The 288,358-nt window shown below is 44.0% G+C and overlaps 1 protein-coding gene and 1 pseudogene across 16 annotated transcripts; both read left to right on the top strand.

Moving 5' to 3' along the window:
• The first annotated feature begins 25,482 nt into the window (after positions 1-25,482).
• lcorl (ligand dependent nuclear receptor corepressor-like) lies at positions 25,483-237,590 on the top strand. 16 transcript variants are annotated; one of them, XM_070870759.1, is made up of 9 exons: positions 25,528-25,588; positions 83,151-83,307; positions 124,851-124,916; positions 133,560-133,639; positions 141,228-141,360; positions 145,558-145,812; positions 158,756-158,852; positions 215,144-220,572; positions 236,759-237,590. In XM_070870759.1, the coding sequence occupies exons 4-9, from the start codon at positions 133,592-133,594 to the stop codon at positions 236,770-236,772; spliced, it is 5,976 nt and encodes a 1,991-aa protein (XP_070726860.1). In that variant the 5' UTR covers positions 25,528-25,588; positions 83,151-83,307; positions 124,851-124,916; positions 133,560-133,591; the 3' UTR covers positions 236,773-237,590. The 16 variants fall into 16 exon arrangements, with proteins under 16 accessions (XP_070726858.1, XP_070726859.1, XP_070726870.1 ...); XM_070870757.1 differs by lacking the exon at positions 83,151-83,307 and having other exon boundaries at positions 25,483-25,588; XM_070870758.1 differs by lacking the exon at positions 83,151-83,307 and having other exon boundaries at positions 25,483-25,588; positions 158,759-158,852.
• On the top strand, positions 55,589-55,821 carry LOC139252426 (U2 spliceosomal RNA; annotated as a pseudogene).
• Positions 237,591-288,358: the final 50,768 nt, after the last annotated feature.

Raw genomic sequence — 288,358 nt, forward strand, 5'->3', positions numbered from 1 at the left:
CACCGAGGTCCATCGAAGGTTGGCGGGTGGCAAATCAACAACGCACGCCGCCAGTCTGGGCAGCAGCGGGCGGGAGGTTTAATTCGCGGCAGCAGAGGCGTTTGCCGTTCAAGTGCCGCCGAGGATGGATTCGGGCACACGGAAAGTCGAAGAAATAAAAATAAAAATCATCACCAACAAAAAAAAACATCTGAGGACCTTCAGGGGGCCCCATCCAGGTAAGTACCTATAAAGAAATAATTTTAAAACATTCCACTTACCTTTTTTACAGGATTTTGACACTCACCATTCAGGACAGAACAGCCTCCATGCAGCAGTCCACCGGCGCCCTGCCGCCGACTCCAGCCGACTCCCGTCCACATCAATCTGTCATCGCAGCGGGCGGGAGTCTATTTATGCACATCAGCCTTCTGCTGACGTCGGCGGGCGCTTCCTGGCGACTCTCCCCTCCCGCCCGCTCCAGGCCAAGTCGCACGTGGCACTGGGCAGTTCGAGCAAAGGAATGTCGACGGCAGTGGGCGGCAGTCGGCGGTAAGTTCATCAAAATCGGCCCCACAGCTAGTCTTTCTGTTAACACTTTTTTGCCCACTTAGCTTTGTGTCACAGGTTCGAACACAGCTACATTTAGGTCCTAGAAATTTGAACAATCAACTGGGAAGTAAACATACAGGGGTATCTGATGATTCAGAAAGATAGACGAGAAGGGAAAGGAGGTGGGGTAGCTCTGTTAATAAAGGTTGATATAAGGGCAGTTGTGAGAGACGATATTGGCTCTAATGAACAAAATGTTGAATCATTGTGGGTGGAGATTAGAGATAGTAAGGGGAAAAAGTCACTGGTGGGGCGTAGTTTATAGGCCCCCAAATAATAACTTCACGGTGGGGCGGGCAATAATCAAGGGAATAATGGAGGCATGTGAAAAAGGAATGGTAGTAGTCATGGGGGATTTTAACCTACATATCGATTGGTCAAATCAAATCGCAAAGGGTAGCCTGGAGGAGGAATTCATAGATTGTTTCTTAGAACAGTATGTAACAGAATCTACAAGTAAGCAAGCTATCTTAGATCTGGTCCTGTGTAATGAGACAGGAATAATAAACGATCTCCTAGTAAAAGATCCTCTCGGAATGAGTGATCACAGTATGGTTGAATTTGTAATACAGATTGAGGGTGAGGAAGTTGTGTCAGAAACGAGCGTACTATGCTTAAACAAAGGGGACTACAGGGGGATGAGGGCAGAGTTGGCTAAAGTAGATTGGAAACACAGACTAAACAATGGCACAATTGAGGAACAGTGGAGGACTTTTAAGGAGCTCCTTCATAGTGCGCAACAAAAATATATTCCAGTGAAAAAGAAGGGCGGTAAGAGAAGGGATAACCAGCCGTGGATAACCAAGGAAATAAAGGAGAGTATCAAATCAAAGACCAATGCGTATAAGGTGGCCAAGGTTAGTGGGAAACTAGAGGATTGGGAAAATTTTAAACAACAGCAAAGAATGACTAAAAAAGCAATAAAGGAAAGATAGATTACAAAGGTAAACTTGCACGAAACATAAAAATAGATAGTAAAGCTTTTACAGATATATAAAACGGAAAAGAGTGACTAAAGTAAATGTTGGTCCCTTAGAAGATGAGAAGGGGGGTTTAATAATGGGAAATGTGGAAATGGCTGAGACCTTAAACAATTATTTTGCTTCGGTCTTCACAGTGGAAGACACAAAAACCATGCCAAAAATTGCTGGTCACGGAAATGTGGGAAGGGAGGACCTTGAGACAATCACTATCACTAGAGGGTTGGTGCTGGACAGGCTAATGGGACTCAAGGTAGACAAGTCCCCGGTCCTGATGAAATGCATCCCAGGGTATTAAAAGAGATGGCGGAAGTTATAGCAGATGCATTCGTTATAATCTACCAAAATTCTCTGGACTCTGGGGAGGTACCAGCGGATTGGAAAGCAGCTAATGTAACGCCTCTGTTTAAAAAAGGGGGCAGACAAAAGGCAGGTAACTATAGGCCGGTTAGTTTAACATCTGTAGTGGGGAAAATGCTTGAAACTATCATTAAGGAAGAAATAGCGGGACATCTAGATAGGAATAGTGCAATCAAGCAGACGCAGCATGGATTCATGAAAGGGAAATCATGTTTAACTAATTTACTGGAATACTTTGAGGATATAACGAGCATGGTGGATAGAGGTGTACCGATGGATGTGGTGTATTTAGATTTCCAAAAGGCATTCGATAAGGTGCCACACAAAAGGTTACTGCAGAAGATAGAGGTACGCGGAGTCAGAGGAAATGTATTAGCATGGATAGAGAATTGGCTGGCGAACAGAAAGCAGAGAGTCGGGATAAATGGGTCCTTTTCGGGTTGGAAATCGGTGGTTAGTGGTGTGCCACAGGGATCGGTGCTGGGACCACAACTGTTTACAATATACATAGATGTCCTGGAAGAGGGGACAGAGTGTAGTGTAACAAAATTTGCAGATGACACAAAGATTAGTGGGAAAGCGGGTTGTGTCGAGGACACAGAGAGGCTGAAAAGAGATTTAGATAGGTTAACCGAATGGGCTAAGGTTTGGCAGACGGAATACAATGTCGGAAAGTGTGAGGTCATCCACCTTGGAAAAAAAAACAGTAAAAGGGAATATTATTTGAATGGGGAGAAATTACAACATGCTGAGGTGCAGAGGGACCTGGGGGTCCTTGTGCATGAATCTCAAAAAGTTAGTTTGCAAGTGCAGCAGGTAATCAGGAAGGCGAATGGAATGTTGGCCTTCATTGCGAGAGGGATGGAGTACAAAAGCAGGGAGCTCCTGCTGCAACTGTATAGGATATTGGTAAGGCCGCACCTGGAGTACTGCATGCAGTTTTGGTCACCTTACGTAAGGAAGGATATACTAGCTTTGGAGGGGGTACAGAGACGATTCACTAGGCTGATTCCGGAGATGAGGGGGTTACCTTATGATGATAGATTGAGTAGACTGGGTCTTTACTCATTGGAGTTCAGAAGGATGAGGGGTGATCTTACAGAAACATTTAAAATCATGCAAGGGATAGACAAGATAGAGGCAGAGAGGTTGTTTCCACTGGTCGGGGAGACTAGAACTAGGGGGCACAGCCTCAAAATACGGGGGAGCCAATTTAAAACCGAGTTGAGAAGGAATTTCTTCTCCCAGAGGGTTGTGAATCTGTGGAATTCTCTGCCTAAGGAAGCAGTTGAGGCTAGCTCATTGAATGTATTCAAGTCACAGATAGATAGATTTTTAACCAATAAGGGAATTAAGGGTTACGGGGAGAGGGCGGTTAAGTGGAGCTGAGTCCACGGCCAGATCAGCCATGATCTTATTGAATGGCGGAGCAGGCTCGAGGGGCGAGATGGCCTACTCTTGTTCCTAATTCTTATGTTCTTATGTTCTTATTTTTCTTATGTTTTTTGGTGGAAGATGAGAAGGAGTAATAGAGTGAAGCCAGGCAGGTGAGACTGCACCACAGGATGACTGTAACTACCCAGCATTATCCTACTATCCACAAGCACAGACAGAGGTGCACTTTCCTGGATTTATCCAAGGAATCCTGTGTGTGTAGTTTCTGATTCACCAGGGAGGCAGTGGCAGAATTGTGTACATGTCACATTATGATCTGCTGTGAAATGTATGGCATTGCCAATGTCTGCAAAAGTGACTTTGGGCCTTAGCTTTTAGACCTCAGATGCTTTGCAGGAATGCTGCACTGTCCTTTAGGGAGGTTACCCTAGGATGTCAAACAGGGCAGCCCTACTCACACTTATCTCATGCATCATAACATCAACTTCACAAACCATCAAACAAGAGTTTGGTGCTGGGACTCCTTTTTATACTTCCTCATAGGGTTTCCTTTCACTTCATTTCGTCTAGTATTTTATTCCCCCTTCAACCTTGGCAAAGGCTGCCAATATGTGAAATGACCCTTATGCCTTTCCAAAGTCTACAAGAATTCAACCTCCCTAAGCAGCCACTTAGCCTTAGTGCTTGTAGTCTTTAAATTTCATACAAAGCCTGATTATCTCGTCCATATCCTCTTTTCACTAGACTAGCTCCTGCATAAGGCCAAAGCTGCACAGTGAATTGTGAATAATTGTTTAAATCAACTGACCTCAGACAACTGTATGTAATCACCACTGCATTTCTGGTCATTCTCAACTGAACGTTGCCAGCACTGGAAAGTTTACCCGACTGAGCCTTGCTCCCACCCTAAAATTTGTTAATAAAAATTAGCAAAACAATTCTCAGTGGAGGATTGTTAAAGGTTTGTTCAACACAATTCAAGAGAAGCAAAGAATTGCACAGGAGGGAATATAAATTAAAACTAATTTCTGAGCCTGGAGCTCCTGCAATCCATTATGAGGAGATGGGGTGGCAAGGCAGGTCTTCTTCATGCTGCTTTGGGGAGCCGGTGACTAGGCCACAAATTCATTGGAGTGGTCAGTCAAATATTCAGGGTGGGCACCGTGCACCTGTGAGGGAGCAATGGAGGCATTCAAGTTGCCGAATGGCAGAATGTGGAGTGACGCCCTGTCCTTCGTATGCTGAGTATTAAAGGCCACAATAAAACTTTATTCTGGCAGGGAACTGATGGGCAGCAGTTCTAATGTTATTGTTTCCTCAAGGTTTGACTGCCTTTAATGATGGAGACTTCTGGAGGCCTATCAGGGGTGAACTCGGCAGATTTTGTGAATTAGCTCAGAAACACCCCCATATATGGCCCCCAAAGTGGCTGAGAATGTAATGGAGTGGGCCAAAGAAGCGATTGGCCTTCCTGGACCACAACTTGTGTAGCCCTCAACCCTCATGCAATTGTCTGAATGGATGCAGAGTTTCGCCCCTCTCCCATCGAAATTTCCTGTCTCTGAACGCCAAGTCAGACAGGAGTCAGTGTGTTGTGTATCTGTAAAGCATGCACTCCCACATTCCGCCACCAGGGAGCTCATCCCCTGAAGTCCCAAAGGATCCCAGCATCCCTTGGGAGCACTGTATATAAACCGGCCCCTAAGGCCTGTTCCTCACTCTGGAGTGTCTTATTAAAGACTGAGGTCACTGTTACTTTAACCTCCCTGTGTGCAGCCTCATCTGTGTTAGGAATACAATAACTGGTGACGAGAATATGAATCCAACGCAAAGATGCAGCAAACTGTGGGCATCCTGGAGAAGTTCTCGAAGGGTGAGGACTGGGTGGCCTATGTCGAATGGCTGGACCAGTACTTTGTAGCCAACGAGCTGGACGGAGAAGAAAGCGCTGCAAAAAGGAGAGCGGTCCTCCTCATAGTCTGCGGGGCACCGACCTACAGCCTCATGAAGAAGCTTCTGGCTCCGGTGAAACCCACAGATAAGTCGTATGAGGAGCTGTGTACACTGGTTCAGGAGCATCGTAACCCGAGGGAGAGCGTGCTGATGGCGAGGTATCGCTTCCACACGTGCCAGCGATCTGAAGGTCAGGAAATGGCAAGCTACGTCGCCGAGCTAAGGCGACTTGCAGGACAATGTGAGTTTGATGGCGACCTGGAGCAAATGCTCAGAGGCTTTCTTATACTGGGCATTGGCCACGAGATCATCCTATGAAAACTTTTGACTGTAGAGACACCGAGCCTCAGTAAGGCCATTGTGATAGCACAGGCATGTATGTCCACCAGTGATAACACAAAACAAATCTCTCAGCACACAAGTGCTAGCAATGTTCATAAATTAACTGGAACTGTGTTTGTGAGCAGAAAGTACAGGGCAGCAATCACGAGTCTGCAACTGCCAGCAGACCTCAGATGACCCAGATGATTCAGAGTCCGCAACAAAGGATGAGTGCAAGGCAATTTACATCTTGTTGGCGTTGTGGAGGCTTCCTTTCAGCCTATTCATGCCGCTTCAATGGGTATGTTTCCAAGAGCTGTAGAACAATGGGGCACCTCCAACAAACTTGCAAATGAGCTGCAAGCTCTGCAAAACCTGGTAACCACCACATGGCAGAGGAAGATCGGTCCATGGTGGATCAAAGCAATTTCAAGCCTCAGAGGAGGCAGATGCTGAAGTAGACGGGGTGCACACATTTTCGATGAAATGTCCACCTATAATGCTAAACGTAAAATTGAATGGCTTACCCGTAGCCATGGAACTGGACACTGGTGCTAGCCAATCCATCATGAGTAAAAAGATGTTTGAGAGACTGTGGTGCAGCAAGGCATTCAGACCAGCCCTGAGCCCCCCATCCACACGAAACTGAGAACGTACACCAAAGAGCTTATCACTGTCCTGGGCAGCGCCATGGTCAAGGTCACCTACGAGGGCATGGTGCATGAACTGCTACTCTGGATTGTCTTGGGCAATGGCCCCACACTGCTTGGAAGGAGCTGGCTGGGCAAAATCTGCTGGAACTGGGATGACATCTGAGTGCTATCACATGTCGATGAGGCCTCATTTGCCCAGGTTCTCAAAAAATGTCCTTCCCTTTTTGAGCCAGGCATTGGAAACTTTTCCGGGGTGAAGGTGCGGATCCACTAGGTCCCAGAGGCATGACCCATTCACCACAAGGCATGAGCGGTACCTCACATAATGAGGGAGAGAGTGGAAATCGAGCTGGATAGGCTGCAACGCGAGGGCATCATCTCCCCAAGGGAATTCAGTGAGTGGGCCAGCCCGATTGTTCCAGTACTCAAAAGTGATGGCACGGTCAAGATTTGCGGCGATTATAAAAGTAACTATTAATCGTTTCTCGCTACAGGACCAATACCCGCTACCTAAGATAGACGACCTATTTGCGACGCTGGCAGGAGGCAAGACGTTCACCAAGCTCGACCTGACTTCGGCCTACATGATGCAGGAGCTGGAGGAGTCTTTGAAGGGCCTCACCTGCATCAACCCCCAAAGGGACTGTTCATCTACAACAGATGCCCGTTTGGAATTCGGTCGGCTGCAGCGATCTTCCAGAGAAACACGGAGAGCCTACTCAAGTCGGTACCACACACGGTGGTCTTTCAGGACGACATATTGGTCACAGGTCGGAACACTGCCAAGCACCTACAAAACCTGGAGGAGGTCCTCCAGCGACTGGATCGTGTAGGGCAGCGGCTGAAGTGGTCGAAATGGCAACAGAAGTGGAGTTTTTGGGGAGAAAGATCGCGGCAGACGGCATTCGGCCCACAGACACCAAGACAGAGGCTATCAGGAACGCGCCCAGGCCACAAAACGTCACGGAGCTGCGGTCGTTCCTGGGACTCCTCAACTATTTTGTTAACTTCCTACTGAGGTTAAGCATCCTCTTAGAGCCCCTACATGTGTTATTGCGCAAAGGTGAGAACTGGGTATGGGGGAAAAACCAAGTAATTGCTTTTGAGAAAGCCAGAAACATTTTATGCTCCAACAAGCTGCTTATATTGTATAACTCGTGTAAAAGACTTGTGCTAGCATGTGACGTGTCGTCGTACGGAGTCGGGTGCGTATTACAACAAGCTAACATTGCGGGGAAGTTGCAATCTGTCGCCTATGCTTCCAGGAGCTTGTCTAAGGCCAAGAGGGCCTACAGCATGATTGAGAAAGAGGCATTAGCGTGTGTGTTCGGGGTAAAGAAAATGCATCAGTACCTGTTTGGCCTCAAATTTGAGCTGGAAACCGATCACAAGCCCCTCACATCCGTGTTCGCTGAAAACAAGGGGATAAATACTGTAGTGTCTCTGCACCTTGTTACAAATTCACACGAGGCATGGATATATCAGACACGGTCACTCTGTGACCTTCACTTTATTTCCAGGACTAAAGAGTGTTGATCCTGGGTGGGACCACTCCTTTTATACCTGGAAGCCCAGGTGAGGAGCTCACTCCCTGTGGTCAGGGTGTGCATTACAAGGATACAGGTACAATATGCATGAGTTACAGTTACATACTTATAGTCATTGCAAGATGGTGAAATACACAACATTTTCTTCCCCCTAAGGTCTTTTAGTTTCAGAGGTTAAGTCTATCGGGTGGTCGGCGCTCTCTCGTGGAGCGCCGCAGTTGTGGCTCTGGTGGCTAAGCCTCAGCAAGCAACTCTGTCACTTGAGGTGATTCCAGCCTGTCCGGGCTGGCTGCAGGGACTGTGCATGCTGAGGGCTGTCTTTGTTGCGTGCGCTGGCAGTGGTGTGGTTGCTATCTCATCACGCTCTTCTTCCGGTTCCTCCGTGTCTACACTGAACCTTGTCTTTACTTGGTCCAAGTGTTTGTAGCATATCTGCCCATTGTTTAGTCTGACCACCATGATCCTGTTTCCTTCTTTGTCAATTACAGTGCCCTCAAGCCATTTGGGTCCCAAAGCATGGTTAAGAACAAATACCGGGTCATCTATTTCTATACACCTCCCACTTGAGCTTCGATCATGGAGCTCGGTTTGGGATTGGCGCTTGCCCTCAACAATGTCTGCAAGGGCTGGGTGAATGAAGGACAGCCGCGTCTTGAGCGTGGATAGGAGGGGGACCCTGTTGGTCCAGAGTTTGATCTGGTGGGCTGTGATGGGGGAGCCCGCAGTGTCAAAAGCCTCAACGGCCATGACCATCTCGGCACTCTGCTCCTCGGTGGTGGCCAGTGGGAGCCTGCTGAGCATGTCAGCGCAATTTTCGGTGCCTGGCCGGTGCCGTATGGTGTAATCATACGCAGCCAGCATGAAGGCCCATCGCTGTATGCGAGCTGATGTATTAGCGTTGACAGCCTTGCTGTCGGACAACAGGGATGTTAACGGCTTGTGGTCCGTCTCTAGCTCGAACTGTCAACCGAAAAGGTACTGGTGCATCTTTTTCACACTGTACACACACGCGAGTGCCTCCTTCTCGACCATGCCATATCCACGCTCTGCCTGGGAGAGTGAACTGGAGGCGTAAGCCACCGGTTGGAGTCGGCCGTCATTGTTACCCTACTGCAAAACACACCCAACCCCGTAGGATGACGCATCGCATGTTAAAACCAGTTTTTTACAGGGGTCATACAAAGTCAACAGTTTGTTGGAACACAGCAGGTTCCTCACCTTATTGAAAGCCCATTCTTGACAACCCCCCCAAAACCATTCACAACCTTTCCGGAGGAGGATGTGTGACGGCTCCAACAATGTGCTTAAGTTCGGCAGGAAGTTCCCAAAATAGTTCAAGAGTCCCAGGAATGATCGCATCTCCAACGTGTTGCCGAGCCTGGGCGCCCGGCGAATCGCCTCAGTTTTTGATTCAATGGGCCGAATCCCGTCTGCGGCAACCCTCCTGCCCAGGAACTCGACCTCTGGGGCCAAAAACATGCACTTGGCCTTTTTCAGCCGCAGGCCTAACCTTTCCAATCGTAGTACCTCCTCCGGGTTGCGGAGGTGTTCCTCAGTGTCTCGTTATAAGGATGTCGTCTTGGAACACGATCGTCCCAGGGATGGACTTGAGCAAGCTTTCCATGTTTCGCTGAAAGATAGCCGCTGCCGAACGAATGCCAAACGGGCACCTATTGTAAACAAATAATCCTTTGCGTGTCATGATGGTGTCAGAAACTTGGATTCTTCAGCCAGTTCCTGAGTCATGTCGGCCGAAGTGAGGTCCAGCTTCGTGAACAGCTTACCACCTGCCAGCGTGGCAAAAAGGTCTCCGCTCTCGGGAGCGGGTGTTGGTCTTGCAGCGACACTCGGTTGATGGTGGCTTTGTAGTCGCCACAAATCCTGACTGAGCCAGCTGCTTTGAGGACGGGAACAATGGGACTTGCCCAGTCGCTGAATTCAACGGGTGAAATTATGCCCTCTCTGAGCAGCCTGTCCAGTTCACTTTCAATTTTTTCATGCATCACGTACGGCACCGCTCTGGCTTTGTGGTGCACTGGTCTGGCATCCGGAGTGATGTGTACCACTACTTTGGTGCCCTTGAACGTTTCGACAACGGGTTGAAAGAGTGACTCGAACTTTTGCAATACCTGCGAGCATGAACTTCGCTCCACGGATGAAATGGCGTGCGCATCCCCCAATTTCCAATTCGTCTCAGCTAGCCAACTCCTCCCCAAGAGCGCAGGGCCATTTCCAGAAACAATCCAGAGTGGCCACCGGTTCTGTGATCCATTATGCATTACCACCAAGTTTGCACTGCCCAGCACTGGGATGATCTCTTTGGTGTACGTATGTAGCTGCGTCTCAATGCGTTCCAATTTGGGCCTGCTAGCTCTGTGTGGCCATAGTCTCTCAAATTGTTGGGCGCTCATGAGGGACTGGCTAGCTCCGGTATCCAGCTCCATGTGCACCAGGATGCCATTCAGTAAGACTTTCATCATTATGGGTGGCGTTTTGGTGTATGAGCTGTGGACGTCGGCCACATGAACTCTCTGAACTTCAGCATCCATGGTTGTTCCCCAGGCCTCATCCTGCATTTCAAACCCCTCGTCTGGTTCATCTGTCTTGCAGACTAGCCTCGCTACTGCCTTTTTGCACAACCTGGCCAGGTGTCCCTTGACATTACAAATCCGACAGGTGTAAAGTTGGAGCCTGCAGATATTTGCAGTGTGCCTACTCCCACATCTCCAACATGAGCTGAGATTGCTGTTAACAAAAGGACTATTCCCAGGCATTCGTCTCTGATGGCCCTTTTGGCTGTTTCTAAGCCTTCTGATGGGGAGTGTTAATTGTCCCATCACAGGATGTATTGTTCCTCATGGTGGCGTGAATTGCTGATCCCCTTTCCATTGTCCCTGTTGCCAGGAGCTTGTTGCTGCCTGGCTGGTGTTGAATTGCCCTTGCCTGCCTGCCTGGACGGTGTCGAATTGCCCTTGCCTGCCTGTGGAGTTCTGTGTCATTTTTATAACATTGATTCCCTGGTTCAACGCAACTTTAAAACCAGGGCTATGTGCGTAGATTAGCTTGGTCTCCTCTTCCCCCGCTATAAAGGTCTGAGCTTTTAACGCCGCTTCTTCGAAAGTCAAATCCTTAGTCTTTATGAGCTTCCTGAAAATGTCGGCATGGTTAATGCCATCGATGAAAAAGTCCCTTCACATCTCCCCCCTGCAGGCATTGGAGAACTTACAGAGGCTGGCCAAACGCCGCAGTTCCGCCACGAAGTCCGAGATGTTTTGACCCTCCCGACGTTGGTGAGAGTAGAACCGGTGCCGGGCCATGTGTACGCTACTTGCTGGATTGAGATGCTCACTGATCAGCTGGCTGAGCTCTTCGAAGGACTTGTCCGTTGGCTTTTGGGGTGCGAGCAGGTCTTTCATCAGCGCATACGTCTGTGGACCACAGCTAGTCAGTAGATGCGCCTTCCGCTTGTCAGCCGCTGCCTCTTCCAGCCAGTTCTTTGTGACAAAGCTCTGCTGGAGTCTTTCCACAAAGTCGTCCCAGTCCTCACCCACACAGTAGCGTTCCTCTGTGCCACCGGTGGCCATCCTCATGGTTCGGTGATTCCGATTCTCGTTGCCAGATGTAGTGTCTCTGCACCTTGTTACAAATTCAAACGAGGCATGGATACATCAGACACGATCACTCTGTGACCTTCACTTTATTTCCAGGACTGAAGAGTGTTGATCCTAGGTGGGTCCTCCCCTTTTATACCTGGAAGCCCAGGTGAGGAGCTCACTCCCTGTGGTCAGGGTGTGCATTACAAGGGTACAGGTACAGTATGCATGAGTTACAGTTACATACTTATTGTCATTGCAAGATAGTGAAATACATGATAAATACTAATGCCTCAGCCCACATCCAAAGGTGGGCACTCACGCTATCAGCGTATAACTATACCATCTGCCACAGGCCAGGCACCGAGAACTGTGCAGATGCTCTCAGTTGGCTACCATTGCCCACCACGGGAGTGGAAATGGCACAGCCTGCAAACTTGTTGATGGTGGCACAGCCCGCAGACTTGTTGATGGTCATGGAAGCGTTTGAAAATGATAAATCACGTGTCACGGCCCGCCAGATTAGGACTTGGACTAGCCAAGATCCTCTGCTGTCCCTAGTAAAAAAAACTGTACTGCATGGGAGATGGGCCAGCATCCCCGTTGAAATGCAAGAGCTAATCAAGCCGTTCCAGCGGCGAAAGGACGAGCTGTCCATTCAGGCAGACTGCCTGTTGTGGGGTAACCACGTAGTGCTACCAAAAAAGGGCAGGGAGACGTTCATCTCGGATCTCCACAGCACAAACCCGGGTATAGTAATGATGAAAGCGAGAGCCAGATCCCACGTGTGGTGGCCCAGTATCCACTCTGACTTAGAGTCCTGTGTACGGCAATGCAGCGTATGTGCTCAGTTGAGCAATGCGCCCAGAGAGGCATCGCTAAGTTTGTGGTCCTGGCCCTCAAGACCATGGTCGAGGATCCATGTCGACTATGCGGGCCCGTTTCTCAGTAAAATGTTCCTGGTGGTGGTGGATGCTTTTTCAAAATGGATTGAATGTGAAATAATGTCAGGAAGCACCGCCACCGTCACCATTGAAAGACTGAGGGCCATGTTTGCCAATCACGGCCTGCCTGACACACTGGTCAGTAACAACGGGCCATGTTTCACCAGTGCCGAATTTAAAGAATTCATGACCCGCAATCGGATCAAACATGTCACTTCGGCCCCGTTTAAACCAGCCTCCAATGGGCAGGCACAGCGGGCAATACAAACCATCAAACAGAGCCTTAAACGAGTCACAGAAGGCTCACTCCAAACCCACCTGTCCCGAGTACTGCTCAGCTACCGCACGAGACCCCACTCGCTCACAGGGGTGCCGCCGGCTGAGCTACTCATGAAAAGGACACTTAAAACCAGACTCTCGCTGGTTCACCCCAACCTGCATGATCAGGTAAAGAGCAGGCGGCAACAACAAAATGTAAACGATGGTCGCGCCACTGTGTCACGGGAAATTGATCTGAATGACCCTGTGTATGTGCTAAACTATGGACATGATCCCAAGTGGATCGCAGGCACGGTGATAGCTAAAGAAGGGAATAGGATGTTTGTAGTCAAACTAGACAATGGACAAATTTGCAGAAAGCACCTGGACCAAACGAGGCTGTGGTTCACAGACTGCCCTGAACAACCCACAGCAGACACCACCTTTTTTGAGCCCACAACACACACCCAAAGGATCAATGACACCACGCCGGACCAGGAAATCGAACCCATCACGCCCAACAGCCCAGCAAGGCCAGGCTCACCTAGCAGCCCTGCAGGGCCAACAACACGCCAGCCCAGTGAGGGCACAGCCAACACACCAGAATGGATATTTGTACTGAGGCGGTCCACCAGGGATAGAAAGGCTCCCGACTGCCTCACCTTGTAAATAGTTTTCACTTTGACTTTGGTGGGGGAGCGATGTTGTGTATCTGTAAAGCATGCACTCCCATGTTCCGCCACCAGGGAGCTCATCCCCTGAAGTCCCAAGGAATCCCAGCATCCCTTGGGAGCACTGTATATAAGCCGGCCCCTAAGGCCTGTTCCTCACTCTGGAGTGTTTTATTAACGACTGAGGTCACTGTTACTTTAACCTTCCTGTGTGCAGCCTCATCTGTGTTAGGAACACAATACAGTGCTGTTATCAAAGGGCAAGATAATCACAGCACTGTCAGAACTGAATTGTACAAGGGAGCTTACAGCCCCAGAGAATGGGTGCTGCGGACACTATCAGCTTTCTGTCAGTGCCACAGGGCCAGGAAGAAAGGTGGTCCACAACAACACAGTGGGCAAAGGAAATCCACAACTCACAGAACGAACTACCCTGGCAGAAAACCCATCACAACAGTGTATGATGCTACTTATCTGCTGCTGCAATCTTTAGCCAAAAAAGTCATCAAAAAGGCTAAAGGAATATTGGCCATGGAAGACCAGAAGGACAATGGTGCAGAGCAACCTCTAGTCAGGGACAGTGGTGTGTAAGTGACTCATTGCCCACTTCCTCTTGTGAACTCTGCAGATGGCCACTTCTGCTATCTATTGGACATATTTACAATCTTGGAGCTGTTCATTCCATTACCTGTTTAGTTTTTGCTGGGAACTAAATATGTTCAATTTGCTTTATTTTTGGATAACTGACATGTTAGCCCTCAAATTCCTCTGAGGGCTTTTGGATACAGAGTATTAGCATATTTTGGATGGGTGCCCACAATATTAGCAGCATAACTAAGGAAGCTTCCTTTCCCTCAGCCGGGGGAAGGAATATTACTGCTGCACCTTGGTGCAATACTACCAGCCACACATCTTTTCTAAAAGGTTTAAGTTTGAATTTGCCACTTTCTCAACTGCAATAAATCACGCTAGAAATGTTTGATGTGGAAAAGCTAGTGGTGAGGCCATCAGAGGCGGAAAAGGTGGGAATTCTGTTGGTGACTTAATTCCACCAGTCCTGTCTCTTTAAGTGACATTAAAATGGATAAGGCTGGACGCAAGAAGTGCCAGCTCCACTTCTAACAGAATTTTTAAAACGCAGAGAAAGAGCCAGAAGCCTGGTGTAACTCAGTCCAGCCCCAAATTACTTCCCTGTTCATCCACAATTTATTCACCCAAATGGAGAAACATTTTTGTTTTTCTTTTATTATACAATAAAAGAATGATAGACTGAAAAATAATATATTAAGAATGTGTTTGAGTGCATGTGGTGTACATAGTCATTGTCATTTTCTGGTACACTTGACTTCTTTTGAGCCACAAACTTAGGCGTGCACCTTGTATTGGTGCCATGCTCCGAAATGACCGTGGTGCATGGCAGTTAATTAATCTGGTAAGCTACAAGAGATTCAGACCTGTATTTGTAACTTCCCTGTTGTATTTGAAGCAGTACCAGGAGTTCTCCTTTTCTCAAGTCACTTGAGGCTCTCTGCTCTCAGAGGCTGATCTACAGTCACTTGTTCACTGCTATGCAATGGCACAGAAGTCATGACGTGAGTGGTAACCAACTGTTGTTGTGCTTCTCCATACATGCCACTGGAGGGCATATCCTCACCATACCCATTGATTTCTCTGAGCACAGAAAAGTGAACAGGTAGAAGTTCTTTTTATCCCCCCTCATGGTCGTTTGTAAGCATTCACCAAGTGATTGAAGCTGAATATTACTAATAGATTCATCCTATCCATACCACCTTTTACTGCTGTGTGTATTGAGTGTATGAAGGCAAATAACTTCCCAGGATGTTCATGTTCTGTAAAATTCTCAGTTGAAGAGCAAGCCCATCAAGATAACAAAGGAAATATCCTAACATAACTAAGGAAAGGCAGGCAACATGTCAGGCCTCTGCCTTGCACCTGCTCACCTCTCTTCAGCTCCCATCTGTACTAGTGTAGCATCATATTTGTCTGTTGGGGTGACAATGTTTGTTCTGGTGGCCAGTGCTGTTCAGATGCAGGCTGTAGACCAGCTGGTTCTCTTTGTTCTGTGAAGAGAGTCGATGGGATATTTTGTGTATATATGCATGTTTATCAGTTGGATATTACATTGTCATTACAATCAGTATGGATGGATATGTTGATATATATTGTGAAAACCAAAGAATATATTGATTAATATCATAATACCAGACAACGTTGACAACTGCCCAGTATCATCAGGTCCAATGGTTAAGAGAGTCTCTCTCCCTATTCACTTAGGATTCATCCTATCCATATCACCTAGAACTCTATCATTCTCTGTTACTGTGAAGTTAACAATTTCTCCTAAGAGAGTCCACTAACTGTTGTACCGAATGCCCTTATAGAAACATAGAAACATAGAAAATAGGTGCAGGAGTAGGTCATTCGGCCCTTCTAGCCTGCACCGCCATTCAATGAGTTCATGGCTGAACATGCAACTTCAGTACCCCATTCCTGCTTTCTCGCCATACCCCTTGATCCCCCTAGTAGTAAGGACTTCATCTAACTCCCTTTTGAATATATTTAGTGAATTGGCCTCAACAACTTTCTGTGGTAGAGAATTCCACAGGTTCACCACTCTCTGGGTGAAGAAGTTTCTCCTCATCTCGGTCCTAAATGCCTTACCCCTTATCCTTAGACTGTGGCCCCTGGTTCTGGACTTCCCCAACATTGGGAACATTCTTCCTGCATCTAACCTGTCTAAACCCGTCAGAATTTTAAACGTTTCTATGAGGTCCCCTCTCATTCATCTGAACTCCAGTGAATCCAAGCCCAGTTGATCCAGTCTTTCTTGATAGGTCAGTCCCGCCATCCCGGGAATCAGTCTGGTGAATCTTCGCTGCACTCCCTCAATAGCAAGAATGTCCTTCCTCAGATTAGGAGACCAAACTGTACACAATACTCCAGGTGTGGCCTCACCAAGGCCTTGTACAACTATAGCAACATCTCCTTGCCCCTGTACTCAAATCCCCTCACTATGAAGGCCAACATGCCATTTGCTTTCTTAACCGCCTGCTGTACCTGCATGCCAACCTTCAATGACTGATGTACCATGACACCCAGGTCTCGTTGCATCTCCCCTTTTCCTAATCTGTCACCATTCAGATAATAGTCTGTCTCTCTGTTTTTACCACCAAAGTGGATAACCTCACATTTATCCACATTATACTTCATCTGCCATGCATTTGCCCACTTACCTAACCTATCCAAGTCACTCTGCAGCCTCATAGCATCCTCCTCGCAGCTCACACTGCCACCCAACTTAGTGTCATCCGCAAATTTGGAGATACTACATTTAATCCCCTCGTCCAAATCATTAATGTACAGTGTAAACAGCTGGGGCCCCAGCACAGAACCTTGCGGTACCCCACTAGTCACTGCCTGCCATTCTGAAAAGTACCCATTTACTCCTACTCTTTGCTTCCTGTCTGACAACCAGTTCTCAATCCACGTCAGCACACTACTCCCAATCCCATGTGCTTTAACTTTGCACATTAATCTCTTGTGTGGGACCTTGTCGAAAGCCTTCTGAAAGTCCAAATATACCACATCAACTGGTTCTCCCTTGTCCACTCTACTGGAAACATCCTCAAAAAATTCCAGAAGATTTGTCAAGCATGATTTCCCTTTCACAAATCCATGCTGACTTGGACCTATCATGTCACCTCTTTCCAAATGCACTGCTATGACATCCTTAATAATTGATTCCATCATTTTACCCACTACTGAGGTCAGGCTGACCGGTCTTTAATTCCCTGTTTTCTCTCTCCCTCCTTTTTTAAAAAGTGGGGTTACATTGGCTACCCTCCACTCGATAGGAACTGATCCAGAGTCAATGGAATGTTGGAAAATGACTGTCAATGCATCTGCTATTTCCAAGGCCACCTCCTTCAGTACTCTGGGATGCAGTCCATCAGGCCCTGGGGATTTATCGGCCTTCAATCCCATCAATTTCCCCAACACAATTTCCTGACTAATAAAGATTTCCCTCAGTTCCTCCTCCTTACTAGACCCTCTGACCACTTTTATATCCGGAAGGTTGTTTGTGTCCTCCTTAGTGAATACCGAACCAAAGTACTTGTTCAATTGGTCTGCCATTTCTTTGTTCCCCGTTATGACTTCCCCTGATTCTGACTGCAGGGGACCTACGTTTGTCTTTACTAACCTTTTTCTCTTTACATATCTATAGAAACTTTTGCAATCCATCTTAATGTTCCCTGCAAGCTTCTTCTCGTACTCCATTTTCCCTGCCCTAATCAAACCCTTTGTCCTCCTCTGCTGAGTTCTAAATTTCTCCCAGTCCCCGGGTTCGCTGCTATTTCTGGCCAATTTGTATGCCACTTCCTTGGCTTTAATACTATCCCTGATTTCCCTTGATAGCCACGGTTGAGCCACCTTCCCTTTTTTATTTTTACGCCAGACAGAAATGTACAATTGTTGTAGTTCATCCATGCGGTCTCTAAATGTCTGCCATTGCCCATCCACAGTCAACCCCTTAAGTATCATTCGCCAATCTATCCTAGCCAATTCACGCCTCATACCTTCAAAGTTTCCCTTCTTTAAGTTCTGGACCATGGTCTCTGAATTAACTGTTTCATTCTCCATCCTAATGCAGAATTCCACCATATTATGGTCACTCTTCCCCAAGGGGCCTCGCACAACGAGATTGCTAATTAATCCTCTCTCATTACACAACACCCAGTCTAAGATAGCCTCCTCCCTAGTTGGTTCCTCGACATATTGGTCTAGAAAACCATCCCTTATGCACTCCAGGAAATCCTCCTCCACCATATTGCTTCCAGTTTGGCTAGCCCAATCTATGTGCATATTAAAGTCACCCATTATAACTGCTGCACCTTTATTGCATGCACCCCTAATTTCCTGTTTGATGCCCTTCCCAACATCACTACTACTGTTTGGAGGTCTGTACACAACTCCCACTAACGTTTTTTGCCCTTTGGTGTTCTGCAGCTCTACCCATATAGATTCCACATCATCCAAGCTAATGTCTTTCCTAACTATTGCATTAATCTCCTCTTTAACCAGCAATGCTACCCCACCTCCTTTTCCTTTTGTTCTATCCTTCCTGAATGTTGAATACCCCTGGATGTTGAGTTCCCAGCCCTGATCATCCTGGAGCCACGTCTCCGTAATCCCAATCACATCATATTTGTTAACATCTATTTGCACAGTTAATTCATCCACCTTATTATGGATACTCCTTGCATTAAGACACAAAGCCTTCGGGCTTGTTTTTTTAACACCCTTTATCCTTTTAGAATTTTGCTGTACAGTGGCCCTTTTTGTTCTTTTTCTTGGGTTTCTCTGCCCTCTACTTTTCCTCATCTCCTTTCTGTCTTTTGCTTTTGTTTCCTTTTTGTTTCCCTCTGTCTCACTGCATTGGTTCCCATCCCCCTGCCATATTAGTTTAACTCCTCCCCAACAGCACTAGCAAACACTCCCCCGAGGACATTGGTTCCGGTCCTGCCCACGTGCAGACCGTCCGGTTTGTACTGGTCCCACCTCCCCCAGAACCGGTTCCAATGCCCCAGGAATTTGAATTCCTCCCTGCTGCACCACTGCTCAAGCCACGTATTCATCTGCGCTATCCTGCGATTCCTACTCTGACTACAAGTTTAGCCTATAAAAATAAGAGCAGTGTGGATTAAAACAGTCTGATTTGCCATCTGGAAATTCATTCATTTCTCTGTTTGCACACTGTATTTTGTGCATTTATAACTATTTAGATTTAGCTTCACACCTCATATCAAGACATGCTGATTTAGCACCTCAAAAAGTATTCATTTCTTTGTGTAGGTCCTGTGCTTTTTATATGCTTATAATTACTTAAACTTTATTTAATAGCTATATTGATTCATAAGAAAAGAACATAAGAACATAAGAAATAGGAGCAGGAGTAGGCCGTACGGCCCCTCGAGCCTGCTCCATGATAAGACATTCTGCTTTTATGCTGCTTTATCTTGGTGTTCTTTATCAAGTTGTGAAACTTCTTCCAGACATCCTAAAGCTTCTCGTAGTAGTTTATTTTCAGTACATATACTCCGTGACATTTTGACGAGCTCCATGTCTTTGTTGCTTATTAGTGGGCTGCTGTACCACACCAAAAAGGACAGTCCATTTCTCCATTATGCAATCCACAAAAAAACTCGATGGCACAGTCCTTGAAGGGGACTTTTCTCAAATATTGTTGGGCCATTAGTTTTGTCTACTCCGCAATTGGATTAACAAAATGTTCAATATTCATACCAGTTAAGAAGCTTGCTAGCTACTTGAGAAGTGAGCAAGGAATATTATTAAAGGTACATTGTAATTCACTCTTTGTCTGTTATTCCCACTAATGAAAATGAATTGTACAAAACAGACAAAATTGTTCTCATCCACCATTTTGATTGGCAGGCAATAAAAATTTCAAAAAAATAACACTTTTCACTCATTCTCTAAAAATCTACTGGTCCTTGGTCTAAAGACTTCCAACTATCTAATGGGACAACTGTAGCAGTAATTTTAGATCAATAACTTTTAACCCAACAATATTCACATTGTATAAGTTGCAATCTGTCATGTTACTTAGCATTCAATATTTAGATGCTCTGATAGCTGGGCTTTAATACTGTAAAATATTTGCATATTTTTTCTTTATATGTATTATGTATAATATTTATATTTTTATTTGTATCTTCCAATGGACTGCTTTACACCCCAGTTATGTATTTCTGAAGTATACACCTTATGTTGCCAGAAAATAGTGGACCTATGGAACAAGTTACCAGCTCGTGCAGTGACTGCTGATTTGCTGTATACCTTCAAAAGAGAGCTGGACCAATTCCTGGCTAGGACGAGATCATATCATACGAAAGGTAGATACTAAGTAACATGTGGCATGGTCAATGTTGTCTCCTGGACTAGGTTTCATCGCCTTGGGGGTGGGAGGGGGGCATGGAGAGGAATTTTACAGAGCTTATTTTTCCATACTTGGTTTTTAATCTGGTTTTTAACCTCTCTCAAGAGATTACATGAAACTGGGTGACTAGGGAATGTCTTAATCATGAAGCATAAGGCATCCAACTGTATGAAACAGGCTAGATAGACTAGTTGGTCTTTTCCTGTCTGGTATTTTCATCTGCTTGTTCCCCACTCTCCAACACAATAGCAGAGCACCTCATTCAAGTCACTACATAGCACTATATCATGGCAAACATGCTTAAATTTAATTCTTTAAGATTGACCTGATAGATAAGTTTTAATTTTCCACTTCAGAACCACTATAAGAGGTAAAGAAAGAAAGACATGCATTTATACAGCACCTTTCACCACTTTAGGATGTCCCAAAGTGCTTTAAAGCCAATGAGATATTTTTGAAGTGTAGTCACTATTGTAATGTAGGGAATGCGGCAGCCAATTTGCGCAATATAAGCTCCCACAAACAGCAATGTGATAATGACCAGATAATCTGTTTTTAGTTATATTAATTGAGGGGTAAATATTGGCCAGAACATCAGGGATAACTCCCCTGCTCTTTTCTTCAATATAGTGCCAGGGAATCTTCTACATCCACCTGAGAGCGAGCAGACGTTTAATGTCTCATCCAAAAGACAGGACCTCTGACAGCGCAGCACTTCTTTCAGTACTGCGCTGGAGTGTCAGCCTAGATTTTTATACAAGTCTCTGGAGTGGGACTTGAATCCACAATTTTCTAACTCAGAGTGCTACCAACTGAGCCACGGCTGACACAGTTATGATGTTGGTTTGTGAGTAACAATCAATCAGATAACATATCTCACCAACCTGCTAGACCTGAAGAGCGAACACTTGCAGCTACAGGTACAGTGTCAAAAATTCGGAGTTCCAGAATCCATACTGTTCTGGAATCTGGATACCGGGACGATCCGTGGCAGGGTCGTCCGGAATCCGGAAAATGTTCCGGAATCCGGACCCCGCCTCGGGCCACCGTCGACCTCTCCCTTGCCTCGTGCTGCCGCAGACCTCTCCCCCGCCTCAGGCCACCGCTGACTTCACCCCTGTCTCGAGCCGAACCCCCCTGCCGACACTGCTCGGCTGCCCGACCTCTCCTCCCCTCCCTTACCTATCTTGACCCAGGTGTTTTGCGGTCTTGGGACATCGGAAAGATGTTCCAAAGTCCGGAAATACATGAACCTGGGCTCAGGCGTTTCCAGATTTGGGACATCAGAAAGATGTTCCGAAGTCCGGAAATACACAGAATCCGGAGCGGCCTTGGTCCCGAGGCTTCTGGATTTTCGACGCTGTACCTGTACTGTATTTGTAGAATCCCAAAGTATTTTGTAAATGTGAATCAAAATGTAAGCGTATTAATTGGAAAATATTCTGAACTGTTAAAATGTTAGTTTATTATGTAAATCCTCAACATTTTCAAAAGATACAGATAATTAAAAAGTGTAATTTCAAGTAATGTCAATATTTGTTCACGGTTTGACTTGAGTGGGATGACAACAGCAATTCGCATAGCAAAATACTCTAACAAGATTTGTATATATGGTTGATCTGTACAGGAGAAATTCATGGGAATATACAAAGTATTGAGATATGTTTGCATATCTTTATCTAAATCTTCCATAATTTGATCACATCTGATTGGCAAGGAAAATCACATTTTCTCCAGTGAAGCAACTTTATGCACTATTCTGATCCTGAAAAGAGGATTTCAAAGGCAAAGGAATATAAAATATTTCTGGATGATGATTCTATTTCTGTTGCGGACATGATGGGCTGAAATGGCCTCCTTCCATGCTATAAATTTCTATGATTCTATGAATTAGTAGCCTTATTCAACATAAGCTAAAGGTATGTTCTGATTATTTTTTCATAATTTAGAAGCATGAAAGTCTTGAGAACAAAGGGACATTTGTTCAATATGCTGCTACTGCGAAGACAAATTGCAAATATGTGGCAATCATATTCATGAACACAGAAAGAAATGCTCACAGATATTCTGTGCTCTAAACGATCAATTTTAATTTTATTGAATAGAAACTATCAATAATACTCAATGGAAATTAGACCCATCACATCACTCCATTCACATTTCCAATGCACCATTTAATATGGAGGTGAAGAGTCAAAACTAAGAGGGACTAGAAGCAGTTTCAAAAATGTAAACATTTTCACAAATATTTAGAATCACTAATCGATCTTCTTTGGCAATGCTCATGGATAAAAGTTGTGCCATTCTTCCTGTAACTGTCCTTCTACTTGCCACCTGCTCTTTCATGCCTTCCATCTTCCGCTCCTTTTCTTTCTATTTGTCTTTATTCTTTCTCTCTTCCTCTTTCTCAGACTCGGCATCGCTCTACATACTTTGATTGTCCTTTCTGGTAGGCCCATATAAAGTGCTAGGGACCTAAATGTTTCAATACTGTGAGATCTTGAATTGGTTTCCTTGATATAAAGTTCCCTCCACTTCAGTAATACTAATTGTAATTGAGAAATAGAACAGTAACCTATTGACCCAAGACCACAAACATGACTGAGTACATTGTAAAGTGTGCAGTTAAGGTCAATTCAGCACCTGTGGGGAAAATAGCTCTAGCCTGAAAACTGCAGTCAATAGTGGTTTTATTATACCCTTGGTCAAAATCAATTTAAAAAATGGAATCAGTCACCTGCTTTTTGCAGGATATACAATTATATTTTGTGGTATCAGTGAGCAATAGTTGAAACTACTTTCTCACATGTGATTGTTTTTGATCAAAATACAATTAGTGTTTCATACTAAAGGCCTAATAAAAGTAAATAGCAGAGACAAAAATTTAAAAAAAATAAGAACAGGTCATAAAGCCAGAATTGGAATTTCAAGTTTGTAAATATTTTATTTTATTTTCCTTTCTCTTTCAACTGCTGCTATTCTTTGCAAAAAGAGGTCATTTCAAAAAACTTAGAACTGTGGCCAACCCTGCATTTAGAATGCATCTTATTGCATTTTCTGACGATGGTGTTGTTTATCAGGTACATAATTATCAAGAGAAGGTCTGTTCTTGATGTATATTTAAAGATCTAGGGGCCGAAATTGCCCCTTTTCAAAAGGTTCGTTAGCACCTCCGGGAGAACCATTTTGTCCAGAGGGCAGGCGGCGGATGCGACCCGGCCAGAATTGCCCCCCGGGATGGGGAAAACAGGTTTGCGCTGTGCCTCTTAATTTTCGCTCCGGGCAGCAGTGCACACGGCGATGACATCATCACCATACACGCGACCACTTTATCGCCCAGCGCCGACCCCTTTACGTCCTGCAGGGAAATTGCCCCACGGTAGCGAGGTTGGCACGGGCGATGCCACCGACAGCTTTGCAGGTCACAAAGCTGTGGTGGCTGGAACACTCCGTCCGCCCTTGAAGGGGAGGTCCTTGCAACCCGGCCGGCGCCTTTTTTTTTCCGGATGACTTTGCAGTCGGCTCGACAATGGCAGACGCTGCTTCGGCTAGGCCACCAACAGACACTGGCCCGGCCAAAACCCTCACTTTAAGAGAAGGGGAAGGGCGTTGCGACGTGTCAGCGCCTTACTCCCGCCTCCCTGTCACAGCGATAACATTAAAAATCATCTGGGCGCTAAGGTGCTCAATTCTGGAGCTCTTACGTCTGCCTACCGTCGGGCGGAAAAAAATCACTTAATTCAAATTAAGTGCCCCAAACTGAGCCTGGGGCAATTTCACCCCCCTAGTTTTGATGTTGTGACTTCGAATTTCATTGCACATTTCGGCTCCAATGGGGCTGAATCTTTTGCAGTTCTATCAAACTTTAATTTTTAATTACAACTCACAGTCACATCGTTGAGGAACAAGACAAAATAAATAATTTCAATGAAGTCAACAAAGAACTGAAAGTACCGTGCGATATAGATTAGTGTAATACAATGTATGTCCACTCCCTCTGTGAAACTCATATATACTTGCAAACTAAAAAGGAAAAACTGAAAATGATAGAAATCTAAACTAAAAGCAGAATTATGTTGGAAATACACAGCGATCAGTCAACGCCCGAGGAGAGAAGACAATTTGGGTGCGTATCATTCAGCAGACACATGCATATGCAACCAGGTCTTCCCTTATCACTAATTGAACTGGTCCACGTTGGAAGTAGACTGGTGTGAATGAACAAATGTAGGCAATTGTATGGATTCAGGAGAGTCTGCTTTCTATTGTCAGGATTATATATTCTGATCAGTCTTTTGTTACACATGTGGCTACTGACAACTGGGAATGTTTTCACAGCTGCTACGTCATTGTGATATGTGAATATGTGTTTGCTTTGTTTTCTCCTTCGCTTTTCTGTTGTTAACAAGTCAACAAAACACAATGACAGAATTATTTTTAATCACACCAAAGAAATAGCATTTTCTTTGCTTCCGGTAAAACACGATGTTAGATTTCCAGTCATGAGGCTGATTACAACTCGATTAGCCTGGAGTAATCCAGTGCCCCCCGTTCACGGAAATAAAATTATTTCATGCTGCTCAGGTTATGATTTCGAAGACTTTATTTTTGGCCAATAATCATGACACACTGCTTGCCAACAAAACTAAAATAAATTGAACACGCTGGCATAATGTTGTCTCATTACCATTTACAGACTTCTTTTTTGTTATAAGGTGCTCCTTTAAATGTCTACAATGAAAGCTTTACAATACTCTCAAAAATTAGGCCAGTCCCTTTATTACATTATTTACCTATATTCAGAAGTACAGATTAAGTCACGAAAGCCATTTGTTCAAGTTGTTACGTATACTTGACTTCTAAACGAAGGGAAATAAAATTGCAAGGGCCCTGTTTATAAAGCGTTTATTTTGAAAGGTCTACTTATCTAAACGTAAACGGCCACACCGCGTATAAAGAGGGAAAACAGTTAACGGCAACACTTATCTTTGCAACCAAAATAAAGTACCAACGAGTGCATCTTAACAAAAACAAAAGACTTAAATTATACTGACAGCGCTACTACCTCTTTTGTGCATCCCCACCCCTTCGGTGCAAGCCGCTGTCACTCGGACACCAGGCTGCACTTGCAGTCCCCACCTCCAGCCGCCGGGCTGGTGACACACGTCAATCACACGCGCGCGTTCAACGTACTATGTAAATAGCGGCGAGGTGACGTCAGACGCACACACCAGGGCTAGGACAGAATGGCGAGTCAGTGCGGTAGCCCCAGATGTACGGCAGAAAGAAGAGGTTTTCGGCGGGAACTAGATTCCTGGCGGTACAAACTAATACACTGTGTAGGTAAGGATGACGTCTCTGCTCTGAACTGACGGCGTTGCATTTGGGTTGTTGTTTTGAGACTCTTTTGTCAGCCGGCGAATACAAATATGTTCCTTGTGAATTGGCCCTGAAGTTGCTCCTCCGGAGGTACCTGGCTCCATTTTCTTTTGTCTGACTCCGAGAGCCCTCGCCATTCTAACAGATGTCCTGTGTACCCTCGGGAATTTCGCCAGCCTGTAAATAGAAAAAGCACAACGCCTGGCTCGTTGGAGATTATAATTTTGTTGTTGTACACTTTGGGCGCGAGTGAGCGATAGCGGCTTTGGGAGAGGGAGTTTGTGTAAGTGACGGTTGGTGGCGCGGCGGTGAGATTCGGAAGTTTTATGGCGAACTCCGTGAGTTGGCTGCCATGGTGATCTTTGTCAGCGGGAGCCCCGCTCCGTGCTCGAGTTGTGGGAGTGGCGGCGCGAGACCTAACGGCCGGATGAACAAAAAAAGGGTCACGTGACGCGGCCCTGGCGATCCATGTCCCTCCCTTCCCCCGGAAAAGTGACCCATCTCTGACATCCGCTCCACCAGCGGCGGCAGGCCATCGAGAGCCTGCGACTTACTCAAGCTCGTTCAGTAAGCCGTCACATTTCCACCGGAGTACCTTATTCTCCCCCCTCCACTGCACGATCACCATCCTTTTGCAGAATGAGAAAACTTTTTTGTTTCTGCAAACTTTTTCTGAAGTTTTAAATTAAATTCGTCGTTCGAGCAAACTGCTACTTTCGCTAACATTTATATTTTATGTATCTCAGAATATATCCAAGATCTGTGACAGCCCAAAGCTTCTCAGGACCTAGAGCTGTCACTAAATCTGCACGCCATTTCGCTCTGCACTTCTGTCCGAGTCTTGGCGCTCTCTTTTTCAGAAGGGTAGTACTTAATTTGCAAAGCATTCCAAATTTCACAGAAAAGCTGTAGAATCTGGAATTTTACTCGATTGGGAGCTTTCCTTTTTATTTTGAAACAACTTGGCCTATTTATATTGTAGTGCCTCTTTTTGGTCTCTATTGAGAGATTTTTTTTTAGTACAGGTGAAACTTGGATGATTATTGTGTCTGTGTATCTGAGGTATATTTACCATTTATGAGGGGTGGGGCAGTCAGCTGTGTCTGACACACATGGCAATCCATCACCTAACTAATGTAAAATCTGTATGTACCTAATGGTTTCTACCAAATAAGGAACTTGCACACTCTCCCTGTAAAGTAACATCCCACTTAACCAAGCTTTTAGGAGTACGCAGGGGTACTGCTGGTGTTCAACCAGCTAAAATTGTGCAGGTCACCAGAGCAACCACTTAGGCAGCTAAAACCCCCCTCATCCATCATTTTGTAGGGTGACTTGGACAGATTAGGTGAGTGGGCAAATACATGGCAGATGCAGTATAATGTGGATAAATGTGAGGTTATCCATTTTGAGGGCAAAAACACGAAGGCAGAATATTATCTGAATGGTGGCAGACTAGAAAAAGGGGAGGTGCAACGAGACCTGGGTGTCATGGTTCATCAGTCACTGAAAGTGGGCACGCAAGTACAGCAGACGGTAAGGAGGGCAAATGGTATGTTGGCCTTCATAGCTAGGGGATTTGAATATAGGAGCAGGGAGATCTTACTGCAGTTGTACAGCGCCTTAGTGAGGCCTCACCTGGAATATTGTGTACAGTTTTGGTCTCCCAATCTGAGGAAGGACGTTCTTGCTGTTGAAGGGAGTGCAGCGAAGGTTCACCAGACTGATTCCAGGGATGGCTGGGCTGTCATAGGAGCAACTGCTTCAACTGGGCCTTTATTCACTGACGTTTAGAAGGATGAGAGGGGATCTCATAGATTCTGACGGGACGGGACAGGTTGGATGCGGGAAGAATGTTCTCGATGTTGGGGAAGTCCAGAACCAGGGGACATAATCTTAGGATAAGGGGTAGGCCATTTAGGACTGAGATGAGGAGAAACTTCTTCTTCATTGAGAGTTGTTGACCTGTGGAATTCCCTGCCGCAGAGAGTTGTTGATGCCAGTTCATTGGATATATTCAAGAGGGAGTTAGATATGGCCTGTACAGTTAAGGGGATCAAGGGGTATGGAGAGAAAACAGGAAAGGGGTACTGAAGGAATGATCAGCCATAATCTTATTGAATGGCGGTGCAGGCTCAAAGGGCCGAATGGTCTACTCCTGCACCTATTTTCTCTGTTTCTATCCACTAACCTTTGGCTGGGTAGGAAGAATCCAAGCCCTCCTCCAAAAAACATTAATGAACAGGGCTGGCTGGTTCATTGTCAACAACACTGCAGACCTGTTCTGTCTCTGAAATCAGATTACCAAGTCTTTCCTAGAGGGTAGTCTTGGTTCCAGCTTCTTTGCCATACCTGTCATCTTGGAACTACCTTAACCATAAAGGGATACTGCTTGTTTCTCATTCTTTCAGTTAACTTCACTTTCCCTCATTCTTCTCAATTACTCCATTCCCCCCCCCCTCAAAAGTCTGTTGGGTAAGACAGCTAGCCAGCAGGTACTTCGCAAGAATGGCAAAGTGAATGACACACTTTAGAATGAGAGAAGTTCCTTGACGCCATCCTCCTGACCACAGCATTAGCACAGACTGTATTCAGCTATCGAGTATCTGGTTGTCTTAAAATTCCCTTGAGGCAAGTTGGGATGGGCAATAAATATAGCCTTGTCAGTGTTGCCCACAACCCACAAACAAATAAAGTAATGCCATCCAGCAGCTGTTATATCAATATACTATATTCACTTTTTGTTCTCCTTTCTGGGTTGATTCCCAGCCTCCTTTTGACTTCATGTGAGCATTTAAGCTGTGCTTATCACAGCAGTTGTCGCCAGCTCCACTCCAGTAGTCAAACCACTTATCTCCCTTTGTCTTCACTGATCATTTCTCTTCTGGGGTGAATCTCTGAAACATCCACCCCATCTTGTACTCATTTCCCTGCTCTGTCTACAACTGTCCCCTTCAACTCCTTGCTACTCTGCGAATCTTTATCCATTCTCACTGGAACCATGACTTTCCATCCTCTTCATATTGTCTGCAATTATTCTTCTGTGATTCCTGCCCTTCCCCCACCCCAAGGAGTTGAATAATGTTTTAAGTCTGACAAATCTTATCTCTCTGGTGAGTCCTCGCTTAACTTTCTGATGAATCCACCTCCCTTCCCGAGGCTGTCACATCTGGCTTTACGCCTTGCATCCTAACGACCATTCTCCAGATCCCACCTTGGCTTATCCCTTTACTCTTATTCTTTCTCCACATTCAAACTCCTAACTCCTACAGTCTTTCACGCCAGACCCTTCCTTGCCTATTGTTCCTAGGCGCCTTACTCAGGTAAATCTCTTCAGTTGTTTGACCCTTCACTCATTGTCCACCACATCTGCTGAATTCATTTCTTCCTCAATCTTGTCATCCCATGTTGACTTTGAGCCTTCACATTTCTCTATCCATAGTAGCGCTCTCTCGCAGGCACTTTCACATTTACTTTCCTGTCTACTTTAAACCCCTCCATTTTCTCACTTTCTGCCAGGGGAGGGATGCCATCACAATCATCCCCTCAAACTTAACCTGCCACATTTTGGGTGTGCCACCTAAGATGATGTTGATGTCTCCCTTTGATCTGCTCCACAACTGTCGTGCCTGGTTCTCTGCTCCCTTCAGATCCTAGACAATCTTCCACTTCACTGGTACAATACCAAACTTTAAATCTGTTAGACAGAAGTCTAAGTGCATAAAAAAACATAAGAAATAGGAGTAGGCCATTTGGCCCCTCGAGCTTGCTCTGCCATTCAATAAGATCATGGCTGATCTGATCTTGACCTCAACTCCATTTCCCTGCCCGCTCCCCATAATCCTAGACTCCCTTATCATTCAAAAATCTGTCTATCTCCACTTTAAATATATTTAATGACCCAGCCTCCACAGCTCTCTGGGATAGAGAATTCCAAAGAAATTCCTCCTCGTTTCCATTTTAAATGGACGACCCCTTATTCTGAAACTATGCCTCCAGTTCGAGATTCCCCCACAAAGGGAAACATCCTCTCTGCATCTACCGTCGAGCCCCCTCAGAATCTTATACGTTTCAATAAGATCACCTATCATTCTTCTAAACTCCAATGAGTATAGGCCCAACCTGTTTAACCTTTCTTCATAAGACAGCCTCTTCATCTCAGGAATCGACCTCGTGAACCTTCTCTGAACTGCCTCCAATGCAATTATATTCCTCAAATAAAGAGACCAAAACTGTATGTAGTCGTCATCATCATCATCATCATCATCATAGGCAGTCTCTCGGAATCGAGGAGGACTTACTTCCACTCCCGAAGTGAGTTCTTTGATGGCTGAACAGTCCGATACGAGAGCCACAGACCCTATTACAGGTGGGACAGACATTCGTCGAGGGAAAGGGTCGGTGGGGCTGGTTTGCCGCACGCCCCTTTCGCTGCTTGCGCTTGGCCTCTTCATGCTCTTTGCGTTGAGACTCGAAGAGCTCAACACCCTCCCGGATGGACTTTCTCCACCTCGGGCGATCTGCGGCCAGAGTCTCCCAGGTGTCGGTGGTGATGTCGCACTTTACCAACGAGGCTTTGAGGGTGTCCTTATAACGGTTCCGCTGTCCTCCTTTGGCTCGTTTACCATGAAGGAGCTCTGCATAAAGCATTTGCTTAAGGAGTCTCTGGCATGCGTACTATATGGCCTGCCCAGCGAAGCTGATAGTGTGGTCAGTGCTTCAAGACTGGGGATGTTAGCCTGGTTGAGGACACTGATGTTGGTGCACCTGTCCTCCCAGGGGATTTGCAGGATTTTGCGGAGACATTGTTGGTGATATATCTCCAGCGACTTGAGGTGCATTTTATACATCGTCCATGCCTCAGATCCATACAGGAGGGCAGGTATTACTACAGCCTTGTAGACCATGAGTTTGGTGGTAGATTTTGAGGACCTAGTCTTCAAACACTCTTTTCCTCAGATGGTCGAAGGCTGCGCTGGCGCACCGGAGGCGATGCTGAGTCTCCGCATCAATGTCTGCCTTTGTTAAGAGGTTCCCGAGATTTGGGAAGTGGTCCATGTTATCCAGGGCCGCGCCGTGAATCTTGATGATTGGAGGGCAGTGCTGTGCGGCGGTGACAGGCTGGTGGACGACCTTTTGTCTTATGGATGTTAAGCGTAAGGCCCATGCTGTCATATGCCTCAGTGAATACATTGACTATATCCTGGAGTTCAGCCTCTGAATGTGCACAGATACCAGGTGTGTTCTCTTCAATACATATGACTACTACATAATTATGTCACTTTCCATGGTCAAATCTACTTAGATCATCCACGAATAAAAACTTTTCCAAAATTATCTTTGCCACTAGCTATTTTCTCTGAGCTCCTTCTATCACACTTTGACCTAATTTTTACACCAATTAGGAAGATCTGATGATTCCTTTTTTATGAAAAATTGTGTTTATCTGCATCTTTCCTCTACCCTTATCCCTGCTCCCTTTACTCTTGGTCCCCATTCCCCGAATCAGGGATTCACAGATTCCACACTCTACATCCAATGGGATCTTGTTCAACCTTTGTCTCCAGGCTAGATCCAAGGTCGTCCCATCCTCATCGAACTACAGTATGCGGATGACGCTTGTGTCTGCGCACATTGAGGCCGAACTCCAAGTCATTGTCAATATCTTCACCGAGGTGTATGAAAGCATAGGCCTTGCACTAAACATCCGTAAGACACAGGTCCTTCACCAACCTGACCCCGCCGCACAGCATTGCCTGCCCCCCCCCCCACCCCCCAGTCATCAAAATCCATGGCGCAGCCTTGGGCAACGTGGACCACTTTCCATATCTCGGGAGCCTACTATCGGCAAAGGCAGATGTCGACAACTAGGTCCAACACCACCTCCAGTGTGTCAGCGCAGCCTTTGGTCACCTGAGGAAGAGAGTGTTTGAAGACCAGGACCTCCAATCTAGCACCAAGCTTATGGTCTACAAGGCAGTAGTGATAACCGCCCTCCTATATGGCTGAGACATGGACCATATACAGTAGACCCCTCAAAGCAATGGAGAAGTACCACCAGTGCTGCCTCCGCACGATCCTGCAAATCCACTGGCAGGATAGACGCACCACTGGCAGGATAGACGCACCAATGTCCATGTTCTCGATCAGGCCAACATCCCCAGCATTGAAGCACTGACCACACTTGACCAGCTCCGTTGGGCGGGCCACATTGCCCGCCACAAGACGCCCAAAGCAAGCGCTCTACTCTGAACTCCTACACGCCAAGAGAGCCCCAGGTGGGCAGAGGAAACGCTTCAAGGATACTCTCCTTGATAAAATGCAACATCCCCTCTGGCACCTGAGAATCCCTGGCCCAAGACCACCCTAAGTGGAGGAAGAGCATCCGCGAGAACGCTGAGCACCTCGAGTCTCGTCGCCGAGAGCTTGCAGAAATCAAGCACAGCCAGCGGAAGGAGGTGCAGCAAACTAGACTCCCTACCCACCCTTTCCTTCAACCACTGTCCTTCCCACCTGTGATCGAGACTGTAATTCCTGTATTGGACTGTGCAGTCACTGAGAACTTGTGTTTAGAGTGGAAGCAAATCTTCCTCGATTTCGAAGGACTGCCTATAATGATGACTCTGCATCTCCCTGTATTATGCATATCACCAGTTTCTCTTCTCAATTCCATCTCCAACCCATTCAAATTCCCCTTCCTAACCAACCTGCTGCTACCTCGTTCGAAACTGCTCCGTTCCGCAAATTAAAAAAAAGTCACACTATTTGCTCGCTCTTCCACACTATCTCAAATCTTTTTCTTTCCAAGGACCTGGATGGTGTTATCTCACTGCTATTCTTCCACTATTTCCTCTTCAGTATCTTCCAGTCTGCTTCAATGCCTACAACACTGAGACAGTCAATTAAAAGCATTCTGTGTGATTTTGACCATGGCATGTTGCTTTTCATGGGCTTCCTTGACCTTACTGCTTTCTATGACAAACATTCCATCCATCTCCAATGTCTCTAGTCCCCTGATGCTGTCCATTCTTTCTGTGATAGAATCTCTCTGTTGTGTTACAATTATGTTGCTTCCAATAGCTTATGTTACAGTGTCTTTCAGTGCAGATGCATCCCAGGGATGCATCCTCAGCTTTATCGCTGTGATATCAGGAACCATGGGGTCAGATTACACATTCACTGATTCCCTGCTTCTATCAATCCAATCTTGTTATTACAATTTTTCATCTGTATGTCTGATTGTAAGCCAAGGTTTAATTTCAGCAAAATCAAAGCCATCCTTCATTTCTATGTTATTGTTGTCTTCTGCCTTTTCACTGTTCCATCCCTCCCTTTCCCCTTGTAGGTAAAACCATGTTCATACCTTTTTATCACCTTGAAGTTCAGTTTCCTTAGTGCTTTTTGCTGGCTACAAATTTTTATTCTTCCCAAGCTCCACTTGCTCCCTGTATTCCAGGACATTGACATAAAGGTTCACATTGTTGCTTTCAAAATCCTCTTATTTCTAACCTCCAGTCCCTAAACACACCTACTGACATTGTGTCATTCCTCATTGTTGTTTCTTTTGCTCCATCAGTGGTTCTTTTAGATACTATGCCTCTGACTTTAATAAATCAGTCTCTAGAACCCTCTGCTTTGCTACCTCCCTGCTTTAAAAACTTTTCTCTTTGGGAACGTTTGGGGGGGGCAGGATCATTCTTCCTTGTTTTCAGCTGTCTTATACAATGTCTCTACATTACATTAAAATGATTTTTAAAACCATTTGTGATAGTGATCAATCACCAGTTGTTTTGATCTGGTGCAGAGGGATGAACGTTAGAACCTGTAACAGTGCAGAACCCTGCTTCAATGAAGTGGGGCTTGAATATGATATGGTAAAAGTGCCATCACAGCCAAGCTGAAAGTTGAGTTTTATCCCCATTTCTCAACTTTAGCAAGTAATCTAGGCTGTTACTTCAGTGGAGTGCTATTATATTAGAGGTGCTGTCTTTCCAATGAAACAATAAACATAAGGCATGTCATTTACCTGTTTGGTGTATGAAAACAAAATCAGTGGCACTATTCTAAGAATAGCAGGGAGTTCTCTCTCAATACCATCAAAACATGTTTTGACTGGTCATTCGTCCTGCTGTCAAATTTTGTTAGAATGCTCCTGTGAAGTGCCTTGGAACATTTTATGCCGTTAAAGGTACTATATAAATAGAAGCTGTTGTCGTCATTGCAATTTGTGGAACTTGCAGTGTGCTAATTGGCTGCTATGTTTTCCCACATAACACTGCACTTCAAAAGTAATTAATTGGTTGTAAGGTATTTTGGACATGTGATCATTTGCTTCAAAAATGCAAATTTTTTTTCCTTTTTAAAATGTGGATAGAGTAGAGAAGCTAAAGTTATTCTCCTTGGGGCACGGAAGGTTAAGAAGACATTTGACACAGGTGTTCAAAATCGAGAAGGGCTTTGCTAGTGTAATTAAGGTGTAACTGTTTCCTGTGGCAGAAGGATCGGTAACTAGAGAACACAAATTTAAGGTGGTTGGCTAAAGATCCAGAGGGGAGAAGAAACAATTACAGCTGTGAGGAGGGATATGTTAGAAGATCATCAAATGAGGCCATATAGGTTGAACTGAAGAACAAAAAAGGGGCAGTCAGACTGCTGAGAGTGTATTATGGACCCCAAACAATCCGGATGATAGAAGAGCAAATATGTAGGCAAATTTCTGAGAAGTTCAAAAACAATAGGACAATAGTAGGGGATTTCAACTAGGATAGAATTAGTGTGAAAGGTATAGAGGGAGCGGAATTCTTAATGCATTCAGGAGAACTTTTTTAGTAGTACGTAGCAAGCCCAACAAGAGAGGGGGTGGTTCTGGACTTGGTTTTAGGGAATGAAGCTGGGCAGGTGGAAGGGGTATTAGTGGGAGCATTTTGGTGGTAGTGATCATAATTCAGTTAGATTTAGGGTAGTTATGGAAAAGGACAAAGATAGACCAGGAATAAAAGTTCTCAATTGAGGAAAAGCTAATGTGCAGAGATGTGAGTTAGCCAGATTGGAAACAGCTACTTGAAGGTAAATCAGTGTCCGAGCAGTGATAAGCATTTAAGGAGGCAATAGTGAGGATTCAGAGCAAGTATGTTCCCTTAAAGAAAAAGGGTGAAATCCTAGAGCTCCCTGGATGTCAAGGGGCATACGGGGTAGGATAAAGGGGGAAAAAAAGGAAATTTATGACCGATACCAAGAGCTCACTACTGCAGAAACTCGAGAGGAGTATAGAAAGTACAGGGGTGAAATTGAAAAGTAAATTAGAAAAGCAAAGAGAGGGCATGAAAAAATATTGGCAAGTAAAATCAAAGGAACCCCAAAAATGTTTTATAAATACATCCAAGAGCAAGAGGATAACTAAATGGAGTAGGGCCTATTGGCGACCATAAAGGTAACCTGTGTGTGGAAGTGGAAGATGTGGGTATGGTTCTTAACAAATACTTTGCATCTATTTTCACGAGAGGGATGATGCAGACATTGCAATCAGGGAGGAGGAGTGTGAAATGTTAAATGAAATAAATAAACATAGTGAGAGAGGAAGTATTAAAGGGTTTAGCATCTTTGAAAGTGGATAAATCACCAGACCCAGATGAAATATATCCTAGGCTGTTAAGAGATGCAAGAGAGGAAATAGCAGAGGCCATGACCATTTTCCAGTCCTCTCTGCCTACAGGTTTAATGTCGGAGGGCTGCTAACGTTGTACCATTGTTTAAAAAGGGAGAAAGGCTTAGATCGAATAATTACAGGCCAGTCAGCCTTGGTGGTGGGAAGATTATTGGAAAAAATTCTGAGGGATAGAATAAATCTTCCTTTTAGAAAGACACAGATTAATCAAGGACAGTCAGCATGGATTTGTTAAGGGAAGGTCGTGTCTGACTAACGTGATTGACCCGCCTTGTTACCTCTTCAAAAAATTCAATGAGGGTAGTGCATTTGATGTAGTGTATATGGATTTTAGCCAGGCTTTTGATGAGGTCCCACATGGCAGACTGGTCACGAAAGTAAAAGCCCATGGGATCTAAGGCAAAGTGGCAAGTTGCACCCAAAATTGGCAGAGTCAAGAAGCAAAGGGTCGATGAGTGCTTTTTTGACTGGAAGGCTGTTTCCAATGGGGTTCTGCAGGGCGCAGTACTAGAAAACATGGAATTATAGATTGGTTAGCGTGACATCGGTGGTGGGGAAAGTGTTGGAATCGATTATTAAAGATGAAATAGCAGCGCATTTAGAAAGCAGTGACAGGATCGGTCCTAGTCAGCATGGATTTATGAAAAGGAAATTATCCTTGACAAATCTAGAATTTTTTGAGGATGTAACTAGTAGAGTGGACAAGGGAAAACCGGTGGATGTGGTGTATTTGGACTTTCAAAAGGCTTTTGACAAGGTCCCCCACAAAAGATTAGTGTACAAAATTAAAGCACATGGTATTGGGGGTAATGTACTGACGTGGATAGAGAAGTGGTTGGCAGACAGGAAGCAGAGATTCGGAATAAACTGATCCTTTTCACAATGGCAGGCAGTGACCAGTGGGGTGCCGCAGGGTTCAGTGCTGGAACCCCAGCTATTTACAATATACATCAATGATTTTAGATGAAGGAATTGAATGGAATATCTCCAAGTTTGCAGATGACACTAAACTGGGTGGCGGTGTGAGCTGTGAGGAGGATGCTAAGAGACTGCTGGGTGACTTGGACAGGTTAGGTGAGTGGGCAAATGCATGGCAGATGCAGTATAATGTGGATAAATGTGAGGTTATCCACTTTGGTGGCAAAAACAGGAAGGCAGAATATTTTCTGAATGGTGACAGATTAGGAAAAGGGGAGATGCAACGAGATCTGGGTGTCATGGTACATCAGTCATTGAAGTTTGGCATGCAGGTACAGCAGGTGGTGAAGAAAGCAAATGGCATGCTGGCCTTCATAGCTAGAGGATTTGAGTATAGGAGCAGGGAGGTCTTACTGCAGTTGTACAGAGCCTTGGTGAGGCCACATCTGGAATATTGTGTTCGGTTTTGGTCTCCTAATCTGAGGAAGGATGTTCTTGCTATTGAGGGAGTACAGCGAAGGTTCACCAGATTGATTCCCGGGATGGCAGGACTGACATATGAGGAGAGACTGGATCAACTGGGCTTGTATCCACTGGAGTTTTGAAGAATGAGAGGGGATCTCATAGAAACATATAAAATTCTCATGGGATTGGACAGGTTAGAGGCAGGAAGAATGTTCCTGTTGCTGGGGAGTTCCAGAACCAGCGGTCACAGTCTTAGAATAAGGGGTAAGCCATTTAGGACCGAGATGAGGAGAAACTTCTTCACTCAGAGTTGTTAACCTGTGGAATTCTCTTCCGCAGAAAGTTGTTGAGGCCAGATTGTTAGATATATTCAAAAGGGAGTTGGATATGGCACTTACGACCAAAGCAATCAAGGGGTATGGAGAGAAAGCAGGAAAGGGGTACTGAGGTTGAATGATCAGCCATGATCTTATTGAATGGCGGTGTAGGCTCGAAGGGGTTAGTGGCCTGCTCCTGCACCTAATTTCTATGTAACTTGCTTTTTGTGGTATATATCAATTTTAGACTTGAATGTAGGGGGTATGATTAAGAAGTTTGCAGATGATACAAAAATTGGCTGTGTAGTTGATAATGTAGACTGCAGGAAGCTATCAGTGGACTGGTCAGGTGTGCAGAACAGTGGCAAATGGAATTCAATCTGTGGAAGTGTGAGGTAATGCATTTTGGGAGGGCTGATAAGGCAAGAGAATACACAGTAAATGGTAGGACACTGAGAACTGTAGAGGAACCTTTTGAGTGCATGTCCACAGATCCCTGAAGGTAGCTGGACAGGTAGATAAGGTAGTTAAGAAGGCGTACGGGATACTTGCCTTTGTTAGCTGAGGCGTAGAATTTAAGAACAGGGAGGTTATACTTGAATTGTATAAAACACTAGTTCGGCCACAGCTGGGGCACTGTAATCACATTACAGGAAAGATGTGATTACACTAGAGAGGGTACAGGGAAATTTACGGGGATGTTGCCTGGACTGGAGAATTTTAGCTATTAGGAAAGATTGGATAGGCAGGGTTTTTTCTTTGGAACAGAGGAAGCTGAGGGTAGACCTTTTGTTGAGGTGTATAATATTCTGAGGGGCCTACATAGAGTGGATAGGAAGAACATATTTCCCTTTAGCAGAGGGAATTAATAACCGGGGAGAATAGATTTAAAGTATCTAAGATGTTGAGGGGAATTTCTTTCACCCAGAGGGTGACTGGGGGTCTGGAATTCGCTGCCTGAAAGAGTGGTAGAGACAGAAACCCTCAGCATTTAAAAAGGACATGGATATGCACTTGAAATGCTGTAACCTACAAGGCTACAGACCAAGAGCTGGAAAGTGGAATTAGGCTGGATAGCTCTTTGTTGGCTGGCGCGGGCACGATGGGCCGAATGGCCTCCTGTGTTGTAAATTTCTATGATTCTATGAGGGGTGATTGGGGAGGTGGAGGTGGAGGTGGAGGCAAAGGCAAAAGCAAAATTAAGCAGCGGGTTGTTGTGATCTGGAATGCTCTGCTGGAAAGGGTGATGAAAGCAGATTCAATACAGGTGCAGCATCCTGAATTCGGGACCGAGGCCGTTCCGGATTCTACGTTTTTCCGGACTTTGGAATGTCTTCCTGACGTCACTAATCCAGAAACACCCAAGGCCAGGTTTGGGTATTTCCGGATTTCGGAACATCAGAAGGAGGCGTCCGGGCCCCACGGAGGAGGCGTCCGGGCCCCACGGAGGAGGTGTCCGGGCCCTGAGGAGGAGGAGGAGGAGGAGGAGGAGACAGAGACAACTTACAGGGGTATGTGGAGAGAGCAGCGGTGTAGGACTAATTAGATAGTCCTGCCAAAGGGCCGACAGTCACGATGGCATGCTTCTGTGCTGTATCATGCTATGATTCTTTAATTGTTTTTCACACATGTGCTTAGCACTGTTAAAAGTGTAAGATAGGTTTTAACTTTCTTTTGAGAGTTTGTTATTTTCTCTCTTCCTCTTGGAAGTCTTAGTCATGTATCTTAACCCATTCATGAGCTATGCAGAAACTAGTGGAGGGTGATTTGTCCTACCAGTTTCCTCTGAAAAAATACGTGTCCTCTGTATATCCCTTTCTCTGACAACATGGCCCAATTCAAGAATTTCTGACATAAAGGGCTCCAGTTTCGGCTTGAGTTGCTCTTATTTTTTTGGAGCAACTAGTTTAGTATGGAGTTCTTAGAAATTGCAATTCTTGGCATTTAGTTTGCTCCAATTCTAGTTTATGAGAATAGTTTCATTTTAGAACAGTTTTCTTTTCAAAAAGGGGCGTTACCAGCCACTTATGCCTGTTTTGCAAGTTTAGGCAGCGAAAATTTACTCAGAATGGAGTAAGTGTAGATTTTTGTACGTTCAGAAAAACCTTGCCTACACTTTATAAATTATGCGCAGGCAGCAAGATAGGGAGAAAAGGGAAGTTAGGGGATTTTACAAAGCATTAAACACTTCACTTTTAACCATAAAGATGCATAGAAACCATCATAATTTTTAAATAACAATAAATGAACATAAAATCAAGTAATAAAAATTAAAAGTCCTATCTTGCCGACTGGAGCACGCACTGGAATTGGCGTATTTTGTACCTAGGCGCGTATTAATTTAGGTGTTAATTTGGTGCTTCCAGATTGCAAGATTCCACTTTTAGAATTCCAACCAGTCCGGAATAAAAGCAGGGCATTTCTCCCCCAGTCTAGGCACGCTCCCCGCAGATGCGGTCTTGAAGTGTCATCTCCTTACTTTGCCGAAATCTGTGGTTGTCAGAGAATGTTCAAAGACGTGGATCCCGAGTCCAGCTCAGTCATCCGTGGCTGGAGCGCCCATCTTCTGAGCGGAGCACAGACTGACTCCGAACATGGGCTTTTGTAACTCCCGATTACAGCAAGTGAGTGGGCTTTCCCTCCAACTTACTTCCCATCAGATGATTTGTCAGTCGGTCTGTCAATGAAACCAGCGATTTCCCTCCGACATTTCGGGCAGACGTTGCTTTCTGGGCTCCCAGTTAATCGGATCATCCCAGCGATAATCGGTGTGGGTGTTTCTAGGAAGCCCGAGTCCTGATAACTAAGCACATCTTCAATGCCCGGGGAGCTCATTCGGCCAGGGCGAGGGGCGGCGTGCTTCGGGCCCCTCCAAAGCAGCGTCGCAGAGATTCGGACTGTGAGGAGCTGCTGCACATGCGCGCACACTCTAGTATGCATGTGCAGAGGTCCCAGCACTGTTTTCAGCGCCGGGACCTGGTTCCGCCCCTCCACCCCTTGTGCTGCGCTTCTCCGAGGCCGAAGACATCCTGAGGAGCTCGGAGAATTAGAAAGTAACTTTTCAGTGCCCTTTTTATTCTATGAGGTGCGCCATTTTTACAGGGGGCAGAAACTTAGGCCCAAAAAGCCTGTGTACCCCTTTGGTAATATAGACTCTGGATCAGTTCCTATGGACTGGAGAGTAGCTAATGTAACCCCACTTTTTAAAAAAGGAGCGAGAGAGAAACTGAATTATAGACCAGTCAGCCTGACATCGGTGATGGGGAAAATGTTGGAATCAATTATTAAAGATGTAATAGCAGTGCATTTGGAAAGCAGTGACATAGAAACATAGAAAATAGGTGCAGGAGTAGGCCATTTGGCCCTTCGAGCCTGCAACACCATTCAATAAGATCATGGCTGATCATTCACCTCAGTACCCCTTTGCTGCATTCTCTCCTAACCCCTTGATCCCTTTAGCCATAAGGCCCACAGGATCGGTCCAAGTCAGCATGGATTTATGAAAGGGAAATCATGTTTGACAAATCTTCTGGAATCTTTTGAGGATGTAACTAGTAGAGTGGATGTGGTGTATTTAGACTTTCAAAAGGCTTTTGATAAGGTCCCACACAAGAGATTAGTGTGCAAAATTAAAGCACATGGTATTGGGGGTAATGTACTGACGTGGATAGAGAAGTGGTTGGCAGACAGGAAGCAAAGAGTAGAAATAAATGGGTCCTTTTCAGAATGGCAGGCAGTGGCTAGTGGGGTACCACAAGGTTCAGTGCTGGGACCCCAGCTATTTACAATATACATTAATGATTTAGACCAAGGAATTGAATGTAATATCTCCAAATTTGCAGATGATACTAAGCGGGGTGGCAGTGTGAGCTGTGAGGAGGATGCTAAGAGGCTGCAGGGTGACTTGGACAGGTTAGGTGCGTGGGCAAATACATGGCAGATGCGGTATAATGTGGATAACCTAACATTTATTCAGGAAGGCAGATTATTATCTGAATGGTAACAGATTAGTAAAAGGGGAGGTGCAACGAGACCTGGGTGTCATGGTAAATCAGTCACTGAAAGTTGGCATACAGGTACAGTAGGCAGTGAAGAAGACAAATGGCATGTTGGCCTTCATTGTGAGAGGATTTGAGTATAGGAGCAGGGAGGTCTTACTACATTTGTACAGGGCCTTGGTGAGGCCACACCTTGAATATTGTGTACAGTTTTGGACTCCTAATCTGAGGAAGGACATTCTTGCTATTGAGGGAGTGCAGCGAAGGTTCACCAGACTGATGCACGGTATGGTAGGACTGACATATGAAGACAGCCTGGATCGACAAGGCTTGTATTCAATGGAATTTAGAAGAATGAGAGGGGATCTCATAGAAACATATAAAATTCTGACTGGATTGGACAGGAAGAATGTTGCCGATGTTGGGGAAGTCCAGTACCGGGGTCACAGTCTAAGGATAAGGGGTAAGCCATTTAGGACCGACATAGAAACATAGAAAATAGGTGCAGGAGTCGGCCATTCGGCCCTTCTAGCCTGCACCGCCATTCAATGAGTTCATGTCTGAACATGCAACTTCAGTACCCCATTCCTGCTTTCTCGCCATACCCCTTGATCCCCCTCGTAGTAAGGACTTCATCTAACTCCTTTTTGACTATATTTAGTGAATTGGCCTCAACAACTTTCTGTGGTAGAGAATTCCACAGGTTCACCACTCTCTGGGTGAAGAAGTTTCTCCTCATTTCGGTCCGAAATGGCCTACCCCTTATCCTTAGACTGTGACCCCTGGTTCTGGACTTCCCCAACATTGGGAACATTCTTCCTGCATCTAATCTGTCTGAACCCATCAGAATTTTCAACGTTTCTATGAGGTCCCCTCTCATTCTTCTGAACTCCAGTGAATACAAGCCCAGTTGATCCAGTCTTTCTTGATAGGTCAGTCCCGCCATCCCGGGAATCAGTCTGGTGAACCTTCGCTGCACTCCCTCAATAGCAAGAATGCCAAGTTAGGAGACCAAAACTGTACACAATACTCCAGGTGTGGCCTCACCAAGGCCCTGTACAACTGTAGCAACACCTCCCTGCCCCTGTACTCAAATCCCCTCGCTATGAAGGCCAACATGCCATTTGCTTTCTTAACCGCCTGCTGTACCTGCATGCCAACCTTCAATGACTGATGTACCATGACACCCAGGTCTCGTTGCACCTTCCCTTTTCCTAATCTGTCACCATTCAGATAATAGTCTGTCTCTCTGTTTTTACCACCAAAGTGAATAACCTCACATTTATCCACATTATGGGCCCAAGTTTCCACACGATAAAAAACGGGCGCCCCTCCGAGCTGGGCGCCCGTTTTTCGCGCCTAAAACGGCGCCTAAAAAAAAAAAAATCGCGATTCTGGAGCGTTCTGCAGCTCCTTGTCTACCTGGCGTGGCGCCCGGGGGGGGGGGCGGAGCCTACACTCGCGCCGATTTTGTAAGTGGGAGGGGGCGGGTACTATTTAAATTAGTTTTTTTCTTGCCGGCAACACTGCGCATTGGAACGTTCGCGCACGCGCAGTGTGAAAAAAACATTGGCACTCGGCCATTTTTGTAGTTCTTTGTAGCTGTTTAATTTTTGAACATTTTTTTTAATAAAAGCACATTGCCATTTGCAGCCTTCTCACTGCCCCCCCCCCCCCCGCGGGAAAGAACGGGCGCCTCCCCCGCCCGCGGGAAAGAACGCCCCCCCCCCAGCGGGAAAGAACGGGTGCCTCCTTACCCCCCTCCCCCCCCCCTCCGCGGGAAGAACGGGCGCCTCAGGCTGACTGCAGCATTCTCCGTGCCCGAAGCACTTTCACACAGGTAGGAAGATAGTTTATTTAATCTTTTCTTTGCTTATAAATGTTTATTCAGGTTGGATTTATTTGTAGAAGTATAAATAAGGATTTATTGTAGAATTTAATGACTTCCCCCCCCCCCGCCCCACCTCGTTCTGGACGCCTAATTTGTAACCTGCGCCTGATTTTTTAATGTGTAGAACAGGTTTTTTCAGTTCTACTAAAATCTTCACTTGCTCCATTCTAACTTAGTTTGGAGTACGTTTTCACTGTGGAAACTTTGAAATCAGGCGTCAGTGGCCGGACACGCCCCCTTTTGAAGAAAAAATTCTGTTCCAAAGTAGAACTGTTCTACCTGACTAGAACTGCAGAAAAAAAAATGTGGAGAATTGCGATTTCTAAGATAGTCCGTTCTCCACCAGTTGCTCCTAAAAAATCAGGCGCAAATTATATGGAAACTTGGGCCCAAAACTTCATCTGCCATGCATTTGCCCACTCACCTAACCTATCCAAGTCACTCTGCAGCCTCATAGCATCCTCCTCGCAGCTCACACTGCCACCCAACTTAGTTGTAAATGTAGATTATTTTCTCTCAATCTGGTTCAGTAAAATTACTGAGTCGAATACCTCTTGTGCTTTGAACAAAGCAGTCTTTATTTTACCGGCCGGCAAGACTTATCAGACAGAAGATATACTTTCTCGATCGAACGTACACACTCCCTACGGATAAGTGACGTTACATTGTCAAGGCACGATGGTTATACATTTTCGGCAAAAGATAACAAGATAGGGCTAGAGTGACATCCCAGCTCAGCCCATCTCTTTTGATCCCTCCTTCCCTTTGTCCACTCATAAGCCGACCCAAGCATGGTCCGATTTTAAACAAAGACCTTCTGTCAATGTTTCAGGTTAATAACATGATTTAATAAGACCTTGAGGTTTTTCTGCAAGCTGTGGGTTTTGTTTCAATATGTGTTAGTGTTGTAACATTTCGCAGTCTCGAGTCTGAGATGTCATGGCTATTCCTCCATGAATTGTTTGTTAGCTTATACTGTCCCTATACAATTTCCACGTTCTCAACTTCAATGTCTCTATACATTTTTAAACATTCACATAGTGTCATCCGCAAATTTGGAGATACTACATTGAATCCCCTCGTCCAAATCATTAATGTACAATGTAAATAGCTGGGGCCCCAGCACAGAACCTTGCAGTACCCCACTAGTCACTGCCTGCCATTCTGAAAAGTACCCATTTACTCCTACTCTTTGCTTCCTGTCTGACAACCAGTTCTCAATCCATGTCAGCACACTACCCCCAATCCCATGTGCTTTAACTTTGCACATTAATCTCTTGTGTGGGACCTTGTCGAAAGCCTTCTGAAAGTCCAAATATACCACATCAAGTGGTTCTCCCTTGTCCACTCTACTGGAAACATCCTCAAAAAATTCCAGAAGATTTGTCAAGCATGATTTCCCTTTCACAAATCCATGCTGACTTGGACCTATCATGTCACCTCTTTCCAAATGCGCTGTTATGACATCCTTAATAATTGATTCCATCATTTTACCCACTACTGAGGTCAGGCTGACCAGTCTATTATTCCGTGTTTTCTCTCCCTCCTTTTTTAAAAAGTGGGGTTACATTGGCTACCCTCCACTCGATAGGAACTGATCCAGAGTCAATGGAATGTTGGAAAATGACTGTCAATGCATCCGCTATTTCCAAGGCCACCTCCTTCAGTACTCTGGGATGCAGTCCATCAGGCCCTGGGGATTTATTGGCCTTCAATCCCATCAATTTCCCCAACACAATTTCCCGACTAATAAGGATTTCCCTCAGTTCCTCCTCCTTACTAGACCCTCTGACCCCTTTTATATCCGGAAAGTTGTTTGTGTCCTCCTTAGTGAATATCGAACCAAAGTACTTGTTCAATTGGTCTGCCATTTCTTTGTTCCCCGTTATGACTTCCCCTGATTCTGACTGCAGGGGACCTACGTTTGTCTTTACTAACCTTTTTCTCTTTACATATCTACAGAAACTTTTGCAATCCATCTTAATGTTCCCTGCAAGCTTCTTCTCGTACTCCATTTTCCATGTCCGAATCAAACCATTTGTCCTCCTCTGCTAGTTCTAAATTTCTCCCAGTCCCCGGATTCGCTGCTATTTCTGGCCAATTTATATGCCACTTCCTTGGCTTTAATACTATCCCTGATTTCCCTTGATAGCCACGGTTGAGGCACCTTCCCTTTTTTATTTTTATGCCAGACAGGAATGTTCAATTGTTGTCGTTCATCCATGCGGTCTCTAAATGTCTGCCATTGCCCATCCACAGTTAACCCCTTAAGTATCATTCGCCAATCTATCCTAGCCAATTCACACCTCATACCTTCAAAGTTACCCTTCTTTAAGTTCTGGACCATGATCTCTGAATTAACTGTTTCATTCTCCATCCTAATGCAGAATTCCACCATATTATGGTCTTCCCCCAAGGGGCCTCGCACAACGAGATTGCTAATTAATCCTTTCTCATTGCACAACACCCAGTCTAAGATGGCCTCCCCCCTAGTTGGTTCCTCGACAGATTGGTCTAGAAAACCATCCCTTATGCACTCCAGGAAATCCTCCTCCACCGTATTGCTTCCAGTTTGGTTAGCCCAGTCTATGTGCATATTAAAGTCACCCATTATAACTGTTGCACCTTTTATTGCAGCACCCCTAATTTCCTGTTTGATGCCCTCCCCAACATCACTGCTATTGTTTGGAGGTCTGTACACAACTCCCACTAACGTTTTTTGCCCTTTGGTGCTCTGCCCATATAGATTCCACATCATCCAAGCTAATGTCCTTCCTAACTATTGCATTAATCTCCTCTTTAACCAGCAATGCTACCCCACCTCCTTTTCCTTTTATTCTATCCTTCGTGAATGTTGAGTTCAGAGCCCTGATCATCCTGGAGCCACGTCTCTGTAATCCTAATCACATCATATTTGTTGACATCTATTTGCACAGTTAATTCATCCACCTTATTATGGATACTCCTTGCATTAAGACACAAAGCCTTCAGGCTTGTTTTTTTAACACCCTTTGTCCTTTTTAGAATTTTGCTGTACATTGGCCCTTGTTGTTCTTTGCCTTGGGTTTCTCTGCCCTCCACTTTTCCTCATCTCCTTTCTGTCTTTTGCTTTTGTCTCCTTTTTGTTTCCCTCTATCTCCCTGCATTGGTTCCCATCCCCCTGCCATATTAGTTTAACTCCTCCCCAACAGTACTAGCAAACACTCCCCCTAGGACATTGGTTCCAGTCCTGCCCAGGTGCAGACCGTCCGGTTTGTACTGGTCCCACCTCCCCCAGAACCGGTTCCAATGCCCCAGGAATTTGAATCCCTCCCTTCTGCACCACTGCTCAAGCCACGTATTCATCTGCGATTCCTGCTCTGAATAGCACGTGGCACTGGTAGCAATCCCGAGATTACTACTTCTGAGGTCCTACTTTTTAATTTAGCTCCTAGCTCCTTAAATTCATTTCGTAGGACCTCATCCCTTTTTTTTTACCTATGTCGTTGGTACCGATGTGCACCACGACAACTGGCTGTTCACCCTCCCTTTTTAGAATGTCCTGCACCCGCTACGAGACATCCTTGACCCTTGCACCAGGGAGGCAACATACCATCCTGGAGTCTCGGTTGCGGCCGCAGAAACGCCTATCTATTCCCCTCACAATTGAATCCCCTATCACTATCGCTCTCCCACTCTTTCATGGTCTAGTGCTGTTGGAGAGGAGATGAGGAGAAACTTCTTTTCTCAGAGAATTGTGAACCTGTGGAATTCTCTACCACAAAGTTGTTGATGCCAGTTCATTGGATATATTCAAGAAGCAGTTAGATGTGGCCCTTACGGCTAAAGGGATCAAGGGGTATGGAGAGAAAGCAGGAATGGGGTACTGCGGTGAATGATCAGCCATGATATCAAATGGTGGTGCAGGCTTGAATGGCCTACTCCTGCACCTATTTTTTAGGTTTTCTAAATACTGCCATACTGAAGTGCTTGTGAAAGGAATTGTCATCTGACAACTTGCAGGGCCAGGACTAAGTTCATTTTTGGCATTTGGGTGTTGCTCGGAAGGCTGACATTTATTGTCAATTCTTAGATGCCCTTGAGAAAATGGTGGCGGGTTTTCATCTTTACCTTTGTAGTCTGTAACGTTTCCGCTGCCCACCTTTGGCTCGTTTGCCATGAAGGAGTTCTGAGTAGAGCGCTTGCTTTGGGAGTCTTGTGTCTGGCGTGTGAACTCTATGGCCTGTCCAGCGGGGCTGATCAAGTGTGGTCAGTGCTTCAATACTAGGGATGCTGGCCTGGTCGAGGACACTAACGTTGGTGCGTCTTTCCTCCTAGGGGATTTGTAGAATCTTGCGGAGACATTGTTGGTATTTCTCCAGTAACTTGAGGTGTCTACTGTACATGGTCCATGTTTCTGAGCCATACAGGAAGGCGGGTATTACTACAGCCCTGTAGACCATGAGCTTGGTGGCAGTTTTGAGAGCCTAGTCTTCAAACACACTTCCTCAGGCAAGGGCTCTACTCGGAACTCCTTTACGGCAAACGAGCCAAAGGTGGGGAGCGGAAACGTTACAAGGTCACCCTCAAAGCCTCCCTAATAAACTGCAACATCCCTACTAACACCTCGGAGTCCCTGGTCAAAGACCACCCTAAGTGGAGGAGGTGCATCCGGGAGGGCATTGAGCACCTCAAGTCTCGTCGCCGAGAGCATGCAGAAATCAAGCACAGGCAGCGGAAAGAGCGATGGGCAAACCAGTCCCACCCACCCCTTCCCTATCTGTCCCACCTGTGACAGCGATTGTGGTTCTCGTATTGGATTGTACAACCCCTTAAGAAGTCACGTTAAGAGCGGAAGCAAGTCTTCCTCGATTCTGAGGGACTGCCGATGATGATGATGATGATGCAGTCAGTGTGGTGAACCTACTTTCTCAATGTTGTTCTGCAAGGAGTTCCAGGATTTTGACCCTGCGACTATGAAGGAACGACGATATATTTCCAAGTCAGGATGGTGTGTGACTTGGAGGGGAAGTTGGAGGTGATGGTGTTCCCGTGCGCTTGCTGCATTTGTCCTTCTAGGTGGTAGAGGTTACGGGTTTGGGAGGTGCTGTCAAAAAATGACTTAATCATCCACTGACATTCCCAACATCAAGATATGGCCAAGTGCAATAGATACAGCAGAGGTTACGGCCCCAACAACACCCTGGCTATAGTGCTAAAGACCCGTGCTAAGGACTAGTGATGCCCACAACCCAGGAATTCATTTTCTTTTTAAAGAGTCACATGGAGTGAATCGAATTGGCTGAAGACTGGTATCTGTGAAGATGGGGACCTTGGTAGGAGACCTAAAATGATCATCCATTTGACAATTCTGGCTGACGATGATTACAAACACTTCAGCTTTGACGTTTGCACTTGCATGGTGGGCATCGCTATCTTTGAAGCTGGGGATATTCATGGAGCCTCCTTCTCCTGTTAGTTACTTAATTGTGTACCAACATACCCAACTGGATGTGGAGGGTCTGCAAAACTTTATTGACATCAGTTGATTGTTGGATTGCTCAGTTCCATCTATAGCATGCAGCTTCTGTTGTTCAGCATGCTTATGGTCATATATTATAGCTTCATTAGATTGGCAATTCATTTTCAGGTACGCTTGGTGCTGCTCCCGGGGCATGCTCTTCTACAGGCCTTAATGAATCAGGTTTGGCCATCTGGTTTGAGGGATATGCAGGGTCATAAGAAGGCAGATCGTGGTGGAATATAATTCTGCTGCTGATGGCTGGCAGCGCTTTCATGGGTGCCCAGTTTTGAGCTGCTAAACCTGTTGATCTATCCCACTTATCGCGTCACAATAGAGCGTGTCATCAGTGTGAGGACAGGAGTCCACAAGGATTGTGCAGTGGTCACTCCTACCAATGCAATCATGGACAGATGCATCTGCAACAGGTAGTAGGTTAAGTTCGGTAAGTCATTCCCTTGACTAGAAACAGAAAATGTTGAAAATACCCAGTAGGGCAGGCAGCATTTGTAGAGAGAGAGAGAGAAAGAGTTGACAGGCCAAAAATTGTGGTCGGAGGCTTCCCGCGGGCGGATGACTCCGACTGAATTTTTTTTTGACAAAAAGTACCTGGTGTTCCCAGAGGAACGAACACTTAAGCTCCAAGGCCTAGAGGCGCAGTCCAGTGAGCGTATGCGCTTCCTGGGATCACGTGTGCCTGGACCACCAATCACAATGTAGTATTCTCATTCATAGTAATGGGAGCTCGGAGCAATGAGAATACCCCTAAACAAAAAGAACACATTAAAAAATAATATAAATGAAATTAAATTCAATGTTTTGTTAAAAATATATATTTTTTTGAAATAAAAAAAATGTTTTAATAATAAGCATAAACTTATCTTCATGGGCAGGGTTCTTCATAGAAAAAATAAATGTTATTACTTATTTTTATATCTTTTAAAACTTTTACACTGGTAAAAGCAGGCCTTGCGTCTGCTTTTACCAGGTGTAAGAGTTTGAAGGACATCCGTTGGGCAAATAGCCCAAATTTCCACCCGTGAAGTCCCTTCTTCCGGGGAGCCACATGATCTGTCAAATGAAATTTTGACAGATCGCAACTGCCGGGTTTAGGCGCATGCACATCGTACGCACTCGGAGAGGCCACAATTTACGGGCCGACGTTTCAGGTTGGTGACCCTTTGTCAGAATTGGAAAGTGTTAGATGTAGCAGATTTTAAGCAAGTGTAGATGCAGGGAAAGTGAGGAGGGGAGGAAAGAACAAAAGGGAAGGTCTGTGATAGGGTGGAAGGCAGGAGTGATTAAATGACAAAGTAGGATGGTAAAAGGGGGTGGTAATGGGACAAGTAAAGAAACAAAAGTTGGCTCCAGAGGAGCTGTAAATAGAATCAGCAGAACCATTTCCTGCTGTCTGATGAAAGGAGAGCAGTGGTTATGATCTGAAATTGCTAACTTGACTTTCAATCCAGGCGGTTGTAAAAGCCTAATCAAAAGATGAGGTGCTCTTCCTTGAGCTTCTGTTGAGCTTCATTGGAAGAGTGTAGGAGGCTGAGAGCAAAGTGATACTGATCTGAGTTTTTCCATCATTTTCTGCTAATATTTCAGATTTACAGCATCTGCAGTATTTTGCCTTTGTATTGGAGGTTATTCCCTTGTATTGATTCCTAGCACTTGCTGCAAGCCCAGTCTTGCAGCTATATCCTTTTTAGGGCTTGGTCAGTGGTATTAAAACCAAGCTAGTCTTGGTGATAGCCACCCATAGTACCCTGTGTCCCTGTGCTTCTTCCAAGTGGTGTTTTACATGCAGGAGTACTAATTCATCAGCTGAGGGAGGGAGGGCGGTAAGTGGTAAGCAGCAGGAGGTTTCCTTGCCCATGTTTCACCTGAAGCCATGAGACTTCATGGGGTCCCAGAGTCAATGTTGAGGACTCCCAGGGCCGTCCATGCCTGACTGTATACCACTGTGCTCTCACCTTTGGTGTCTGGAGTATAAGAACATAAGAAATAGGAGTAGGAGTGGGCCATATGGCCCCACTAGCCTGCTCCGCCATTTAATATGATGATGGCTGATCCGATCATGGCCTCTGGTCCGATCATGGCCTCTGGTCCACTTTCCTGCCCACTCCCCATAACCCCTTAATCCTTTATCGGTTAAGAAACTGTCTAGCTCTGTGTTAAATTTATTCAATGACCCAGCTTCCGCAGCACTCTGAGGCTGCGAATTCCACAGATTTACAACCCTCAGAGAAGAAATTCCTCCTCATCTCTGTTTGAAATGGGCGACCCCTATTCTAAGATTATGCACTCTAGTTCTAGTCTCCCCCATCAGTGGAAACATCCACTCTGCATCCACCTTGTCAATCCCCCTCATAATCTTATACTTTTCGATAAGATCACCTCTCATTCTTCTGAATTCCAATGAGTAGAGGCCCAACCTACTTGACCTTTCCTCACAAGTCAACCCCCTTAACTCCGGAATCAACCTAGTGAACCTTCTCTGAACTGCCTTTCTTAAATATGGAAACCAAAACTATACAGTATTCCAGGTGTGGCCTCACCAATACCCTGTATAACTGTAGCAAGACTTCACTGCTTTTATACTTCATCCCCTTTGCAATAAAGGCCAAGATTCCATTGGCCTTTCTGATCACTTGCTGTTCCTGCATACTAACCTTTGTGCTTCATGCACAAGTACCCGTAGGTCCTGCTGTACTGTAGCACTTTGCAATTTTTCTCCATTTTAATAATAACTTGCTCTTCGATTTTTTTTTTTTCTCTGCCAAAGTGCATAATCTCACACTTTCCAACATTATACTCCATCTGCCAAATTTGTGCCCACTCACTTAGCTTCTCTAGGTTATTTTACAGGTTCTTTGTGTCCTCACACATGGCTTTTCCTCCCATCTTTGTATTGTCAGCAAACTTGGCTACGTTATACTCAGTCCCTTCATCCAAGTCGTTAATATAGATTATAAATAGTTGGGGTCCCAGCACCGATCCCTGCGGCACCCCACTAGTTACTGATTGCCAACCCGAGAATGGACCATTTATCCTGACTGTGTTTTCTGTTAGTTAACCAATCCTCTATCCATGCTAATATATTGCTCCCAATCCCGTGAACTTTTATCTTGTGCAGTAACCTTTTATGTGGCGCTTGTCAAATGCCTTCTGGAAGTCCAAATACACCACATCCACTGGTTCCCCTTTATCCACCCTGTTCATTACATCCTCAAAGAATTCCAGCAAACATGCCTTCCCCCTTTGTCATCATAGACAGTCCCTCTGGATTGAGGAAGACTTGCTTCCATTCTTAACATGAGTTCTTAGGTGGCTGTACAGTCCAACACGAGAACCACAGTTTCTGTCACACGTGGGACAGATAGTTGTTGAGGGAAAGGGTGGGCAGGGAGCCTGGTTTGCCACATGCTCCTTCCGCTGCCTGCGCTTGATTTCTGCATGCTCTCGCCGACGATACTCTGAGCTCAGCCCCTTCATAAATCCATGCCGACTCTGCCTGACTGAATTATGTTTTTCCAAATGTCTTACTGCTTTAATAGACTCCAACATATTGGCTGAAAGGTATGATTGTCAGGCTTGATGAGTCTGTGTCAGCTGTCCCAACTTTGACACCAGTCCTTGGATGTTGTTAAGTTACTGGTGTGCCTTCGTCATCTTCTAATTCGATGCCTAGGTTGCAGCCGAGTGGTACGCCTGTTTTCTTATTCTTTGTAGTATTTTGACACAAAAGAGTGGTTTGTTAGGCCACTTCAGGGGGCAGTTAAGTGTCGATCACGTCTGTCGGGCTGGCATCATGTATAGCATAGACCGGCTTGTTTCCTTCCCTTAAGGACATTAGTGAACTCGTTGGATTTTTTTAATGACTATTCGACAGCTTCATGGTCACTTACTGATACCAGTTCTTCCAGATTTTTTTTAAACTTTAATTCACATTCTCAAACTGCCATGGTGGCATTTGAAATTGCGTTCTTTGGATTATTAATGTTGGCCTCTGGATTACAAGTCCATTAGCATAACCAGTACATTAGCTACGTATCTCATTTTTGATACGATCAGTCCACGTCTGCTTCAAAACACACGTGGCATACCAAATCACAACTTTGGCACAGACCTCAGAACTTAAAGCTTCTCTTAGCACTTGATTCAGAGCAACATTTTGACACTGCCCCTGCCCCCAATCAGCCTCATTATAAATAGTATGAAGAATTGTGGCAAATAATCAAGTCAGATATGTCCAAGTAACTATTCTACTATCCTTTTTGTATTAGATGTAAATTTGGCACAACTATATTTCAGTTCTAAAATGTTTTTTATTCTAATAGGACATAGTCTTGTCGAATTACTTTTGAGCAAAAACAGATGTTTATAAAATATTCGTATGACCAAATACTGTATTGACAATTAAAACTCCATGCATTTTAGTTTTTTTGATATTGGTTCATACTGTTTTCTAAATGGTGAGAAATTAAGAATTGTAGAGGAGCAGAGAGATTTAGGGGTCCATGTACAGAAATTACTAAAAAGTAATGGACAAGTACAAAAAATAATCAAAAAGGCTAATGGCATGTTACCCTTTATCTCAAGTGGGCTGGAATAAAAGGAATTTAAGATGTGCTGCAATTGTATAAAGCTCCAGTTAATCTTTTTTATTCATTTGCGGTATGTGGGAGTTGCTGGCAAGGGCAGCATTTATTGACCACCCCTAATTGCCCTTGAAGGTAATGATGAGCTGCCTTGCCTAACAGCATTCTACAGTGCTGTTAGGTAGGGAGTTCCAGGATTTTAATCCAGTGACGATGAAGGAAAGGTGATTCTATGTCCTAAGTCAGGATGGTGTGACTTGGATGACTACTTGGTTGTGGTGGTGTTCCCATATGCCCGTTGTCCTTGTCCTTCTAAGTGGTCAAGGTTGTGGATTTAGGAGGTGCTGTTGAAGAATCTTGGCGAATTACTGCAGTGCATCTTGTAGGTGGTATATCCTTGCAGCCACTTTGTGCCGGTGGGGGAGGGAGTGAATGTTTAAGGTGATGGACTGCTTTGACCTGGATGGCATCAAGCTTCTTGAGTGTTGTTGGAGTTTCAGCCATCCAGGCAAGTGGAGAGTGTTCCATCACACTCCTGAACTTGATTCTTGCAGGCTGTGAAAATGCTTTGGGGAGTCAGGAGATGAGTCATTTGTCGCAGAGTCCCCAACCTCAATTCTGCTCGATGGTGAGTCCCTGCGCTCCCCAGAGTGTTGATGGCGGGGTGTTCAATGATGGTAATGCCATTGAATGTCGAGGGGAGGTGGCTGCACTCTTATTGGAGATGGTCATTGCCTGGCACGATGCAGGCATGGACTGCTTCATTCTGTGGAATTGCGAATAGAACTGAACACTGTTGTCAAGGCCATAGCCTTTGCTGAATCTAGTGCGCTCAGCCATTTCTTGATATCGTATGTAGTGAGTCGAATTGGCTGAAGACTGGCATCTGTGATGGTGGAATCTCAGGAGGAGGCCCAAATAGATCATCCACTCAGTGGGCCCAAGTTTCCACACGATAAAAAACGGGCGCCCCCCGTTTTTCTCGCCGAAAACGGCGCCGGAAAAAAAACGCGCGATTCTGGAGCGCCCTGCAGCTCCATGTCTGCTTGGCGCGGCGCCCAGGGGGGCGGAACCTACCACTCGCGCCGATTTTGTAAGTGGGAGGGGGCGGGTACCATTTAAATTAGTTTTTTTCCTGCCGGCAACCGTTCGCGTTGGAGCGTTCGCGCACGCGCAGTGTGAAGGAAACATTGGCACTTGGCCATTTTTGTAGTTCTCTGTAGCTGTTTAATTTTTGAAAATTTTTTAATAAAAGCACATTGCCCTTCCATGATCAGCACTGAGGCTTCTTGCAGCAGTGAGAAGGCTGCAGGAAGCCTCAGAAGTTGAGGCAGCCGTTTCCCGACGGCCTCCCCCCACCACCCCCCACCCTGCCATCGGGAATGGCTGCTCAACTTCTGAGGCTTCCTGCAGCCTTCTCACTGTCTCCTTCCCACCCCCCGGCCGCCGTCGGGAACGGCTTCCTCCCCCCTCCGCTGCGTTCGGTCGGTCGGGCCCGCACTCCCTCCCTCCCCCTCCCCCGCCCGCCGTCGGGAACGAACGGCTGCCTCAACTTGAGGCTTCCTGCAGCATTCTCCCTGGCTGAAGCACTTTCACACAGGTTGGAAGATGGTTTATTTAATCTTTTCTTTGCTTATAAATTTTTATTCAGGTTGGATTTATTTGTATAATATTTGTATAAGTATAAATAAGGATTTATTATAGAATTTAATGACTTCCCTTCCCCCTCCCCTCCCACCTCGTTCTGGATGCCTAATTTGTAACCTGCGCCTGATTTTTTAATGTGTAGACAAGGTTTTTTCAGTTCTATAAAAATCTTCACTTGCTCCATTCTAAGTTAGTTTGGTGTACGTTTTCACTGTGGAAACTTTGAAATCAGGCGTCAGTGGCCGGACACTCCCCCTTTTGAAGAAAAACTTCTGTTCCGAAGTGAAACTGTTCTAACTGACTAGAACTGCAGAAATAAAAATGTGGAGAATTGCGATTTCTAAGATAGTCCGTTCTCCACCAGTTGCTCCTAAAAATCAGTGCAAATCATGTGGAAACTTGGGCCCATAATTTCTGGCTGAAGATGTTTGTGAACGCTTCAGCCCTGTCTTTTGCACTTGCATGCTCGGCTCCTCCATCATTGATTACATAGGATATATGGCACAGAACTGTGAGGGAGAAGAAGAGGGTTATGCTGATAGACTTAAATGAGAAAAGACAGGTGGAAGCCCGAGTGGAGCATAAACGCTGGCATAGACTGGTTGGGCCAAATGGCCTATTTCTGTGCCGTATATCCTATGTAATCCTCATATTTTTGCCATGTCTTTTGGTATTTGAATAAATCTAGACTGTTTGTTTGTTTTTGGACATTCAATTTAAATTTTGTTTGCACCAGTTGCTGTGTTGTCCCTGGCCTGATAACATTGACTCCTGTAATCTTTTTCTTTTTGGTGAATTATATTTTTTGCTCAGCTTGGACTGCACTATTTCGACTACAGAAATAAATAATTATAGAGAGGTATAGCATAGTAACTATAAAGGAAATTTAGTTTAGGTTTGGGCAGGATTAGGAACTTGGTATTCTTGGATGTAACAGTTTCATGAATACCGCATGGATGAATTACAACACCTCGGCCTTTTGGCTAAGATCATGCGTAACTGACCTGACCAGCCACCATGACCTCCGGGTGGTTTCTCCCTGGTCAGGAAGGTATATGCTTGCTTTTTTGGAAACAGGAGGTGGGTGGGGTGGCTTGACCCATCCACCTCCACGGAGGTGTGTGGGGTGGCTTGACCCATCCACCTCCATAGCACGAATCTGGTATTGCAGTACTTCCAGGAACGGTGCAGTGGCTCTAGGCCTTTTGGCTAAGAGCATTGGCGCAGAGTGATCCTTGGCATGTGCAAGGTGACCTCTGGCGTTTGTGATTTGACAAAGAATCGGAACGATTGGCTACGAATTTATTAAAAAAAAAACAATTGTACATTCCTGTCTGGCGTAAAAATAAAAAAGGGAAGGTGGCTCAACCGTGGCTATCTAGGGAAATCAGGGATAGTATTAAAGCCAAGGAAATGGCATACAAATTGGCCAGAAATAGCAGCGAACCTGGGGACTGGGAGAAATTTAGAACTCAGCAGAGGAGGACAAAGGGTTTGAATAGGGCAGGGAAAATGGAGTACGAGAAGAAGCTTGCAGGGAACATTAAGGCGGATTGCAAAAGTTTCTATAGGTATGTAAAGAGAAAAAGGTTAGTAAAGACAAACGTAGGTCCCCTGCAGTCAGAATCAGGGGAAGTCATAACGGGGAACAAAGAAATGGCAGACCAATTGAACAAGTACTTTGGTTCAGTATTCACGAAGGAGGACACAAACAACCTTCCGGATATAAAAGTGGTCAGAGGGTCTAGTAAGGAGGAGGAACTGAGGGAAATCTTTATTAGTCGGGAAATTGTGTTGGGGAAATTGATGGGATTGAAGGCCGATAAATCCCCAGGGCCTGATGGACTGCATCCCAGAGTACTTAAGGAGGTGGCCTTGGAAATAGCGGATGCATTGACAGTCATTTTCCAACATTCCATTGACTCTGGATCAGTTCCTATCGAGTGGAGGGTAGCCAATGTAACCCCACTTTTTAAAAAAGGAGGGAGAGAGAAAGCAGGGAATTATAGACCGGTCAGCCTGACCTCAGTAGTGGGTAAAATGATGGAATCAATTATTAAGGATGTCATAGCAGCGCATTTGGAAAATGGTGACATGATAGGTCCAAGTCAGCATGGATTTGTGAAAGGGAGATCATGCTTGACAAATCTTCTGGAATTTTTTGAGGATGTTTCCAATAAAGTGGACAAAGGAGTACCAGTTGATGTGGTATATTTGGACTTTCAGAAGGCTTTCGACAAGGTCCCACACAGGAGATTAATGTGCAAAGTTAAAGCACATGGGATTGGGGGTAGTGTGCTGACGTGGATTGAGAACTGGTTGTCAGATAGGAAGCAAAGAGTAGGAGTAAATGGGTACTGTTCGGAATGGCAGGCAGTGACTAGTGGGGTACCGCAGGGTTCTGTGCTGGGGCCCCAGTTGTTTACATTGTACATTAATGATTTAGACGAGGGGATTAAATGTAGTATCTCCAAATTTGCGGATGACACTAAGTTGGGTGGCAGTGTGAGCTGCGAGGAGGATGCTATGAGGCTGCAGAGTGACTTGGATAGGTTAGGTGAGTGGGCAAATGCGTGGCAGATGAAGTATAATGTGGATAAATGTGAGGTTATCCACTTTGGTGGTAAAAACAGAGAGACAGACTATTATCTGAATGGTGACAGATTAGGAAAAGGGAAGGTGCAACGAGACCTGGGTGTCATGGTACATCAGTCATTGAAGGTTGGCATGCAGGTACAGCAGGCGGTTAAGAAAGCAAATGGCATGTTGGCCTTCATAGCGAGGGGATTTGAGTACAGGGGCAGGGAGGTGTTGCTACAGTTGTACAGGGCCTTGGTGAGGCCACACCTGGAGTATTGTGTACAGTTTTGGTCTCCTAACTTGAGGAAGGACATTCTTGCTATTGAGGGAGTGCAGCGAAGATTCACCAGACTGATTCCCGGGATGGTGGGACTGACCTATCAAGAAAGACTGGATCAACTAGGCTTGTATTCACTGGAGTTCAGAAGAGTGAGAGGGGACCTCATAGAAACGTTTAAAATTCTGACGGGTTTGGACAGGTTGGATGCAGGAAGAATGTTCCCAATGTTGGGGAAGTCCAGAACCAGAGGTCACAGTCTAAGGATAAGGGGTAAGCCATTTAGGACCGAGATAAGGAGAAACTTCTTCACCCAGAGAGTGGTGAAGCTGTGGAATTCTCTACCACAGAAAGTAGTTGAGGCCAATTCACGAAATATATTCAAAAGGGAGTTAGATGAAGTCCTTACTACTCGGGGGATCAAGGGGTATGGCGTGAAAGCAGGAAGGGGGTACTGAAGTTGCATGTTCAGCCATGAACTCATTGAATGGCGGTGCAGGCTAGAAGGGCTGAATGGCCTGCTCCTGCACCTATTTTCTATGTTTAACAGGAAGGTAACAGAATTAATAAAGGATTCCATCATTGCGCTGGATTGTAAGGAAGTACCAGGGATTTTTAAGACAACGTCCATATAGATTAGAGGAATAGGAGGGGAAATACTGTAGTACAATTCTTTTATTGTATTACAGTCTGACACACCCCTCCAGTGGAGTTAGCTGATTGGAGATAGTGAGTGAGTTCTGGATGATTTGGACTAACCCAAGTGAGGTTGGGATAAAGGTAATGTTGGGAGTGCATTTTTAGAATGCATCTAAGTCTTTCCTAGATCAGTTGATTTCTTGTTCAACAAGGGAAGAAGGATTGCTTGATTTGGCTCTGAGTAATTAAAAGGACAAATAATTTATCAGTCCAAGAGAACAATTGAAAAATGGTGACCATAACATTGAAAATGGAATAGGATAATGAATCAAAGAAAGGGTGCCTAACCAGAAAGAGTAAGCCTTCAGTGAGATAAGATGGGATCTGGTCCAAATTATTTAGGCAAAGAAGTTGGCAACAGTAGGGTATCTTCAAATATGAAGCTGATTAAAGTACAAATTAGATACATCCCTACTGTCAAGTTGGGTACATCAAAGAACAATATTCTGAATAGAGATTAAAATTAAATAAACTTAAAAAGGGAGGCAGACATATGACAATACATATGATTATACGTGGTTACCTGATGACTGAGATCCTGAAGGTCGTGGGCAATTTATGATTCTGCATTCTCTTCAACAGTACTATTATAGGGCCCAAGTTTCCACATGATTCGCGCCTGATTTTTAGGAGCAACTGGTGGAGAACGGACTATTTTAGAAATCGCAATTCTCCACTTTTTTTCTGCAGTTCTAGTCAGGTAGAACAGTTCTAGTTTAGAACAGAATTTTTTCTTCAAAAGGGGGTGTGTCCGGCCACTGACGTTTGATTTGAAAGTTTCCACAGTGAAAATGTACTCCAAACTAAAGTAGAATGGCGCCAGTGAAGATTTTTGTAGAACTGAAAAAACCTGTTCTACACATTAAAAAATCAGGCGCAGGTTACAAATTAGGCGCCCAGAACGAGGTGGGGGGGAAGGGAACTCATTAAATTTGACAATAAATCCTTATTTATACTTCTACAAATATTATACAAATAAATCCAACCTGAATAAACATTTATAAGCCAAGAAAAGATTAAATAAACCATCTTCCTACCTGTGTGAAAGTGCTTCAGCCAGGGAGAATTCTGCAGCTGTTCGTGCTGCTGAGCGAGGGAGGAGAGAGAGAGAGAGAGAGAGAGAGAGAGAGAGAAGGGGGGAGGTCGGGGGGTGGGAGCGGGTGTCGGGTCGCGGGTGGGGGAGCGGGCCTCGGGTTGGGGGGGGGGGGGGAAGAGCGGCGGTCGGGGCGGGGCGGGGGTGGGAGGGGGGGAGCGGGTGTCGGGTCTCGGTCGGGGCGGGGGGGAGCGGGTGTCGGGTCGGGTAGGGTCTGGTCGGGGGGGGGGAGCGGGTGTCAGGTCGGGTCTGGTCGGCGGGGGGGGGGGGGGAAGTGAGTGTCGGGTCTGGTCGGGCGGGGAGCAGGAGCTGGCCATGGGAGGAGCCTCATTCATGCAGCCCCAGTGAGGCCATTGGGCCAGGGCTAGGGGCTGCGTGCTTCGGGCCCCTCCCACACAGTTCGGCGCCTGGAGCTACTGCACTTGCGTGCCGACTGTAGCGCGCATGTGCAGAGGTCCCGGCACTGTTTTCAGCGCAGGGACCTGGCTCCACCCCCCCCACAGCTCGTGCCAGCTGCGCCGAGTGCCACAGGACCTGTAAGTCGGTGGAGACTACCGAGGATTTTTTTAGGCGCCGTTTTAGGCGCGAGCTGGGCGCCCGTTTTTTTTCTTGTGGAAACTTGGGCCCATAGACTCTGAAAAACATGACCTAACAAATCTTTCAAACATTACTTCTCAATGGTCTTCTGACACTTGCCATTGGAGCATGAGTGCGCTTCCTGGTAACGGATACATTGAAATTGCTTTATTCTCAATTTCTTTCATAACCACATATCTGCCAAGCTTTTTAATATTTAAAAAAAGTAACATATAAAAGTTACTCTGGGTAAAAATTTACTCTGCATGCCTACTATTCCGAGGGCACACAAAGAAACATTGCTAAATAAGTTCTGCAATTCGGGGCTGAAGTATGCAGAGATCCAGTCAGTTTCACTATTACATCAGGTAAATATTTGTACGCAGCAATCACAGGAATTGTAGAGGCCATGAAGGCGGCGGGGCTGCTTGAAAGGATTTGGTAATGGATAATTGCACTTAAAAGAGGTGCGAACAGCTGCTTGATATGCCCAAAATAGTCGGCTCGGCATGCTTAATTCGGTTTTGTAATTGACGAATATGGTAATGACACATGGTTAGCACCATTTGCCCTGTTACACAACCTGCTGACCATTAGCATTTGTTTTGCTGTTAGAAAGGGAGAATCTACTTTTCCTGTCATCATAGGCGGTCCCTCGAAATGAACTTGCTTTCACGCCAAAAAAGGATAAGTTCACAGGTGTTCCAATGAAGGACCTAAAGTTTCAGGTCCTGAACTACATCCTGAAGGGTGGAAGATGCCTGTGCGTGGATTTCTTTAACGTGTGGTGACTGTGGCACACCAGCCACCTCACGGGCTTGACAGAACTAGGTCTTGGTCCAGTGGCAAGGATTACCAAAGATGACTGGAGACCTGCTGTGCTGCGCGGACCTAGCGCGCACACGCATCGCAGGAACTCGTGCCTCCCCTGGGCCCCGATCAGTCTCTCGCCGCTCCTTTACCCTGACCTCATCGCTCCTGCTGTATCTGCCCATGCTCCAATCACCGATCTGGACATTGATGACGTCACACTTCGCTGCCGGTTGCCCTTCTGCACCAGCATAAAAGGAGCAGCGTGGAGGCCACTTCCCTTTCTGTAAAACTGTGATGGTAGTAACTATGGGGAATTATTTTAAATTGAACCAATAAGAATTTAAATGTTTCAGATTCAAGTTAGTGCTGGATCTAAGTTCAGTTTGTAAAATTGCTTTAAATTTAGGATTTGTTTTAAAAGGAGGGAAAATACAAATCTTTGTTTCAGTAAATTTTTTTGGCTGCTGAAAGGAGAAAAAAGTTCCCGTCTTGACTTTAAAAGAATATATATACCCTGTATATTTTTCTTTCTAGGTTTTATAGTATTGTTCTGGTGGACTGATGGGTGCATGGGTGAACTTGCTCCACAGGATGCAGATGCTGTGTTTTCTTGGGTGCCTGACACAGAACTATCCATGTGAAGTTTGCAAAATTCATTTAGAAAGACACTGATTAATCAAGGACAGTCAGCATGAATTTGTTAAGGGAAGGTCGTGTCTGACTAACTTGATTGAATTTTTTGAGGAGGTAACAAGGCGGGTTGATGAGGGTAGTGCGTTTGATGTAGTGTATATGGATTTTAGCCAGGCTTTTGATGAGATCGCACATGACAGACTAGTCACAAAAGTAAAAGCCCACGGGATCCAAGGCAAAGTGGCAAGTTGGACCCAAAATTGGCTGAGGCAGGAAGCAAAGGGTAATGGTCGATGGGTGTTTTTGTGACTGGAAGGCTGTTTCCAGTGAAGTTCCGCAGGGCTCATTACTTGGTCCCTTGCTTTGTGATATATATATATCAATGATTTAGACTGGAATATAGAGGGTCTGATTTAAGAAATTTGCAGATCATACAAAAATTGGCTGCCTGGTTGATGATGATGAAGAAGAAGAAGAAGAAGAAGAAGAAGAAGAAAGCTGTAGACTGCAGGATGACATCAATGTACTGGTCAAGTGGGTAGAACAGTAGCAAATGGAATTCAATCCGGAGAAGTGTGAGGTAATGCACTTGGGGAGGGCTAACCAGGCAAGGGAATACACTTTTTAAATGGTAGGACACTTGGAAGTGTAGAGGAACAGAGGGACCTTGGAGTGTTAAATGTGGATTCTTTTCCCTCAATCTGGTTCAGCGAATTCACTGAGTCGAACACCGTTATTGTTTATAACAAAGCAGACTTTATTACCGGCCGGGACTTTATCAGACAGAAGGCATGCTCTCTCGATAGAGCGCACCCACTTCCTACGGACAAAGTGACATTACATTGTAAAGGCACAACGGTTATACATCTTCGGTATAAGATAACAAGATACAATTAGAGCGACATCCTAGTTCAACCTATCCCCTTTGATCCCTCCTTCCCTTTGTCCACTCATGAGCCGACTTCAGTATGGTCTGTTTTTACACAAAGAGCCATTATTCTTCTGTTAATGTTTCATGTTAGTGGTATGATCTAATAAGACCTTGAAGTTAGTTTGTAAGCTGTGTCAATATTGTAACATTTGTAGTCTCCAGTCTGAGATTTTTATGGCTATTCCTCCTTTGTTAACTTTTTACTGTCCCTATACATTTCCCACGTTCTCAACTTCAATGTCTGTATACATTCAATATACATTCTCAGTATGCATTCTCAGGAGTGCATGTCCACAGATCCTTGAAGGTAGCAGGACCGGAGAATAAGGTGATTAAGAAGGCATATGAGATACTTGCCTTTATTAGCCGAGGCATAGCATATAAGAGCAGGGAGGTTATGCTTGAGCTGTATAAAACACTGGTTAGACCACAGCCAGAGTCCTGCATGCAGTTCTGGTCACCATATTTCAGGAAAGATGTGATTGCACTCGAGAGGGTACAGAGGAGACTTACGAGTATGTTGCCTGGACTTGAGAATGTTAGCTATGAGAAATGATTGGATAGGCTGGGGTTGTTTTCTTTGAAACCGAGAAGGCTGAGGGGAGACTTTGAGGAGTATAAAATTATGAGGGGCCTAGATAGTGGATTAGAAAGACCTATTTCCCTTAACAGAGCAGTCAATAACCAGGTGGCCTAGATTTAAAGTAATTGGTAGGAGGGTTGGAGAAGATTTGAGGGGAAATTCTTTCACCGAGGTTGGTGGGGATCTGGAACTCACTGCTTGAAGGGGTACTGGAGGCAGAAACCCTCACCACATTTAAGAAGTACTTGGTTATGAACTTGAAGTGCCGAAACCTACAAGGCTGTGGACCAAGTGGGAATAGGCTGGATACCTCTTTGTTGGCCGGTGCAGACACGATGGGCTGAAATGGCCTCCTTCCGTGCTGTAAATTACTATGATTCTATGAAAAAGTTTAGTAAAACCTCAGCACTGAGTCATAAAGCCAGCACTGGATTCCTTAGTGTAGGTTGATTTCCTTCAGCCCTCTGGTTCTGAAGGTGAAGTGTAGTAATTCCCAGTTTATTCTCTTCATTCACCTGGACCACTCTTGTAAAACAAATGTATTGCAGTAGCTCTAGGTACAAGTGGAATCCTAAAATTACTAGTTTCAATCAAAAAGTAGATTTCTAAAATGAGAAATATTTCCTACCAGGCAGCAAAAATGTTTCATTTCTCTATCCAGAGGTGAGTCAGAGTTTACACTTTTGTGCCATGAATATATTATTAGGGCGACTGATTATATGGTGATTTGAATAAGTTAAACCATTTTATTACACAGTATTCTCGGTGTGTTATCTGTATTTTTGCATTTGAGTAATCTGATTTGTGTAGAAACTGTAAGTCATTGTCCTTCATGATTATGTTTATCTCCTTTTTAAAGAGAAGATGTTGCAGGTTCGTAGGACTCCTTCAGTGGTAAAGGGGAATATGGATGGATTGCAAAACTGGTTGGCATTGGGAAGATGCTCTTGAAGTGGAGGATTATTGGTGAGCGAGGTGGCCAGTGGTGGAAGTACTGTGAAGAGATGCCTGGGACTTGGTGCGCTTTTCTCTTTTTTTTTTCTCTCTCGGAACCAATGCTTAGTTATTTGCTGACAAATATAGTGCAAGTTCACTTTAAATAACTAAAATGACTTGTGGCCCAGAACCTTGAAACCAACTCTGCTGACCATGACTTAGGAATCAGCTTTACGTTCTTCAAACTTTCTTTTGAAGTGTGACTGGTTTGTTGGATTAGTGGGTGCTTTCCAGAGGCAGGGCTTGTCACTCCTCCTGCAGAGTGCATGTGTGAACTGGGTTTAGCTGTGGCATTTTTGCTGGTTAAATAGTTGTCTATTTGGCTAGATTCATATGTGAAGAATAGCTACCGCGGTACTATAAGGCTACTAGCATCTGTGGACTCATATATGTCAGTAAGAGTTGGTACCTTCAGGAGAGAAACGAAGAAAAATGAACCCCAAAAGACAAGTATCTATTTTTCTTAATAGCAGTGAAACAATTATGCTGCAAACGTGAAATTATATTTTGAGCTGTCAGTGCCAAAAAAATCACTGAATCTCGACTAAAGTTCATAGTTTTGCTGAGTCTGAAAAAGTATAGTAATTATTTAATCAGCTAGCAGATGGTGCATGTGAGATGCTTCATGTTGATTGGCACTGCTGAGAAGTACTTTAAATCACGGATTTGGAAGGGGAGAAAAATGCAACGGCCATGAACATTGGCAAGTATTAAATATTATTTGGCAAATGCTCCTGAAATGAGACTTGAAAAGTTGATGTCTCCATTCAGTTAGTAAGACTTCATGATATAGTTGATATCTTGTAATGGCTATACACATTAATGAATGATGTGCAAATAAGTACTTTACTGTCCTATTGTAATACTCCATACATCAGCCATATCCCTCTTGTTCTGCTAACTGGGCCCCCCTCCATTGCAACTCGCCTCAGCAGTTAGCCTCCCTGATCTGACCTTCCTCTCACCTGGGCAGCCTCATGCAGGACCACCTATAAATGGTTGAGCATTGGGTGATGGTGACGTCTCTCTCCTCACCTAGTCTCTTTGTGGTTAACCTTGAAATTTTGCTTTGGAGGACCAGCCACCTCAGTGGCAAGCCTTGACTACTCGTTTCTCACCTGTGCAGTTCCCAAGCATGTCATTATTGGCTGGAGTTCACAACTCTGATCCTCTTTCCCAGTCACTATCTACTGGATACAATTATCTGGGGTCAACATGTAGCCAGTTTCTTTCTACCCCTCCCTCACCACTCCTCTCTCTGCTGGTCCAGCAACCAACCTCCCTTCCATTAGCTTTCTGACACTTTCAAGTGTCAACCTTGGCTCAGTGGTAGCACAATCCCCTTTGCATCAGAGGACATGGATTCAAGCTGCACTCCAGAGACTTGAGCACATTATCTCTGCTGACACTGAGTGTTAGGTAGGGCTGCTGTCTTTTAGATGAGACGTTACACAGAATGCGTCTGCCCTCTCAAGTGGACCTAAAAGATTCCATCATTTGAAGAGGAGCTGGGGAGTTCTTCCAGTGTCTGGCTGATATTTTCCCCTCCTCTAACATCACTACAATAAATTATCTGGTCTCTTATCTCATTATAGTTTATGGGACTTACTGTGTGCAAATTGGCTGCTGTGTGTGCCTACATTCCAATGGTATCCGTGCTTCAAAAGTAATTAGAAGAACATAAGAAATAGCAGGAGTAGCCAAGAGATATAGACAGGCTGTGAGTGGGCAAAAATTTGGCAGATGGAGTCTAATGTGGGAAAATGTGAGGTTATCCACTTTAGTAGAAAAAATAGAAAAGCAAATTATAATTTAAATGGAGAAAAATTGCAAAGTGCTGCAGTACAGAGGGACGTGGGGGTCCTTGTGCATGAAGCACAAAAAGTTAGTATACAGGTACAGCAAGTAATCAGGAAGGCCAATGTAATGTTGACCTTTATTGCAAGGGAGACAGAGTATAAAAGCAGAGAAGTCCTGCTACAACTTTACAGGGTATTGGTGAGGCCACACCTAGAGTACTGCGTACAGTTTTGGTCTCCGTATTTAAGGAAGGATATACTTGCTTTGGAGGCAGTTCAGAGAAGGTTCATAAGATTGATTCCAGAGATGAAAGAATTGACATGAGGAAAGGTTGAGTAGGTTGGGCCTCTACTCATTGGAATTCAGAAGAATGAGAGGTGATCTTATCAAAATGTATAAGATTATGAGGGGGATTGACAAGGTGGATGCAGAGAGGATGTTTCCACTGATAGTGGAGATTAGAACTAGGGGGCATAATCTTAGAATAAGGGGCTGTCCATTTAAAACTGAGACGAGGAGAAATTTCTAAGGATTGTAAATCTGTGGAATTCGCTGCCTCAGAGAACTGTGATAGCTGGGACATTGAATAAATTTAAGACAGAAATAGACAGTTTCTTGAACGATAAGGGAATAAGGGGTTATGGAGAGCGGGCAGGAAAGTGGACCTGAGTCCATGATCGGATCAGCCATGATCATATTAAATGGCGGAGCAGGCTCAAGGGGCCGTATGGCCTTCTGCTCCTATTTCTTATGTTCTTATTTTCTTATGAAAGGGTTGACTTATGAAGGTAGGTTGGGCTTATACACATTGGAGTTCAGAAGAATGAGAGGTGATCTGATCGAAACATATTAAGATAATGAGGGGGCTCGACAAGGTGGATGCAGAGAGGATATTGCCACTCGTAGGTGAAAGTAACACTATGAGACATAGTCTCAGAATAAGGGACTGCCCATTTAAAACTGAGATGAGGAGGAATTTCTTCTCCTTGGAGGGTTGTAAATCTGTGGCATTCTCTGCACCAGAGAGCTGTGGGGGCTGGGTCATTGAATATATTTAAGGCGGAGATGGACAGATTTTTGAGCTACGCACTCTGCCATTCACACCCTATCTTTTAATGTTTTTCTAACTCCTGGCATTACCATTTCAATTTGACCCTTCATCCCTTTTTGTGTCTCTAATTTCTCTTGCCTTCCACCCTATCCGATACCTTCCCTTTAATTCTCTCTCCCTCCCCCTTTCAGTGCTTCTTAAGAATGTATTCTTTTCGAACACTCCAGTTCGGACGAAGGGTTGTCTACCTGAAACGTTAACTCTGCTTTCTCTCCACAGGTGCTGTCTGACCTGAGATTTCCAGCATTTTCTGTTTTCATTTCATATTCCATTATCCACAGTATTAAGTATTTGCTTATTGATGCAAAATATTTGCACTTTGATTGTCCCTTGAATATGCTTAGGAAGCATTCAGGAAATCCTCAGGGCATGTTTATTTACAACATTTGAACCTAATCATCATCATCATGGGCAGTACCCTGGAGTCGAGGATGACTTGCTCCCACACTAAAATGAATTCTAAAGTGACTGATGAGACCCATGCAGGATCTACAATCTCTGTCACAGGTGGGGCAGATGGTGGTTGGAGGGATCGGATGGGTGGGATGCTTGAGTTGTCGTATGCTCCTTCTGCTTGTGCTTGATTTCTGCGTGCTCCCGATGAAGAGGCTCGAAGTATTCGACGACTTCTTGGATGCTTCTCCACTCTGAGAAGTCTTGGGCCAGGGATTCCGAAGAATCGGTGGGGATGTAACATTTTTTCAAGGAGGCTTTGAGGGCGCCTTTGAAGCGTTTTCTCTGCCCTCCTGGAGCTCGTCTGCCGTGACGTAGCTCGGAGTAGAGTGCTTGTTTCTGGAGTCTGTCCGCATGCCCGATACTAATGTGGCCCATCCATCGGAGCTAATCAATGCCTCGATGCTGGGGATGTTGACCTGAGAGAGAGAAGGCTGATGTTGGTGCGCCTATCCTGCCAATATAGTGGATGCGATCTACATGAACTTTCAGAAAGCCTTGTCAAGATGCCATGCTCTAAATTGTTAGTTGAGCCACACTAAACAGGTCACTTAATGTAACCCTTGTACTACAGGCACAATGCCAGTGAAGTATTACAGCCACTCAATTTCTCACACATAATAGATAAATGATCAGATACTGCATTTTATCTTGTGAAATATATAGCTTATGATTATGTCCCTGGTTCTCTTTCACTAAATGTCTCTCTATTCGCAATTCTCTTTCTTAGCCCTCCTGCCTGCTTTCCCTCCCCTCCCCCCAAAAAAAACGATCTGTCTCTAACCCAGAAAGAACCCATTTAATTTCCTTAGTCTGTCTTTAAGCCTTTATTTTATGATTTAAATTTGTAAACTCCTTTGCCCTTTCGATTCCTTCCATCTCCTTTTTTAACTGTTGATCAAAACGTTGAAAAGAAAATAGCTTCAATGTTCCAAAAAATGTAGTTTTTAAGACTGAGCTGAACAGCGACTACTTGATACAGAGGCTTTCCCCCTTACTTTTTAACAATGGCAGCCTGCAGTATGGATCTTGGATCTTTACAATAGTTTTTCAATTAAAAAAAAAAGTAACCACGTTGATTTTATAATCTGAATTTCAGGAAAGAAAATGTGACTACTCTTAAGGGAAATAGCCAGAAGTACTGGTAAAGTAATATTTGTAAAGATTTTTTGAGGAAGAGATTGATGGAAAAGACTACATAAATCATTCAGAGGAGTCTTAATTATAATACAAAATAAATACATGGACAAACATGTAAAATGATGGGGATCAATTTTTGAAAAATGATTTTTTTCTATTTTATTTGCCTCCATTTGAAGCGGAACTTAACTGTGGAAGTAAATACCTAATCTTGTATTAGATGCTTTGCTATACTCTGCATAGTATCTCCAGATCTTGAGCATATAAATCTAGGCTGATACTCCAGTGCAGTGCTGAGGGAGTGTTGCACTGTCGGAGGTGCCGTCTTTCGGATGAGGCGTTAAACCGAGGTCCCATCTGCGCACGCGGGTGAACGTAAAAGATCCCATGGCATTATTTCGAAGAGGAGCAGGGGAGTTATCCCCAGTGTCCTGGCCAATATTTATCTCTCAACCAACATAACAAAACCAGTTAATCTGGTCATTATCACATTGCAAATTAGCTGTCACGTTTCCCAATTTACAACAGTGACTACACTCCAAAAGTACTTAATTGGCTTTAAAAGTGCTTTGAGACATCTGATGATTATGAAAGGTGCTATATAAATGTAAGTAAGTCTTTCTTTATATTAGGACAAGGGCATTCCTTTGTAGTGATTGGCTCCACAGCATTGAAAGCGTGTAAAGAATCAATTAATTGTGTTTGGTCAATGTGAGTGCTTAAACACTGACTCAGAATTTTGGAATTAAAAGCAAGGGATTAATATAGGATTTTGTATTCCTTGTTTTCGTTTATCTTTTTTAATGGCTACCAGGGATTTTTTTGCTGTCACCAAGATTTTGTTAAAACTATTGTAAGAAGTTTTAAAAATTTGATTTGCCATTAAAATTACTGATGTATTCCTTGTTAAATATCCACACCTAAAAAGTGATTGGATATGAAAATGCAGGTTTGTTTTAGTGCTTTTCCTTCACTAAATGGTTCCCTTTTGTTTGACACCCAATGTCTTTAAGGCTAATTACTTAAGTTTGTTGCAGGTTTTCCCCATTTTATATTTTTCAAACCATTCCGTCCCTCATACCATAGAATCGTGGGCTTTAAGGCCATTATACCTATAAGAACATAAGAAATGGGAGCAGGAGTACCACATATTGAAACCATGGGATAAAAAGGGCAGGAGTGGCATGGATACAAAATTGGCTAAGGGATAGAAAATGGCATTGTGGTGAATGGCTGTTTTCAGACTGGAGGGGGGTATACAGTGGTGTTCACAAAGGTTCAGTACCAGCACCATTGCTGTTTTTGATGTACTTGGACTTGAGAGTACAAGGACACAATTTCAAAATTTGTAGTAAACAGTGAGGAGGATAGTAATATACTTAACGAGGACACAGACAGGCTGGTGGAATGTGTGCACACATGGCAGATGAAATTCAATACAGAAATATGGGGTGATTCATTTTGGTAGGAACAATGAGGAGAGACCATACAAGCTAAATGGTACAATTTTAAAGTGGGTGCAAGAACAGAGATCTGGCGGTATTTATACAGAAATCTTTGAAGGTTAACAAAGCAGTTAATAAAGAATATGGGATCCTCGGCTTTATAAATAGATGCGAAGAGTGCAAAAGCAATTGTGTCCCAATTCTGGGCACCACACTTTAGGAAGGCATTGGAGAGGACATAGAAGAGATTTACTAGAATGGTTCCAGGGATGAGGATTACAGTTATGTGAATAGACTAGAGAAGGTGGGTTGTTCTCCTTTGAGCAGAGAAAGCTAAGAGGAGATTTGATGGAGGTTTTTTAAATCGTGAGGGCTTTAGATAACATAAATAAAGAGAAACTGTTACCAATGGCTGAAGGGTCGATAACCAGAGGGCACAGTTTTAAGGTGATTAGTAAACGAACCAGAGCCAACATGAGGAACAACTTTTTTTACGCAACCAGTGGTTAGGATTTGGAATGCACTGCCTGATAGGGTGGTTGATACAGATTCACTAATAGCCAAAAAGGAATTGGATAAATACTTGAAGGAGAAAAAATTGCAGGTATGTGGGGAAAGAGCAGAGGAGACGGATTAACCCTTTGAAAGAGCCAGTGCTGTCTCGATGAGCTGAATGGCGGCCTCCTGTGCTGCATCATTCTGTGATTTCTGAGTAGGAGTAGGCCATAAGCTGCCTCGAGCCTGCTCCACCATTCGATAAGATCATGGCTGATCTTCTACCTCAACTGCACTTTCCCAACCTTTGGGCTCAAATTTCCCCAAGAGTTGTCCTGTTTTTTTTTTGGAGTAAGTAGCTATTTTTGGAGTAACTTAAAAAATTGCAAATGTTCCCATTTAACTTGCTCCAGTGTAAGTCAGTTAATTAGGTTTTTTTCGAGTTTAGTTTGTTCTCTCCAAAAGGGGATGTGACAAGCCACTTATGCCTCGTCTGGCCATAGAAGCAAATTTGGCCAGCTAAAAGTTACTCCAAACTAACTTAGGCCAGTGTATGTGGCCACTTTTGTAGCCACAGAAAAACCTGACCTACATTTAAGAAATCAGCGCAGGTAGCCAGAGATGGAGGGGGAGAGGGAAGGTGAGTTAGAGGATTCTAAAGCACTAAAGACCTTCACGACATCAGTACAACATCTTCAGCACAACAGCTGCATAACATCATCAAAAATAAATAAAAGATAAATCAGCTACTAAAAATAGAGCAGTCCTACCTTGCCGACTGCAGACTGTATTGGCTAGCCCTCCCGCCAGGACTAGTGGCGGCAGGCACGCATGACTAAGGGTGAGGGATTTTTACTTTTTACAGTTGTCCGTAATGGAGCATGATTCAGTTTTCATGCAAAATATCTTTTATTGGACATTTTACAGTGCTCTTCAACGACAACAACAACAGCAAAGAAAGGCTGCACCCATCCCTCACCCACATCTCGGGGAAAGTGCACTTCCTCATAGGGTCAGTGTTGGTGATGGGGGGAGTTGGGGGCCCGGCTTGGGTCTGACTGGTGACTGGTGCGTGTAGGAAGTGGGAGTGGCATTTGAGTCTCCGGCCTTTGTGCCCTTATTGCAGAAACTAGCTCCTTCATGGCATCTGCCATCGTTTGCACACCCTCTGAAATACCCGCCCTCACTTCCCGTCTTAGTGGTGAGATTTCACCTGACAGTGTCGCTACCTCATCACGCACCCCACTGACGGCCGCCACGAGTGATCTTGTGAGGGCATTGGTCTCCTCACCCAATGACACAACCTGATAAACCTCTGCTGAGGGCTGCATCTCAGGAGAGACTGGTCGGCTTCTCCTTCCCCCTCGCTCGTGGGTCTACCTAGTGGCACCCCACCAGTGTGAGGCGTAGGCTGGGACGGTGGGGGACTGGGTGTCCTAAGATGCATTTCACGACTGTCACTGGGACCCGCGACCCCGGAAGGTGCGAACCCATGGAATGATGCCGAGGAGCTCACGGAGGTTTCTGGCAGTGTGATGGCCTGATTGATATCGCGGTCAGCGTTCTCCCGTGCGCACACTTTCATGGATCCCTCCTCCCCCTACCCACCTTGGTCTGGAGCGCACGCATCTGCATCCTCTGGTGGATCTGCAGGATGTTGAGGAGTGTCGTCATCGTCTTCTGCAAAATATAACAGAACAGTCAAATGGTTAGCAGCACAGGAGGGGGCAGGATGGGGTGGCATGAGTAGTCTGATGCGTAGCAGGCCAGTCAGCAGGTTGATTTGAAGGACGACTGCATTTTAATGACTCGCCCGTGCCCTCGTGTGTGGGTCCAGCTTCTGCAGAGCTAATTCTTTTTCTGCCGGTGCGACTCAGCAAGGCAGCAACCTTCTGTACCAGGGGTGACAGTTGGTGCAGATTTGGCGGACCTCCTCCTGTTCTAAGTCTTTCCCTTTTGTTGTGGGCCAATTTCTTCTGCAAAGATGAAAATATTAATTGTCAGACATGGTGCGCTTCTGATGGGTGGGACACATACAGATGGTCACATTTTCCATTGCAATTCAATTTAAAGATGAAGATATTACTTAAACTAACTACTTGACCAACATCCTGCCATTTCTTCTTGGACTGGCTTCCAGATCTTGCGGTATTGACCCCTGCGGAGTATTCTTCTGCAACTAGGTTCCATCTTTTTCTCATTTCCTCGGGTGAAACTTTTGACAGACCATTCTTGCTGATATCCAGCTCCAGCTGTTTCTCCTCAGTGACCATCACTAGTTTTGCCACTTCCTCATGGAGGAAATTCTTTGTTCGTCTTGCGCCATTCGTCTATTGGACTCGCACTTGGGTAATGTTCAAAAATCACACTTCTCACCTTTTTTTCACCTATCCAGCACTCCCTCAGCCGCAAACACATTAATATTTAAACCTTACCTTTATATATGCTCCATCACCAATGATACTGAGGACGCTCTCCCTTTAATTGGCCGATTGCCAAGCTTCCTGTTGCACTGCGCATGCGCGCACACTGAAACACCCATTATGCACACTCAAACAGACATACGTTCCCCTGCTGGGCCGGCGTGGCCGAAGCTCTCTCTCCACCTCCCCCCCCCCCTCCCCGCGCCAAGGCTCTGCAACGCCATGATGAGGGAGCGGCCAAAGTGGAAGGTAAGTTTTTTGGCGCTTTTTTTTGCCCCAAAAAGTCAGCGTTCCATCCCTAACTACGCCGCTCTAGGCGGCTGGGGAAATTTGGGCCCTATATCCCTTGATTCTCTTCGTGTCCAAAAGTCTATGGATCTCAGTCTTGAATATACTCAGCAACTGAGCATCCACAGCCCTCTGGGGTAGAGAATTTCAAAGATTCAAAACCCTATGCTGGTGCTAGCAACTCCTAATCCTTTCTACCACCTAGATGGACAAGGGCAGCAGGCATATCGGAACATCATCACCTCGAAGTCATGCACTGTTCTGACTTGGAGATGTATCGTCGCTGGGTCGAAATCCTGGAACTCAATCATGGACTGCAGCAGTTCAAGAAGGCAGCACACCACTACCTTCTGGACAATTGGGGCAGGGCAATAAATGCTGGCCTTGCAGTGTTGCCCATATCCCAGGAACAATTTTTTAAGTTTGAGAATCACTGGTGTAAAGAGCTATGTTGCCCCATTATAACTTAAACCATTTTAGATTTTCATTAAACTTTAGACGTCACTTCATTCTGTCTGGGTTCCTTTCCAAAAACAAGGTTGTTCGGAGTTGTCACTCAGTGTAAATACTGAGATTGTACACTAACTTGCTGTTATTACTAACCAGATTGACAAGCTTATTTTTTTCCTTGGTTAACTGGAAAAGAAATAATACATTCATATGTTTTTGAGATAAACACAGCAATTTTTCACACCAGCCGCTAACATATTTTGGAATGATTTTGTGGTGCGAGATTGGAGTACTTTTGTATGAAATTTGTGAAATATCAGAAATTCCAGGTCATCTGAGAGCAAACTAACATTTTAAAATTGGGTCCAAACAATTGAGGAGTGAACCTTGAAGTCAATGGAAATAAAAGACTGGAGAGATGCATTTCTAAATGTCATTGCTCGTCCTGTTTCTGTGAGCACAGCCAGTAATGGTAGTGAGCTCTGACAACTCAATGGTTTAGATAATTTCCTTGAGTACGTTTTGATCAGAAACCAAGGCAAAACAAGTTAATGAGAGGGATATTATTTAAAATTGGGATGATGCAGGCTCTAATTTATTTTCTGGGATAATATGATTTGTCACTCTTGGCTTTCACAGTTGTGAAATATTGCTGCTTGAAATACAGTAGTGTTGGATTGAGGAAGATCGCCACATGAAAAATTAAGTTTTTTATTGTATGAAATAACATTTTAGAAGCAGTTTATTTAGAAGTGACTATTAAAGTCGCTTTTGATGATGAAAAGACCTGATTTTATAACTTCGCTGTCTAGTTCAGCACTAAGCAAAACATATTTGTATGTGGCAAGAGGAAAGTATTTCTATTTATATAGTGCCTTCCAAATGCTTGAGCCAATTAATTTTTGAATTGTAGTTACTGTTATGTAGACATGCTATAGCCATTTTGCGCACAGCAAGATCCCTCAAACTGCAATAAGATGAATGATCATTATTTTTCGTGGTTGAAGGATCAATGTTGATCATTTGCATATACAGATTACCCCTGATAATTCCAAGTTTTTGTGTCTCAAAATTGGGGCAATACAAATAGCACAATACAGTTGGAATTTAAGCAACTTTGAATTAAGAGTATACTGTAGTCCTACAAGTGTTTTTAGATCTTGCCTGTCTTCTCTGCTTTTATTTATAAGGGCAAAGGTAGATGGCTACTTTATATATCTTCACTTAATTTGTCATAATTGGAGTTCAAATTGAAAACCATTTTCTCTCTTTTTAAAAAAAAAAAAGTGGAATGTGAAGTAGCACTCCTGCTGTCCAAACATGAACATTCCAAAATGTAGTTATGATGAACAGACTGACCTTTGGGCCCCTTCCCATCAGTATCTGTAAAAGCGACCTTGAAGCTGTTGCAGAGTCCTAGAAGGAAGGCCCATTTGCTACCTTCTCAACTAGGGATGGACAATATATGCCAGTGTGCCAGTGATACCCACATCCCAAGAATTATTTTTTTTTAATCTTGCTCTGTTTCAAATATTCCCTTTTTTAAAAAGATGCAATAGTCTGTGCCTCATCCACTCTCCCTATGGCAGACAATGCTTCCAAAAGATTTCTCCAAACCCTCCTCACTCTTAGTGACAATTTTAAATGGTTGACCCTAATCGCTGACTCCCAAACCAGAGAAAATAGTCTTCTATTGTCTTTCAAAATCCATCATGATTTTAAAAACATCTATTTTTTAAATTTCCTCTCTGCTTCAGTGGAAATAATTCCAGTCTCTCATAATTATAGTTTCCCATTCCTGGTGTCGTTCTACTCAAAGTACACCAAAGCTCCCAATGGCTTGAACGTCCTTTGGAGGCTAAATTGGATAGCCCCTGAAAATGAGATCACGGTACGCGATTGCCTTAACTTCGTGCTACCTGCTCTTTATAATTACTTTGAGCAACCAGCGCTAACTCTGTTGTTAATTGGCTGCACGCATCATCAGAGGGTCCAATATTGTTACTTGCCAGTACTACTTAAAGCTGGCCTGCATCTCTTAAAGGGAAAGTGCATTGTGGCTGCTGGAGGTGCTGAGATCATTTGGAATAGTGCTTTGCAAAAAACAATAATGGCTAACCATGGGAGTGAATGTGCACTAAGGTTTACCAATGCTGCGCTGTAGGTCTTGGTGGTGGAGGAGGTAGAAAGGAGGAGAGATGTCCTGTATCTGCATGGGGAGCTGGAGGCCCTCCAGACAGACTGAGAAGGCAGTGATAACAGATGGCAGCGGAGGTAGATGCTAGGAGTTTAGACCCAAGGACCTGGATGTAGTGCCACAAGAAGTTCAATGACCTCACGAGTGGTCAAGATCAGTGACTGCATCTTCAAATGCCATATCCTCCCAACTGCAGGACTAGATTCAACCACTGTTCAATTCACCACAACCCCATCACTCGTCTACCAACAATCTCTGTCAACTAGAACTCATTCCTAACATTCATGTGTTTCATAGAAACATAAAAAATAGGTGTAGGAGCAGGCCCTTCGAGCCTGCGCCACCATGCAATATGATCATGGCTGATCATGCAACTTCAGTACCCCATTCCTGATTTCTCTCCATACCCCTTGATCCCTTTAGCCGTAAGGGCCACATTTAACTCCCTTTTGAATATATCTAGCGAACTGGCCTCAACAACTTTGTGGTAGAGAATTTCACAGGTTCACAATTCTGAGTGAAGAAGTTTCTCCTCATCTCGGTCCTAAATGGCTTACCCCTGGTTCTGGACTTCCCAACATCGGGAACATTCTTCCTGCATCTAACCTGTTCAATCCTGTCAGAATTTTATATGTTTCTATGAGATCCCCTCTCATCTAAATTCCAATAAATATAAGCCTAGTCGATCCAGTCTTTCTTCATATGTCAGTCCTGCCATCCCGGGAATCAGTCTGGTGAACCTTCGCTGCACTCCCTCAATAACAAGAATGTCCTTCCTCATTAGGAGACCAAAACTGTACACAATATTCAAGGTGTGGCCTCACCAAGGCCCTGTACAACTGCAGTAAGACCTCCCTGCTCCTATACTCAAATCCTCTAGCTATGAAGGCCAACATGCATTTGCCGCCTTCACCGCCTGCTGTACCTACATGCCAACTTTTAGTGACTAATGTACCATGACACCCAGGTCTCATTGCGCCTCCCCATTTCCTAATCTGTCACCATTCAGATGATCTGCCTCCCTGTTTCTGCCACCAAAGTGGATAACCCCACATTTATCCACATTATACGGCATTTGCCATGCATTTGCCCACTCACCTAACCTGTCCAAGTCACCTTGCAGCCTCTTCGCATCCTCACAGCTCTCACTGCCGCCCAGCTTAGTGTCATCTGCAAACTTGGAGATATTACATTCAATTCCTTCATCCAAATCATTAATGTGTATTGTAAATAGCTGGGGTCCAGCACTGAACCCTGCGGCACCCCAGTAATCACTGCCTGCCATTCTGAAAAGGACCCGTTTATTCCCACTCTTTGCTTCCTGTCTGCCAACCAGTTCTCTATCCACGTCAATACATTATCCCCAATACCATGTGCTTTAATTTTGCACACTAATCTCTTGTGTGGAACCTTGTCAAAAGCCTTTTGAAAGTCCAAATATACCACATCCACTGGTTCTCCCTTGTCCACTCTACTAGTTACATCCTCAAAAAATTCCAGAAGATTTGTCGAGCATGATTTCCCTTTCATAAATCCACGCTGACTTGGAACGATCCTGTAACTGCTTTCCAAATGCTCTGCTATTGCGTCTTTAATAATTGATTCCAACATTTTCCCCACTACCGATGTCAGGCTAACCGGTCTATAATTCCCTGTAAGTGGGGTTACATTAGCTACCCTCCAATCCATAGGAACTGATCCAGAGTCTGTAAAATGTTGGAAAATGACCACCAATGTGTCCACTATTTTTCGGGCCACTTCCTTAAGTACTCTGGGATGCAGACTATCAGGTTGGCCTTCAATCCCATCAAATTCCCTAACACAATTTCCTGACTAATAAGGATTTCCTTCAGTTCCTCCTTGCTGGACCCTCGGTCCCCCAATATTTCTGGAAGGTTATTTGTGTCTTCCTTAGTGAAGACAGGACCAAAGTATTTGTTCAGTTGGTCTGCCATTTCTTTGTTCCCCATTATAAATTCACCTGATTCTGACTGCAAGGGACCTACATTTGTCTTCACTAATTGTTTTCTCTTCACACATCTATAGAAGCTTTTGCAGTCAGTTTTTATGTTCCCTGGAAGCATAGGCCCCAAGTTTCCACACGCAGCGAAAAAGGCGCCCCTCAGAGCTGGGCGCCTGTTTTTCGCGCCTGAAAAAAAAAGCGGTATTCTCTCGCTCCTTGCAGCTCGATGTCTGCTTGGCGTGGCGCACAGGGGGCGGAGCCTACCACTCGTGCCGATTTTGTAAGTAGGAGGGGACGGGTACAATTTAAATGAGTTTTTTTTGGTGCCGGCAACCCTGCGCGTGCGCGTTGGAGCGTTCGCGCACACGCACACGCAGTCTGAAGTAAACATTGGCACTCGGCCATTTTTAAAAGTGCTGCAGAAAAAGTGAAAATGTGTTTATTGAACCCTTGCAAAGGCTTGCATTTTAATTTTTTTCATATTTCTGTGTGTGAGGGAGTGCTTTTAGTAGCTGAATAAATCACCTGCTGAATTAATGTTGGCTCTTTAACCAATGTTACTGCAGCAACTGCATTTTAATTCAGCCTTTACAACTCGTTACCGTTTCAATCTCCACCACTCATTCTGTAATTAAAGATAGACTGTGATAAACGGGTCACATGCACTTGTTTGAGACTATTCAAATTCTTTATACATTTTTTTTTAACATTTTTTAATAAAACCACATTGCCCTTTCATGATCAGCACTGAGGCTGCTTGCTGCTTCTTGCCCCTGCCGTCGGGACCGACGCCACGGAACACCGCTGTCTCAAGCACTGAGGCTGCTTGCTGCTTCTTGCCCCTGCCGTCGGGACCGACGCCACGGCACACCGCTGTCTCAAGCACTGAGGCTGCTTGCTGCTTCTTGCCCCTGCCGTCGGGACCGACGCCATGGTACACCGCTACCTCAAGCACTGAGGCTGCTTGCTGCTTCTTGCCCCTGCCGTCGGGATCGATGCCACACCGCTGCCTGAAAGGCCTGCCTGAAGCACTTTCACACAGGTAGGAACATGGTTTATTTAATCTTTGCTTATAAATTTTTATTCAGGTTGGATTTATTTGTATAATATTTGTATAAGTATAACTAAGGATTGATTGTAGAATTTAATGACTTCCCTTTCCCCTCCCCCCCCACCTCGTTCCCGACGCCTAATTTGTAACCTGCGCCTGATTTTTTAATGTGTAGACAAGGTTTTTTCATGCGTACAAAAATCTTCACTTGCTCCATTCTAAGTTAGTTTGGAGTACGTTTTCACTGTGGAAACTTTCAAATCAAGAGTCAGTGGCCGGACATGCCCCCTTTTGGAAAAAAAAATTCTGTTCAAAAGTGAAACTGTTCTACCTGACTAGAACTGCAGAAAACTTAAATGTGGAGAATTGCGATTTCTAAGATAGTCCGTTCTCCACCAGTTGCTCCTTAAAAAATCAGGAGCAAATCATGTGGAAACTTGGGGCCTTACTCTCGTACTCTATTTTCCCCCTCCTAATTAAACCCTTTGTCCTCCGCTGCGGAATTCTAAATTTCTCCCAGTCCTCAGCTTTGCTGCTTTTTCTGGCCAATTTATATGTCTCTTCCTTGGATTTAACGCTATCCCTCATTTCCCTTGTTAGCCACGGTTGAGCCATCTTCCCCGTTTTATTTTCACCCTCACATACTTTGCACTGTTGCAAGCCTGACACCCACATCTCTCAGCTTGCACACACTGCCAGTTATTCAAACATCACCCAAATGTACTGCACAGAACTTTTAACACACTTTCCTCTCTCTTACAGGAGAAGGTCACACAGAATCGGGGGCAGCAGAAACTAAATGGAGGGGGAGAGGCGCCTAGATGCTTTAATTCCAATGGAGGAGATAGTGTTGGCCATAATAGGGAGGGCTATTGCCGAGGCCGTGCCCAGCGGTGGGGCTGAATCCATTGAAGATGACTGTATTCTCAAACCTAATCCTCCTTCTCGCAATCCACTTCCCACGCATCCCACAATCTCTTCTGACTTACAAGCTGCAGATGGTGTAACCATGCCCTGCTTGCTTTTCCCCCTCCCCTCACCATGACTGTACCCTTTCAGATACCCAAGAGCTACAACCTGCCCAGACAGTAGAGGAAGACCAAGCAGATAGTGATGATGAAGACACACAGTCAGTCACTTGGTTTCACACTCTGAGCCACCAGCTCAAAAGCTGAAACTGTACGCATCTTGGAGGATAGCATAGAAGCGGGATGTGCACATGTGGCAACATTGGGTACAAGTGCGCTGCAGCCAGCGAAGTGGAAGGACAGCACAGGTGCCAGACGGCGAGGTCGTACACCTGTTCTGCTGCAGAGGACACGGATGAGGACTTCGATAGGCAAGGGTACAAGAGAAGGCTAATCTGTGTGCACAATGCTTGGTGCATTGGGAAGCCTACCAGAAAGCCTGCTTGCAATGTCGAGGAGCTTGGAGAAGTCTGGCAGCAACTTGGCACAGGATTTTACACTGAGCTTGGAGCCCATCTTTCCAGCATGGAACAGGTGGCCAAGGCCATCAATCCACACACTTGTGGAACCAACCATAATGCAATGGCTGATGTCCCAGTTTCCATTGCAGCACAAGCAGCTTGCACCTAATGTCTGTGTTGCAGTGGAAGCTGAGACTGCTGTCATGCAAGCTCAGCTTGTTGCTATGCAAGTTCAGACTGCTGCCATTAAGGCTGTGGATACCAGTGTTCAAAGGGGCTTCCCGGGTGTCTCTGCTGTCCAGCAAACTGTCCTCCAACAGATTATTAGGATTGCTGAGGGATCGCTCGTGGGAGTGGCAGTGACTTCATGGAGCATGAACCTGCTGTCCTCTCTCGGGTTAACAGCATTTGTGATCCCACTCCGCCAGTGCTCTTGTTGTAGCCTGTCAGCCAGCCAGCCCATGCCGAGATGGTGCAGTGTTGTAGGCCCAGAGCTGCTTGAGGTTGGCCTCCAAGGCCATCTGAAATTTCCCCCACAAAGTCAGGAGCCATTGGGGTAGCACTTCATAGGAGCACTAGGATGGGCAAAGGCACACAGAAGACAGGCGCTAAGGGAATGCAACAGGATTAGTTCAAGTTTGTATGCAATAAGGCATGATTTAATTTATAATTTTGGTTTGGAATGTGTATTTTGTGTTCACTTTTATTTTTCCATTGTGGCCAAGAGGATGATGTGATGGTCAGTGACAAAGGGAAGGTAGGAGTGTGGGACTGTTGGTGATTGGGGTTGAGGTTACTGGTATTGCACTTGAATTAGTTCTTCTCTTACAGCCCAGGCAGAAAGTGTCAGTCGAGGTTGCAGCCTCCCTTCCTCTTCCTTGTGCTCCTGTCCTCAACTTCTTGCCTGATGGATGGTGATAAGTGCTGTTCACTCATGATGGCAAGGTTGTGTAGCATATCTTGAGACCTGCTCAATAGAGTATTGCAGGGCTCCTCCAGAGCGGCCCAGGCAGCAGAATCGTTGCTTCAGCATGCCAATGGTCTGCTCTATTCTATTTCTTGTGACCGCATGGCTCTCATTGTATGCATGCTGCACGTATGTGTGTGTGTGTTGCAAACAGGAGTCATGAGCCATGTTGTCACAGAGCCCTCGTCACCCAGTAGCCGCCAATGTTCCCTCTAAGCTGTGTAGTAATGGGAATAGTACCACACAGGCTGCTTATCGTGTCTGTAGAAATTGAAAGGGACCGTGCATTATAAGAAAGAGGCCGTGGAGAACAAAGCGCAGTTTACAGGGAACATTGGTAGCCACTCTTTGGTTTGCCATGATGGCTGGAATACAGGTGGCACAGCAGACTGCTGTCAGGATAGCGGGCATTGACCTGCCTGATGTGCTGCCTATGGTCACATCAGCTGGATGTTGAGTGGAATCACTTGTGGTTCTGGTACATGGCAGAGTTGACATGCGGCACACACAAAGCAATGTGCGTGCAGTCAATGGCACCCTGCACCATGGGGAAGACTGCAATTCTTGCAAACCTCGTGTTTGCTCCGCCTGCTGCTTTCTGGCAAGAGGGAATGAAATTAAGTTTTATCTCTTTGAATGCAGAGCCTCAGTGACCTCCCTTTTGCAACAGTTAACTGCAAACTGCGAGATGTTGCTAATACCTCCAACACCAGCCTGGAAGGAGCCAAACATTTAAGTTCATAGCCTTCAGTCACCTTCAGTCATTGGCAATGCAGTCCTTGGCCTGTTCTGAGGTTGGTGTCGTGGCTGCAGCAGTTGGCAGATTTCAGTGACAATCTGTTTGGTGATGCGCCGACGTCTCAACTCAAACATTGGTCATCACTGAGGTTCAGGTACGAGAATTGTTCCCTGAACACCCTGAGGGATATGGCCACCTGTAAGTAGTTGTTGATCCCTTTAAACAACGCTGGTGGGGTGTCCTTCATGCTGCTTGATGCGTGTTCAACTGTGAGATTCAGAGGGATTTGACTGGACCATGGAGCTCCAAAATGACACAGCTGGCGTCAAATCAGCATTGCACGCTGATTCATATCATGATCTGCCTTCTCTGCATACTTCTGGCAGACGTTTAGAGTGCGCGCACCAATCTCTTTGCCAAGACGCGCTTCCTGTTGGAGGTGTGCCGCGGATGCCATTTTGGAACCTTAATAAATGGGCGCTACTGAGCTCATTTTCACCCCCTTTCTATAATGGGGTGCCCAAAATTCTGGCTTAACTAATATTTTGTATAAATGCATTACTACTACTTTACTGTTGGACTTTTGTAAACCCAAAATTCTATTGGTCGTTTATGGTTCTATCTCCTTTCATGCTTCCTTTCAGGGTTTTGAATTTCTAGGACTCTGTTCATCTACAGGCTTCTTTATACTCTCCTTCCTTGTTGATTCTGTATTGCCCTCACCTTTATCAGTATTATATTGTAACTGCTTGCAAACTGTCCTAATTTTTGTCGTCAGCAAATTTTGAGATTGTTTTCCCTATGATCAACTTCTATTTATCTATATATACAGAGAACAAAATTATTCTCCACCTTGATTCCTGGAGTGCATCACTTCCAATCGTTCTCCAGCATGTGCAACACCTGTTTACCTGAACTTTGCTGTCGAACATCTTTCTATCCATGCTGCTACTCTTCATCTTGTACCATATGCCTGCATTTTTCTAACCAGCCTTTTTTAGGATACTTTCTTGATTGCCTTCTGGAAATCCACATGTCCATAGATCTGCCTGTACATTTTAAAGCTGCTGTTCTAGTAAAACATATCACGTTTCTTCAGTGCTAGTAATGAGATTAATTATTTTCAACCAGCTTCATTATTTGATTGCTGAGAAATTTGTCTTTCTAATAACAATGTGAAAATAATCAAATTTTGGGCACCGCCGTGACACGAATAACCCAAGAAGAACAATTATAATTAAGTTTGTATGACAAACTTCATTTCACCAGTTGACAGCTGATGTTTGATAGAAATGAAAAATAAAGTAATATATTACACTTTTTAGATTAGGAAAAAAAGGGTCTCTTTCAGAAGCATTTGATTATTTTGAAAGACTTTTTTCTAACCTGACAGGAGAATTAGCAAAGGGCTCCTTGCCGGCCTCCGGGCCTCCCGCTCCTTGCTGGCCTCCCGCTGCCGAGTGCGTTACTCCCCTGCGCCCCGCTGATTTCAGATTCAGCTCTAAACTGCGTTTCCGACCTCTGCCCGCTCACAGCCCTCATCTGGGCAGGTAAGTGATTGGCTGGTTGATTGCTAAGTATCTCTCTCTCTCTCTCTCTCTCTCTCTCTCTCTCTCTCTCTCTCTCTCTCTCTCTCTCTCTCTTTTATAACAGATAAGTCTAATTAGAGGGATGGCAGGGCAGCTCAGTCCTGTGGGGCGCATGTCTCGCGGCATGTGGAAGTCCTGGACGCTTCGTGCAGCTTAGACAAACGTGTGCAGGAGGTGTCTCCAGCTTCAACTATTTGAACTCTGCGTTTCGCGAGGCTGAGAACTACGTGGATAACACGTTTCAGTCGGTGGTCACCCCGCAGCTTAAAAGCATGCAGGCAGAGGAGAAGTGGGTGACCATCAGACGGAGGAAGAACGCTAGACAGGTAGTGCAGAAGTCTCTCCCTCCCCTGAGTCCATCTTGCTTGCCAACTGATATTCTCTGCTGAGCACCGGTGAGGGCCTGTGGGGAGTGCAGCCAGAGTCAAGTGCAAGGCACCACTGGTGGATCAGCTGCACAAGTGGGGAGGGACAAAGAATAAAAGAGCTTTCATGGTAGGGGATTCAATAGTTAAGGGAATAGAGAGACATTTCTGCAGCCATAGACATAACTCCAGGGTGGTACCAGGGTCAGAGTGGACGCAGGGCATTCTGGGGGGGGGGGGGAAAGAGAGGGTGAACAGCCAGAGGTCGTGGTCCATATTGGGACCAATGACCTGGGTAGAAAGAGGGATGAGGTCCTGCAGGCAGAATTTGGAGAGCTAGGAGAAAAATTAAAGGATAGGACCTTAAAGGTAGTAATCTCCGGGTTACTACCGGTGCCACGTGCTAACGAGTACACGAATCGAAGGATGGAGAGGAAGAACGCGTGGCTGGAGCGTTGGTGCAGCAGGGAGGGCTTTAAATTCCTGAGGCATTGGTACCGCTTCTGGGAGAGATGGGACCTATACAAACCAGATGGGTTGCACCTCAACAGCGCCGGGACTAATATCCTCGTGGGGAGTTTTGCTAGTGCTGTTGTGGAGAGTTTAAACTAGCTTGGCAGGGGGATGGGAACCTGAGAACAAATTCAATGGGGAAGGAAGTAAAGTTGAAATTGGAAAGCAAGAATGTAGAAAGTGAATCTGTAAGACAGAGGAAACAAGAGTTAGTAAGTAGTAATCAAGGAGGTCTTATTGTACTAAATGGTATATACTTCAATGCAAGGAGTATAGCGAACAAGGCGGATGAGCTGAGAGCACAGGTAGACACTTGGGAGTATGACATTATCGCCATTACAGAGACATGGCTGAAAGAGGGGCAGGTTTGGCAGCTCAATATTCCTGTTTACAGGATTTTTAGATGGGACAGAAAGGGGAGTAAAAAGTGGGGGGGGGAACGGAGTCACGGTATTGATTCACGAGACTATTACAGCTATAAGGAGGGATGATGTGTTAGAGGGATCATCAAATGAGGCCATATGGGTCGAACTGAAAAATAAAAAAGGAGCAATCACACTGCTGGGCGTGTATTATAGACCCCCAAACAGTGGGAGGGAGATAGAAGAGAAAATATGTAGGCCAATTTCTGTGAAGTCCAAAAACCATAGGGCAGTAATAGTAGGGGATTTCAACTATCCTAATATTAATTGGGACAAATATAGCGTGAAGGGTATAGAGGGTGCGGAATTCCTAAAATGCATTCAAGAGAACTTTTTTTTGGCAGTATGTAACAAGCCCAACACTGGAAGGGGTGGTTCTGGATTTAGTTTTGGGGAATGAAGCTGGGTAGGTGGAAGGGGTATCAATGGGAGAGCACTTGGGTGCAAGTGACCATAATTCAGTCAGATTCAAGGTAGTTGTGGACAAGGATAGAGCAGGAATAAAAGTCCCAAATTGGGGAAAAGCTAACTTTGCTAAGTTGAGAAGTGATTTGGCCACAGTGGACTGGAAACAGTTACTTGTAGGTAAATCAGTATCGGAACAGTGGGAGGCATTCAAGGAGGGGATCCAGAGGGCTCAGGCCAAACATGCGCTCTTAAAGAAAAAGGGTGGGAATAACAATTCTAGAGCCCCCTGAATGTCTAGGGACTTGCATGTCATATATCGACGGCTAAATACTGTAGAATCTCTGGAGGAATATAGAAAATTCAGAGGTGCAATTACAAAGGATATTAGGAATGCTGAGAGAGAGCATGAAAAATTCTTGGCAAGTAAAATTAAGGAAAACCCAAAGATGTTCTATAATTATATTAAGAGCAAGAGGATAATTAAAGAAAGGGTAGGGCCTATTAGAGACCATGAGGATAATCTGTGTGTGGAGGCGGAAGATGTGGGTATGATTCTTAATGAATACTTTGCGTCTGTTTTCACAAAGGAAAGGGGCAATGCAGATACTGCTATCGTGTTGGAGTATGAAATTCTGGATTAAATAAACATAGTAGGAGAGGAGGTATTAAGGGGTTTAGCAGCTTTGAAAGTGGATAAATCCCCAAGCCCAGATGAAATGCATCCCAGGCTGTTGAGCGAAGCAAAAGAGGAAATAGCAGAGGCCTTGACCATCATTTTCCAGTCCCCTTTTTGGATTCGGGCATGGTGCCGGAGGACTACTAATGCGGTACCCTTGTTTAAGAAGGGAGAAAGGGATAGGCCTGCCTGTCAACCTAACCCCAGTGGCGGGGAAAATTATTGGAAAAAGTCCTGAAGGACTGGATAAATCGACATTAAGAAAGGCAAGGATTAATCGGGGACAGTCATCACGGATTTGTTAAGGAAAGATCGTGTTTGACTAACCTGATTGAATTTTTCGAGGAGGTAACCAGGAGGGTCGATGAGGGCAGTGTGTACAATGGACTTTAGCAAAGCTTTTGATAAGGTCCCACATGGCAGACTGGTCACTAAGGTAAAATCCATGGGATCCAAGGCAAAGTGGCAAGTTGGATCCAAAAGTGGCTGAGATAGGAAGCAAAGGGTAATGGTTGATGGATGTTTTTGTGACGGGAAGGATGTTTCCAGTGGGGTTCCACAGGGCTCAGTACTGGGTCCCTTGCTTTTTGTGGTATACATCAATGATCTAGATTTGAATATAGGGAGTATGATTAAGAAGTTTGCAGATTACACTAAAATTGGCTGTGTGGTTGATAATGAAGAGAAAAGTCATGGACTGCAGAATGATATCAATCTACTGCAGATGAGCAGAACAATAGCAAATGGAATTTAATTGAGAGAAGTGTGAAGGAATGCACTTGGAGAGGGCTAATAAGGAAAGTGTATACACATTAAATGGTAGGCCACTTAATAGTGTAGACGAACAAAAAGGGACCTTGGAGTGTTTGTCCACAGATCCCTGAAAGTAGCAGGCCCGGTGGTTAAGAAGGCATACGGAATGCTTGTCTTTATTGGCCGAGGCATAGAATGCAAGAGCCAGAGAGGTTATGCTTAAATTGTATAATACATTGGTTAGGCCACAGCTGGAATACTGCGTGCAGTTCTGGTCGCCGTATTATAGAAAGGACGTGATTGCACTGGAGAGGGTGCAGAGGAGATTTACGAGGAAACTGCCTGGAATGGAGAATCCTAGCTATGAGGACAGATTGGATAGGCTGGGTTTGTTCTCCTTGGAACAGAGCAGGCTGAGGGGAGACCTCATTGAGATGTATAACATTTTGAGGGGCCTGGATATAGTGGATAGCAAGTGCCTATTTCCCTTGGTGGAGGGGTCAATTACGAGGGTGCATAGGTTTAAGGTGGTTGGTGGAAGGTTTAGAGGGGATTTGAGGGGAAGTTTCTTCACGCAGAGCGGGGTTTGGAACTCACTGCCTGGAAAGGTGGTAGAGGCAGAAATCCTCACCATCTTTAAAAGATGTTTGGATGTTACGGACCTAGAACTGGTAAGTGGGATTAGACTGGATAACCTTTTGTTGGCTGGTGCAGATACAATGATAAGTACTGCAGGGAATCTAATATGACCAGAGTGATGATCTGGGCTAGTTTCAATCGCCTGGATGGGTTGGAGGAATTTTTCAGATTTTTTTTTTCCTACAATTGGCTTGGGTTTTTATCTTTTTTTTTTGCCTCTCTCAGGAGATCGCATGGTTCCGGGTGAGATGGTGTAAAATGATGCGATACATAGGGTATTGCAGTTGTGTGGGGCGGACTGGTTGGGTCGGATGCTCTTTACCTGTCCGCCATTGTACATAGGTTTATATGTAACCTTCAGGGCTGCTGACCGAGGGCCATGTGGCTTTGTCGGCCGGCACGAACACGATGGGCCAAAATGGCCTCCTTCTGCGCTGTAAAGTTCAATGTTTCTAATTGCAACATAAGTTCAGGGGAGAGGATCCTGGCTACTGGACTGGCAAATTAAAGTATGGCTTACATTAATTTTACACTTACTAGTTGAGACATTAGAAGCACCTCAACTTCTAGGAAAGGTGATACTGTACAGTTCCAATTCCCTTTTGAATATTTGGCTAGAAACTTTCACATACATCCTATAAAAAGGCTCTACTTTAAAAGTTTGTTGGGGCAGAGAAATAATTAGATCAAAAATTGAAACCATTTGAATTTACAGATTATCTGGTCATTATCACATTGCTTTTTGTGGGAGCTTGCTGTGTGCAAATTAGTTGCTGCATTGCCCACATTACAACAGTGACGACACTTTTTTAAAGTACTTCATTGGCTGCAAAACTGCACCACAGGATATCTACTCTTTTCAGGAGTTAAAGGATAAGAGGGTGGTGGGGAAATGAATGGCAATATTTGCAAATTCATGCTGTGTGTTAAAATGCAGATTTTTACATATACACATACTGGTTTCAATAATAGCATCTGCATTCTAAATGAAGTTACTGAATGATTGAAACTTTTAAAATCTTTGATAGAACTTTCATGTTTATGGGTAATGTTTGTGTCGGCTGGTTTCAGTGGTAGCTTTTTCACTGAGTCAGAAAGTTGTAGTTCAAGCACAGCTCTGAGACTTAAGCACATAATTTAGGTTGACTCGTAAGTGCAGCACTGAATAAGTGCTGCATTGTCCAAGGTGTTGCCCTTCGGATAAGACGATAAACACAGGCTTTGTCAGCCTGTTTAGTTGGGCATAAAAGTTGCCATGACACATTTTTGAAGCCTAGGGTATACTCTTAAGGTCATCTTAGCTTTTTAAAAAAAAATCTTAGCCACTCATGCCTGTTACCCCATTCAGTTAGGTAATGGCTGATCGATACCTCAGCGAGGATTCCATCTGCTCCTGATGCCGCCTTGTTCTTGAGCTGACGTATGACCTTTTCGTGCAGGGCTGGGGTTTTGCTGAGGTGGTGGCGGGTAGCATGCTGCGGGATGGAGTCGAGGATATTCGAAGGCAGTGTCTCGGTTAAGGAGATCTTCAAAGTGCTCCTTCCAGCGGGTCCTGACTGTCTCGGCTGTCCTTAATAAGTGATTCTCCATTCTTGGCCAGCAGTGAGGTGGGGCCTTGGGCCGTCGATGGTCTTGACTGCGCTGAAGAATCCTCGCACGTCATGGCTGCGAAGCACTGCCAACACTCGACCAGCTCCATTGGGCGGGTTATATCATCCGCATGCCTGACAGAAGACTTCCGAAGCAAGTGCTCTACTCGGAACCCCTACACGGCAAGTGAGCCCCAGGTGGGCAGAGGAAACGCTTCAAGGACACCCTCAACGCCTCCTTGATAAAGTGTAACATCCCCACCGGCACCTTGGAATCCCTGACCCAAGACAGTCCACAGTGGAGGAAGAGCATCCAGGGGGGCACCAAGCACCTCGAGTCCCGTTGGCGAGAGCTTGCAGAAATCAAGCGCAGACAGCGGAAGGAACGTGTGGCAAACCAGGCTCCCCATCCATTCTTTCCTTCAACCACTGTCTGCCCCACCTGTAACACAGACTGTAATTCCCGCATTGGGCTGCACAGCCACCTGAGAACTCACTTTTTTTTTTAAAGAGTGGAAGCAAGTCTTCCTCGATTTCGAGGGACTGCCTATGATGATGATGATGATGACCTGTATCTTAAGTCCATACCATGACTCCCTTACCCATTAAAAGTCTGTCAATCTCAGACTTGAAAATTTTAATTGATCCAGTATCCACAGCCTTTTGGGGGAGTGAGTTCCAGATTTCTACTACCTATTGTGAAAAATGCTTTCTGATTTCACTCCGAAATGGCCTTGATCTAATTTTAAGAATTTGCTCTCTTGTGTTTTCTGGTTCCACTTCGAAATTGCAAGACCATTATTGATCGTGATTACACTGAAAATCCCAAAACCTGAAGACGCTGATTTAATGTCACACCTGGCTTCATTGATTTTCACTCCATTGTGTCTGCCTGCTTAAACATACCTACATTTATCCCTGATTGTGGCTACATTTATCCTTGATGTTGGCTACATTGTTGCTCCCACTCATGAGTTTTCACTTACTGAACCATTTGCTCTTTGTCTGTTAGGTCAAACTGCTTGTCCTCAATCCAGTCCTGGATGAGCCACAATTTCCTTCAGTTATATATTTGGAAGACGAAATTTCTTCAGTCTCTGCCACGAGCTCTGTACCCTTGCAGCCTACTCCATCCACCTCCCCAGCCACTGTTACAGGCTGAACCGGTTTGTTCATAACTTCAGCGTCCTATTCAAATCCTGATCTGAGCTACAGACCCCATATTCTATTCATCACAAAGACTGCTTATTTCCACCTCTAATAACATCTGCCTTCACTCCTACCTTAGCCCATCTCCAGTTGAAGCACTCATCTATGCCTTTTTTCATTTCAAGACTCTGCTATTTCAGTGCGCTTCCGGTTGGCCTATCCTCCACTTTCCATAAACTTCAGCTAGTCCAGAATTCTGCTTCCTCCATCTTATTCCGCATTATGTCCAGCTGACTCATCCGCCTCTCCATGCTGACTTGTATTGGCTCCCAGTTCCCAAATGCCTCAAATTTCAAATTCCCATCCTCATGTTCATGCCTCTCCCTATCTCTTTATAAGAACATAAGAACATAAGAATTAGGAACAGGAGTAGCCATCTAGCCCCTCGAGCCTGCTCCGCCATTCAAAAAGATCATGGCTGATCTGGCCGTGGACTCAGCTCCACTTACCCGCCCGCTCCCCATAACCCTTAATTCCCTTATTGGTTAAAAATCTATCCATCTGTGATTTGAATACATCCAATGAGCTAGCCTCAACTGCTTCCTTGGGCAGAGAATTCCACAGATTCACAACCCTCTGGGAGAAGAAATTCCTTCTCAACTCAGTTTTAAATTGGCTCCCCCGTAATTTTGAGGCTGTGCCCCCTAGTTCTAGTCTCCTCGACCAGTGGAAACAACCTCTCTGCCTCCATCTTGTCTATCCCTTTCATTATTTTAAATGTTTCTATAAGATCACCCCTTTAACCTCAGTCCTAACCCCCAGCCCAAAATCTGCATTCCTCTGACTCTAACCTTGTACTTCCCTTCGCCATGCCATTGGCGGCTATGACTTCAGCCACTTAAGCCGCATGATCAAGGTTCTTCCTAAACCTTGACACCTCCATCTCTGCCTTTTTTAAGATGCTCCTTAAAACCCACTTCTTTGACAAGTTTTGGTCACCCCTTTGGCTCGGCATCTTTTTAAAAAAAAAAAATGTCCTTGCCTTTGTAAACCATTATAATATGTTTTTCTGCATTAATGTTGCATAAATGTTGGTGGAGTTGTACAGGCTTGATGGACCAGCTGCTCTCTACATTCCTCCCGTGTTTTTAATTTTACCCCAGAGCCAATATTCATAAGAACATAAGAAATAGGAGCAGGAGAAGACCATACGGCCCCTCGAGCCTGCTCCGCCATTTAATACGATCATGGCTGATCCAATCATGGACTCTGGTTTATTTCCCTGCCTGCTCTCCATAACCCCTTATTCCCTTATCGTTTAAGAAACTGTCTGTTTCTGTCTTAAATTTATTCAAAAAATTATTCCACAGCTCTCTGAGGCAGCGAATTCCGCAGATCCACAACCCTCAGAAGAAATTTCTTCTCATCTCAGTTTTAAATGGGCGGCCCCTTATTCTAAGATTATGCCCTCTAGTTCTAGTCTCTCCTATCAGCGGAAACATCCTCTCCATCAACCTTGTCAAGCCCCCTCATAATCTTACACGTTTCAATAAGGTCACCTCTCATTCTTCTGAATTCCAGTGAGTAGAGGCTCAACCTTTCCTCATAAGTCGACCCCCTCATCTCTGGAATCAACCTAGTGAACCTTCTCTGAACTGCCTCCAAAGCAAGTATATCCTTTCTTAAATATGGAAACCAAAACTGCGCGCAGTATTCCAGGTGTGGCCTCACCTATACCCTGTATAGCTGTAGCAAGACTTCCCTGCTTTTATACTCCATCCCCTTTGCAATAAAGGCCAAAATACCATTGGTCTTCCTGATCTCTTGCTTGTACCTGCATACTATCCCTTTGTGCTTCATGCACAGGTACCCCCAGGTCCCGCTGTACTGCAGCCCTTTGCAATCTTTCACCATTTAAATAATAACTTTGATTTTTTTTCTGCCAAAGTGCATGACCTCACACTTTCCAACATTATACTCCATCTGCCAAATTTTTGCCCACTCATTTAGCCTGTCTATGTCCTTTTGCAGATTTTTTTTGTCCTATCTTCCTATCTTTGTATCATCAGCAAACTTGGCTACGTTACACTCAGTCCCTTCTTCCAAGTTGTTAATATAGATTGTAAATAGTTGGAGTCTCAGCACTGATCCCTGTGGCACCCCATTGGTTACTGTTTGACAACCCAAGAATGAGCCATTTATCCCTACTCTGTTTTCTGTTAGTTAGCCAATCCTCTATCCATGCTAATATATTACCCCCAACCCCGTGAACTTTTATCTTGTGCAGTAACTTTTTATGTGGCAGCTTGTCACATGTCTTCTGGAAGTCCAAATACACCACATCCACTGGTTCTCCTTTATCCACCCTGTTCGTTACATCCTCAAAGAACTCCAGCAAATTTGTCAAACATGATTTCCCCTTCATAAATCTATGCTGACTCTGCCTGACCGAATTTTGCTCTTCCAAATGTCCTACTACTGCTTCTTTAATACTGGATTCCGACATCTTCCCAACCACACATCTTAGGCTAACTGGTCTATAGTTTCCTGCTTTTTGTCTGCCTCCTTTTTTAAATAGGGGCATTACATTTGCAGTTTTGCAATCTGCTGGGACCTCCCCAGAATCCAGGGAATTTTGGTAAATTACAACCAATGCATCCACTATCCCTGCCACTACTTCTCTTAAGACCCTAAGACCCTATTCATGTCCAGTCTCATTTTTGATTCCAACTTTAAAAAGTAAAAATCACATTCTACAAAAAAATAAAATACGGTTTACAGTTTCCTGTTTTTTTTTTTCTCTCCTCTCCCACTAGGCTAAACTTCTCCTAGCCCTAACTCTCCAGATCTAAACTATACTCCTTGCCACCGAAGGGAAGGAAACAGAGAAGCTTGGGGCAAGGTGGTGGTGGTGCGGTTCCCCCTCTCAGGAATGTAATTCTGAAGCCCTAATACTGTTGATAAAATTGAAATAAAAAAAAAACACCTGTTTATGTAACTTGTTCTGTAACCTAGATGCAGTGGTAATAATGAACTGCTAAGTTTTGAAATTATACTCATTCTGTGTACATATTGGCGAAGGGTGTCGGACTTTTGCAATCGCCTCCCACTCCAGGCAGTCCCTGCTCTTGCTCACTCCAGCTCCTGACCTTCCCCCTTCTTCCAGGATTCACCTTCTTTACTTGTTCTCTTCTGGCTTCGAAGGAGATGCAGACAGATCCTGCACTGGAATGCAAAGTGACAGGAACCGAGACTTGGACTTTACACAAATGCAACAAATCAACACTATTTCGATGCCAATTCTCAAAATGAGCAGTCAGGAAAGTTGTACAGGAAGAGACATGCAGAGTGAATGTAAAGCAAGAAAGATAGACTTGAAGCAAATGGGAAGAGAGTGGGACATTTGAGATGCATTTCGAAAGTGAAAATATAGAAGAAAGCAAACTTGGTGAAGGGGAAACTTGCTGCAAGAGAAATGATGAGAACAAGGGCCCTACAGATATTGAGACATCGCAAGAGGCATACAATTGAACACTAAGAAAAACTGAGAAATAATTCAAACCATCAGATAGTTGCTGGAAGGTTGGGGGTAAAATTCAACTTTGGCAGGCATGCAAAATGGGCACCAGTATACACCTCGCCTGATTTTCCTTTCCATTGACTCGGAAAATCAGGCAAGGTATATTAATGGCAGCCGATCTGCTGACGCCTGTTTTGTGCCCCCGCTGAAGTTAAATTTCACCTTCCTTTTTTTTATTTTAGAAATTGAGTGATGCTGTAGAGGTTGGTGTGTGTATGTGATTTCTCTCTCAATTTTTTAAGATTACTCTTGCTCAGTTTTAAAATTATGTAACCATTTCTTGTGTGAAAATATCCACACCTAATTGTTGCACTTCGCTGTTGATTCCCTGTTAACAACTAAACAACTTGTATTTATAAAGCACCTTTTAACAAAGTAAAATGTCCCAAAGCGCTTCACAGGAGTATTATGAGACTAAATTTGACAAGTAAAGCTAGTAGGTGATGCTCTACAGATTTCCAATGTTAATCTTGTGACTTAACCTGTCGCAGCTCCTTGTAGCAACACCATGCTACAGGGAGCTGTGACAAGTTAAGTCATTATCCTTTCCACACACATTGCTCGAAATGCTTTCTGGAAAAAAATTGCCTTTCTTTCCCTTCACAAATAAATTTTTTTTAATGTCCAAATTAAGGCTTAAAAAATGTAACATTCAAAAATTACATATTACATTAACTTGATTAAATGTATTCATTATTTTGTGTCTTTTTTTATTGTCATCTTTTTACTTCATGGCTTCAGCTCTCCCAAAAGCTTAGGGTTGGACTTGATATTTTTATCCAAAATGATGATACTTGGCTAAATGCAGGTTGTGCAGTCTTGGGGTATGCAGTATATAAGAAAACATAAAGGGTCAGACTCAAGTTTTATTCAGGTAATATTTGTATTGAGTGTCTTTAAAACAAAAAAAATGCAGGCTGTATGAAAAAGAATGAGGGCAAAAATTACAAACTGGTGCTACATGCCTGTTGTAGCTTTTTTTGTATTCTATAAACTTCAAGAAATGTATTCAGCTGGGTGTGTTCCCTTATCCTAATTTAATCCACTTTTCAAAAATAAGCACTAAATAATTATGAAACAAAAGCCTTGACCATCTGTCAGTTAGAAAATATAAATATGCTAAATATTAGCACCTTAGCAGTCAGGAAATGTAAATGCATTAAACGTGGAGAGATGCATTGTGACCCGCATGCAAGAAAACCCAGAACTTGCTTGACATTGTACCCATCTGCAGGAAACGAACGTTTGCTGGTGCAGAGTTAAGCTATTTGCCCAACTACTGCCCATGAAACGTTTACACCTGGAAAAAGCAGGCGTAAGAAATTATTTTACCAGCGTAAGGGTTGAAATAAACATTAAAAATGATTTAACCATACAAAAACCTTTTAAAATTAGGTTATTTTTGGCCTCTTGAAAAAAGTCAACATTTTTTAATACAATTTTTTCAAATATTTAATTTGTATCTTAATTAACTTTGAACATGTAATTTATTTTTATTTCAATGTTGTGAAAGTGTTTTTTAGTGTGTTCCTATTATGATATTTATTCTGTAAGTAAATGGCATCCCTCTTTGTGATTGGTGGGCTGGCTAGCGTGATCCCAGGGAGATTTGCAAACCTCATGCGCCCCTGGGATCTGTGGGCCTATACGCGGGCTTATGCCTGCAGGCTCAGGAGCGTGAGTCTTTGAAGGTACGGAGGCACCAGGTAGTTGCGGAGGTCATGACTGCAATTTCCAGCCCATTGCATTTCTAAATCTTAATTAGAATTTTTTTTTGAAATTGAACTCTGAAGAAAATGGAGGAAAGTAGGGAAACAGGCTGCCACCTGCTGGGGGTTAGGAGCAAGTAAAATGAGGGGTAGTAGATGGAGGAGCATGAGTAAAGTGAGTAACAGTGGAGTGAGGTGGAGGATTGAGTTGATGGTTCTAAGGGCAAGACTATCCTAATATACACTGAGATAGTAATAGTGTAAAGGCAGACAGGGAAAGAATTTCTGAAAAACTTTCTTGATCATTGGGCTGGAAATGTAATGAAGGAGGCATTGCTGGATCTGGTTCTGAGGAATGAGGTGGAGCAAGTGTCAGTAGGGGAACATTTAGGGAACAGTGATCATAGTATCAAAGTTTAGATTAACTATGGAAAAGGACCGGGAGAAATCTAGAGTAAAAACACTTATTGGAGGAAGGCCAATGGATTGAGAATGGAACTGGCCTGGGTAAATTGGAATCAAAGATTGACCGGCAAAACTATAATCGAACAATGTGCTGCCTTTAAAGAGGAGATGGTTCAGGTACAATCAAGATACATTCCCTCAAGAGGGAAAGGTAGGGCAACCAAAGTCAGAGCTTCCTGGATGACAAGAGGTAGAGAGTAAGATGAAGCAGAAAAAGGGGGCGTATGACAGATGTCACGTTGAGAATACAATTGAGAACCAGGCTGAATATAGAAAGTTCAGAGGGCAAGTGAAAAAAGAAATGAGGGTCAAAGAGAGAGTATGAGAATAGATTGGCAGCTAACATAAGAGATTCAAAAGTCTTCCATAGGCATATGAATAGTAAATGGTTAGTAAGAGGAGGGGTGGGGCCAATTCGGGACCAAGGAGGAGACCTATGCATGGAGACAGAGGTCATGGCTGAGGTACTAAATGAGTACTTTGCATCTGTCTTTACAAAGGAAGAAGATGCTGCCCAAGTCATCGTGAAAGAGGAGATACTGGATGAGATTTTTAAAAATTGATGGAGGAGGTACTAGAAAGGCTGGCTGTACTTAAAGTAGATGAGTCAACTGGACCAGATGGGATGCATCCTAGGATGCCGAGGGACTTAAAGGTGGAAATTGTGGAGGTACTGGCCATAATCTTCCAATCCTTAGATATGGGGGTGTTGCCAGAGGATTGGAAAATTGCAAATGTTGCACCCTTGTTCAAAAGCAGGTGTGAGGATAAACCCAGCATCTGTAGGCGAGTCAATTTAACCTCTGTAGTGGGGAAGCTTTTAAAAATGGTAATCAGGGACAAAATTAACAATCACTTGGACAAGTGTGGATTAGTTAAGGAAAGCCAGCACGGATTTGTTAAAGGCAAATCGTGTTGAGCTAACTTGATTGAGGTTTTTGATGAGGTAATAGGTTGATGTGGTGTACATGGACTTCCAAAAAGCAGTTGATAAGGTGCCACATAATAGGCTTGCCAGCAAAGTTGAAGCCCATGGAATAAAAGAGACAGTGGCAGCATGGATATAAAATTGGCTATGTGACAGGAAACAGAGGGTAGTGCTAAACGGTTGTTTTTCAGACTGAAGGAAGGTGCTCCCCAGGGGTCGGTACTGGGACTACTGCTTTTCTTCTATATTAATGACCTTGGATGTGGGTGTACAGGGCACAATTACAAAATTTGCAGATGAGATAAAACTTGAAAGTATAGTGAACAATGAGGAGGATAGTGATGGTCTTCAAGAGCACATAGACAGGCTGGTGGAATGAGCGGACACGTGGCAGATGAAATTTAACGTAGAAAATTGTGAAGTGATATATTTTGGTAGGAAAAATGAGGAGAGGCAATATGAACTAAAGGGTACAATTCTAAAGGGGATGCAGGAACAGAGCGAGCTGGTGTATATGCACAAATTGTTGAAGATGGCAGGGCACGTTGAGAAAGCGGTTTTAAAAAAAAAAAAGCATGCGTCATCCTGAGCTTCATATATTGAGGCATAGAGTACAAAAGCAAGGAAGTCATGGTGATCCTCTATAAAACACTGGTCTGACCTCAACTGGAATATTGTGTCCAATTCTGGGCACTGTATTTTAGGAAGGATATGAAAGCCTTGGAAAGGATGCACAAAAGAGAGATGAGGGACTTCAGTTATGTGGAGAGTCTGCATTTGTTGTTCTTGGAGCAGAGAAGGTTGGGAGGAGATTTGATAAAGGTGTTCACTCATGAGGGGTCTAGACAGAGTAGAGAGAAACTTTCCATTGGCGGCAGGGCCGAGAACCAGAGGACACAGATTTAACGTGATTGGCAGAAGAACCAAAGCCGACATGAAAAAAAAACTGCTTTACGCTTTGAGTGGTTATGATCTGGGATGCACTGCCTGAGAGGGTGGTGGAGGTAGATTCAATTGTAACTTTCAAAAGGGAATCGGACAAGTGCCTGAAGGAAAAAATATTTGAAGGGCTATGGGGAAAAAGCAGGGGCGTGGGATTAGCTGAAGTGCTCTTGCAAAGAGCCAGCATGGGCATGATGGGCTGAATGGCTTCCTTCTGTGCTATAACCATTCTGTGATTGTGATTCTAGAGGTAATAGGGTAGTAAGTAGGGGATGTAATGGGAGGGGCTGGAGTAAGCTCAACTGGTGAGAGAAGGGATTGGAAGGAAACACTGGGCTAAAGGCTATATTTTCATGCATACCCACCAGAAAGGCTTTCCCTGTGATGCATCACCACTCTTGACTGGAAATATGAAAACTGAGGGGGAAGCGGAGAGAAAAAAAGAGAAATGACAACATGGAGATGGGATTCTCTGGCATGGCACACAGTGAATTTTCTTGCCCTGGAAATGTAGAATCTTTTGTCCTTCCAAGCAGTAAGTTTCCTTTGAACACCAAATGCCCTAGGAAGAAAAGCTCACTTGGTAATCAGGTTGGGCAGGTCGTCCCAGTGAGGGGAATTATATCCCAATCACCCAAAACATGTAAAATGCAGTCGCTCTTACTGGATCCCAACTGTCCAACATGTCAGGTTCTTTTGACAGTAGTTTCTGAGAGGTACAGTAATGCAGAAATAGAGCTTCATTTAAAATGGTGTTTTGAACCTAATGGAGTGTAAATGATAATATAGCTGTCGCATTACTTCTTTATTTTAATAGAAGGATAGCTGAATGAAAAATTGGCAATGGGAATTTGAAAATGGAAAATAAAATATTTTGGAACAACTTAAGGTACTATGGCGGTGGCAACTTTGTCATGAAGGAGAAAATAGAGTATGAGAGTAAACTTGCAGGGAACATAAAAACTGACTGCAAAAGCTTCTATAGATATGTGAAGAGAAAAAGATTAGTGACGACTAATGCAGTCAGAATCAGGTGAATTCATAATGGGGAACAAGGAAATGGCAGACCAATTGAACAAATAGTTTGGTTCTGCCTTCACTAAGGAAGACACGAATAACCTCCCGAAAATACAAGAGGACAGAGGGTCTAGCGAGAAGGGAGAACTGAGGTAAATCCTTAGTCAGGAGGGCAGCAACAGCCAAATCCATGGCACCATGGGTGGCTCTGCTGCACAGGAGGGCAGGAAAAAGAGTGGGAGAGCTATCGTGGTAGGGGATTCAATTGTATGGGGGATAGATAAATGTTTCTGCAACCGCAATCGAGACTCCAGGATGGTATGTTGCCTCCCTGGTGCAAGGGTCAAGGATGTCTCCGAGCGGTTGCAGGACATTTTGAAGGGGGAGGGTGATCAGCCAGTTGTCGTGGTGCATATAGGTACCAACGATATAGGTAAAAAAACAGGATGAGGTCCTACAAGCTGAATTTAGGGAGCTAGGAGCTAAATTTAAAAAGTAGGACCTCAAAGGTAGTAATCTCAGAATTGCTACCAGTGCCATGTTCTAGTCAGAGTAGGAATCGTAGGATAGCTCAGATGAATACATGGCTTGAGGACTGGTGCAGAAGGGAGGGATTCAAATTCCTAGGACATTGGAACCGGTTCTGGGGGAGGTGGAACCAGTGCAAACCAGACGGCTTGTGTTAATTTCCTCTTTAACCAGCAATAGTAAGGAAGGACATTAGCTTGGATGATGTGGAATCTGTATGGGTGAAGTTGCGGAATACCAAAGAGCAGAAAACGCTAGTGGGAGTTGTGTTCAGACCACTAAACAGTAGTAGTGAGGTTGGGGACAGCATCAAACAAGAAATTAGGGATGCGTGCAATAAAGGTACAGCAGTTATCATGGGCGGCTTTAACCTACATATAGATTGGGCTAACCAAACTGCTAGCAATACGGTGGAGGAGGATTTCCTGGAGTGTATTAGGGATGGTTTTCTAGACCAATATATCAAGGAACCAACTAGAGGGCTGGCCATCCGAGACTGGGTGATGTGTAATGAGAAAGGACTAATTAGCAATCTATTTGTGCGAGGCCCCTTGGGGAAGAGTGACCATAATATGGTAGAATTCTTTATTAAGGTGGAGAGTGACACAGTTAATTCAGAGACTAGGGTCCTGAACTTCAGGAAAGGTAACTTCGATGGTATGAGATGTGAATTGGCTAGAATGGACTGGCGAATTATACTTAAAGGGTTGATGGTGGATAGGCAATAGGCAAGCATTTAAAGATCACATGGACGAAGTTCAACAATTATGCATCCCTGTCTGGAGTAAAAATAAAACTGGGAAGGTGGCTCAACCGTGGCAAACAAGGGAAATTAAGGATAGTGTTAAATCCAAGGAAGAGGCATATAAATTGGCCAGAAAAAGCAGCAAACCTGAGGACTGGGAGAAATTTAGAATTCAACAGAGGATGAAAAAGGGTTTAAGTAGGAGAGGGAAAATAGAGTATGAGAGGAAGCTTGCCGGCAATGTAAAAACGGACTGCAAAAGCTTCTATAGATATGTGAAGAGAAAAAGATTAGTGAAGACAAATGTAGTTCCCTTGCAGTCAGAATCAGGTGAATTTATAATGGGGAACAAAGAAATGGCAGATCAGTTGAACAAATACTTTGGTCCTGTCTTCACTAAGGAAGACACAAATAACCTTCCAGAAATATTGGGGGACCGAGGGTCTCGTGAGCGGAAGAAACTGAAGGATATCCTTTTTAGGCGGGAAATTGTGTTGGGGAAATTGATGGGATTGAAGGCTGATAAATCCCCGGGGCCTGATAGTCTGCATCCCAGAGTACTTAAGGAAGTGGCCCTAGAAATAGTGGATGCATTGGTGATCATTTTCCAACAGTCTATCGACTTTGGATCAGTTCCTATGGACTGGAGGGTAGCTAATGTAACACCACTTTTTAAAAAAGGAGGGAGAGAGAAAATTATAGACCGGTTAGCCTGACATCAGTAGTGGGGAAAATGTTGGATTATTAAAGATGAAATAACAGCGCAATTGGAAAGCAGTGACAGGATCGGTCCTAGTCAGCATGGATTTATAAAAGGGAAATCATGCTTGACAAATCTTCTGGAATTTTTGAGGATGTAACTAGTAGAGTGGACAAGGGAGAACCAGTCAATGTGGTGTATTTGGACTTTCAAAAGGCTTTTGACAAGGTCCCACACAAGAGATTGGTGTGAAAAATTGAAGCACATGGTATTGGGGTTAATATACTGACGTGGATAGAGAACTCGTTGGCAGACAGGAAGCAGAGAGTCGGGATAAATGGGTCCTTTTCAGAATGGCAGGCAGTAAATAGTGGGGTGCCGCAGGGCTCAGTGCTGGGATCCCAGCTATTCACAATATATATTAATGCTTTAGATGAAGGAATTGAGTGTAATATCTCCAAGTTTGCAGATGACACTAAATTGGGTGGTGGTGTGAGCTGTGAAGAGGACGCTAAGAGGCTGCAGGGTGACTTGGACAGGTTTAGGTGAGTGGGCAAATGCATGGCAGATGCAGTATAATATGGATAAATGTGAGGTTATCCACTTTGGGGGCAAAAACACGAAGGCAGAATATTATCTGAATGGCGGCAGATTAGGAAAAATAGGTGCAACGAGACCTGGCTGTCATGGTACATCAGTCATTAAAAGTTGGCTTGCAGGTACAGCAGGTGGTGAAAAAGACAAATGGTATGTTGGCCTTCATAGCTAGGGGATTTGAATATAGGAGCAGGGAGGTCTTGCTGCAGTTGTACAGGGCCTTGGTGAGGCCTCACTTGGAATACTGTGTTCAGTTTTGGTGTCCTAATCTGAGGAAGGACGTTCTTGCTATTGAGCGAGTGCAACGAAGGTTCACCAGACTGATTCCTGGGATGGCTGGACTGACATATGAGGAGAGACTGCATCGACTGGGCCTGTATTCACTGGAGTTTAGAAGGATGAGAGGGGATCTCATAGAAACATCTTAAATTCTGACGGGACTTGACAGGTTAGATGCAGTAACAATGTTCCTGATGTTGGGGATAAGGGGTAAGCCATATAGGACTGAGATGAGGAGAAACCTTTTCACCTAGTGAGTTGTGAACCTGTGGAATTCTCTGCCACTGAAAGTTGTGGAGTCCAGTTCATTGGACGTATTCAAAAGGGAGTTAGATGTGGCCCTTACGGTTGAAGGGATCAGGGGGTATGGAGAGAAGGCAGGGGTGGGGTACTAAGGTGGCATGATCAGCCATGATCATATTGAATGGCTGTGCAGGCTCGAATGGCCTGCACCTGCACCTATTTTCTATGTTTCTATGAGTTTACAAGGAAATAAACTACTGATTAAATGCTAAACCATTGGTGACGCATATGGATACTTACAAGCAAGATTAGTGTTCAGAGGGAGAAGAAATAAACTAAAGACATGGCAACCAAATATTTTGATATATAAAACTAATTCAGCATTACTGTTCATATCATCCACGACTAATTGAGGTCGACTGGTTGGTTGTGTCAGAATAGAAGAGTTTTAATAGTCATATATATGACTGGTTTAGTGTTGCTTGGCTAATGTTTAATTATCTTCTGACGCTTGGATTAATTGTTGTGAGAAGATAACATGGGATGATACTGCAGTCTGACTAGCATTGTTAATACAGATTCTTTTCCCTTCAATCTGTTTCAGCAAATTCACTGACACACGAACACTTTTAGTCTTCGCAACATAAGACCTTTATTAGAGATTCTCCAGCCGGGACCTGTTAAGATAAAGGGAACACCCTCGATTTGAGCCTGTTCACCTCTCTCTTGACAAGTCTCATAACAGTACAAAAGCTCAATATTTATACATTGTTACAGCAGAACATATTTGAGTGGCACTCAGTTTATACAATCATTGGTCGGCTTCCCCCATAGCATACCCAATTGCAGGCTAACAACTCTCCAAATAGAGCGGGCTCCAGGGATGTGTTTACAGTTTCGCTTTACATAGCATTTCCCTATTTTACGGCTGGTTATAGCAGCCTCTCGTCTGACTCATGCCTGACTTTGCTTATCGCGTAACTCGTATTTGACCACAACTCTGAGTAACCCCTTTTTGTGTCGACATTGCAAATATCGCAGCTTGACATTTTTTTTTTTAGCTATCTTCCCATGATCCTCTTCAACTGACACATTCACAACTTCTTCATGCACATTCACATTCCCCCTTTTTATCATTCTATGATAACCCTGGTGATTATTCCAGGAGTATCGCATTCAGCTGTTCGCATTCTTGTTTCTCATACTCTTCTTGATCCTCGAGTAAACTTTTAGTCTGTTGAACCAGATTCCGGGAGCTCGTGACTAAGAGTTTGCTCCAATTTTGCCATCATTACTTTACAACCGACATTAAAGCAACCAATAATCAGACAACAGGTAACTATTATCATAACGAGAATAACTGCTCCATGCATTGAATAAGATCCCCAGGATCCTCCAAATAACCAATCCAACCAACTTATTTCCTTTCTTTGGGCCCTGCCTGAACTCATCAAGCTGCTTCTTTATGGCGTCAATGGCTTGGGTGATATATGATTCATCCGTGACATGTGTTAAACATTTGTCCCCTATAATTGTGCACACTCCTCCTTGTTGAGCCAGCTGATAATCCAAGGCATAGCGGATTTGCTGCGTATACAATCTTAGTTCAGACAGCTCTCTGTTGATGGCATCCAGTCCCTTAGACGTGCTATTTCCAAAAATGGTCAATCCGCAAATAAGGTAGTTCCTATTTTTGGCACTAATTATCCCCGCTGATCCCCCTACAGATAGGGCCCCGAGGAACCTGTAGCCGAGTGATGATCCCAGCGTGATAGGATCCTCCCAATCGGCACAGAACTCCTTGCTGATGGCCCGTGTTACTATCCTTCTCTGGGTATGCCCCCTTTTGGGGCATGGGACAGTGAGTGGTCCTATAGTTCCTACTGCAAAGAGGACCGGGAGGGTCAGTGTTGCTGTCTTGAAGGTGCCATTGAGGAGGAACACGAATTCTTCCTTAGCTCTATAACACTTTACGTCGGTGTTGCTAACACTCGTGAACTGCTTATACCACCAATTGCTAGGTTCCCTTGAATTTGAGCCCGATCCTACCAATTGGTAAGCATCAAACGGGTATGCCCATGTTTCTGAGCTGACATGAGTTCCGTTACACTGACCGCAGATAATTTGCCTTCCTGCGGTCACGTTCAGGCATCTTTGCTCGTTACAGGTACAGGTAAACTGGCCTTTACGCACTCGACAGTGCTGACGGGCACACTGCGTCTGCACACAGGTGGCGTTCCCGGGCACCAGGGCATATACACACCCCCACCCTTGTCCTGAGAAGCAAAGCGGGTAGCTTGCATTGTCTGAGCATACCGCTCCGTTCTTTCCCTAGGATCCCCTGCAGTCAGGATTCATGGAGTCTATTAATTCCACACATCTTCCCGGTATACCCCTTCTATTTTCGCCCGTTTGTCCCTCACGGGGTGTGTCTGAGGTATCTGCCGTATATAAGTCACGGGGAATCCACCCAGGGGTAGCCACGAACAGGGCCTCTACTGATTGGGCTAGTGGGTAACACACAGTTCAATTGCCATGCACTCGGGTATGGGTCTGATTAAAATAAGTTATCCTGTAGCCTTTCTAGTTCTGCTAGGATAGCACAATTATACCTGCTAGCTTACACATGCTTAAATAATTTTAGACGATACTACACATTAGTTAACAATAAGATAAGGATAGATCAGAAAACAGCTAAGTCTGCTTGTTCCTTTCTCCTGCTGTGTTCTTGCCGTTTTTCTTCCTGCCCCAAGGATGTGGTTTATTCAGCTATGGAGGAGAGGAAGTCTGGAACAGAAACAAGGGTTAGGACAACCAGTGAGATAGGCTCATTATGAAGTAATAAGTTTACATTGGTGCAGGTGAACCCAGGCACTTCTCCCTTCATCCTTAGCTGCGGTGGGGGTAGTGAGTAACATCTGAAAAGGCCCCTCCCATCGTGGCTCTAGTCCCTTTCGAATCCATTTCTTAATCAGGACATACTTCCCTGGTGCCACGAGGGACGATTCAGGTAAAACTGGGAGGTCGAGGTGAGCCTCTCGAACCTGGTTGTGAGCTAGTCGCAGAGCCTGAGTCAGAAAAAGAACATAGGTGGTCATCAGTCGAGCTGGGATACCATATCTAGGAACAATTTCCCTCATTAACACCTTAACAACAGTTTGAGCCTTATTGTCCAGGGTAGGGTAGGCTTCAATCCATCTGCTAAACACATCTACTATTACTAACACATATTTGTAACACTGAACTTTTTGCAACTCAATGTAGTCCAACTGCAATGTCTCAAAGGGACCTTCTGGTAGGGGCGTCTTACCCCAATCACAGGGGACTCCCTTCCCTGGATTATGCTGCTGGCAAACAAGGCAACAACTACTGATGTTCTGGGCCAGTGCCTGGAGTCTAGGGTGCCACCAAGTAGCCAAAAGTGTGTCACTCGTGGTCCTTGTTCCACAATGAGTAGCAAAATGCATACATTCAATAACCCATAGAACCAACTCGTCAGACATGCAAGTCTGTTCCGCGGGAGTGGTCCAGAGTTTAGCAACATTGTCATAAGTACATCCATAATCTTTCCACAACAGTTTATCTTTTTCAGGAGCGTCCTCCTGTGCTTTAATGACATCTTGGATGGTTGGCATTGGTTTTTCCCAGGCTAACTTATCCTTGGCAGGATTTTTAGTTTGACTCATCATTCTGGGCACTACCATTTGTTGTCTGCAAGAGGCCTGTTTAGCCTCTCTGTCAGCACAGAGACTTTCCGGTAGTGTGGGCGGTACACTTGACAATGGCAATACGCTTGGGGAGCATGAGGGCTTGCAACAAATCAGATACTAGTTGCTTATGGGATATCTCATTCCCCTGTGAGGTTAGGAATCCCCTATTTTTCCATAATTGTCCGAAGTCATGGGCTAATCCAAAGGCATACCTAGAGTCGGTATAGATATTGACTTTGAGGTCTTTGGCCAAGATACAGGCTCGGGTGAGGGCGAATAGTTCAGCTTGTTGGGCAGAATAGGCGGTTTCAAAGGCGGCAGATACCAAGACCTGATTCTCCTGGTTTACTATGGTGTATCCTGAGATTCGTGTACCTTCTGGATTAATAGAAGAACTTCCGTCAACATACATAATACAGTCTGGATCTTCCATTAGTACATCAACTAAATCTTCCCTGACTATTTATCTTTAATTCAAGAGGCCTCATCAATCATGACTGGGTTCTTCCTCATCTTGGGGCGGCTCAGTAAGAAAACAGGCCAGATTAATTGCAGTACAGTGCCGGAAGGTCAGTTTAGGATTATTTAGTAGGTAGATCTCATATCTGCTTTGCCTGGCCATGGTAAGGTGTTGAGTCTGCAGTTGGCTCAGGAGGGCAGCTACGGAGTGAGAGGTGTTAAGACAACGGTAGCACAGTCTTTCAGGATTGTACAATACAGTTGAAAGGGCCGGTCATAGAGGGGCCGGCCCAAAGCCGGAGCTTGCAGCAGGGCTGTCTTTAGTTCCTTAAAGGCTTGGACGTCTGCGGTTTTTATTTTAAAGCTGCCTTCCTTATTTGTATACGGGGTGAGGTGCTTAGTCATCAGGGCAACATTAGGGATCCAGGATCTGAAGTCATTGATCATCCCCAACCACTGTCGCATTTGTTTAGCCGTGCTAGGGACTGGAAACTGGCAAATCGGTTCGTCATCCGGGGAGGGTCTCTGTACAATCAAGCTACATAATCGGGGGACGGTTGGCCAAAGGGGTTGTTCTGGGAGAAGTTAGTGTAAGATCCCCGTCCTCTCCCCCCTTGCCCCCCTCCTCTTCCTCTTTCGTGCCGACGGGAGGGACACTCTCTACTCCAATGTCTTTCTTGCCCACAATTAAAGCATCCATCTCGTCTTTCCCAACCCCGACCTCTTCCCATACCAGGCCGGGGACAGTAGGGCGGTCCGTAATTAGCAGGGCCCAGGCCATTTGGGTGTTTGGTATAACCGTATCCCTGTTTATCCACCCAACCCTGCACGCAATACTGCGGTTCCATCTGGTATCCCCTTGGGTCGGGTTTTGGTCCTTCCACCTGAGATGGCTCTTCCTTTCTAGTCACGTATTCAGTCTTGACCCGGGTTGGGGGCGCACCTCCCCCCCTCTCCTTTCTTTTCCTGCCAATAATATTTAACTGCCCTTTCCATCTGGGCTTTACTGTTATCTGCCCAATTCATATTATTTGTCCGGATAGCGTGAGCAATCGAATAGGGCAGGCACTGAAGTAGGATAGCGCAGAATTGAGGTGAATTATCCCCTGCCCTGAAGGCATTATCTCCTGATTGACCTCCGTATATTTCAATAAATCTTTCCATGAATTCATCGGCAGTTTCTTCTCGTTTGGGTTTAGTTTCTAATACTGCTGCCATACTGATGGGCTTCTGAAGGTTCTTGCTGAGAGCATTAAAGATAGCATTTAGGCGATCCTGGGCATTATTAGGGTGAGCAGTCACTAATGCATCATGGGTGGCTTGGCCCAAATTTTCTAAGAACTGGATGTGTTCAGTCGGGCTCAGGGTCTGCTGCACTAAGGACCACAAGTCTCTTGATTCTGCATTATAAACTGAAATAGTAGTTCGAAGATGATCTATAAACTTGACAGGTTCTTTTTTTTTCCGATCTGGTATGGTGGCCAGAAGTGCCATAATTTCGTTCGGTTTCCAGGGCACATAGACATCTATGGTGGGGTGGTCTGCAGCTTGTGCATCGGGGTTGGCATTGGTCAGACTGGGAATTGGTGTCGGGGCTTTGGGATGGGGGTGTCAATCTTGGAAGGCATTTCTAGGTCGGAGGATGGTTCGGAGCTGTCTGACTGCTCGGCACCTCCGCGTCTCGATCGGCGGGAGTGTCTGCTATGCCTTTTACAACTGGGACTGGTAGCTTGACTAGAGGATTTACGGGACTGTCTGTGATGTCGAGATATAGTTCTGCCCTTCCGAGTGTGAGATCTGGTCCTCTCAGCTATATTGCCTGTGAACTGGGGATCTGAATCGCTATCAGAGGATGAGGAGTCCGTTTGGGCTTGTCGCTTCGTTGGTGTGGGGTTACATTTATCTTTAACTCCTCCCGCCGGAGTGTAAGGTGGAGGGGGATGGGAAGGAGGCTGTGACAAAGGGTCAGAGGCTGCAGGAGGCGTCGTTGGGCGCGGCTGTGTCCATTCATCAATTTCATCACCAGCCTCGGTCAACGCAAAGCCAACCATTCGACTACGTAGTCTATCGGTACCCTTCTCAGAGGTCCCAGGGGAACTCTTAGTACGTTTCTCGTGCGCGCACTCTTTCTTTAAGACGTCTACAGTTTTAACATGTCCTCCTTCTTTCAAGGAGAGTCCTAGTTTAGTGTTTTTCTACCAGCTTGACAGAAGGGACTCATCTTTCAGCTTTTGACAGTACTGTCTCCATTTGGCTATTAAATCCTTTTTTAACCACCGGGACCATGTATTTTTTTTTAACTCAACAAACCTATCCTTTGTGCATTTCCTGGCTCCGTAACTTATCATCCGAATTTACGTAATTCAATAAGGTTCACACTCTTAAACTTCCCACATATAGGACAACACTACGAAGGGTTAAAAAAACTTTCACTGTTTGAAAATGTGGGTGGAGCTAAAACAAACCACAACTCCCCGGTTTGCCACACAAGCTTCCTTATCCACAGTAAAAATCACACAAGCATTTCTCATTTAAAACAGATGTTCACAAGAGTCTCTCTTCTTTCCTATTAATTGTTTTGGCCGGCTCTATTTTTGGATCCATGACCTTTCAGGGAATTCGTAGTTTTATCTAAATTACCCATCCTTGTGTCGCCGCACGTTGGATCAGGGTCCTAATTTGTCCTGATCCCACGTCGCCCCGTGGTGGTTTCAGTTATCTTACCCAGAGCCTAGGCGGACCAAGTGATATACAAGATCGATGCCGTACCTGGCGTAAGTACAATTTAAAATTGACACCGTCCCGCAGCTTAATTTTACGTAATTCCCTAACCTCCGCGTTCCCCTATGCGGTTCGTGCGATTCTCTATCCCTCCATGTCGCCGCACGGTTTTCCTGTTCGTATCGCCGCACGATAATCCTTACTTAATTTGTTCTAGGTTCCAGATTTAAATCCAATCAGTACCTAGACGGGCCAAGTGATATACAAGGTTGACGTTACACCTGACTTGGACACTTATTTTCTAAGTTTAGAAAGTATTCGCCAGATTGACCTGGATCTTGTTCAGACACTACCTGAGAACCAGCGAGTGGCTAAACTTTCCTCAGACTTTTGAAACCGGAGGAAACTGGAGCAATATTGAAATTATACTTTCTCCAGTGGCCATTTTCCTCTCGTCTCGTCCAAGGCTAGTCTGGCTCTTAATTCGCAAGTTTTCGGCAGTCGTCCGTTGAGGTCCCACTTCTGACACCAAATGTTAATACGGATTCTTTCCCCTTCAATCTGTTTCAGCAAATTCACTGACACACGAACACTTTTAGTCTTCACAACATAAGACCTTTATTAGAGATTCTCCGGCCGGGACCTGTTAAGATAAAGGGAACACCCTCGATTTGAGCCTGTTCACCTCTCTCTTGACAAGTCTCGTAACAGTACAAAAGCTCAATATTTATACATTGTTACAGCAGAACATATTTGAGTGGCACTCAGTTTATACAATCATTGGTCGGCTTCCCCCATAGCATACCCAATTGCAGGCTAACAACTCTCCAAATAGAGCGGGCTCCAGGGATGTGTTTACAGTTTCGCTTTACATAGCATTTCCCTATTTTACGGCTGGTTATAGCAGCCTCTCGTCTGACTCATGCCTGACTTTGCTTTTCGCGTAACTCGTGTTTGACCACAACTCTGAGTAACCCCTTTTTGTGTCGACATTGCAAATATCGCAGCTTGACATTTTTTTTAGCTATCTTCCCATGATCCTCTTCAATTGACACATTCACAAAAGCTATCTTCCCATGATCCTCTTCAACTGACACATTCACAACTTCTTCATGCACATTCACAGCATTACGTCCTTTCTCATTCAAGCAAATCTGTTTAGTGCCTATGCCAAACTTCAAGTATGCAGATTGTGCAGGCATTTTGTGACGAAAGACTGACACCTCCATGGATGCACAGAAGTAATATTCACTATTTTGTGCAATAGTGTATTTGCAGTCCATTTTGTTACTCATTTCATTTCATGTAATTTGAGTCCAGAGATTTGGCGAGGATGTTGGAATAGCATTGTTTCAGGAGCTGTGTTAAAGGTACCAATATGAGACACAGTCAAAAATGGAATTTGAGTCTGGTCAGTTTGAAGATTTGACATTGTTGAACATTGTTGCTTTCAGTTGAATCAATATTTATTTTTCTGATAATTTTATGGAAACTAGTACAGGGCTATTCTGTTTCGTTGTCAGATTCTTTTTTGTAGTGGAAGTGAAGTGTCAAACATTTTGAGTGCAACAATAACTAATGGTCATGACTATGAATGTCACTTGTTTTGCCATATAACCATTTTACTCTTATGATTTGTTAGCTACTTTTAAGAGGGAAAAAACACCATCTGGAGTGTTGAAAGATGCATGAATGAGTCTAATGTATAACAAATTCCAAAATTATAGATGTTTTAATAAAAATATTGTATTTAAAGATGCACATCTTCATTTCTCATTCTAAAGTCTTTTTAATCATGCCAAAGAATTGATAAATGTTTCTATTTAGTCAACAGCTGTCAATTAGGACGATTAATTTTGTCACTGTTACTGTACATGTAATTCTAGTAATTGTGAGAATTTAAAAATAGATTGTGTTGCATAGTTGCTTGACACAAAGCACATCTGACTTTCCTAATACCTTGTGTTTCTACCAATGAAATAGATTGAGAAAGTTGACTTTGTTCTGTATGTATATACCCTGTACACTCAGTACAGTTACATAAGACCAATGAATGTATCTTTACACTGTATACAATATACCTGTACCACCAGAGGGTGCAATAGGTGGAGACCTAGAGGTCACCTGTGCACTGCCGATGACCAGGTATAAAAGGGAGCCCACCTTACTGTAACCTCATTCAGGAACTGCAACAAATGGACTAAAGTCACAACAGTTCAAGTGCAATACCTTACCTCGTGGAGTCATTACTAAAGTGCCTGCAAATACCACAATTGGCGACGAGAATACGAATTCCATGCTAATCTTAGCAACTTTCAACAAATCGCTGATGAAGATTGGGATGCCTTTGTGGAAAGGCTAGAACACTACTTCATCGCGAATGACCTTGGCTGTTAACACACACCTCGCTGGCTGATCAGTGCCAAGCCATCCTGCTCAGCAGTTATGGGCCCACTATTCGTGGCCTGGTCAGGGACATGCTAGCCCCAGAGAAGATGACAATGAAAACGTTCGTGGAGCTCGTATCCCTGATACAGGAACAGCTTAAGCCAAAAGAGAGCATCCTTACAGCCAGACGCCGGTTCTATGCACACCGGCGGCCCGAAGGCCAAGAAATCACAAAATACACTGCAGACCTGAGGCGATTTGGCTGCACCATGTGATTTTGGCGACCATTTCACCGATGCACTGAGGAACATCTTTGTTAGCGGTATGGGCCACGAAGGCCTCCTCCACAGGCTGCTTCCTGCGGACACCAGCATCACCCTGCAGAAAGCAATTGGCATGAGCCAAGCGTTCGTGGCCTCGGCCTGCGATTCCTGACTCAACCCCAGGACTCCAACACGGCAAGTACAGTGAACTGAATGGCGCCTTTCAGAGGCAAGACTGTGACCCTGAGCCCCGCAACCCTGAATCCGCCGCAGGGAGCCAACCGGCCAGCACCATACAAGCGCTGTGGAGGAAATCACCGAGCTCACCAATGCAGATATAGAGACTATACTTGCAAGGGCTGTAACACTAAAGGCCATCTACAGCGAATATGTAAAATAAATTTTACTCTCCGAGTCGCTGAAGAGTTGGCCGATCACCCGGGCTCCAGCACTGATGAAGACGAAGAGAGTTTCCGTGAGGCAGCTCAGCCCCACGAAGAGGTGTACGTAGTGTTTATCTGCTCCACCGAGAGTTCCCCGTTGAAGATAGAAGTTGAAATCAACGGTGTTTCAGTCTCGATGGAGGTCGACACAGGGGCGAGCCAATCGCTGATGAACCAGGTGGCCTTCAAGAAACTCTGGGACAACCCTATCGAACAACCTAAAATGCTACTAATCCAGACGAAGCTGCTCACTTGCACAATCAACCCCATCCCAGTCATTGGCAGCGTGGATGTCCAGGTGTCCTACAGCAGCACGATGCACAAGCTACCTTTGTTGCTGGTGATGGTCCAACACTGCTAGGAAGAAGTTGAATGAAGCAAATCCAAATCTGTTGGACCTGGGAAAGCCTCCAGGCCCTGGCGATTGATGTCCTAGGCAGCCCCAAATTTGAATCCATCGCAGCACCTAGAGATCCTACCATCCAGCTCGATTGCGCGGTGACGACACAAGACAGCACTACCCAACGGCGTGATGATCCAACCCGAACGGACAGAGCACGCCTTCCAGGCTCCAGTGGCAGGACTCGGAAGGGAAGCAGATCGACTCCGAAGGTATTTCCCCAGCTTCAGTGGTAGACCCTGGGGAGAGAAGGATCAGAGCAGCCTACCTCGAGGAGAAGAAAAAGATGGCGCCCGCACCGCGAGGCGAAGTGCTTGAAATCAAGATGGCCACGACCAAACCACGAGGGGCAGCGTTGAGGGAGCAACACGTGATGCCGAGCAGCGAACGGATTGGGGTAAAGATTGCAAGGCCCTCTTAAAGGGGACTGACAATCCAGAACAATTAAAGGGTCAGTTCCACTTTTTGTACAGAGATGGTGATACTAATGTGAGACATGTAATTAACAAATGCAAATATTTAACTCTACCGTTTAACAGCGATGCCGGTAGGATACGTGGAAAAGGTGTAATTGATGAACTCAAGTATCTAAAGGTAACATTATACAGCGATGCTGGTAATATACAGGGAAAATATGTAATTGAGCGTAAAGATGTAATTGACAAATGTGAACTCGTATCTGAAAGCGATCGGAGCCAATGTATCATGAATGTAAACTATGGAATAATGTGTGATGCCGGGTTCAAGATGCTCGCCGACAAAACCAAGGGCAATTTCCCGTTTGGGTAGGCCGCTGAACCGGAGTGCTTCAGCCATGTAGCCTGCACCTCCGGGACCAAGGTGATGTCCCAGGGAGTGTGGCCACACACACTGGGAGCTTACCCACTGCAGGGCCAGTGATCATTGGACAGCACAGGCACCACTACTGGCACCCTGCCCCAGATCGGCCCTACACCTCTGACCACCAGGACCAGCACAGGGAGCAAGAGGCCAGCAACCTCCAGCCCTCCCGATGGGACCTGGGATGACCAGGCTCCCACTACCGCTGAAGGGCAGCAGGGAGACCCTGCAACCCTCAAAGGAGGACAGAGAGGCCACACATTCCTGTGGCTCTGCCCACCACTAGGCAACGGCAAAGGCCCTGAGATCCAGCCAAGGGAGCGACCCGAGCTCAGCTGGCAGGGGGCGCAGCGCTGCCATCAGACAACCTGGACACAGTCCGGTTACTCTGGAACTAGCTTCTTCACCCACCTGCACCTACACCCCAGGGGCAAGACTAATACCATGTATGTACCTTAAAATGTACTTGTTCCACTGCTGCTAAACCCAAAAAGTCATGTAACCAAGCTTTTTTTGTACATGTAAGTGCAACTGTCGAGCCACACACATGGTCTATGTATTGGGGGGGTGGGGGGGGGCGGGGAGAAATGGGGGCATGTATCCATGGACATATGGATCACACCCAGAAACCCCACAAACCCCCACTTCAACCTCCAACCGTCCACTGCTGACCATTTCCCAATGTTGTGGCAATAAGGACTTGGGATCCACAGGAAGAGAGCCATCCCCAAGCACAGACAAAATGCAAGGGCTTTGGGCACTCGAGTCGAGGGCCAGAGAGCACCCAGTGTAAAGGCCAGTGGCACAAGACTTGAGGGGGGGAAGGAGTGATGTGTATGTATATACCCTGTGCACTCAATGTACAGTTACATAAGACCAATGAATGTATCTTTACACAGTATACAATATACCTGTACTACCAGAGAGTGCAACAGGTGGAGACCTAGAGGTCACTTGTACACTGCAGGTGACCAGGTATAAAAGGGAGCCCACCTTACTGTAACCTCATTTAGGAACTGCAATAAATGGACTAAAATCACAACAGTTCAAGTGCAATACCTTACCTCGTGGAGTCATTACTAAAGTGCCTGCAAACACCACAGACTTAGTGTTAGAAGTGAAGTTTACCACTTAACACTATCGGTTACAGGCCCATCATTCATTAGGGAGTATGGGTAAAATCTACCTTCATTAGCATGAAACTTAATCTCCAGTTACTTACTCGGGTTGAGGACGTAAGTTGATCGAATGCTTTAACAAAAGTTAATAAAAGTTAAAATGGTGAAGAGAAAGCAAAATAAATCTGCCAAATATTCCTCCCGTCCAAATGTTCTTTCACCCCGCCAACCTCCACATTCAACGGATCATCTTTCATCACCTCTACTCCCCTTTCAGCATTTCAAAGGGACCAATTCCTCTGACACCCTGGTCCACTCCTGAATCAGCCCCCAACAACCCCCTCCTCTGCACTTGCACGGGCAGGGCCGTGAGAAGGAGAAGCATCACATGCCCTATTACCTCCTCCTTTCCCACTGTCCAGAGCCCCAAACATTTCTTCCAGGTGAAACAACGATTTATTTGTACTTTTTGCAATTTAGTATACATTTGCTGCTCATGATGTGGTCTCCTCTACATTGGGGAGACCAAATGCAGATTGGGTGACTGCTTTGCAGATCACCTTCATTCAGTCTGTAAGCGTGACCCCGAGCTTCCGGTCGCTTATCACTTTAATTCTCCGCTCCACTCTCACTCTGACCTCTCTGTCTTTGGCCTCTTGCACTGTTTCAACGAAGCTCAACGTAAGCTCGAGGAACAGCACCTCATCTTTCTATTAGGCACTTTATAGCCTTCTGGACTAAACACAGAGTTCAACAATTTCTGACCATAACCTTTGCCCCTATTTTTTCAGATGGCAGTTGTTGATGATTCTGCCATTTCTATTTACACCTCTTCTATACTCAGCTTTTGTTTCTTTACTTGTCCCATTACCATCTTCTTTTGCTTTGTACTATCCTACCTTTTTATCATTTAACCACTCCTGCTTTCCACCCTATCACAGATCTTCCTTTTTCTTCTTTCCTCCCCTCCTCCCTTTCCCTGCCCTTGCACTTGCTTAAAATCTGTTGCATCTCGAACTTTTACCAGTTCTGGAAAACGACCTGAAACATTAACTCTATTTCTCTACCCACAGATGCTGCCAGACCTGCTGAGTATTTCCAGTATTTTCTGTTTTTATGTCAAATACTTCATATGCTGGGCAGTTAAGTCCACTATCATGTTTCACTAAGATCCTAGTGAGAACCTTGAAATGATTACCTGATTTTGTTTTTGCATTTTGAAGTAATATGTTGACTATTGTGCTTTGAATCATCTGATTCAAGTAAATAACTATATAAATGCAAGTTTGTCTTTCTAGTTTGACAAAGCTCCAAACAGATATTTGTTTTTGAATTTTGGCTAATTTTCTTCCTCAGAAGGTGATGACACCAATCAAGCTATGTTTATTATCAATGGATGAGACTGGGACAAAGTTCGGTGTCTTTCAAGGTTCACCTCCACTTTTGTCAAGCCATGCAACTATCTGTCTTGGCATTCTATAGTTGCTCCAGTGTCTGGGGCAAAAGTCATCGGGCTAGAAATTCAGGTTTGCGTCCGTTTATCGCTATGGCGAAGCTTAAAAAAAAGTAATTTTTTGGGGTGCTAAACAAGTCACACAAAATTTAGCGCCCGGGCAGAAAATTCGGCAGCGGTTTTGCGCCGGCACTAAAAATTATCGCCTGCCTGTTTTTTTTTTTGTTGCCGTTTTTATGACTTCATTCGGCGTGCAACACTGCACTATTGCCAGGGGCGGAAAATTCACAGATATCGCCATTTTTACTGCCCGCCCAAAAACATGCCCGAAAAAAAATCAACTCTTACTAGGTCAGATCCAGGGAGCACTCGGCGCTAACTGTGCCATCTTGAAAAACGGAGCAGAAGTTCATTGCATAAAAGGATTTGGAGGGAAGGCTGCGTTTTACACAGTGAGCTTTCTGTGAGTTCATAGTTTGTATTATTTAAGGACACATAATATCTCTGGCATTATTCCTGGCTGCTTTTTCTATGTTTTTTCGAGCTGGAAAAAGGCTTATTCATGAGCAGTTTGAGCGTAATCGAAGAGCTCGCAGACATATGGGGAGGGGGCTTTGCCCCACACGTGTTTACAGGGAACAGCGCTCATACCTGCAGCTGTCTGAGACGCTTCTGAAAAGTGGTCAGAGATATGCCAGCTGATAAAGGTAGGCCTACCAGCGGGAACAAGACCTCACTGCCCGTCGAGGTGAAGGTGACTGCGGCACTTGCCTTCTATGCCTCCGGCTCCTTTCAGGCATCAGCAGAGGACATATGCTCCATCTTGCATTCCACTCCATATCGCTGCATTCGCCAGGTGACGACTGCACTGTACGCACACAGGATGGACTTTATAAAGTTCCCACTGACCAAGGAGGCACAGAATGAGAAGGCTATAGGTTTTACACTAATTGCTGGCTTCCCCAAGGTTCAGGCTGCCATTGACTACGCACATCGCCCTGCGAGCATCTTTAGAGGATCCAGAGATTTACCGAAACCTAAAGGGATTCCACTCCCTGAATGGTCGCAGGTGATCTGCGACCATACTCAGCGTATCATGGTAGTAAATGCCCAATTTCCAGGGAGCATCCATGATTCTTTCATCTTGTGTGAGAGCACTGTCTCATACCTGTTGCAGCGTCAACCACAAGGCCAGAGCTGGATGCTGCGGGACAAAGGTTACGGCCTCGCCACCTGGCTTATGACCCCCCTCCAGAACCCTCAGACACAAGCCGAGCATTGCTATATTGACAGCCATATAGCCACACGCAACATCGTTGAAGACCATTGGGAGTGCTCAAGCAGCACTTCCGATGCCAAGACAACTCTGCAACTCTGGAGGCTTCCTACAATACTCCCCTCAACAGGTCTCTGAGTTCATTGTGGTGTGCTGCATGCTACACAACTTAGCCATCATGAGGGGACAGGATTTGCCAATGGGGACTGCAGATCCACCTCAGGAGGAGGACGAGGAGCCTGGCGATGAACCCATGCCACTACCACTATCATAGGGGAGGCCTCATGGAACTTTCGCCATTGCAAAAGCCTTACGTCAGCAGCTCATAATTCATCGCTTTGCTTGAACACTGAACGGCATGTTTCACCGTTACATGCCCACTCCATGTTGACTATTCCTCCTCTTATTCTGCAAATGAGACACTACACAGGAATGGTTGAGGTGAACAAAAGTATTAATCATACAGTAAGATTTATTAAGTTATAAAAGTTCGCATTAATGTTTAACGGAATTGGGAAACTTTTATAAAATAGCAACAGCAACGAAAGAACAACCTCTGCACCGAACGTCTTTTACCTACAGCCCCTTCCCCCTCCCTCGCGAAGATGTCTTGCAGTAACGTGGCCAGAGTCCTGCTGTAAAAGGGGGATAGACAATGGAGACGCCATGTGTGGATCCCCTGGAGAAACTCGGGTATGGAAGGCCTGGCTTCCGAGTGGCAAGGCTCCTGCTTGGCCTTACCACTCATAGGTGACGTGGGTCTGGGTGCTGCAATGCCAAAGGTTGAGACCATCAATTGTGTAGTGCCATTGACAGCCTTGGTGTTCCCGCGCGTCGCTCATGTCCGCGGATAGTGCCACAATGCTTGCGAGAAAAGCACCCAAGACCTCCAGGAGCTATTAGCTGAGCTGGATGTATGCGTCTGCCTGTCTGTCAGCAGACCGGCTTTGCCGACTCGCCCTCCGGAGAGACGGCATATGGGATTCAAGCCTGGGAGTGCGTGGCTGCATGCCACTTGGACCCGGGACCTTAGGTTGGCCAAAGCCCGAAAATGTGGCTTCCTGGTCAGAGCTTACTGGCCGCAGCGAAAAGAGGTATCGATTGCATCGGCCCCCCCGGAATAGCTTCCTGAGTTTCCCCCTCCCGTGGAGGTTTCTTGTCCTCTGTGTCTTCGTGGTCCCCCTCCTTCACCCCCACATGTTTGGCTGATATGGAGGCTTCTATTGGCGGATGTGAAGCCTCCTCATCTGGAAATAGAAAACAACAGACAAGTGGTTAGCAGCAGGGGAGGGGACAGGGTGACATGAGGATGGTCACATAACACAGGCTTATTTGAAGGAACGGCGCTACTGTATTATGTAGCCCACAGACACTACATCACATTGCCCCAATGCAGCCTGGGGATTTTGCAGGACTTGCCCTCAGTTTCGAACAGGGGATTAGCACCCCCATGGGTAGTTGATCTCCCTGAGGCACCGATCATAGCTGCCACACGCTCCTCCAGGTCCGTCAATGGCCGTGTCTGGGATGGACCACCGCCTGTGCGCCGCTGCTCCTGGCGGTTATGCGACAACTTTCCCTGCAAAGATGACAATTAGAATGGTTACCAGAGGGCCCTTCTGCTCTTGTCGCACACACATAGCCATCAAAGCACTTATACCATACTGTGTGCATTTAATACAATTCTCTGTTTAATGACCTTGGTAGTTGCACGTAGTTCATGAGGAAGTGCAGAAACATCTTTTAAGATGTCAAAAAGCAGTCTTACTAATGTGTAATGATCATTCATGGCAAATAAGGTACAACACTAAGCCTTACCTATACCAACATGTGTCAGGTTTACAATTTAAGCAATGAACAAGTGCATGAATAAAAATATTACTTTGACGACCCTACAATGGTCATTGAACTTTTTACGACACTGCTTATGGTCCCTCTTGATATTGAGGAAATCGCCTCGGCCACGCTGGTCCACAGGCACAGCTGGGAGGGGTACCCTGGTGCTAAAACAAAATACCGCCACGATTATCGCGCAAAAACGGGCGGAGTCGTTAAAACCCGAATTTCTAGCCCTATAAAGTCTCAATGTTGGTTTTAGTGTCGGTGATGCCATGGGGGAAGGGGGTGGGTGATGGGGGAAATTGCATCTAATAATCCAGAATCTTGAATTTAGCATCCGAATCACAGAAGTCACGCAGAGCAGGAGAAAGGCTGCAAGACATTTATTAACTATGATGATGGCCCAGAATTTGCAACATGTAGCGAAGCAAAAGCATTAGCTGCTAGCCCAGAAGTATGCTCCACACAAGGATTTCGCAATCCCTGTGTTGAGAACTTTGTGTTTTCCAATCTTGAATTCAATTCAATGGAACTTATTGGGGGATCCCCTTGAGCGAAGCTGTCTAAGCAGCCAATCAAAAGGCAGAATTCTCATAGACCATAAACAAGGAAGTGAGTAAACGCTTCAAATTCTAACTTCTTAAAATAGAGCAAAAGAAAGATTGGGGTTCTTGTATGGGGAAAAGACAAACCTAAAATAACGATGCACAAAGTTTTAAAAAATGTTAATTTTTTTGATGTTTCTTATTTTAATTTTTATTAATGAATAAATTTTGCACTGCACAAAATGAAAATTAGTTTTCCAGGTGCTTAACAGCATTATTACTGCTAAACCAATGTTAAAACCCCAGTTACACTCAATCCTTTTGGGTCTAACTTTTATTGGGGAATTTAACAGCGTACTTACCTACAGAAGAGACAGTTTCTATCTGTTTCTGAGGGGGGAGGGGGAGCACAACACAGCCAGTTTCGGAGCTGTCATTGACAGACTGCAACTTCAGGAAGCACAATCGCCAAAATCCCAAAGTTGCGGTGAGTTTCTAAGGCGGTATGACGGCGTACTCCGAGAACGTCGTCATACTGACTGCAAGTTCAGGGCCATTGATATTGCTGTTCTGCTCTGCATCTATTACAGTTCTGTGCTTATCTCCAGGTATTGTAAGCATGACTGTTTAACTGACTGTCCATTGTATTTACTTTGCTGTGTTCCTATTTTTTTTTGGGGGGGGGTTGGTGGGCTTGTCATTTATTGGGCAATATGTTGGGAATACAGTACCAAACAGCCCTTATAAAGGGGTATAATGACCAGAAATAATAAAATAAGCAATAGTTTTCAAAGTACCGATAAGATCTAGAATGTGATGTACAAAACACCAGTTTAAATGAAATCCCAGAATTTATCCCAAAAAAATGAATTTGATTTTATAAATCAATATCGCTATATAATATATCCACAAAACACAATTAAATGAAATCCCAGAATATATATCCCATTTACCTCCTTACAAGCAGCACCCCCAACTGCCCTAGCCTACACTTCCACCTTGAACTCTGCCAATAGCTCAACAATCTTCAACTCCCTCCAAAATATTGTTTGTTTGAACAAGGCCTTCGATATCCATCCTTATTATGGATGATTGTATTGACATCTTGGTTTTGACTGAAAATTGGCTTACAGATGGCCAACATGAAAAATTATATTTCAACTGCAGTGTCTATTAATGTTTGGACTGTGTATTAAGTTGGTAAATTGCAAGTTCCAGAATTTTGGATCATGTCCTAATAAAGAAATGAAAAAGCATGACCTCCGAACACCCCAAAGCACTTCACAACCAATGGATTACTTCTTGAAGTACAGTCATTGTTCTGTAAGCAAATGCAGTAGCCAATTTATGCACAAGGTCCTACAAATGAGATGAATGCTCATGATTTTTTTTGGTAGTCGTGATAAAAGAATAAGTGTTGACCAATACACCAGGAGAACTCCTCCTGTTCTTTGAATATTATTGTGTTGTGGGATCTTTATGTCCACCTTTTAATGTATCATCCAAAAGATGGCAGATCTGACAATGCAATTCTCTTTTCGGTGTCTCACCTAAGGTGTTGGTCTAGATTATGTGATCCAAGTCCTGGAGTGGGGTTTGAATCCACAACCTCTGACTGCCATGAATGAACACAAGAACATAAGTATTAGGAGCAGGAGTAGGCCATTTGGCCCCCTAACCTGCTCCGCCATTCAATAAGATCATGGCTGATCTACCTCAACTCCACTTTCCTGCACTATCCCCATAAAAAAATGTTTCCTCATCTGAATCCTAAATGGCTGACCCCTTATTCTGAGACTCTGACCTCTGGTTCTTGACTCCCAGCCAGGGGAAACATCCTCCCTGCATCTACCCTATCAAGCCCTGTAAGAATTTTGTATGTTTCAATGAGATCACCTCTCATTCTTCTAAACTCTGGAGAATATAGGCTCAGTTTACTCAATCTCACCTCATAGGACAATTCCCCCCGCGCGCCCCCCCCCTCCCCATCCCAGGAATCAGTCTGGTGAACCTTCGTTGCACTACCTCTATATGGCAAGTATATCCTTCCTTAACCAATCCTCAATCCACGTTACTATATTACCCCCAATCCCATGAGCCCTAATTTTGTTAACCTCTTGTATGGCAGCTTATCAAATGCCTTCTGAAAATCCAAATACATCACATGGTTCCCCCTTATCTATTCTGCTAGTTACAACCTCACATGTCTAACAGATTTGTCAAACATGATTTCCCTTTCATAAATCCGTGTTGACTCTGCCCATTCTTTTCTAAGTGCCTGTTACCATGTCTTTAATAGATTCTAGCATTTTCCCTACTACTGATGTCAGGCTAACTGGTCTGTAGTTCAGTGTTTTCTCTCTCCCTCCTTTCTTAAATAGCAGGGTTACATTTGCTACCTTCCAATCCGTGGGAACCTTTCTCAAATCTATGTAATTTTGGAAGATGACAACCAATGCATCCACTATCTCTATAGCCATCTCTTTCAAAACCCTAGGATGTAGACCATCAGGTCCAGGGAATTTATTGGCTTTCAGTTCCATTCATTTCTCTAGTACAATTTTTTTTTTTTTTACTAATTTCTTTTCATAAGAACATAAGCAATAGGAGCGCGAGTAGGCCATACAGCCCCTCGAGCTTGCTCCGCCATTTAATACGATCATGGCTGATCCGATCATGGACTCGGTTCCACTTCCCTGCCCGCTCCCCATAACCCCTTATTCCCTTATCGGTTAAGAAACTGTCTTATCTCTGTCTTAAATGTATTCAATGTCCCAGCTTCCACAGCTCTCTGAGGCAGTGAATTACACAGATTTACAACCCTCTAGGAGAAGAAATTCCTCCTCATCTCAGTTTTAAATGGGCGGCCCCTTATTCTAAGATTATGCCCCTAGTTCTAGTCTCTCCATCAGTGGAAACATCCTCTCTGCATCCACCTTGTCAAGCGCCCTCATAATCTTATGCGTTTTGATAAGATCACCTCTCATTCTTCTGAATTCCAATGAGTAGAGGCCCAACCTACTCAACCTTTCCTCATAAGTCAACCCCCTCATCTCTGGAATCAACCTAGTGAACCTTCTCTGAACTGCCTCCAAAGCAAGTGTATCCTTTGTAAATATGAAAACCAAAACTCTACGCAGTATTCCAGGTGTGGCTTCACCAATACCCTGTATAACCGTAGCAAGATTTCCCTGCCTTTATACTCCATCCCCTTTCAGTTCCTCATTCTCGCTAGACCCTTGGTTCTCCACTATTTCCAGGAGGTTTTTTGCGTCGTCTTCCGTGAAGGCCGACACAAAGAGGCCGAAATTGCCCTCCGCCCGAAATAGGTCGCACCTACTGCTTTTCAGGTGTTCCGTCCGCGCCAATGCGTGGGGCGAGCAATCTGGCGATTTTCAGCTCTTCAACCTTATGTTTCCGGTCAAGGGAAGCCGCCACTAGCGGGGCGGAAGTGGGGGTGGGTCGGAGTAGTTGACGCTCCAAGTCATCAGCACAGCGCTGATGAAATCATCGCGCTGGTGCGTCACAACGTCCCTCCCCTTCAGTTAAAGGGGAGGGCTGCTGTGAACTCTGCAGCCACTTTAGTGGCAAATGCTGCCATCAGGCAAGAGATTGCCAGGCTGCCTGTTGCCGGCCCAACCAAACCTGTGGTCCCCTACATCGCTCCAAAACTAAAGGAGGACAATATACAAAAATGGCAGTCCCTCCTCGGCGGCCAGTTCACACCGACCCATGGCAGCCGCTTTCTTATGGGCCTTATAGAAAGGGGCAATTTTGGCTCCAAAGTATTTGTTTAATTTCTCTACCATTTCCTTATTCCCCATTATAATTTCTCCTGTCTCAGCCTGTAAGGGACCCACATTTACTTTCACTAATCTTTTCCTTTTTACATATCTATAGAAGCTTTTACACTCTTTTTATGTCTCTCACGAGTTTACTCTTGTATTCTATTTTCCCTTTCTTTATCAGTTTCTTGGTCCTCCTTTGCTGAATTCTAAAATCTTCCCAATTCTCAGGCTTATTGCTCTTTTAGGCAACATTATAAGCCTCTTCCTTTGATCTAATGCTATCTTTAACTTCTCTTGTTAGCCACGGTTGGACCACTTTTCCTGTGGAGTTGTTGTGCCTTAAAGGAATGTATATTGTAAATTATTTATTAATTCTTTAAATGCTAGCCATTGCTCGTCTACCATCATACCTTTTAATGTCGTTTCTCAATCTACCTTCGCCAACTTGCCCCTTATACATACCTATGTAGTTTGCTTTGTTTGGATTTAAGACCCTAGTTTTGGATTTAACCAAATCACTTTCAAACTTAATATAAAATTCTTTCATATTATGGTCACTCTTCCCTAAGGGCCCCTTTACTACAAGATTATTAATTAGCCCTTTCTCAGTGCACAATACTAGATCTAAAATAGCCTGCTCCCTAGTTGCTTCCTCAACATACTGATCTAGAAAACTATCTTTTATACATTCCATGAATTAGTTCTCCACATTATTACTGCAAATTTGATTTGCCCAGTCTATATGTAGATTAATGTCCCCCATGATTACCGTATTACCCATGTTACATCCGCCTCTAATTTTCTGATTTATACTCTGCCCAAGTTTCGGCCTGAGTTGCTCCTGTTTTTTTTTTGGAGCAACTGGTTTAGAATGGAGTATCTTAGAAATTGCAATTCCCGGCATTTAGTTTGCTCCAGTTCTAGTCAGTTAGAATAGTTTCACTTTGGAACAGAATTTTTTTTTCAAAAGAGGGCGTGTCCAGCCACTTATGCCTGTTTTGAAAGTTTAGGCAGTGAAAACTTACTCCAAACTAACTTAGAATGGAGTAAGTGAAGATTTTTGTACGCTCAGAAAAACCTTGCGTACACTTTACAAATTAGGCGTAGGGAATGGGATGGGGGGGTGAAGGGAAGTAATTAAATTCTACAATCATTCAACAGTCCTACTTATACAAATAAAGATCCAACCTGAATAAAAATTTATAAACAAAGCAAAGATTAAATATTCCATGTTCCTACCTGTGTGAAGCAGCAGCAGCCTTTGAGCTGCAAAGACTTAGGCCGTTCGGCCAGGGGATAGGGGCGGCGTAAGGCCACAGCGACGGCAGTAGAATCCGGCAGCAACAGGCTCCGAGCTGCGAAGACTTAGACCGTTCAGCCAGGGGTTCCTGAGACAAATCTTCACTTTTCCTCAAGTCACTTTAAAAATGGCCGAGTGCCAATGTTTATGTGCCCATGCGCGCGCGCTCCAACGCGCACACGCAGGGTTGCCGGCACGAAGTTGCCTTATTTAAATTAGCCCCCCCCCCCCCCCCCACACTACTTTTAGAATCAGTGCGAGTCTCTTGCTCCGCCTCCCGCTGTTCAGCAGCTTGGCGCGGCGCGCACAGAAGACCTGCAGGGAGCCGGAGAATATGCAAGTATTTTTTCGCCGCACTTTCGAGTGCGAGAAACGGGCGTCCAGGTCGGGGCTGCGCTGTTCTAGGCACGGCCCGAAACTTGGGCCCATTACAACTACTGTGTGCACAAACCAACTGATCTAGTACCTACACTCCCCTGCATGGGTGCTTAGAACTCACTCTTGCACATTACTTGCCAATCACTGGCATCACAAGCAACATTGTAGGAAAATTGTAAGTTTAGCTGAACCATTAATTTATACTCGCAGAAATGTGTTAAACTATATTTAGACTATGGAATGGGTAGAAAAATAACGTGTATTAGTGATTTAATACTTTTGTGACGAGATACTTTTTTGCCTTTGTGAGCTAACATATTGACATTTTATTTACAGGGTTCGAAAGCATCTTGGAAGGGCTTTATGGACCAAGGTTACTCAGAGACCTCAGTTTATTTGATGGTAAAACGTTTTGTTTTCTGAATATAGCCATAGGAACAAATGTAGTTGTGAAATTCAAATTTTAAAGTATGTGATTGCACCATAATGCAATAGGAGTTCTTGTATGGGTTTGACTTGAATTTGAATCTAAGATTAACATTTGAACTAAAATTTGCATAAAATGTTTCAAGAATTTAAAATTCATAAGTATCCTCTCTTCCTCAAATGCTGTTTCCTTTGATTGAAAGAATATTCAGAATAAATCTTCTAGTTCTGTTTGTCCATCTGATATCTCTAACCTAGACACTTCGTTAAACTTAAGTTGTCTTATTAGATCAATAAGTAATTTGAAAATGGACAAGCATATGATTCTGTTTCGCATTCAAATGTCCATAACCAGTTGTGACTTCTCCATGTGCTGTTTCTTAACTATCCAAAAAAAGTACAAAATGCTGGCTGTTTAAATTTGGAATACTCCAATAAATAAAAGCAGCACGTGGTGTTGTACTGACCGCCCTCCTGCATGGCTCAGAAATATGGACTATGTACAGTAGACACCTCAAGTTGCTGGAGAAATACCACCAACGATGTCTCCGCAAGATCCTACAAATCCCCTGGGAGGACAGATGCACCAACGTTGGTGTCCTCGACCAGGCCAACATCCCCAGCATTGAAGCACTGACCACACTTGATCAGCTCCGCTGGGCAGACCACATAGTTCGCATGCCAGACACTAGACTCCCAAAGCAAGCGCTCTACTCGGAACTCCTTCACGGCAAATAAGCCAAAGGTGGGCAGCGGAAACCTTACAAGGACACCCTCAAAGCCTCCCTGATAAAGTGCAACATCCCACTGATACCTGAGAGTCCCTGGCCAAAGACCGCCCTAAGTGGAGGAAGAGCATTCGGGAGCGCGCTGCCTTCTCGAGTCTCGTCGCCGAGAGCATGCAGAAATCAAGCGCAGGCAGCGGAAAGAGCGTGCAACAAACCAGTTTCATCCACCCCTTCCCTCAACGACTCTGTCCCACCTGTGACACAGACTGTGGTCCTCTTATTGGACTGTACAGCCACCTAAGAACTCATGTTAAGAGTGGAAGCAAGTCTTTCTCATAATAAACCAGGAAAGTACCAGGTTTGGTATCTGGTCTCTTGTTGGTATCAGCTGGGAAAGCAGTGGTGACCCTATGGTTGTCTGGCCATCTGACTTATGGAAGAGAGAAAGAAAAACTTTAGAAATTCTGCTATTTCATGAATAAGACTCAGAAACCATATTCCAGAACATTTTGATCCAAATATATTGATAAGGTAATTCTACCCTGCGCCATAGCAATGTTGAACAGTATGCAGCAGTAGGTTAATTTACTGTTGAGTTTCAGGATCCATAGTGAAAATAGCAAATCTTGTATTGGGTTCTTTTTTAATGAAATCTGTTGTCCTTATACCCTTGTAGAATACAAAGTTAGAAATGAAGATCCAGTCTTATGCGCTCCTTCCAGTGAGCATTAACAAACTTTGTTCTATTGGTCCAAATATGATGGTGGTATAGTATAATTAGTATAGTTTATTTTGCCTCCTCAGATCCTGTTGGTATTCGGGGCTTGCCAGACAGTCAAATGATTGTTCATCTGTGATAGCAAATCCCTGTTCCATATCCCACGATGCCTTAATGTGGCTGGAACTTGGAGAGGGCTAGTTACTTTTGTAACAGATAAAATAAATTCTTCAGTGTTCTCCCAGGATGCATGGCTTTACATCTGGACGTTTTCCTAATTGAAGTGTCTCTCTCTTGAGTCATTCATTAGGGAGGTGTAACTGAGCTAGTTTCCTATTGTTTTCCTCTCAGCTTTTATCTTTGAAGTACATTCTCCTAAGTCAGTTGTAACCAAGGCTAAAGAGCCGCACCGACTCTTTGAGGGGAGAGCACCTGCACCCATAGGGCTCGAGTATCCCTGACATCAATCCAGTATTCGGAGTTGGCGCCAAACCCAACCCTTCTGACTAGGGTAGGAATACTACTAAGCCAGTGGTCGTTCAGTCCGGATGCATTGTCTATATTCTAGTCTTCTCCATTCACTGGGGCTGTCTGGGGTGGGGCCCAAACCCTTAACGTACTGTTCAGAAGTGGAAATGCTACCAGTAAACCAAAGGCTTTACCAATTTAAAAAAATAAAATGGAAATCTGAAATAAAAGAAAATGCTGCCAATACCTATCGGTGCAATCTGTGCATGTAAAGAGAAAAGATGGGTTATAGCTTTTTGGTTCATGAAGACTAGACATCTGAAACTATGATTTCCTTTCACAGATGCTGACTGTCTTGAATCTAGCTTGTATTATTAACAAAAGTCAACTGCAGGAGTGCAGAGAGAGACTGCATGGGCATGCTCTGTATCCCCACATCAGTCAGCAACCACTTGACATTAAAATGCTCTACATAAAAGCAAGTGTTTCAGAAATAGGTTTGAAGAAAACTAATAACTGAGCCATCGAGAGAATGATTTAAAAGGGGTATGCAAAAACTTGGTTCAAGAGAGCGTTCTTAATAGGATTTTTGGAGAGAGGCGGAGAGGTTTAGGGAACAAGCTCTAAAAAGAAGCTGGCTAAAGGCCTCCCTGGAATAATGGGGTGGGGGGGAGAAAAAGAACAGAGGGCTGGACTCAGTGCAACAGAACATTTGGGAAGACTGTAGGGCAGGAGGAGATTGCATAGATAGAAAGCTGCAAGCTTATGGAAGAATTAAAGACTAGGTGGCCGAATTTGCCCTTTTTTGCGCCCCGTTTTAAGCCTCCGCAATGGCGTTTCGCTCGGGCAGGCGGCAGTAGCATCTCTGGTGAACTTGCCCTCAGATTTTGGGGGCGATTTGCCGGTAGCGCAGCTCCCCAGGGTTAGTGCCCCAGGCTGGCGCACAATTGGCGATGACATCATCGCTGTGCACGCCAAACCCTTTGCGACCCGCAGGAGAAATCGCAGCGGCCCTTCCCTTTAAATGAAGGGGGAGGGCTTTGCAGCGCGTCAGCACAACGCGGAGCTTCTGTAAAGCACTGACCCTTTTCAGTGCGCCGCTGAACGCAGCTCAGCGCTGATGCCCGGGAACGCCCCTCCAATGAGGCAGAGCGCCTGAGATAGTGCTCCACCTCGTTTGAGGGACGCAAAGCCAATCACATCAACCGAATGAAGCTGCACGGGGAATCTTCAACAATTAGGCTGTGGATCGTTCCCTGTAGGACTGCGAGCCCAAGGAATAAGAGGCAACACTAAGAATTGAACTTTTATTGAGTAGAAAAGTGCAATAAACTTGCAATCATCAAAAGACATTGATTAAATAACTGTACACAGTCAGAATAAACTCATGACTAATTCCATCTGGAAATCTTTTTTTTTTTAAAGAAGATTGAACAGTTCTAAAATCAGAAGGTATGAATAGCGAGGTCTACATCCCTCTGCAGCCAGCTGCACTGTTGGGCAGTTGTGCAGAAATTGATCTGATGATAATCAGGCACACACACTGCAGCATTTTAACATTGTCATGGGAGTTGTGCCAAAAAGGTGGCCATTGTATAAAAGCACAGCATCAGCGATGCAGTGGTGAGTTAGTTAATTATCAGGATATGCAAAGTTTCTTGTGACAAAAATGTTTCTTTAACAGTAATACATTTTTCATCATCAAATAGGTCTGACTTTTGTTAAACTCCCTTTTTTAAAAAAGCAGCATAGAAATCTGAAGTACAGCTATTCATTCACTATTTACAATTCTGTTTTCAAAAGGATGATTAAGGGTGAGAAGGAGGAGGTAGACTCTGCGGGCAAGCAACCTATTTCCTCGTGTCACCACGCTTCATCTCTGGGCCTAGATGAGTCTTGTGCCTCTGTTACCGGATAATGAGTCTAACTTGTTGGCTGGGATCAGTTGGGAGTCCTGATGCTATTCTGAAGGTACATGAGGTAGAGGTGTTGATTGACTCCTGGTAGCCACCTCTTGCGATGGGGCTGCTGATGGCTGATTATTAAAGATGAAATAACAGCGCATGCTTGACAAATCATCTTCTGGAATTTTTTGAGGATGTAACTGGTAGAGTGGACAAGGGAGACCCAATGGATGTGGTGTATTTGGACTGTCAAAAGCCTTTTGGTGCACAAGAGATTGGTGTGCAAAATCAAAGCACATGGTATTGGGGGTAATGTACTGGCGTGGATAGAGAACTGGTTGGCTGACAGGAAGCAGAGAGTTGGGATAAATGGGTCCTTTTCAGAATGACTAGTGGGGTGCCTCAGGGCTCAGTGCTGGGACCCCAGCTCTACAATATACAATAATGATTTGGATGAAGGAATTGACTGTAATATCTCCAAGTTTGCAGATGACATTAAACTGGGTGGCGGTGTGAGCTGCGAGGAGGATGCTAAGAGGCTGCAGGGTGACTTGGACAGGTTAGGTGAGTGGGCAAGTGCATGGCAGATGCAGTATAATGTGGATAAATTTGAGGTTATCCACTTTGGGGGCAAAAACAGGAAGCCAGAATATTATCTGAATGGTGACAGATTAGGAAATGGGGAGATGCAACGAGACCTGGGTGTCATGGTACATCAGTCATTGAAAGTTGGCAGGCAGGTACAGCAGGCAAATGGTATGTTGGCCTTCATAGCTAGGGGTTTGGTTTTAGGAGCAGGGAGGTCTTACTGCAGTTGTACAGGGCCTTGGTGAGGCCTCACCTGGAATATTGTGTTCAGTTTTGGTTGTCTAAACTGAGGAAGGACGTTCTTGCTATTGAGGGAGTGCAGCGAAGGTTCACCAGACTGATTCCCGGGATGGCTGGACTGACATATGAGGAAAGACTGGATCGACTGGGCCTTTATTCACTGGAGTTTAGAAGGATGAGAGGGGATCTCATAGAAACATAGAAAATTCTGACGGGACTGGACAGGTTAGATGCAGGAAGAATGTTCCCGATGCTGGGGAAGTCCAGAACCAGGGGACACAGTCTAAGGATATGGGGTAAGCCATTTAGGTCTGAGATGAGGAGAAACTTCTTCACTGAGTTGTTAACCTGTGGAATTCCCTACCGCAGAGAGTTATTGATGCCAGTTCATTGGATATATTCAGGAGGGAGTTAGATATGGCCCTTACGGCTAAAGGGGTATGGAGAGAAAGCAGGAAAGGGGTACTGAGGTAAATGATCAGCCATGATCTTATTGAATGGTGGTGCAGGCTCGAAAGGTCGAATGGCCTACTTCTGCATCTATTTTCTATGTTTCTATGTTAGTGGAGGTTGGTCCTGTATTGCCTGGTCTCGCTTGTGTGACTGAGACAGAGCCCAGGCAAGAAGGCCATAGCCCTGTGAAGTGCTGTTGTTCTGAACATCAGCTGCATATCTGGGACCGCACATTTTGTCATTGTGGGCAGTTATGGCTGGGTATGCACAGGCAGCAGTTTATTTGATTTCTACTGAGATTGCGACATATCACTGGGAACAGTAGCATAGTGGTTATGTTACTCCACTAGTAATCCGGAGACCTGGACTAATGATCTAGAGACGCGAGTTCAAATCCCAACACGGCAGCTGGGGAATTTAAATTCAGTTCATTAAATAAATCTGACCATGAAACTATCAGATTGTCGTTCACTAATATCCTTTAGGGAAGGAAATCTGCCGTTCTTACCTGGCCTGGCTTTTGTGACTTCAGACCCAAGTTGTTAACTGTTAACTGCCCTCTGAAATGGCCTAGCAAGCCACTTGGTTGTACACAACTGCTGCGATAAACAATAATAAGAATAAAATTGGACGGACCACCCGGCATCGATCTCAGCACTGACTTCAGACACGACAATGGTGCACCCAACCCAGTCAACCCTACAAATTCCTCCTCACTAACATCTGGGGTACTTGTGCCAAAATTGGAAGAGCTCTCCCACTGACTAGTCAAGCTATAGCCTGACATAGTCATACTCATAGAATCATACCTTTCAACCAATGTCCCAGATTCCTCCATCATCATCTCCAGAGGTAGCGGCACAGTGGTATACAGTCAAGAGGGAGTGGCCCTGGGAGTCCTCAACATTGACTCCGGACCCCATGAAGTCTTGTGTTTCAGGTCAAGCATGGGTAAGGAAAGGTCCTGCTGATTACCAACTACCACCCTCCCTCAGCTGATGAGCTTAATGCTGCACTACTGAGGTTCTTGATCCAGCACTAAGCTCGCTGTGCTGTATTAAAATTAATTTTCCAGGAAATTTTGGGATAAGTTAACAACTGGAAGATTGGAGGCCTCAACCGTGAGATTTGCAGAGCATAATTCGTACATTGCACCGTTTCTTGGAAATTCCTTTGTCTTTTTATATTTAGGAGAATAATTGTGCTGCTATCCATTTGATTTCTGGAAAAGAATCCTTAGTAAGGAGGCTTTATGCAATACCTATGTCATTGATGCCTAATATCCCAAACAGATTGCATCCATTGTAAATTTCCCTGTTATCAATTTGAACTGTACTTTGACTACTTGGAGGATTCGTATCATAGAATAGTACAGCACAGAAGGAGGCCATTTGGCTCTTTCGAAGAGCAATCCAGTTAGTCCCACTCCCCCACTCTTTCCCCATATCCCTGCAATTTTTTCTCCCAAGTATTCATTCAGTTTCCTTTTGAAGGCTACAATTGAATCTGTGTCCACCACCCTAACAGGCAGTGCATTCCAAATCCTAATCACTCGTTGCGTAAAAAAGTTTTTCTTTGGTTCTTTTGCCAATCAACTTAAATCTATGCCTTCTCGTTATCAACCCTTCAGCCACTAGAAACAGTTTATCTTTATTTACCCTATCTAAAGCCTTCATGATTTTAAACAGTTCTAATGAAAGGTCATCAACCTGAAACATTAGTTCTGTTTCTCTCTTTGCTGATGCTGCCTGACCTGTTGAGTATTTACAGCATTTTCTGTTTTTATTTCAGATTTACAGCATTTGGAGTATTTTGCTTTTGTATGATTTTAAACACCTTTATCAAAGCTCCTTGGCCTTCTCTGCTCCAAGGAGAACAATCCCACCTTCTCTAGCCTATCCACGTAACTGTATTCCCTCATTCCTGGAACCATTCCAGTAAATCTTCTATACCCTCTCCAAAGCCTATAGGCTGGATTTTGGTCTATTGCGGATTTTGGGGTGCTAATCGCGGTGGAGCATTAAAGATAGTGCCTGAAAATAGTTTGCACTCTTGAATGCAAGTTTCGGCAAAAATGTTAGTTGGAGGAATGTTGCCGTTAACTCTGGCGTTGCACAACGGACTTTGTGCGCCCAAGCCGAAAATTGCGGCGGTAAAGAAGTTACGTTGTTGTTTAATGCCCTGCAACATAACGTTGTATATTGTATGATTTTATTTTGGTGGGGGGAGTTTTTGTGACTTTGTTACAGTAAAATATATGAATCATAATTTGTCATTGGTGTCTTGTGCATCATTCCAACATTCACCAGAGATGTGCCTTTATGGGGGCACATAGTGTGTCCAGTACTAGCTCCATCCTTCAGTTTCCTCCATTTTAGGAGAGCCAGTCCATTACAAGCTTGTGACCTGCAACTCTTTGTCCGGCAGCATCTCCACGCTGCCTCTCCCTTGGATGGGGCAGCTATCCAATGGGGATCTCGCCAGGCTCCTCTTCATCGTCCTCCTCCTCCTAAGGTGGGCATGCAATCCCCACTGGCAATGCCTGGCCCCTCATGATGGCCATGTTGTACAGCGTGCAGCCCACCACAATGAATTTGGATACTTGTTGAGGGGGATATTGAAGGCTGCCTCCAGAGTGGTCCAGGCATTGATCTGGCTTTAGGAGATGGTGTATCTCTGTCAGCACTTCCTTTCGGCAGCGCAGGCTTCTCGCACACTGCTCTTCAGAGAGCTGGAGGTATGAGTGTTGGTGCCCATAGGGGATGAGGACTCCTCCCCGGAAGTTTTTGGCCTCTCATCCATGGGCCGACATGGCCAAGAGCCCTTCTTCAAGCTTGACATCGCCTGGCAATATGCTGGTGATCTAGTAATGCCGCAATTAAATTTTCTCAGTGAAGTTATAAAGGCACTGTAATTGCAGATAAAAGTGAAGTTTGCAAGTCTGAGCTTCACGAAGCGTTATGTGCGCAGTCGTCGTAGTCACTATGACCTGCGATGTGGGATCCTCATCCCTCCATTTAAAAATGCTGCCAATACCGCCTGTCGCACCCTGGGACTGCCTGGTTTTTTTTTCGGGCATTTCCTGGGCGGGCATGAAATGAGGCATAAGGGCGAAATGTTCCATCCGGGGCGCTAGCGCAGCGTTGCACGACAATTGACATTATCATTTCAGTCAAAATGGACAGGGCAGTAAGTTTTTGCACTAGTGCTAACCAGTAGCCAAATCTGCCAGACGATAAATCCTGGACACCCGGCATTACACCCAAAAAGCAGCATTTAATGCCCCCGTCGAGGCGCAAATGAGCCGAAAATCCAGCCCTTTATGTCCTTCCCAAATATTATGAAGTGGTAGCCATAGTTGTGAATATAAAAAAAAGTGCTGCAGCACTACCTTTTCAGTATTCTTGCCTAAATAGTATGTTGATTGTATTGGTTTTTGGCAGTTACAGAAAATGTATTTGGTTTGTGCCATATAATAGATTAAAAATAAATATTGTTTTTGCTTTTATTTTATTTGAAGACTGCGAACCTGAAGAAGCGACTGACTGGTCTATGAATGAAAACTGTTCATTTTGCTACATACGGAGAGAGAAAGTCAAAGTAAGTGCAAAAACTGCATAATCAATCTCAGGAATACATAAATAAAAACAGAAAATGCTGGAAATACTCAGCCAGTCAGGCATTTCATATTTCCAGCATCTGCAGTATTTTGCTTTTATACTAAGGAATACTTCATTGTACTTTCCATAACTAGTGTAGCTTCTAGCTGTCTCCTTTATCTGTCTCATTTTAACTAGATTTTTGAATATATCTTATTTGGGAACACAGGTTTTGGATTTATAATAGTGTTGAGCAGAAGAAATGCTTCAAATTTTCAGCTCTTTTAATCCAGTAGATTGCTTCTTTCTTTCAGACATTTGCTTTTTCCAATTAGACATGACAGCAACAGTACATGTTGTTTGAAAGTAGATTTTCTGGAGATTGTACATGTGTATGCTCAGTATATTGCATACTTGGATCAGGCAGGAACTTTTGGTGAATGGCACAGCTGGTGCTAATTGTAGCATCCTCGGCAAAAGATCTGGGTTTAAATCATCATCTAAGCATTTGACGCTTCCTTTGGTCTGGTTCATTGCCATTGAAATGCCATCATTGATGAATAGGTGAGCTTTGTTTATACAGTGCTAAACACTTCTGTGATCACTATTGGATTTTTTTGGAAATTCACATATTGGAAAGAGCACATTGAAAAAATAAATTCACTTACTATCTTAGGGAATGAAAAGTGTATCACAATTGTGGGAACGGCTGAGCCTAAAGATACTGCCTGTGGAGTTTTATGTAAACTTCTCAAAGCTGCCATAAACTTGTAGACTATATTTCTGAGCTACTGAACTTGATCAGTGTCAGCCTAGCTTGCTGGATTCACTGTTGCTTCTGTATTAGAGGTTGAGAGTTCAAGCTCCATTTCAGGACACAACACACAATCCATGTAACATTACAGTGCAGTACTATCTTATTGGAAGTGTCAACTTTCAGTTAAGACATTAAACTGAAATCCCACACCACTGCTCTGCTGGTTTAAGTAGATGTTAGCGATCCCCTAGTATTTGCTGAATATTAAGCAGTTGACTTAGCCAATGTTCCTCCCTCAATCATCCTCCCTCAATCATCATCACCCAAATGCTGTTTGAGAGATCTTGCTGCTTGCAAAATAGCTGCTGCATTTGCCTACATTTACTGTAAGCAATGTAATTTGTGAAGAGAATGAGGAACATGGACTGCAGCGGTTCAAGAAGGCCCACCACCACACCACCTCTTTGGTGCAACTAGGATAGGTAATAAATGCCAGCAAAGCATTGTTCTTGGACTCCACTGATGCCATGGTTTAAAGCCAGCTATTCTAAAGCGTTTGAGTGATTTTTCTGACATTTGCCACGGTGGTATTGCTTGAATTAGTAACTGAATGTATGAGGAAACATGGTTGTAGATCTGTATTCTGATGATGCTTGACACATGGTGGTTCCCAGCTGGTTTGCCACTGCATATCAGCTTGCCATTTCTAAACTGAATTTGTTTAGTCCTTCATATTCCTTCATCTTGAAATTAGTTTGGAACATGGAAGAAATAAACAGTACACCACCTGTTCAGGAATAGAAATTCCACTGAATAGACTTGAAAACCCAGTGCAGGAATATTTTTGATGTACTTTCTATTTAGAAATAGAAACTCTGTTCACAACTCTAGTTTGCGTCCATCTATTTCATCTGGCTTTGGACTGCTTTGTAGTCTCTTTGATCATTTCAGAACTAGTCTAGTGCGTGGCAACCTATTTTTAAAAATATGATGGTAGCCTGGTATTGTTGAATTGTGAACCTGCATCATTTGAAAATCACTAATCTTTGGGGAACATTTTCCCAGAGCTTCACATGTTGGAGCAAATAACATGGACATGTCAGTCATTTTGCAAAATACATAGAATTATGTAGAATATACAGCACAGAAACAGGCCATTCAGCCCAACCAGTCCACACCAATATATGATAGTCACCAAGAAATCAAATCAGATAGGGAATTCAGAAGAAACTTTTTTACCCAGCGAGTGGTGAGAATGTGGAACTCGCTACCACAGGGAGTGGTTAAGGCGAATAGTATAGATGCATTTAAGGTAAGGTTAGATAAGACTCCTCCTATCCTGTCTCATCTAACTCTATCCGCATAACCCTCAATTCCCTTCTCTCTGCTTATCTAGCCCCTCCTTAAAACCATTTAAACAGAGACGTTGCTTAGGTAACTTAGGCTAAGGTATGACTGGGAGCTGAACATTCATGGTTACAGAATATTTGGGAGGGATAGAAGTAGGGAATAAAAGTAAGGGGTGTGATGGTATTAATCGAAGATTTCATTACAGCACAGAATATAGAGGTGGCATGAAGGATGGTGCAACAGCTGAATCTTTTATTTAGAGTTAAGGAATAAGAAGCGAACTGTTTCTCTGTTGGGAGTATATTAGAGACTGCTAAACATGGAAAGGAAATAGAGGAAGAGAAGTTAGAGAAAAAATTAAGGGTCATAAAATGGATGATTTCAATTATGCAAACGTAGACTGGGGTAAGAATAATATGAATGGTAAAAAATGGAAGGGTTTCTACAGTGTGTCAAATAGTACTATCTGGATCCATATGCTTTAGTCCAATAAGGAAAGAGGCAATGCAGAATCTAGTTCTAGGAAATGAAATGGGTTATGTAAGGGGTTTGGGGAACAGCTAGGAAACAGCGACCGCAACATAATTAGATTCAATTTAAAATTTGAAAAGGAGAGGAAACTGTCAAAGATTAAGGTACTTGACAGGAAAAAATTGCAATGAGAGAGGAGCAAGCCTATACAAATTGAAATTAGAAATTAACAAGACAGTGCACAAACAATGGGAAATATTCGCATAGGAGATGATTAGGGTAGATCTGCAGGTCTTCTCCATTAGTATATTTACGAAAGGATATACTTGCTTTGGAGGCAGTTCAGAGAAGGTTCATAAGGTTGATTCCAGAGATGAGCGGGTTCACTTATGAGGATATAACGCGCATGGTGGATAGAGGTGTACCGATGGATGTGGTGTATTTAGATTTCCAAAAGGCATTCGATAAGGTGCCACACAAAAGGTTACTGCAGAAGATAAAGTTACGCGGAGTCAGAGGAAATGTATTAGCATGGATAGAGAATTGGCTGGCTAACAGAAAGCAGAGAGTCGGGATAAATGGGTCCTTTTCGGGTTGGAAATCGGTGGTTAGTGGTGTGCCACAGGGATCGGTGCTGGGACCACAACTGTTTACAATATACATAGATGACCTGAAAGAAGGGATAGAGTGTAGTGTAACAAAATTTGCAGATGACACAAAGATTAGTGGGATAGTGGGTTGTGTAGAGGACACAGAGAGGCTGCAAAGAGATTTAGATAGGTTAAGCGAATGGGCTAAGGTTTGGCAGATGGAATACAATGTTGGAAAGTGTGAGGTCATCCACCTTGGGGGGGGAAAAAAACAGTAAAAGGGAATATTATTTGAATGGGGAGAAATTACAACATGCTGAGGTGCAGAGGGACCTGGGGGTCCTTGTGCATTAAGTTTGCAGGTGCAGCAGGTAATCAGGAAGGCGAATGGAATGTTGGCCTTCATTGCGAGAGGGATGGAGTACAAAAGCAGGGAGGTCCTGCTGCAACTGTATAGGGTATTGGTGAGGCCGCACAGAGGTACTGCGTGCAGTTTTGGTCACCTTACTTAAGGAAGGATATACTAGCTTTGGAGGGGGTACAGAGACAATTCACTAGGCTGATTCCGGAGATGAGGGGGTTACCTTATGATGGATTGAGTAGACTGAGTCTTTACTTGTTGGAGTTCAGAAGGATGAGGGGTGATCTTGTAGAAACATTTAAGATAATGAAATGGATAGACAAGATAGAGGCAGAGAGGTTGTTTCCACTGGTCGGGGAGACTAAAACTAGAGGGCACAGCCTCAAAATACGGGGGAGCCAATTTAAAACCGAGTTGAGAAGGAATTTCTTCTCCCAGAGGGTTGTGAATCTGTGGAATTCTTTGCCCAGGGAAGCAGTGTAGGCTAGCTCATTGAATGTATTCAAATCACAGATAGATAGATTTTTAACCAATAAGGGAATTAAGGGTTATGGGGAGCGGGTGGGTAAGTGGAGCTGAGTCCCACGGCCAGATCAGCCATGATCTTGTTGAATGGCGGAGCAGGCTCGAGGGGCTAGATGGTCTACTCTTCCTAATTCTTATGTTCTTATGAAAGGTTGAGTAGGTTGGGCCTCTACTCATTGGAGTTCAGAAGAATGAGAGGTGATCTTATTGAAACGTATTAGATTATGAGGGGGCTTGACAAGGTGGATGCAGAGAGGATGTTTCCACTCAGGGGAGACTGGAACTAGAGGACATAATCTTAGAATAAGGGCCCGCCCATTTAAAACTGAGATGAGAAATTTCTTCTGAGGGTTGTGGATCTGTGGAATTCACTACCTCGGAGAGCTGTGGAAACTGAGTCATTGAGTAAATTTAAGACAGAAATAGACAGTTTCTTAAACAATAAGGGGTTATGGAGAGCGGGCAGGGAAGTGAACCTAAGTCCATGATCAGATCAGCCATGATCGTATTAAATGGCGGAGCAGGTTCGAAGGGCTGTATGGCCTACTCCTGCTCCTATTTCTTATGTTCTTATTTTAAAGGTGGTACAGTAAAGGTTGTAGTTCCTTGGATATAGAGAAATTAAAATTAAGGTGAGATTTAAAGACATGTGACAAATCTTGGCTAAATCAAAAAAATAATTAAGCCAAATATAGAAAGCAAGCAGAAAGCAAAAACATAAATTAGAAATCAGGTATGAGCAAGGACTGGCAGGTTACAAAGAGAAACCGAAAAGGATTTTTAAAAAAAACTCAAGTAAAAGAATAGTTTAGAAAAGGTAAGACCGATTTAGATGTGAAAAATGAAATCTTATGGAGGATGAAAGAATATTGGAGATACTAAATAAGAACATTAATTAGGAGCAGTAGTAGTCCATTCGGTCCTTTGAGCCTGCTCCACCATTCAATAAGATCATGGCTGATCTTCGACCTCAACTCCACTTTCCCGCCTGATCCCCATATCCCTTGATTTCCCCTAAAGTCCAAAAATCTATCTCTCAGTCTTGAATATAATCTGCGACTCTGCATTCACAGCCCTTTGGGCAGAGAATTCCAAAGATTCACAACCCTCCTCATCTCAGTCTTAAATGGCCAACCCCTTATCCTGAGACTGTGCCCCCTAGTTCTAGATTCGCCAGGGGAAACAACCACTCAGCATCTACCTTGTCAATTCCCCTCAGAATCTTGTATGTTTCAATTAGATCACCTCTCATTCTTCTAAACCCCAGAGAGTATAGGCCCAATCTATGCAATCTCTCCTCAAAGGACAATCCTCTCATCCTAAAAATCAATCTAGTGAACCTTCGTTGCACCGCCTCTAAGGCATGTATGTCCTTTCTCTGATAAGGAGACCAAAACTGTTCGGAGTACTCCAGGTGTGGTCTCACCAAAGCCCTGTACAATTGTAGTAAGACTTCCTAACTCTTATACTCCAACCCCCTTGCAATAAAGGCCAACATGCCATTTGCCTTCCTAATTGCTTGCAATACCTGCATGCTAACTTTCTGTGCTTCCTCTACGAGGATACCTGAATGCCTCTGAACACCAACATTTAATAGTTTCTCACCATTTAAGCATGTCCTCGCATTATTATACTCCACCTTGCCCACTCACTTAACCTGTCCTTTGTGGCTCTTTGTGTCCTACTCACAGCTTACTTTTCCACCTAGCTTTGTATCGTCAGCAAACTTGGATACATTACACTCAGTCCCTTCATCTAAATCATTAATACAGATTGCAAATAGCTGAGGCCCAAGTACTGATCCTTGTGGCACCCCATTATAGCCTGCCAATCGGAAAATGACACGTTTATCCCTACTCTTTTTTGTTTTCTGTCCATTAACCAATCCTCTATACTCTAGCATACTCGCCCGAGTCAGAAAGTTGTGAGTTCAAGTCCCATTCCAGTACTTGAGCACACAAATCTAGGCTGACATTCACAGTCCAGTGCTGAGGGAGTGCTGCACTGTTGGAGGTGCCGTCTTTCGGATGAGATGTTCTACCGAGGTCCCCAGGCCCCTTCTCCTTCTCAGGCGGATGTAAAAGATCCCATGGCATTATTTCGAAGAAGAGGAGGGGAGTTCTCACAGGTGTCCTGGACAATATTTATTCTTCAATTGACATCATTAAAACAGATTATTTGGACATTATCACATTGCTGTTAATGGGAGCTTGCTATGTGCAAATTAGCTGCTGCGTTGCCTGCATTAAAACAGTGACTACACTCCGAAAGTACTTTGTTGGCTGTAAAGCGCTTGGAGATGTCCGGTGGTTGTGAAAGGCGCTATATAGATGCAAGTCTTTTTCTATCCATGCAGCCTTTTATGTGGCACCTTATCAAATGCCTTTTGGAAATCCAAATATATTACATTCCCCTTTATCTACCCTGCTAGTTACAGCCTCAAAAATCTCTTACAAATTTGTTAAATATGATTTGCCTTTCATAAAACCAAGTTGACTGCCAAATCATATTTGATTTTCTAAGTGCCCATTACCACTTCCTTTAATAATGGATTCCAGCATTTTCCCGACGACTGATGTCAGACTAACTGGCCTGTAGTTCCCTGTTTTCTCTCTCCCTCCTTTCTTGAATAGCAGGGATATATTTGCTACCTTCCAATCCACTGGGACCATTCTAGAATCTAGGGAATTTTGGAAGATCACAACCAATGCATCCACTATCTCTGCAGCACCTCTTTTAGAACCTGAGGATGTAGGCCATCAGGTCCAGGGGATTTGTCGGCTTTTAGTCCCATTAGTTTCTTGAATACTTATTCGCTGCTGATATTAATTACTTTAAGTTCCTCAATCTCATTAGCCCCTTGGTCCCCGACTATTTTTGGTGTGCTTTTTGTGTCTTCTACTGTGTAGACAGATACAAAATATTTGTTTAAAGTCTCTGCCGTTTCCTTGTTCCCCATTATAATTTCTCCTGTCTCCGCCTCTAAGGGACCAAAGCTTATTTTTGCAGTACTTCAATTTTCAGAGAAGAGTATGATAGTGGGAATGCAAGGATGCATGTGGAGCAATTAGGTAGAATAACACTAGATAAGGAAGTCGAATTGAAAGATTGATGAAACTCAAGTGTAAAAGGCACCAGGCCATGATGGCATGCAGCCTAGAATACTTGAAGACAGGAAATAGTGGAGATTCTGCTCTCAATCTTTCAAACATCCTTGAAGACTGGAGAGTTACCAATGCAATAGCTTTATTCAAAAAGAGATAAACCAGAAAACTATATACCAATCAGTCTAGCATGGATAAGCTTCTAGATGCCATAATGAGCTAAAATTAATATTCAGCTGGATAGATGTGAATTCATAATTGTAATTCACTCGACTGGGAACTGGAGATCTTCAGGTTTGTTTGTACTCTGCCAAGGCAAGAGCTAGTGATTAAATGTTGAGATTTCCAATATTTTGAATGTGAAATTTGATCTGTTCTGTTGTTTAGTTCATTTCAAAATATTTCTGTACATAATTCATTACTGTTTCTAGGAGCATATCTCATCTGTGAGTGCATCTACAATACTAACATCTACTGAGGAATCTCTATCTCAGGGGCAGTCCCACACTGAACAACTTGAATGCCAAGCAGACAAGTTTCTTAATGCTATCTTTCACAAAAAAGGTATAATGCTATATTTTCATGTTCTATTAAGGCTTGTTGAAACTTCAGTTCTGTTGACTGAAATAGTTTTAAGTTATAATGGTATCTGAGCTAAATATTTTCAATGTTAATTGCTATGGATGTATATGTATAAAGATGATGTACACAGGGTGACGATGCATGAAACATATATCCTTAATTAACATAGTGCTTGATAGTGCCCAAGGCATTATGCGTGAAAGTCAATTTTAGGCCTATGGTTTATACTCTCCATACAGTGTCTTTATATTCCCTATGCCAAGTTTAATTAAAGGCACACAGACTCCATCTAGTGGTTGTGTGCTGAGTAACTTACACTTTTCCACATTGTCATTTTTAATGGCTTCATGGATCTGGAATTTCCTGGATTGGCATGAATGGCAAGTTTAAGCTAGAATTTACACCAATTTCTGATGTTACTGACGGCAACTTGCGGTGCAATTTCTGGAAAATCTTAATAGCGTATGCTGGAACATATAAGCTGCTATAAAGCAACAAGCTCAGAAGTGGTGTATGTAATTGCAGGCCCTGGAAACATGGGCAGCACTATAAAAGGGTCCGAACAGATCAAGAACAGCAGTGAGACTTGGGAGATGTGGTAAGTGGAGCATGGTTTTCTCTCTCCAATCTCTTTTGATAAAAAATGACGTTGAAAGTTGTTTCCCCTGTCTCAGCAGTATCTCTATTTCTACAGTGAGTTCCACCGAGAAGAGGGCCAGCAGTTTCTTGGTGGGTGACCGGCAGGACCCCTAGGAGGAGATCGAGCTGAGGAGGGACAGGCTCCTTGATGGAAAGAAGGCCCCTGGAAAGTTAGCCAGGGTGTCTGGAGGGAGCTATCACTGGCTCTCTGCAAATTCTGTGACCCTATGGACCTCTGAACAGTGTCGTAAGAAATTCAACAACCTGATCACGGCTAACAAGTTAAGACACTCTCCCTGGTCTCCCTTTCAGAGATCAGACTTGGACATAGGAAATTGTAACTTTTTTTGAGCAACAGCTCGTGTTATCTTTCCAGAGCTTAAAAGACAGTTGCTCCAGGAGCATGGTTTGAGTTCTACCACCAGTCATTTGCGGCAGTTCACACTTTGGCCACACAGGACATTTCTGTGATTTACGACAACATGTGGAGTCCTGAATGGAATCCCTGACTGCAGCATTCATGGAATTGAGGGACAGCTTGGAAGGCACGGCAAATTGTGTTTTCTGGTCTTTAACTCAAGCAGTCACTCGGGGCTTCTAGGATGTGACTGCAAGCCATAGCATCAACCAGCCAGCTGATGCCTGTGGCTGTAGATCTAGTGCCAGTGGAATGACAGCACTTGACAACTCCCAACATTCCCCCCATTTCTCCCCCTCCCCTTTCCCACCCAGTGGCATGAGGCAGGCGAGATTGGACTGCTAAGGAGCTCCCTTCAGAGATGTGGCCAGCAGCAGCAGCTCCATTCGAAGTGCTGTGTGTCGAGCCCCATACTCTTTCAAACCAGTATTAGCAGCCATCCTTTGCACCTGCGTGATCTTGACAAAATTGTCAGTTGCAACAGAAGGATATTTTGCCAGAAGTCTCGTCTTGACAACAGGTGGAAGCCCAGTGCCTTCAAGGATTAGGGTGAATGTCTGTCTGCTTGCTGAGTTTACCTCCTCCTGCTCTTTCTCATCCCAGGGGCTGCTTTGCAGTGTGCCATAACTGCATGATCAGTTTACTGTTGACTGTTTCTGTGTTGAGTTGCTGACTTTGGACTGTTTGGTTTTAACCATTACTGTACAGATGTTCCCTTTTGCTCTGTAACTGTGCCATTGCCAATTTTTTTTTTACCTGCAACCAACTATGAACAGTTTGATAATGCTATTTGTCTGTATTAGGTTAGCCATTTATTTGCATTGAGCATGAACAAACATTTAAACAGTGTTTACAGGAAAATGTTTTTGAAGTTGCAATACTTTTTATAGTTTGATACTTAATTACCTCTGCACTGTCACTGATGCTGGCCTTTTGTCACAGCTACATTTTTGTTAGGGTTCACATTGAACTAATGTTGCACAGAGAATGTTTATATATTGCACTGAATGTCAGAACTTTGATAGCTCACCTGTTCTGTTGCTGCTCAGTCGTGTTGAAGGGTCTGGACCTCACCATTGTGTTTTCTGTTTTAAAGCTTTTTTGAGGTTTGAAGCATATTTGTGTAATGTTGAATAAAAGTTAAATTATCTCTTGCATTGCCTGTCTTCAATCTTTGTTATCACCTTCCCAGAGAGAACAGTGGACACAAATGGTTGAGCATTGCTGATGCTACTGGTGGGGCAATCACTGGCTGAACACTTTTGCTAGGGGCTGCCATCTGATTTCTCTGGCATTTCTAAGTGTCAACTCCTTGGTACTGGGGCATGCATGTTAGGATTCACCAATTTCATGGACTCCTCGGCCAGCATATCCAGGCTGTTGTTAACCTGTGGAATTCCCTACCGCAGAGAGTTGTTGATGCCAGTTCGTTGGGTATATTCAAGAGGGAGTTGGATATGGCCCTTGCGGCTAAAGGGATCAAGGAGTATGGAGAGAAAGCGGGAAAGAGGTACTGAGGTGAATGATCAGCCATGATCTTATTGAATGGTGGTGCAGGCTTGAAGGGCCAAATGGCCTACTCCTGCACCTATTTTCTATGTTTCTATGAGCCCTTCCCACGAGGCAAAATTGTACAGTCCACAGAAACCACAACAATCCATGCCACCCTTTGGAGCGTGTACTGCAGGACATCTTCCAACCTGTCAAGTCACCTGAAGCGGGCTTTCGGAACCTTGATTGTCCTCTCTACCACCTACTTGATGGCTGCACGTGCATGATTGTAGCGATCTGTGCTATGTTGTGAGTGATGCAGAATGGATCAGCTGTAGTTTCAGGGTCTGGGCATTATCTCCCAGGATTCATCTATCTATTTGGTCGTCCTCACTGAATAATCAGTGGCGGTGGAATGGCGGAGGATAAAGGCATCGTGGCAGCTTCCCGCATGCTCTGCATTGACACGCAGAATGCTTTGCAGGCATCACAGACAATCTGCGTGTTTTTTAACAAGTAGAATTCCTTCCTGTCAATGAACGTGACTGGGTCCTTAGCTGAAGGTTTCATTGATGGCCTGCATCCCAGGGGAGCCAACAAGCTTGTAAAAATGGCTCTGTAGAGAACATGCCATATTGTATGAAGTCAGATGCCCTGTCACCTGTTGAATCCAGGCTCTTACAGCCTCCTGGATGATATTGTAAAGATCTCTAGTGGGTGATTGGAATGATCCAGAGATGTAAAAATGGTGAGCCATAGTGACCTTCATCTCTATTGATACCACACTGTGGGAAGTAGTCTGCTGCTTCAGGTAATCTTGCAAAATTTTGCACGTAACCATTTTTTTGTCATGTAGCACAGTCGCTACACAGTGCACCTCCAACAGGTCCAAGTACGACCTTCGGCCCTGTACACTCTTGGATGGGGGGGAAGTGGGTAATAGCGAGTTCACTGTGATCTTATATCATGATGCCTCACTCCACCATCTTCTCCTTCTCTTCATCCTCTATTTAAAATGCTTCTCTTCAGCCTTCATCAAAAATCTGAATAGAGGAATGCCAATTGGGCATGCCATTGCAGCTCCGTTGCCCTCTGAACACTTGGAGGGAAAATGCTCTGAAAAATCTTGGGTTCAGAGACTTCCAAGTCTCTGGGAAGAAAGAAACAAGCTGGAAAAAATTTGCTGCAGAACTTCAGATGAAGCTGCAAGTTTTTGGAAACTCCTCTCATGTTCTTGGGCGATACTGCACCCAGATTTCTCTGCAGTCACCAGAAAACCAGCGTTAATCCAGGAAATGCCTACAAAGTGCTCTTTTTGCATGAGGGCAAAAGCTATGTTAATGAGCAGCAGAGGGTTAGCGAAAGCAGTGCAAAAAATCAAGGCTTAGTGTAAAACCGGCACAAGCCACTTACACAAGAATTTCCTCCATCTTTGGTGTTGAAAATTTCTATTATGGTGTACTTGCGCTGTTGTTTGGGCCTAAATTTCCAGGAAATTCCAGGCCATTAAGTCTTTTTAATGTATGTGTGAATAGAGGGAAAATGTAATTTGGTTTTATACACCTTTATAATTGAAAATAAACATTTATACCATAAATTTTTATTTTAATATATAAATTAATTTTTTTTAGACCTTCCTCAGAACTGTGATCGCAACATTCCTCTAGTTGCTCAGGAAATAATGAAAAGAATGATTCGTCAATTTGCGATTGAGTATATATCCAGAAGTAATCGTGTTCAAGAAACTCAGACTGGATCGGCTGATGAATCTTTTTCAGTCCCAAATGATCCTGCTGTCAACCAAACTCGGAACTCCTTTCATCAGGAGCAGGAGGGACCCTTAGACCTCACTGTGAATAAAAATCAGCAGAAAAGTTTTCAACAAGGTAATCAAATTACTTTCCTACTGTTAATCTGGTTTTTCAGATAGCTGTGTGTGCACACGTGTGAAACATTCATTATGTAAATGTAGTTCCATCCGGATTGGTCAGTTGCAGTGGGTTACCATAATGTTCATTTTATCACTAGGAGCTGGCTCAAGGCCAGCTCATAATTGATGGAATGAAAGTCACTGACTCGACCTAATTCTGAGTAAGTGCAAGCCCACAATTTAGACAGTAATCTTGACAGCCTCACTCGCAGATCTGTAAATATATGGTTATTAAAAATGGAGAAAAATAACAACAGATCAGTATTAGTTTGCTTATAAGTTTAGGTTATGGCATGTTGTTGGAGCAGAGTGGAATGCGATTCAATATGTCTAGCTTGATTTTAAGAGTGCATCAGTGAAGTAATGGCATGACAAAAATAGAAACAGCATTCTATTCTCTGATGCTGATATTTCTCACCAGCATATAAAACTGGCGAACCCCTGGAAAAAGCTCTCTTCCCAACTCTCTTGCAGCTGTCGAGACTTTGGCCCTCCATTCACCATGACATTTCTGCAGCTATTGATCTGCTCAATCACACTCTCACCACCACCTTTTGATGCCCTAGTCCCTGTTAAAGCAATTACCATTCCCCCGGTACAGCCCTGATCTTCGCTCCCTTAACCAAGGGACGCAGACTTGAACGGATATGGCGGACAACTGGTTTAGCCATTCACTGCCAGATCTGGCTGGACCACATAAAGCATTATTGGGTCCTGTTCTCATCTACCAAAATCGCTCACTATTCCAGAATCATTCTGGAATAAAGATAAACCTCGGCTTTTATTTTCCGTTGCTAACTAACTGTCTTTTTTTTAAACCCCTCTCCCCAGTCTCCACCCTCACCTTCGATAATAAGTGTGAGGAGCTCATGGACTTCTTTGTCTCTTAAGGTTGAGACCATCGGCTCGGCTGGCTCTGCCTCTTTCCTTCTTTCCCCTAGCCCACTAGGCTAGACTTCCTCTAAGGAAGCCCCCTGCCCTAGCCTTGACCTCACATCTTTCTCCAGTTTCTCTCTGATCTTTCCTCATGACCGTTCCGAGCTCATCCTGTCCATGAGACCCACTTCCTGCTCCCTTCACCCTATTTCCGCCAAACCGCTGAACACCCAACTTCCTTTTCTGGCTCCCATGTTAGCTGACATTGTTAACGGTTCTTTCTCCTCGGGTATTGTCTTCCTCCTCTCCCTCATCTGCCATCATCACGCCCTCAAAAAAAAAAACCTCTACCCCTCTACCGCCCCATCTCCAACCTCCCTTTCCTCTCAAGTCCTTGAATGTGTTGTTGTCTCCCAAATCCGTGGCCATCTTTCCCGCAATTCCATGTTTGAATCCCTCCAATCCGGCTCCCACAGTACCGAAACGGTTCTCATCAAAGTCACAAATGACATCCTTTGTGACTGTGACGACAGGCAGAATATCCCTCCTCGTCCTTCTTGACTTGCCTGCAGCCTTTGACACAATTAACCACTCAATCCTTTTCCAACGTCTCTCCATCGTCGTCCAGCTGGGTAGTACTGCATTGGTTCCATTCTTGTCTATCTAATCGTAGCCAGAGAATCACCTGCAATAGCTTCTCTTCCCGCCCCTGCATCGTTACCTCTGGTGTCCCCCAAGAATCTATCCTTGGCCCCCCCTCCTGTTTCTCATCTACATGTCACCAAGAGCGATATTACCCAGAAACGCAGTCCGTTTCCACGTGTATGCTGATGACACCCAGCTCTGCCTCACTACCACTTCTCTCGACCCCTCCATGGTCTCTAAATTGTCAGACTGTTTGTCCGATATCCAGTTTTGGATGAGCAGAAATTTTCTCCAAAAAAGATCGAAGCCATTGTTTTCGGTCCCCGCCACAGACTCCATTCCTCTCCCCAACTTCTGTCTGAGGCTGAACCAGACTGTTCGCAACCTTGGTGTCATATTTGACCCTGAAATGAGCTTTCAACCACACATCCGCAGCATAATTAAAACCGCCTATTTCCACCTCCGTAACATCGCCCATCTCTGCCCTTGCCTCCGCTCATCTGCTGCTGAAGCCCTCATCCATGCCTTTGTTACCTCGAGACTTGACTATTCCAACGCACTCTCCTGGCTGGTCTCCCACATTCTACTCTACGTAAACTAGAGGGGATCCAAAACTCGGCTGTCCGTTCTTAACTTGCACCAAGTCCCGCTCACCCATCACCCCTGTACTTGCTGACTTAGATTGGCTTCTGGTTAAGTTGAAAATTCTCATCCTTATTTTCAAATTCCTCCATGCCCTCGCCCCTTCCTATCTCTGTAATCTCCTCCAACCACTTTAGCATCCCTGATTATAATTGCTCAACCATTGGTGGTCGTGCCTTCTGTTGCCTAGGCCCCAAGCTCTAGAACTTCCCGCCTTAACCTCTCCACACCTCTCTTTCCTCCAAGACGCACCTGAAAACATACCTCTTTGACCAAGTTTTTGGTCACTTATGCTAATTTCGTATGTGGCTCAGTGTCAAATTTTTTTAATCTCCTAATACTCCTGTGAAGTTCCTTGGGATGTTTCACTACATTAAAGGCGCTATATAAATACAAGTTGTTGTTCCTCAAATATAGTGGAATGTGTATTTGTGTATTCTTGCATGAAGTTGGCCTGTTTTGGCTTTTCTTCTATGTCAGTTTTGTTAACCCAAGTACATGTGCAAGCTGAAAATGAGGGATCGTAGAATCGTAGAAATTTACAGCACGGAAGGAGGCCATTTCGGCCCATCGTGTCCGCGCTGGCTGACCAAGAGCTATCCAGCCGAATTCCACTTTCCAGCTCTTGGTCTGTAGCCCTGTAGGTTACGTCACTTTAAGTGCACATCCAAGTATTTTTTAAATGTGGTGAGGCTTTCTGCCTCCATCACCCTTCCAGGCAGTGAGTTCCAGATCCCCATCATCCTCTGCGTGAAGAAATTTCCCCTCATATATCACACCTATACCTCTCACAAATTACTTTAATTCTATGCACCCTGGTTGTTGACCCCTCTGCCAAGGGAAACAAGTCCTTCATATCCACTCTATCCAAGCCCCTCATAATTTTACACACCTCAATCAACTCCAAAGCAAACAGACCCAGCATCTCCAATCTTTCCTCATAGCCAAAATTCTCCAGTCCATGCAACATTCTTGTAAATCTCCTCTGCACCATATCCAGTGCAATCACATATTTCCTCTAATGTGGTGACCAAAACTGCACACAGTACTCCAGCTGCGGTGTAACCAGTGCTTTATATAGTTCAAGCATAACCTCCTTGCTCTTGTATTCCATGCCTCGACTAATAAAGGCAAGTCAATTCCATATGCCTTCTTAACAACCTGGCCTGCTACCTTCAGCGATCTGTGGACCTGCACTTCAAGATCCCTTTGTTCCTCTACACTTTTCAGTGTCGTACCATTTAACGTGTATTCCCTTGCCCTGTTAAACCTTCCCAAATATATTACCTCACACTTATCCGGATTGAATTCCATTTGCCACTGTTCTGCCCACCTGACCAGTACATTGATATCTTCCTGCAATCCACGGCTTGCTTTCTTCATTATCAATCACACAGCCTATTTTAGTGCCATCTGTAAACTTCTTAATCATACCCCCAACATTCAAGTCTAAGTCATTGATATATACCACAAAAAGCAAGGGACCCAGCACTGACCCCTGTGGAACCCCACTGGATACAGGCTTCCAGTCACAAAAACACCCATCAACCATTACCCTTTGCTTCCTGCCTCTGAGCCAATTTTGGATCCAACTTGCCACTTTGCCCTGGATCCCAAAGGCTTTTACCTTCGTGACCAATCTGTTATGTGGACCTTATCAAAAGCTTTGCTAAAATCCATATACACTATGTCATACGCACTGCCCTCATTGACCCTCCTGGTTACCTCCTCTCAAAATTCAGTAAAGTTAGTCAGACACGACATTCCCTTAACAAATCCATGCTGACTGTCCTTGATTAATCCATGTCTTTCCAAATGAAGATTTATCCTGTCTCCAGATTTTTTCCAACAATTTTCCCACCACTGAGGTTAGGCAAACTAACCTGTAGTTACTCAGTCTATCCCTTTCTCCCTTCTTAAACAAAGGTACAACATTAGCAGCCCTCTAGTCCTCTGGCACCACATCTGTAGCCAGAGAGGACTGGAAAATGATGGTCAGAACCTCTGCTATTTCCTCTTACTTATCTGAACAGCCTGTGATACATTTCATCCGAGCCTGGGGATTTATCCAGTTTCAAAACGCTAAGCCCCTTAATACTTCCTCTCTCACTGTTTATCTCGTCTAATATTTCACACTCCTCCTCCCTCATTGAGGCCAGGATTAGATCAGTCATGACCTTATTGAATGGCGGAACGGGCTTGAGGAGCCAAATGGCCTACTCCTGCTTCTATTTCTTATGTTCTATGTATTGCAAAGTCTGCAATGCCCATCTCTTTTGTGAAAACAAAAGTATTCATTTAAGAATCTTCTGCCTCCATACACAGATTTCCTTTATGGTCTCTCATAGGCCCCACTCTTTCTCTAGTTATCTTCTTGATCTTAATGTATTTATAAAACATCTTTGGGTTTTCCCTGATTTTACTTGCCAACATTCTTTCATGCTCTCTTTGCTTTCCTGATATCTTTTTGAATTGCACTCCTGAACTTCTTATACTCCTCTAGAGTTTCTGCCGTACTGAGTTCTTGATATCTGTCATAAGCTTCCCTTTTTTTCTTTGTCATGGGACATACAGGGTAAGATATTCAGGGGCTTCTAGATTTGTTAGCCCTACCCTTTTTCTTTAAGGGAAAAAACTTGCTCTGTACCCTCAGGATCTCTTTGAATGCCTACCACTGCTCTGACACTGATTTACCATCAAGTAGCTGTTTCCAGTCCACTTTGGACAAATCCCATTGCAGCTCCGCAAAATTGGCTTTACCCCAGTTGAGAACTTTTTTTCCTGGTCCACCTTTGTCCTTTTCCATAACTACCCTAAATCTTACTGAATTATGATCACAAGCACCAAAATGCTCTTCCACTGATGCCACTTCCACCTGCCCCTCTTCATTCCTCAAAACCAAGTCCAGAACAGCCCTCTCCCTTGTTGGCCTTGTTATATACTGGTTGAAAAGTTCTCCTGAATGTATTTTAGGAATTCCACACCCTCTACCATTCAAGCTACTTTTTCCCCCAGTTAATATTAGGGTAATTGAAATCCCCCACTATTACAGCTCTATAGTTTTTGTACTTTGCAGCAATTTGCCCATATATTTGTTCTTCTATCTCCCTCTGACTGGAAGTTTATAGTACATTCCCATTAGTGTGATCGCCCCTTTTTTGTTCTTCAATTCAACCTATATGACCTCGTTTGATGACCGCTCTAACATATCATCCCTTCTCACCGCTGTAAATGTTTCTTTAATACTGCGACCTCCCCACCCCTCTCTATCCCGTCTGAAAACCATGTAACCAGGAATGTTGAACTGCCATATCTGCCCTTCTTTCAGCCATGTCTCAGTAATAGCAAAAATATTGTACTCCCAAGTATCTATCTGTGCGCTCAGCTCATCTGCTTTATTCCCTATATTCCTTGCATTGAAGTATATACCATTTTAGTGGTGCCAAACTCCGTTGTCTGTTTTCCAACCCTTGTTTCCTCTGTCTTCCAAATTCTACTTTTCTGCTGCCCAATTCCAGCTTTGCTTCTCTCCCCACTGAATCTGTTCTCCGGTTCCCATCCCCCTGCTAAGCTAGTTTGAACCCTCCTGCGAGGATACTGGTCCCAGCTCTGCTGAGGTGCAACCCGTCAGGCTTGTACAAGTCCCACCTCCCTCAGAAATGGTCCCAATGCCTCAGGAATCTAAAGCCCTCCTGCCTGCACCATCTCTCCAGCCACGCATTTATCTCTTCTGTCCTTCTATTTCTGTACTCACTAGCACGTGGCAGTAACCCGGAGATTACTACCTTTTTGAGGTCCTGCTTTTTAATCTCTCTCCTAGCTCCTTAAACTTTGTCTGCAGGACCTCATCCCTCTTTCTACCTATGTCATTGGCACCGATATGGACCACGACCTCTGGCTGTTTACCCACTTCCCCCCAGAATGTCTTGCAGTCGCTCGGTGACATCTTTGACCCTGGCACCAGAGAGGCAACATACCATCCTGGAGTCACATCTGCAGCCGCAGAAACGCCTGTCTGCTCCCCTGACTATCAAATCCCCTAACTCTATTGCTCTTCCATTTGTCTTCCTTACCCCCCCCCCCCCCCAACCAACTTGTACAGCTGAGCCACCCGTGGTGCTGTGGACTTGGCTCTGGCTGCACTCCCCAGAGGCACCATTGCCCTCACCAGTACTCAGAACAGAATACTGGTTGGAGAGCGAGATAGACTCTGAGGACTCCTGCACTACCTGCCTGGTCTTCCTCTTCTGTCTGGCGGTCACCATTCCCCCTCTGCCCGCACACTTTTAAGCTGCGGGGTAACCACCTCTAGAAACGTGCTAGCCACGAAATTCTTAGTCTCGCGGTTGCACCACAGTGACTCCAGCTGCCGCTCAAGCTCCGAAACACACAACTTGCAACTTGATTTATTCAAGATTCCACGAATTTTGGAGCATCACTTCCTTTACTTTTTAAATATAGTCCAAAAAAATGTCCGATATTGTGACCCAATATTTTTTACGTAGTAATTACCTGCTCTGGTAATTTGTAGTTTAAAACCAAGGGAATGATTCACTTTGAATCTCACTCAGCTGGCTGATTTCTTTGTCAAATTTTACCACCTGTATATGCTTTATAGTGAGAAATAGGATATTTGCAGATTTTACTTTACGTCCCTACAGTCAAGGTCCTAAACTTGCCATTTTGGAATTGGATCTGGCTCAATAGGGCAATTCATGTCGAGTCCTGCCAGTTCAAGCTGGTAAGTGGATTCCCCTGCTAAGTTTTCTTTACCACAAAAATGGCCTTCATCACTTCTGCTACTGCTCTCACTTTTTGCCTGTTCTTCCAGAGAATATACATTAAAAAGCAAAAATATGTGCATAGAAAATGTACATTCTGATTAAAGTAAAAGTGTCCTTTATTTTTGTTAAGTTTTGCTTTTTCGTAGTAGAAATAGTAGATCAGATTGAAGAAATACTAAGGGAGGTGAAACAACAGTGGGAAGGATGCAAATGGTGGTATGTACAGGTTCTCTCCTGTGGAAATGTCTTCACTTGTATAAATCACTGGTGGTTATTATCCACACCCACCGGCTATTGAAAGCTGTCCCAAAATGTGCCCAGGCTTATCTAAGTTATTTGGTCCCTCTTGCATTAATGCCCAAATAGAGACAACTACCTCAGCTTGTATGTCCTGGTTAATGTAAAAACAGCATTGGTTATGGCCCTCTTAGAAGGCCCCGAGGCCTACAAAATGATCTGAAGTTAGTGTATAGTTTGCTTTAGGGTAATATCCCTATCTGAATAACTATAATAAATGCATGTTACCTCAGGTGCTATTAAAACTGAGTAGGTTTTCTGGAGCATTCAAAGTCTGTTCAGATGGACACCTATTTCTATATAGTAGACCAGTGCTTATTTTGTGCCCTGGTGTCCTCCTTGGTCGAAGCCCTGCTATGTATACCAGGAGTTGAGGTGTGATTATAGGCCTGAGGCTGGTAATTTATACTGCACATTACAACACGTGTTGGCAATCTAGGGATGTAACTGGAATAATCGCAGTTGATTTTTATTGAGATACAAGTTGTCAGATTTATGTTACTGCAGAGTCAATCTATTTTTAGACATAACACTGAAGATGCAGGCAACATTTTTGATTTATATTCCAGTCAGAAAAAATGGAGTATTGATGTATCAAACTTCATTGTATCAAATAGCTTGATTATATTGTAGTTTGTGTGTAGTTCTGATCCCTAAAAGTAAAATTTGTGGAAATTAAATTCAACATATGTCTCCTTAATTAAAATACATGTGTATGGCATGTCATGTATTCAACATTTGACCAAGTGTGGCATCAAGGAGCCCTAGTAAAATTGAAGTCAATGCGAATTGGGGAACGCTCTCCACTGGCTGGAGTCATACCTAGCACAAAGGAATGTGGTTGTTGGTGGTCAATCATCCCAGTCCCAGGACATTACTGCAGGGGTTCCTCAAGGCAATGTCCTTGGCCCAACTATCTCAGCTGCTTCATCAGTGACCTTCCCTCCATCACAAGGTCAGAGGTGGGGATATTTGCTGATGATTGCAGTGTTCAGTTCCATTCGCAACTCCTCAGAAAATGAAGCAGTCCATGCCCACATGCAGCAAGACCTGGACGACATTCAGGCTTGGGCTGATAAGTGGCAAGTGCCAGGCAATGACCATCTCCAACAAGCGAGAGTCTAACCACCTTTCTTTGATATTCAACGATATTATCTTCGCCAAATCCCCAACCATTAACAACCTTGGGGGTCACCATTGACCAGAAACTTAACTGGACCAACCACATGAATACTGTGGCAACAAGAGCGGATCAGAGGTTGGGTATTCTGCGGCGCGTGTCTCACCACCTGATTTCCGAAAGCCATTCCACCATCTACAAGGCACAAGTCAGGAGTGTGATGGAATTACTCTCCCCTTGCCTGGATGTGTGCAGCTCCAACAACACTCAAGCTCGACACCATCCAGGACAAAGCAGCCCACTTGATTGGCACCCCATCCACCACCTTCAACATTCACTCCCTCCACCACCGGCACACCGTATCTGCAGTGTGTATTTATAAGGTGCACTTCAGCAATTCGCCACGGCTTCTTCGGCAGCATCTCCCAAACCCGCAACTCTACCACCTAGAAGGACATGGGCAGCAGGCGTATGGGAGCAGCATCACCTGCAAGTTCCCCTCCAAGTTACACACCATCCTGACTTGGAAATATATCGCCGTTCGTTCATCGTCGCTGAGTCAAAATTCTGGAACTCCCTCCCTAACAGCACTGTAGGAGTACTTTCACCACAAGGACTGCAGCGGTTCAAGAAGGCAGTTCACCGCCACTTTCTAAGGACAATTAGGGATGGACAATAAATGCTAGCCTTGCCAGCGACACCCACATCCCGGAACGAATAAAAAAAATTGCATGTTGTAGAAAAGGTCATGGTTTCTCATTGTCTGAATAATTAATTTAGCGTATTGGCTGAAGTATTGGTCATCAAAGTACCCTCAGAAAAATAGTTACTTGAACAGCTACAATGTCAACCATTGCGTCTTCATTTTTTTTCCCCCCTTCCATCTCAACCTTTTTTCAGTTGTACGGTACAGGATTTAAACACTTGGGTCATTGTGGAATGCAACGTAACTCCCATTTTTCTGACTGGAATGTAACCACACAGTACTTGCAGGTACATACATTGTGAACACTATACAGTAGCATAGTTTGTCACACTTGGTCTGAGTTACTAATTGGCAGGTTAATTCCTGATCAGGAAGCTCTGGTTACACAGAAGAAAGTAAAGGGAAAGTGAGGGATCTTGTTTGCTGGGTTGGGTGGTACTTTGTTTATGTGGGGCACAGGGCTCTGGTTTCTGGAATCTGTTGCTTCAAGGATCCGGCTAGAGATCGCTTTAGCCATGGATCTTACAATTATATGGGGAGTGGCCCTGTAGGAAGGAGCCTATTACCTCCTGGTCGTCGTCTTTCGTATGGTAGTAGCAAAGTAAATCAAATGTCAATATTGAAGTTGGATATCCAGGCCAAAGCTTCCGGTGTAACAGCGTGGATATCTTGTAGGCTGCCTGCAAATTTCTTCTGAGGGCAGTGCTCAATGATGTGCTCCAGGGTCTGATTCGGAGCTCCACAATCGCATGATGGGTTTGCTTTAATCTCCCACCTATGAAGAAAGTGGCAGCTTCTACCCTGACCAGTTCTAAGACGGTTGATGGTTATCCACTGTTTGCGAGGAAGGTTTGACCCTTCAGTAGGGTCCTCTATAAGGAATCCATTCCGCATGTCGCAGTTCTTCCAAGCATTTCGCCATTGGTCATCAACAATAACAACTTTTATTTTAAAAAGCGCCTTTAATGTAGTCAAACATCCCAAGACGGTTCACAGCAGTGTTGGAAGATAAAACTGATAAATTTGACACTGAGCCACATAAGAAGAAATTATGGCAGACTTGGTCAAAGAGCTAGCTTTTAAGGAGCATCTTAAAGGAGGAAAGAGAGATGGAGAGGTTTAGGGAAGGAGTTCCAGAGCTTGGGGCCAAGCAGCTGAAGGCATGGCTACCGATGGTTGAGCAGTTATAATCGGATGCTCAAGAGGGCAGAATTTGAGGAATGCAGACATCTTGTGGGGTTGTGAGGCTCAGAGATTACAGAGATGGGGAGGGGGCGAGGCCATGGAAGGATTTGCAAACAAGGATGAGAATTTTGAAATCGAGCCAATGTAGGTCAGCAAGCACAAACGTGATGGGTGATCGGGACTCGGGCTGCTGAGTTTTGGATGACCTCCAGTTTACATAGGGTAGAATGTGGGAGGCCAGCCAGGGTTGGAGTCGTCAAGTCTAGAGGTAACAAAGGCATGGGTGAGGGTTTCAGCAGCTGGTGAGCTGAGGTGGGGGCAGAGGCGGGCAATATTAGAGATGGACATAGGCGGTTTTAGTTATGCCACGGATATGTGGCCGGATGTTCATTTCGGGGTCAAATACGACGCCTAGGTTGTGAACTGTCTAGTTTAGCCTCCGATAGAAGCTAGGGAGAGGGATGGACTCAGTGGCCAGGGAATGAAGTTTGTGGCTGAGGGGAGATCGTTGAAGGGCTTCGGTGACGGTCCAAAATGGCCTTCTAGATTTGAGATGGGTTGGTGGTGGGTTGTTCAAGTCGGCCTGGATCGGCATGTCTTTGCTGGTTTGTAGCTGTTGGAGACTGCATATTCGTGACGTAGGTGTGGTGGTGCGATGCACGGGCAACCACGGTGTTGGTGTCGATAAAAGCGTACCGGTGATACTTGTCATAATAGAATTCAGCTGGACATCAACGGATTTGACATGCGGACTTGATAGCCATACCGGTGTTTTCCTAATTTCAGGTGCAGTCAGTGAATTATTTGCTTTACCGTGGCAAATGTCACACCTTTGTGGGATGTCATTGTACCAGAGCTGAGAGATGCACTTGTTCATTGCTTGAAGTGGTGAGCCTGCAAGTGATGGCAGTAGATTGATTATGCATCGGGTTAGGTGCAGTGTCGGTGGTTAAATCATTATTGGCTCTGGTAGCTTTTAAAACCTTTGCCCGAAAAGGCTGAAGGTGAGGGTGACTAGCGTTCGTCTGACTGAGATAAATTAATTTTTATGGAGTTTATGAACAAGGCGTGAGCAGTCAAGAGATTTGAGCTGGTCCTCTGAGTAGATGGAGATTTTGAAGGTCTGTCTCGGTGCCTCCCTCTGTTGCACCCCTGGGAATGGATGGACCAAATCACGTTTCTAGGATTTATATAGGCTTTCATGTAATGACAAAGAGGACAGTAGAAGTAAGAGAGATATTTGCAGGGAGAGTCAGTTACTGGTAGCAACAGCTAGCACTCCAGAAATGGTGATGCATCTGGGCATAGCAGTAGAAATTCTGTTCAGGTTATGAAATTATCAGTCACTTGCTGGAAAAACATGATTTGTTATTGTTGAGCAATTTATTTTGGTGATTCCTTCTTGTCACGCATTGAAGCTGCTTGTAGGGTAAAGCCTGAGAAAATTGCAACTGAGCAATTCTGGAGGCATGGCATTAGTGCATGCTTCCCTCCAAGGTGCTAGGATTATTGATACTTTTGGGTATTTCCAGGTTCGAGCTGCTTTTTCTCGATCTAGGAAGAAAAAGGGTATGCAGTGGGATTAGTCGGGCAATGCTTATCTCCATTCCCAGCCAAAGAATTTGGAGGAGGAACACCTTCAGCAGTGCTCCCCTGTAGCTGCATTTTTCAATAGCTACTGTGGGAGTTCTTGGGAAGTAGAAGTTGTTAAACACTTTTGGGAACCACACTTGCTTTGCAAGGTAGCAACACTACTATGCACAGGTAGATAATTTGGGAATATATTCATCTTTTATAGTGTTCACTCTCCCTAACCAAGAACATGGAATATCTACTTAATTTTTCTTTAAGATAGGTTGGGATTTCTTTCCACTTAATTGGGTGATTAGGCTTTCTGACATTCAGGCATGTTACTTTCATGTCAGGCATATTACTTTGTCAACCATATTGTGAACAATTTGGCTTATTATATTTGAGGTGGAATGACCGGCCCCTATGAAGTTGCCTTGGGATCAGGAGCCTAGTGGTAGGTTCTTCTGTATGTGAAGGAAAATCGTCTTTGGTCAGAGGTGCATGGTTCATGACTTGTACCTGCATGGTCCTCCCATTCTGCATTTTAGGTTTTCTATTGGCCTGTTAAATGTTTTGGAGGTAGCAAATTAGTAGTTCTCCCTTCCTTTTCTCTGCTTTAGTAAGAGGTCACCGGGTAGGAGATAAGTCCCTTTCTCTTTGCCAGGTAAAGGGTTAAAGCCAAGTGTTGTTTAGCTCCCTCTTTACCCAGGCTGGTTGTACATGTGCAAGATCCTTAGGTTGCTGATGATTTATTAGGTTCCCATCTATTGATTTTAATGCATCCTCAGCTTTAGTTATTAAAATATAAATAAGAACCACTGCAAAGTCTAAAAATTTTGAAATAAAACACAACATTCTGAAAATACATGGGTCAGTCAGCATCTGTAAAGAGAAAAGACAGGTTATGGCATTTTGGATCTATAACTGGCATTTTATCAGAAGTTCTGAGCTCAGGGCACTGAGTTTTTTGTTATTTGGTGAAAAGCAAAATGTTACTTTTATCATTCCTGAAGGTCAATTGCTTTGAAGGCTTTTTTTAAAAGAAAATATTGAACCAAACTTTGTCTGTTAGCAGATGGAGTACTTGATCTGTCTACAAAGAAGAATAGTATAAATTCCACAATATCAACTGGATCTAGTCCTCCATCAACCACTATCAAATTATCAGGGTAAGTATTATTGAAAAAATAGACCCAAAGGATATACATTTAAAACATGATTTATTTTTGTGTTTTTAAGTCTTAAAGCACACATTTTTGTCACAGTTGCACTCCGCTGTTCTGTTTAGAATCATCCTGTTATCTCCCAATTAATTTCAGTTGTAATTTTTATAGTTTCCATTTTGCTAGGCAGTTAATCTTCAAGCACCTCACCAAACCAGTTAAAGTTTAAAACATCATAAGTTCAATAAACCATAATCGTCAATTTATTTACATGACACAATGGTTGTGGATTGTATTTGCATTCTTAATTTATTCCTGAAATAAGATTTCATCTATTGGAAACGAAAAAGCTAATTGTATGGATGTGTATCCTATCTTGGTCAGTGTGTGTTAGATAATTTGCAAAAAAAACTTCTGTGGACTTTATAATACAGTGGTAGCAAAATATCATCCTACTGAAACAGTTGTAATTTGGTGCGTGATCAGTTGCTACCTTAATCCAGATATATCTGATTGTTAGTCGGATTTAGAAAGTTTTTCTACATTTGATTTTAACACACAGCTTTGCAAAACCACTATTGTAATACTGAAAATTTAGATTTTTAGGAAAGCATTTATAGGTGTACTTGTCAGTAAGAAATTCAGTGGAACAGTCAAAATTGTCTTCTAACCAGCAAGTTGTGATATTGCCAATTCTATTCAAAATTATGACTGAAGTTACAGTTTGACTATCTAATATTTTCATATATCTGGATTTGATTGTAAGTTAATCTGAGGTAAAAAAAAAAATGCCTGTTCTAGAAGTGTAGTTTCCTTGGCTTTGCAGATTATTTTAGCTTCACTCCTAAGGCGTAAACTTTTCTCTCAGATATCTTCTCTGCTTTGCCCCTGCACCAAGCGACTTCTCAGTCTCGGTGAATTCAACCTCCAGCTCAACTCATCTTGCTTCCTCTCCTCTAAGTTCACTGCTCACCTTTTCTCACTTAATCTCTCCATGTCAACTCCCTCCACCCATATATATGACCACCCCCATCGATCTTATCATCTCACGTGGCCTCTCTATTCCCCCCCCCCCCCCGTAACTATCACCAATAAGGCAATCTCCGACCATTTCCTTATATCACTCTCTACATATATTCCTCTTCCCACTTCTTTTCATATCCGCCCCTGGAACAAACTCTCCCTCAAGTCCCTTACCACTGCACTTTCTAATTCCCAACTACCTAGCCGTTGGCCTACAATTCTTCATGACATCTCTGCACCTGCTGACTTAATACATCACACTCTCTACAGCACCTTTTGTGCCCTTGTCCCCACTAAAATCTTTACACTCTCTCACCCTTGTCATTCCTCCTGGTATACTCCTCATCGTTCCTTTAAGCCCAAGAGATGCAGACTTAAACGGCTTTAGTGGACAACTGGCCTAATCATTCATCACTAGATTTGGCTAGATCATATAAAGCACTACATGATCCTGTTCTCAATCACTAAAACCGGCCACCATTCTAAGATCATCCAGTATGAGAAAAATAACACCAGGTTTTTCTTCTCCACCACTAACTGTCTTCTTAAACCACCCTCCCATACCGTTTCCTCCTCATGCACCTTCAGCAATAAATGTGAGGAGTTAATTGACTTTTTTGTTAAAATGATGGACAACACCCTTTCAACTGCTTCTGCTTTCAATTCCCTCCCTACCCCTAGCTCACCGGACCTTATTTCCTCTCTGTTTTCCCCCTGCCCTAACCCTAAATTCTCTCCTATCTCTCCATTTACCCTTTCAAAGCTCATCATGTCAATGAGATGACCTCCAGCTCTCTCGACCCGATTCCTACTAAATTACTGACCACTCAAATTTCCTTCCTGGCTCCCATGTTAGTGGATACTGTTAAAGGTTCTCTCTCCTGTATTGTCCCCCTTTCCTTCAAATCTGTCATCATCACCCTTCTCCTCAAAAAAAAACAGCCCTCAACCCCTCCATCCTTGCAAACTGTCGCCCCATCTCCAACCTCACTTTCCTCTCCAAAGTTCTTGAACGTGTTGTCACCTCCCAAATCCGTACCCATCTTTCCCAGAACTTTCCCTCCAATCAGGCTTCCACCCCTGCCACAGTACTGAAACTGCACTTGCCAAGGTCACAAATGATATTCTAATTGACGGCGACAAAGGTAATCTATCCCATCTCGCGCTTCTGGATCTGTTTGCAGCCTTTGACATGGTTGACACAAAATTCTGTTCCAACACCTCTGCACTGTCGTCAAGCTGGATGGGACTGCACTCGCCTGGTTTAATTCCTATCATTCCAACCATAACATGCAATCACCTGCAATGGTTTCTCTTCCCGATCCCACACTGTCGTCTCTGATGTCCCCCAAGAATCTATCCTTGGCCCCCTCCTATTTCTCATCTACATGTTGCCCTTCAGTGACATCATCCGGCAACACAAGGTGGCTTTCACATGGAAGCTGATGATACACAGCTCTACCTCTCCTCCATCTCTCTTCGATCCTCCACCATCTCTATGCTATCAGACTGCTTGTCCAACATCCAGTACTGGATGACCAGAAATTTTCTCCAATTAAGTATTGAGAAGACCGAAGCCATTGTATTCGGTTCACGCCACAAACACCATATCCTTTTCACTGATTTGATTTCTCTCCCTGGCAACTGTCTAAGGCCGAGCAAGTCTGTTCACAACCTTGGTGTCATATTTGTTCACAAATTAAGCTTCATATCCATTCTACAATTAAGCCTGCCCATTTCCACCTTTTGGAATGTTGCCTGTCTCTGCCCTTACCTCAACTTATCTGCTGCTGAAACCCTCCATCCATGCCTTTATTGCCTCCAGCCTCCCTAGTTCTACACTCCATAAACTTTGCCGCCTGTGTGCTAACTCGCATCGTCCTGCTCTCCCATCTCCCCTGTAGTTGCTGACCTAAATTGCTCCCAGTTAATCAATGCCTCGACTTTAAAATTCTCATCCTTGTTTTCAAATTCCTCCATGGCCTCACCCCTCTATCGATGTAATCTCCTCCAGCCCCATAATCCCCCTAGATCTCTCCGCTCCACCTATTCTTGACTTTTTGAACATCCTCGATTTTAAATGCTCCACCATTGGCGGTCGTTTCTTCAGCTGCCTAGGTCCTAAGTTCTGGAATTTCCTCCGTAAATCTCGCGCCCCTGAACTTCTCTTTAAGACTCTCCTTAAAGCCGACCTCTTCGACCAAGATTTTGATCATCTGCCCTAACATCCCCTTATGGCGCTCTCAATTTTTTTTAAATATAACACTTCTGTGAAATGCCGTGGGTCGTTTTATTATGTTAACGGCACTGTATAAATATAAGTTGTTTTTATATCTGAACTAATCCATCCTCTGAAAGATGCTCAAGAGCTATTAATTGATAACAAGGTGATGAGAATTTGGGATGCATGTTTACTCGTTAGTAAACCACCTAAACTTTGCTGCCAAAGTTGAATCATTTTCATTCATTATTACAGAAGGAAATTTCTAGTTGTAACTTAGACTATTTGGTTTTAACGTTTAATAAATGTCATTCTGTGATCATTTTTAATGTTAGGTTTCTGACTGACAAGTAAACTTAAATGCTATTAAATCTTTCACTTTGCTTTGTTATATAGGTGTTCTGTTCCAAAGTAGTGAAAAATATATTGGCAGTAGATTTAACTGCAGTGACTATTAAAAACCTATTTCTAACTGTAGTTACCATTTAATGGCCAGCATTGTATGACATGTTTGCGAATCTTTTCAAAGACCCCCATATAATAGACCATTACACAACTAGTCCAGATTGAACCTCTCTTATCCGGAACTCTCGGGACCTGGCCTGTGCCGGATAAGAGGATTTGCCAAACGACGGGAGGTCACGCTGACCCCAGACCCCAAACTTAAAAATCCCACTATCAGTTTGGAAAGTTGCCTCTATCTTTAGATGAAACTAAAATAAAGTAATTTCCGAGGATTCAAGGGAAAACAGCTGATCAGAAGCAGAAAGGACAGTTTAACCTGTCAGTTCATTCTTTGATCGGTTTTCAGACTGATTGGATTCTGCAGTTTGTTTTCTCGGCCGCTCCTGGAAACAGTTAGGTGACAAATTGATCTGAGGTTAATTTGCTTTCCTCACTGTGTTTGAGCGCCTGACAGCATGCTGCACATTGTGGCTGCATCTGCCTGTGATTCCATACAACCCCAACAGACAGGAGCGCTGACCTATAGTCCAGTGGCAGTTTTTGTATGAGGTGAGACTGCTTTCCATTGCTGAGAGTTCCAGGGCACAATAATACACAGTAGCGACAGTCAGCTGCTGCCTGGTGATGGTTAAACTGGTGAATGTACTCAACTTGATGAATACAGGACCACCAGACTTACTGGGTACTGCTGACCTGGGACTGGGTGCTCCTCCTCCTCTCCAGCGCTCCCTCTGGGGTGGGGTTGGGCCGGTGCACCATGTACTGAGTCCAGCCGCTCCTCCCCTCCCCGCTGCCCTCGGTACCGCCGCTGCCCCCCCACCCCCGCTCGGGTCTGCACGGAAAGGGAGCGAGGCGCGGTGGCCGACCGAGGCGCCGAAGCTGGGCCCGAAATGCTGCGGAATGATCCGGCACAGCAATTTACTGGTAATTTGTTAGAAGCTGCTCTTGATTCTCTGCTTTGTTACCTGTCTGGTGTTCTCAACCTATCCAACATCAGCTTACCCTAGGTAGGGTTAAGAAACCTGCTATAAACTCCTGCTACAGAAACTTACTCTGTTCCATTTTGACTTTCTGGTTCTGCGCATGCACCCACCCCCCACCCCTGGCCAGGGAGGTTGCCGGTTAAAGGAGTACCGGATAAGAGAGGTTCACCTGTAATCCACTACAGATGTGATTTCTCTTGCATTGAAAGCCATCTGTGGCACTTTTACACTTACAAAAGTAGTTTCATAATATCTTACTGGTACAATATCCTGTGGCTTTCTTAAGTGCCAGAAGTGTCAAATATCAAAGTTGAGTTGTTTAGCCAGTTTGCTTCAGAGTTTCTACAGTATTTCCAATTTTTTATCTTGTATTACTATTACAGGGTTATCCCCAAGAGGTATAATGTGATAGAAAGCATCATTGCCTGCTATATGAAGTACTTGTTTTGTTTTCTTTTTAGTTTTTTTAAATTTTGCAGCTTGAATAGTTGTTTGTGTTTGATTAGTTTACTAATTATTTTACCCTATCTTTGTTGTTCCTTTCTTAATTCTTAAATTTTCTGTCCCAACTACCCCTATAACCCATTATCTGTCTCACGTTACCATTACAGTTTGAGAGTGCATCAGTTTCATGACGATGGAGAAATTTGCCCATGCTCATTAGTGCGAGTATAATCACTTTATTTAACCACTGCAGGTCAAGTGAACAATGACGGACAGGTGAAGACCGTCTGGTCCATCGAGCTTGTCCCACACAATTGCGATACCGTACATAGGATATGTAGCACAAACAGGCCATTCAGCCCATGTCTGCGTTTATGCTCCATTCGAGCCCCCTCCTGTCTTTTCTCATCTAAATTTTTCAGCATAACCCTCTATTCCCTTCTCCCTCGTATGTTTATCTAGCCTTCCCTTAAATGCATCTATACTATTCTCTTCAACCACTCCCTGTGGTAGAGAGTTGCACATTCTCACCAGTCTTTGGGTAAAGAAGTTTCTTCTGAATTCCTTATTGGATTTCTTGGTAACTATCTTATATTGATGGTCTCTAGTTATGCTCTTCCCCACAAGTGGAAACATTCTCTCTCTATCCACTCTAACAAAACCTTTCATAATTTTAAAGACCTCTACTAGGTCACCCCCTCAGCCTTTTTTCAAGAGAAAAAGAGACCCAGCCTGTTCATCCTTTCCTGATATGTATACATTTGCATTTCTGGTATCATCCTTGTAAATCTTCTCTGCACCTTCTCCAGTGCCTCTATATCCTTTTTATAATATGGCGACCAGAACTGTAAGCAGTACTCGTGGTCTAACCAAGGTTCGATTATAGGTTTAGCATAACTTCCCTACTTTTCAACTCTATACCTCTAGCAATAATCCCTAGTCCTTGTTTTTCTTTTTTTATGGCATATATCTTGCGTATCACTATATATCCACCCTATCCAAAACCATGTGATCTCCTGCAAGAGGCAAAGAAACAGATTTTAAAAAACCAAGGCCAATTTGGGGAGGGACATCTGGGAAATTCCTCATCAAAATTAGTCCAGGAGATCACTCTGGCCCTGAATTCCCTGCAGTACCTACAGGTCCAGCTCTCGCTTGAAGGAATTCAGCAAATCGGCATCCACCATATGAGATGGCAGCCTGTTCCAGAGGTCCTCAATATTCTCTAGGAAAAGAACCACCTCCTGAAATCTAACCGTATATAACTTAAATTTGTGACCCCTGGTCCTTCCTAACCTATTTAATTAAAATAAACTGTCAACTGGAACATGATCTATTCCCTTTGTTATTTTCTAAACCTCAATCAGATCACCTCTAAGTCTACGCTTCTCTAAAGTATAGAGTCCCAACTCTTTTAGCCTATCTTAATAACTAAGATGCTTTAAACTGAGAATTTGTCCAGCGGCCCATCTCTGCACCCTTTAGAAAGCCTCAATATAATCCACCAAGTGAGGAGACCAAAACTGGGCACAGTACTCCAAGTGCAACCTGACTCAAGTTTTATACAAAGACAAAATAGTATGCCTCGTCTTGTCCTCAATTGTCCTATGGATATATCCCATCCACCCTATTTTCTCTAGCTATCGCTTCACTACATTGCTCATTGCTCACCTTTTTAAAGATGTATGCACTAGAATACCCAAATCTCTTTCTATTTCCACCTTTAATGTCTTTCCCTGAAGGGTGTATGAATGTTGAGCATTTGCCTTGCCCAAATACATAACACTGCACTTATCTAAGTTATACATAATTTGCCATCATAAAGTGATGTAAATGGGCAACTTGAGAGACTGAATTTTGAAGCCTCACAAGTGTATCTGAATAAGACCAGGCTTTTACGGATAGGAACAATGTTCCCAGATTTTGGAGGAGAGAGAAGCACCTGACAAGAGGAAAATATTGGCTAGTATAGGAACCAAGAAGGATAGTTGGCTGGTCAGAAGCTGAATGCAAAGGTGATCAAGAATATGAGGTGGGTCTTGAAGATGTGATGAGGGGCAAGTATGTTCATAAATTAATGGAATCGCTTGCATTCATTTCTTATAAGAACATAAGAAATAGGAGCTGGAGTAGGCCATTTGGTTCTTCGATACTGCTCCGGCATTCAATAAGATCATGGCTGATCTTCTACCTCAATTCTATTTAAGTGTGTGGATATGCATATCAATAAATGTGTGAGTGACCAGAGCCATTTGAAAAGGCTTTGCCTTCCACTTAAAGGGATTCCTCATACGATTCAAAGGGAGAATTTCTTGAGGTTGTCTGGTGATTTTGATGGGGAGCATTTTACAAGGAAGTGTGCAAATTTCTGTAAGTTGTTGCTATTGAAAAAGGGCCTGGAGACTGCGAAACTACTTTGTAGTCTCCAAAATCACTGGAGAGCTCATATGTTTGTTACATCTCCAGAACTGGAATGCACTGTTAACTAAGGTAGAAGCCCACGGAATTGAGGGAAAATTTTTGGCCTGGTTAGGAAATTGCCTGAGCGGCAGTAAACAGGCAGTAGGGATAATGGGTAGGTACTCAAATTGGCAGGAGGTGGCGAGTGGTGTCCCACAATGATCTGTTGGAGCCTCACCTTTTCACGGTATTGATTAACGACTTAGGTGATGGCATTAAAAAGTCACATATCCAACTTTGCCGATGACACAAAAATAGGTGGAATTGTAGGCATTGCAGATGAAAGCATCAAATTACAAAGGGATATCAACAGATTAAGTGAATAGGCAAAACTGTGGCAAATGGATTTCAATGTAGGCAAATGTGAGGCCATCCACTTTGGACCTAAAAAGGATAGAACCAGGGTACTTTCTAAATGGTTAAAGGCTAAAAACAGTGGCAGTCTAAAGAGACTTTCGGGATCCAGGTACATAGATCATTAAAATGTCATCAACAGGAATCAAAAAGGTTAATGGGATGCTGGCCTTTATATCTAGAGGACTAGAATACAAGGGAGTAAGAGTTATGCTGCAGCTATACAAAACCCTGGTTAGATCACACCTGGAACACTGTGAGCTGTTCTGGGCATCACACCTTGGGAAGGATATTTTGGTCTTGCAGGGAGTGCAGCAGAATTATACCCGGACATCAAGGGTTAAGTTACGAGGAGAGATTACTCAAATTAGGGTTGTATTCCTTAGAATTTAGACGGTTAAGAGGTGATCTGAACCAAGTTTTCAAGATATTAAGGGGAACAGATAGAGTAGATGGAGAGAAACTATTTCCACAGGTTGGGGATTTTAGGACAAGGTGGCATAGTCTAAAAATTAGAGCTAGACCTTTCGGGAGTGAAATTAGGAAACACTTCTACACAGAAAGGGTGGTAGAAGTTTGGCACACTCTCCAGCAAATGGCAATTGATGCTAGATCATTTGTTAATTTTAAATCGGATATTGATGGCTTTCTCTTAACCAAAAGTTTAAGGGATATGGGCCACATGTGTGTGACCAAAAGATAAAAGCTCACGGGGTTGGGGGTAATATAGCATGGTTAGCAGATTGGCTAACAGTCGGGATAAATGAGTCATTTTCCGGTTGGCAAATGGTAACTAGTGGGGTGCCACAGAGATCAGTGCTGAGGCCTCAACTATTTACAATCTATATTAATGACTTGGATGAAGGGACTGAGTGTAATGTAGCCAAGTTTGCTGATGATACAAAGGTGGGTGGGAAAGCAAGTTGTGAGAAGGACACAAAAAATCTTCAAAGGGATATAGATAGGCAAAGTGAGTGGGCAAACATTTGGCAGATGGAGTATAATGTGTGAAAGTGTGAGGTTAATCCACTTTGGCAGAAAAAATAAAAAAGCAAATTATTTAAATGGAGAGAAATTACAAAATGCTGCAGTACACAGGGAGCTGGGGGTCATGAGCATTGGAAATAGGAGCAGGAGTAGGCCATTTGGCCCCTTGAGCCTACTCCATCATTCAATAAGATCATGGCTGATCTGATTATGGACTCAACTCCACTTCCCTGCCCGCTCCCCATAACCCTTTACTCGCTTATTGCTCAAAAATCTGTCTATCTGCGCCTTAAAATATATTCAATGACCCAACCTCAACAGCCCACTGGGGCAGAGAATTCCATAGATTTACAACCCTCAGAAGAAATTTCTCCTCACCTCAGTTTTAAATGGTCGGCCTCCTGTTCTAAGGCTATGTCCCCTAGTTTTGGTTTCCCCTATGAATGGAAATATCCTCTCTGCATCCACTTTGTCAAGCCCCCTCATTATCTTATAAGTTTCAATAAGATCACATCTCATTCTTCTGAACTCCAATTTGTATAGGTCCAACCTACTCAACCTATCATCATAAGTCAACCCCCTCATCTCCAGAATCGACCTAGTGAACCTGCTCTGAACAGCCTCTAATGCAAATATGTCCTTCCCTAAATATGGAGACCAAAACTGTACGCAGTACTCCAGGTGTGACCTCACCAATACCCTGTACAGTTGTAGCAGGACTTCTCTGCTTTTATACTCTCTCCCCCTTGCAATAAAGGCCAACATTCCATTTGCCTTCCTGATTACAAGCTGTACCTGCTTACTAACTTGTTTTTTTACACAAGGACCCCCAGGTCCCTCTGTATTGTAGCACTTTGCAATTTCTCTTCATTTAAAAAATAATTTGCTTTTTTTTTTGCCAAAGTGGATAACCTCACACTTTCCCACATTTTTGCCCACTCACTTAGCCTGTCTATATCCCTTTGCAGATTGTTTGTGTCCTTCTCACAACTTGCTTTCCCCCACCCATCTTTGTACTATCAGCAAATTTGGCTACACTGTCCCTTCATCCAAGTCATTAATATAGATTGTAAATAGTTGAGGACCCAGCACCGATCCCTGTGGCACCCCACTACTCACTGTTTGCTAACCAGAAAATGACTCATTTATCCCGACTCTTTGTTTTCTGTTAGTTAGCCAATCCTCTATCCATGCAAATATATTACCCCCAATCCCGTGAGCTTTTATCTTATGCAGTAACCTTTTTTATGTGGCACCTTATCGAATGCCTTCTGGAAATCCAAATACACCACATCCACTGGTTTCCCCCTTATTTACCCTGCTCGTTACATCCTCAAAGAACTCCAGCAAATTTGTCAAACATGATTTCCCTTTCATAAAACCATGCTGACTCTGATTGAATCATGCTTTTCTAAATGTCCTTGTGTATGAAACACAAAACGTTAGTATGCAGATACAACCAGTAATCAGGAAGGCAAATGGAATGTTGGCCTTTATTGCAAAGGGGATAGAATATAAAAGCAGAGAAGCCCTGCTACAACTTTACAGGGTATTGGTGAGGTCACACCTGGAGTACAGCGTACAGTTTTGGTTTCCTTATTTAAGGAAGGATATACTTGCATTGGAGGATATACTTGCATTAGCTGTGGTGTATTCAGATCATCTGAGGATACGAATGGTATCATTCATATCCTCAAGATGACCTGAATACACCACAGCCAATTAACTATTTTCAGAACAGAAGAAATAGGAGCAGGATTAGGCGATTTGGACCCTCGAGCCTGCTCCGCCATTCAATAAGATCATAGCTGAACTGATCTTGGGCTCAGAGCCACTTCCCTGCCTGCTTCCCATAACCCTTCACTCCCTTATCGCTCAAAAATCTGTCTATCTCCACCTTAAATATTTTCTATGACATAGCCTCCACAGCTCTCTGGGGCAGAGAATGCCACAGATTTACAACCCTCAGAGAAGAAATCCCTCCTCCTCCCAGTTTTAAATGGGTGACCCCTTATTCTGAAACTATGACCCATTAGTTCTAGGTTCCCAGAGGGAAAACATCCTCTCTCTGCATCTACCTTGTCAAGCCCCCTCAGTATCTTGTACGTCTCAATATCACACCTCATTCTTCTAAATTCCAGTGAGTATAGGCACAACCTTTACTCATCAGTCAACTCCTTCATCTCAGAAATCAACCTCGTGAACCTTCTCTGAACTGCCTCCAATGCAAGTATATCCTTCCTTAAATAAGGAACCCAAAACTGTACGCTGTACTCCAGGTGTGACCTCACCAATACTCTGTACAGTTGTAGCAGGACTTCTCTGCTTTTATACTTTATCCCCCTTGCAATAAAGGCCAACATTCCATTTGCCTTCCTGATTACTGGTTGTAGGTGCATACTAACGTTTTGTGTTTCATACACAAGGACATTTGGGAAAGCATGATTCAATCAAGCAGAGTCAGCATGGTTTTATGAAAGGGAAATCATGTTTGACAAATTTGCTGGAGTTTTTTGAGGATGTAACGAGCAGGGTGGATAAGGGGGAACCAGTGGATGTGGTGTATTTGGATTTCCAGAAGGCATTCAATAAGGTACCACATAAGAGGTTACTGCACAAGATAAAAATGCAAGCTTGTTCTTTCTTCAGGCCCAATCTCGATATATGAAAAACTCAAATGAGGACACTGAAAGTCATTGGTTAGACTGGCTGGCTTCTACCAGTCCCAAAGAATTATATTTCCTTAAATATAAACACCATTACTGTATATTCTTGGTAAATAATTTTTTTCAACACAATCTCTTTGAGAGGGAGAAGTTGGCAACTGCCTAGCTTTTCAAAAAATGCTTTTGTTGAGCCAGAGTACATCCTGAGTTCAAGGAATTTAAAATGGATTATTATCTGGTTAAATATAAGCAAATATTCTATATTCATCTTCACTATAGGATTGGTAAAAATCATTAGGTAGAATACCTTCATAGTTCTATAATGGGACTTCCATGTACATTGGTTCGAGTTTCAGAGACATAGGACACTTATCATGATTTTCCACCCCAAGCTGCTTCTGGAAGTATTGGGTTTTCATGACAATAATAGAGCTAAATTTGTGTCTATCCATTGGCTACATTCCTTTCTCATTCCTTTCCCTTATTAATAATTGGTTCACTGCCTCCTTTCACTACAGCTGGCTTTGGTCAGCTACAGGTAATATAATTTTGTGCCATTCTGTTCATTCTTCAGAACAGATAGTTTTAAGAATTTAATGTTTACTGTCTCTAGGTTTGATAATTTTTGTTGAATCAGTTTGGGTGGAGATAAAGAATACTAAGGGGAAAAAGTCGCTGGTGGGTGTAGTCTATATGCCCCTTAACAGTAGCTACACTGTTAGACGGAGTATAAATCAAGAAGTAATGGAGGCTTGTAAAAAAGGAACAGTAATCATGGGCGATTTTAACCTTCATATTGATTGGACAAAGCAAATTGGCCAGGGTAGCCTTGAGGAAGAGTTCATAGAGTGTATCCGGGATAGTTGCCTTAAACAGTACGTTGCGGAACCAACCAGGGAGCAGGCTATCTTAGATCTGATACTGCGTAATGAGACACGATTAATAAACTATCTCCGAGTAAAGGATCCTCTAGGAATGAGTGACCATAACATGGTTGAATTTCAAATTCAGTTGAAGGGCGAGAAAGTTGGATCTCAAACCAGTGTCCTAAGTTTAAATAAAGGAGACTACAAAGGTATGAAGGCAGAGTTGGCTAAAGTGGACTAGGAAAATAGATTAAAGTGTGGGACGGTTGATGAGCAGTGGCAGAACTTTAAGGAGATATTTCACAACTCGCAACAAAAATATATCCCTATCAGGAAGAAAGACTAAGAAAAGGAATAACCATCCGTGGCTAGTTTAACATCTGTAGTGGGGAAAATGCTTGAAGCTATCATTAAGGAAGAAATAGCGGGACGTCTAGATAGGAATAGTGCAATCAAGCAGACGCAACATGGATTCATGAAGGGGAAATCATGTTTAATTAATTTACTGGAATTCTTTGAGGATATAACGAGCATGGTGGTTAGAGGTGTACCGATGGATGTGGTGTGCTGAGATTTCCAAAAGGCATTCGATAAGGTGCCACACAAAAGGTTACTGCAGAAGATAAAGGTACGTGGAGTCAGAGGAAATGTATTAGCATGGATAGAGAATTGGCTGGCTAACAGAAAGCAGAGAGTCGGGATAAATGGGTCCTTTTCGGGTTGGAAATCGGTGGTTAGTGGTGTGCCACAGGGATCGGTGCTGGGACCACAACTGTTTACAATGTACATAGATGACCTGGAAGAGGGGACAGAGTGTAGTGTAACAAAATTTGCAGATGACACAAAGATTAGTGGGAAAGCGGGTTGTGTAGAGGACACAGAGAGGCTGCAAAGTGATTTAGATAGGTTAAGCGAATGGGCTAAGGTTTGGCAGATGGAATACAATGTTGGAAAGTGTGAGGTCATCCACCTTGGGGGGAAAAAAAACGGTAAACGGGAATATTATTTGAATGGGGAGAAATTACAACATGCTGCGGTGCAGAGGGACCTGGGGGTCCTTGTGCATGAATCCCAAAAAGTTAGTTTGCAGGTGCAGCAGGTAATAAGGAAGGCGAATGGAATGTTGGCCTTCATTGCGAGAAGGATGGAGTACAAAAGCAGGGAGGTCCTGCTGCAACTGTATAGGGTATTGGTGAGGCCGCACCTGGAGTACTGCGTGCAGTTTTGGTCACCTTACTGAAGGAAGGATATACTAGCTTTGGAGGGGGTACAGAGACGATTCACTAGGCTGATTCCGGAGATGAGGGGGTTACCTTATGATGATAGATTGAATAGACTGGGTCTTTACTCGTTGGAGTTCAGAAGGATGAGGGGTGATCTTATAGAAACATTTAAGATAATGAAAGGGATAGACAAGATAGAGGCAGAGAGTTGTTTCCACTGGTCAGGGAGACTAGAACTAGGGGGCACAGCCTCAAAATACAGGGGAGCCAATTTAAAACCGAGTTGAGAAGGAATTTCTTCTCCCAGAGGGTTGTGAATCTGTGGAATTCTCTGCCCAAGGAAGCAGTGTAGGCTAGCTCATTGAATCTATTCAAATCACAGATAGATAGATGTTTAACCAATAAGGGAATTAAGGGTTATGGGGAGCGGGCAGGTAAGTGGAGCTGAGTCCATGGCCAGATCAGCCATGATCTGGTTGAATGGCGGAGCAGGCTCGAGGGACTAGATGGCCTACTCCTGTTCCTAGTTCTTATGTTCTTATGTTCTAAGGAAATAAGGGATGGTATCAAATTGAAAATAAGGGCATACAATATGGCCAAGTCTAGTGGGAGGTCAGCGGATTGGGAAACTTTTAAAAGCCAGCAAAGAATGAAATAAAGAGAGGGATGATAGATTATGAAAGTAAACTAGCACGAAATATAAAAACAGATGGTAAGAGTTTGTACGTGTACATGAAAAGGAAAAGAGTGGCTAAAATAAATGTTGGTCCCTGAGAGGATGAGACTGGGGAATTTATAATGGGGCACAGGGAAATGGCAGAGACATTGAACAAATATTTTGTATCAGTCTTCAAGGTAGAAGACACTAAAAACATCGCAATAATGGATAATCAAGGGGCTATAGGAAGGGAGGAACTTAATGGGGCTGAAATTGCGGTCGGAGGCCAACCTGAAACATTTCTACAAATTTACCTGGTGGTCCGGGGGGAGCCTGTGATTCCAGTAAGGAGGTCTTCTCTTCCCGCGAGTTCCCGAACTCCCGGTTCCCACGCAGAAGGTGCAGTCACATGTGTCAGCTCAGCCAATCAGGTACTGTATGCCACAGCTTTCTCAATAGCAATGAGAACTCCATATCTACGAGTTCTCATTGCTATTAATGAGGGAAAAAAACACACTGAACACATTTAATAAAAGATAAAAAATAAAAACACACCACATAATTAAAATTAATTGAAATTAAAGTTAATAAATGAGAATTTTTTTCCCCTGAGTTTTTAAAGTTTTTTTTAATTCTGGTTAAAAATAAAGGTAACGTGATGGGCAGGGTTTTTAAAAATCTGTTTTAAAATTTGAATTTAAAAACATACAAAAATAGTAAACTTTTACGCCTATACAAGTTTTTATCAGGTGCAAGAATTTTGAGGACATTTGCCGGGCAAGATATGGATAAATACTGCAATCTTGCCCGTACAAATGTCCTCGCTCCTGATATGCGGATGATCTGTCAAGCTTCTAGCTTGACAGATCGGAAAAGCCGGTTTTCAGCGCATGCGCATTGTGCACTGAAAACCGGCTTTTCTGATGCCTTCCTGGGTCCGTAGAAACTCTGTCCGGACCCGGGGAGGCTGGGATTTCCAGGCCAATGCAATTACTATCACTAAAGAAGTAGTACTCAGTAAAATAAAGGGACTAGTCCCCTGGACCTGATGGCTTACATCCGAGAATCTTAACAGAAGTGGCTACAGAGATGGTGGCTGCATTGGTTGTAATCTACCAAAATTCCCTGGGTTCTGGGAAAGTTGCAGCGGATTGGAAAACCGCAAATATAATGCCCCTATTTAAAAAAGGAGGCAATCATCATTAACTCATCTATTTTGTTACGAAATTCAGATAAAGAGCTTTTAAATTTGTTTTTTTACCATTTTTTCCTGCTTTGACCCCACTTTCTGATTCACCTTAACATTTATATTTTTTGTCCCTTCCTGGCACGCTCTGGCTTTCAATTCCCCCAGTGCTACTGCTCTATTGCCTTCTCCTTGTTCTTTGACTTTTTACATTTTCGCTCACCTGAATCCTCCTCTCTTTCTCTTTCCCCCACCCCCCCTCCATCACTAATCAGTTTAAAGCTCTCTCTACAGCCTTAGTTATTTGATTCGCCAGGAATCTAGTCCCAGCACTATCTAAGTTGACTTATGTAGGTAGGTTGGGTCTATACTCATTGGAGTTCAGAGAATGAGATGATCTTATCGAAACATAAGATAATGAGGGGGCTCGACAAGGTGGATGCAGAGAGGATATTTCCACTCATAGGGGAAACTAAAACTAGGGGACATAGTCTCAGAATAAGGGGCCGCCCATTTAAAACTGAGATGAGAAATTTCTTCTCTGAGGGTTGTAAATCTATGGAATTCTCTGCTCCAGAAAGCTGTGAAGGCTGGGTCATTGAATACATTTAAGGCAGAGATAGACAAATTTTTGAGCGATAAGGGAATAAAGGGTTATGGAGAATGGGTAGGGAAGTGCAGCTGAGTCCATAATCAGATCAGCCATGATCTTATTAAATGGCGGAACAGGCTCGAGGGGTCAAATGGCCTACTCCTGCTCCTATTTCTTATGTTCTTATCGAAGATTCACAAGAAGGATGGGTGATCAGGATACTTTCGACAGTGCACTTTGTGTCTCAAACACTCTAACCTCTCCATAGTGGAATTTGGAGGAAAAAAATTAAAAACATTATGGATCACAGTCTAGTTCATCATCATTAACGTGCCTGTTTGTAATTGTGAATACTTCAATAAAAGTTTTGTATGTGTTTTGGTAGGAAAAGTAAAAACTGGGTAGGACATTGAGTTAGCATACTGCACTTTCAACACTTTGTCAACAGTGTCAGCTTTGGCTCAGTGGATAGCACACTCGCCTCTGAGTCAGAAGGTTGTGGGTTCAAGTCCCATTCCAAAGGACTTGAACACATATATCTAGGCTGACACTCCAGTACAGTGCTGAGGGAGTGCTGCACTGTCAGAGGTGCCGTCTTTCAGGTAGACGTAAAAGATCCCATGGCACTATTTCGAAGAAGAGCAGGGGAATTATCCCCGGTGTCCTAGCCAATATTTATCTCTCAATCAACAGAACAAAAACAGATTATCTGGTCGTTATCACATTGCTGTTTGTGGGAGCTTGCGATTCCCATATTACAACGGTGACTAGACTCCAAAAGTGCTTTGGGATGTCCAGTGGTCGTGAAAGGCGCTATATAAATGTAAGTCTTTCTTTTCTTGAGTTTAAATCCAGCCAAGACTGATGGGACTAGTCGTCTTTCTCGCTCTCTTTTAGCTGCAAGACTCCTGTATAAAATGAGTTTTGGCTGTCTCCACAGCACAGATCTGCTTGTGATTCAACACTACAGGGCAAATTTATCAATCCCATGCTCCCATCAGGGAACTGTACTTAAATGGAGCACGGGTTGAAAAACATCAATGTACCTGACCTGCGCTCCTTCAAGAGTGGCTTCCTTTTGGGGAGCACTGGATTGATGATTTTTTTTTCTATTTTGTTTGTCAATTCTGCTTGGGGCATAACAATGGCTGATGTGAGAAAATAGAATTGCATATAAGGAGTTTTCTGAAGAAGTAAGAGTGTTACTGAAAGACAGTAGAGCTGTGTTATACTGTATATTAAATAAAAACAGCAAATACTGATGGTCAGGCAGCATCCGTGGAAACTTTTAAGAGTCAGCAAAGAATGACAAAAAATGATTAAGAAAGGGAAGATAGACTATGAAAGTAAACTAGCACGAAATATAAAAATAGAGAGCAAGAGTTTCTACAGGTATACAAAAAGGAAAATAGTGGGTAAAGTAAATGTTGGTCCCTTAGAGAATGAGACCAGGGAATTAGTGATGGGAAACATGGAGATGGCAGAAACTCTGAACAAATATTTTGTATCAGTGTTCACGGTAGAGGGCATTAAAAATATCCCAACAGTGGATAGTCAATGAGCTATTGGGTGGGGGGTGGGGGGGGGCGGGGTGGGGGGGGGAGGAACTTAACACTATCACAATCACTAAGGAGGTGGTACTTAATAAGATAATGGGACTAAAGGCGGATAAATCCCCTGGACCTGACGGCTTGCATCCTAGGGTCTTAAGAGAAGTAGCGGCAGAGATAGTGGATGCATTGGTTGTTATTTACCAAAATTCCCTGGATTCCGGGGAGGTCCCCGCAGATTAGAAAACTGCAAATGTAACGTCGCTATTTTTTTTTAAAAAGGAGGCAGACAAAAAGCAGGAAACGACAGACCAGTTAGCCTGACATCTGTGGATGGGAAAATGTTGGAGTCCATTATTAAAGAAGCAGTGGTCGGACATTTGGAAAAGCATAATTCAGTCAGGCAGAGTCAGCATGGATTTATGAAGGGGAAATGATGTTTGACAAATTTGCTGGAATTCTTTTGAGGATGTAACGAACAGGGTGGATAAAGGGGAACCAGTGGATGTGGTGTATTTGGAGTTCCAGAAGACATTTGACAAGGTGCCACATAAAAGGTTACTGCACAAGATGAAAGTTCATGGGGTTGGGGGGTAATATATTAGCATGGACAGAGGATTGGCTAACAGAAAACAGAGAGTCGGGACAAATGGGTTGGCAATCGGTAATTAGTGGGATGCCGCAGGGATCAGTGCTGGGACCCCAACTATTTACAATCTATATTAACGACTTGGATGAAGGGACCAAGTGTAACGTAGCCAAGTTTGCTGACGATACAAAGATGGGAGGAACAGCAATGTGTGAAGAGGACGCAAAAAATCTGCAAAAGGACATCGACAGGCTAAGTGAGTGGGCAAAAATTTGGCAGATGGAGTATAATGTTGGAAAGTGAGGTTATGTACTTTAGCAGAAAAAAATCGAAGAGCAAGTTATTATCTAAATAGAGAAAAATTGCAAAGTGCTGCAGTACAGCGGGACCTGGGGGTCCTGGTACATGAAACACAAGGTTGGTATGCAGTACAGCAAGGGATCAGGAAAGCTAAGGAATCTTGGCCTTTATTGCAAAGGGGATGGAGTATAAAAGAAGGGAAGTCTTGCTACAGTTATACACTATATTGGTGAGGCCACACCTAAAAGCATGTACAGTTTTGGTTTCTATATTTAAGAAATGATATACTTGCTTTGGAGACAGTTCAGAGAAGGTTCACTAGGTTGATTTCGAGGATGAGGGGGTTGACATGAGGAAAGGTTGAGTTGGTTGGGCCTCTACTCATTGGAATTCAGAAGAATGAGGGGTGATATTGAAATATATAAGATTATGAAGGGGCTTGTCAAGGTGGATGCAGAGAGGATGTTTCCACTGATGGGGAGACTAGAACTAGGGGGCATAATCTTAGGATAATAGGGCACCCATTTAAAACTGAGATGAGGAGAATTTCTTCCGAGGGTTGTAAATCTATGGAATTCGCTGTCTCAGAGAGCTATGGAAGCTGGGTCATTGAATAAATTTAAGACCGAGATAAGACAGTTTATTAACTGATAAGGGAATAAGGGGTTATGGGGCACACGCAGGGAAGTGGACCTGAGTCCATGATCGGATCAGCCATAATCGTATTAAATGGCAGAGCAGGCTCGAGAGGCCGTATGGCCTACTCCTGCTCCTATTTCTTATGTTCTTATGAGAGCAAAACAGAGCTAACCTTTTAGGTTGATGACTTTTCATCAGAACTGGAAGATGTATCAGATGAACAGCTTTTAAGGAAGTACAGAGCCAGGGAAAATGAGGGAGTTGGTGGGGTGGTGCAAATTAAGAACAAAAAGGAATGGTCTGTGATAGGCTGGAGAGCAGGAGTGATTAAATGAGGACAGTAATAATGGTGAAAGGCAGAATGAGGTGCTAATGAGTCAAGTATAGAAATAAAAGATGGGTCCAGAAGAGGTGTAAATGGTTACAGCAGATTAGCAAAGGGGGAGGGAAGCATGGAAAATCTGGCAAAGCAGAGAGGGTCACTGTGGCCCGTGAATGTGATGAATGAAAGGCAGGTATGGTGTGGACCATCTGAATGCGAGAGATCCCAAGCACCAGCCCTCAACTCCTCCATTCCCAGTGGCTCTGGTGCAGCCATCTTCCATTACCCCAACTGCTGTCTGAGAGAAAATGGAAGTGATGGTTAAGATCTGAAGTTGTTAGAATCAGCGTTAATATCCAGAAGACTAAAGTGCCTAGTAGAAAGATGAGGTATTGTTCCTAGAGCTAGTGTTGAGCTTCATTGGAACAGTGTATGAGGCCGAGGCCAAGGACATAGAGATCAGAGGGGAAGAGGTATGGAGAATTAAACTGGAAAGCGATCAGAAGCTCAGGATCACTCTTGTGGTCTGAACACAGGCGTTCAGCAAAGCGATCATTCAATCTGCGTTTGTTCTCCCCAATCTTGAGGAGACTGCACAGTAAACAGCGAAAACTGTGTGTACTAAGTTGAAAGGAGTATTAGTAAATCGCGCGCTCACCCGGAAGTAGTTTGTGACGGTGGAAGGGGAGGAGGTGAAAGAACATAAGAAATAGGAGCAGGAGTAGGCCACCTGGCCCCTCGAGCCTGCTCTGCCATTTAATAAGATCATGACTGATCTGAACATGGATTCAGCTCCACTTTCCTGCCTGCTCCTCATAAACCTTTACTCCCTTATCACTCAAAAATCTGTCTATCTCTGCCTTAAACATATTCAATGACCCAGCCTCCACAGCTCTCTGGGCAGAGAATTCCATAGATTTACAACCCTCTGAGAAGAAATTCCTCCATCAGTTTTAAATGGGCGGCCCCTTATTCTGAGATTGCGTCCCCTAGTTTTACTTAAACCTGTGAGTGGAAATATCCCCTCTGCATCCACCTTGTCGAGCCCCCTCATTATCTTGTATGTTTCGATAAGATCACCTCTCATTCTTCTGAACTTCAATGAATATAGGCTCAACCTATCTTCATAAGTCAATCCCCTCGTCTCCGGAATCAACCTAGTGAACCTTCTCTGAACAGCCTCCAATGCAAGTATATCCTTCCTTAACTGCGGAGACCAAAACTGCACGCAGTACTGTGTCACCTGACCAATACCCTGTACAGAATAGGTGTTGCATCTCCTGCCCTTGAATGGCAAGATGCTGTGGAAAGGGGAACGGGTGTTGGTGATGGAAGAGTGGACAAGGGTGTCACAGAGCGGATGGTCCCTTTTGAAATGTTGGGAGGGGAGGGAAAGATGTGTTGGGTGATGGCATCATGCTGGAGATGGTGGAAATATTGAAAGATGATCCATTGAATTTGCAGGCTGGTGGGGTGGGAGGTGAGGATGAGTGGGACCAAATCGCGGTTCTGGGAGGGAGGTGAAGTAGTGAGGGTGGAAGTGCGTGAAATAGAATAGACACAGACGAGGGTCCTGTCAACCGCAATGGAGGATATACTTGGTTAAGGAGAAAGGAGGACATTTTGGAAGCACTCATGTGGAAGGTGGCATCGTCTGAATAGATGCAATGGAGAAATTGGAACAATGGAATCGAGTCTGTACATCTTTATATTCCCATGGTACTATTCAGAGAACTCATCCCTTTTAGGCGTGGAAGCAAGTCATCCTCGTTTCGAGGGACTGCCTATAATGATGATGATTTAGAGAATAGCAGAGGCGTTCTCCAGTGTCCTGGCCAATATTTATCCCTCAACCAACATATCTAAAATACAGATCATTTGGTCCTTATCTCATTGCTGTTTGTAGGACCTTGTGATGTGCAAATTGACTGCTGTGTTTCCTACAATACAGCAGTGTCTACACTTCAAAAAATTATTCATTGGCTGTAAAGCACTTTGGGATATCCTGAGGTTGTGAAAAGCGCTTTATAAATAAAAGTTATTTTCTTTAAGTCTCATGATGCATCTAATTTTTCTTCATTATTTACTGTGCTGACCTAAAGTATCTCGGTCTGAATTTGTTTACTGTAATTTGTTCATTTTCCAAGTTTAAATTATATAACGTTCCAAGGATGGGGATTCTCTAAACTTAGTATGTTTTTCTTTCTTGCCTCCCTCCACTTGTGTCCTTTTTCAGTTTTCTACTGCCCCAGTTCGCAAGTGAGCCTAAACAGTTAGTTTGTAGGCATTTGCAAAGGAAAAAACATAACATTAAAATTAGGCGCAGGCCATATGGCCCCTCGAGCCTGCTCCGCCAATTTATAAGATCATGGCTGATCTATGGCCTTAGCTCCACTTTCCAGCCGATCGCCATATATCTTGATTCCCTTAGAGTCCAAAAATCTACCTATTTCAGTCTTGAATATACTCAACGAATCAGCATCCATTTGGGGTAGAAAATTCGAAAGATTCACAACTAATGTTCCCTCTAAATTTTTTTGTACTGAGCGGGCCACAAACTCCTTTGAGTGCGACTGTTTTGTCTGTGAACAACCTTTACAACAACAGCAACCACTTAAAAGCATACAGACAGTAATGTAACATTGCCACCCAACATATCAAATCATGAGACAATCAAACAAACTCTTAAAAATCAGCAAATGAGTTGCTTTTTATGGTTTATAAACATCAATAGTGGTTTTATTTAATCTCTAAAAGGTCATGGCTCTTACAAAAACTATATTACATGTGTCTCGTGTTAGAATTTGCACTCGGGTGTCCCATCAAAATTAATCATAACATCTCTGGGTCATTGTCCGATTAGGATATACCTGTATTGGAGATTAGTCGGGACAGTGGCGGCGTAGGACAAAGCAGACTGACCTCCCATGTGAGGTGTTAATAGCACATTGGCCAGAAAAATGGAAGCACCAAAACTAACACGTTAGCAACTATTAGGTCACATTTAACTCATTGTCCAGGTCATCATCTGTTCCTTTGTAAATTCAGAGAGAAAAGCTCAGTTTAAATTGATTAGCAGTTAAACCATGTCAAAGTCTGGAGGAAGGAACCTCGCTTCAATATACATTTGGGGCAAAGTCTCTCTCATCCTATGCTACCTCACTCAGGTCTGTCCAACACAAGCAAATCTGTGCTGGCTGTGCCTTATTAATCCATCTGAACCACAGGAGCAGATTTAACGTCTCATCTCAAAAACAAATAAATTGGATATTGTTGGTGGAAGGAAAACACTTGGTAAATCAAATGACTTGTTCTATGAAGTTTTCTTATTACACCAGACGTTAACAAATGTTGGAGTCAAAGTTATTGCTAGGAGGTGGTGAGAAACTAAAGCTAGAGTTAATGTGCACTCAGGGCCTCAACTATTTACAATCTGTTAATGACTTGGATGAAGGGACCAAGTGTAATGTAGCCAAATTTGCTGATGATACAAGGATAGGTGGGAAAGCAAGTTGGGAGGAGGACGCAAAGAATCTGCAAAGGGATATAGATAGGCTAAGTGAATAGGAAAACATTTTGTAGATGGAATATAATGTGGGGAAATGTGAGATCATCCACTTTGGCAGGAAATTTTTTTTTTTTAAATGGAGCGAAGTTACAAAATGCTACGGTACAGAGGGATCTGGGGGCCTTGTACATGAAACTCAAAGTTAGCATGCAGGTACAGCAAGTAATTAGGAAAGCAAATAGAATTTTGACTTTTGTTGCAATGGAGGTGGAGTATAAAAGTAAGGAAGTCCTACAGGGTATTGGTGAGACCACACCTGGAGTACTACGTACAGTATTGTCTCCTTATTTAAGGAGGGATATACTTGCATTGGAGGCAGTTCAAAGAAGGTTCATGAGGTTGATTCCTGAGATAAAGGGGTTGTCAAATGAAGAAAGGTTGAGCAGGTTGGGCCTATAGTCATTGGAGTTTCGAAGAATGAGAGGTGATCTTATTGAAGCATAAGATTCTGAGGGGGGCTTGACCGGTTAGATGCTGAAAGTATGTTTTCCCCATGTGGGGAAATCTAGAACTAGGGGGCATAGTTTCAGAATAAGGGGTCGCCCATTTAAAACGGAAATGAGGAATTTCTTCTCAGAAGGTCGTGAATCTTTAGAATTCTCTACCCCAGAGAGCTGTGGATGCTGATTCATTGAATATATTTAAGGTAGCGATAGACAGATTTTTGAAAGATAAGGGAATCCAGGGCTATGGGGAGTGGCAGGGAAGTGGAGTTAAGGCCAAGATCAGATCAGCTATGGTCTAATTGAATGGCGGAGCAAGTTCGAGGGGCCAAATGGCCTACTTCTGCTCCTATTTCTTGTGTTCTTAAACCCATACAAGACTGTGCCTTTAGTACCCTCAATTATCACTTCAGTTATAGCGCTACTTTTTCCATTTGAAGTGTACCTAAAACCACTTTCCATGGGAGCAAAAGTGCTTGTAAAACTGCAGCCTAATTTAAGATTAAAAAGTGCTTTTACTCCCACTCCTGCCTTGGTATTGTTCAGCTTCAATCATACTAGTCGTTCCCATCAACATGTCCAGTTCACGACCATCCTCTTGGGTTACACATCCACAGTTCACCTTTGTCTGCATGAAGAGGTTCACAAAGACTCTCACTGTCTAGAGATCTGGATAATTTTATTTTTAAAGTTAACCTAAAAATAAATGTATTCCTAATAAAAATATAGCTGTATTCACTTTCCTGCCCACTGCGCCGAGTGGGGTCAACTTTCTCCGATCAATAACCGGCTACACGGTGTGTTGTTCCAAAGTGCGGCCGGAGACTACCTTACTCCACGGAGCATGTGGGATCAGGTCCAGGAAACGGAGCAGGGGCGAGCACAGACCTCCGCAACACCATGTGCACGTCTCAGACCCTGAATCAGAGCTGCTAGCCTAGGCAGAAAGGGCCCCGACAATATTAAATCGATGGTGCAGCACCTTCCCCCATCCTACCTGTCGGTTTCTTCATCTGTTTCCGTCAAGTTCGACTGTTTCTCTCTTGAGAATGCACTGCCGCCCTGTGGAGCATACGCACTCTTAGCAGGGAAATCAACGCAGTGGATGGAGCAGTTGCTGGGTTGCAGAGAATTGTGGATCCTACAGCTGCCACTAGTTACCGACACTCCATAAGTCTTGTATTACATACGTCTCTGCGACAGAATGCCGAGACAACACTTGGCGTGTTCCAGGGCTCCATATGTTAGCACATTTAGATTGGCTCTGTGGACTTTGAAGATCGCTGCGCACCCACGCATCTTAAAGGGAACATTGCTCACAACCCTCTGAGTGAATAAATTCCTCCTCATCTCAGTCTTAAATGGCCAACCCCTTATCCTGAGACTATGCGCCTTGGTTCTAGATTCTCCAGCCAGGGGGAACAACCTCTCTGCATCTATCCTGTCAGTCCCCCTCAGAATCTTGTATGTTTCAGTGAGATCACCAATAAGAAGTAGGAGTAAGCCAAACGGCCCCTCGAGCCTGCCCCGCCATTCTATAAGATCATAGCTGATCATCGACCTCAACTCCACTTTCCCACCTGATTGCCATATCCCTTGATTCCCCGAGACTCCAAAAATCTAGCTCTGCCTTGAATATATTCAGAGACTCAGCATCCACAGCTCTCTGGAGCAGAGAATTCCAAAGATTCACAACCCTCTGAGTGAAGAAATTCCTCCTCATCTCTGTCTTAAATCACTTACCCCTTATCCTGAGACTGTGCCCCCTAGTTCGAGACACTCCAGCCAGGGGAAACAACCTCTCAGCATCTACCCTGTCAATCCCCTTCAGAATCTTGTATGTTTCCATGAGATCACCTTTCATTCTTCTAAACTCCAGAGAGTATAGGCCCATTCTACACAATCTCTCATCATAAGACAGCCCTCTCATCCCAGGAATCAATCTAGTGAACCTTCATTGCACCGTCTCCCTAGGCAAGTATAAAATTATGAGGGGCCGAGATCGAATGGATAGGCAGGATCTATTTTCCTTAGCGGAAGGGTCAACAACCAGGGAGCATAGATTTAAAGTATTTGGAAGGAGATTGAGAGGACATGTTTCTACTCAGAGGGTGGTGGGGGTCTGGAACTCAGTCCCTGAAAGGGCAGCAGAGGCAGAAACACTCACCACATTTAAAAAGTACTTGGATATGCACTTGAAGTGTGACAACCTACAAGGCTACGGACCAAGAGCTGGAAAGTGGGATTAGGCTGGATAGCTATTGTTCGCCAGCACTCATTCTGTGCTGTAAATTTCAATGATTCGTTGCACTGCCTCTAAGGCAAGCTTATCCTTCCTCAGATACGGAGACCAAAACTGTGCACAGTACTCCAGGTGTGGTCTCACCAAAGCGCTGTAATTTGTAGCAAGACTTCCTTACTCTTGCACCCCCTTGCAATAAAGGTCAACATGCCATTTGCCTTCCTAATTGCTTGCTGTACCTCTGTTCCCTGTACAAGGACACCTAAATCTCTCTGAACACCCAAGAGTTAGTAGTTTCTCACCATTTAAAAAAAAAAATTTTTATTCTTCCTACCGAAGTGAATAACTTCACATTTTCCCACATTATACTCCATCTGCCACCTTATTGCCCACTCACTTAACCTGTCTATTTCCCTTTGCAGCCTCTTTGTGTCCTCCTCACAGTTTACTTTCCCACCTAGCTTTGTATCATCAACAAACTTGGATACATTCCACTCGGTCCCTTCATTAAAGTCATTACTATAGATTGTAAATAGCTGAGGACTGAGGATCCTTGTAGCACCCCACGAGCTACAATGTGCCAAACTGAAAATGACTTCTGTTTGCTGTCAGTTAACCAATCCTCTATCCATGCTAATATATTATCCCCAAACCCATCAGCCCTTATCTTGCGTAACAACCTTTTATGTGGCACCCCAGCTATTTACAATATACATTAATGATTTAGATGACACTAAGCTGGGTGGCAGTGTGAGCTGTGAGGAGGATGCTAAGAGGCTGCAGGGTGACTTGGACAGGTTAGGTGAGTGGGCAAATGTGAGATTATCCACTTTGGTGGCAAAAACAGGAAGGCAGAATATTATGAGTGGTGACAGATTAGAAAAAGGAGAGGTGCAACGAGACCTGGGTGTTATGGTACATCAGTCATTGAAAGTTGGCATGCAGGTACAGCAGGCGGTGAAGAAGGCAAATGGCATGTTGACCTTCAGAGTAAGAAGATTTGAGTAGAGGAGCAGGGTGGTCTTACTGCAGTTGTACAGGGCCTTGGTGAGGCCACAACTTGAATATTGTGTACAGTTTTGGTCTCCTAATCTGAGGAAGGACATTCTTGCTATTGAGGGAGTGCAGCGAAGGTTCACCAGACTGATTCCCGGGATGGCTGGACTGACATATGAAGAAAGACTGGATCGACAAGGCTTATATTCACTGGCATTTAGAAGAATGAGAGGGGATCTCATAGAAACATATAAAATTCTGATGGGATTGGACAGGTTAGATGCAGGAAGAATGTTCCCGATGTTGGGGAAGTCCAGAACCAGGGGTCACAGTCTAAGGATAAGGGGCAAGCCATTTTGGACAGAGATGAGACATAGAAAATAGGTGCAGGAATAGGCCATTCGGCCCTTCGAGCCTATACCACCATTCAATAAGATCATGGCTGATCATTCACCTCAGTACCCCTTTCCTGCTTTCTCTCCAATACCCTTGATCCCTTTAGCCTTACGGGCCATATCTAACTCCCCCTTGAATATATCCAATGAAATGACATCAACAACACTCTGCGGTAGGGAATTCAACAGGTTAACAACTCTGAGTAAAGAAGTTTCTCCTCATCTCAGTCCTAAATGGCTTATCCCTTATCCTTAGACTGTGTCCCCTGGTTCTGGACTTCCCTAACATCGGGAACATTCTTCCTGCATCTAACCTGTCCAGTCCCGTCAGAATTTTCTATGTTTCTATGAGATCCCCTCCCATCCTTCTAAACTCCAGTGAATAAAGACCCAGTCAATCCAGTCTCTCCTCATATGTCAGTCCAGCCATCCTGGGAATCAGTCTGGTGAACCTTTGCTGCACTCCCTCAATAGCAAGAACGTCCTTCCTCAGATTAGGAGACCAAAACTGAACACAATATTCCAGGTGAGGCCTCACCAAGGCCCTGTACAACTGCAGTAAGACCTTCCTGCTCCTATACTCAAAACCCCTAGCTATGAAGGCCAACATACCATTTGCCGCCTTCTCTGCCTGCTATACCTGTATGCCAACTTTCAATGACTGATGTACCATGACACCCAAGTCTCGTTGCACCTCCCCTTTTCCTAATCTGATGCCATTCAGATAATATTCTGCCTTCGTGTTTTTGCCCCCAAAGTGGATAACCTCAAATTTATCCACATTATACTGCATCTGCCATGCATTTGCCCACTCACCTAACTTGTCCAAGTCACTCTGCAACCTCTTAGCGTCCTCCTCACAGCTCACACTGCCACCCAGTTTAATGTCATGTGCAAACTTGGAGATATCACACTCAATTCCTTCATCCAAATCATTAATGTATATTGTAAGTAGCTGGGGTCCCAGCATTGAACTCTGCGGCACCCCACTAGTCACTGCCTGCCATTCTGAAAAGGACCCGTTTATCCCGACTCTCTGCTTCCTGTCTGCCAACCAGTCCTCTATCCACGTCAGTACATTACCCCCAATACCATGTGCTTTAATTTTGCACACCAATCTCATGTGTGGGACCTTGTCAAAAGCCTTTTGAAAGTCCAAATACACCACATCCACTGGTTCTCCCTTATCCACTCTACTGGTTACATTCTCAAAAAATTCCAGAAGATTTGTCAAGCATGATTTCCCTTTCATAAATCCATGTTTACTTGGACCAAGACTGTCATTGCTTTCCAAATGCGCTGTTATTTCATCTTTAATAATTGATTCCAATATTTTCCCCACTACTGATGTCAGGCTAACCAGTCTATAATTACCTGTTTTCTCTCTCCCTCCTTTTTTAAAAAGTGGTGTTACATTAGCTACCCTCCAGTCCATAGGAACTGATCTAGAGTCGATAGACTGTTGGAAAATCATCACCAATGCATCTACTATTTCTAGGGCCACTTCCTTAAGTACTCTGGGATGCAAACTGAGGAGAAACTTCTTCACTCAGAGAATTGTGAACCTGTGGAATTCTCTACCACAGAAAGTTGTTGAGGCCAGTCTGTTAGATATATTCAAAAGGGAATTGGATATGGCCCTTATGGCTAAAGGGATCAAGCGGTATGAAGAGAGAGCAAGAACGGGGTACTGAAGTTGAATGATCAGCCATGATATTGAATGGTGGTGCAGGCTCAAAGGGCCGAATGGCCTACTCCTGCACCTATTTTCTATGCTTCAAAATACAGACATTGACAATTCTGTCAAATTTCTTGCCCAACAAAAACTCACTATTTAGAGTCTCCTTCCTTCAAAAGCCACTCAAATGACTTCTGTTATAGAATGGGGCACTTGCATCCCGAATCAAATCCATTAATTCCACTGGTTACTAGTGCAGTATTTCGTTGTTCCCTGGGGCCATAGAGCTCCAGGGCTTGTGTAAAGTTTTGTGCCACTGAAATGGACAGGTTTCTCCTTGCAACTGACAAGTCTGGAACAGCTCAGAAGGGAAGGAGATGTGTGTGCAACAAATTCAGTAATATTTCAGTGTTTATGATAGCACTTATTTTTTCACATGAAAATGAAGGAACTATTTCAAACAGAAAATCAGCTTTTGCAATTGATTTAATGTACTAAAGTGAGAATGAGCTTGGAGCACTGTTTTGATTAGCTATAGTATAACATTATATACATTGTCACCTCCCCTTCAGTTAACGGGGAGGGTCCCTGTGCCTTTGGTGGCCACCACTGGGCCACCAGGGATGCCCTCGACCGGGCTGACACCCATAACGGTGTGGCCCGCTCGAAGCGAGGGCCAACAGAAAAATATGGCAGCCCACAACGCAAACAACCTCCCCTTTAAGGAGCGCCCCAATGGCGGATATTCGCCAGCTTCGCGGGTGCCGCGATCCACGCGGCACACAAAGAGTTCAGCGCAGGCGGTGAGGGGTCGGTGCGCACAGCAATAGCGTTATTGCCGTGCATGCGCCAGCCCAGGGTGCAAATTGCGAGCTGCTAAGGACACTATGCTCCTCCCCAAACCTCCGGGGCAATTTCCCCGGAGGAGCTATCGACCCCTTCCCCTGGGTGATAGCCTCGCTGCGCCCCATTCGCGTCCCCCGGAGGCGCTAACGGGGCTATAAAAAAGGGCACTTTTGCCCCATTATAACTTAGTAGCACTTGTATTAATGGTTTGTAAATATTGGGTGCTATTAACATATGTTGGAACTTTAAGAGAACTTAGAAAATTAGATCTGTACGTTTAGAAAGCACTCTGAAACGTAAGACCGTTGGGATTCACAAAAATCATCTGTATTCTACTAGATAACAATCATTAACTTATCAATATTAGTCCAAAATGTGTATTATCAGTAAAGAATATTTACAGTTACTTTATAATTAATACTACAAAAATGAACACAACCAAGTTAAAAGTAGCTGTGAATATTCAGATAATAGAGCAGTGATCAGTAATGTTGTCAAATTTCCTTGTTGAAAATGGTATACATGTTTCTGATAAATAACAATTGTAGTGCACTCTTCTGTAGTATTTGCACATTTTTATGTAATTTATTTCATATTTAATTTATATTGACACTTCTGGCACTTCAAGGTATTTTTAAACAATCTAAAGATTGTATTTCTAGATCATTTGTATTAACATAGGAAAAATTGTAAAGATTTCATATACTTAAAAAAAAAAATGCAAAATGAGTAATATTCTTCACTGCAATGCCTGCTTTTGGTTTTATATTTTATTTGGGTTGACTACCAAATGGCAGGTGGCCAAAAGCAAAATTGGTATCTTTATCTGTTTAGCTTGGATGTGTTTAAAATTGTTATTAATACTAATGTGTCACATTTGGATTGTCACTGTGAATTGCTATTGTGCAGTATTAATGTGGCCTGTGCTTTATGTTTTGTGCAATGTTTTGGAAAATGTTCTTAGCATGTTGTGATTGCAGTACCCTGCCTGGAAAAAAAAAGAGGGTTGACTCTTTTATTACTTGTTTAGCGGTAACGTCACTTTTCTACTAACACATTGCTTTAGGACTTAGAATGTCATTATAACACAGTAAATTGAAAAGGACAATAATTGAAGCTCTAAAACTGTGAAAGTTGTACCTTTTGTTTCACAAGCAACTATCACGGGATAACAACTGCAAGAAACATTAACACAAATATTGAACTGTAACATAAAGCTCTTGCCAAGGCTGCTTTAGAAGTGCAAACAAATGTTTGCACTGCCCTACCAGAACTGTAACCTTTTGCAACTTTAAGCAGTAACAGCCAGAACTCAAAGACTTAAACAATGAGAGAAGCAGTGATGTTACCCAAGCAAGCCTGTAATAAAGGAGTGGACCCTTCCCTTCCATAGCTGTGTGCCAGTCTCATGCGTCAGCTTACCATCGTTTCATTCCATCCATCCTAGGAGACTACAGAAAAACACTGAGGAGCATGTGAAACGAAGTGCTGAATTTGCAGATGGTTTGCTTTCAAAGGCCTTGAAAGACATTCAGTCAGGGGCATTGGACATGAACAAAGCAGCCATACTTTATGGAATACCTCACCAGACATTACTTCTCCATTTGGAAGCCTTATCAGGAGGAGCAGCAACACTGAAAAGTAAAACCAGTGATACCAGAGAAGGTTGTTTCTCGAAGACCTTTGGGGAACCGAATGCTCTTCTGCAAAAAGTTGCATTGTGGGCTAGAGCTCAGGCAGAACGTAGTCCCGATCAATGCAGCGAGCACCGAAAACTCACTCATCTTGAAACCTCAGAGTTGAAATTCCCCACTGCTTCCAGTTACCTCCATCAGTTAACCCTGCAAAGAATGGTTACGCAGCTAAGAGAAAAAGATGACGACTTTCATAATGAAAGTGTCAGTAGTTCTGTTGTTCAGTTAAAAATCCCTCAGGTACGAGCAAGCTCTGTGCCCAAGTCCCAGCCTGACAGCTGTGGTCTCTTTGATGTTATGTACCAGGTATCAAAAACCTCCTCGCTGCTGGAAGGATCAGCTCTTCAAAAACTCAAAACTATCCTGCCCAAGCAGAGTAAAATTGAATGTTCTTTACCTTTGACTCATTCTAGTGTTGATTCCTACCTACTGCATGGAGACCTTTCTCCACTATGTCTTAATGTAAAAAATGGCACGATTGATGTGGCATCTGAAAATGATAGTCAGGATCATATTAGTCTAAAAGACAGTAAACAGCCAAGAAAAAAGCGTGGCCGCTATCGGCAATATGATCATGACATTTTGGAAGAAGCTATTACAATGGTAATGAGTGGGAAAATGAGTGTCTCTAAAGCACAAGGAATTTATGGAGTACCTCACAGCACTTTAGAATACAAAGTAAAAGAACGATCTGGGACACTGAAGACACCTCCGAAGAAGAAGCTCAGATTAACAGACACTGGGTTGTTCAGTATGACAAATTCAGGGACAAGCAGCTCCAAAAGTAGCAACAAGTCTACATAAATCCTCTTAAAGGGATGTGACTCAGATGGACTTCACCATACAGTAAATGCTAATTCAACTAGTATTGTAAAACCACCCTTTGGCCTTCAGGCAAAGCATAGTTTCAAGCAGGGATCTGACTGTACGTAAAAAGGAATATACTTAGTACAGTCGCATGTGCTAGTTCTCATCTTAATGCTCTTGTAGAATAAAACTAATTGATTGTGAATTAGAAAATTTAATGTCTAGTATGGAAAATGCCGCATTAGAGGTGTTTTCAATGATTCAGTTGTAAGACACAAATAATAGTCACACACAGCATTATTTTATAGGATTGGCTCACTGAGCCCAAGTCAGGAATAGAAATGAACTGACCAGTCTTACTACCTAAAGTAGGTAAGGAAACTCAATTTTTAAGTATAAAATCAACCTGCCAACTTATTAAAAGTACAATGAATTCATAAATTTAGAGATAAACTTCTAAACATTTTTTAATCAGTGCAGACTTTCAGAGCACATTGTGTGCTATGTTTAAGTCCTGGCGATTGTGTATAAATTACACAGTTCAGATGTACATGTCAAATTGTGGAATAATGCAGACATTCATTTCACTAGTTTTAAAATGCTAATTTTAGGGCATGCCAACAGTGGATTGGCAGGTTAAAGCATATAGAGTTTTAGGAGCTATGAAATTCTGTACTAAGTAATCTGTGCTGTTGGCAAGATATTTATTTATTTATTTTTATGATGCTATCGTTCCCTCCATTATTCCCTGTAATCCCCCCAGTTCACTCACCACGTGCTACTTTGCAGGCAAACGGTCTGCTCGTAAGTCTTGTGCCTTCTACTGGCTGACTTTACAGCAACCATGAAGCACAGATTCGATGAAATTGGCATCTCAGTAAAATGGGAGATTAAACCTGTGTGTCCATGCGTAAAACATTGGAGCTCCAAAGTGCCCACTATTGGCAGATATTTTAGTTCTAAAACTTTTCATTTGCTGTCCGCTTTTGGGTACCTATAATTACTTATGAATGGAAAAAATTTTAAATGTCACATGTCTCAAGTTTGGGGATTTGGGAAGGGAGAGAATCCCTAAATAGATGCTCTGATTTTATGCGATACTTGGAAATTGAAAATGCAAATTTGAAAAATCCTAATTTTATTGAGAAATAGATAAGCTATTGGTGCGAAAGAAATGACTAACAAATCGAAAGAGCACTGTATAGAGCATGATGCATAAGATGCACTGAATAAGCTTGGGAATAGTATGTATTGTTGCTCTCGTTAGTCTGTATTTAATGAAAAAATTGTAGGTATAGTATGTTGTAACAAGGTTGCAATTTCTCACACTCCCAAGACAGAATTTTGCTAACTGTAAACTTACCTGCTGCTAAGTTAAGTGTGTTCTTGTCAGAGACTTTGAAAATTCTTCAAGTTTTACAAAGATAATCCAACCGTTTCAGTTTTTGCGTCCACATACATAATCATTGAGTACCAAATTCAGCAGTTCCTTATCTTCTAGTATTACATAGGTAATCCAACCATTTCACTTTTGTTGTCCCATTATCATTTTACAAATACCAAATTCAGCAGTTGCATTTTGGCATGGATTTAACAGAAGAAAGCTTTTTGAATTCAGGGTCTCGGTAGGATTAGATAAGAAAGAAAAGCTTTGAACAGTTTTAAGTCTCTCTTCTGTTGCTAATGATCCAGTTTTCTAATTTTGTGACTTGGAATAGGGCAGATTTTTTGAAACTTTTGTGTGAATTTGTGTTTAAGGCCAAGCCTTTATAGTTCGTACTGAAGTTTTTTGAAACAAAGTGGAGAAATTTTGTTCTGAATTTTAAGGATTAGATGAAGTTACCTTTTCTCTTTAAAGTATGTCATTTAATATGAAGAAAAAATTGGGCTTGCTCTGCCAGTTATTGAGTTTGGCAGTATAAATGTGGCATAATTCTGCTAACATGCCATAAAAAGAAAGTGACACGATTCAATTTATTAATTTTTAGAATTTGGCCACAATTTGTGCAAAAGTAATTAAAATGCTGAGCAAGCCCTGCAAGACATGGTTCTAACTTGGTACTAGGGATGTCACGATATTACGATATTATGATAGTCATGTAAAATGCATGGTCATCGTTCTGATTCCTTCATCACTTCTTGCTTATTTTTACGTTAAAAGACTATTGGTAATCTGAATCCTACAACAGGAAAAGTCATCCTTTTGTAGTCAAACATATTATAATGGCATTTAAAATTTTTATTTTCAGAGCAAAGATTAAAATAACTGAGAATATACATACGTGTAGTAAGCAAATCAGTTTAGGTCGAATGAAGGAAATGCACCATTTAAAATAAGGAAAACATTAACTTTTTAGACATTCACTGGCATTATTTATTGAAATAAGATCTTGAAATTGAATGGAACAAATTTAGTAGTTTTTAATTTTTCTTAATTTTGTGGGAGCTTCTTAGCCTTTTGTAAAGTGTATAAAACCCAAGTTTTTAATGACCTTTTAGTGGTAGGAAAGCAGATTCCTGAAACACAACTTATTTAACTGCTGAGCTACTATCCCTTTCATTGGATTTTTTCCCCATAAAATATGTTAATATCGTGACATCCAACTTTAGTACTTGAGAATGTTTCTGGAAAAAATTTTGTATTACAAAACAGTGCCTCTGTTTTTAGAATTACTGCTCAGTAATGTTTAAAACCATTTCTGGTAGATAATGGGGAAATTTTATATTGTATATTATGTTTAGTAAAACTGATTTTTAGTTGTTTACAGTAAGTATAGATTTATCACTTCTGTTTATTTTCAAATTGCAGTACAGTATTTCCATTATCACAGTAATATAGCTAAACTCTGTGGCTGCCTTGATTTTTTAAAAAATTGGTTAATGTAAAACTGATTTTAGATGATTAGTTATATTTATGCATAAATCAATTGCACTATATTCATGAATTATTTATTACAATATTTTCTAATGAAAACAATGTTATCTGGACAATGTGTCTTTGTTGTTAAACATTTACTGTGATTCTGTTTTCCTATGATGTGTTGTTTAATAATCCTCAATCTGTACAGACTTCAGCTGTTTTAATTATTGTGTTTATAGGTTGTAATTTGTAGTAAAGCACTTTGATGCTTTTGCACATAAAATTGAAAACTAGTAAAATGCGATCAAGTTGTCTTTTTTATGTACAGTAGATGGTAAAATTGTATGTCTTCAATAATCATTATTCTGCAACCTGCTGGACAGAAAAAAATCAGTAGTTTAAACTATTTTACATGACTAATACTAATGTTTTCTCTTAACTTCTGTTCTCCAGTTATGCTAGCCAGAGTACCTCAGCATCAATAGAACTTATTTTGTACTATATGCACACATTTGCTTGCTTTAAACCTGTGCATTTCAGTCCCATTTTGCAAAGAAATGTATTAATTATTACTCTTATAAAAGTTGTTTCTGCTTTATTTAGAGATAAGTGGTAGAATTTCCACAGAGGTTCTCCTGATCTACAGAAACTTTGGTATAACACCAGGAGAAAAGGCAGAAACAGTTTCTTCCATATTTGTGGCAATATTATATCAGGACAACCCCTGCAGAAATTTTACCCCAAGCAGTGATAAGGTGACAAACTATTTGGATCTGTAGGTACTCTAAGATATTAGGAACTTCCACAACAGAAATTGGCATATCTTTTCATAATGCACACATGGTTTCTGGCAAAGTGATATAAAATCAGCACAAAACAACATCACCTTTTAGTTTCTGCTGAAATTGCGTAGTTATCTATACAACATAAGAAAAACTCTGCAGAAGCTAAGCTTTTCACCCTCTTAAAACCCAAATTTTATATCCTTAAATGGTAACAGTTAGAATTCATCTAGGTTTTATCATTTGAAGATCAAGAATTGGGGTTATTTTAAGGAATGTTCTTTGTTTATCTTAAGACATGTCATGGTAATACTTGGGTGAAGGAAAAACTGAAGTGTTTACATTTCAAAACAGAACGTAATCAATGGAAATGATCAGGGTTTATTTCTGTGAATGTCCACAATGTCTTCTCTACTCTTAATATTTCACTGAAATTTCAAAAACATTTATATTTTGTTTTGAAGGTAAATAATGGCTATTTTACAGCCATCAGTACAAGTTGTATTGGAAACCATAGTTTGAGCCATGAGAAGAACACGTACATATCAAGTAAAGGTGCTGACCTGAACACTAGATTCGTGGGGCTAATTAGTGAGAAGGTGGAAGAGGACTGCATAAACTAGCTTATTGTTAAATATGGATACTGTTCAATACATTAGGATCAGGAGTAGACCATTCAGCCCCTCGAGCCTGCTCTGCCATCAATCAAATCATGACTGATCTGTACCTCAACTTGATTTACCTGTATTTGCTCCATATCCCCAGATGCCTTTACCTAACAAAAATCTATCTTATCTCAGTCTTGAAAGCTCCAATTGTCCTAGCATCTGCAGCCTTTTAGGAATGAAATTTCCAGATTTCTATTACCCCCTATGCAAAAACACGTTCTACTTTCGCTCCTAACTGGCCTAGCACTACTTTTAAGATTATGTCTCCTTGTTCTTGATTTTCCTCCACTGGAGAAAATAGTTTCTCCATATCCATCCTATCAAATCCTTTTAACATTTTAAACACCTCGATCAGATCACCCCACAATCTTCTATACTTGAGGGAATACAAGCCAAGTTTATGCAACCTGTCCTCATAATGTCACCCTCTAAGCCCCTTTTGTATTTTTTAATATAAACCTATGTTGGTACGGTTGCAGATGGTGCTGTCATAAATTTATAGGTCTTTGAATGAGAGGGGAATTGAGAGGAAGAGAAGAAACACCACTTTGCTAAATGAAGGCGTTACAGAAGCTTGACGAAATCAAGAGTTTAAGAAGCAGTGGCCCATCCAGGTGGTAAGCGGTGCCATGTATTTGGGGGCTTGGTGCTTGCTTACTAAATGTATAGCACAAGTGGACTGGCTTTAGTAATTGAGTAATCGGGAAGGTTTCAAATTCTAATCCTCATCTGTGCTGTATTAGTGAATGTCAGTACAGTAGTAAGGGCACTGCAGTTGGCTTATGTGTGGGCAGCGAAGGGTAAAAGCCACCAGATTTCCCATTCTTGTTTGCTAGCTGGTAAAGATAGGTATATCTCTGAAAAGCATAAATAAAGACAGCATTAGACACTGTTATGATTGCCTCCCTCCATCCCAGTCAAATAGTGTGCATATAGGTTAAATTATCACTTGTGCAAAGAATGGGAGAGCTTCTGGCATATGTGAACTATTGTTCAACCATGAGTCCGTTTCTTTAGAAAAGGAAGAAAGAAATGCCATTCAAACTTTAAAAAATCTCCAAGGCATTTATGTGCTAAATGTTGAGTATCTGGCACCAGTTGAGCTGTATCATTCAAAACATTGCTGATGCATTTTGAAATAGCATAAGGGGGCTTATGATAAATATCGGGTTCATAATTCAGTAGAGAACCAAGCTGAAGACCAAAAGAACAGTGGAGCATGGTACTTTTCAAAAAGGACACTGAAAAAGGAAATAAGAGGGGCAAAGAGAGTATATGAGAATAGATTAGCAGGTAACATAAAAGGGAACCCAAAAGCCTTTTTTAAAACAAACAGGGAATGGGTGGTGCCAATTAAGGACCAAAAAGGAGATAATCTTGTGGAGACAGAGGGCATGGCTGAGGTACTAAATGAGTACTTTGCATCTGCCTTCACTAAAGAACAGGATGCTGTAAAGGAGGAGGTAGTAGAGAGATTGGATAGAAAAAATGGATAAAGAGGGGAGGTATTTAAAAGCGTGCCAATGCTCAAAGTAGAAAAGTCACCCAGTCTGGACGAGATGCATCATAGGTTGCTGAGGGAAGTAAAGGTGAAAATTGCAGAGGTTCTGGCCATAATCTTTCAATTCTTCTTAGATATGGGAGTGGTGCCAGAGGACTGGAGGATTGAAAATGTTACGCCTCTGCTCAAATAAGAGGAGCGGATAAACCCAGCAATTACAGGCCAGGTCAGCCTAACGCAGTGATGGGGAAACTAATCCAGGACAAAATGAACTGGTACTTGGAATAATATGGGTTAATAAATGAAAGCCAGCATGGATTTGTTAAAGACAAATCGAGCTTGACTAACTTAATTGAATTCTTTGATGAAGTAATGGAGAGGTTTGATGAGGGTAGTGCGTTGATATTGTGTACATGGAATTTCAAAAGACATTTGATAAAGTACCACATGATAGATTTGTTAACAAAATTGGAGCCCATGGGATTAAAGGGGTTGTGGCTGCGTGGATACAAAATTGGCTAAGGGACAGAAAGCAGAGTAGTGGGGAATGGTTGTTTTTCAGACTGGAGGGAAGTATGCAGTAGTGATGCCCAGGGATCAGTATTGGGACCACTGCTCTTTTTGATATATATTAATGACCTGGACTTGGGTATACAGAGCATAATTTCAAACTTTGCAGATGACACAAAACTCAATGGTAGTAAACAGTGAAGAGGATTGTAGCAAACAGGAGGACATAGGCAGACTGGGGTAAAGAGCAGATGAAATTTCATGCAGGGAAGTGTGAAGTAATTAATTTTGGTTGGAAGAATGAGAAAAGGCAATATAAAGGAATTGGTACAATTTTAAAGGGGGTGCAGGAACAGAGACACCTTTGGGTGTGCGTACACAAACCTTTGAATGTGCCAAGACAATTTGCAAAGGCTGTTAAAAAGGCTTATGGAATCCTTGGCTTTATAAATAGAGGCATAGAGTACAGAAGCAAGGAAATTATGGCAAACCTTTATAAAACACTGGTTAGGCCCCATCTGGAGTATTGTCTCCAATTCTGGGCACCACACTTTGAGGAAGTATGCCAAGACCTTAGAGAGGGTGCAATGTAGATTTACTAGAATGGCACTAGGCATGAGTGACTTCAGTTACATGAAGAGACTAGAGAAACTGAGGTTGTTCTCCTTGAAGCATAGAATGTTAAGGGAAGATTTGATAGAGGTGTTCAAAATCAAGAATGGTTTTTATAGCGTAAATAAGGAGAAACTGTTTCCAGTGGCAGAAGGGTAGGTAACCAGAGGACACAGACTTAAGCTAATTGGCAAAAGAACGAGAGGCAACATGAGGGAGGGGGAAATTACGCAACAGGTTCTTATCTGGAATGCACTGCCTGAAAGGGTGGTGGGAACAGATTCAATAATAACTTTCAAAAGAGAATTGGATAAATACTTGAAAAGAAAGAAATTGCAGGGCTATGAGGAAAGAGCAGGCGAAGTGGGACTAATTGGATAACTCTTTCAAAGAGCTAGCACAGATCCCTTCTTTGCTTCTATGATCTAGTTACATAATTAGGTTTTATAAATGTATACAACAGGCCTAATTCCATTTATATGTGCCTATTTTTCTTTTCACATTGGTGCCTGATTGCAGGCATTTTTGCAGACTTGTTCCTTTTGTCTAAATATAACAATGTTGCATAATTTCTAGTGTAAACTAAAAAGAATTACTCCAGAAAAGTGCACTGCAATAGTTTTCTGAAGTATTTATGTAAATTGTTGACCGTATAAAGACTGATCTCTCAAACTTCATATAGTGTGTTTGGGTAGTAAAACAGCATTTTGGCATTCACCTCTGTTCCTGACATTCTTCTCTTTCCCCCGTTCTCTCTCTTACTCCTCCTCCCCCCCTCCCCCCACCCCCCGCAAAACCCTGCACTATTTCATTGCTTTCAGCAGCGTGGTGGCAAGGGAATTGCTGAGAAGATGCATCCCTGATTAGGAGACAGCCACTCTGCGGTAAGATTTAAAGATAGCTTTGCTTTCGGATACATTTTTATATTTTCTTGTTTTGGAGTGGGAGAAATTTTTGGCATGCATAATGAAGGATAAATTCATTCTAAGTTCTTATCCTGGAATATTCCTCTCATCAAGTAGAGGCATAATCGCTTTATTGAGCACTTTGTTGCATTAGCTCTGGCATTATTATTCAACATAACATTTTCTCAGTTCTATTCTTTCTTGTAATTTTTTTGTGCGTGTAAAATTTTGAACATTGTACTATTTTGGAGAACTGAGTTCTTTGAATAAAAAGAAAAATTAAACAAAATGTTGGAAATACAGAGTAGGTCAGTGAGTATCTGTAAAGAGAAGACCGCTTCGTTTAGAATGTATACATTTTATCAGAACTATAAACTGAAAGATAAATGACTGCCTTAATAGGACTGAACTAGACAAAGGGGCTGGGGAGAAACCATGAACCCTATCAGAAGTTAATGGGTTAAAATCTGGAAGGAGGTGCTAATTTAATGATCTGCAAAGGTCATCTCAATGAGACGGTGGAAAGGCATTAAAAGTACAAAGAAATTGGGAGATAGCTAAGGACTGCAATTTTTAAAGTTGGTGTTGACAGGAGGGCAGCAGGAGTAAAATGTTAAGCTTGCTTGCTTGCTTATTTCGTATGACAGGAAAAGCTTATAATGGGATGTGTAGTTTGGCTATCCATTCGATGGTCTCCTGAGATGCCGTGTGGAGAAATGAGGTGCCTCCTGCAACAGATCTTAGTGGGCAGGTTAATGCGATGTGTTCCAAGGTCTGGGACTCTTGGCCGCAGTCGCACTTTGGGTCATCCCTCATCATTCGCTGTGGAGCAGGTGGCTGGCCACATTGTCCATGTCCTCTGTGGATTCAGTTGACTGTCTTCGAGGAAGGTCAAAGCCATGGACTTCTGATGTTGGGTCAGTGATGAGCTGTTGGTTCTTTATGTTGCATGCGACCCATGATTCCGTCCATCTAGGTAGTGGGTCGATACCAGCTGCATAAATATTGTTTCCTAGAATAGCCGACACGATTTTAGGTGCATTCGTAGTAGGTTTTTCAAGTCTTCGTGAAAGGAAAGGTCAATATTACTCATGATTTTTTTCCATCTCATGGAGTACAGTGGTGTCACTGCAAATGATAGGCAGGACAATGTGGGACAGCACAGGGAGCCACTCAGTTGGAGAGGTCTTAAGTGTCCCCGATACCTTCCTCATGGCAGCGTTTACCTGCACGTCCACGATCTTTGTGCAGTGACTGCAGGACCATGAGGCAGTTAAGTATTCTGCAGCAGAGTAGACTAGGGCCACTATTGCGGTAAACTGTTCTGGCTGTGCTCATCCATGACGTTCCAGCGGGTTTCCTTTTTGGCCGGTGTTGGTGATATGAGGCCGATAGGTGAGAGTCCTGTCCAGGGTGACGCCCAGGTAATTTGGATGAGGTTTCATGGGTAAGTTGCCTTCCATAGAAGGAAACATTGAGTACTTTCTCGGCGACGATCTTCAGATGGATCGCTGACACAACTATCTTCTCTGAAGACAACCTACACGTGATCTCTTTCAATGTCCCCTGTAGCTAGCGCTTCAGGGAACCCACGTGGCCAGCTTTTCAATACAAAAACCGTGCATGCTGAGATTTTGTCTGGCCCACACAACCCCTTAAAGGGCCAAACAAAATTAGAGGGAACATTGGTCTCCCTGTGTGTCTTAGTTCACCGCGAACTTGCCAGCTAATGTCATCAAGAAGACGACTGGACACCCGAAAGCAGGGAGGGCAGGGAGACAAAACGATTACCAAATCTGCATTTGATTTCTCCAACACGCACGAGCAGTAAATACAGTATACTAGATTGGATGAGCTACATGTAAATTACTGACTCACATGGAAGAAGAGTTTGGTGTGCAGCAAGGTACTGAGGAATGAGATGAATGGCAGTTAATGGGAAAAGTGCCAGAGGAAGAGCACTGGAAGTCAGGTTTGTGGTCAAATTCATGGAATGTATACAAGATAATTTTCTAGATCAGTCTGTTTGAGGAAACAACTAGAACAGGCTATTTTAGATCTAGTATTGTGCAATGAGAAATAATTAATTAATAACCTTGTAATAAAGGGACCCTTAGGGAAGAGTGACCATAATATAAAATAATTTTATATCCAGTTTGAAAGTGATTTAATTAAATCCAAAACTAATGTCTTAAATTTAAACAAAGCAAACTATATAGGTATGAGGGCGAGTTGGCTAAGGTAGATTGGGAAATTACATTAAAAGGTATGATGGTAGACCAGCAATGGCTAGCATTTAAAGAATTAACACGTAGAAACATAGAAAATAGGTGCAGGAGTAGGCCATTCGGCCCTTCGAGTCTGCACCACCAAAAAATATGATCATGGCTAATCATGCAACTTCAGTACCCCATTCCTGCTTTCTCTCCATACCCCTTGATACCTTTAGCCGTAAGGGCCACATCTAACTCCCTTTTGAATATATCTAATGAACTGGCCTCAACAACTTTCTGTGGCAGAGAATTCCACAGGTTCACAATTCCCTGAGTGAAGAAGTTTCTCCTCATCTCTGTCCTAAATGGCTTACCGCTTATCCTTAGACTGTGACCTCCTGGTTCTGGACTTCCCCAACATCGGGAACATTCTTTTTGCGTGTAACCTGTCCAATCCCGTCACAATTTTATGTTTCTATGAGATCCCATCTCATTCTTCTAAACTCCAGTGAATATAATCCCAGTTGATCCAGTCTTTCTTCATATGTCAGTCCTGCCATCCCAGGAATCAGTCTGGTGAGCCTTCGCTGCACTCCCTCAATAGCAAGAATGTCCTTCCTCAGATTAGGAGACCAAAACTGTACACAATATTCAAGGTGTGGCCTCAACAAGCCCCTGTACAACTGCAGCAAGATGTCCCTGCTCCTATATTCAAATCCTCTCCCTATGAAGACCAACATGCCATTTGCCGCCTTCACCGCCTGCTGTACTTGCATGCCAACTTTCAATGACTGATGTACCATGACACCCAAGTCTCGTTGCACCTCCCCTTTTCCTAATCTGTCACCATTCAAAAAATATTCCATCTCCCTGTTTTTGCCACCAAAGTGGATAACCTCACATTTATTTACATTATACTGCATCTGCCATGCATTTGCCCACTCACCTAACCTGTCCAAGTCACCCTGCAGCCTTTTGGCATCCTCCTCACAGCTCACACTGCCACCCAGCTTAGTGTCATCTGCAAAATTGGAGATATTAAATTCAATTCCTTCGTCCAAATCATTAATGTATATTGTAAATAGCTGGGGGCCCAGCACTGAACCTTGCGGTACCCCACTAGTCACTGCCTGCCATTCTGAAAAGGACCCGTTTATTCCTATTCTTTGCTTCCTGTCTGCCAACCGGTTCTCTATCCACATCAATACATTACCCCCAATATCATGTGCTTTAATTTTACTCACTAATCTCTTGTGTGGGACCTTGTCAAAAGCCTTCCGAAAGTCCAAATACATCACATCCACTGGTTCTCCCTTGTCCACTCTACTAGTTACATCCTCAAAAAATTCTAGATTTGTCAAGCATGATTTCCCTTTCATAAATTCATGCTGACTTGGACCGATCCTGTCACTGCTTTCCAAATGCGCTGCTATTACGTCTTTAATAATTGATTCCAACATTTTCCCCACTACTGATGTCAGGCTAACTGGTCTATAATTCCCTGTTTTCTCTCCCTTTTTTAAAAAGTGAGGTTACATTAGCTACCCTCCAATCCATAGGAACTGATCCAGAGTCGACAGACTGTTGGAAAATGACCACCAATGCTTCCACTATTTCTAGGGCCACTTTCTTAAGTACTCTGGGATGCAGACTATCAGGCCCTGGGGATTTATCGGCCTTCAGTCCCATCAATTTCCCTAACACAATTGTTGAGTATATTCAAGACCGAGATCGATAGATTTTTGGATGTTAAGTGAATCAAGGGATAAGAACATAAGAAATAGGAGCAGGAGTAGGCCATTTGGCCCCTCGAGCCTGCTCCGCCATTCAATAAGATCATGGCTGATCTGATCATGGACTCAGCTCTACTTCCCTGCCCACTCCCCATAACTCTTTACTCCCTTATTGCTCAAAACTCTGTCTATCTCCGCCTTAAATATATTCAATGACCCAACCTCCGCAGCTCTCTGGGGCAGAGAATTCCATAGATTTACAACCCTCCTGAGAAGAAATTTCTCCATCTCAGTTTTCAGTGGGCAGCCCCTTATTCTAAGACTATGTCTCCTAATTTTAGTTTCCCCTACGAGTGGAAATATCCTCTCTGCATCCACCTTGTCAAGCCCCCTCATTATTTTATAAGTTTCAATAAAATCACCTCTCATTCTTCTGAACTCCAATGTGTATAGGTCCACCTACTCAAACTATCCTCATAAGTCAACCGCCTCATCTCTGGAATTAACCTAGAGAATCTTCTCTGAACAGCCTCCAATGAAAGTATATCCTTCCTTAAATAAGGAGACCAAAACTGTATGCAGTACTCCAGGTGTAGCCTCACCAATACCCTCTACAGTTGTACAGGACGACTTTGCTTTTATACTCTCTCCCCCCCCCCCCCCCCCTTGCAATAAAGGTCAACATTCCATTGGCCTTCCTGATTACTTGCTGTACCTGCAGACTAACTCTTTGTGTTTCATGCACAAGGACCCCCAGGTCTCTCTCTCCTGCAGCATTTTGAATTTTTTCTCCATTTAAATTATAATTTGCTTTTATATTATTTTTGCCAAAGTGGATAACCTCACATTTTCCAACATTATACTCCATCTGCCAAATTTTTGTCCACTCACTTAGTCGGTCTATATCTCTTTGCAGATTTTTTGTGTCCTCCTCACAATTTGCTTTCCCACCCATCTTTGTATCATTAGCAAACTTGGCTGCATTACACTTGGTCCTTTCATCCTAGTCATTAATCTAGATTGTAAATAGTTGAGGATCCAGCACCGATCCCTGCGGCACCCCACTAGTCACTGTTTGCCAACCAGAAAATGACCCATTTATCTCGACTCTCTGTTTTCTGTTCGTTAGCTAATCCTCTATCCATGCTAATATATTACCCCCAAACCCATGAACTTTCATCTTGTGCAATAACCTTTTATGTGGCACCTTATCAAATGCCTTCTGGAAATCCAAATACACCACATCCACTGGTTCCCCCTTATCCACTCTGCTCGTTACATCCTCAAAGAACTCCAGCAAATTTGTCAAACATGATTTCCCTTTCATAAAACCATGCTGACTCTGCTTGATTGAATCATGCTTTTCCAAATGTCCTGCTACTGCTTCCTTAATAATGGACCCCAACATTTTCCCAATCACAGATGTTAGGCTAACTGGTTTATAGTTTCCTGCTTTTTGTCTGCCTCCTTTTTTAAATAAGGGTGTTACATTTGCGATTTTCCAATCTGCTGGGACCACCTCAGAATTCAGGGAATTTTGGTAGATTACAACCAATGCATCCATTGTCTGCAGCCAGGATATGGAAACAGTGCAAGAAAGTGGTAGAAGATCAGCCATGATCTTATTGAATGGTGGAGCAGGCTCGAAGGGCCGAATGACCTTCTCCTGCTATTTCTTATGTTCTTAACTGAACATGATTATCCCAAAGTGAGTAACTTCTCCAGAAAGTAGAGAGCAAGGGAAGATGTGCTTGGGGGTAGAATCATAACGTAGATGGCAGAAAATGACCTGGCGATTGCAGAGGCTAATGGAATAAAAGGTGAGTACAAAAAGCAGCCTGTCCTTCATAGTACAAAAATAAAAGTAGAGGCACGGAAATGGGATTGATGCATTCAAGGCCCCTGTCCTCCAAGAGAAAGTTCACTGGAAAAGGGACATTTTGGAACTTCTGTTGCAGAAAGTGGAATCATCAGAGCAGATCTGACTGAAAAACGGGAAAAAAGAAAGGAAGTCTTTATGCAAAGCAGGATGGGAAGAAGTAGTTGAGAATCTGTAGATTTGTACTAGATCTCTGCTGAAAACTCGTTAGCAGAGATGGCGAGTGATGGGAAAAATGAGAGATGGACTGCATAAAGGTGGGGAATGTTTGAAAATTGGAAGTGAAGGCTATTAAATTGTGAAGATCAGAAGTGACTCCCAACACAGTGATAAATGTAACAGAGAAAGAGATCAGGGAGAGTGCCTGACTAGAACTGGAACAAAGTGTTGGGGGCCTGACTAGAATTGGAAGTGTTCCACATAAAATACAAAAAGACAGGCATCGTTAGAACTTATGCAGGTTACTGTACAAATACCCCTTTTTAGGTGAAGTGTGGATTTGGGAACCTGCTCAAGATGAGAATAAATTCTACCAGGTGGAGAACATTGGTGACTTGGGACCAGTTCAGCTGTTCGACAAAGATGCAGACAATTTGGACCTGGCCAGGGATAAAGATATAGAGTGTCAGTAAGTCCATGATAAAAGGAAGATATTTGGGGCCGGAGAACCTGATATTGTCAAACAAAAATGGATATCGGGTGAGTTATAAATATACGTAAAAAAAGAATAAAGTCAAGATGAGAGCAGAGTGGGTTAATGGGATAGGAGTAATGGGTCCGCTGGGACAGAATTGTTTTTGTATCTTGGAGGGGAAATAGAAACATGCTGTGTGGTGGATATAGATTTAATGGCTTTCAAAAGGAAATTCGGTAAATACTTGGAGAAAAAATTGCAGGGATGTGGGGGAGTGAGACTCACTGGATTGCTTTTCAAAAGATTCAATGGGCCAAATGGCCTCCTTCTGTACTGTACTATTCTTTGATACTATTGTCCGGATTTTCGAGAGGTTTGCGATTGGATTTTTGCCACGATTTGATCCTCCGGGGCACAAACCCAGTCGCAAAGCCCAGGCGGGATCCACTGGTGCTTTTTGCGGCGGCGTTTTGAAGTACCGCTGGGGAGAGGTGCGCCGACATGCAATGACTCCGATTGCATTTGCGATCGAATTTCGGCACACTCCCGACCTGTACGTTGCGGGGTCAAACCTGTCGGTGCAGCCTTGCCAGCAGCGGTAAATTAGAAAATCTGCAAAAAAGGTAAGTTAAAGTTTTAATTAATTTTTTTTGCAGCGATTACTTAGTTAAGGGTCTTGTAAATATTTTTGGAATGTTTTTTTTCCCCCCTCCTAAGGCTTCTCTTGCAGTGTAAACAACCCCGGACTAAAGTTGCCGAAACTCACGTTTTGCGTCGTGAATAATCGTAAGCGCCTCCCTTACCGATGCCCCAAAAGGCCCAAAGTTCGGCCTAAAAACGGTAGCACAGTGAAAACGGTCATTTTTCACGTACTGCTACCGTTTTCGCTGAAAAACCCCGAAAGCCGCAAGTCTTTAAACCACATTTCCCAAATTCAGTTTTAAGATAAAATGATCCTTTTCAGGTATACGTATTCTCATTAAAATTCCAGAAGCTCCATGAAGAACAATGCTAATTTTTACTTAATAACATGCAAATGTGAGGAAAAACTATTATACCAGTGTCTCTTCTAACCAGTTATCTTTTCAATTGAACTTTCTCATTCTTGTAAAATAATGTTCACTACACTCAAACCTCTTCTTGAGAATGGGCAGTTTGTAATATGTGAGGGATTTTGTAAATCCAGCCATGATGACTGAAATTTCATTTATTTTCAAAAATGTACTTTTGCTACTGCTGTTAGACCTTCTAGAAGTGTAGAAACCAGAAAATAGGAAAGTATACACCACATCTAATCTTTGTTCTGCACAAAGTATGCACTTTGAGCAGAACAAAGATTACAAAATGTGAACTTTTTCAGATTTTAAGATGAGACAGCAGTGTGGCTGATAAATTGTGTCCCAAATATGCTGACTTTCATACTTTATAACCAAGATTTTAAATAATAGAAAGCAAATATTAATAAATTAAATATTTCAGCCGAGGACTTGATTATAATTTTTTGCTCTTAGATAGTCGAGTTAGAACATAGCATTTCACCTTGAATTCCATGGAGAAATACCACTGGTTATCACTGCCTGAGGGATATTGATGGTCATAGCAAAGAAAGTTTGGCCAATCTGATCTTCAACTGTGGATAAGCTGCCAAATTATCTCTGATATTCTGTGGATGCTTGGTCTGCTTGGTGTAGTATAAAGCCATCGGGAAAGTTCCGCTTTCAATCATTGGCCTACACTCAAGTTAGTGAACTCGGCTGAGGGTATTGCAGTAGTCTCAGCATCCCTAAGTTATGGAGGGGAAAAATCAGTCAAGGTTCTTAATAATGATCATTATATCCAGTAGCCCATGCTGACAAATGTGCCTAGATGTATCTTTGCTTTTTGTACCACTGGTAAACGTAAGCATGTTTATTCAATAATTGTTTTCAAATGTGTTACAATAGTGCAGCATTAAAAGCAGTTTTTTTGATACTACAAGGGAGTTTCAGTGACCGAGTATTTAGTATGATGGTGATATTAACACGAGAGAATGAAATCAAATTTAATATGGGCTTGTTACAATTGTAAGAGTTTTCTATCAGCGTGTTCATTTAACTTTCATATCTAAATCTTAGACTGGTGGATTTCGTTTTCCATTCCACCTTGGAATGATTTCACTTGCAAAATGCCAAACTATACATTTTAATAATGCTGCCAACAGCAATTAATGAAGTTTGGTGAATTGCAGAGGTGTATGCTTTATTTATGTATGTATGTATTTATTGGGTGGGGTGGGTACTAACCTAAACTGGTTCTGCTTCTTTTCAGATTAGCTGAAATGACTCAATAGTGATTCTGTTGCATCTTCATAGGCTGCCTGTGAAATAGGAATGGTGTATGTGTGGCTAGCAAAATATAATTGCAGTCTGCTAAGCCACCCTCCATGACAGTATTGCTGCTGCTAATTTATTTATTTTTAAAAAGACATGTTTATTTGTACTGTATAAATGGCCACCCCTTGTCTCTGGTCCCCTTGGAGGATAAGCCTCTCTGGAATGTAACTGGAACCGCCCAGCCCAAGTTCTCACTGACATCGCAAATTGTAACTCGATCCACTTTGACTTCCAGAAGCCACAGAGCACAGATCTCCCCAGAAGCCACAAAGTGCCAGCCAAAGTCCATTACCCCAGCGCAAGTGCACAACGCCCCCTCTCGCCGTCATAGATGGGGCATTATGTGCGGATTGTTAACAGGTTTACTGACTATGAAGTCAGTGTGACCGCATCGTGACTTCTGCATTGGAAGAACCTCTCCTCCGATCCACCACCCGGTCTCTCTCTTCTCCTCCTCCTCCTCCTCCTCCCCCACCCCGTGTATCTCATTCTTTCCCCACAACCCTCCCCCTTTAGCTCTCTCGCTCTTGCTCTCTCTCTCTCTCTCTCTCTCTCTCTCTCTCTCTCATCCTCCCCCTCCCCTCCTTCCCCGGCCCCCCCCAGCTCGCGCTCTCTCTTCCCCCACTCCCCCCCCCAAGCTCGCGCTCTCTTTCTCTCCCCCCAAGCTCTCTCTCTTCTCTCTCGTCCCCCCCCCCCCCCCAAAGCTCTAGCACTTTCTCTCTTTACACCCCCCCCCACCCCAGGTCTCTTTCCCTTCCCCACACGCTCTCCCTCTCTATCCCTCACCACACCCCCCCCCCCCCAGCTCTCTCGCTCTCTCTCTCCTTCCCCCCCCCCCCCCCCGCTCGCTCTCTGCCCCTCCCCAAGCTCTCTTCCCCCCCCTTCCCCAACCTCTGTCTGATCCCCCCCCCCCAAGCTCTCTCTGTCCACCCCCCTCCCCAAGCTCTCTCTGTCTCCCCCCCCCCCCCTCCCCAAGCTCTCTCTGTCCCCCCCCCCCCCTCTCCAAGCTCTCTCTGTCCCCCCCCCCTCCCCAAGCTCTCTCTGTCCCCCCCCCCTCCCCAAGCTCTCTCTGTCCCCCCCCCTCCCCAAGCTCTCTCTGTTCCCCCCCCCTCCCCAAGCTCTCTCTGTTCCCTCCCCAAGCTCTCTCTGTCCCCCCCCCTCCCCAAGCTCTCTCTGTCCCCCTCCCTCCCCAAGCTCTCTCTGTCCCCCCCCTCCCCAAGCTCTCTCTGTTCCCTCCCCAAGCTCTCTCTGTTCCCCCCCTCCCCAAGCTCTCTCTCTTCCCTCCCCAAGCTCTCTCTGTCCCCCCCCCTCCCCAAGCTCTCTCTGTCCCTCCCCCTCCCCAAGCTCTCTCTGTCCCCCCCCCTCCCCAAGCTCTCTCTGTCCCCCCACCCTCCCCAAGCTCTCTCTGTCCCCCCCCCACCGTCCCCAAGTTCTCTCTGTCCCCCCCCTCCTCAAGCTCTCTCTCCCCCCCCCATCCCCAAGCGCTCTCTGTCTCGCCCCCCCCATCCCCAAGCTCTCTCTGTCCCCCCCCATCCCCAAGCTCGCTCTCTTCCCCCCCCCTCCCCAAGCCCTCTCTCTCCCCCCCCTCCCCCCTCTCAAAGCTCTCTGTTTTCCAACCGCCCCTCCCCAAGCTCTCTCTGCCCCCCTTCACAAGTCTCTCTCTGCCCGCCTCCCTCCCCAAGCGTGCGCTCTCTCTCTCTCTCTCTCTCTCTGCCCTCCCCTCCACAAGCTCTCTCTGCCCCCCCTTCTTCCCCAAGCTCTGTCTGTTTCCCCCCCCTCTCCAAGCCCTCTCTGTCCCCCTCCCCCCCCTCCCAAAGCTCTCTCTGTTTTCCAACCACCCCTCCCCAAGCTCTCTCTGCCCCCCCCCCTTCACAAGTCTCTCTCTGTCCGCCTCCCTCCCCAAGCGCGCTCGCTCGCTCTCTCTCTCTCTCTCTCTCTCTCTCTCTCTCTCTCTCTCTCTCTCTCTCCACACCCTCACCCCCCCATATATATAATATATATATCTCTCTCTCTCTCTCTGCCCCTCCAAACTCTCTCTGTTTCCGCCCCCCCCCCCCCAAGCTCTCTCTTCCCCCCCCCCCCAAGCTCTCTCTGTTCCCCCCCTAAGCTCTCTCTGTTCCCCCCCCAAGCTCTCTCTGTTCCCCCCCCCAAGCTCTCTCTGTTCCCCCCCCCAAGCTCTCTCTGTTCCCCCCCCAAGCTCTCTCTGTTCCCCCCCCAAGCTCTCTCTGTTCCCCCCCCCAAGCTCTCTCTGTTCCCCCCCCAAGCTCTCTCTGTTCCCCCCCCCCAAGCTCTCTCTGTTCCCCCCCCCAAGCTCTCTCTGTTCCCCCCCCCAAGCTCTCTCTGTTTCCGCCCCGAAGCTCTCTCTGTTCCCCCCCCAAGCTCTCTCTGTTCCCCCCCCCAAGCTCTCTCTGTTCCCCCCCCCAAGCTCTCTCTGTTCCCCCCCCAAGCTCTCTCTGTTCCCCCCCCAAGCTCTCTCTGTTCCCCCCCCAAGCTCTCTCTGTTCCCCCCCCCAAGCTCTCTCTGTTCCCCCCCCCAAGCTCTCTCTGTTCCCCCCCCAAGCTCTCTCTGTTCCCCCCCCAAGCTCTCTCTGTTCCCCCCCCAAGCTCTCTCTGTTCCCCCCCCAAGCTCTCTCTGTTCCCCCCCCAAGCTCTCTCTGTTCCCCCCCCAAGCTCTCTCTGTTCCCCCCCCAAGCTCTCTCTGTTCCCCCCCCAAGCTCTCTCTGTTCCCCCCCCAAGCTCTCTCTGTTCCCCCCCCAAGCTCTCTCTGTTCCCCCCCCAAGCTCTCTCTGTTCCCCCCCCAAGCTCTCTCTGTTCCCCCCCCAAGCTCTCTCTGTTCCCCCCCCAAGCTCTCTCTGTTCCCCCCCCAAGCTCTCTCTGTTCCCCCCCCAAGCTCTCTCTGTTCCCCCCCCAAGCTCTCTCTGTTCCCCCCCCAAGCTCTCTCTGTTCCCCCCCCAAGCTCTCTCTGTTCCCCCCCCAAGCTCTCTCTGTTCCCCCCCCAAGCTCTCTCTGTTCCCCCCCCAAGCTCTCTCTGTTCCCCCCCCAAGCTCTCTCTGTTCCCCCCCCAAGCTCTCTCTGTTCCCCCCCCAAGCTCTCTCTGTTCCCCCCCCAAGCTCTCTCTGTTCCCCCCCCAAGCTCTCTCTGTTCCCCCCCCAAGCTCTCTCTGTTCCCCCCCCAAGCTCTCTCTGTTCCCCCCCCAAGCTCTCTCTGTTCCCCCCCCAAGCTCTCTCTGTTCCCCCCCCAAGCTCTCTCTGTTTCCCCCCCCAAGCTCTCTCTGTTCCTCCCCCCAAGCTCTCTCTCTGTTCCCCCCCCAAGCTCTCTCTGTTTCCCCCCCCCAAGCTCTCTCTCTTCCCCCCCCCCCAAGCGCTTCTGTTTCCCACCCCCCCTCCTCAAGCTCTCTGTTTTCCAAAGCCCCCTCCTCAAGCACCCTCTGCCCCCCTTCTCTGCCCGCCTCCCTCCCCAAGCGCGCTCTCTCTCGCTCTCTCTCTCTCCACACCCTCACTCCCTCCATATATATAATATGTATATCTCTCCCCTCTCTCTCTCTCTGCCCTCCCCTCCACAAGCTCTCTCTGCCCCCCCTTCTTCCCCAAGCTCTGTCTGTTTCCCCCCCTCTCCAAGCCCTCTCTGTCCCCCTCCCCCCCTCCCAAAGCTCTCTCTGTTTTCCAACCGCCCCTCCCCAAGCTCTCTCTGCCCCCCCTTCACAAGTCTCTCTCTGCCCGCCTCCCTCCCCAAGCTCTCTCTCTCTCTCTCTCTCTCTCTCTCTCTCTCTCTCTCTCTCTCTCCACACCCTCACCCCCCCATATATCTCTCACCTCCTCTCTCTCTCTCTCTCTCTCTCTGCCCCCCCCAAGCTCTCTCTGTTTCCGCCCCCTCCCCAAGCTCTCTCTGTTTCCGCCCCCTCCCCAAGCTCTCTCTGTTTCCCCCCCCCCCCCAAGCTCTCTCTCTTTCCCCCCCCCCCCCCAAGCTCTCTCTCTTTTCCCCCCCCCCCCAAGCGCTCTCTGTTTCTCCCCCCCCCCCCTCCTCAAGCTCTCTCTGTTTTCCAACCCCCCTCATGCACCCTCTGGCCCCCTCCCCAAGCTCTCTCTGCCCCCCCCTTCTCTGCCCGCCTCCCTCCCCAAGCTCTCGCTCGCTCTTTCTCTCTCTCTCCACACCCTCACCCCCTCCATATATATATGTATATTTCTCACCTCTCTCTCTCTCTCTCTCTCTCCCTCCCTCCCTCCCTCCCTCCCTCTCTCCCCTCCCCTCCACAAGCTCTCTCTGCCCCCCCCCTCCACAAGCTCTCTGCCCCCCCCACCTCCACAAGCTCTCTCTGTTTCTCTCCCCCCCCACTGCTCCCCTTCCCAAGCTCTTTCTGTTCCCTGCCCCCAACCCCCCCCAAGCTCTCGCTGCCTGCCCGCCCAAGCATGCTCTTGCCCCCCCCCCCCCCCCCCCTTCCAGGATATATACATCTCTCTCCCCCAGTCACGTGGAGGCTCGTGGAACGTGGTCGACTGATCGCAGGGTCCTACTTCCAGTTCCGGCGGGAGTCGGCGGGGGCGGACTCGACTAGCGGAAGGGTGGGGGGAGGAAGTGAGTCATCGGGGGAAAGGACTCAACTGAGAAAGTACAGTACAAATAGTCCCTTTGAAAAATGTTAACAGGTAGCTAAATTGCTATATTTGCCCCTCTGTCATGAACTGTAGAAATTGGCAATACTACTTAATGCATGGAAGGTACTCTAATAAGCCTTTGAATATATTGGTCTCGAGACAAAGTCTAAGTGACTGTTAAGAAATTGTGGAGGTACCCCTATTTGTCAAATACATTTCGTACTAAATAGCTTAATGAAAAATATTCAGTTTATACAATGTGATTTTGGTAAGAACTACGAAGTAAAGATATGCCAGTGATTTCGATGACCAAGATGGCCTTTGCATCTGTCAATCGATGAAGACCAATTATTTCAAAATTCTTAGGTAATGCTAATAAATATCTTTGAAAATGCTTAGTCACAGTAGGTTGTTGCACTATAAATTTAAACTAACCAACAAATTGCTAAAAATATGCTTTTGGAGCTGTTCTTTAAGAAAAGTGAAGAGTAATTGGAAAGTAGTCCAGTTCCTGCAATTGAAGGCTTCAAATACAAATTGGAAAATTATCATTCTGCTATATACATAACAACTTGCGTTTTTTCTTAAAGGCAAGATATGAACTTTGAGAATTTATAATTGGACTGTGTTTTAGGCTTTTCAATCATGAGTCATATCAAATTCAAAGAGCCTTTGTGATTTAATTATCATATTTGCAGGAATCTGAACTGCAACAGCATCAACTTAGTAATGCCTCACCATAGCTCCACCATGGGTCAACTTGCCCATATTTTTGGCCAGGTTCTTGGAAGATTAGTGAATTGTGGCAATCCTTTTTCACAGACAATTATTCTAACCAATTTTCCAATTAACTACTACTAATAGATTTTGTTTAGCTTTAAATGCAATGTTTCTCCTTTTGCATGTAGGTAAATTAAGCAATGAGTTGTGCACAACAATAACATGTTTGTGGATGATATAGGTTAGTATTTTTGTGTAAAGAATTAAAAATATTATACCCTTGGGATTGGTTTGTGCAATGGAGTAGTTGAAACACTTAGCTCCTGATTTTAAAACGCTTAATGGCTCAAAACTGATAGGGTACTTCCATCTCCCTTTAAACTATGAGGTTGCTAATTGAAAGGAGTTTTGCAATTTTTCTTCTTCTTGTTTGTAATGGGTGTGGTTCCATAGTTCAGTACTGTTGATAATTTGATACCAAATTAACAATATCAGTTCAATGTAAAGAAATAGTATTGAAAATGGAAATGTCACATTAGTGACAGGGTGGAGAGGCAGCCTGAGCTCTTGAGTTTGGGGTTATGATAATATTGTTGGGGACTATAGCTATAATTTTATCCATAATTGTACCTGCTGTACCGAAGCAGGATGTATTTGATGCTAACTAGCTATAAAAATAATACATTCTTTTGCCCAGCATATGCATACTTAACTGTTATCAGCCCAAAAGAATCATTGTATCCTAGGACTAAAAAGCTGAACACTGGATCTGGATAGATGGTGATCAGATGTTAAAAATAAGTTTCCCTATTGCCTGCTGATCGTTCTATCAGTAAGCAATAATCAGCTGACATCACAAAACTGGTCACCTATCAGCTAATGTGTGCGCTGGAATGTAAAACATTGTAGTTACTAGTCTCAAGTACAGTTGTATAACTCCTAACCAATTAGCAGTCTGAGCATATTTTCACACCATAAATGCCAGTCGCCTACATTCATTCACTGCTATCCAATATCTGTTTAAAGAAATGTTCCGAGGCTGGGTGTTTGTTTAAAGTTAAGTTTTCTTTTTTTTTAAATCATGGTCTCTCCTGGAATGAAAAATGAGTAAGTTTCATTTGTAATGGTATTTCTCAGGCATTCCATTTTTAGACATCTCTTTAATCTTTACCGCAGAGAGTTGTTGATGCCAGTTCATATATTGGATATATTCAAGAGGGAGTTAGATATGGCCCTTATGGCTAAAGGGATCAAGGGGTATGGAGAGAAAGCAGGAAAGGGGTACTGAGGTGGTGATCAGCCATGATCTTATTGGATGGTGGTGCAGAAGGGCCGAATGGCCCACTCCTGCACCTATTTTCTATGTTTCTATGTTGTAGAACAACTTGCATAGGATTTAAATTTTGCACCAACATGTCTGGAAATGGAAGTGAATCCCTCAGATTAATGTTATAAACTTAAATTGGAAATTAATGTAATCGTGTATGTTTGTTTCTGTTTGATATGATCTGATTACTTTAACTTAATTTCATGTACAATAGTTATGCTTGATGCCAGCAAGTCAAGTATCATGTTAGGATACTCCCCCCCGCTCCCCCAAAAGCAGGTTATTTAAATATGTGCACAGTTGTCTAGTTACTCAAAATTTAGTAACGACAACTTAAAGATATATTTTTCTGGATCTTTCAAAATAATTCAACCACAGGACATCGGCATTCTCTAAATTTTTGCAGTTTGATTTCATTTTTAAATCTAATTTGTGCATGATAAGTTCTCACTTCAAACTTAGTGTAAATGGCGATTGTATTCCTTTGATGTACAGACAACTTAGTATGTCTGAAAAAAATGCTGTAGCTTTTATATTTCTATGTTTTTTGCAGGATATTCGTGTGTAAGTAGAAAGATTTTGGCACAGTATTCTATCCTGTCAAAAACTAGTTCTCACTTTACAAGTGAGCACCTCTACTTCAAAGAGCTGATTTTGAACATTTGAGTTTACAGTGTAATGTTTTTTAGTGAGATGTATTTAAATAATTTAGTTATCTTTAATAATTGTGGCCTTTTTCTGGGGAAAAAAATTGCAATGCCATGTTTCATTTATATTTATTTTATTTCTACAGTTATGAGATGGAAAGTGATGCAGGAACGGTGTCCAACTCTACCAGGAAAACTGGTTGCATAAACTACAAAGTAACCGAATTGAATGAAATTTTATCTACATTATGCCCTAATCATCAGAAACTTCTTATGATAATGCTAAAGTGTCTAATGCAAGAAAAAGGTGCTTCCAATGTGCATAGCAGAGATCAAAGGCCTTCACAGTGTCAAAATTCCTCATCTGATTTCAAAGAAAATAAAGCAAATGAGGAATTGTGTAATTGTAATGGAATCAGATGGTGTAAAAGTTGCTCCGTGCGAACTGTACAGCCAGTTCCTTTTCCATGGGTTCATCCCTACAGTTTCATGAAAGATCTACATTGTTTATCATGCAAAAAAGGCACTCTTGGGTGTTTTACGATAATAAATAATGATGTTTGCAAAGAGTGTAACAAGAGCAATATGTACCAGGTTTACACTGGGTCCTATAAACATTTTTCTGGGCATATTTATGCTGAAGGAGCTACCATTCAAGCTTGCAGTGAACTTCCAGTTGAAGAGACTTGCAATGTAGAAGCAGCAGAATCTTCTGACCTGACATATAATGTCAAAGATTATAGTAGACCACGAAGTCCGTCCCCTCCACCTTTATCGCCAGTAAGAACTGACGAGTTTGAAATTGATGGACTGAGCAAAACTGTTTCAACCTTGGATGCTAATAGTATTGAACTTATCATCACCCAACCTCCCTCTCTTTCACCAGAAGAGGAAGATGATTGTGGCCCAGGGGTCTGGAGCCAAACTCAGACCAAATCAAAGTTTACAGAAAAAATCCAGAAAGGAAGGGATGAATTTGAGGTAGTTGATTGTGAAATTAGTAGATCATCAGAGTCTGAGAATGATCTGGAAAAAGGTGAAAATTCTGCTTCATTTCAGGAGGTAATGGAACGAATAAATGAAAAATTAAAATCAATAGAAGCATCAGATGAAGGCCAAATTTTGGCTAACCTCTCCAACAGTGATTCTTATCAAGGAAATAATGGTAGTCTTAAATTGAGAGAAATTGCAACTACTTTGCTACACAAAGCAAAAGTTAGTGATTATAGCCTAATGGAGTTACTTAAGCAGCATGAGGAAAACCGAATAATTCAAACCCGTTTTCGAAAACGTCAAGAAACGTTAATTGCTCTGCATAATTCTCCAGATTCTCCATCATCTCGACGTCAAACAGTGCAAATAAAAAGAGACCTTGCAAATCTTGACCAGCTTTTTTTAAGTAAAAAATCAACAACTGAAAAATTTGGAAAGAAGTCAGCAAAGAGCTGCATTAAATATACAAGTTCACCAGAAAGGGACTATTCACCCATCAGTGAAGATTTGCAGAATGTTAATAGCATAAATACACATCAGAGTTTCCCTGGCCAGTGTGAAGCTGAATTTAAGAGCTTATCTGAAGAATGTGTAACAAGTGAAACTAGAGATGTGACAGAGGGTTTAAATTCATCAAAAGAGAGTTCAAACTCAGATCTGTTGAACACTCCTGAGGTACATGAAATGATTGTGGAGACTCCAAGGGAGAACACTGAGAAGTCAACAGCTGATCATGGTTGCAAAGAAACTCCTGTGGGCTTACAAAATTCAGAGAAAATGGATTGTAGGTCCAACATTGGCAGGGCCAAACGAAATATTCTGCCTCCAGAAAGGTTTTCTATATACATTACTGAACCCAGAAAAATGTTCTATGCTGCCTGTTTTCCAGAAAATCTCCAGCGAAAAACTATTAAGGCAAAAAAATTTGGTATGGACTGTGAGAATAGTGCTTGTGAAATGTCTAACACTGATAGCCCCATGAAACAAGGACTACATGGTGAAGAGCAGGATAACGTAGTTGTATATGAAGTGACTGAAAGTTTTGAAGTATCAGCTTCTGATCAGCCTGAGGCCCTGAAGAGCAAAAATATTAATAGCATTGATTGTTCATTTGGCACTGAAGAACATATAAATGAGCCTCATTCACCTGAGGTGATGCTTCACCCATCACAAGAACCAAATGAATTTATGGATCAATGCAATAATATAAAGCAAAAGACACCTACAGTGTTAAACGCTGACCGATTGGAAACTGTTTGTTCCATGGAACATAATAGCCCTGCACAACCTGATATTTGTATTGATATTTGCACTAAGGGCAACAGAAAATTAGTTGACAAATGGGGAACTTTGGAGAATGCAGTAAACAATTTGCTTTCTAGTGCTCCTGAACCTGGAGCCACAAATATACTTGACTCTAATTCATTATTGGCAAATGACTGTCTGAGTGTAAATCCTCCATTGCAGCAGAGGTGTCTACATCATGCAATTTGTAAATGCTCAGTTCATGAGAATACTGGTTCTACAACTAAAACCGACATGGGTCAGAATTGTTCAGTTAACTACAACAGCCCCATAAAGCTCATGTTTCTCTCTGAAATAAACAGTGATAAAGGAGTTAAATATACTCTGACATCTGTAAGCTCTTCATCTAAGCTTGACACAAACAGTTGTATTTCAACGGTTGGATCTGAAGAAATTCTCGTTAAAGTACCAAAAGAAGGTAATTCACCTGCTTCTGAAAGTGGTAATACAGCGGAATATTTCCAAAATTCATCTGCTGAAAGTAATAATGCAACAGAATGTTTCCAGAGTTGTTCAAAAAGTTCTCCAACAACCTGTGAGGAAGTAAATTGCAATCTTAAAATTGATGCACTCAATTGTAACAGTGCTTCTTGTCGCTCAAGCAGTTATGCAAGAAATGATACTGAAGTTGAAATCATTGATCAGATGGTAGAAATAACAGTGGCTTCAAAGGAAATGGATGAATCGATTCTAAAACGGAAACCTGGTCGTCCCAAAAAACTAGGTCCACCAGTGGAAAAGCAGGTTAAAAGGCCCAAGGGCAGACCACCTAAACCTAAAGTAGAGTTTTCAGAACCTGTTGTGTGTACAGCTGAAGCTCCAGATACTGAAAAACTCAAAACATCATATCCACCATTCACAGATGATAGCCGTAATATTAGAATTACTGTTGTCTATGGAAGATCAAGAAGGTTCAAAAGATTTGTATCTGAGAATGATAAAATCGTAGCAAATAATCACCTTACAAATACTAATGACAGTGATTTGAAACAAATAGAAGACATTGCGCAGGGCTCTGCTGCAGAGGAATTGGAAGGCAAACCTGATGGTTCTGCATCTTCACTGATTAAAAGTGAATATGGATATGATTTAGTTAGACCCATAAAAGATAAAACTGTTTCACTTCATACCAGTGGTAATGCTATTTGTCAAAGTAGTAAGCCTACAGCTGTTAAAACTTACAAAGGTGGACAGCGAAAACCTGGACGTCCTGCAAAAGTGAAGATTTCAGGTATATCAGTAACTGTTGATGCAGTATCACCTCAGGAAAGAAAAGTCTGTATTAATAGTGCATTACCTCCATTAGACCAAGAGTCTCCGCCTTCAAATCAATTATCTGCAGATACACCTATCAAAGACTGTGATTTATATAAAGAGTCTTCTGTAAGAATTCAAAATGATTGTGAAACCAACTCAAAAGAAATTGTTAGTGAGAAGAAAGTAAAATCTGCCGTACCTTTGAGGCATTCTGCTAGAATTAGAAAGCCATCTCTGTACTTCCTGCATTCCTTCGCAAATTCCTGTTCATTTTCTCAAAGTAGTGCCTTGGTACGTAAATCTCGGAAGCTGCTTTTAAACAAAGCAGGAAATGAACTTGCTAAAAGCAGAAAGTTGGGTATTAAAATGGTATCTGAGAATATCACCTCAAATGTTACATCAGAAAGTAATAAGGAGGAAACCAAGAATGAAGTAGCTGAATTTGACTCTGGTTTTGAAACTTCAGCAGATCCAATTTTTATATCCAGGACTTCACTCAGGTGGTGGCACACCTCCACTTCAAAACAAAGTTTACAGGAGGAACTTGACATGAGATTTGAACAGATAAACAGTGGTTGGTTTCCTGTTGATGCTACAGAACTGATGATTACTTCTGACAAAAAAAAATATCCACTTCAGTTAGAAGGAGTAACCAAATCGGTGATGGTTGCAGATGATGATGAGCAGGTTCAAATTTCTCCTATCCAAATGTTGTTTCAGGGAAATTGTAATATGGATAAAATTCGTACATGGTTTATGCAAACAACAGAAACTCATTCTTTATCCATTGTAAGAAAAGAAAATGCACGTGATCCTATTGAAGTTCTGAATGCTAAAGGAGTTATAGCAGCAGGAAGTCAAGTTGATATCTGTCCAAGCCCTCAGGCAGAACATTTGAAAAAGCACCTTAAAAAATTTGCACTAGAATCCCCTATAAGATCAAGAGGGCATTTCCGACTGTCAAACAGAATGTCCAAGTTTAAAGTCTTTGAAGCTAAAAGGAGGCTTCTAGTAGAAAATAACAAAATTGTTTGCTGTAAGCCACTACACCACAAGAAAATGTCACACAATCACAGAGTACAGTACAAACAATGGAAGTCTGTTTGGAAACGTGTAAATGGAAATCCACAATACCAAAGTCTGAAACAAGACTCTGTGAACATTGTAGAAAGCAAAATTAGTCAAAAAACTGAGCTTGAAATAAATAGCTTTCCATCTGAAAAGGAGCCTGCATTATTGCCCAATGGAAAGGAAAATGAAAACCAAGATAAACTTACATCTGCAAGTAACCTAGGTGCTGGTTTATCTGGTTGTGCAGATATACAGACCTTAAATTCAACCAACAAATCCAAATGCAACAAAACAGAAAAACTAGAAAATACTGCAAAACATTCAGGACCAGAAGAATCTGTTATGGGGGGACAACAAAAAGACACTTTCAGAAATGCAAATTGGAAACTGGGGAATTTTAAAGAGTGCAGGGTATTTCTAAGGAAGATCAACTCTCTGGATCAGAGCCATTTCAGAAATTATGGTGCTTGGCAACAGTCCAAAAATAGCTCATCTGATACTAAAGGCACAAGTAACCTTCAGAGGTACACTGAAGAAAATAGTGATCCATGCAATGAAATAAATGCCTCTGCTGTTAATGCATTTGAAACACAAAGCTTAAACTCTGCAGGTCATACTTTATATGAACTAAAAGGGAAGAGAAAGCACAAAGAAAGGACAAGTAATGAGAATGGGCTTAGCAGTTCACCATCTAAAAAAGTTAAGCACTTTACTAGCAAGCAGTCAATGCCCTGCCAAGTTGCCAGCGATCACTTCCCTTCATTGGGTAGCAACAGTAACCCAGTCGTTGAAAAGAATTCACAAAAGGAAAATGCAGAAATGGTGACGACTAATGCAGGGAAAAGAAAAAGACATACAGGTGTGAATGCAGATGCAACGTCAGTGAAGAGGATGAGACGATCAGCTGTTGAACAAAGGTTGTCGTTTACTCAATTACAGTTCCAAATAGGTAAGATTAAACTATTAGAAAAGAGTTATTAATATTATAAGATTGATTTCTCTGCCATTCTCCATGCAAACCTTTATTTGTTGTGAGGTTTAAGTTATGGCTCTAATATGGTAACACAAAAAGAAATGCTGGTATACAAACAAATGCTACTGAATATAAAAATACAATGATTGCTTATCCACTGGCACTTCGCCATCATTCTGCACCCTCTCAGTGTATGTGATGTTCTGTAATGGCAAAGGAGACCAATAAAGCCATCTCCATTTGCACCTTGATTAAATAACCTCAATAGACTAGATGTGTGGAATTAAACAATACCTCATTTGCTACCAAGACTGGGCTGGAGTGGGTTAGACATGACTCCTTCACCTCTCAGTTCAAATCTCGTTCACTGATGGGATGGAAGTTTCCTCTATCTTCTGACTGAGTTTGGACAGTCTCAATCCAGTTCCTAGTGGGTCTGGGTCTACGGCACAAAACTGGCACTAATTGGCTGTGTCAATGAGACCACAGGATGGCTGGAGTGGGAAATTTAAAAATTGTCATACTGCTGCAATAGGGATGTTTTTCTGAGTTTGAGGTTATGGCACATTCTTGGAGCAGGAAGAGCAAGCTTTACTCTGCATCTGGCTGTACTATAACTGATCTGCAACTGCTGCATGTCAACACTGGAGGCTAGACTTTCCACTTCACATCACTGGCCTAGTGCTCATACATCGCCCAAAACGGCCTGCTATTGCCCATTTTGACTGAAAAGTGGAATGTTAGGCTGGAACATCGCCGGAAAATTCTCCCCCCAACTTTTGGCTCACATCGCTGAGGTCATCGCCCAGCCCAACTTTCAGCACATCACCAGGCTGATCGCTCGCCGAGAACATCGCTGGAGAATAGTTGCTTTTCCCAGGCCTTCCTCACAGAACTGGGCACTATGGACGCGACTTTCAATGTTGGAGGAAGGGAGGAGGCTGCTAAAAAACTTGAGCTTATAAATTGAGAGTTATTTAAGGGTCTTTTACAGATAGATTCACTCATATTTATACTTATATTTAATAATTATAATAGGTTTTATTTTAGTAGAGTAAGCATTTTTTTTTTAGCTAAAAAGTGCATTTAAGCAAGTGATAATATTAGTGATCGTGATGGGGCCTATGGCTTCTCTGCCATTACTTGTGACTGATCAATCGAAGAGTGGCAGAGTAATGTGGAGGCAGAGGAGGCGAACGTACAGCCAACGAAGGTACAGGGAAAAGCAATCTTACTCAACTTGTCTGAAAATGCGTGTCTTAGGAGGCTGCACTTCCGGAAGGAGGTCATCGATGAGATATGCCAGCTCATCAAGGGGGATCTGCAGGCTACCAGCACCATCAGGACCACACTGCCCATTGAGGTAAAGGTTACTGTGGCACTATCCTTCTACACATCTGGATCCTTCCGAGCTTCAGCTGGTGACATCTGTGGTATCTCTCAGCACGCCACACACTGCTCCATTCGACTCAAGCCCTTTACGCTCACAGGATGGACTTTATAAGCTTCCCTATGACCAGGGAGGCACAAACTGGGAGAGCTTTGGGTTTCTCGAGAATAGAAAACTTTGCATGGTGCAGGGAGCAATAGACTGTATGCACATTGCCCTGAAAGCCCCTTTACAGAACGTGGAGGTGTTACGTAACAGAAAGGGATTCCACTCCCTGAATGTGCAGCTCGTTGTCGACCACAACCAAATAATCATGGCAGTAAATGCTACATTTCCAGGCAGCATCCATGATGTGCACATCCTGCGTAATCGTGTGCTATTCCTGACCTGTTTGTCAGTCAGGTCACGATTGGATGCTGGGGTACAAAGGATATGGCCTTGCCAATTGGCTCATGACCCCCCCCTGCATAATCCCCTGACTGAAGCCGAGAAACGTTACAACGAAAGCCACATAGCTACACGCAACATTGTTGAAAAGACAATTGGAGTGCTCAAGCAGCACTTCAGATGCCTGGACAGCTCTGGTGGCAGCCTACAGTACCACCCTGACCAGGTCACTGAGTTTATTGTGGTGTGTTGCATGTTGCATAATCTAGCTATACGGAGAGGACAACAAATGCCAGATGGGGCTGCTGGTCCACCTCCAGAAGGAATGGGGGCGGAAGAGGCAAACGACTAGGAGGAGGAGGCTGTTGAGGACCTCGGGGAGGACAATCAGTCTGGCGATGAATTCATGGTCCCACCACCGCCCCCCCCCACAAGAAGACTGGAGAAACCCCGTGGGAGTTACGCAGCCGCAAAGCTGTTGCGCCAGCAGCTCATAAATGAGCGCTTTGCATAAACTTACATTGGGGACAGTCACAGTAATGGTTAGACAACAGTTGCATTTGCATTGTTACGTTTTAGCCTTACTTGCACTGCCCTGACCTGGCCATTGTTGAACAACAGTTGCATTAATGTTTAGCTTAGCTTAACTTAACTTGCGTTATTATAAGACGATGCCCAACAATAGTTACATACATTTTTTTAATTGAATTTAACAAGAATTTGAATTTTTAACAACCCCACCCACCCCCCCAACTATAAACCAACAGTAAAAAGAAACACAACAATAACAATAAAAGTATCAATAAAAACATCCCCTCCCTACCTGCGGCCACGTTTCCCTCCAGATCCTTTTCCCCCGTGTTCTAGCCCCACCCGCCCGTTTTGGTCCCCGGAGACCGAGACGAGTCTGGCGTGCAGCGGGCAATGGAAAGACTTCGTTCGGCTGTTGGGGTGTTGCAGGGGAAGACGAAGCGGGGGAATCGATTCGTCTTCCGACTGAGAAGGAAGTTCTTCCTCCTAACTCGCTTGAGTGCTTGGGCTGGTACTCCTCCGACTGAGCACGACACTTTGGGGTGCAGCACCGTGCGCAGCCAACAGCGCATGCCGCAAGGCATTGGTGGTGGTAACTGCAAGTGTCTGCTTCACAACCTCCATATGCTCAGCAAACATCTGTGCAAAGCCCTGCATAAACTCATGAAAAGCCTGGAGATGCTCGCGACTTATCGTGACCGTCTCCTCACACAGGGAGATCAATCCCTCCAACGGATCATCCATGGGAGGCAAATGCAGACCTCGCTGACCTGACCTCCGTGGGGTCGGCGTGCGCACTATAATGCGCCTTGGCGTTGCCGGCTGCACGCCGCTCGGTCCTGGTGCCTCTTCTGTCTCAATAGAGACGTCCAAGGTGTCCACAGGTTCATCCCCCTCTGTGAGATCCAACAAATGTTCCTCCTCCTCTGGTTCAGTGGTAGATATTTCTTCCTCCTCCTCCTGTTCCTCTTCCTCAGGTGCGACCTCCACTGTCATCTCTGGATGACCTTCGAAGCACATTTGAGATTATTAAGCTTATTAGAACATAAGGGTACACATTACCGAGAGACGTTACATATTAATACATCATGTGGATTTCACTGCCCCAGAAAGCTGTCGCGGCTGCATCCCCTGCTCTTACTGCTTCTTATGTTGTCAACAAAGGCTGCATGACATGACATGACATGACATCATTCATATATTGCATTATAATTACAGGATGTTACATTACTTTTTAAAACTGTTTGACACATTACTCACGAGACGCATAGCGGGGTTCTGCAAGACCACCGGTGGTGGCCGAATGACTTTCATGGCCCACAAGCACGGCTGCACACTCCTCGAGGTCAGTCACTGGTTGCAGCTGAGCAGTGTCCCCTCCGGTGCGCCTCTGCTCGCTGTGGTTGTTAGATATCGTCTTCTGCAAACGAGAAAAGAGCATGGCATAAACTAATTGACTAGTTAGTAGCATGGAAACACAACAGTTTAAAACGTTACATGCAAATAGGATCAGCAGTTGATGCACGGTTGTAACAAAGCTCAGCATGTTTAGGAGCTACACTTAACACACACACCTCTCTATACTGCAGCAGCCAGAAAGACTTAAAGAGCACAGGTTCATAGCCCTGTCCAGACACTAGCAGGGAATATATATATATGTCTCTATGCATGCATGTATGTATGTATATATGCATTTATTTATGTATGTATGTAAATAATTTACAACAATTAATTAAATCAATACAATATAAAATCTGTACTTACTCGTGCTGACACCACCAGGCTGTTCTAGCATTTGCGGCACTGGTCAGGCCCCCTCGCCTCGTGGGACGCCGAGGAGACGACGTCCGCGATCTGGCCCCAAATTTTCCGGTAGGCCCGGGGTGGAGGTTTCCCACTGCCACCTCGGGTTAATTCGGCCCACCTGGAGTGCATCTCCTGGACAGGGCCTCATTGGCCTCGTCGGAAAAAGGCTTTTCCCTCTTCTGATCCCCCTCCACATTGTCCAATGATGACATTTTTATCTGTCACTCCCAACTCTCTCCAACTGCTTTTATATATTTTTTCTCTATTTTATTCCACTCTGTCACACTCTATTCTCTATTTTCTTCTCTCTCTCACTATCTTTACTCCTCTCATTTCTCTCTCTCTCCTCCTCAGCAACAGCCTCCCGAAACACGGGAAAAGCTGTCCACCAAAAAAAAATCGCATGTGCAGAAGACCGTTGCTAGGGAAGCTTTTGCCTTCCACATCGCTGGCCATTCGCTGGGCCCACATAACATCGCTGACCTTTCGCTTTGCCCATTTCACTTTGCTGGCCTATTGGCGAGTGGAAAATGACAATCCAAAAAATGGGCAATGTTCCAGCGATCCGTAAGTCTTGACAAATCGACCATCGCTGGAATATCGCCCATTTTTTGGGCGATAGCCAACAAAGTGGAAAGTCTAGCCCTGGGTGTCTGAATTGGGAAGGGTACCATTCCCCAACTAACATCCCATAGCTTGATGAGCAGCACAAACATTTTTATTAAAAGTGAAAAGGAAAAAAAAACTTGTTCGGGGAGCTGGACAGGGCAGACTCGATTCCCATTTTGCAGACGACACTAAACTGGGTGGCGGTGTGAGCTGTGAGGAGGACGCTAAGAGGCTGCAGGGTGACTTGGACAGGTTAGGTGAGTGGGCAGATGCATGGTAGATGCAGTATAATGTGGATAAATGTGAAGTTATCCATTTTGGGGGCAAAAACACGAAGGCAGAATATTATCTGAATGGCGACAGATTAGGAAAAGGGAAGGTGCAACGTGACCTGGGTGTCATGGTTCATCAGTCATTGAAAGTTGGCATGCAGGTACAGCAGGCGGTGAAGAAGGCAAATGGTACGTTGGCCTTCATAGCTAGGGGATTTGAGTATAGGAGCGGGGAGGTCTTACTGCAGTTGTACAGGGCCTTAGTGAGGCCTCACCTGGAATATTGTGTTCAGTTTTGGTCTCCTAATCTGAGGAAGGACGTTCTTGCTATTGAGGGAATGCAGTGAAGGTTCATCAGACTGATTCCCGGGATGGCTGGACTGTCAATATGAGGAGAGACTGGATCAACTGGGCCTTTATTCACTGGAGTTTAGAAGGATGAGAGGGGATCTCATAGAAACGTATAAGATTCTGACGGGACTGGACAGATTAGATGCGGGAAGAATGTTCCTGATGTTGGGGAAGTCCAGAACCGGGGACAAAGTCTTAGGATAAGGGGTAGGCCATTTAGGACTGAGATCAGGAGAAACTTCTTCAGTCAGAGTTGTTAACCTGTGGAATTCCCTGCCGCAGAGAGTTGTTGATGCCAGTTCATTGGATATATAGGGAGTTAGATATGGTCCTTGCGGCTAAGGGGATCAAGGGATATGGAGAGAATGCAGGAAAGGGGTACTGAGGGAATGATCAGCCATGATCTTATTGAATGGTGGTGCAGGCTCGAAGGGCCGAATGGCCTACTCCTGCACCTATTTTCTATGTTTCTATTCCAGGTGGACGAAGCTTTACAGCATGGCCACAAATGTGTACAGTTACCTCTGGTCTTATGATCAGGTGAACTGGGTTTTATTGAGTTTGTTTAAATTTAAAAATATGATTCATTCTTGTTAACTTTGGTTAACTGTTTTTTCTTATATTTAAAAAAAAAGGTGTGGGTTCCCTTGATGAATGGATATATACTTAAAAAGGAAAATGTTGCAAGGCAATGGGAAAAAGCAAGGGAATAGGACTAATTGGATTGTTATAAAGAACCAGCACAATGGGCAAATGACCTCTTCTGTGTTGTATGATTCTATAAATATTCCATCTCAAAAGGATAACCAAATAAAACTCTTATTTATCCATTATTTTAAACCTTGGTTCCTACACACACACACGTACGCACGCACCTCACTTCCCCTGCTTAAAGAAATCATATCATTGGTGGGACCAGTTCTGGGGCGGGAAGGACCTGTACGAGATGGATGGGTTGCACTTCAGCAGGGCTAGGACCATTGTCTTTGCAGGAGGATTAACTAGTGCTGTAGGGGGGAGGTTTAAACTAATTTGGCAAGGAGAGCAGCACCAGGATGAAGGGGATAGATACAAGGTGCACAGGGGACTGAGAGAGACAAACTGCATTAGAATAAAGAGTAGTTCAAAGATAAGAATCAGATGAGAAATTCGAGGCAGACTAAGATGGCTTTAGAGTACATGTACGTAAATGCACAGAGCTTGGTAAATAAGATTGATGAGCTGCAGGCATAAGGAGTTACATGGGATTATGATCTAGCAGCTCAAACAAGGGGAGGAGTGTGCTCTTAATATTCCGGGCTGCAAGGTATTCAGGAACGATTGGGAAGAGAAAAAGGAGGGGGGGGCGTTTGACAGTATTGATCAAAGATAATGTTACAGCACTCGAGAGGGATGATGTATTTGAGGGTTCAAAGACAGTATCTATTTGATTACAATTAACGAACAATAGAGGAGCTCAATCACAAAGTTGCTACACAGGTTAGCAGGGCCATTAAAAAAAGCAATCCAAGCACTGGGGTTTATTTCTAGAGGTATAGAATTGAAAAGTAGGGAAGTTATGCTAAACCTGTATCGAACCTTAGTTAAACCACACTTAAAGTACTGCATACAGTTCTGCTCACCATATTATAAAAAGGATATAGTGGCACTGCAGAGAAGATTTACAACTATGATACTAGAAATGCAAGTGTATCCATATCGGAAAAGGATGAACAACCAGGGTCTTTTTTCTCTTGCGAAGGCTGAGGGTGACCTAATGGAGGTCTTTAAAATTATGAAAGGTTTTGATAGAGTAGACAGAGTATTTCCACTTGTGGGAAGGAGCAAAACTAGAGGCCATCAATATAAGATAGTCACTAAGAAATAAAATAGGAAATTCAGAAGTAAGAGTGGTGGGAATGTGCAACTCGGAACCACAGGGAATAGTATAGATTAATTTAAGGGGAAGCTAGATAAGCATATGAGGGAGAAAGGAATAGAGGGTTACATGAGGAAGGATGGAAGGCGGCTGGAGTAGAGCATAAACTCCGGCATGGATTGGTTGGGCCAAATGACCTGTTTCTGTGCCATATATTCTATGTAAAGAGGATGCTGCCAATGTCACAGTAAAAGAGCAGGTATTAGAGAAATGGTTAGACTAAAAATGGAGAGAGAGGAGGTACTAAAAAGGTTGGCAGCACTCAAAGTAGAAAAGTCATTCGCTCTGGATGAGATGTATCCTAGATTACTGAGGGAATTAAGGGTGGAAATTGTAGAGGCTCTGGCCACAATCAGGAAATAATGGGGGCTTGTAAAAAGGGAATGGTAATCATGGGTGATTTTAACCTCCATATTGATTGGATTAATCAAATTGGTCAGGGTAGCCTTGAGGAGGAGTTCATAGACTGCATAAGGGACGGGTTCCTTGAGCAGTACGTAACGGAACCAACCAGGGGGCAGGCTATCTTAAATCTGGTCCTGTGTAATGAGAGAGGATTAATAAACAATTTCCTAGTAAAGGATCCCCTCGGAATGAATGATCATAGCCTGATTGAATTTCAAATTCAGATGGAGGGTGAAAAAAGTTGGATCTCTAACCAGCGTACTAAGCTTAAATAAAGGAGACTATGAAGGTATGAGGGCAGAGTTGGCTAAAGTGGACTGGGAAAATAGATTAAAGTGTAGGATGGTTGATGAACAGTGGTGTACATTTAAGGAGATATTTCACAACTCTCAAGAAAAATATATTTCAGTGAGGAGGAAAGGGTGTAAGAGAAAAGATAGCCATCCGTGGCTAACTAAAGGATGGTATCTAATTAAAAACAAGAGCATACAAAGTAGCCAAAACTAGTGAGAGGCTAGAGACTGGGAAGCTTTTAAAAGCCAGCAAAGAACGACTAAAAAAATGATTAAGAAAGGGAAGATAGTCTATGAAAGTAAACTAGTGCAAAATATAAAAACAGATAGCAAGAGTTTCTATAGGTATATAAAAAGGAAAAGGGCGGCTAAAGTAAATGTTGGTCCCTTAGAGGACAAGACCGGGGAATTAGTAATGGGGAACATGGAGATGGCAGAAACTCTGAACAAATATTTTGTATCAGTCTTTACGGTAGAGGACACTAACAATATTCCAACAGTGGATAGTCTAGGGGCTATAAGGGGGGAGGAACTTAACACAATCACAATCACTAAGGAGGTGGTACTCAGTAAGATAATGGGACTAAAGGCAGATAAATCCCCTGGACCTGATGGCTTGCATCCTAGGGTCTTAGGAGAAGTAGCGGCAGGAATTGTGGATATATTGGTTGTAATTTACCAAAATTCCCTGGATTCTGGGGATGTCCCAGCAGATTGGAAAACTGCAAATGTAATGCCCCTATTTAAAAAAAGGAGGCAAACAAAAAACAGGAATCTATAGACCAGTTAGCCTAGCATCTGTGGTTGGGAAAATGTTGGAGTCTATTATTAAAGAAACAGTAGCAGGACATTTGGAAAAGCAAAATTCGGTCAGGCAGTCAGCATGGATTCATGAAGGGGAAGTCATGTTTGACAAATTTGCTGGAGTTCTTTGAGGATGTGACAAACAGGGTAGATAAAGGGGAACCAGTGGATGTGGTGTATTTGGACTTCCAGACGGCATTTGACAAGGTGCCACATAAAAGGTTACTGGACGAGATAAAAGTTCACTGGGTTGGGGGTAATATATTAGCATGGATAGTGGATTGGCTAACTAACACAGAACGGAGAGTCGGGATAAATGGTTAATTTTCTGATTAGAAACCAGTAGTTAGTGGGGTGTCACAAGGATCAGTGCTGGGACCCCAACTATTTACAATCTATATTAACCACTTGGAAGAAGAGACTGAGTGTAACATAGCCAAGTTTGCTGACGATACAAAGATGGGAGGAAAAACAATGTATGAGAGGACAAACAAAATCTGCAAAAGGACATAGACAGGCTAAGTGAGTGGGCAAAATTTTGGGGGCAGATGGAGTATAATGTTGGAAAGTGTGAGGTCATGCACTTTGGCAGAAAAAAAAACCAAAGAGCAAGTTATTATTTAAATGGAGAAAGATTGCAAAGTGCCGCAGTACAATGGGACCTGGGGGTACTTGTGCATGAAACGCAAAAGGATAGTATACAGGTACAACAAATGATCAGGAAGGCCAATGGTATCTTGGCCTTTATTGCAAAGGGGATGGAGTATAAAAGCAGGGAAGCCTTACTACAGCTATATAAGGTATTGGTGAGGCCACACCTGGAATACTGTGTGCAGTTTTGGTTTCCATATTTACAAAAGGATATACTTGCTTTTGAGGCAGTTCAGAGAAGGTTCACTAGGTTGATTTCGAGGATGAGGGGGTTGACGTATGAGGAAAGGTTGAGTAGGTTGGGTCTCTACTCATTGGAATTCAGAAGAATGAAACGTATAAGATTATGAGGGGGCTTGACAAAGTGGATGCAGAGAGGATATTTCCATTGATGGGGGAGACTAGAACTAGAGGGCATGATCTTAGAATAAAGGTCCGCCCATTTAAAACATAGATGAGGAGAAATTTCTTCTGAGGGTTGTAAATCTGTGGAATTCTCTGCCTCAGAGCTGAGAAAGCTGGGACATTGAATAAATTTAAGACAGAAATAGACAGTTTCTTAAACAATAAGGGGTTATGGGGAGCGGGCGGGGAAGTGGAGCTGAGTCCATGATCAAATCTGCCATGATCTTATTCAATGGCGGAGCAGGCTAGAGGACCGTATGGCATTTTCTTCCTATTTCTTATGTTCTTCATTTCCAATCCTCCTTAGATATGGGAGTAGTACCAGAGGATTGCAAATGTTATAACCCTATTCAAAAAAAAAAGGGGGGAGAGTGATGAACTCCTCAAATGCAGGCCAATCAGCCGAATGGTGGTGGTGGGAAAATTGTTAGAGACATTAATCCTGGACAAAATTAATTGGCACTTGGAAAAGTATGGGTAGATAAATGAAAGTCAGCACCGATGTGTTAAAAGCAAATCATGTTTGGTTAACTTAGTTGAGTTCTTTGAAGAAGTAATGAAGAGGGTGGATGAGGGTAATGCGGTTGATGTGTATATAGACTTTCCAAAGGCAGTTGATAAAGTACGACATAATAGATTTGTTGGAAGAAATGAAGCCTATGGGATTAAAGGGGTATTGGCTATATGGATACAAAATTGGCTTCGGGACAGAAAGCAGAGAGCAGTGGTGAAATTATTTTTCAGACTGGAAGGAAGTGTGCAGCGGTGTCCCTCTGGGATCACTGCTTTTTTAGATATATATATTAATGACCTGGACTTTGGTATACAAGACATAATTTCAAAGTTTGCAGATGACACAAAACTCGGAAATGTAGTAAACAGTGAGGCGGATAGTAGCAGACTTCAGGAGGACATAGACAGACTGATGAAATGGGCAGACACATGGCAGATGAAATTTCACGCAGAGAAATATTAAGTGATTCATTTTGGTAGGAAGAATGAGAAGCAATATAAATTTAATGGTACAATTTTAGATTGGTTCAAAATCACAAACATTTTTGATAGAGTAAATAAGGAGAGACTATTTTCAATGACACAAGGGTTGTTAACCAGAGGACACAGTTTTAAAGTAATTGCCAAAAGAACCAGAGGCGTCATGAGGGGAAATAAATTTATGTAGCGTTATGATCTGCAATGCACTGCTTGAAAAGGTGTTGGAAACAGATTCAAAAGAGAATTGCTAAATATTTGAAAAGGAAACATTTAAGGAGCTATGGGGAAAGAGCAGGGGAGTGTGATTTTAATTGGATAGTTCTTTCTAAGAGAACATAAGAAATAGGAGCAGGAGTAGGCCATTTGGCCCCTCGAGACTGCTCCACCATTCAATAAGATCATGGCTAATCTGATCAGGGACTCAGCTCCACTTCCCTGCCCTCTCCCCATAACCCTTTACTCCCTTATCACTCAAAAATCTGTCTCTATCTCCACCTTAAATATATTCAATGACCCAGCCTCTACAGCTCTCTGGGTCAGAGAATTCCACAGATTTACAACCCTCAGAGAAGAAATTCTTCTCATCTCAGTTTTAAATGAGCGACCTCTTATTCTAAAACTTTGCCCCCTAGTTCTAGATTCCCCCATGATTAGAAACATCCTCTCTGCATCTACCTTGTCGAGCCCCCTCATTATCCTATGTCTCAATAAGATCACCTCTTATTCTTCTGAATTCCAATGAGTACAGGCCCAACCTGCTCAACCTTTCTTCATAAATCAACTCCCTCATCTCAGGAATCAAACTAGTGAACATTCTCTGAACTGCCTTCAATGCAAATATCTCCCTCCTTAAATAAGGAGACCAGAACTGTACGCAGTACTCTAGGTGTGGCTTCACCAATACACTGTAAAGTTGTAGCAGGACTTCTCTACTTTTATACTCTATCCTCCTTGCAATAAAGGCCAACATTCCATTTGCCTTCCTGATTACATGCTGTAACTGCATACTAACTTTTTGTGTTTCATGCACAAAGACCTCCAGGTCCCTCTGTACTGCAGCATTTTGCAATTTTTCTCCATTTAAATAATCTTTTTTATTTTTTTCTGCCAAATGGATAGCCTCCCACTTTCCAACATTATACTCCATCTGCCAAATTTTTGCCCACTTAGCCTGTCTATCTCCCTTTGCAGATTTTTTGTGTCCTCCTCACAACTTGCTTTCCCACCCATCTTTGTATCATCAGCAAACTTAGCTACATTACACTCGGTCCCTTCATTCAAGTCATTAATATAGATTATAAATAGTTGAAGCCCCAGCACAGATCCCTGTGGCACCCCACTAGGTACTGTTTGCCAACCAGAAAATGACCCGTTTATCCTAATTTTCTGTGTTCTGTTAGTTAACTAATCCTCTACCCATGTTAATATATTACCCACAAACCCATGAACTTTCATCTTGTGCAGTAACCTTTTACGTGGCACCTTATCAAATGCCTTCTGGAAATCCAAATACACCACATCCACTGGTTCCCCCTTATCTACCCTGCTCATTACATCCTCAAAGAACTCCAGCAAATTTGTCAAACATGATTTCCCTTTTATAAAACCATGCTGACTCTGCTTGATTGAATCATGCTTTTCCAAATGTCCCGCTACTACTTCCTTAATAATGGACTCCAGCATTTTCCCAACAACAGATGTTAGGCTAACTGGTCTATAGTTTCCTGCTTTTTGTCTGCCTCCTTTTTTAAATAGGGGTGTTACATTTGCAGTTTTCTAATCTGCTGGGACCACCCCAGAATCCAGGGAATTTTGGTAGATTATCAATCAATGCATCCACTATCTCTGCAGCCACTTTTAGGACCCTAGGATAAAGACAAATGTAGGTCCCCTGCAGTCAGAATCAAGGGAAGTCATAACGGGGAACAAAGAAATGGCAGATCAATTGAACAAGTACTTTGGTTCGGTATTCACTAAGGAGGACACAAACAACCTTCTGGATATAAAAGGGGTCAGAGGGTCTAGTAAGGAGGAGGAACTGAGGAAAATCTTTATTAGTCGGGAAATTGTGTTGGGGAAATTGATGGGATTGAAGGCCGATAAATCCCCAGGGCCTGATGGACTGCATCCCAGAGTACTTAAGGAGGTGGCCTTGGAAATAGCGGATGCATTGACAATCATTTTCCAACATTCCATTGACTCTGGATCAGTTCCTGTCGAGTGGAGGGTAGCCAATGTAACCCCACTTTATAAAAAAGGAGGGAGAGAGAAAACAGGGAATTATAGACCGGTCAGCCTGACCTCAGTAGTGGGTAAAATGATGGAATCAATTATTAAGGATGTCATAGCAGCGCATTTGGAAAATGGTGACATGATAGGTCCAAGTCAGCATGGATTTGTGAAAGGGAAATCATGCTTGACAAATCTTCTGGAATTTTTTGAGGATGTTTCCAGTAAAGTGGACAAAGGAGAACCAGTGGATGTGGTATATTTGGACTTTCAGAAGGCTTTCGACAAGGTCCCACACAAGAGATTAATGTGCAAAGTTAAAGCACATGGGATTGGGGGGTAGTGTGCTGACGTGGATTGAGAACTGGTTGTCAGACAGGAAGCAAAGAGTAGGAGTAAATGGGTACTTTTCAGAATGGCAGGCAGTGACTAGTGGGGTACCGCAAGGTTCTGTGCTGGGGCCCCAGCTGTTTACATTGTACATTAATGATTTAGACGAGGGGATTAAATGTAGTATCTCCAAATTTGCGGATGACACTAAGTTGGGTGGCAGTGTGAGCTGCGAGGAGGATGCTATGAGGCTGCAGAGTGACTTGGATAGGTTAGGTGAGTGGGCAAATGCATGGCAAATGAAGTATAATGTGGATAAATGTGAGGTTATCCACTTTGGTGGTAAAAACAGAGACACAGACTATTATCTGAATGGTGACAGATTAGGAAAAGGGGAGATGCAACGAGACCTGGGTGTCATGGTACATCAGTCATTGAAGGTTGGCATGCAGGTACAGCAGGCAGTTAAGAAAGCAAATGGCATGTTGGCCTTCATAGCGAGGGGATTTGAGTACAGTGGCAGGGAGGTGTTGCTACAGTTGTACAGGGCCTTGGTGAGGCCACACCTGGAGTATTGTGTACAGTTTTGGTCTCCTAACTTGAGGAAGGACATTCTTGCTATTGAGGGAGTGCAGCGAAGATTCACCAGACTGATTCCCGGGATGGTAGGACTGACCTATCAAGAAAGACTGGATCAACTGGGCTTGTATTCACTGGAGTTCAGAAGAATGAGAGGGAACCTCATAGAAACGTTTAAAATTCCTACGGGTTTAGACAGGTTAGATGCAGGAAGAATGATCCCAATGTTGGGCAAGTCCAGAGCCAGGGGTCACAGTCTAAGGATAAGGGGTAAGCCATTTAGGACCGAGATGAGGAGAAACTTCTTCACCCAGAGAGTGGTGAACCTGTGGAATTCTCTACCACAGAAAGTTGTTGAGGCCAATTCACTAAATATATTCAAAAGGGAGTTAGATGAAGTCCTTACTACTCGGGGGATCAAGGGGTATGGCGAGAAAGCAGGAAGGGGGTACTGAAGTTGCATGTTCAGCCATGAACTCATTGAATGGCGGTGCAGGCTAGAAGGGCTGAATGGCCTACTCCTGCAACTATTTTCTATGTTTCTATGTAAGCCTATCAGGTCCAGGGGACTTGTCCACCTTTAGTCCCATTATTTTACTGAGTACTTCCTTTGTGACCGTGATTGTTTTAAGTTCCTCCCTCCCTATAGCCCCTTGATTATCCATTATTGTGATGTTTTTAGTGTCTTCTACCGTGAAGACCGATACTAAATATTTGTTCAAAGTCTCTCCCGTTTCCCTGTTCCCCATTATTAATTCCCCAGTCTCATCCCCTTAGGGACCAACATTTACTTTAGCCACTCTCTTCCTTTTTATATACCTGTAGAAACTCTTAGTATTTATTTTTATATTTCTTGCTAGTTTACTTTCATCATCTACCCCCTCTTATTTTTTTTGACGTTCTTTGTTGGTTTTTAAAAGTTTCCCAATCCTCTGGTCTCTCACTGATCTTCGCTACTTTGTATGCCATTGTTTTCAATTTGATACCATCCTTTATTTCCTTAGTTAGCCACGAATGATTATCTCTTCTCTTAAAGTTTTTCCTTCTCGTTACAATATATTTTTGTTGAGAGACATGAAATATCTCCTTAAATGTCCGCCACTGCTCATCAACCGTCTTACACTTTTAATCCAATTTCCCAGTCCACTTTAGCCATCTCCGCCTTCATACCTTTGTAGTCTCCTTTATTTAAGCTTAGGACACTGGTTTGAGATCCAACTTTCTCGGGCATTATGGGCCAGGTTGCTGCTTCCTGTGCTGTATCCAGTCGTCTTGATTAATCCTTGCCACTGGACCAAAACCTAGCTCTGTTTAAAAAAAATCCATGCACAGGCATCTTCCACCCTTGAGGATGTAGTTCGGGTCCTTCATTGGAAGCAAGTCATTCTTGTTTCGAGGGACCGTCTATGACTGGTGATTCTATGATTCTATGTGGAGTATTTAATTATCTCAATCTATATGCAAAACTTTCAATTCAGCTGCCAGCCAGATATTTATTCAGTTCCTTTTTAAAGGATTTGACAAAGTAGCAACTGCTTTTATTGAGAATCTTTATCCAAATCTTCACTACTGTGTGAGCAAAAAATTGTCCTGTCTCTAAACTCACTTGAGTCTTGTTAATTTTGTGTCTATGGCATCGCAGTCCAAGTCAAATAACCTAACCTAAACAGTACACCTTCATCTTATACATGTTTTATGTTCCCAATATCCAAATGCATTGTGTGCCATTCTTCAGCCCTCATGATGTGCCCTATTTACACTGTCCAGATTTACACTTAACCTGACCAAAGGACAGTATTTAATAGCGACTTGGAGAATCTATGTAATATGTACCTTCAGGTGGGAAAGGAATAGATTTGGGGTGTATAAGAAAATAAGGCGCTAATTGGTCCAGAGAAAACATAATTGTTTGTTCTGCATTTTGTCACCTTTTTTAGCTTTCTTGGTCAAATGAAGCAAAAGGATCATTGTTCACAAATGGACTGCTGAGTAAAGAGAAATCATAGTACGTACAATAATAAAAAAAAATCCAGATTTCCCCTTTAGGATTCTTTGATTAACCCATGTTAAACAAAGTCAGCTTCATTTGAAGAATAAAAAATTCATAGGTAAAGCCCTTTGCTAGGATTGAAATGCTTGAATGACACTGGAAAGTTTTTGTACAGAGATATTTTGGCATGTTTTAATTTTTTTTAATTTTTATATATAGGAAACTCAAGTTGATGCAGGATTATACTTTATCAATGGATGGCTGGAATTAACCAAACATCATTTGCTACCAAGACTTGACACATCTTTATCATAAATTGGGAATGTTAAGAAGAAAGCTATCTTTTCTCATTCAGAATCTAATTAGTGCCTTAATATTCAGCCTACTGATTCAGGTTGAATGTATGTAGCAGTATCTTTTGTGTTTGCTGCTTTGTAGCCAAAACCTGAAGTTGTGCGAACAATATTGTAGATATCAAAGGTTGCACTAATACTTTTTGTACATAAAATTTTCTTGCTCTCGTGCTTGCTGCCTTGCAAGAACCTGTTAAATATCTACAGATTAACATTCCTTTAGGTTGCTACTAGATTGCATACATATTCTTAACAACAAAAGCATTAATTGTTTAACTAATCATCCTTTTTATAAGCTTTTCTGTTCAAAGTTTATTTGCACCAAGCACAGTATGGTTGAAGGTCGCAATGCATTAAGGGTTAATAAGACTTAGAAGGGAAATTATTGTGCACAACTTATTTTTATTGTCTATGTTTTGGAAACCAGGGCACTTCAATTATTGTAATCATTTTACATTACACTTTACTCACTTTCTGTGTATGTACTGTTGTAAATGTTTTTATGAATTTGTATTCTTAGTGACTGGTTTGATAAGTTTTCAAAGTTTTAAACAATTTAAATTGTGCTTTTATGGAAACAGTTCTTGCTGCAGGAGTAAAACTACCTCAAACAGTTCAGCGATGGTCTAGTCTAAACCTTATTTTGTGAGGGGAGGTGGGTTCTTTAATACAGTATGTATAGACACTGATAGTATCTGCACCATTTTGTAGCAAGTCTTAACAGCAATTATTTGGTTGCCAACATGAAAAAACTGAACCATCTTGGTCCAAGTACACAATATCGACCAATGTTGCCAAGCACTCTTCCTCAGTGACATTTAACTCAGGGAAAATAAAATGTGTGCTTTGTTTCCAGATTACTTAGTCTGGGTAGAAGTGCCCTGTGGTAAAATGTTACTATTCTGAATGTGATCATGTGTAGAGCAGAATCTGTCTGCAGGGTATGTTTACAGCCATGGGCAGCTCATTTGTTCACTGCTCATACAGCTGTAACTGTTTTTGAAATCCTAAGTTGCTGTACAGTATTTTTCACTGTTTCTTAACTTGAATGAATTTTTTTGCTTGGTGATAAAATAAAAAATCATCTTTTCCTTTTTGTTTACTATTCTTTATAATCCCATATATTCCCAGGTGAAATTAAGTTGCTGGTTTTACTGTTTTTTTCTGGATCCCATTTCTTAGTCCTTTTCTACGTAATTCATCTGCTACATATTTGTTTTTGTTATTGTCCATAATTACTTTTTCTGATTAATGACAGGATAAACCTCAAAAAAAGTCAAGACAGTATTGTCTATCAAAAGACCATCCATGAGTACCATTGTTTAGATCTATGTTGTAGACCCAAGCAGCTTGCCTCCTTCCTTGATGTCAAGCCAACCCTATACTTTGTCCGTTCAATTAGGAATTTAGGCATTTCTTTCTTGAATGCTTTTAGTTTCCCCTCCTTGGCTGCCCTCTTGGAAAGCTCCTGCTCCCATGTTGTATCTTCCTATCAGTGGCTTATTTGATATCACTGTGGGAGGTCAAATCATATTGTTGTTTAATTGCAACAGTAGCCTTTTCCTTTCCTCTTTCCTACAGCCACCCTCCCGCCCCTATCCCAGATGAAATCAAGTGGAGCTCACTAACGTTCTTATAGCTTATTGATTTTAGACTTGGAGCTATCCTTGTTGCCCTTTCTAATACCTATGAAGAATTGTAATGGAATCAGTGACCCAAAACTGTACACAACACTTGATGTATGATCCCAATAGTGCTTTAAAGTGCTGTATATGGCTTTCATAAATCTGCCTATGCAACCCAACAGACTAGCAGTCAGTGTTTGATTATTATACCCAAGTCTATTGGTCCACTACCTTTGACAATATTCTGTCACTTGCTATTTTTTTCACAGGTGTGCATTATCTTGCATGCCACTGGTAAATGCTGTTTGCCATGTATTTATTTATTTGATTTTGTAAATGTCTTTGAATTATATCACTTTCTACAGAACATCTTGATTTCCATGCAATTTAATGTTCTCAGCAAAATTAGACATTCCACTTGCAATGCACTAATTGAGTATTTAATAGATTATGAACTGTGAGAATCCAACAACTGACCCTTGGGAAGCTCCATGGTCTCTGTTGCCCAATTAAACTGCCATTAATACCTAATCACTTGTTTCCTACTATTTAATATTTCATTAACTTAAACATCCCAAATGGCATCAGTTTTTGCTTCCATTTTAACAGTAGGCTTCTTCTGAGGGACCTTAGCAAGTACTTTTTTCCCTCACCAATTATCTCTCCCCTCAAGGGTATTGGACTCCTTGTCAGGATACAGTTCACATCCTCTCCAGTGCCTTGCCCAAGGGCCCATTCTTCATATTTAAGCCTAGATTCTGAGTGATGAAGGGCGATTACAATGAAGGGAAGGTGGTGGAGGCAGCACAGCTGTGTGAATCTTTTCCTCACCTGAACACCAAGGACACTGAAGAATAATCAGATGTTTTTATCCCCTTTCTCCTTAACTCAAGGGTGATTGGAGCCAACTGCAGTGGTAACTGCATAGAGCAGGCATTAAACCTAGGACCTTCTGCTCTGCATAACTGTTGTTGTATTGGGTTTAGTGGGATACTAGGGCTGTTAGTTCCCGCTGCACTGGTTTTGTATAGCTGGGGCAACCCTAAAGCAAACTTAATGGATGCACTAAGGCCGACAACCAGGGAAACCTGTATTAACTGGGCCTTAGTGCATCCAGTAAGTTTACTTTGGAGTTGCCACCAGCTGTACAAAAAACATGTTTGGAGCTGGTGATCCTAGTACCCACTAAACACAAAATTAAAGGCAGCCTTTGGATCAGCTAACTCATTAGATAAACCCGCTCGTGCCAATAGGGAAACTTGTTCAACGGTTTCTCAAAGGCCAGGTTGTACAAGAAAGAAAGAATGACTTGCATTTATATAGTGCCTTTCACAACCACCAGATATCCTAAAGCGCTTTACAGCCAATGAATGACTTTTTAAGTGTAGTCACTATTAAAATGTGGGAAACGCTGCAGCCAATTTGCGAACAGCAAGCTCCCACAGACAGCAATGTGCTAATGACCAGATAATCTGTTTTAGGGATGTTGATTGAGGGATAAATATTGGCTAAGACACCGATAAGTTCCCTGCTCATCTTCAATATAGTGCCATAGGATCTTCTCCATCCACCTGAGGGGATAGATGGGGCAGGGTTAAATGTCTAATCCAAAAGACAACACCTCCAACAGAGCGGCACTCCCTCAGCACTGCAGTGGCGTGTCTGCCTAGATTTTTGTGCTCAAGATCATCAATCACATTACCTCTACTAAATCAAGAAAATCCATCACATTACCTCTCCAGCAATTTGGTTATATCCTCAATTCTTTTTGTTATTACCTGCTGTTAATAACAACTTGCATTTCTATACATAGAATAAACAGCTAAGTTTCTCCAATCTTCCCTGATAAACGTTGGTCCTTTAAGCTTAGGGATCACTCACCTGGCTCATCTCTACACAGCCTCCATGGTTTGATTATCTCCTTTGTGTCTTAGTGACAAGAATTACATAGATTATACAGCACAGAAACAGGCCATTCAGCCCAACTAGTCTGTGCTGCTGTTTATACTCCACACCAGTCTCCTCCCAGGCCATTTACCTCATCTTGGCCTTTTAGCATATCTTTCTATACCCTTTTCTCTCGTACTTGTCTAGTTTCCTTTTGAAAGCATCTAAGCTATTTGCCTAAACCATTTCCTGTGATAGCGGGTTCCACATTCTAACCACTCTTAGTAAAGAAATTTCTCCTTATTTTCCCTATTGGATTTATTAGTAACTATCTTGTATTCATGGCCCCTCGTTTTGGATTCGCCCACAAGTAGAAACATTCTCTCCATGTCTACTCTGTCCAACTCATTCATAATTTAAAGACCTCTGTCAGGTCACCTTTAAGTATTCTCTTTTCTAAAGAAAAAAGCCCCAACCTGTTCCATCCTTTTCAGTAGATGTAATCTCTCAGTTCTGGTACCATTCTTGCAATTCTTTTTTGCACTTTCTCCCATGCTTCTATGTCATTTTTATAGTATGGAGATAAGAACTGTGCACAGTACTCTCCAAGTGTGGCCTGATTAGGGTTCTCAACATAACTTCACTACTTTTGAATTTATGCCCCTAGAAATAAATCCCAGTGCTTTGTTAGCATTTTTAATTGCTTTGCTGACCGATGCTGCTTTTAATGATTTGTTCACCTGTATCCCTAGATCCCTTTGCTCTTCTACCCCAGACGAAGTCCTGTCTTCACACCAAGGACACCCTCCATCGTGTTGTGTGGCACTACCACCGTGCTAAATGGGATAGATTCAGAATAGATCTAGCAGCTTGAAACGGGCCTTCCATGAGGTGCTGTGGATCATCAGCATCAGCAGAATTGTATTCCACCACAATCTGTAACCTCATGGCCTAGCAAATCCCTCACTCTACCATTACCCTCAAGCCAGGTGACCAACCCTGATCAATGAGGAGTGTAGAAGAGCATGCCAGAAGCAGCACCAGGCATACCAAAAAATGTGGTGCCAACCTAGGGAAGCTACAACACAGAACTACATACCATGCTAAGCAACGGAAGTAGCATGCTATAGACAGAGTTAAGCGATCACACAACCAACAGATCAGATCAAAGTTCTGCGGTCCTAATCATGAATGATGGTAGACAATTAAACAACTAACGGGACGTGCAGGTTCCATGAACATCCCCATCCTCTGATGGTGGAGCCCAGCACGTGAATGAAAAAGATAAAAAATAAAGTGTTTGCAACCATCTTCAGCCTTCCTCCTGCGATCCCACTATCACAGAAGCCTGTCTGCAGCCAATTCGATTCACTCCACGTGATAGCAAGAAACGGCTGAGCGCACTGGATACAGCAAAGGCTGTGGGCCCCGAAAACATTCCGGCTGCAATGCTGAAGACTTATGCTCCAGAACTAGCTGCACCTCTAGCCAAGCTGTTCCAGTACAGCTTCAAAACTAGCATCTACCTGACCAAAATAGAAAATTACTCAGGTATTCCTGTTCACAAAAATCAGGACAAATCTAATGCAGCCAATTATTGCCCAGCAGCCTATTCTCAATCATCAGCAAAGTGATGGAAGGTGTCATCAACAGTGCTATCAAGCGACACTTGCCAATAACATACTGATGCTCAGTTTGGGTTCCGCCAGGACTACTCAGATCCGGACCTCATTACAGCCTTGGTTCAAACATGGACAAAAGAGCTGAATTCTCGAGGTGATGTGAGGATGACTTCCCTTGACATCAAGGCAGTATTTGACCCAAGTGTGGAATCAAGGAGCCTTAGTAAAATTGAAGTCAATAGGAATCAGGGGGATAACTCTCCACTGCCTGGAGTCATTCCTAGCACAAAGGAAGATGGTTGTGGTTGTTGGAGGTCAATCATTTCAGCTCCAGGACATCGCTGCAGGAGTTCCTCAGGGCAGTGTCCTAGGCCCAACCATCTTCAACCACTGCATCAATGATCTTTCTCCCATCATAAGGTCAGAAATGCAGATGCTTGCTGATGATTGCACAGTGTTCAGTTCCATTCCCAACTCCTCAGATAATAAAGCAGTCCATGCCCGCATGCAGCAAGACCTGGACAACATTCAGGCTGAGGCTGATAAGTGGCAAGTAACATTTCTGTCAGCAGGTGCCAGGCAACAAGAGAGTTTAACCTCTGCCCCATGACATTCAACGACATTATCATCGCCGAATCCCCCACCATCAACATCCTGGGGGTCACGATTGACCAGAAACTTAACTGGACCAGCCACATAAATACTGTGGCTACAAGAGCAGGTCAGAGGCTGGGTATTCTGCGGCAAGTGTCTCACCTCCAGACTCACCAAAGCCTTTCCACCATCTACAAAGCACAAGTCAGGAATATGATGGAATACTCTTCACCTGCCTGGATGAGTGTAGCTCCAACAACACTCAAGAAGCTCCACACCATCCAGGACAAAGCAGCCCACTTGATTGTCATCCCATTCACCACCTTAAATATTCACTCCCTCCACCATCGGTGCACCGTGGCTGCACAGCAGCAACTCGCCAAGGCTTCTTTGACAGCATTTCCCAAACCTGTGAACTCTTATCACATAGAAGGACAAAGACAGCAAGCGCATGGGAACACCACCTCCTCAAAGTCACACACTATCTTGACTTGGAAATATATCGTCACTGGGTCAAAATTCTGGAACTCTCTAACAGCATTATGGGAGTATCTTCACCACGCGGACTGCAGCAGTTCAAGAAGGTGGCTCACCACCACCTTCTCGAGTGCAAGTAGGAATGGGCAATAAATGCTGGCCTTGCCAGCAACGTCCACATCCCATGAATGAATAAAAACATCAGTTTCTTATTTTCGAAGGTGTAGGTGTAGTTTCTATTTTTCCTACCAAAGTGCATGACCTCACATTTATCTGTGTTGACGTTTATTTGCCACTTAAGTGCCCAATCTGCAAGTTTTCTAGTGTCTTCTTTATGTTGCATTCTTCCTCAGTGTTGACTATGCCTCCCAGTTTGGTATCATCTCCAAATTTTGATAGCGAGTTACTAAATTCTTAATGTAAATTATGAATAATAGTGGACCCAGCACTGATCTTTGTAGAACACTACTTTCTACCTTCCTCCAAGCTGAATAACTATCCTTTCCCCCTACTCTCTGCTTTCTATTTTTTAGCCAATTTCTTATCCATTCAGCTATTTGTCCCTTGACTCAGTATACTATAAATGGCACGATTTTGAAAAGAGTAGATGAGCAGAGAGACCTTGATGTCCATATACACACATCCTTAAAGGTGGGAGGAAAAATTGATAAGGATGCAAAAAAAAGTATATGGTTACTTGGGTTTATAAATAGAGGCATAGAATATAAAAACAAAGATCATGCTAGAATTTTATAAATCATGGGTTAGGTCTCAGCTGGAGTAATGTGGACAATTCTGGGCACCTCACTTCAGGAAAGCTATAAAGGCTTTAGAAAGGGGTACAGAGGATATCTTATCAGGCTGTTGGGATAAGGGACTTTAGTTGTGAGGAAAGATTGGAAAAGTTAGCACTGTCCTCCTTGGAACAAAGGTTAAGAAGCAACCTAATAGAAATTTTCAAGATATTGAGAAATTTTGATAAGAGCAGTTAGAGAAAAACTATTCCCTCTGGCAAGTGGGTCAATAACCAGAGGTCATAGATTTAAAATAATTGGCAAAAGACCTAGAGGGGAGATGAGAATTTTTTTCACTTGGAGAGTTGTCGTGGTCTGGGATGTCTACCTGAAAAGATGGTAGAAGCTGATTCCATAAGTAATTTTAAAAGGGAGTTAGACAGGTACTTGAGTATGAGTAACATAGGGTTACAGACAAAAAGCAATGAGGTGTGACTAAGCACAGCTTCTCCTACAAAGTCGCAGCACGGGCATGATGGGCCGAATGGCCTCATTTTGTGCTGTAAGTTTCTATAATTCTGTAACTCCACATGCCCTAACTTTGACATGAGTCTACCGTGTGGTACCTAATCGAAGCTCTTTTGAAAATCCAAGTATATGACATTATCTACATTACCCTTGTCTACTTTTTCTATTACCTCTTCAAAGAATTCTATGAAGTTAGTTTAGCATTACTTAACCTTTCAGAATTCATGCTGACTATTTTTGCTATATTTTCTGTCTCTAGATGCTCTTCTATCATTTCTTTTAGTATAGATTCCAGTATATTTTCAGTCATTGATGTTAAGTTGATTGGTTTGTAGTTCCCAGATTTTGTTCTTTCTCCCTTTTTGTACATAGGAACATTAGCTGTCCACCAGTCATCTGGCACTACCCCCTCTTCTATGGAACCTTTTACGTATAAACTCTGCTATCTCCTCCCTAGTTTCCTTGAGTACGCATGGGTGCAAACTGTCCCGATCTGGGGTATTATCCTCTTTTACATTTGATAGTTTGTCCATTATTTTCTCTGTTTCTATCAGAACTGTATTGATTTTTTTTAAACTCATCCTCTAGTGAAGTGTCTATTTTGTTATCTTCCCTAAAAACTGAGCAAAGTAGTTATTCAATACTTCTGCCACTTCTCTGTCATTACCTGTGATATTATCTTGCTCATTCTTTAGTGGCATTATCCCTACTTTCATTTTTCTTTTATTATCTATGTGTCTATATTATTCTTTTTATATTCTTTGATAATTTGATTTTGTAATTTCTCTTTGCCTTCCTAAGCTTTTTTTTAAACTTCTCTTCTAAGTATTGCTTTTTGTCCTCTCCTTCAGTATGGAAGTACTTTTTGTATGTCTTCTTCTTTAGATCCAATTTTCCCTTTGGTTCTTTATTCATCCATGGTGCCCCATAATTCGCTTGCTTGTTTTTGATTTTTAGTGGAATACATTTCTCTTGATTATCCTTTTAAAGATTTTCCAGTTTTTCTGTCTTTTTGTTTTTCAAGATTTTCTCCCAGTTTTTCTTCTTTTGTTTTTCTCTTGATTTGCTCTTTTTCTATTACCTTAGCTTTTGTCCTACTTATGTGTCACTCAATCCTAATCTTGAACCTTACTACCTTACTATGCTGTGATCACTACATAGTAAGTGCCTTTAATGTAAAAAAAAAGTCCCAAGGCACTTCACAGAAGAGTAATCAGACAAAAATCAATGCTGAGCCAAAGAAAGCAATATTACAGCTTGAGCAAAGAGGTGGATTTTAAGGAGGGCCTAAAAGGAGGAAGGTTTTAAAAGAGAGAGTTGGAGAGGTTTAGGAAGAGAATTCCAGAGGGTTGGGCCTAGACAGCTGAAGGCTCAGCTACCAATGGTGGGGGGGGATGCAAAAGAGGCCAGAGTTGGAGGAACACAGTGTTCTTAGAGGGTTGCAAGGCTGTTGGAGTTTGTGAGATAAGGAATGGTGAGACCATGAAGAGAAAAATGAAAATAAATCCATTCTGGCTTTGATTCATTGCCTTTATTCTTACTAGATTTTCCAAAATCTTAAAGCTGCAGGATTTTCCCCACAATGTTATGCCAAATTAGCTGCCATATATTTCCCACGATCAAATTGGAATCACAGTGACTATTTCTCAGTCCTTAGGTCCAAATAGCTTTATAATTTTCTTTCAATTTAGCATACCTATTAATATTGTAATGTTAATATTAGTTGTACAGTTAATGTTTCAGGCCGAAGACTTTTCATTATAACTTGTTTTCACCTGGCACTGGTTTAGTATGTGAAAACTACGTGGTTAATTAAATTCTAATGGGTTTGAACTTTAAATTATGTATTTCAACAGATTGATAATTGTTTTAATTGTAAATGAACAAAAATTAAAAATGCAGGAAAATATCAATATGCTGTATAATCAAATGAAGAAAATAGATCTGAAATGAAGAATGGCTGAGTTTAGCTTACTTATATCATTATTTAGTTTTCTTGTGCTTGCAAGGGAGTGTTAATATTTCTAGGGTAAGAAAAAAAACATTGTTTCAGTTCATTTGGAATCTATGCGCTGTGCTATGTGTTTTATGAATTGATTTCCCCTTCTGGGTCATCTGGGTACATCTTTAAACTGTGAAAGCTTCTGAAGAAAATTTACGATCCTGTTATCTTGGTGCTATTTTCAGTGTACTACTTTTACCAAAAGAAATTCCTATAGTCAAATATTTGAGGAATATGTATGTGTGTGCACTGCAAAATATTTTTCTATATATTTTAGTGAACATCTTATTTTAAATATTATTTTTTAAGATGTTTGACTCTATAAATAATATTCAATGAAATAAAACAGGCCCGAAACCTGACTACTGAGTTTTTTTTAAGTGGCTTGTATTTATGAGGTAGAACATTTATGTATAAGCCACTTTCATTCAGGTGACTTTCACATTTTGGCTTCAACTGTCAACTAATGCGCTTAAGGTTTTCTTTATTCAGTATTTATCACTGATTTTAAAAGCCACATATATTGTGAAGTCAAATATTTTGATTAGAGCGATCCCATGTGAAGTCAACCAATAACTCTAGTTCAGTAATCTTGAGAATTTTTTAATTTTAGCTCCTACTTTAATGGTGGTGCATTGATTTGTCTTCTGCTGAGATATATGAAGACAGTTATTCATCTGGGGGTAATTTTTGGTACAGTTGCTTCAATCAGGAATGTTATACTTTTCCTTATTCTATACTGAACAAAAGTATATTTCTTAGTGCCAAAGTATCAGATTTACTTATATACTTACGTTATTAATGTCTCCTCTGAGGAATTTGATATCCAAATATCACCAGTTTGGTCTGAACTTGCCTGCTTTTCTGAAGGATTAGGTTATAAATCATTCCTGGATTTTTTAGGGTCACCGGGCCTTTATGGAACTTCCTGGACTTCCTCTTTCAACTCAATGGACTACTATAAATGTTGTTGCAAAGGCTCTGAATCAAGTTCACATGAACTCATTAACAGTCCTGATGGTCAGTTTTATTTTGCTACAATTCCTTACTGCTGTTCCTAGTGCAACCGAAGTACAAGAATATGTGCCCCTGGGAAGGAATCCAGCATATATGATAGGTGGGACAAAAGGATTTATCTCAGGTACTTTACTCATAAATGCTGCACAATCAAATACACTGGGCAAAATATATTTATTAGGCAGTTGGTTTGATTTCATGGGCCTAAATGTTGAAGATCCATTTAGCTGAAGTCCTCTATTAAAGTAGATGCCAGTAATTTCTGTAGGGGTTCTCCCAATCCCCCACCTTAACTGGTAAAAACCTCAAAAGAAGTGGAGTGAACCGCCATTTACCCCTCCCTCCCATCTGCACCAATACTGCTGCTAAACCAGGAGAAAAGCTGGGAAAATCCTGCACGCGAAACATAAATCCATATTCACATTAATTTGCATATAATTGCAAGTTGCTGATACGAACACTTTTGTAACCTGATCTTTGTACCAACATGACAATAGTGCCAAAAACAGTTATTTTCCAAATCTCCACTTACACAAAATATAAACAATACAAACAACAATAACTACCTTCTGTCTATGTGAATGCAACCAATTTCTTATCCAACCCAATATGAGGCATTTTATCAAAGGAATTTTCAAAATCTAAATATACAGTATTAATTGGGCTTTCATCATCCATCAACATTGCAGCTTCCACAAAACATTCAAATCAAGTTGATGGGACAGGACCTTCTTTTCCAGAACCCTGAGATTCCCTAAAACCTTTTCTCTTTCAACATGATTATACAGTGCATCTCTAATGATCTCTTCTAGCAACTTACCTATAATTGAAGACAAACGAATGAGCTTATAGTTCCTAATTTATTGCCCGTTTTATTTATAGGCATCACATGGTCCTCTCTGAAAATTTAAACCATTCCGGACCCAAGTGAGCAATTAAATATATAAACAAGTGGCTCGCATAACATAACCCCCATGTCTTTGAGAAACCGTGGGTGAATGCATCCACAACGACTTGCATTTATATTGCCCCCTTAATGTAGAAACTGAGCCAAAGAAGAAGATATTCGGAGGGGGTGGCAAAATGTTGGTCGAGAGGTGGGTTTTAGAGGAAGGTGGAGAAGGAGGGAGTTGCAGAGTATGGAGCCTAGCTATGGCCGATAATGGTGGGGGAAATAGAGGGAGAGATGCACAAGAGGCCAGAGTTTGGGGGGAGGGCATTGTTATTGAGATAGGGAGGCAATAGGACATGAAGGGATTTAAACATGAGGATGAGAATTTTAACTTGGAGGACCAGGAGCCTATGTAGATCAGCAAGGACAGAATGATGGGTGAGCAGGACTTGGTGCAGGATAGGCAGCATCTATGGAGAGAGCTAACGTTTCAGGTCAATGATCTTTCGTCAGAACTGGAAGAAGTTAGAGATGTAACAGTTTTTAAGCAAGTACAGGGAACGGGAGGAGGAGGGGAGGGAAGAACAAAAGGGAAGGTCTGTGATAAAGTGGAAAGCATGAGTGATTAAATGACAAAAATACCCGATCAAACACGAGAAGAGAAGTAGCAATGAAGGTGAACAAAGTAAAAGTGTTAGGCAAGCAAATGTGCCAAGTTCTGGCAAATGGTATTTAACCTAGATAAGTGCAGTGTTATGCAGGTAGGCAGGACCAACATCAAGTATACTTACTCTTTACTTGGAACAGCACTCAAATTGGTTGATAGAATAGGATCTTGCCCTAATGGTTCACAATTTTCTAAAGGTTCATAGCCAATGCGAATAAATTATATCCAAAGTTATATTAACAGGATTCCGGATGTGTAAATACGGAGATCAGAGCAGATTGTTGTAAAAGCAAACTGGTTACAATGGGAGACTTTCATTTTTATATAGACTGGGAGAAGCAAAACAGATCGAGTCCCAAAGGCAGTGAATTCCTTTAGTGTATTCAAGATACTTTTCTGGAACATTTTGCTGTACTAGTAACGGTGAGGCTGTCAGCACTCACGTCATTACAGGGTAAAACTGACAGCAACTTCTGGCGTGCACGCATGCCCAGTTAAAGACAGAAATCCAGAAGTTGCTGTCAGTGACACCCTGCTCCTCCACTCTGCTGATTGAAGCTGTGCAAAGATGGCTGTCGTGGCGTTAACTTTGGTTAATTACCCACTATTCTCGCTTTAAAACTGGCTGAAAAGTTAGGGCTTGTTCAATCAGGAGTAAGTGAGATTTTAACGTCATAGTAAGTGATAATTACTGCTAAAGAACTAATTTGACCAATATAGAGTCTCATTCCTTCAGAAGAAAAGTAATGTTTTCTAACTTTTTTTTTTAGAGTTTTCCTATTTTTCTCTTTTGTGTATTTCTCTTAATCCAATGTGCATGTGACAATCTTTATTTCGCTTCCTGTACAATGATTTTAAAGTAATTTATGGGCTGGAAATTCCAGCCTCCCCGGGTCCGAACAGAGTGTCTATGGACCCGAGAAGGTATCACAAAAGCCGGTTTTCAGCGCACAATGCACATGTGCTGAAAACCGGCTTTTCCAATCTGTCAAACTGGAGCTTGACAGATCCAACGCATATCGGGTGCGAGGACATTTGCAAGGGCAAGATTGCGGTATTTACCCGTATCTTGTCCAGCAAATATCCTCAAAATTCTTGCGCCTGATAAAAGCAGGCACTTTTCCAAGTGTAAGAGTTTAAAAACATACAAAAATATAATTAAAATAAAAAAACATTTTTTAAAACCCTGCCCACTACAGTACATTTATTTTTAACCATAATTAAAAAAAACTTTTTAAAAACTCGGAAAAACATTTTTTCTCTTAAGATATTTATTAACTTTAATTTCAATTAATTTTAATTATGTGAGATGTGTTTTTTATTTCTTATTATATGTGTTTAATGTTTGTTTTTTTTCTCATTAATTGCAATGAGAACTCGTAGATACGGAGTTCTCATTGCTATTAATGAGAAAGCTGTGGAGTACTCCCTGATTGGCTGAGCAGTCACATGTGACTGCACCTTCTGCTTGGGAACCTGGAGGATGGGAGCGCCCTTCACAGCGCGGGGAAGAGAAGGCCTCCCCAACGGAATCTCACACTCCTTCCGGACCACCAGGTAATTACGTAGAAATGTTTCAGGTCGGAGACAAATGCCCACAGGAAGCTTCCGACTGCAATTTCAGCTCCTATATTTCTGGTTATTTTTCCAGCTGTGTGTGTCAGTGAGGATTCTTCAATCTGATTGGTTGACCAGTTTTCCTGCTGTTTGTCCAAATCACGGACTCCACAGATCCCCTGTCGAGGCGCTGAATTTAAACAAGAGAAAGTCTCCGCTGACAAGCCTGCTAATAGGCTGCGGGCAACTCTACACTTTTTAGGTATGGCTGACTCTGAAGGGATCAGGCAGAAATTGAACACACGAGACTGGGGCAGAACTGTTGGAGGTGTTCAAAGAAGTATTTGGTTCAATACAAGACCTGTACATGTCTCTAAAGGGAAAGAGCTCTGCTTGTGTAATTAAACAACCTTGGTCAACAAGAGAAGTGTGAGATAATATAAAACTAAAAGAAAGGGCTTATACAAATGCGAAAAATAGTAGCGATCCCACAGACGAGGAGAGATAATGGCCCTGAAATCCTGGATTCTCCTGTCCACGGGTGTTCGACTCGATTCTAGAAAAAAGAAGTGCACTTACTTTATCCAGCTGCGCCCACGAGAGCTCCCGGTCCTGAGGCCGTCACTGACTGCGCGTCGGAGCACGTGCACGTCAGATTGTACATAGAGCTGGAGCTGCAGTCACATGCTCTGGGCTGCCAATCCAGGTAAAGTATTTTCTCATTCATAATAATGGGAACTCCGTAATTTGGAGTTCCCATTATTATGAATGAGAAAACCCCCCCCCCCACAAACACACAAAACTCTAATAAAAAAATAGAAAAAATATACCACATATTTAATATTAATTTAAATTAAAGTTATGATTTATAAAAATAAATTCCGATTTTAAAAAGTGTTTTTAAATTATGGTTTAAAAGAAACTTACCTTCGTGGGGAGGGTTTTTAACAATAAAATGTGTTTCTTAAATTTTATTTTTTATGTTTCAAGTGTGTTTTAAAGCTCTTACGCCCGTAACAATAGGCTATGCGCCTGCTTTTATCAGGTGCAAGAGTTTTCAGGACATCCGCTGGGCAAGATATGGGTAAATACCGCAATCTTGTCCATGTGACTGTCCTGGATGTGGAGATACAGAGGATCTGTCAAGCTCCAGTTTGACAGATCAGAAAAGCCGGTTTTATGCGCATTGTGCGCTTAAAAAGCGGCTTTTGCGATGTCTTCCCGGGTTCGTACACACTCCATACAGAACCGGGAGGCCGGAATTTCCAGGCCATAAAGAACAGCAAAGGCGTGCATGCAAGATAGAGCTGCAAAAAGGAATAAGGAAAAAACTTGCGAGGGATATCAAAGACAAGACTAAAGGTTTTGACAAGCATATTAAAAAAAAAAGTGGCTAAGAGTGTATATAAGCAAAAATTGCTGGGAATACTCAGCAGACCAGGCACCATGTTGTTTCTGTCTCCCGTTTGCAGTGTAGGAGAGCAGGGAAGAAAGGAGCGACCCAAACAGTTGCCGTAGGTACTCCAAAAATATTAGCTGCCACCTGTCGTTTGTCGATTTTTAAATTTGTTTATAATATGATTAGAATATGAATGCAAAAGATGTTATTACAGATCTTCATCAGTTATTGCAATGGCGTTCACCCATTGCTTAATTGGTAAAAACATATGGTCGATTCATGAAGACTCAATAATTACAGCATCAACTTGTATTTATATAGCACCTTTAACATAGTGAAACGTCCCAAGGTGCTTCTCAGGAGTATTATGAGATAAAAAATTTGACACTGAGCTGCATAAGTAGAAATTAGCACAAGTGACCAAACGCTTGGTCAAAAAGGTAGGTTTTCAGGATGTCTTGCAGGAGCAAAGAAAAGTGGAGAGGTTTAGGCAGGGAGTTCCAGAGCTTGGGGCCTAGGCAGTAGAAAGCACGGCCACCGATGATTATTATTACATAGAAACATAGAAAATAGGTGCAGGAGTAGGCCATTCGGCCCTTCAAGCCTGCACCAGCATTCAATAAGATCATGGCTGATCATTCACCTCAGTACCCCTTTCCTGCTTTCTCTCCATACTCCTTGATCCCTTTAGCCGCAAGGGCCATATCTAACTCCCTCTTGAATATACCCAATGAACTGGTATCAACAACTCTGCGGTAGGGAATTCCACAGGTTAACAACAGCCTGGATATGCCGGCCGAGGAGTCCATGAAATTGGTGGATCCTAACATGCATGCCCCAGTACCAAGGAGTTGACACTTAGAAATGCCAGGGAAATCAGATGGCAGCCCCTAGCAAAAGTGTTCAGCCAGTGATTGCCCCACCAGTGACATCAGCAATGCTCAACCATTTGTGTGCACTGTTCTCTCTGGGAAGGTGATCACAAAGATTGAAGACAGGCAATGCAAGAGATAATTTAACTTTTATTCAACAATATTACACAAATATGCTTCGAACCTCAAAAAAGCTTTAAAACCGAAAACACAATGGTGAGGCCCAGACCCTTCAACACCACTGAGCAGCATTCCATGAAATTATTCTTAAATAAGACATATCCTGGGACATATAATGCTGGCTCATTACATATATTTCTCCATATATTAAACGAGTAACTGAAATGTCTATATTCCCTGTTGTGTTGCAAAGACTGAGCGGTGCATCGCTGCAAATCTAGTTCCCAATAATGAATCCTGTGGTGTCCGCTGATTTATTAAAGGGTTTATGAAAAATACTTGTATAAGCATCTAATCTGGGAACAGGCCCGGTAGAGTCTAATCATTAGGTTTAGTTATTCTGTGCCGAATGGGCCCATTGATAATCTGGGCCTATCCATCTGAAATCCAACTGTGAGGCTTGTCATATAATACAGTCTGAATCCACCACGACAGCTCGCGAATGTATTGCGATAGTTTGGTTTTCAGTTTAGGCAGATAGAATTATACTATTGACCTGTATCAATAAATAGAATAACATTTAATTACCAAGAGCTACATCGATAGAAGTGGATATGAATTTCACTGCAAGTGTTATGTTTTTTGCGGACATTGAACAGCAGCTACTGTTTAGGATCAGTTGTTGAGTCGAGTATTAATACGAAACGGGTGTATTCTTGTTGAGGGCTGAAATTATTTACTGACCCACAAACACTGTGGGCCTCCTGGAAAACTGCCAGAAAATGCAACCCCTCTCCCCCCCCCCCCCCCCCCCCCCCCACACTTACTGATGGGCAAATAATGAAAGTTTAAAAGAAGAACCTTGACAAAGGAGGTGCTTGAAGTTCATCTGAGGTGTTTTCCACTTGTCAGTGTCCATCCTCGGCAGTCCCGTCAGACATCTCAGGGCTATTAACACTGTTGAAACATCTAATAGCAACAGCGTTACTGGCGTGATTTAGCGCAGGTGACAAAGCAAGCGGCAAACTCCAAAATGGGTGAGGTTGCATCAACTTGGCATTGGCGTCGGCATCATTGATGGCAGGCAACAGGCGCGGTAGCTGCCACTAGCCGGCAGAAAAGTGCCGGCCACGGTTTCATGGCGCTAATGGGTGGCACAAACCACCCGGATTTCTAGGCCAAGGCCTATGATAGGGTGGAAGGCAGGGGAGATTAATTGAACAGCAGAATCACTACCACCAGCTGCTGTTCGGAAAATGGGAGCAGTGGTTATGATCTGAAATTGTTGAACTCTTATGTTGAGTCTGGAAGGCTGCAAAGTGCCTAATTGAAAGATGAGGTGCTGTTCTTGAAGTTCTATTGATTTTCATTGGAACAGTGCAGAAGGTCAGAGTGGGATTGGGACGGAGAATTAAAATGGCAAGCGACCGGAAGCTCAGGGGGAATGGGAGTGTTGAGGAAAACGATCACCAATCTGTGTTTGATCTCCCCAATGTAGAGGAGACCACATTGTGAGCAGCAAATACAGTATACTAAATTGAAAGAAGTACAAGTAAATCGCTGTTTCACCTGTTAGGAGTGTTTGGGGACCTGGATGGTGGAAAGGGAAGAGATAAAAGGGCAGGTGTTGTATCTCCTGCGCTTGCACAGGAAGGTGCCGTAGGAAGAGGAACGGGTGATGGCAGAGTAGACCACAGTGTCGCAGAGGGAACAGTCCCTTCGGAATGCTGAAAGGGGAGGAGAGGGGAAGATGTGTTTGGTGGTGGGATCGCACTAGAGCTGGCAGAAATAGTGGAGGATGATCTGTTGAATGTGGAAGCTGGTGGGGTGGAAGGTGAGGATAAGTTTCTGGGAAGGAGAGGATGGGGTGAGAGCAGAAGTGCAGCAAATGATACGGACACAGCTGAGGGCCCCATCAACTATGGCGGAGGGGAATCCTTGATTGATGAAAAAGGAGGACATATCAGAATGACAGCTGTGGAAGGTGGCATTGTCAGAACAGATGTGTTATGTATGTAACTATGTAATACTTGCCAGCAGAGGGCGCAACTGTTGGAGTCCTAATGGTCACCTGCACACACGTGCAGGGCCAGTATAAAAGGTTAACTGCCATGTTGTTTAGGCACTCTGGAGTTGTAATAAAAAAGACTACGGTCACACTATGTTTAGCTCACAGTACTCAGCCTCGTGGAGTTCTTCTATACACAACAATTGGCAACGAGTAACAGAATACGAACCTTCACACAACCATGGCTGTCGTTGGAATATTAGAGAGATTCATAGAGGGTGATGATTGGGAAGCCTTCGTCGAGCATCTCGACCAGTACTTCGTGGCCAACGAGCTGGAAGGAGGCACTAACGCGGCCAAGCGCAGGGCGGTTTTCTTCACCGTCTGTGGGCCGAAAATATACGGCCTCATCAAGAATCTGCTCGCACCAACAAAACCAACGGAGAAGGAATATACAGAGTTGTACACGCTGGTTTGGGACCACCTCAAGCCAAAGGAGAGTATCCTCATGGCCAGATATCGTTTTACACACACCATCGCTCCGTGGGCCAGGACTGTTATATATGTAAACTTGTAAACATAGAAACAGAAAATAGCTGCAGGAGTAAGCCATTCGGCACTTCGAGCCTGCACCACCATTCAATAAGATCATGGCTGATCATTCACCTCAGTACCCCTTTCCTGCTTTCTCTCCATACCCCTTGACCCCTTTAACTGTAAGGGCCATATCCAACTCCCTCTTGAATATATCTAACAAATTGGCATCAACAACTGTCTGCGGAAGAGATTTCCACAGGTTAACAACTCTCTGCATGAAGAAGTTTCTCCTCATCTTGGTCCTAAATGGCTTACCCCTTATCCTTAGACTGTGACTCCTGGTTTTGGACTTCCCCAACATCGGGAACATTCCTCCTGCATCTAACCTGTCCAGTCCCATCAGAATCTTATATGTTTCTATGAGATCCCCTCTCATTCTTCCAAACTCCAGTGAATACAGACCCAGTCGATCCAGTCTCTCCTCATATGTCAGACCTGCCATCCTGGGAATCAGTCTGGTGAACCTTCGCTGCACTCCCTCAATAGCAAGAACATTCTTCCTCAGATTAGGAGAACAAAACTGAACACAATATTGCAGGTGAGGCCTCACCAAGGCCCTGTACAGCTGCAGCAAGACTTCCCTGCTCCTATACTCAAATCCCCTAGCTATGAAGGCCAACATGCCATTTGCCTTCTTCACCTGCATGCCAACCTTCAATGACTGATGAACCATGACACCCAGGTCTCGTTGCACCTCCCCTTTTCCTAATCTGCCGCCATTCAGATAATATTCTGCCTTCATGTTTTTGCCACCAAAGTGGATAACCTCACATTTATCCACATTATACTGCATCTGCCATGCATTTGCCTAGTCACCTAACCTGTCCAAGTCACCCTGCAGCCTCTTAGCATCCTCCTCACAGCTCACACTGCCACCCAGCTTAGTGTCATCTGCAAACTTGGAGATATTATACTCAATTCCTTCATCTAAATTATTGATATATATTGTAAATAGCTGGGATCCCAGCACTGAGCCCTGCGGTACCCCACTGGTCGCTGCCTGCCATTCTGAAAAGGACTCCTTTATCCCCACTCTATGCTTCCTGTCTGCCATCCTGTTCTCTATCCACGTCAGTATATTACCCTCAATACCATGTGCTTTAATTTCGCACACTAATCTCTTGTTTGGGACCTTGTCAAAAGCCCAAATACACCACATCCACTGGTTCTCCCTTGTCCACTCTAGCCAATTCACGTCTCATACTATCGAAGTTACCTTTCCTTAAGATCAGGACCCTAGTCTCTGAATTAATTGTATCACTCTCCATCTTAATAAAGAATTCTACCATATTATGGTCACTCTTTCCCAAGGGGTCTCGCACAACAAGATTGCTAATTAGTCCTTTCTCGTTACACATCACCCAGTCTAGGATGGCCAGCCCTCTAGTTGGTTCCTCGACATATTGGTCTAGAAAACCATCCCTAATACATCCAGGAAATCCTCCTCCACCGTACTGCTACCAGTTTGGTTAGCCCAATCTATATGTAGATTAAAGTCACCCATGATAACTGCTGTACCTTTATTGCACGCATCCCTAATTTCTTGTTTGATGCTGTCCCCAACCTCACTACTACTGTTTGGTGGACTGTACACAACTCCCACTAGCGTTTTCTGCCCTTTGGTATTCCGCAGCTCTACCCATACAGATTCCACATCATCCAAGCTAATGTCCTTCCTTACTATTGTGTTAATTTCCTCTTCAACCAACAATGCTACCCCACCTCCTTTCCTTTCTGTCTATCCTTCCTGAATGTTGAATACCCCTGGATGTTGAGTTCCCAGCCTTGGTCACCCTGGAGCCATGTCTCTGTAATCCCAATTATATCAAAATTTGTTAATAGCTGCCTGCGCAGTTAATTCGTCCATCTTATTATCAATACTCCTCGCATTGAGGCACAGAGCCTTCAGGCTTGTCTCTTTAACACACTTTGCCCCTTTAGAATTTTGCTGTAATGTGGCCCTTTTTGATTTTTGCCTTGGGTTTCTCTGCCCTCCACTTTTACTTTTCTTCTTTCTATCTTTTGCTTCTGCCCACATTTTACTTCCCTCTGTCTCCCTGCATAGGTTCCCATCCCCCTGCCATATTAGTTTAATCCTTCCCCAACAGCACTAGCCAGCACTCCCCCTAGGACATTGGTTCCGGTCCTGCCCAGGTGCAGACCGTCAGGTTTGTACTGGTCCCACCTCACCCAGAACTGGTTCCAATGTCCCAGGAATTTGAATCCCTCTCTCCTGCACCACTCCTCAAGCCACATATTCATCTTAGCTATCCTGCAATTCCTACTCTGACTAGCATGTGGCACTGGTAGCAATCCTGAGATTACTACCTTTGAGGTCCTGCTTTTTAATTTAACTCCTAGCTCCCTAAATTCAGCTTATAGGACCTCATCCCGTTTTTTACCTATATCATTGGTACCTATATGCACCACAACAACTGGCTGTTCACCCTCCCCATCCAAAATGTCCTGCAGTCGCTCCGAGACATCCTTGACCTTTGCGCCAGGGAGGCAACATACCATCCTGGAGTCTCGATTGCGGCCGCAGAAATGCCTATCTATTCCCCTTACAACAGAATCCCCTACCACTATAGCTCTCCCACTCATCTTCCTGCCCTGCTGTGCAGCACAGCCACCCATGGTGCCATGAACTTGGATGCTGCTGCCTTCCCCTGATGAGTCATCCCCCCTAACAGTACCCAAAACGGTGTATCTGTTTTGGAGGGGGATGACCGCAGGGGACCTCTGCACTACCTTCCACTCTCTGCCTGATGCTCACCCATTCCTTATCTGCCTGAGTAACCTTTGCCTGCGGTGTGAGCAACTCACTAAATGTGCTATTCACGACATCCTCAGCATCGTGGATGCTCCAGAGTGAATCCAGGTGCAGCTCCAGTGCCGCAATGCGGTCTGTCAGGTGCTGCAGCAGGATACACTTCCTGCACATGTAGTCCTCAGGGACACTGGAAGCACCCCTGGCTTCCCACATAGCACAGGAGGAGCATGCCTTGTTTAACCACCAGAGGGCTCATCCCCTGGAGTCCCAAAGGATCCCACAATTCCTTGGGAGCACTTGTACTTAAGGAGGCCTCACAGACTGGAGAGGCACTCTGGAGACCTGTAATAAAAAACTATGGTCACGCTTTACTTTGAGCTCACAGTATCTGGTTAGACTCTTTATTCAATACATAACAACTGGTGATGAGATACAGATGACGAACCCCACCACAACAATGAAGAGAACAGTGGGCATCTTGGAGAAATTTTCAGAGGGAGATGATTGGGAAACCTTTGTGGAGCGACTCGACCAATACTTTGTGGCCAACAAGCTGGAAGGAGAAGTGAACGCTGCCAAACGAAGGGCGATTCTCCTCACTGTTTGTGCGGCACTAACATATGACCTCATGAAAAATCTGCTTGCTCCAGCGAAACCCACAGAGAAATCGTACGATGATTTGTGCACACTGGTCCAAGAGCATCTAAACCCAAAGGAAAGCGTTCTGATAGCGAGGTACCGGTTCTACACGTACAAAAGGTCTGAAGGCCAGGAAGTGGCGAGCTATGTCGCCGAGCTAAGAAGCCTTGCAGGACATTGCAAATTTGAAGGACATTTGGAGCACATGCTCAGGGACTTCTTTGTACTTGGCATTGGCCATGAAGTAATATTTCGCAAACTTTTGAGTGTATAGAGACCCCAACCTTGAGTAAAGCCATAGCAATAGCCCAGGCATTTATCACCACCAGTGCCAATACCAAACAAATCTCTCAACACACGAGTGCTGCTACAAGTACTGTGAACAAAGTGATGTTGTTTTTGAATTGTAACGTACAGACAGGCCTCACATGCCTGCAGCTGCACGTCCGCAGATGCCTCAGAGTCCAGCATCAAGGGTGATGAATGCAAGGCCATTAACACCTTGTTGGTGCTGCGGGGGTGATCATCATTTCCATTCATGCTGCTTCAAAGGATACGTTTGCAAGGGCTGTGGAACATTGGGACATCTCCAACTTATGTGCAGGCGAGCTGCAAACCCTACTAATCCTGAAAACCACCATGTTGCAGAGGAGGACAGATCCACGGCAGATCACGATGAACCAGAGCCTCAGACCGAGGAGGCAGAGGTATATGGGGTGCACACATTTACCACAAAGTTCCCCCGATAATGCTGAAGGTTGAAGTAAATGGACTCCCGGTGTCAATGGAGCTGGACATGGGTGCGAGCCAGTCCATTATGAGCAAAATAACTTTTGATAACTTGTGGTGCAGCAAGGCCTCAAGGCCAGTCCTGACTGAGAACTTCGCACTAAACTGAGAACTTACACAAAGGAAGTGATTTCTGCAATCAGCAGTGCTACTGTAAAGGTCTCCTACGATAGAGCGGTGCATAAATTACCACTCTGGGTGGTACCGGGCGATGGCCCCACACTGCTCAGCAGGAGCTGGTTGGGGAAGATGCGCTGGAACTGAGCATTCTCGTCCGTCGACGACACTTCATGTGCCCAGGTCTAAACAAGTTTCCCTCGCTGTTCGAACCAGACATCGGGAAGTTCCAAGGAGCAAAAGTGCAGATCTACCTGATTCCGGGGGTGCCACCCATCTATCACAAGGCGAGAGCAGTACCGTACATGATGAGAGAGAGGGTGCAGATCTAGCTGGACCGGCTGCAATGAGAGGGCATCATTTCGCCGATCAAGTTCAACGAGTGGGCCAGTCCGATTGTTCCAGTCCTTAATGGAGATGGCACCATCAGAATCTGTGGTGATTACAAAGTAACTATCAATCGTTTCTCACTGCAGGATCAATACCCACTACCAAAGGCAGATGACGTATTTGCGATGCTGGCGGGAGGAAAGACATTCACGAAGCTGGACTTGACCTTGGCCTACATGACGCATGAGCTGGAGGAATCATCGAAGGGCCTCACCTGCATCAACACGCACAAAGGTCTCTTCATTTACAACAGATGCCCGTTTGGGATTCGATCAGCTGCGGCGATATTCCAGAGGAACATGGAAAGCTTGCTGAAGTCGGTCTCGCGCACCGTGGTCTTCCAGGACGACATCTTGGTTACAGGTCAGGACACCGTCGAGCACCAGCAGAACCTGGAGGAGGTTCTTAGTCGGCTTAATCATGTGGGGCTCAGGTTAAAACGCTCGAAGTGCATTTTCCTGGTGCCTGAAGTGAAGTTCCTGGGGAGAAGAATCGTGGCGGACGGCATCAGGCCCACTGATTCGAAGACGGAGGCAATCGAGAACGCACCGAGACCACAGAACATGACGGAGCTGCAGTCGTTTCTAGGACTCCTGAACTACTTTGGTAACTTCTTACCGGGTCTCAACACACTGTTAGAACCACTGCATGCTTTGCTGCATAAAGGAGATGACTGGATATGGGATAAAAGCCATGAAGATGCCTTTGTAAAAGCTAGAAAACTGTTATGCTCAAACAAATTGCTTGTGTTGTATGATCCATGTAAGCGTTTGGTACGAGCATGTGTTTCGTCATCATACTTGGTCGGGTGTGTATTGCAACAAGCTAATGAATCTGGGAAATTGCAACCGGCTGCTTATGCATCCAGAAATCTGTTGAAGGCTGAGAGGGCCGACAGCATGATTGAAATAGAAGAGTTTGCGTGTGTTTATGGAGTAAAGAAAATGCATCAACATCTGTTGGGCTCAAATTTGAATTGGAAACCGAGCATAAGCCACTGATATCCTCTTTTCTGAAAGTAACGGGATAAATACAAATGCATCGGCCTGCAGCGAGAGATGGGCGCTCACGTTGTCCACATACAACTACGCCATCCGCCACAGGCCAGACACAGAAAACTGTGCTGACTCTCTCAGTAGGATGCCATTGCCCACCACAGGGGTGGAGATGACACAGCCCACAGATTTAGTTCTGGTAATGGAAGCATTCGAGAGTGAGCAATCATTTGTTATCCCCCGACAGATTAGAACCTGGACGAGCGAGGACCCCTTACTGTCCTTAGTAAAAAAAACTGTGTGCTTCACGGGAGCTGGTCCAGTGTCCAGTTAGAAATGCAGAAAGAAATAAGGCCGTATCAGCGGCGCAAAGATGAAATGTCCATAAAGGCAGACTGCCTCCTATGGGGTAATCGGGTAGTGGTACCTAAAAAGGGCAGAGACACTTTCATTAGTGATCTCCACAGTACCCACCCAGGCATCGTAATGATGAAAAGCGATAGCTAGATCCCATGTGTGGTGGCCCGATATCGATGCAGACTTAAGAGTTCTGCGTGTAATACATGTTCACAGTTAAGCAATGCACCCAGGGAGGCGCCACTAAGTTTATGGTCTTGGCCCTCCAAACCGTGGTCCAGCGTCCATGTCGACTATGCAGGCCCGTTGTTGGGAAAAATGTTCCTAGTGATTGTAGATGCGTACTCCAAGTGGATTGAATGTGAGATAATGTCGGCAAGCACGTCCGCTGCCATCATCATAAGCCTGCGGGCCATGTTTGCCACACATGGCCTGCCTGGCGTCCTTGTGAGTGACAATGGGCCGTACTTCACCAGTGCCGAGTTCAAAGAATTCATGACCTGTAATGGGATCAAACATGTCACATCTGCCCCGTTCAAACTAGCATCCAATGATCAGGCAGAGAGAGCAGTGCAAACCATCAAGCAGAGTTTGGAAAGGGTAACTGAAGGCTCACTGCAGACTCGCCTATCCAGAGTCCTGCTTAGCTACCGCACGAGACCCCACTCGCTCACTGGGATTTCATCAACTGAACTGCTCATGAAAAGGGCACTTAAGACAAGGCTCTCGTTAGTCCACCCTGATCTACATGAACCGGTAGAGAGCAGGCGGCTTCAACAAAGTACATACCATGACCATGCAAATGTGTCACGCGAAATTGAAATCAATGATCCTGTATCTGTGTTGAACTATGGACAAGGTCCCAAGTGGCTTCCCGGCACTGTCGTGGCCAAAGAGGGGAGTAGAGTGTTTCTGGTCAAACTTTCAAATGGACTCACCTACAGGAAACACTTGGACCAAACCAAACTCAGATTCACGGACTATCCAGAACAACCCACAATAGATTTTACCTTTTTTGACCTTCCAACACACACACCGGCAGCAACTGACCCAGTGGTTGACCACGAAGCAGAACCCATCACCCGCAGCAGCCCAGCAGGACTCACCACGCCAGGCAGCACAGCAAGGCCAGCTGCACAGCAGCCCAGCGAGAGCCCAACAAATGACTCACCAAAACCAGCATTTGCCCAGAGACGATCAACCAGGGAAAGAAAGGCCCCAGATCGACTCACCTTGTAAATAGTTACACTATTGACTTTGAGGGGGAGTGTTGTTATTTATGTAAACCTGTAAATACCTTGTTTAACCACCAAAGGGCTCATCCCCTGGAGTCCCAAGGGATCCCACAATCCCTTCGGAGCACTTGTACTTAAGGAGGCCTCACAGACTGGAGAGGCGCTCTGGAGACCTGCAATAAAAGACAAAGGTCACACTTTACTTTGAGCTCACAGTATCTGGTCAGACTCTTTATTCAATACAGAACAAGCACGTGGCGGATTATGTCGCTGACCTGAGACGCCTCGCGGGACCTTGCGATTTTGGAGCTGCGTTGGGGCAAATGCTGCGGGACTTTTTCATGCTGGGCATCAGCCACGAGCTCATTCTTCGAAAGCTGCTGGCTGCCGAAACCCTAGACCTGAGCAGGGCCATCGCGATCACCCAGGCATGCATGGCCACGGACGATAACACCAAACAGATATCTTCTCAACATCGAAGCTCACCGGCAAGTACTGTGCATAAAATGATGTCGCTAGCAGGCCGAACTGCATATGGCGGGGTCTATACGTCTGCGGCTACAAGACCTGTGATAATTCAGAGTCCGCCATCGGGGATTAATGTGAATCCATTAGCACCGTGTTGGCGCTGCGGGGGTAATCATCGGGCCCATCAATGTCGATTCAAGCACTACGTGTGCAAAGGCTGCGCAACAATGGGGCACCTCCAGCGAATGTGTAAACGTGTGCGACACACCACGTGGCAGAGGGTGATCGATCCGGCATGGATCACGCAGCACAGGCAACTCAACCCGAGGAAGAAGTGTATGGGGTACATACCTTCACCACCAAGAGCCCTCCTATAACGCTGAAAGTCAAATTAAAAGGAGTTCCAGTATCCATGGAGTTGGACACGGGTGCGAGTCAGTCAATAATGAGCCAGAAGGCTTTCGAGAAACTAGGGCAGCTGTGCATGACCTATCAGTGTCGATTGTTCCAGGCAATGGCCCAACGCTGTTCGGCAGAAGCTGGCTAGAAAAGTTTAGATGGAATTGGAACGACATCAAAGCACTATCTTCAGTGGATGATGCCTCGTGTGCTCAAGTGCTGAGCAAGTTTCCCTCGCTATTCGAACCAGGCATCGGCAACTTCACAGGTACCATAGTACAAATCCATCTAGGTCCCGATACACAACCCGTCCATCACAAGGCTCGGGTGGTTCCGTACATGATGAGGGAGAAAGTCGAGATTGAACTGAACAGACTCCAATGCGAAGGAATCATATCGCCAGTCGAGTTCAACGAGTGGGCCAGTCCAATTGTTCCGGTGTTGAAAAGTGATGGCACGGTCAGAATCTGCGGAGACTACAAGGTAACAATTAACCGAGTCTCACTACAGGACCATTACCCGCTGCCCAAGGCGGATGTCCTGTTCGCAACGTTAGTGGGGGGGGGGGGGGTGGGGGGGGTAGTTGTTCACCAAGTTGGACCTAACCTCCGCCTACATGACACAGGAGCTGGCTGAATCTTCGAAAAGACTGACGTGCGTCAACACACACAAAGGGCTGTTTATATAATGCAAGAGTAAGGAGGGTCATTAGCCTGGATGATGTGGAATCGGTATGGGTGGAGCTGCGGAATTCCAAAGGGCAGAAAACGCGAGTGGGAGTTGTGTACAGACCACCAAACAGTAGTGGTGAGGTTGGGGACAGCATCAAAGAAGAAATAAGGGATGTGTGCAATAAAGGTACAGCAGTTATCAAGGGCGACTTTAATCTACATATTCATTGTGCTCACCAAACTGGTAGCAATGTGGTAGAGGAGAATTTCCTGGAGTGTATCAGGGATGGTTTTCTCGACCAATATATCAAGGAACCAACTAGAGGGCTGGCCATCCCAGACTGGGTGATGTGTAATGAGAAGGGACTAATTAGCAATCTTGTTGTGCGAGGCCCCTTGGGGAAGAGTAACCATAATATGGTAGAATTCTTTATTAAGATGGAGAGTGACACAGTTAATTTGGAAACTAGGGTCCTGAACTTAAGGAAAGGTAACTTCGACGGTATGAGGCGTGAATTGGCTAGAATAGACTGGCAAAGGATACTTAAAGGGTTGACGGTGGATAAGCAATGGCAAACATTTAAAGATCACATGGATGAACTTCAGCAATTGTGCATCCCTGCCTGGAGTAAAAATAAAACGGGGAAGGTGGCTCAACCATGGCTAACAAGGTAAATTAAGGATAGTGTTAAATTCAAGGAAGAGGCATATAAATTGGCTAGAAAAAGCAACAAACCTGAGGACTGGGAGAAATTTAGAATTCAACAGAGGAAGACTAAGGGTTTAATTAAGAGGGGGAAAATAGAGTACGAGAGGAAGCTTGCAGGGAACATAAAAACTGACTGCAAAAGCTTCTATAAATATGTGAAGAGAAAAAGATTAGTGAAGACAAACATAGGTCCCTTGCAGTTGGTCTCAGGTGAATTTATAATGGGGAAGAAAGAAATGGCAGACCAATTGAACCAATACTTCGGTTCTGTCTTCACAAAGGAAGACACAAATAACCTTCCAAATATACTAGGGGACAGTGGGTCTAGTGAGAAAGAGGAACTGAAGGAAATCCTTATTAGGCGGGAAACTGTGTTAGGGAAATTGATGGGATTGAAGGCCGATAAATCCCCAGGGCCTGATAGTCTGCATCCCAGAGTACTTCAGGAAGTGACCCTAGAAATAGTGGATGCATTGGTGATCATTTTCCAGCAGTCTATCGACTCTGGATCAGTTCCTATGGACTGGAGGGTAGCTAATGTAACACCACGTTTTTAAAAAGGAGGGAGAGAGAAAACGGGTAATTATAGACCGGTTTGCCTAACATCAGTAGTGGGAAAAATGTTGGAATCAATCATTAAAGATGAAATAGCAGCGCATTTGGAAAGCAGTGACAGGATCGGGCCAAGTCAGCATGGATTTATGAAAGGGAAATCATGCTTGACGAATCTTCTGGAATTTTTTGAGGATGTAACTAGCAGAGTGGACAAGGGAGAACCAGTGGATGTGGTGTATTTGGACTTTCAAAAGGCTTTTGACAAGGTCCCACACAAGAGATTGGTGTGTAAAATTAAAGCACATGGTATTGGCGGTAATGTACTGATGTGAATAGAGAACTGGTTGGCAGACAGGAAGCAGAGAGTCGGAATAAACGGGTCCTTTTGAGAATAGCTGGCAGTGACTAATGGAGTGCCGCAGGGTTCAGTGCTGGGACCCCAGCTCTTTACAATATACATTAACGATTTAGGTGAAGGAATTGAGTGTAATATCTCCAAGTTTGCGGATGACACTAAACTGGGTGGCGGTGTGATCTGTGAGGAGGACGCTAAGAGGCTGCAGGGTGACTTAGGCAGGTTAGGTGAGTGGGCAAATGCATGGCAGATGCAGTATAATGTAGATAAATGTGAGGTTATCCATTTTGGGGGTGAAAACACAAAGGCAGAATATTATCTGAATGGCGGCAGATTAGGAAAAGCGGAGGTGCAACGAGACCTGGGTGTCATGGTTCATCAGTCACTGAAAGTGGGCATGCAGGTACAGCAAGTGGTGAAGAAGGCAAATGGTATGTTGGCCTTCATAGCTAGGGGATTTGAGTATAGGAGCAGGAAGGTCTTACTGCAGTTGTACAGGACCTTAGTGAGGCCTCACCTGGAATATTGTGTTCAGTTTTGGTCTCCTAATCTGAGGAAGGACGTTCTTGCTATTGAGGGAGTGCAGCGAAGGTTCACCAGACTGATTCCCAGGATGGCAGGACTGACATATGAGGAGAGACTGGGTCAACTGGGCCTTTATTCACTGGAGTTTAGAAGGATGAGAGGGGGTCTCATGGAAACTTATAAGACTCTGACGGGACTGGGCAGGTTAGATGCGGGAAGAATGTTCCCGATGTTGGGGAAGTCCAGAACCAGGGGATATAGTCTTAGGATAAGGGGTAGGCCATTTAGGACTGAGATGAGGAAAAACTTCTTCACTCAGAGAGTTGTTGACCTATGGATTCCCTGCCGCAGAGAGTTGTTGATGCCAGTTCATTGGATATATTCAAGAGGGAGTTAGATATGGCCCTTACGGCTAAGGGGATCAAGGGGTATGGAGAAAAAACAGGAAAGGGGTACTGAGGGAATTATCAGCCATGATCTTATTGAATGGCGGTGCAGGCTCGAAGGGCCGAATGGCCTACTCCTGCACCTATTTTCTATGTTTCTATGCTTCTATACCACAGGTGCCCTTTCGGGATTCGCTCGGCTACAGCCATTTTCCAGAGAAACATGGAGAGTTTGTTGAAATCTGTTCCGTGCACCGTTGTGTTTCAAGACGACATCCTGTTCACGGGTCGTGACACCTTTGAGCATCTACACAAACTGGAAGAGGTTCTAAGTCACCTAGACAGAGTGGAGCTCAGGCTGAAATGCACCGTGTGTTTTCCTGGCGCAAGAAGTCGAATTTTTGGGGAGAAAGATAGCAGCAGACAGCATCAGGCCCAAGGACTCAAAGACAGAGGCCATCAATATTGCACCCAGACCACAGAATGTGACAGAGCTGCGTTCGTTCCTGGGATTCCTCAACTATTTCGGTAACTTTCTATCCGGGTTGAGCACGTTGTTAGAGCCTTTGCACATGTTGCTGCGTAAGGGTGACGACTGGGTTTGGGGCAAATCTCAAGACACAGACTTTGAGAAGGCCAGGAACCTGCTATGTTCAAATAAATTACTTGTACACTATGACCCATGTAAACGTTTAGTGCTAGCTTGTGATGCCTCATCGTACGGGGTCGGCTGTGTGTTACAGCAAGCCAATATATCGGGCATCCTCCAACCAATTGGATACGCATTTAGAAGTCTGTCTAAGGCTGAGAGAGCCTATAATATGGTCGAGAAAGAGGCGTTAGCATGTGTATATGGGGTTAAGAAAATGCACCAATACCTACTTAGATTTCGGTTTGAGCTTGAAACTGACCACAAGCCGCTCATTTTTCTGTTTTCAGAGAGTAAAGGTATAAACACCAATGCTTTGACCCGCATCTAAAGATGGGCACTAACATTATCCGCTTATGACTATGTTATCCGCCACAGACTAGGTACTGAAAACTGTGCCGATGCTCTCAGCCGGCTGCCATTACCCATCACTGGGGTTGAAATGGCGCAGCCCGCAGTCTTGCTACTGGTCATGGATGCTTTTGAGAGTGAGGGGTCACCCATCACAGCTCGCCAGATCAGGACCTGGATCCTGTGCTATCATTAGTAAAGAGTTGCGTCTTAAATGGGAACTGGTCGGCCGTTCCCAGGGAAATGCAAGATGAAATTAAACCGTTTCACCAACGCAAAGATGAAATATCCATTCAGTCGGATTGTCTCATGGGGTAATCACGTGGTTTTGTCAAAAAAAGGCAGGGAAACATTTATAAGCTACCTACACAGTACCCTCCCAGGCATTGTCATGATGAAGGCAATTGTCAGGTCGCATGTTTGGTGGTCTGCCATTGACTCGGACTTGGAGTCATGTGTGCATCAGTGCAACACTTGCTCGCAACTGAGTAATGCACCAAAGGAGGCTCCACTGAGTCTGTGGTCATGGCCCTCCAAACCGTGGTCCAGGATCCACATAGATTTTGCCGGCCCCTTTCTAGGAATGATGTTTTTAGTAGTAATCATGTCATCCAGCACGTCTACAGCCATCGTTGAAAGCCTACGGGCCATGTTCGCCACCCATGGCTTATCCGACGTCCTTGTCAGCGACAATGGATCGTGTTTCACCAGCTCTGAATTCAACGAGTTTATGATCCGCAATGGCATCAAGCCTGTCGGGTCTGCCCCGTTTAAACATAAACATAGAAAATAGGTGCAGGAGCAGGCCATTCAGCCCTTCTAGCCTGCACCGCCATTCAATGAGTTCATGGCTGAACATGAAACTTCAGTACCCCTTTCCTGCTTTCTCGCCATACCCCTTGATTCCCCGAGTAGTAAGGACTTCATCTAACTCCCTTTTGAATATATTTAGTGAATTGGCCTCAACTACTTTCTGTGGTAGAGAATTCCACAGGTTCACCACTCTGGGTGAAGAAGTTTCTCCTCATCTCGGTCCTAAATGGCTTACCCCTTATCCTTAGACTGTGACCTCTGGTTCTGGACTTCCCCAACATTGGGAACATTCTTCCTGCATCCAACCTGTCCAAACCCGTCAGAATTTTAAACATTTCTATGAGGTCCCCTCTCACTCTTCTGAACTCCAGTGAATACAAGCCCAGTTGATCCAGTCTTTCTTGATAGGTCAGTCCCACCATCCCGGGAATCAGTCTGGTGAATCTTCGCTGCACTCCCTCAATAGCAAGAATGTCCTTCCTCAAGTTAGGAGACCAAAACTGTATACAGTACTCCAGGTGTGGCCTCACCAAGGCCCTGTACAACTGTAGCAACACCTCCCTGCCCCTGTACTCAAATCCCCTCGCTATAAGGCCAACATGCCATTTGCTTTCTTAACCGCCTGCTGTACCTGCATGCCAACCTTCAATGACTGATGTACCATGACACCCAGGTCTCGTTGCACCTTCCCTTTTCCTAATCTGTCACCATTCAGATAATAGTCTGTCTCTCTGTTTTTACCACCAAAGTGGATAACCTCACATTTATCCACATTATACTTCATCTGCCACGCATTTGCCCACTCACCTAATCTATCCAAGTCACTCTGCAGCCTCATAGCATCTTCCTCGCAGCTCACACTGCCATCCAACTTAGTGTCATCCGCAAATTTGGAGATACTACATTTAATCCCCTCGTCTAAATCATTAATGTACAATGTAAACAGCTGGGGCCCCAGCACACAACCTTGCGGTACCCCACTAGTCACTGCCTGCCATTCTGAAACGTACCCATTTACTCCTACTCTTTGCTTCCTGTCTGACAATCAGTTCTCAATCCACGTCAGCACACTACCCCCAATCCCATGTGCTTTAACTTTGCACATTAATCTCCTGTGTGGGACCTTGTCGAAAGCCTTCTGAAAGTCCAAATATACCACATCAACTGGTTCTCCCTTGTCCACTCTACTGGAAACATCCTCAAAAAATTCCAGAAGATTTGTCAAGCATGATTTCCCTTTCACAAATCCATGCTGACTTGGACCTATCATGTCACCATTTTCCAAATGCGCTGCTATGACATCCTTAATAATTGATTCCATCATTTTACCCACTACTGAGGTCAGGCTGGCCTGCGTCTAACTGTCAAGCGATGTGGGCTGTCCAAACTATCAAACAGAGCATGAGACGTGTGACGGATGGCTCCCTGCAGACCCGTTTGTCTCGCATTCTGCTCAGTTACCGGATGCGACCCCACTCGCTCACCAGAGTTTCCCCGGCAGAATTGTTAATGAAGAGAGCCCTCAAAACCAGGCTCTCCCTAGTCCACCTGGTCTTAATGATCACATGGAAACCCGGCAACACCAGCAGAACATGTACCACAATCACGCAGCTGTTTCATGTGACATTGATGTTAACGACCCTGTGTTTATCGTGAATTACGGTCATGGTCCCAAGTAGGTTGCTGGCACTGTTTTGGCCAAGGAAGGGAATAGGTTGTTTATAATCAAACTGTTAAATGGCCAAACGTGCAGAAATCATTTAGATCCGACCAAATTGCGATTTACTGACAACGAGGAATGACGTGAAGAGGACATCACCATCGACTTTCCACCAATACACACCCAACCAGCAATCAACCTCGCTGTCAATCATAAGGATGAACCCACCGTTCCCGACAGTCCGGTCAGACCAGCCGCGGTGCAGTGCAGCAATGGTCCGGCCAACTCACACACACCAGGCTTTGAACTTAGACGATCAACCAGGGAACGAAGGGCTCTGGATCGCCTCAACTTGTAAATAACTTGTACCAAAGACTTTTGGGGGAGTGATGTTATGTATGTAATATTTGCCACCAGAGGGCGCAACTGTTGGAGTCCACACGTGCAGGGCCAGTATAAAATGTTGGCTGACATGTTGTTTAGGCACTCTGGAGTTGTAATAAAGAAGACTAAGGTTACACTAAGTTTAGCTCACAGTACTCAGCCTCGTGGAGTTCTTCTATACACAACAAGATGTGACAGAGAAACTGGAAGAATAGAATAGAGTCTGAAGGGGAAAATGGAAAGACTTCTCTTCCCACGAGCAGGCCCTTTTATATAAAGGGTCGAAGCTCGTCCCAACCCACGTAGCAGCCCTCGAAGTATTAGACAGAGACGGATGGCAAGGTATAACGATCTTTAATTATGGACATCCGGGAACACTTCTCATCACAGCTGCCTGTGAGTGGAGATATTCCCTGAATAGCAAAATTGTACATCATTTATACATTTCATAGATCCCTTCGCCCCCCGGTACGACGTCCCTTGATCTCTAATTGGATTACCTTATTAGTAATATTTTGGATTGACAGACCAAGACCTCAAGGCAACTTTTAGACCTTAACTGAGATTACCTCATTGGGTTAGAATTTGCTGATCATACGTAGCGCCTAAAAGTCTGTGTAGAGTCTTTTCACAGAGTCTTATCTTGTTGGACTGGACGTACCTTAATGTTATCTAGTGTCCTAGTACTCCGAGGCCTCTGGGTCCTTGGTGCTGGAATATGTTAGAATGTAAGGTCAGCCACAGACCTTCTGCCCCTTTTGCTGAGCCAATGTAGAAGCCGGCACTTTAAACCTTATTTTGCTTATACCCCGAATGCCAATTTTCTCTTAGAGTCCTTACAGGACACAGGATGGGAGTAAGTTTAATCAAGGTAGCTGTGGGAGACAGTGGGCTTATAGTGAAGGCGAGGGATGGGGGGAAATTTGAAGCAAAGTTGAAGAAATTTTCCAGTTTGGAGCAAGAGCAGGAAGTGACACCGATACAGTCATCAATGCACAATTATCACCACCAATAGGGGATAAAAGAGATAGTCTGGACCTATGAGGGGAGAGAAGTAAAAATAAATCAAAGTGTAATGTCACAGGAAAGCACATAAGTGATTGGCTGGTCAGTACTTTTCTCTTTTTTTCTAAACTTGGGCATTGCTTTAAGTTAAGAGCTGGGATTAAAAACTAAACATAGATAATTGATATTTCCAAACTTGAAAACTGAATTAATTAAATAAAACAGATTAGAGATGGCAGGGCAGGCGATGTGTTGCAGCTGCAACATGTGGGAGCGGGTGGATACCAGTGTGATCCACGGCGACCACAGTAAGTGTTGGCTGCTCGCGGAACTTCAGCTCCAAGTCCGAGCTTCAGACACTGTGATACATCAGGGAGGGGGAGCATTACCTGGACACTGTTCCAGCAGAAAGTCATACCTCTTAGATTAAATCATTCAAATTTGGTCTGTGGTCAGGGACAGGAGGGTGTGACTACGAGTGAGGAAGATATGGGGACTCAGGATGGAGTGATGGAGGAGCCTCGGCGCTTGCTCTTGTCCAACAGGTATGAGGTTCTTACTCTCTGTGTGGACAAGAGCAGGGACTGCAGGGAGGATGAGCAAACTGACCACAGCACCATGGTACAGGGGGCCATTCAAGTTGGGGGAGTAAAAATAAATGTGATAGTGGTAGGGGACAGTATAGTTAGGGGGACAGATATTGTTCTCTGCAGCCGAGAACATGAGTCCCGAAGGCCTGGTTGCCTGCCTGGGCTAAGGACATCTCCTCTAGGCTGGAGAGAAACTTGGAGTGGGAGGGGAAAGATCCAGTTGTCATGGTCCACATAGATACCAATGACATAGGTAGGGCAAACAAAGAGGTTCTGGTGAGGGAGTATGAGCAGCTCGGGGCTAAATTAAAAAGCAGAACCACGAGAGTAATAATCTCTGGATTACTACCTGAGCCACGAGCAAATTTGCATTGGGTAATTAAAATCTGAAAGATGAATGCGTGGCTCAAAGATTGGTGTGGGAGAAATGGGTTTTGATTCATGGGGCACTGGAACCAGTACTGGGATAAGAGGGAGCTGTTCCGTTGAGGCGGGCTTCACTTGAACCAGGCTGAGACCAGTGTCCGTGAATCGAATAACTAGGGCTGTAGATAGGGCTTTAAACTAAATAGTGGAGGTGAGTGGAAATTTATAAAGTCAAAAAGAAAGAAGGCGGCAAAGGTGCAGGGTAGTGATAGGGATAATGATAACCAGAGTGTGACAGGAAGGGACAGAGCGTATAAACACAAGAATGCATCAGAAAGTGGGGTCAGAGAAGGGAAAAATGGTAAAAAGACAAAATTGAAAGCGTTATCTGAATGCATGCAGCATTCGTAACAAGATAGAAGAGTTGATGGCATAAATAGAAATAAATCGGTATGATCTGATAGCCATTACAGAAATGTGGTTGCAAGGTGACCAAGGCTGGGAACTGAATATTCAGGGGTATTTGTCATTTTGGAAGAATTGGCAAAAAGGAAAAGGAGGTGAGTAGCTATGTTAATAAAGAGTGAGATCAGTTCAGTAGTAAGAAATGAAATTGGCTCAGAAGATCAAGATGTAGAATCAGTTTGGGCAGAGCTAAGAAATAATCAGGGAAATAAGTCACTGATGGGAGTTGTCTATAGGCCCCTAACATTAGCTACACTGCAGGACAGAGTATAAATCAAGAAATAATTGGGGCTTGTAAGAAAGGTACGGCAATAATCATGGGTGATTTTAATCTTCATATTGATTGGACAAATCAAATTGGCAAAGAAAGCCTTAAGGAAGAGTTCAGGATGGTTTTGGGATGGTTTCCTACGCTGTAGAACCAACTAGGGAGCAGACTAGTTTAAATCTGGTAATGTGTAATGAAACTGGATTAATTGATAAGGTGCCACATAAAAGGTTATTGCAGATAAGAGCTCATGGGGTTGGGGGTAATATATTAGCATGGATAGACGATTGGCTAACCAACTGGCCTTGGTTTATAATCTGTTTTTTTGCCTCTCCCAGGAGACCGCATGGCTCCGGTTGGGGTGGAGTGTAAATTGTTGCGATGTATCGCAGTTGTGTGGAGTGAACTGGTTGGGCCGGATGTTCTTTACCTTTCCGCCATTGTTCATTGCTCATGGGTTTATATGTAACCTTCAGGGCTGCTGACCGAGGACCATGTGGCTCCTTGTCGGCCAGCGCAGACACGATGGGCCAAAATGCCCTTCTTCTGCGCTGTAGATTTCTATGTTTCTATGTTTTAACAGAAAACAGAAAGTCGGGATAAATGGGTAATTTTCAGGTTGGCAAACTGTAACTAGTGGGGTGCCACAGGGATCATTGCTGGGGCCTCAACTATTTACACTCAATATTAATGACTTGGATGAAGAGACTGAGTGTAATGTAGCCAAATTTGCTGATGATACAAAGATAGGTGGGAAAGCAAGTTGTGAGGAGGACACAAAGAATCTGCATAGGGATATAGATAGGCTAAATGAGTGGGCAAAAATTTGGCAGATGGCAAATTATTATTTAAATGAGGAGAGATTACAAATGTGGTGGTACAGAGGGATCTGGGGGTCCTTGTACATGAAACACAAAAAGTTAGCATGCAGGTACAACAAGTAATTAGGAAGGCAACTGGAATGTTGCCTTTATTGCAAGGGGGATGGAACATAAAAGTAGGGAAATCCTGCTACAACTAGGTGAGACCACCTGGGGTACTGCGTACAGTTTTGGTCTCCTTATTTAAGGAGGGATATACTTGCACTGGAGGCAGTTCAGAGAAGGTTTATGAGGTTGATTCCTGAGATGGACGAGTTGTCATATGAAGAAAGGTTGAGCAGGTTGGGCCTATACTCATTGGCGTTTAGAAGAATGAGAGGTGATCTTATTGAAACGTATAAGTTTCTGAGGGGGCTTGACAGGGTAGATGTAGCAAGGATGTTTCCCCTTGTGGGGGAATCTAGAACTAGAGGGCATAGTTTCAGAATAAGGGGTCACCCTTGAGGAGGAATTTTTTGTCTCAGAGGGTCGTAAATCTTTGGAATTCTCTACCCCAGAGAGCTGTGGAGGCTGGGTCATTGAATATATTTAAGGTGGAGATAAGACAGATTTTTGAATGATAAGGGAGTCAAGGGTTATGGGGAGTGGGCAGGGAAGTGGAGTTGAGGACAAGATCAGATCAGCCATGATCTTATTGAATGGTGGAGCAGGCTCGAGGGGCCAAATGGCCTACTCCTGCTCCTATTTCTTATGTTCTTATGTCCTGGAAAAAGAGGTGAGGGAGGGGACCAGAGTAGGACTGGAACAAACAATGTTCCATGTATCCTACAAAAAGTCAGGCATAACCAGGATCCACATGGGTTCCCACAGCGACACTTTTTATTTGGACGAAGTGAGAAAGAAGTTATTCAATGTAAGAACAAGTTCAGCCAGGTGGAGGAGATTGATGGTGGATGGGGACTGATTGAGCCTCTGTTCAAGGGAGAAGCGAAGAGCCCACAGACCATCTCAGTGGGGATGGAGATGTAGAGTAATTGGACATCCATGATGAAAAGGAGACAGTTAGGGCCAGGGACAGATTAAGGGTGCCTTGGGCCCCGGGCAGTGCCCCCGACCATGGGTGCCTTACTCCCATTCACATCCTGCAGTAAATGACATTAGTGAGAAGTCACAGGGCACTATACTGAGTATGCATCAGAGCAAGGTCAGTTCAGGTCTACATCTCAGGTTATGTTCTCATTGATACTATGACGACACTCATTTTATATTTTATTATGTTCCAAACAATCAAGACCACCTACGGCCCAAGCACCCCACTGAGGGCCAAGAACGGAGAAGTACTCATCAAGGACAGAGAGGACAGTCACTGCCCGCTGGAAGGAGCACTTTGAAATCTCCTTAACCGAGACTCTGTCTTCGACGTGAGTGTCCTTAACTCCATTCCGCAGCATGCTACCCGCCACCACCTCAGCAAAACTCCAGCCCGGCATGTGGTTGAAAAGGCCATCCGACAACTGACTAATAACAAGGCCTCAGATGATATCCCCGCCGAAGCACTAAAGCATGGCGGTGAAGCACTATTGGCGTGAATCCATGAACTCATTTCTCTTATTTGGAAGGAGGAGAGCATGCCAGGGGAACTCAGAGATGCTGTAATCGTGACCAACTTCAAGAAAGGGGACAACTCATATTGCGGTAATTGCAGAGGACTTTCCCTGCTGTCTGCCACAGAGAAAGTCATTGCAAGAATCCTTGTCAATCGCCTTCTCGCAGTGGCTGAAGAGCTCCTCCCAGAGTCGCAATACAGATTCCGCCCACTAAGGGGCACAATGGACATGATCTTCATCGCGCAGCAAAATCAAGAAAAATGCGGGGAATAGCACCAACCCTTGTACATGGCCTTCTTTGACATTACAAAAGCCTTCGACACTGTCAACCATGAGTGATTATGGAGCATCCTCCTCAGATTCAGCTGCCCTCAAAAGTTCGTCACCATCCTCCGCTTGCTTCACGATGACATGCAAGTCGTGATCCTGACCAATGGATTCACCAGACCCAATTCAGGGTCAAGCAAGGCTGTGTCATCGCACCAACGCTCTTCTCGATCTTCCTTGCTGCAATGCTCCATCTCACCCTGAATAATCTCCCCGCTGGAGTGGAACTAATCTACAGAACAAACAGGGAATTGTCCAACCTCCGTCGCCTCCAGTCCAGATCCAAGATCGTTCCATCCTCAGTCATTGAATTACAGTATGCAGAAGATGCTTGCATTTGCACACATTCAGAGGTCGAACTCCAAACCATCATCAACACTTTCACCGAAGCGTACGAGAGTATGAGCCTTACACTAAACATCCATAAGACAAAGGTTCTCTACCAACCTGCCCCTGCTACACAGTACTGCCCCTTGATTATCAAGATCCATAACGAGGCCTTGGATAACGTGGATCATTTTCTATACCTCCGGATCCTATTGTCAACAAGGGTAGACGTCAATGACAAAGTCCAACACTGCCTTCAACGTGCCAGTGCAGGTCGCCTGAGGAAGCGGGTGTTTGAAGACCAGGACCTCAAACCCGGCACCAAGCTCATGGTCTGCAGAGCAGCAATGATACCAGCCCTCCTAAATGCTTCAGAGACAAGGACTATGTACAGCAGGCAATTCAAAGCACTGGAGAAGTACTACCACCTCCGCAATATCCTGCAAATCCATTGGCAGGATAGGCTCACCAATGTCCGTGTTCTCGCTCGGGCCAACATCCCCAGTATCGAAGCATTGACCACGCTCTTTCAGCTCTGCTGGACGGGCCACATTGTCCGCATGCCCGATACTAGACTCTGAAAACAAGCACTCTACTCAAAGCTCCGACATGGCAAGCGAGCCCCAGCTGGGCAGAGGAAACGCTTCAAGGACACCCTCAAAGCCTCCTTGAAAAAGTGCAATATCTCTACTGACACCTGGATTCCCAGGCCCAAGACCGCTCAAAGTGGAGGAAAAGCATCCGGGAAGGCGCCGAACACCTCGAGTCTCTTCGCCGGGAGCATGCAGAAGCCAAGCGCAAACAGCGGAAGGAGCTCACGACAACCCAAGCACCCCACCTGTGATGTATTTGCAGCCATACTCTGTACCATGCATTGTACCATGTAATTACATGTAATAGCCAACAGATGGGGAAAGCCCGGGAGGCACACATTACTGCATCTCGTGCTGCCTCCCTATATAAAGCAGGCTCCCCCTGCAGTGCTCACTTTTGGAGTTTACATTAAACCTAAAGGTCACAAGGTGATCAGCTCCAGCATGGGACACGTGTGATTTATTATAGCGATAAGCATACATATCAACTGGCGACGAGAATAGGATACTAACACGCAGCTATGGCCACCATTGACTACATCGAGTGATATTACGTCAGGGAAGACTGGGATGACTTCATTGACCGGCTGGATCAATGCTTTGTCGCGAAAGACTTAGAGGGAGCCGCGAATGCCAGCAAACGCAGGGCCGTCCTCCTCACGGTCTGCGGATCATGGACATACACACTGATCAAGGACCTACTGGCCCCAACAAAACCGCTGGGAAAAGTTATGAAGAACTGTGCTAGCCAGTTCGAAGCCGAAAGGCAGTGCGCTCATGGCGAGGTACTGTTTCTACACCCACCGGCGCGGAGAAGGCCAAGACGTGGCAGCGTTCATCGCTGAGCTAAGGTGTCTTGCTGGGCCATGCAAATTCGGGACAGTTCTTGAGGACATGTTAATAGACTTCTTTGTTTTGGGAATCGGGCACGAAGGGATTTTCCGGAAATTGCTAGCAGAGGAAGACTTGGACCTAGCCAAAGCCACCCTAATTGCTCAGGCATAAATGGCTAGAGAGGAAGAAACAAAGCTATTCTACTCACAACTTCGAAATCACCCGGGGCCAAACACCATGAATAAGCTAAATTCGTCGGCAGACAGGAGAAGTGCCCCCAGCTGGGCTATTGCTACCTCTGCTCGACCTGAGATGACTCACTCACCACAACAATGGACTAATGCGAAGAGATCAGTACCTGTGAATGCAAGTCCATCAGCAAGCTGTTGGCACTGTGGAGGGGCTCATCATGCAAACCTGTGCAGGTTCAAACAATATGTCTGCAAGAATTGCTCAATGATGGGGCACCTCCGACCAATGTGTAACCGTGCTACGACTCGATACGTAGCGGAGGATGGGAGGTCAAGCGTAGATCCTGAGGATCGCGCAGAGATGACCGAGGAGGAAGAGGTACATGGGGTGCAGGTGCATGAAGTGCACACCTTTACCAACAAGAGTCCCCCGATTATGATGAACGTTAAACTGAATGGCATACCGGTACCGATGGAACTGGACACGGGTGCGAGCCAATTGATCATGAGCCAGAAGGCCCTCGAGAAGTTATGGGCAAACAAGACACACAGGCCCAAGCTGAGCCCGATCGACGCGAAGCTGCGCACCGACACTAAAGAGATTATCCCGGTCCTCGGAAGTGCAATGGTTCAGGTGCTGTATGATGGTTCTGTGCATAAACTGCCACTATGGATTGTCCCCGGCAATGGGTCCATGCTGCTTGGCAGAAGCTGGCTACGGAACTTTAACTGGAAATGGGGCGATGTAAAAGCGTTATCGTCGGTGGAGAAAGCCACGTGTGCGCAAGTCTTAGACAAGTTTCCGTCACTGTTTCAGCCTGGCATCGGCAGGCTGACAATTCACCTCAGCCCAGACGCGAGACCCGTTCACCACAAGGCCAGAGTGGTCCCTTACGTGATGCGGGAGAAAGTAGAAGTCGAGCTAGATCGGCTTCAGCGAGAAGGCATTATATCGCCAGTGGAATTTAATGACTGGGCCAGTCCCATTGTCCCCGTTCTTAAAAGTGATGGGACAATTAGAATCTATGGAGGTTATAAAGTAACCATAAACCGAGTATCGTTACAGGACCAGTACCCGCTACCCAAGGCGGAGGATTTGTTCGCGACCCTGTCGGGCGGAAAGTTGTTTTCGAAATTGGCCTTCACCTCGGTGTTCATGACCAGGAGTTGGCGGAATTGTCCAAGAAGCTGACGTGCATAAGCACACACAAGGGGCTGTTCATATACAACCGGTGCCCTTTCGGGATCCGTTCAGCGGCTGCGATCTTCCAACGAAACATGGAGAGCCTGCTGAAATCTGTCCCGGGAACGGTCATCTTCCAAGACGACATCTTGGTCACCGGACACGACACCGATGAACACCTCCATAACCTGGAAGAGGTGCTACGCCGACTAAATCGAGTAAGTTTAAGGTTGAAACAAACCAAATGCGTCTTCTTGGCATCAGAGATGGAATTCCTGGGAAAGAGAATTGCAGCAGATGGCATCAGACCCTCAGACTCCAAGACGGAGGCGATCCAGAAGGCCCCGAGACCACGCAACACGACGGAGCTGCGCTTGTTCCTAGGACTACTGAACTACTTTGGTAACTTTCTGCCTGGGCTGAGCACTTTGCTTGAACCATTACATGTACTGCTCCGTAAGGGGGATGACTGGGTCTGGGGTAAAAATCAAGAAACTGCATTCGAGAAACTTATTGTGCTCAAACTATTTACTGCCGTTGTATGATCCCTGCAGGAATCTTGTTTTAGCGTGTGATGCGTCATCCTACGGGATCGGGTGCGTGCTTCAGCAAGCGAATGTGTCGGGTAAGCTACAACCTGTAGCGTATGTGTCCCACAGCCTTTCTAAGGTCGAAAAGGAGGCCCTAGCTTGTAAAAAAGATGCACCAGTACCTATTTGGCCGGTGGTTCGAACTAGAAACCGACCACAAGCCGCTGACGTCGTTATTCTCTGAGAGCAAAGGCATTAATACCAACGCCTCAGCTCGCATTCAGAGGTGGGCATTAACGCTGTTTGCTTATGACTACACGATCTGCCACAGACCAAGCACCGATAACTGCGCAGATACGCTCAGCCGGCTCCCGCTCGCCACCACCGAGGGTGAAGCGGAGCAGCCCGTGGAACTGGTCATGGCCATGGAAGCCTTTAAGGGCGAAGGGTCACCCGTCACAGCGCACCAGATAAGAATCTAGACCAGCCAAGACTCACTGCTGTCCCAGGTGAAAAACTATATAGTAAATGGAAACTGGGCAATCACATATGGAGAGATGTATGGCGATTTTAAGCCGTTTCACCGGCGCAAGGATGAGTTATCCATCCAGGCCAACTGCATTTTATGGGGAAATCGCGTAGTCCTGCCCAAGAAAGGCAGAAATTTATTTGTCAAGGATCTCCATAGCACATACCCCAGCATCGTAATGATGAAAGCCATTGCGAGATCGCACGTGTGGTGGCCCGGCATTGACGCAGACTTCGAGTCGTGCGTACGCCGGTGCAACACATGCACGCAACTCAGCAACACACCCAGGGAAGCCCCCCTGAGCCTGTGGTCCTGGCCCTCCAAACACTGGTCCCACATCCATGTAGACTACATGGGTCCCTTTCAAGGAAAAATGTTCCTAGTTGTAATTGATGCTTATTCGAAATGGATCGAATGTGTTATAATGTCGTCCAGCACATCCACCGCCACAATAGAGAGCCTTCGGACAATGATCGCCATCCATGGCCTGCCCGACATCCTTGTTAGTGACAATGGACCATGCTTTACGAGTTCCGAATTTCACAAATTTATGTGCTGTAACAGCATAAAGCATGTCAGATCGGCCCTGTTCAAACCAGTCTCAATGGCAAAGCTGAACGGGCAGTACAGATCATAAAGCAGGGCATGCAGCGAGTGACGGAAGGCTCCTTGCAGACCTGTCTGTCTCGCGTGCTGCTTGCATATCGGACAAGGCCCCACTCACTCACAGGGGTTCCGTCCACCGAACTCTTCATGAAGAGGACCCTCAAAAAAATGTTGTCCCTCGTGCACCCGGTTTTAAGTAAGATTGTCAAAAAAGGATGTCTTAAGCAATGTACATATCATGACCGCAACTCTAACGCGTTGTATTAATGTCGATGACCCTGTTTTCGTGCTGAACTTTGGTACGTGCCCCAAGTGGCTCACAGACACTGTCGTAGCTAAAGAGGGGAGTAGGATATTCGTGGTAAGACTCACTAATGGCCAACCTGCAAGAAGCACATCGATCAAACCAAATTGAGGGTCACCGATGATACAGAACTGCTGGATGACTACAGTGACATCGACTTCCAACCACAAGCAACAGAACCAGCGGTTCACCAAGAGACAGAACCCGTCGCACCGGACAGTCCGACCAGAGCCACAGCACCACAAGGCAGTGACACTCCGGTCAGGCCACCCACACCCAGTGTCCAACTCAGACACTCAACCAGAGAGTGCAGACCCCCAGTCAGGCTCGACCTGTAAACCGCATCTAAGACTTGGGGGGAAGAGTTGTGATGTATTTGTAGCCATACTCTGTACCATGCATTGTACCATGTTATTACATGTAATAGCCAACAGATGGGGAAAGCCCGGGAGGCACACATTACTGCACCTCGTGCTGCCTCCCTATATAAAGCAGGCTCCCCCTGCAGTGCTCACTTTTGGAGTTTACATTAAACCTAAAGGTCACAAGGTGATCAGCTCCAGCATGGGCCACGTGGGATTTATTATAGTGATAAGCATATGTATCACCACCCATCCGTCCCTTCAACCACCATCTGCTCCACCTGTGACAGAGACTGTAGGTCCCGCACTGGACTCATCAGTCACCTGAGAGCTTGTATTAGTGTGGAAGCAAGTCATCCTCAACTCCGAGGGACTGCCTAAGAAGAAGATTTTATTTTGTTTCCAAACAATCAAACAGATATCTTGATGAGACCACATACAAACAGTAAACAACAATGCTTTAATTTTTAAAAATCCATACATTTTGAAACTAAATCGACAATGATAACAATTTAGAACAAGACAGTGCAATTTTTTTGAGAGACAATCATTTGTCATTTGCATTCCATTTTCTCCACAGAAGCAACTACAAGTATAACATTACATTAGTCTTTTCCTAGATTTTTGTCGTCTAATCTTGTCAATGATTTTGAAGAAGTCAAGTCCTCTCAGTACTTCGCTCTCGATGTTCATAATTGAAAGACTATGAAGTCGATCTTGTCCCATTCAGTTCCTGACCTTATCCTTTATGCGTTTTAGTTTTGAGAAGGACCGCTCACCACTGCAATTTGACACCATCATCGACAGATATATCCGAAGAGCTATTTCAATGTTAGAAAAGGTTTGGATGAGGCCGTCTGTATGGAGGAACTGGTACATTCTCAGCTCTGCTGACTTAGTTTGTTTGTCACAAATTGAGGTTTGAAGCTCTGTTGAGGATGCCACCAGGCTAGAAAATGGGATGAATTCACTTTCAATCATAGGTTCCAGATCTTTGGGATAGGAGCAGGCAAGATTTGCTGCGGCTTGCTTGATCTCGTGAGTCGAGAGAGCAGCTAGCTTGGACAGGAATCCAAACTTACAGTGGATTTCCTTGTATGCTTCAAGGCGGTGTTTCAAGGTACTTTTTTTTCCCAAAAATATACTTTATTCAATGTAAAATTTTCACAATACATTGGAAAATAGTTCAGAACCTTGCGGTCAGCAATTCCATACAATTCGTTTGGATGCTGACAGCAGTTCCATACTGTTGTGTATCTGTAAAGCATGCACTCCCATGTTCCACCACCAGGGAGCGCATCCCCTGAAGTCCCAAGGGATCCCAGCATCCCTTGGAGCACTGTATATAAGCCGGCCCCTAAGGCCTGTTCCTCACTCTGGAGTGTCTTAATAAAGACTGAGGTCACTGTTACTTTGACCTCCCTGTGTGCAGTCTCATCTGTGTTAGGAACACAATAACTGGCGACGAGTATAATAATCCAATGCAAAGATACAGCAAACTGTGGGCATCCTGGAGAAGTTCTCGGAGGGTGAGGACTGGGAAGCCTATGTCGAACGGCTAGACCATTACTTTGTAGCCAACGAGCTGGACGGAGAAGGAAGCGCTGCAAAAAGGAGAGCGGTCCTCCTCACAGTCTGCAGGGCACCGATCTACAGCCTCATGAAGAATCTTCTGGCTCCGGTGAAACCCACAGATAAGTCGTATGAGGAGCTGTGTACACTGGTTCAGGAGCATCTTAACCCGAGGGAGAGCGTGCTGATGGCGAGGTATCGGTTCTACACGTGCCAACGATCTGAAGGTCAGGAAGTGGCGAGCTACGTCGCCGAGCTAAGGCGACTTGAAGGACAATGTGAGTTTGATGGCGACCTGGAGCAAATGCTCAGAGACTTTTTTGTACTGGGCATTGGCCACGAGACCATCCTACGAAAACTTTTGACTGTAGAGACACCGACCCTCAGTAAGGCCATTGCGATAGCACAGGCGTTTGTGTCCACCAGTGAGAACGCCAAACAAATCTCTCAGCACACAAGTGCTAGCAATGTTCATAAATTAACTCGAACAGTGTTTGTGAGCAGAAATGTACAGGGCAGAAACCACGAGTCTGCAACTGCCAGCAGACCTCAGGTGACCCAGATGACTCAGAGTCCGCAACAAAGGATGAATGCAAGGTAATTCACACCTTGTTGGCGTTGTGGAGACTTCTATTCAGCCTATTCATGCTGCTTCAAAAGGGTATGTGGAACTGTGGAACAATGGGGCACCTCCAACGAGCTGCAAGCTCTGCAAAACCTGCTAACCACCACGTGGCAGAGGAAGATCAGTCCATGGTGGATCAAAACAATTTTGAGCCTCAGAAAGAGGAGGCAGATGCTGAAGTACACGGGGTGCACACATTTTTGACGAAATGTCCACCTATAATGCTAAATGTAAAATTGAATGGCTTACCCGTAGCCATGGAACTGGACACTGGCGCTAGCCAATCTATCATGAGTAAAAAGATGTTTAAGAGACTGTGGTGCAACAAGGCACTCAGACCAGTCCTGAGCCCCATCCACACAAAACTGAGAATGTACACCAAAGAGCTTATCACTGTTCTGGGCAGCACCATGGTCAAGGTCACCTATGAGGGCACGGTGCACAAACTGCCACTCTGGATTGTCCCAGGCAATGGCCCCATACTGCTTAGAAGAGCTGGCTGGGCAAAATCCGCTGGAACTGGGATGACATCCGAGCGCTATCACATGTCGATGAAGCTTCATGTATCCAGGTTCTTAACAAATTTCCTTCCCTCTTTGAGCCAGGCATTGCAAACTTTTTCGGGGCAAAGGTGCGGATCCACTTGGTCCCAGAGGCACGACCCATTCACCACAAGGCGCGAGCGGTACCTCACATGATGAGGGAGAGAGTGGAAATCGAGCTGGACAGGCTGCAACGCGAGGGCATCATCTCCCCAGTGGAATTCAGCGAGTGGGCCAGCCCGATTGTTCCAGTACTCAAAAGTGATGGCACAGTCAGGATTTGCGGCGATTATAAAGTAGCTATTAATCGTTTCTCGCTACAGGACCAATACCCGCTACCTAAGGCAGGCGACCTATTTGCGACGCTGGCAGGAGGCAAGACGTTCACCAAGCTCGACCTGACTTCGGCCTACATGACGCAGGAGCTGGAAGAGTCTTTGAAGGTCCTCACCTGCATCAACATGCACAAGGGACTGTTCATCTACAACAGATGCCCGTTTGGAATTCGGTCGGTTGCAGCGATCTTCCAGAGAAACATGGAGAGCCTACTCAAGTCAGTACCATGCACGGGACAACATATTGGTCACGGGTCGGGACACCGTCGAGTACCTACAAAACCTGGAGGAGGTCCTCCAGTGACTGGATCGTGTAGGGCTGCAGCTGAAGAGGCCGAAATGCGTCTTCATGGCAACAGAAGTGGAGTTTTTGGGGAGAAAGTTCGCGGCAGATGGCATTCGGCCCACAGACGCCAAGACAGAGGCTATCAGGAACGCACCCAGGCCACAGAACGTCACGGTCGTTCCTGGGGCTCCTCAACTATTTTGGTAACTTCCTACCAGGGTTAAGCACCCTCTTAGAGCCCCTACATGTGTAAAGGTGAGAACTGGGTATGGGGAAAAAACCAAGTAATTGCTTTTGAGAAAGCCAGAAACATTTTATACTCCAACAAGCTGCGTGTATTGTATAACCCATGGAAAAGACTTGTGCTAGCATGTGATGCATCGTCGTACGGAGTCGGGTGTGTATTACAACTAGCTAACATTGCGGGGAAGTTGCAACCTGTCGCCTATGCCTCCAGGAGCTTGTCTAAGGCCGAGAGGGCCGACAGCATGATTGAGAAAGAGGCATTAGCGTGTGTGTTCGGGGTAAAGAAAATGCATCAGTACCTGTTTGGCCTCAAATTTGAGCTGGAAACCGATCACAAGCCCCTCATATCCCTGTTCGCTGAAAACAAGGGATAAATACTAATGCCTCAGCCTGCATACAAAGGTGGGCACTCGCGCTATCAGCGTATAACTATACCATCTGTCACAGGTCAGGCACCGAGAACTGTGCAGATGCTCTCAGTCAACTACCATTTCCCACCACGGGGTTGGAAATGACGCAGCCTGCAAACTTGTTGATGGTGGCGCAGCCCGCAGACTTGTTGATGGTCATGGAAGCGTTTGAGAATGATAAATCACCTGTTACGGCCCGCCAGATTAGGACTTGGACCAGCCAAGATCATCTGCTGTCCCTAGTAAAAAACTGTGTACTGCATGGGAGCTGGGCCAGCATCCCCGTTGAAATGCAAGAGCTAATCAAGCCGTTCCAGTGGTAAAAGGATGAGCTGTCCATTCAGGCAGATTGCCTGTTGTGGGGTAACCATGTCGTGCTACCCAAAAAGGGCAGGGAGACGTTCATCTCGGATCTCCACAGCACACACCCGAGTATAGTAATGATGAAAGTGATAGTCAGATCCCACGTGTGGTGGCCTGGTATCGACTCTGACTTAGAGTCCTGTGTACGGCAATGCAACGTGTGTGCTCAGTTGAGCAACGCGCCCAGAGAAGCACCACTAAGTTTGTGGTCCTAGCCCTTCAGACCATGGTCGAGGATCCATGTCGACTATGCAGGCCCGTTTCTTGGTAAAATGTTCCTGGTGGTGGTGGATGCTTTTTCAAAATGGATTGAATGTGAAATAATGTCGGGAAGCACCACCACTGCCACCATTGAAAGCCTGAGGGCCATGTTTGGCACTCACGGCCTGCCTGACATACTGGTCAGTGACAACGGGCCATGTTTCACCAGTGCCGAATTTAAAGAATTCATGACCCGCAATGAGATAAAACATGTCACCTCAGCCCGTTTAAACCAGCCTCCAATGGGCAGGCAGAGCGGGCAGTATAAACAATCAAACAGAGCCTTAAGCGAGTCACAGAAGGCTCACTCCAAACCCGCCTGTCCCGAGTACTGCTCAGCTACCGCACGAGACCCCACTCGCTCACAGGGGTGCCTCCGGCTGGGCTACTCTTGAAAAGGACACTTAAAACCAGCCTCTCGCTGGTTCACCCCAACCTGCATGATCAGGTAGAGAGCAGACGGCAGCAACAAAATGTAAATGATGGTCGTGCCACTGTGTCACGGGAAATTGATTTGAATGACCCTGTGTATGTGCTAAACTATGGACACGGTCCTAAATGGATCGCGGGCACGGTGAGCTAAAGAAGGGAGTAGGGTGTTTGTAGTCAAACTAGACAATGGACAAATTTGCAGAAAGCACCTGGACCAAACGAGGCTGCGGTTCACAGACTGCCCTGAACAACCCACAGCAGACACCACCTTTTTCGAGCCCACAACACACACCCAAAGGATCAATGATACCACCCCGGACCAGGAAATCGAACCCATCACGCCCAACAGCCCAGCTAGGCCAGGCTCACCCAGCAGTCCTGCAGGGCCAACAATACGCCAGCCCAGCGAGGGCACAACCAACACACCAGAACAGACATTTGTACTGAGGCAGTCCACCAAGGAAAGAAAGGCTCCCGACCGCCTCACCTTGTTTTCACTTTGACTTTGCGGAGGAGTGATGTTGTGTATCTGTAAAGTATGCACTCCCATGTTCCGCCACCAGGGAGTACATCCCCTGAAGTCCCAAGGGATCCCAGCATCCCTTGGGAGCACTGTATATAAGCCGGCCCCTAAGGCCTGTTACTCACTCTGGAGTGTCTTAATAAAGACTGAGGTCACTGTTACTTTAACCTCCCTGTGTGCAGTCTCATCTGTGTTCGGAACACAATACATACAATGCACTAGTGTGCATTTCATTTCAAGGTACAGTTCAGTACAATCCGTAAATCACGTTACATGTAGTACTGTGCAAATAAGGGTATTACATGGAGCAGATGAGAACAGGTTTACATTACATTCCAGGATACATTTCAATACCGATCACGAATCACGTTACACGTAGCACTATGCAGATGAAAGCAGGACACGGAACGGATGGGAATATATTTACATTTCTTTACATGTTACTAAACAGTGCAGAGACTTTCATTATACATGGCACAACACAGGTGTTTTTCAGTACATGGTGCTCTATATATACAAGCAGATTAATAAGTACAGTCTGATTCCATCCCCTGGGTTTACCGTGGCGGAAGGGCCTTAAACTGTGGCTCTTCCCCATCATGCCTTTGCGGCGATTACACCAATCTTTAGTGCGTCCCTCAGCATGTACTCCTGGACCTTGGATTGCGTCAGTCTGCAACACTCGTCTGTGGACATCTCCTTGCTCTGGAAGACCAGCAAGTTTCGGGAAGACCAAAGTGCGTCTTTCACTGAGTTGATGGCTCTCTAGCAGCAGATGATGTCTGTCTCAGTGTGCGCCCTGGGAACAGGCTGCAGAGCACGGAGTCCTGTGTTACAGAGCTACTTGGGATGAACCTCGACACCACCACTGCATCTCCTTCCAGACCTGCCTTGCAAAGGGGCAATCCCGAAGGAGATGGATGACAGTCTCGTCCACATCACAGCCGACTCGGGGGCAGAGTGCCTGATTAGTTGATCAATGATGACAAGGAACACCTCAGTTTTGAATTTCTCCTTGGGTGACAGCACAGTGTTTTCAGCATTTCCATCGTCATAGTGGCGGTTGGGTACCCGGACGTGCCTCTGAGCTGAATTGTACTCGTTGTGGCCCCAGTTTAATCCCTAGGTCTTCAAGTCCTCAAACT

This window comes from Pristiophorus japonicus, chromosome 2, assembly GCF_044704955.1.
Source record: "Pristiophorus japonicus isolate sPriJap1 chromosome 2, sPriJap1.hap1, whole genome shotgun sequence".
NCBI classification, from domain to species: Eukaryota; Metazoa; Chordata; class Chondrichthyes; family Pristiophoridae; genus Pristiophorus; species Pristiophorus japonicus.

What these genes read in the sequence shown, in the direction of transcription:
- lcorl (XM_070870757.1), top strand. Translation starts at nt 25,492, where the DNA reads ATGGCGAGTCAGTGCGGTAGCCCCAGATGTACGGCAGAAAGAAGAGGT. An exon ending in TACGGAGAGAGAAAGTCAAA is followed by an intron (nt 133,640 to 141,227) that starts GTAAGTGCAAAA and finishes TACTGTTTCTAG; the next exon opens with GAGCATATCTCATCTGTGAG. An exon ending in ACCACTATCAAATTATCAGG is followed by an intron (nt 158,853 to 215,143) that starts GTAAGTATTATT and finishes TTATTTCTACAG; the next exon opens with TTATGAGATGGAAAGTGATG.